The following is a 287,618-nucleotide window of genomic DNA, read 5'->3' on the forward strand; positions in this document are numbered from 1 at the left end:
AGCCAAAATCTCCACAAGTGTGACCATGTCTAGGACGTGGCTGTTGGCAGTGTGGCCAGCTTCAGACAGGGGCACGGGGAAGGGATTGTAAGCTGGCCTTAGGTGACTCTCACTATGGCCATGCATTTGTCTAATTACGGAAAGAGTCAGAACATACTTGAGATTTGGCAGGAAGAAGAAAGGGTCAAGATGGAAAGGAAGTGACCTTCGGTAGAAGGTCCAGAGGGTCCAAAGCTATTTATTAGGCCAAGGACAGGGCATCTGTATTTTCAGCAGTGGTCTGCTGAGGAAAGGCAGCAGGAGCAGCCTGGGAGAAGCAGCTTTGTCTCTCTCTGGGACTAAGGAAGGTGCCAGAATGACCATAGAAAGGGGCAGGGCCTCTGAGTAGACACACCCTTGACTCCAGAGCTGCTGCTCTTTGCATCCCATACAACCTCATTCTGGGAGGAATTATCTCAAGATCATCATACTCTTTGAACCCCAAGGAGAGTCCTTCTGGGGGCTTTGATCCTTACCCAAGGGCCCCTAGTGACAGGTATAGCATGCCTAAAAGATAGGGGGTTGGTAAGAAGATGGCAGCCATCATGTCACCTGTTACTCCAGGTGGCATCACTGACTTTGGAGAAACTGCCACCATTGTATGAAATTTGGGGGGAAATCATTGGGATACTATGAACAAGGTCAAGGAGATCTCTCAGGAGAATTCCAGCAGTCTCAGAGTATCTGGGAAGAGCAAGAGCAACAGAGTTGGAAGAGAATAGAGTGATGACATTTGTTTTTATTTTTTTATTTTTATTTTTTTATTTATTTATGATAGTCACAGAGAGAGAGAGAGGCAGAGACACAGGCAGAGGGAGAAGCAGGCTCCATGCACCGGGAGCCTGACGTGGGATTTGATCCCGGGTCTCCAGGATCGCGCCCTGGGCCAAAGGCAGGCGCTAAACTGCTGCGCCACCCAGGGATCCCGAGTGATGACATTTGAAACTGGGAGATCTTCTCAAGTATATGATAGAAGAATATTCTTTTTTTTTAAAGAATATTCTTTTTTAAATTTTTTTAAAAAAGATTTTATTTATTCATGAGACACACACACAGAGAGAGAGAGAGAGAGAGAGAGAGGCAGAGACACAGGCAGAAGAAGAAGCAGGCTCCATGCAGGGAGCCAACTCGGGACTCGATCCCGGGTCTCCAGGATCACGCCCTGGGCTGAAGGCAGCGTTAAACCGCTGAGCCACCCAGGCTGCCCAGAAGAATATTCTCATGACATCTATGGAGGTTGAAGAAGAATGGAATATGTCACACAGAGAAATGGAAATGACGTCAGCAGCCTTTGGTTCCACTGTCCTCCACTTTCTAGACATTCTTACACCCTGTCGTCCGAGTCATAGCCCTAACATACAGATCTGGCCATGCCACTTCCTACAGAAAGCTCTTCAGTGGTTCTAGTTATTTCCTTTCAGGAAAGCTCACCCCTTGGCATTGGCAGGCCCTCATTGACATGTCCCCACCTTCTTTTCTTGCTTCAACTCCTTACTCTCCACCTACTGCCCTGTCCGGATCCTGACCCTTTTACCATCTTCTTTGTTCTTATGGAACTATTTACCCACAAAAACCATGCTCTTTAAAGACTATTCACTCACACATGCTCTTCCTTTGGCCTGGAATATTTGTTTTTTTTTTTTTTTTTTTTAAGCCATCAGTACTACATGCAAGAGTCTTCTGGGAAAACCCACTCAAGGGGAATTATTTACTCCACCCCTCTCCTTACTTGCTCCTTCTTGAGACTGCTGTACCCAGTGTAATTGATCCTTAGTAGTAATTGCAAATCTAAATTGCACGGGTTTCAAATGCTGCCAAGCCATTGGAACATCCAATGACATATACAAATTTCCTAATTTCGCTGACACTCCAGTTTGTACAGTGGGAGATATGTTTCTAGAAAAGAAGTTACTAGCTAGTGAAGGAATTTAGTGACCCACCCTGCATTTACCTCTCAAAGTGATTTGTCCTCCCTACCTTTGGTCATGTAGGCAGTAAACTCATGGTGGGTTGAGAAACTGCCTAGCTCTACCAGCAATGTTACCTTCTCAGTGCTATACAAACATCTTTTCATTTAACTCTTACAAAGCTTCCCTGAGCTCTTACTAAAATTCCCGTTTTATAGGTAAAGAAATTGAAGTAATTGTCCCATTTTACACAACTAGCAAGTGAAATCAGGAGTTAGTCTCAGGGTCAAAACCAACAGAATGGAACAGAGAGGATGCAGTTAGCTCCAGTGATTTCTGAAGTTGGTGAAAAGGGATGGGATAGATTCTGGATAAATTTAAGAATGTGATTATTCTTGGCTTTAAAGGAGTTTGAACAAATTAAACAGTGGGGAAAATCATGTCAGAGAAGAATTCGCAACTTCCAGGATTCTTGATGGTATCATGACAAATTTTCTGGACACAAATCTGTAGGCACAGCCCTTGGCCTTAAGGATCTACTCCACTATGGCCTCCACATTGCTCAATCCCAAAGTCGAGCCACTGACTTGTACAGCATTTGGCAGAATTGATCACATTTCTTCCTTTCTTGCATGGCTCCTGGGCCGCATGCTCACCTGGTTCTCCTCCCTCGTCACTGGCAACTCCTTCTCAGTCTTCTCTGCTGGTTCCTTCTCATCTCTTCAGGCTCCAAATGCTGGAGTGCCTGGGGGCCGCTTGGGTCTAGTCTCCTCTGTACCTATATCGTCCTGATGCGTGTGTCCAGTCTCATGATGTGAAATTTCCCTTACATGCTGACAACCTCCCTGGAACTCCAGACATCTCCCCGAGGATGGCTAGTAGACATCTCTAACGAGAAAGGTTACCAAATGTTCACCTTTTTCCTCAAACCAGTATTTACATCTTGGTTGATGAGAACTCTATCTTTCTAGTTATTTAGGATGAAAACCTTGGAGTCATTACCGATTCCTTTCTTTTCCTTTTGTCTCACATCCCATCTATCAAGAAACTTCCATTCGCTTTAACACAGAGCATGGCCATTTGTCATGGGCCCCATTGTCGCTTCCTTGGCTCAAGTCATCCTTACTTGTCTCTTGGGTATACAAGATCTTGGATTCCTTTTTGTCTACTCTTGCCACACATCCCTAGTCCACACTCCCTGTTCTCAAAACAGCAGCCAGAATGATCCTTTTAAAACATAAATCAGATCTTGTCATTTGTTCAAAACCTCTCTTACAACCTCCTTTATTCAAAGACCTCCATATTTCTCAGAGTAGAAGCTGAAGTCCTGAAGCTGAATGTTTATAAAGTCCTTCTTCCACTCACCCCATTGTCCTACTAAGATACTGCATACGACTTCTTCATTTAGTGGGCCTGTCATCTCTCTTCCTTTCCATCAGAGAATGGGGATTTTGCTGTTTTATTTACTACATATACACTGGGAGATGTTGGTGCTCAGAAAGTGTTCACAAAATATGTCAATGGGATTTTGCCTAAGGCCAGTCCTTAGAGAGAGTAGGTGATTCTGGGCCTCTATCCCATGTGTGGTGAATGCCCCCATGGAGAGGACTAAGACACAAGTTAGTATGGGAGATAAATTAAGAGTGGTAGAATTGTTATAGGCAGTTGTCTGTGACACTGTTTTCCCAAGTGGAAACTTCATTCTTGGGATGCCTGGGTGGCTCAGTGGTTGAGCGTGTCTGCCTTTGGCTCAGGGCCTGATCCGGGGTCCCAGGATCGAGTCCTGTATCGGGCTCCGTGCAGGGAGCCTGCTTCTCTCTCCCTCTGCCTATGTCTCTCCCTATCTTTCTGTGTCCCTCATGAATGAATAAAATCTTAAAAAAAAAAAAAGAAAAGAAAGAAAAGGAAACCTCATTCTTAATGAAATTTTTTTTTTTTTCAAATGAGATTTCTTTTTAAATGCACTGGAGCAAACATAGCAGCCCCATACCAATTTTACTCTTAATGTCAATAGAGAATCACCAGTCTGCTGTCTTAAATAGTACAAGGGGTCAGTAGGTGCCTGGGCACCCAAGGGACTGGAGTTAGGTGGTGGTGAGGACAGATCTTGCCCATCTATCACCAAGAATGGGCAAAATTTACCAAATTCTCCATGAAGTTTTACAAGCTCTTTTATTTTTCCTCAAGGAAATCTGATTCTTCTTTTCAGTGCTTTAGGGTTGACCACAAGCAGAGAGAAGTTTTATTTTACACAGTTTGACACAGGATATTTATGCTCCCACCAAGCTGCAAATCAACATTCCAGAAATTCAGTTATGTAAGATGGGGAGAGCTGTCAAGACCCTGAGAAGGGGTGTTGGGGGTCGAGGAAGAGGAGCCCCGTGTCTGTGGGACCATGAGAAGCCTTGGGTGTCCCACTTCTCAGAGAGCCTCTTCATCCTCTCGGTAAAATGAACTTATAGCCTCTGTGTCACAAGATTGCTGAGAGTATCTGAGAGAGTTAGTATACATGAAAGTGATTTGTAAAGTATAATGTGATGTCTAAATGTTGGTCCCTGGCGAAGCAGTAAAGCATTTTCATAAATCAAAATGCTCTTCCCATAATCCTCTCATAATTTTTTTAAAGATTTTATTTATTTATTCATGAGAAACACACAGAGAGAGGAAGAGACACAGGCAGAGGGAGAAGTAGGCTCCTGAGGGGAGCCCGATGCGGGACTCGACCCCAGGACCCTGGGATCACGTCCTGAGCCAGAGGCAGATGCTCAACCACTGAGTCACCCAGGTGCCCGTCTCACAATTTACCTACCTTGTGGGTAGGTAAATTCTTCACATGCTAACCTGGGTTAGATTTTCTTGTTGCATTTTTATTCTTTCACCACCACTTCAGTTCTGAACACTGCAATTGTGTCTAGTCAGCTCATCATATGGCTTGATCACTTTATTCAAAGAACCAGGTGTTTTAGGTCCAAGGATGAGGTTGTCAGGTGGGCCCTAATCCAGCCTGGGTGCTGTCCTTACAAGAGGCGGAGAGAGACAATCACAGACACACACGGAGGGAAGACCAGGCGATCACAGAGACTGGTGCTGTGTGTTTCTGAGCCAAGGAGTGCCAAGGCTCGCCAGCAACAACAGAAGCTAAGAGAAAGGCGCAGGACAGATTGTCTCCTGGAGCCTTCGGAGAAAGCATGGTCTCGCTGACAGATTTGGGACTTCTAACCTCCAGACCTGTGACGGAGCACGTTCCTCTTGTTTCGGAGCCTCCCACTTTACGGTACTTTGCTATGGCAGTGGGTCAGCAGGACAGCCAGTTATCCCAGGGGCGCATTGAGGGAGGCTCGGTCACTGTGATGAGGACCGTGACTTCTTTCTCTACATTTGGTGAGTGAACTGCCACCTATCCGAAGGCTTGAAGTGAGTGGCCAGGAGTGACGGTTCCATCCACGTCCGTCCCTGAAGGAGCCGGCAGCAGTTAACTTGCTGGTGTGGAAACAAACCTCTTGTTTGTTTTTTTCTCCCCAAATTTTCTTTCTGTTCAGTTGTGATTTTTTTTTAAGTCAACTGCTGATTTTCTTTTTAAATTTTTGCATGATATTAGATTTTTATTAGCAAAAACAAAATTAAAGGGAAAGCTACATCAGGCTTATCTCATCCTGTAAGATACACCACTGAGGAAAAACTCAGAAAGCAGCACAGTGACTTCCTGGCCCAGTGGTCCCCAGTCCTGGGTGCACCCCCTGCTTAACTGGAGCCTTTGAGAGTAGCATCATTTGAGTTCCATCCCTAGGTCATTCTGATTGAATTGACTGGAGGTGGGGCTTAGGTTTTGGTGCTTTCTTACATGCCCCAGATGATTGTAACCTGTAGCCAGGATTGAGAACAAGAGAGCTGGTCCAACCTTCTCATTTTACAGAAGAGAGGGTGGAGACCAAGAGAGGTCAGTGATCTGCCCAGGATCAAAGAGCCAAGGGCCTTGCCACTGTGTGTGCCATCTGTGTCCTCAGAGCATCCCATCCTTGCTTCTTCACCTGGATCATTCCTGGTCACTTATCAAGGCTTAGCTCAAGTCGTGGCTTTTCTTGGGGGCCTCTCATCTGTCCCTTAGCTTTCACAGTCCCTGTCCTTATCATACATCCTGATTCATGGGGCCTTCTCCCCAATACTCAGCTCCTTTCAGGCAGGAAATAGCCAAGTGGGAGAAAAATCCTAAGAACTCACTCTAGGGGTGCCTGGATGGTTCAGTCAGTTAAGTGCCGACTCTGAGTTTCAGCTCAGGTCCTGATCTCAGGGTCATGAGATCAAGCCCCACATCAGGCTCCATACCCAGGGGGGAGTCTGCGTAAGATTCTCTCTCTTCTTTTCTTTCTGCCCCTCCTCCCACTCTCTTTCTCTAAAATAAATACATCATTTAAAAAAATGTTCCAACATTTAATAAACTAGGATTTTTAATCACCTGCAGTTTCCTAATTTGTATATAATTCTTACCTCCAAATTCATCACTGATCATTATTAATTTCCTTCACTCTTTCGCTTGCACTTAGAGTTGACCCTTGACCAGCAGGACTTTGAACTGTGCGAGTCCACTTGTATGCTGATTATTTTTTTCTATAAATACATCCAGTACTGGAAATGTAATTTCTCTTCCTTGTGATTTTCTTCATAACATTTTCTTTTCTCTAGCTTATCTTATTGTAAGAATACAGTGTATAATACGTATAACTTACAAACTGTGTGTTAACTCGCTGTTTATGTCATCGGTAAGGCTCCTAGTCAACAGTAGGCTGTTAGGAGTTAAGTTTTGGGGGAGTCCAAAGTTATACGCAGATTTTTAACTGCACGGGGTCAGCGTCCCTTACCCCATTGTTTAAGGGTCACCTGTATTTACAACTGTATTTTTATGATATTTTTTCTGATTATAAAAGTAATTCATATTGATGGTTAGAAATTTGAATAGCATTCACAATTACATTGATTAAATAAAATTCCCATAGAACCTGACTGAAGCCTGTCGTTGATCTGATTTCTCAATTAAGCATTTATTGAGTACCTATTATAGGGTATTTGGTGCTAGAACACTTAGGTTCAAGCCAGCCCTCAACCTCTGTGTCATCACTTACTTTTTTTGTAAAATGTGCTTTATTTGTAAAATGTTTATTCTCACAACAGTTCCATACATTAAGTATTATGTTCCCACATGAACAAACTGAGGCCTACAGAGATTTTCTACATTTCTTAGTTTGTAAGTGCCAGTCCTGGAATTACCACCCAGGTCATGCTGACTGAAAGCCCATGCTTTCTCCTCTATTAGAACTGTTCAATCGCTAAGCTCTTAAGGCCTGGTCAGTTCAAGCAAGCAGTGAAATTCTGAGCTCTACTAGTTACCGTAAAAACATATTTTAAGGATGTGTAAGCTGGGCCATCGTGCACAGCTGCACAGGTTACACACTGTCAACTCAAGAAGTGTCATTCGCATTCCAGTCTACATGAACAGATGCTCCAGGTGTTGTATGGTGACATGTACTCAGAGGTTAGGGTCTGCACTGCGCCAGGCCTGTGGCCCTGGGCCGAGCCTAGAACGTCTGCAGGAGGTAGAGTGGTTGGTCAAGCCACACTGCACACTGAGCCACAGCATTGAAATGCCACATTCACACAGGCCTTCCTAGATGTTCTCTGAAATGCCCTCCGCCAAACAGCGCAAGAAGAGGGCTGGACAGTGGGCTCGGCAGAGCAAGTCAAAGGCTGTGTTTACTTATCTCAGGGAAAAGTGCTCTCTCGGGGAGCAAAGCAGAACTGGTTAGCGGGCCAGCTGCGAGAGGTGGGACTCGGAGGCTGGAGTGGGCGAGCGCAGTGGGGTCTGTTCCCAGGCCAGTCGCTTGCAGTGGACTCTCCAAGGCCAAGTCCAGGGCTGCTTGAAAAACATCCAAGCTGTTCCCTGGGCATCTTGGGGAACTGAACAATGCTGACCTGGCTTTCTGCTCAGCAGAGGAGGGGTGGCTGTGTCCCTGCTGAACCTCAGGACAAGAGACTCAGAACTCACCCACAGCTCAGAAAAACTACAAGGAGGAAAGGTGCGGGTGGAGGGAGTGGACACAAGAACAGAAACCCATAGGAGAGGCAAGGTGAAGAATGTGAATCAGCAGCGCTGGCAGCCAACCGACCCCGGCATTTCTGAACATTTTCATACGCATTTTCCCATTTGGTCCTCACGGCTGCCCTGGGAGGTCATTGTCATCACCACTTTGACTAAAGAAAAAAACCAGGGCTCAGAGACCTGGGATCCAGCCCGTGTCTATCAAGTGCCATGGGCCAGACTTGACCTCTGTACACAGCCAGGGCTCCTGATGATGAATCTGAGCTCCCTTTATAAGGAAGAGCTTCAAAACCATGGGAGGATGTCCCCGATTACTGTTGGGAAGAATAGTTAGGAAGACATCCAGGAAGAGGACAGGTGGCTCTCAGAAGTCTGGTCCATTTTAATCTTACAGGGCATGGTCACGCTCCAGAGTCTTACTCTCTGTTGCCTCTTATTTCTGGTACCTCTGACTTCCTGAAGCTTAGCCATTAGGAGCTGCTACTCTGCTCTGCTGGTGTGGAAGTAATTCTTCAGCTTTTCCTCTGACTACTTTTACAGCAGTCGCCTCTTCCAGGGAGCCTGCCCTGATGTGCAAATGGACCACCCTGCTCTGAGTTCTCATAGCTTCCTTTTTCATACTCATCTCACAGCAAAGATCGATTGGCAATTTTCTTCGCTATCTCAGTAATTCTGTCAATGGCCCCTCTACTCCTGCCTGACTTTTGCTGTGACAAAGGCTGGCCCCTGCTGCGTCAAATCCTCTCCACCCTCAGCCACAAGCGCTCATCCTTCTCTTTTCTCCACTGCCCACTGGGCTGGGCAGCAGTGAATTCTGCTGCAAGAAACCTTGGAAAAGAACAACACCCACACACACATGCATATTCTAGAAAGAGAGAAGAAAATAGGCCAGGAGCTCACTCCAGGCTCTTGCTCCAAAAGAAGAGTAGTTTCTTTCTCCTTAGCAAAATGTTCTCGCAGAGGCACAAAGCAGAAGGAGCCTGGCAATTCCATTTTAAATAAACTCGTGCTCCTAAATTATCATATTTCAGATTGGAATCCCATCCTCCCCACCTCGGCCCCTGGCCCCATTGCTCTTTATTCTTCGTGAAGCCTCAGTGGGGAAATGTGAAAGCCACTGATTAAAAGAAGCCTGTGATGGGCCTGCCACCAGCCGATTCTGATGAGACACATCCAATTAAAACAGACAACATTTTCAAAGACCCCAGGCGGGCATTTCATCTCCTCAGCACTTCCTCCAACATGTCAGCATCACCTGAGGCAGTTCTTCCTTTTTTTTTCCTCCCCCAGTATGAAATTTAGGTCAGTAACTGCATAATCCACACAAACAACCCTGGCTGCCTCTCCTCCCTCCTCCTCCTCCCTCTGGAGTTGTCTGTTTGGAAATACATAATTGGGCCCAAATGCTTCCTCCAGCTGACTCCAGTGTTTGGGGTGAGGACCGGGCCGGGGGGTCGAGGGGGCTGGGGACTGCTGCCTCTGCTGCATGCAGGACGTGCAGTGAGCAAAGACTGGAAGGTTGGTCGTGTGATTCAGTAGTGAGATCAAGCCATGCTGCCCACCCAGGGGGCCTGCTGGGCCATCTTGCAGTGATGGTGACGTCAGATTCTGTGCCCTCCCCTGAAAATCAATAATGTGGCTTCAGCAGGGCCACCAGTTCTCAGGGTCCAGCCTTTCACCCATAAAAGGAGATGAGCCAGCCGGATGTCTACACCCATCGTTGTTGCTCTGGTACTAATGTACATAGGCTTCCACAGAGCCTTTTGGAGGCAGGCGCTCTGTTAGGGGGTGCGGGGCCAAGTGTGCATCTGTGTCCACTTGTTTCTCTGGATGCCTTTGTGAGAATGTCCAGATCCCAGGGAGATGGGGAGATGGGTGTCTGCAAAGAGAATCCCCACTCAGCCAAACAAGGCCAGGGAACTGGCTTCCTTCCCGTGCTCTAGCTGGGACAAGCATTGTGCTTGCCACAGAGGCAGAACTATTTTCTCAAACAGGAAAACAGATTCTGTGCTTGGAAAAGTGGGAGACAGAGTAGGCTGGCCGCAGCACGCTGGGCGGAAGAGGATGTAGGAGGTGTTTCCTCACCCTCCTGTCTCTGGCTGGCCTGTGTGGTATGAGAAGACTTCTGGCATTGGCCAGGTAAGCTCGGGAAAACTATCCCCCTACATTTTTCCACAGGAGAAAACAGGGAGACAGGCATAGAAACAGCCACCTTGGTTTTGTCTGACAGACTGTACTGCAGCCCTTAAATGGTTCCTAGGGAACTTTGGGTTGAGCTGTGGTCATTCTGCCTCTGTGGGATCATACTCCACTACAGGGACATATGCTTGGAAGGGACCTTAGGTGTTATCTCGTCCAGCGTGTCCAATCTGCAGATGAGAAAATAGGCCCAGACAGGGCAGGTGACCTGCCATGTTCACACAGAGAGCTACTGGTGGAACTGATGGACCAGAGACTCCTGACCTCCAGGCTGAACAAATTTCCATCAACTTATGGCCTTCCTCCCATCCTAGTTTCCTTCTTTTCTGTTTGAAAATTAATTCAACACAATCCAGCAGGCATTTACGGAACACCTGCCTTGTTGCAGGCACTGCGTTGGGCACCAGAGATAAAGAAGTGAAGTGAGCCACCTGATGATGTTCACTGTGTACTAAGAGAGAAATTTCTGCAGGGAAGGAGGTAGGGATCAGCATCCTATTACCTTACCGGAGCTCCAGGTGCACCTATATCTTACTCAATAGTGTCACTGGCTACATTGAATTATAAGTGATGTTTTAATACTCAATACTGAGGTCTTGAAGGACAAAGACTAGCTGACTAATTTTGTATCCCCAGTGCCCAGGAGAGTGTCTAATACATGGTGACTGCTTAGTAGATACTTTTTTTTAAAAAAAAGTAAATATGGGGCACCTAGGTGGCTCAGTAAGTTAGTTTAAGTTTTTTTAAATAAGTAAATATGGGGCACCTAGGTGGCTCCGTAAGTTAGGCATCAGGCTCTTGATTTCAGCTCAGGTCATGATCTCAGGATAGCGAGATTGAGCCCCACATTGGGCTCTGCGCTAGGCAGATTCTCTATCTCTCTCCCTCTTCCCCTCTCCATTCATTTGTGCTTTCTCTCTCTAATAAAGTAAAATAAAATAAAATAAAATAAAATAAAATAAATAGATGAGTATTTACTGTTTCACTTAAACATACTAATCTGACAAGTTATTCTTGTCAGTTTTGTCATGTATAAAATAAGGATAAGTACTTTATTTTCCAACTCTGGCAGACAGCTTGTATAGTTTTACCCCCTTATCCACTGTTTCACTTTCCATGGTATCAGTTATCCCTAGTCAACCATGGTCCAGAAGCAGATAATCCTCCTCTGACTATTGTCAGGTCAATAGTAGCCTAACAGTAGGTCACAGTTGCATATGTCATTCATCTCACTTCATCTCCTCATGTAGGCATGTTCTCATTTCACATCATCACAGAAGAAAGGTGAGTATAGTAAAATAAGATATGTTGAGAAGGACCACATTCACATAACTGTTACTACAGTATATTGTTATAATTATTCTATTTTATTATCAGTTGTCAATCTCTTGCGCCTAATTTATAGATTAAATTTTATCATAGTTATGTATGTATAGGAAAAAACATAGTATATATAGGATGCATCCCTATCTGTGGTTTTAGCCATCCTCTAGGGTCTTAGGACACATCCCCTGTAGATAAGAAGGGACTGACTACTATATTGGAATAACCTTTTTGTTAAGAACAACCACAAAAGCAGAACTATAAAACCAGACATACATATATTGAAGGTGTAATACGTATGTCTATTTAAGAGTACATATGTGTATAGATACATAAATATGTAAATATATACTTTAGAATTATATATGATATATCTAACATATTTTATAAACATAAAATTATATATAATTATGTATTACAATATATTATATACTTTCAAAGTATTTATAATTACTTATAATGTGTGTGTATATATACACTTTGATAGGAACAAAGAAGTGAGGACTTTAATGATCAAAGTCCCAAAAAGAAGGAAAAAGAGAAGTTGGTCTGACATTGGAAGTGAATTTTTCCCTCCAGATATTTGCCGGTTTCTGAGTAGCAGTTAAGAGGCCGAGAATCTGAACAGGAAATGGTGCATGGGAGCTGAGCAACTGAGCAGAGCTGCAGTAATCACTTTGATTTGGAAAGTTAAAAGTTGGAATTATGAGCCCATCAGGGTGGAAGGACCCTGAAAAACACACTGAAAAGCAACACACGAGGAGTGAAGATGAACCTGAAATGCCAGTCATCATACACTGAGGCACATTTCAAATCAGCTTGATCTCAAATTGATTAACCTGATCTGCTTCTCCCCTAAATACCCAATAGTGTGATTAATGGATCCTAGGGTAGTTCTATTTTCAACTTTTTGAAAACCTCTGAAAAAGGTTTTCCATAGTGTCCCCACCAGTGCAAGAAGTTCTCACTTTTATCCACATCCTACCAACATCTGCTGTTTCTTGTATTGCCCAATTGCCTTCAGAAGCAAGTCCTCTCCGGAGAAAAAGAATATCATCTAGAACCTTGAAATATCTCTACCATTCTTGGTCCACACACAATTACTAGCATTCATTCTGAAGTCATCAGACAGACCAAGAAAAAATAACATAAAGGTCAAAACCAAGAGAAAAATTGACCAGAGAAAGAAACCAATAGGAAGCCCAGCTATTGCAGTTATGAGTTTGTACATATTTAATGTTCAGAATAATATCTGGTGCATAGTAAGTTTAATATACATACTTGTTAAAAATATAAGAAATGTTTTGGAATTATGAGGGTTCTGTTGGGGGGAAATATCAGTCATTCATTTATTAGACACTTATTAGGTCAGGTAAGCATTGTGCTAGGTCCTGTGAATACAGATTCTGACCTCAAAATGCCCACAGTTAGGTGAAGATAGAAATTTCTCAGTAGTGAAGGCTCTTATAAGGTTGTTCTAATGAAAAAAGGGAAAAGAAAAATCATGGGACTAGTGGATCTAAGTAAACAGAATAGAAAAATAAATAATATGGCAGGCACTGTGGCCAGTGAATTGGCCAGCTGCAGTGTGATGCCTCCCCCAAAGACTTTGGGCATCATCTCCCATTCTTGAGGCAGCTATGATGGTAAACAGCATCCCCATTTTATATACTAGAAAACAGAGGCCCAGAGAGGTTAAGGGATTCGTCCTGGGTTAGAGAAAGAGCTGGTATTGGGATAAGGATTGCCTTTTGAGACAGGAAACCACCAAAATCCTAGGGAAGAAGACAGGCAGCAACCTCTCAGATCTCAGCCACAGCAACTTCGTACTAAATATGTCTCCCGAGGCAAGGGAAAGAAAAGCAAAAATGAATTATTGGGACTTCATCAACATCAAAATCTTCTCCACAGTGAAGGAAACAACACAACTAAGAGGCAGCCTAAAGGGTAGTATCCAAAGTTTATAAAGAACTTGTCAAACTCAACCACCAAAAACCAAATAATCCAGTTAAGAAATGGGAAGAAGGCATGAATAGACACTTTTCCAAAGACATCCAGATGGCTAACAGACACATGAAAAGATGCTCAGCATCACTCATCATCAGGGAAATACAAAGCAAAAGCATGATGAGATACCACCTCACCCCTGTCAGAATGGCTAAAATTAACAACACAGGAAGCAAAAAATGTTGGCAAGAATGAGGAGAAAGGGGAACCCTCTTACACTGTTGATGGGAAGGCAAAATGGTGCAGCCACTCTGGAGAACAGTATGGAGGTTCCTCAAAACTTAAAAATAGAGCTATCCTATGACCAAGAAATTGCACTACTAGATATTTACCCAAAGGATACAGTGATTTGAAGGGGCATGTGCACCACAATGTTTATAGCAGCATTATCAACAAGAGCCAAACTGTAGACTATGGAAAGAGCCCAAAAGTCCACTGACTGATGAATGGATAAAGAAGTGGTACACACACACACACATACACACACGCACACAGAATATTACTCAGCCATCAAAAGAATGAAATTTTGTTATTTGCAACAACATGGATGGAATTCTATAGAGTATATTATGCTAAGTGAAGTAAGTCAGAGAAAGACAAATACCATATGATTTCACCCACACGTGGAATTTAGGAAATGAAACAGATAAACATATGGGAGGCAAAAAGAGAGAGTGAGAGAAGCCATAAGAGATTTTTTTAATAATAAATTTATTTTTTATTAGTGTTCAATTTACCAACATACAGAATAACACCCAGTGCTCATCCCGTCAAGTGTCCCCCTCAGTGCCCGTCACCCATTCACCCCCACCCCCGCCCTCCTCCCCTTCCACCACCCCTAGTTCGTTTCCCAGAGTTAGGAGTCTTCATGTTCTGTCTCCCTTTCTGATATTTCCCACACATTTCTTCTCCCTTCCCTTATATTCCCTTTCACTATTATTTATATTCCCCAAATGAATGAGAACATATAATGTTTGTCCTTCTCCGACTGACTTACTTCACTCAGCATAATACCCTCCAGTTCCATCCACGTTGAAGCAAATGGTGGGTATTTGTCGTTTCTAATAGCTGAGGAATATTCCATTGTATACATAGACCACAGCTTCTTTATCCACTCATCTTTCGATGGACACCGAGGCTCCTTCCACAGTTTGGCTATTGTGGACATTGCTGCTAGAAACATCGGGGTGCAGGTGTCCCGGCGTTTCATTGCATCTGTATCTTTGGGGTAAATCCCCAACAGTGCAATTGCTGGGTCGTAGGGCAGGTCTATTTTTAACTCTTTGAGGAACCTCCACACAGTTTTCCAGAGTGGCTGCACCAGTTCACATTCCCACCAACAGTGCAGGAGGGTTCCCCTCTCACCACATCCTCTCCAACATTTGTGGTTTCCTGTCTTGTTAATTTTCCCCATTCTCACTGGTGTGAGGTGGTATCTCATTGTGGTTTTGATTTGTATTTCCCTAATAAGCCATAAGAGATTTAATGATAGAGAAAAAACTGAGGGTTGTTAGAGGGAGGTAGGTGGGGGGATGGGCTAGATGGGTGAGAGGCATTGAGGAGGGCGCTTGTTATGATGAGCACTCTGTGTTGTATGTAAGTGATGAATCACTGAACTCTGCTCCTGAAACCAATATTGCACTGTATGTTAAATAACTAGAATTTAAATTAAATTAAAATTGGGGGGGAAAAAAAAGGATAGTCCCCTGAGTGCCACGCAGTGCTCTGTTCCCTTCTCCATTTACCGTACTATTGCAGATATGAGACTCAGGCCAAAGTGAAGGAAAGACAATATAGCAAGAATCTCTCCAATTGTTTCCTCCTTTATCCACCCCCTGCCCCAAGGCCCCAGGCATCCCGGGTGGCGCTCCTAAAAGGCTAGAGACCCAGACTGATTCCCAGCTGAGGGGCTTCAGATGTGAGGAGCCCTGCCTGAGCCCCCTTCCAAGCAGGAACCTCTCTCAGACAGGACACATGGCTGTGTTCCAGAAGGCCAGGTGTTAGAGCCATTGACCCTCTGTGGCTTGCTCCAGTTTCACAGAATGTTCCCACAGTTGGATGGCTATTGGAATACAGACCTGGGCCCCTGGATTTTTCCCCACTGGCTTGCTGCTTGGAGGAATGGCCAGACGGTAGCTGCTAATTTATGATTCCTGAGGCCTGGAGGCTATCTTCTTCCTGGCCATGTGACTTTTCTCATATCTGTCTCCACTTGCCCTTGGCTTCTTTACCTGAAAAAAAAAAAAAAAAGAGAAAAGAAAGGCTATGCCCGGGGAAATGTGTTCCAAAGGAGGACAGGAGAGCTTACCATTGGCACCACGGCTCACCTGGCCAGGGTAAGAACAACAAGCCTCGAGTGGCATTTGTGGAAAGGGGAGCCTATTTTGAGTAGATGCCTGCTGTATCTATGAGATAATCTTCCCCCATGGGGCCACTGCCAAGCCCTTTCAGGTAGTGGAATGTCAACCAGAGGGCTGAGCTGGAGGAAGCTCTCCTGGGCTGGCAGATGGGGATGGCTTGAGGGTGGGTGGATGGAAAGGAAGAGTCATGTCGCCTCTATTTATGATATGACAGTAATATTAGACAGAGGAACAGAAGAAGTGCCATGTGAGGTCACTCACATGACCCACCTATACCAGTCTCTGGCATCTGTTCCTAGGAATTGTTGGCCACGAGCTGTCTCACTAGTCAGTGGTGCTCTTCCACATAACCCAGAGGGCTGAGAGAGGACTCCAGGCTTTGAATCCTGGCCTCACTGCTTACCTGCTGTGTGGCATGAATCCTAACCTCTCTGAGTTACCATTTCCATCTAGTAAAATGAATATTAAGATACTTGCCCTGCTGACATCATAGGATTTTTCTGAGGGCCAGAAAAACCTTGAGTTTGTGTGAAGGCACTTGGTAAACTGCAAAGCAGTGGTGTGATTGGTAGACCAGCCACCTGTCTACAAACAATTTGTTACCGATTCCATGGAGGAGCTTGTGCCAGAATGTAAATCAATGGTCACTAAACACATGGTTTAGGTCAGAGGACAATTTGTTTATAGAAAGACTTCCTCTCTGAAGGAGGCAGTGGCTGGGAGAGTTCTTTATCTCATCTGTTCAAGAGTCTCAACAGGCTCCAGATGTGGTGGTTAAGATGCAGTCTTGCCTGGAGGCTGAGAAATGCGTGAGGCAATGACCTTTGAAATGGGAAGATTCTGTGGAACTTGATTCACTCCATATACAACTATTAGTCACCAACCATGTGCCAGGCATGGCATAAGACACTGGGGATACATCTATGAACTAAGTGCAGTATCTGCTCTCTAGAACCTGCAGTACATGCTCGATGTGTATGGGTATGAGCTTGTAGAGTCAAAGTCAGAGTCAGGCCTGTCTTTGATGCCTGGAACTCCATCATTAGTGCCTCTACCCTGGATATTGGGCTTAGCCCACCTTTCTACAGGCTGAGTGTTAATCATATGGCGTTGACCAAAGTCTTGCTTTCTGAAGAATCTCTGAAGAATCGCTCCCCTGCAGGTTAAGAAAGAGGATTGTGATGTAGAAGGGAAGGAAGGAAAGGTAAGGATCAAAGAAGGGCCAAAACAGGAAGAAGGGGAACAGGAGCAGCCTAGCTTTCTCAATCCAGGTCATACTTTCCCTTGATCTACTGGGTATCCCTTGTTCTGTCTCTTGGTCCCTCCCTCCTGTGGGGCACCTTCCTCTGCACACAGTTTACATGACTGTGGCACTTAGCAAGGTCCTTTGTAATGGTTTATTTAGATATCTGCTTCTCCCCCTAGGCTGCAAGCAAGTCTCCCTCTTTTTATCTTTTGCCTAGAATCTTCTTTCTTAAGTAGATGAGTAATTTATCTCCATATATACAAATGAAGACCCAGGTTCAGAAATAACTGTGTCCTGCCTACTGTCACAGGCAGGGCCAGGACACAGCCAGACCTTCTGACTCCAGCCCAGGGCTCTCTGTCCCTGAGGCCCAGCCACACCCAGAGGATAGCCCTGGGAACTATAATTAGAAAACCAGTACTCTAGATCAACTTTCCTGTCCCAAGAAGTAGAAGCAGAGAGCTACAGGGGACAATGACCCTGTGCTCTGAAAGTTTTTAAGTAATGTCAAAGCGTGGGCTGAATTGAGTTTTCTAGCCTCCAGGGCAGCAGAACTGAAGGCACTCTTGACATCTCCTCCTCCTCCACGAGTCATCCCATAGGCGGATTATTAATAAATCCAATGGATACTGGCTCCTTAATACCTGCATTTCTCCCGATTGTCATTGTTACTGAATGAGTTCAGGCCCTCAGCAGCCTTCAAACTACTCATCCTCCCCACTAATGACCTCTGCCATTTATCCCCCCATACTGCAGCCAGACTGCTCTTTCTAGACTGAATACTGGGTCAGGCTCCTTCCTTTACTGAAACCTTCCCATTGTTCAGGTGTCCCAGGAATAAATTTGTGCCTTTCTCATCTGACTCCTCACCTCTCCAGCCCCCTCCCACCACTCACTCCTGCTCTCAGGGAGCTCCCCAGCTACCTTTGCACTCAACTGCAGCCTTGAAAACTCTCTCACTCTGCCCTGGAGTCCCCAGTTTCAGTCCTGTGGCCTTGGAACTAGAGCTTTCTCTGATTAGTCCCTTCTGGTTGATGAACTGGCTGCACACCTGGTTCTGGTTGTTATTTCAGACTCGCCCCGATGCCTCTGACCACCCCTGTGGGTGGTGCAACAGCATTTCCATCCCCACCTTCACCCCACCCCACTCTGTGAGCTACTCTGGCTCGAGGTGCCAGTCTGGGTCTAATCATTTCTGCTGCCACTCAGTTGTCTGGAAGGACTATCAGAATGAATGAATGAATGAATGAATGAACTTCTACTTTCCGCTCAGACACCAAGGACCCTTACTCTATGCTGTGTGGTTCTTAGACTTGTCTCCTTTGCCCGAGGCCTTGTCTCCCTGAAGTGGCCCATTCTCCATAATAATCTCAGCCTTCCTTTCTCTATCCCCAAGTCAAAATTTCCCTCATTTCCATCAGGGTGGCCGACATGGAGAAAGGGTTCATGCTTGAGCCTCAAGAGGCACGGAGTTTGGTCATCTCTTAACCCCACCTCTCAACTCCTCGCAGCTTGCCAGTTCACGGTTTCTCCCTTCCAGGGCTGTGTGAGGCTCGGTGAGATCATAAATTTAACAGCCCTTGTGTAAAAGCTGGAGGCCCAGAGGAAAGCTGAAATTGAGGGAGATGGCATTTCTGAGCAAGGCTTTCCTCTCTCCCAATGCCCCAGGCCTGCCTGCCTTCCTGAATTGAAGACCACTGACCCACTGCTTCTTTTCAGCTTTTCTCAATCCCCATACTCAAACTGGGATTTATAATGTAGCCTTCCCCATCAGAACTGCTGATAGAGCAGGTGGTGGCAGCAAGGCCATCCTAGGCTTACCCTGAGGACTTTGCTTTGATTTATCTTACGTGATCCTCGAAACATTTTTCTGAGTCAGGCAGAGCAAGTGTTAATATTCCCATTCTCTGGCTAAGGGAAGCCAGCTCAGAATGTGGAGGGATCCCTGGGTGGCGCAGCGGTTTAGCGTCGAATCCCACGTCCGGCTCCCGGTGCATGGAGCCTGCTTCTCCCTCTGCCTGTGTCTCTGCCTCTCTCTCTCTCTGTGACTATCATAAATAAATAAAAAATAAAAAAAAAAAACTTTAAAAAAGAATGTGGAAATACTTGTTCATGATCACGGAACTGAGTGGCACAATCAGGATCCAATGGATGCCTGATTTCTTGGGACTAAAACCCATCGCTGGCCCTTGTAGTAGAAGGTGATATAACTGACCAGGGGCCCTCGGCCCTTCACCCCTTCGCTTCCCACCTTCAGTCTATTGGATTGCCAGGAGAACAGGGAGACAGGCTTGGAGGCGAGCTGTGGGACCTGAATCCAAGGTGAGGACAGCTGTCATTGATGGAGACGCAGACCCCACAAAGAGCTTTCAGGGGCCCAGGGCCAGGAGCTGGCATTTGACCGTGTCTGAAGACAGAAACGTGCATCTTTCAAATGGACACATAAGTTTTATCCACATAAACAATAAGCGTGCGTGGGGATGGGAGCAATCATCACCTCTAAAGGAGAACCTGCTTCAATTTGCCCGTCTTGCATTAGATGCCATTCAAACTCAATGTGAAAAGCTCCTGGGGCGAGAAAGACAGCAGGCGCCCCTTCCAGTCCTTTCTCTTCAGGCCAGTCAGCACAGCATTGGAGGATGACTGACACCCCTCTTTGAGGTTGAGGGGAGGTAGGAGGGGAGTCTAGACCTGTCCCAATAGCTGTGGATGAAGACTCTTGGCCCTCTTACCTGCAGCAGAGCCTGGGGTAGGCTCGTACAGACACATTCAGGCCGGCTCCAGGCAGCTCCTAAAATGAGTCCTCCAGGTACTGAAGGGAAGGAACAGCCTAGAAGATTTCTTTTCCAAGGAATCACCCCAGCCCCAGCACCACCTCAGCCCCAGCCCCTCCCACACGCCCACCTCCCTACAGCCCTTGAGAGACCCCACACTTAGCTGGCTGGCTGGCAGCCCTTACCCTGTGTGAGCCAGTGTGCCCCGCTTCTGTTTATATTTGGTTCTAAAAAGACCCAGGGAGAACAGCACTAGTCCTGCACTAGCCCTGCACCAACTTCACTGCACTGCTCTGGCCTCAGTTTCCCCAGCTGTAAACTAATGGGAAGGGTACACCTTACCCTGCCTGTCTCTCAAGCCTGTGGCAATGATGAAATGAGATCCCCCAAGTGAAAGTATTTTGCACATTCTGAACTGTGATTATACTGGTGATCATTATTAGTTAGTATTATGGTCACTCCCTGGTTTGGGCCAGGAGACTCAGGGAATAAATCCAGGTAGAGTCTGGAGACAGTTTGCAGGAAATAAGCCATAGGGTCATCGGGATGCCCTGATTAAATGTCCCTGGGTATCATTTTAGAGAGAGAGAGAAGGGGACTGCTGTATTCTCAGAAAGGTATGCCATAGAGCATTTCCATCTGCTCTTTCTGGTCGGAGAGAGACGTAATAGAAGCTCTGCAGTAATGAGTTCCCTGCCCATCCCCATGCTGCTGAGCGCAGTCCACGTTCCCAGGAACAGCACCTGCACTCCCAGCTGACACTAATTGGTTCTCAGCACAAGTTTGGCAGCTCAGCAGAAGCACTAAATGGCTGGGAAGAGCTCATGTTTCTGACCCTCCCAGAATGGGACCCACAAAGGGGAGGAGGCTAAGAACCATCACATGCCCCTGGATTTCCATTTCCAGGGCTGGGCCCACCTTAACCTCTGGTACCAGTTCCATCTATACAGCATCTAAAGCTCCCAGTGTAAGAGGACCTAGAAATACCAACTAATTCCATAGGTGGTGGGGCCAGCTTTGTGAGTCCCACCAAACTGGAACCAACTCAAAGCAGCCTCATGTTTAAATACAAGTATGATCCCCCAGAAAAGCTTAGTATTAAGAGTTTAGGTTCTAGGATAACATACACTTGGACTCAAATTCTAAGTCATCTACTCACAACCTGGGCGATCAAGAGCCATTTTCCTATCTGCCAAATGGTCAACATAATAACACTAACTTCTTTGGGCTGTTGTAAAGAATAAATGAGATGCTAGAGGCACCTGATAAGTAGCTGGTATTCAACAAATTCTTGTGGTGCTGAATTCTTTGATGTTTTCACTCTAGAACAAAGATTAAATCAGGCACAAGACTATAATTTTTTCTCATAAGAAAATCTGTCCCATTGCCCAAGCTAGAATCCTAGATGCCATCCTTGACTCCTTCCCCTCTTCCTCATCCACCAAGGTCACTCAGTTGGGTCTAGCTCCCAAATATCTTTCCTATCTGTTCCCTTTCCAAGACCTCAAGCCAATTCAAGCCATGACTGTGCCATCTATATTGCAAGATTAGCTTCTTTGTTGATTAGTTTCTTCATCAAAAGCATGTACCTTTGACAATGAGAGCTCAAGGCATGAGATAAGCAGAGTTCCCAGAGGGAAAAAAATGATGTGGTCCTGGGCAGCATAGACCTAGGTAAGTGTATCACCTCAAGTAGACTTGTTAAAATCACTGAGCATGGCTTGAGGGTCTCTTTCACTTCTTGGTTAAGAGGTCTGGTTATGGTCTGGTTCCTGCCTGTCTCTCCAGCTTTCCCTCTTGATTCTCCCCAACTGATACACAGTCATCAAACTGAATGATATTCTCTCTGCTGGACAAGCCATTCTCTCTTTCTCTTTCTCTCTCTCTCTCTCTCTCTCTCCCTCTTTATATCTGTTGCTCCCTCGGCTTTTACTACCTTTCACCTTCTTCACCTGGGAAAATCCTACTGAGTCCTTTGGACTCAGCCAAGGTGTTGCTTCCTCTGGGAAGCCCCCTCTGGGTTCACCTAGCCTCCATCCCCACTTAAAGGGTAGATAGGTGCCCTCTCCTCAGCTACCAGGACATCCTTTTAAATCATTCATAGCACTTGTCACACTGGGCAGCCATTAACTATTTGCCTATTGGCCTCCCGCTGTAGATGGTGAGTGTCTTGAGGACAGGGATATATCTTGTTAACATCTTTTTGCATCCCGTACCCAGAGTGGTGCCTGATGCAGCCATAGGTGCTGCTACCATGTCTCGTGAGACCACTGAGCTTGGGGAAGAGCACAACAGTTCTGTTCTTTTAGATTTCTGGCCAAGGGCTGCCTTCTTGAAGTGCCTTAGAGCCTCTGCTTATTTTTGGAACCAGAGATCAGTGGGCAACGGTGACCTACTGTGAGTTTACAGCCCACTTAGCTTCTCCAGAGCAGTCTTGCTTGTCAGGGATTGGACTGACTGAAATGGTTATAAGCCAGCAGATTCCTTGAGGAGAAAGGCATCCCAGAGGGTCAGGCTCCCTTCAAGGAGTTTTCTCTTCCCACAGAGACCTTGGCGCCTCAAGTCCAGCTCCTCAGATAACATCCCAATGCCTTCTACCAGTTTTAAAGTCCAGCTTTTCTGTTATTTGTTTGTTTGTCTGTCACTGGGAGCTTTGGCCTGCTGAAAACTATTCTGTGTGTGTGTGTGTGTGTGTGTGTGTTTTAATTCCACTTAAAGGTGGTTTTCACTTACAGAGAAATTCTTGATAGGTTTCAAGATGATAGAAATGTACCTGAATTGCTATGTAGTAAAGTTTCATTCTGAAGCAAATTCAACCATAATCACTTCAGGCTAAAGAAAGAAAACACCCATTTAAATACATTCTGCTTAATAAAGCTGTGCTCTGGAAGGAATGTGAGATGGGGGGATATGAACCTCATGTTCCCTTTGGTCAGCATCAGTGAGAGCTATTTTCCACTGAATGGGATTCTAGAATAACAACAGACACCGCTCTGTTTTAACAGCCCTAAAGCCAGCTGTTTTAGCTGAAGAAATGGTGATACAGATGGCAACTGTCAGGTTTGGCTTATCGAAAAATAGTATCTCAGTCTCCAAAATGATATCTCTGTAAGAGGTTTTGCTACACTACTTTGAATTCTGTGCAATTTTCACATTGCATGCTAACTCTCAAGGTCTAGCTCTGTGTCGAATTTAACTCAACCCATGGGGCACCCATTTTTCTGCTCTAATTGCTTCACGGGCCCTGTGCTGGGGAAAAGAATCATTATGGGAGGAGGGTCAAGTGCCTTTTTAGAAGTCTGTGAGGTGTGAGCCACCCTCAGGAATAAGAGGAAAAGACAAAAATCCAGAGGCACTTTCTGTTCTCATGTCAACATGGAGTCAGGAGCTGGAAAAAAGCCACTGAAAGATGCCCTTAATCTTTGTTAATTCCCCACATTTCTCTCTCTCTTTTTTAAATACCTTCAGCCTGTTTTCTTTGTGTGATTACAATTAAAAGGCCCTCTCCAGACAAGAGGAGAACTTCAAGGTTGGAAGTGGCAGCACGAAGAGCAGAGCGTGGGCGACATGCTGAGCATCTGGGGCCCCACGTGAGACAGAGAGAAAGGTAGGGAGCCTCAGCTGGAAGCCTGGACTTCCTCGAGTTTTTTCCCCGAAGATTCGTGGACCTCTGTTATAATTCTGTAAAAACGTACTTTTAAAAATCTGATAAGCTGTTTCAGGTGGAAGTGAGACCCATACGTGTCCTACAAGGAGATAAATTTGCTTTGCTCTGAGGGAAGTCGGGGAAGAAGGAGGGAGACAGGGAAGTGGGATGGGTGAGGCAGAGGGGGAAGAGCTAGCAATGTGGAGGGAGGCTGGGACCAGGCAGGTGGAAGATTCTGGGCTGCTCCATGCTGAGGATGCTGAAGGAGGCTTGGTAATGTTCCCTTTAAAACCCTTGTATTTGTGTGCTAGGGCTGCCAGAGCAAAGGAACACCAGCTGGGTGGCTTTAATAACGGAAATGTGTCCTATCTCTGTTCTGGAGGCTAGAAGTCCCAGACCAAGGTGTTGGTGGGGTTGATTCCTTCTGAGGATTGTGGGGAAGACTGTTCTGTGTTTCTCCTCCAGCTTCTGCGGATTTGCCAGGAATCTTTGGCATTCCTTGGCTTCTAGAAGCATCACTCCCAACTCTGCCTTCATCTCCATGTGGCATCCTCCCTGGGTATAGGTTTGCCTCCGAATTTCCCCTTTTTATAAGGACACTAGTCATGCTAGACTAGGGCCCACTCTACTGATCTCATTTTAACATATTACCTCTGTAAAGAACCTATCTCCAAATGATATCACAGCATGAGATAGTAGGCGCTTGGACTTCAGCATAGCTTTTGGTGGACGGAAGTACACATCAATCCATGCAGTCTTCCTCTCACTCCTCACCAAGTAGCAAGGGCTGTCTGGACTGGATTTTGGCAGATTTCCTATAGCTCGGGCCATGTGGCTCTGCAGACGACAAGTGCACAAACAGAAGTCGGGGACAAGGGAGCTGTGGACTGACCCACAGAGAATGAGGAAGGTTCACATGCCTACTGACCACCCACTCTGTGGGGTTACAGGCAACTTTTTAGAAAATTCAATTGGAGGCACATGTCAATGTTGTGTTTTTTGCTTTTTGGTTTTTTTTAGACAGAGAAAGAGAACAAGCAGGGGAGGGGCAGAAGGAGAAGGAGAGAGAGAATCTCCAGCAGACTTCCCGTTGAGTGCAGAGCCTGATGCAGGGCTTGATCCCAGGACCTCAGGATCATGACCTGAGATGAAATCAAGAGTCAGATGCTTCATCGACTGAGTCACCCAGGCACCTCCACATTTCAATGTTTTATTACAATCTTGCTGCAAGTGAACAGGTCTCCAGTAGCCTAAGTCAAAGATTCACTTCTGGTAGGGACATCTGATAGGAAAAGAGATCAGTTAGCTTGGTAGTAGTCTAACACACAAGATGAAAAGAGATGTTTGTTTGAACAATTGACTAAACACTAAGACAATTGACTGTCAGCAGGTACAGGCGTGGGTGATTAGATTCCCAGAACAAAGCTTAATCTCTTTAAAGGTGATGAGAAAATGGATTGGTTAATCATTTTATCAGGAATGCTCACTTCTTCCCAGAAGTTGATTTGGAATTACATCAATCAAAAAGGTTCTTCCCTAGACCAGACTTAAAGCATTTTCTCTCTTACAAGGGCTCCAACCTATCTGGCCCCAGCTGGCATCTGAGCCTAATTCTAAGGATCCATATCCCCAACGCTCCCGTCTCACCGACACTCACCTCCTCTACCCTCAGTTGGCCCCACATTCACGGCCTCCAAGACAGCAGCTCCTGCCCACTCTGTGCTCAACTCTGAGAGATGAGAACACTCTCCCGCATCCTCCCTGGGGCCTTGGGTGTTCCCACCCCCCTCTCCCCCCACCCCCCAGTCCCTCTCCTTGGGGTTCACTGTCCTCCGTCCATGCTGGCCTCCTTTCTGTTCTTTGGTCTGGTCAAGCTCTTTGCTGTTTGGGGTTCTTTGCCCTTGCTGTTCCCTCTACCTGGAATGTTCTTCAGAACTGGCTCCCTCTCACCATCCAGGGCTTAGTTCCAATGGCACCTCCTCACAGAAGCTTTCCCTATCCAGATTATTCTCTATTACGTTGTCCTGTGGGTGTCCTTTCTAGCCCCAAGCACCATCTGTCTTTATGACTGTCTTTTTCTCTAGTCTGCCTCCACATTAAATTGTTAAAATGGGCAAGAAGCTTGTCTGTTCACTACAGCATCCAAGTGGCTGACATGTGTAGTAGATGCTCAATAAATTGTTGGTGAACATTGGTTAAATGGGTAGGAAAACTGGCTCAGTAATGAAGTCATTTGCACGAGATCATATGGCTTTAAGTGGTGGGATGGTGTTTATCTCTTAATGGGGCAGTGTGTGTGTGTGTGTGTGGGGGGGTGTCAACTTTTCTTCATTGTTAGTCTATAGTCCTCATCACAGAAGAGCTCATTTCTCTCTCACTTTTCCTTGACCCAGAGCATACCAATCCCTCCAGATGCTATGGGACCCCAGATAGCTCTCATACACCCAAAGTTAGTTCCCCTTCCTTCTCATGCACAAAATACTCATGGGGCCTCCTCAGAGCATCTCTTCTTGACTTTAGAAGCCTTTCATCCCACATTCACGCAACAAGCAGTCATTAAGCATCCACTCTGGGCTAGGCCTGTTCTGGAAGCTTCCATATGCCATCCCTGCTTCTCTCAACCAGGCCATCACTGTACAGCTTCATCTCATTTCTCTCTGTTTCTTTAAAATACAAAATACATCAATTACCACTTCTATCTTTTCATGAGCCTCTTTCCTGCAGGGTCTCAGGCCCAAGGCCCTGCTCACTCCTGTGTGATCCTGTCCCTCAGGTAAACTCTAGCTAATAATCCATCCTAGCTCAGTACAAATATTAGCATATCAAAAACCCCGGTGTATATTGTGGTTCCTCCCACTCAGCACAGCACCCGAGGCACAAATCCAAATAGATTTTGAGGCAAATGGTTGAATATATTTCCAAATAAGGTGCCTGGCATGACACAGGTACAGAAACCCTGTGGCAAAATCTCCCCAGTCTTTCTCTGTCAACTCCAACCCAGATACTCAGGGGCAGGTTGGACTTGCCTGGCCTTGTCTTCTCTCAGATGTTAAGCCAGGACAAGTCTAAAATTAGCCCCACCCCCTCTTGGTGACAAAACTCAGCTGGAGCAACATGGGGCCAGTTACTTTTAGAAACCATCCCTTTGGGGCTTATTGCTGAGCAACAGAAGCAGGTGATGGAAACTGGGCCCGGAACCTGGCAGGGAAGAAGAGCCGGATCAAGTTCAGAAGCTAGGATCAGAATGCCAGATTCAGGCACCAGGGCTTCAAATCCAGACAGACATCATGGTCATGGTCAGATCAAGGAGAAATAGCACAAAACCAAGCCAGAACTTGCCCATGGCTCCTATTGCAATGCTAAGGTAGGGTGATGGTTAGGGGTGTGGGGAGGGAAGGTTCTGGATGTTGTGTGCCAATTACTTTATATATGGTGTCTCAGTGAGTCTCACCAGTAGGTTCTATTATTTCACCTCTACCATTTGACTAAATGAAATGTCAGACATACTCAGTAACTTAGTGTCACATAGCTAGTAAATGGCAAAGCAGGGAGTCAAACCCTAGCCTGTTTAATGTGATGTCTGGTGCTTTCCTCTATGCTGCCTCCAGGGTACTAGGAAGGGAAATTTCAAACCCACTCACAACCCAAAAGAATGGACCACCAAGTCGCTTCCTTGATATCTGTCCACTCTGAGTCATATCTAAATTTCCTGGGGAGCCTTGACAAAAATACCAGTGCTAGGGCACCCAGAGATTCTGTTAATTGTTCTTGGGTGGGGCCTAAGAATAGATATTTCACCATCTCCTGGGAACTTCTGCCTGCTGCCTAGGTCAAAAACTAGGGTCTATGCTTTGTTTCTGATCAGTTCCCTGGGGGCAGCTAGAGAAATAGGGTGGTGATAGATGTTAGTGTCCAACTCACTTGGATTCCACAGCAGACAGGCAGGACACCTGGCCAGCAAAGGCACATTTCTATAGAAGATTTTCTGGTTGAAGGTGGTCTTTTCAAATTCTGAAGTCAGGTATAGAATTAAAATAGCATTCCCACAAAGAGAAGGCAGAGACCAGGAGCCTGGGACTTAGGATTCTATAAAGCAGAAATTTTCAAAGAAGGGAGGGGTTTAATCAATATCACCTATCATTCTAACAGTCACTGTGCCCCTTTCTCCAAACCTTTATAGAAGGAGAAGGCTCCCTTAATTTAACTGGCAGAGCTCTGCCAAGGAGCAAGAATACAGGTGAGTCTGCCTCTGGTTGCATTCAGGCTGTGGCTCCTGGCATACTTAACATGAGCTTCTAAGCAGCTTGGCTCTTGATTAGGTATGTCTGGTGTCCTTTTGATTTCTAATTGTTTCATGTTTAATGGCTTCAAGTCCTGCCTTCTCTGAACTCTCATGGAAGGCAAGGATTGTGTCATTTAGACCTCTAATAGCACTGGTGGGGACATCTTTAGGTCCTCTGACTGCACATTGGCATCATCTCTAGAATTAAAAAGAAAAAAAAAAAAACCTTTATGCCAAGGTCAACCCCCAAGAATGTGAATAAATTGGTCTGAATATGTGGCATGAACAGACTTTTCAAATCAGTTCAGATAATTCTAATATGCACCCAAGGTTGAGAATAAAAATCTGAAGAGTAGCAAAAAGCTATGTGAAAAAAATTGTAATAAGGGTTATTTCTTGGAGGAAAATGAGGTGATTTGATTTAATTTTACTAGACTGTATTCTCTATTTGTTTCTTCACATTGATTATATAATTTTGAAAAGTAAAACTAAAACAAACATTAAACTAGATTCTCATTCACTTACTAAATACTTACTGAGAAGCTGCCATCTCACATGATAGACACTGGGCGTAGGAGAATGAATTTCATGAACACAATTCCTGTTCTCATGAAGTTTATATCTAATGAAGAAGATTAACCATCAAACAAATATGATACTCTGACTTCAGGGAGATGTTCCAGTAGACATAAGCTGCTGAGTATCATGCATTGTTTTGTGAATAACTATACCAGAAATTACAAAGATTGGGCTTACACTTCCCCTCCTATGTTGAAGGACGACATTGCTTGTCAATTACATCATGCTTTTCTGCTGAAGCTCAATATCCTTTTCAACATTACCAATCAATCTGAGGTGGTGCTTGAAATGAAACATATTTAGCATCCCAAGAAAGAGCTATGAATTATCATGTTGAGGGTAAACTAGATGACTCAAAAGGTAATTAAAGCCTTCTGGTATGGCCAACTAGCTCCTATTGGACCCTACTTCTTATAGATAATAAATATAAACTCTGGGCAAGATTTAAGAACAATTAGTCCTTAAATACTAGAGAGAGAACAAAACCCAACAGAAAGCAGAAGAGATTGAACCACTGGAACAAGAGACAGACATGGGATGAGTTTCCTGATTTATAGCTTTTAGCTTAAGAACAGGGCCCTATTTATGAATATGCTGAGCAGAGGGGAAGCCCTATAGCTCTCTGGATAAACTTTACTCAGATCTCTGGCTGACCCTTGAACAACATATGCAAGAGGCGGATTTTTAAAATCCCAGCTCTACTGAAAGAGCTGACCTGAATTTCCAGATGTTATATGGGGAGATAAGGTCTTGCAACTTGAGATCAACCACTTTAAAGGCCTGAATAAAGAAAAGTCAATATGCCTCAGAAGAACAGAATAGAATCCAGATTTCCTGCAACATATCATTCATAATGACCAGGATACACTCCAAAAGTATTCAACATATAACAAAACAGGAAAACATGATTTATTTTAAAGAAAAAAGACAATTGACAGAGACCAACTCTGAGATTAGGCAAGAACTTTAAGGAAGTTACTACAAATATGGTGAAGTATATAAAGGAAAATAAGATCATAATAAATGAAATTATAGAAATCTTAGTAGATAAATAGAAATTTTAAAAAGAATCAAAAGAAAACATAAGATCTGAAAAATAAATATCTTTAAAAACTTAATGGATGTTCTTAAAAGCACAGGGAAATGAAAGAGGAAAAAGTGAATTAAATAGAAGATAGATCAATAAAAATGATCCAAACTAAGAAATAGAGATTTAATACAAGTGCAGAGGCTCATAGATCTTTGCAACAATATCAAAAGGTCTAATACACATATAATTGGAGTCCTAGAGGGGGGGGGGGGAGAGAGAGAGAGAGAAAGAGAGAGCGAGGGAGAGAGAGAGAGAGAGAATGACCCAGAAAAGTATTTGAATAAATAATGGGTGAAAAGATTATACATTTGATAAAAGACAGATATTTAAAGACTTTAAAACCCCAATAAACACCAAGAAAGATTTATATAAAAAACCCAACACAACAAAACCAAAATAAAAACACTTAGGCAAGCCACAGTCAAACTGTAAAAATCAATGACAAAGAGAAAATCAACAAAACAATGCCGTGAGAAAATTGAGCTGTAAATAAATGGAGATATGCCAAGTTAATGGATTGCAAGACTCAGTGCTATTAAGATGGTATTCACCAAATTTATCTATGGATTCAGCACAATCCTAATCCTAATCCTATGATGCTTTTTAGTCAAAATTGACAAACTGATACTAAAATTTCTGTAGAAATGCACAGAACATAGAATATTCAAAGTCTTGAAAAAAGAAGTTAAAATTACTTTACCACTTGACTTCAAGACTTACCCTAAACAGTGTGGTGCTAAGACAAAGATCAACAGATTGGTAGGACAGAATAAAGAGCCCAGACAGAAATAGACCCACACTTATATATTTGTTTTATTTTTGACAAAGTTTTCAAATCAACTCAATTGGAAAAGAAAAGGATTTCGACAAGCGGTGTTGAAATAACTCCATATTCACATGGAAACATATCAACATTGCCCTAAATCATACTACCCACAAAAATCAATTTGTTATGGACCACAGGCCTACACAAAAGGGCTAAAACTATATAAACTATAATTTCTAGAAGAAAATATAGGAGAACGTCTTCATGACTTGGAGGAAGACAAAAACCAAAAAAGAAAAAATAAACTTAGTCAAAATGGAATCCCTGTTCATCAGAAGAAACACCATTAAGAAAATGTCCTGCCTATGCAGACCACAAGGCAGGGGAAAATATTAAGGAAATGTCCCTGACAAAGAATTGGTACCCTGGATATATTAAGAACTCCTATAACCCCATAATAATATGACAAACAACTCAATTTAAAACTGGCTAAAATATTTGAACAGAGACTTCACAAAAGATGGTAAATGGATGGCCCATAAATGTTGAATGAAAACACATATAACAGCCTTAGTTATCAAGGAGATGCAGGTTAGAGCCATAGTGAGATACTGCCCCCATACTCACCAGTGTGGCTGAAGTTATACTGATAGCACCAAATGTGGTCAGAACTTTCGATGAAGCAACTAAAACTCTTATACATTGTTGGTAGGCGAGGAAAATGGTATGAGAATATTGGAAAAGATGTAAATTCTTTTTTTTTAAGATTTTTATTTATGTATTCATGAGAGACACAGAGAAAGAAAGAGAGGCAGAGACACAGGCAGAGGGAGAAGCAGGCTTCATTGCAGGGAGCCTGACGTGGGACTCGACCGGGGTCTCCAGGATCACACTCTGGGCTGAAGGCGGCACTAAACCGCTGAGCCACCCGGACATCCCAAAAGGTGTAAATTCTTATAAATTATATAGTTTCTTATAAATTAAATACACTCCTCCCTGAGACCCACCAATTCCACTCCTAGGTATTTATCCAAAGGATTATGAAAACGTGGCACAACAGGACGGGTTCAAAAATGTTTATATTAGCTGTATGCATCATAGCCTTAAACTGGAAGATCAGGTGTCCACCAATAGAAGACTGGATAAACAAACTATGGCATATTCATTCAGGAAAATACTACTCATCAATGAAAAGAAACCAACTACTGGTGCAAGCGACAACATGGATGGGTAAATCCTAAAAACCTCCTGAATGAACAAAAATTTCCGCAAAAGAATACACATTTTATTATTCTATTTATATGAAATACTAGAATAAGCAAAACTGATCTATGGTGAAAAAATCAGATGCATTCTCACTAGAAATGCTGAACCAGGAATTTGCTGGAAAGGGACATGGGGAAACTTTCTAGGGTGATGATTATGTTCTGTACCTTGATAGGGATTTGAATTGCATAGGTGTATGTATTTATAGGAACTCATCAAATGACATGCTGGTGATTTTTACATTATACTCTATATGAATTTTATGTGAAAAGAAATTGTAAACAAAAATTGGAATTATAAACGAATTTTCAGTTTTTGTTAATAATATTGAAGTATTTATATATTTATATTTATCAATATCTACAACTTACTTTGGAACACCATAAAAATAATTAAATGAGTTGCTGGATGGATAGAAAAAAATCAATTTTTGATAAAGCAAATATAGTAAAATGTCAACTGAAGAAACTATGTTTGGAAATGTTATGATAGAATGTTGAGAACAAAAGACAATTGAGGCTAATTGGCAGATCACCTGAAAGATAGTCTTGGCCCTAGAAAAAGATGCTAGAATCTAGCTGATGTATAGGGGAACACTATAGACAAAGGAAGCTGCTGAATCCAGAGATTGGCTTTCTTCACTCTCTTGTAACTTTGGCAATGAACCTAGGGGCTGAGGTATTCCGTAAGACTACGGGCTCATGGTCTCTGAGTTGGTGACTTTAAGAGTTCTCAACAGATCTGTTCTAGAAATCTGGAACAGAGAGAGGTTGTCTGTTACCATTTATAGTCTCTCCTGAGTACCTACTGTGTGCTATTCTCTGTGCTTGGCTTTGAGGATACTTTGATGAACTGAATAAAAATGGCTCCTGTCCCTTTTTGATCTTACTATTGATAAAAAATCTGCTCCTCTTCTACTTCTGACATTATTTATACCCCAACCAGAAGACTTGCAAATCCTCTTACAAGCCTTGTTGACATTCCTGAAATCTCTCAGTTCAAAAACCCCTGACCAATGTTGAACCTGAATACTTCTATCTAAACAGAAAGAGGTTTTTTCTTGTTTTACACTCTTGGGAGTGAAGATCCCCATTGCCTCAAAATAGCTCAGCAAGATATTGGACACATGCCTCGTGACCCAAAGTTACCTTACACTCTCTTGAAGTAGAGGTATGAGAGAGAAAGGTAGTAGGCTGCTACACTCAACTCTCTGCCCCACTTCCAACACAGGTCCATTCCTTGCCGTGGCGCCACAGCCAGAAGTCCTCCCTAGAGTTTAGCGTGGGGACATGGCATCAAGGAGAGGTAGTACTGGCCTACTCAGTAGCTTGACATAACCTTGAATCCCATATTACAAATCAGATTGCTCCAGCCACCTTTAGCATACAAAAGAGAAAATTTCTTACTTAAACATCTGTTTTCCCCAACATTCTTGGTAGAATGTGGACATGTTTTGAGTTAACTATTTATGTTACAATTGACTCCAAATCAGTTGAGTGGCACCCTATTCAATAAAAAATAAATAAAAATCTGTTGCCTTCATTAGAAGGGCTGTCCCACTTTCTTTCTGTACAGTGACTCATCCCTTTGCTCAACTGAATACTCTGCCCTCTGCCCAGTACAGACCGTCACCTATTTGTCACCTTTATATGCTTACAAATCCACCAGGTCTGAAAAACACTTAGCAAGGTGATCATTGCAGCTTCTCACTGCCCCTCCCCCTGACTGAAATAGCTTTGTTTCTTCTCTGTCCTTTGTTTTTTCTCCTTCTCCAAGAATTTTTACCTCTTAGAAGTTTAAATATCTGTTTTCCTTCCCTAGAATGCTATTTTTCAGACAACTGGATTCTTGGGAGGTAATGATATAACTTGGGGAAATAAGTGCATGTTTCCCTATCTCTGGTGCCAGTTAAAGTGATTGGTGTTCAAGACTTTCGGAAGCTCTTTGAAAACAACAGGGCTAGTCAGATTCCAGCAATTTACCTTCTGAAGGCTGAGCATGTCTGGGCAGTAGCTGCATAATTTGGATGGAGTCATCACTGATGAGACAGAGTTGGCTCAGCCAGGGAGCACTCATTGCTCTTTTAAACTCTACGGCACCAGGGATGAAGTCACCTTTCTTCTTTTAAAACCAACAGATTTGCCCTGTAAGTCCCTCTCACTTCTGTTAGAACTTGGTGGTTTTTTTCTACTGCCGATCACCGAGACCTTCTCTCAGGTAAGGAAGCTCTGATTTTGTGAGGTTTCTACCCAGAGAAGCTTGATTTGAGGGGGATTTTGGAAGGCATCTCTGGGTAGAGTTGGAGTCAGGTCAAGGGACACACTATGTGGGGAGGACGGTTGATTCCCAGCCAGCTAGTCTCCACCTGGTGGGCTGGCAGGCTCTGAGCTGGGTGAGCAGAACCCCACGCAGCTCAGAGTTGCAGAGGCAGGTTCTCGAAGTGGGCATGGAAATCTAATCTGGGCTTGGTTTCGGCTGCCTGTTCTGGTAGTTGTATAACAAGCACATTGGTGAAGCAGCTACAAGTGGTCTCCTCTGGGCTGGGGCCATCTAATCGCTTTGCCATCCTTACAATTAGCTTTGTGTTTGGGGTAGAACCCTTCTAGGGTCTTATGGTAAAAGCTGATGTGCAGAAAAGCAGCAGCTCTCTGGGGAGCCTTCATTTGCCTGAATGCTTCCCTTCTTCCTTAGAGTACAGCAGGAGACAAAGGGGCCTAGGCTCCCTGTTGTAACATGCAGGGACCTTGTGTAAACAATGGCTGTGCTGCTATGTGGGGTGGAAGTGTATGAACATGTCTGAGTGCCTGTCCATACAAATTCTAAGAAAAGGAGCATGAGTTTTGGGGTGTGTGTGTGTGTGTGTGTGTGTGCGCGTGCATGTGCGTGCGTGTGTGTGTGTGTGTGTGTATGTGTATGCAGGTAGACCTGCGGTCCTAGGGACTTGCTAAAATCTCCCTGCAACGCTTTTGATGAGTTATATGAGGCCCTGTCACTGATTGAATCATACAGCTCTTATTAGCTCTGGAAGTCTCAGTAAAGACATCTTGGTTATGACGGAGGCGCCTGCAGGGTGATAAATGGCTTTCGGAGAGAGACGGACTTGAACCACTGGGAAGGGAAAACGTTGAGAATTACAGAGCCTCTTTATTCCTTGACACAGAACCCTGCCACACATGGTGTTCAGTGTGCTCATCTGTAACCTTTGAAGGGAGCAAAAAATCTCATTTAGATAAGAGACGCTTGTTTTGTTTTCAATGCCGTTGCATACTGGCTGCCAGCTCTTGCTTACATGTTAACCTCAAACTTGGCATGCCCAGAACTCATCCTTACCTAAAATCTGCTCTCCTTTCTGTTCCCCTAGCTCAGCAGAAAGCTCCTGTTTTCCCATAACAGATTTCTAGACTTCATCTTTGACCCCTCCTTCATCCTCGCACTTCCACGTCCAGTTTGGCAGCACATCTGAAATTCTGCCTCCATATTATCTCTCAAAGTCATCCATTCTTCCATTTCCATGGCTCTTTTCATAGTGTAAGCCACGATTACCCCCCTTCCGGGAATATGGGAACCTCTCATCCAGGCTTTTTCTCTCTTCTGACCTTCCCAGTACAGCCAGCATGATTCTGCGATGGTCAATCAGCACCTGCACAATCCAATCAATCACTAATCTGGTGATCCTGCCTTCTTAATATCCCTCAAAATTTTCCCATCTCTCCCTCTCACCACTGTTACCTTGGTCCGACCCACCAACCCCCTTTCCCTGAGTTATTATGATAGCCTTGAAGCTGACCTCCCTGCTACCAGTAGAAGACACTTCAAAGTTCTTACGTTTCCAAGCTTCCAAAGGACATGTTGTACAAGAGAAGAACTTGAAGCACTTATTACGCTATCTGGGGTTTAGAAGCATCAGCATTTTTACAACTTTTGTAGATGCTTTGAGGAGGGAGACAGAGAGAATGCGGGAAGGTGGGGGATGGATACTGCAGTGGGAAGATATGGTCTGAGGAATATGTCAAGCTCATGCCTTGGTACTATGCAGATTTACATTTGAATCCCAGCTCCTTTTCCTGGTGTGGCTGAGACCAAATTGGTAAGCCTTCTTGAGACTCATTTTCCTCCACTGTGAAATGGAATGGAAATAATAATGCCAACATCACTAGGTGAATGTAACAGTTAAATGAGAAGGCTCTGAAACCCAGCAAGCTCTGAAACCTAGCAATTAAGAATTTTTAGTTCTTTTCCTTCTTTCCGTTCCTTTTAAGGCTTATAATCTCTAACTATCATGTATCTTGGATGTATCTGCGTGTGTGTGTGTGTGTGTGTGTAATTATCTGTTTTTGGCACAGTGGGAAGAAGGAATGGCAAAGAAATACATGAGAACTCTCTTAAAAGAATTTGCAGTTTACTTAAGGAGGTAAAGCAAACCTCCATAGTATAAAAACATCTATAAAACAAGCTTTCTGCAGTTGTCATGTGTATACTACCAGTTGAGTACATACGCAGGAAGGGCTTGTGCAAACAGGTCTGTGAATACTTGTAGAAAGCGTGTAAGTAGATCCGTATCAAGCAATTTTAGATTTCAGATCATTGGGGACTTTAGAATCGTCAGCCTCTCTGATGTTGAAGCAAAACTTCCCAGAAGACTTTATACTTTTAGAGTGACTTAAGGACATGCAGATTAAGTGACACACAGCGTGTCTGAGACTTTACGCATTCATTTGTTCATCAAAATGATGAACATTTACTGAGCACCTATTCTGTGCCATATCCTATGCTGTACAATTTCTTTGCAATCCTTCCATAGGACATGGATGATAACTCTCCTGTTGAATTCCAGGTAGCCTTAGGGAATTGTTTGACCAATAAAATAAAAAGAAAGTGACATTGGGGATATCCATGGCTAGGTTCTAAGGAGATTTGCAGCTTCCTTCTGGGGATTCTTGGCTTCCTCACTCTGGGGGAGGACAACCATTATGTAAAGTCATGTTGTGGGTAATCTGGGTCTTGGGGAAGGGGTGGAGGGGGGAGCACTGATTCGTAACATTTGCCAGTTTTCATAGTATGAGTACTCCCTCCCACCATGGCTGATTTCAGGCTATCAAAGTGATAGCACCAAATGCACAGTTGGAAAGAAATACACAGAATTGGCTCTTATAGGCTGGTAGGAATCAGCCTCAGTGTGTGGCTGCCAATTCCTCTGAGACTGCCATGATGCGAGAAAGCTAGCTAGGTGGACAGGCTACATGGGGAGAAGCCCAACCAGACCCAGACTTCCAACCATTAGGCTCCAGTAATGAAGACTTCAGATGAGTCCAGATTCGGCTACTAGCTAAGTGCAGCTGGATGGAGGACCCTCTCTGGGAACTGCTCAGCTCAGTTCCAATGACCCACAGAACCCTAAGAGATAACAATTTATATCATCTAAGTTCAGAGGTGGTTGTTCTGTGGCAAAAGATAACTGGAACAAGGTCGTAGTCTTGTTTCTGCAGAAACCAGCCTGGATGAAGCCCCCCAGGGAGTGTGGAGGAGTAGAGGAGTCTATCCAGAGAATTTTTTGCTCATATCTCAGGCCTCAGATCACAAAGGAGAAAAAGGCCTGAGGAAGAGACTCAACTACTTTACCAACTAGTTTTACTGTTATAACTAAATCTGTGAAAAACAATTCTTTTACACACACACACAGACACACACGTACACTTACCTCTCTCATCTTCTGCTTCCATCACTGCCCAAAGCTTTGCCTGATCACTACTTGCTCTTTGGGCTCCATTTCATCTTCCATGGATGGAAGATGGGGATCCGCGGGGAGGGGGAGAAGCAGACAGAACAGACCAATCAGAAGTCAAGGAAATACCCCAGCCCTGAGGGCTGGTGGCAAGCCACTGAGACCCCTAGGTAAGACCCGCAAAAGAGGAATTGAAACAGGAGGCTTGGGGAAGATCCATGGATGAGTGGTTAAAGCATGAATTTTGATATCACATGACATGGATGCCAATCTGCCTTCTGACATTTTCTAACTGGCTGACCTTGGAAAATATGTCTCAACATCTCCATTCTTGGTTTCTTCATCTTTAAGATATGAATATAATGCCATCTCACAGAGTTCTCATGAAGATGACATGAGATGATGTTTGTAGAGTGCTTAGCACCTGAAGATGTCATGTTGAATTAGCAGCAGTTAACAGTAGTAGCAGTAGTGGTAGCGTTGGAGTCACATTGGTGGTACTGTTGACACAAGTTCCAAAGCCACAGGCTCCTTGGTAAGCCCTGAGCTTTAGTCCATCTGTCACACAACAGGTGCCCAAAGCGAGTATTCGATAAATACATCTGACTGAATATCTAAATTTGGAATATTCTACCGTCATTTTTAACAAAGATTTTATTTATCTACTATTTGAGAGAGAGAGAGAGAAAGAGAGAGAGAGAGAGAGTAGAGTGAGGGGGGAGAGGTGGAGCGAGAGGGAGAAACAGACTCCCACTGAGCAGGAGGGCTATCATATGGTTCGACCTCAGGACCCTGGGATCACAACCTGAGCCAAAGGCAGACACTCAACCCACGAAGCCACCCAGGCACCCCTATCATTTCTTTCTTATCATCCCCCAAATAAATTTCCAAGGGCTTAAAAAGCCCAGGTATGTATTATTTCTCCTTCAAGTGTGCAGTATGAACCAAGACCATATTTTCTCATTTCTTATGAGTCCTCTTCATACCTTCTACTGTGTAATAGGTAGCTGAGTTGTTCAGTGCTCAATATATTTTAACTATTATTATTTTTAAAATTCTATTTAAGGACAAATTGAAGTTGGGTGACTTATGCTGGGGTCCTGGATCCAGGGTACCCCAGAAATCTTAAGGTTACCCATTTACAGATGCCACCACTTTGGTAGGACAGTCAGGGTGAAGGATAACATGATTCTTGAGAGCAAAATCTGAGTGTTAAGTTCTCTTGCTTTATTTATACTTTGTGAACAAGAGTCACTAAAATTTTAATCTATGCACTGACTTTAGGCAGACTTGTCTCATGAAATTTATGGTTAGTCCAGTCATGTGGATTTTTTTAAACAAAGAATGATGCAAATATTCTGTTGAAGAATAGCTGAATTGTGTGTTTTTTTAAAAACTTGTAATATGAAATATTTATAGATTGTGAGTGTGTGCCTGCTTTGCTCTGCCTCTGATAATGTTAACACTTTATGTAACTATAGCATAGTATCAAAACTGATTGTGCCAACTGACATTGGCACAATCAAGAGACCTTATCAATTAGAGTTTATCACAGGTTTTATCAGTTATACATGTACTCATTTGTGTGCATGTACGTAGTTATGTGTAATTTTTTATCATGTTAACTTTATGTAACTACTACCATAATCAAGATACAAAACTGTATCATCACCACAAGGCTCCCTTCTACAACCTCTTTGAATCTACCACTCATTCTTAACCCTTTGAAACCTTCAGTCTGTTGTCCATCTCTGTAAGTTTATTATAGGAGCACTATATAAATAGAATCATGCAGTATTTAAGGATTTTTAAATTTATTTATTGAGAGAGCGGGAGAAAGAGAAAGAGCACGAGTTGGGGGCAGTGCAGAGGGAGAGGGAGGAGCAGGCTCCCCTCTGAGCATGGAGCTGGAAGTGGGCAGGGCTCCATCCCAGGACTTGGGATCATGACCTGAGCCAAAGGCAGACACTTAATAGACTGAGCCACCCAGGGGCCCCAGAATCATGCAGTATTTACACCATGCATGAGATTGACTTTTTCCACTCAGCATAATTTCCCTGAGATCCATCCAGGTTGTTGCATGTATTAATAGTTGATTCTTTTTTGTTGCTGAGTAGTATTCCACAGCACAGATGTACCACGGTTTGTTTAATCATTCACCCACTGGAGGACCTTAGGGTAGTTTCCAGCTGGGGATTATTCCACATAAAGCTGCTGTGAACATTTGTGTGCAAGTTTCTGTGTGAGTGTAAATTGTCATTTCTCTGGGATAAATGGCTGAGAGTAGAGTATCTGGGTCTTCTGGGTAAGTCCATTTCTAGTTTGAAAATGAATTGCCAAATTATTTTCTAAAGTGGCCATAATCTTTTGCATTGTACGAGTAATGGAGTTTTTCTGCATCGTCATCAGCATTTGGTGTTATCACTATGTTTAAGCCACTCTAATAGGTGGGTAGTGATATCTCATTGAGATTTTAATTTGCATTCTCTAATGGCTAATGGTGTTGAACATCTTTTCATGTGCTTATTTGCCATCTGTGTATCTTCTTCAGTGAAATTTCTATTAATGTTTTTTGCTCATTTTCTAATTGGATTGTTCTTTTACTGTTGGGTTTTGGGAGTTCTTTATATATTCTAGAGACATGTCCTTTCTCATATGTGCAGTTTAAAATATTTCCTCCCTCTCTGTAAATAGGATTTTTCATGGAGTAAAAGTTTTTAATTTTCATGAAGTCCAATTTATCAATTTTTCATTTTATGGAAAAATTTCATTTTTTTTCTCTTAGTACAAAGTAAAAGAACTAGTCCTCAAAGATTTTATCCTATCTTTTTCTAGAAGCCTTGCAGTTTTACATTTAAGCCTGTAATCTGTTTTAAAATAAATTTTGTATAAGGAATTGGGTTGTATAATTGTTTGGGTTGAAGCATGGTACCAAACCCAAACACTATACAGAAAAAGATTGGTATATTTAAATACATAAAGTGTGTATAAAACATATAGACAAAAATAGTATAAATGAAATAAAAATACAAATGACAGAAAAGTTATTTGCAGTACCTATATAACATAGCAAAATATATTTTCCTAAATATAAATTTCCTAAAATTTAAGTAGTACATCAAAAAAAAAAATTGAGTAAACATGGATGAAGCACATGAACAGGCTGCTTGGAAGAAAAGAAATACAAATGGCCAATAAACTTAAGAAGGGATGATAAGCCCCCAATTTAAGAAACACAAATTAAAAGTGAGAAAACTTGCCTCTTTTTTATTACAAAAGAATTATAAAATTAACGTGCATCACAAAAAATATAAAAAACATAAAAAGTATATAATGTTAAATGAATGTTTCCTTCAAAGCCTCATCATATCCTCCCAAGACTGAAATCTTTCTTCAGATTATTTCTAATAATCTCTATGAAAAGTTTGCTCTTCCTTCCAGCTCTTTCTCTGGGTGATTAGAAGTGTGTCTGTATGTGCATATGTGTATGTGTTTCCTTCTTATACATATTAGATTGTCTTTGCAAATTATTTTGCACCTGGCTTTCTACAATTCACATCACAATCATAACTTTTCATTTAGACTCTTAAAGTCACCTAATTTGTTTAAATGGCTGCCTAGGATTTAAAGTATAACTGCACTTTATTTTATGTAACTATTTATTGAGAGGCATTCAAGTGTTTCCTTTTTTCTTTCATTACAGGGAATGCTGCGTTGTGTATGTATCTTTGTATTCACTTGGTTTATAGTGTTCTGTAGAATAGATACTCAGAAGTGAAATTGCTGGATCAAAGGACACATGAATTTTATATTAGAGAATATGCCCCCCCAAAAAAAGAAGAAGAAGAATATGCCAAATTGCCATTTTAAAAGCTTTCCAGGGCAGCCCCGGTGGTTTAGCGGTTTAGCGCCACCTTCAGCCCCGGGCCTGATCCTGGAGTCGCATGTCAGGCTCCCTGCATGGAGCCTGCTTCTCCCTCTGCCTATGTCTCTGTCTCTGTCTCTCTCTCTCTCTCTCTCTCTCTCTGTCTCTCATGAATAAATAAATAAAATCTTTTAAAAAATCCCTTAACTTTAAAATAAATAAATAAATAAAATAATAAAAGCTATCTCAATTTATTCTTCTACCAAAATGTGAGAATACCTATTTCTTCAAAAAGTCACCATCTCTTGATATTGACCAATGCTTTAGAACACTTTGACAATGTGATAAGTGAAAAAAGTCAGCATTGTTTTAATCTGCATTCTTGGAGTATTGAAATTGAACGTGTTTTTATACATTTATAGTTCATGTCTGTTACTCTGTTGTCAGTTTATAGCTTTGCTTATCTCTCTGTTGATTGTCATTTTCCTATTGCTATGTGAAACTCTTTTATAGTCTGGACATTAATCTCTTTATACATGTTATAAATATCATCTTCCTTCACTTGTTTTTATTTTACTTTTCTTTATTGTGTCTTTTTTGAGAAGTTTTAATTTTATATAGTACAATCTGTCTATCCTTTATTTTATGACTTCTAGATTTCATATATTAGCAAAGTTTTCCCACTCAGGATCAAGTTATTTCTTCTGATATGCATAGGGATTTGTTTTTATTGTTTAGATCTTTTATTTGTCTTGAATTTATTTATACTGTGAAATAGGAGTCCACCTTAAAAAATAGCCAATTAACTTAGAACTCTTTATTGAATAGTCTATCCTTTCCCCACTGACTTGAAATGCCAATTTTCCCATATGCCAAATCAATGTCACTTATTATTTTGTAAACTTTTTAGTCTATTGGAATAAATAATTTATCTATTCTGCCAACAAATCATGTTGTTTTAATCACTGTAGCTTTATAACTTGTTATATTATAGAAATATACATATTATATATATAAATATAGATATATATTTGAGGTACCTTCCCTCTCAAATCTTGTCATTATTTTTCTTTATCAATAGTTTCTAGATTAATAACCAAGATATGTAAGAGAAAAAGCCAGCCACAGGAAGAAAAGATATGTGTGAGTTTGTATATGCATGCATATGTGTGTGTGTGTATATATATTAACATTCATAAAAATATGTGTATACCCTTGTAAATATATGTGAAAAAGTATGTGCATATATATGTATGTGTGTATTATATACATGTATATATTTGCATAGGCACAGATAATTCTTGGTGGGGCACACCAGACACTATAATTACCTCCAGGGAGTGGGATTGTTGGGGATTCTATTGATGAGTGAGATTTACTCTTCACTTTGCATCATTCCCCACTTCTTATGTATCCTTGGAAAAATCTGCACTTCTTTTGTAGTGAAAAACAGTATAGGACTTTCTCTGCCAGAAACCCAAGCTGCATATTCTGTATATCAGTGTTTCTCAATCACAGCTACACATTAGAATGACTTGGGGAGCTTTTAAAAAGTATAGATGTCAGGGACCAGCCCCAGAGCTTCTGTCTTCATAGCTTTGGGAGAAATCCTGGGCCTCAGTGTATTTTAAAAGGACCCCAGGTGGTGCCAATATGCAGTCACAGTTGAGAACCATTGCTGTAGATGATGTGAGGCTTAAAGGGTCCCCAGAAGGCCACTGCGATGAGGTCTTTTCAGAATATAATTACTTGGAAATGCAACCCAAAGTAATCCATCACTTCTCTGTCAGGCTAAGTGTTGGCATGAGACTGAGTGCAAACAAGTTTGGAGGAGAGTGGTGGAAAAGAATTTTGCCTGAATGTGTGTGAAAGTATCCATCTCTGTGGTAGGCCTTTTTGTTGAAAGGTTTAGACTCATTCAGGCTTCCTCAACACATAAGGGATTCTTTTTTTTTTTTTTTTTCACATAAGGGATTCTTTTAAAATAATCATGACCATAAAAGATACAGGAATCTCATGGAAAACCAGAAACAGCACGATGGCTGTGCCTCAGAAGCCCGGAATGTGGGTTGGTACTGGAAGGTTCCAAGAGACACTCCAGGAGCCAGGGTTACTTGGAGACCCTCCTCTAGGAGACTTTCAAAATTCTTTCATCTGGAGAATTGCTTTGTTAAAATGAAATGGCTTTTGGAAGCCTAATCTGGGAAACAGATCAAAGAGGAAATTAAAGAAGCCTGAGGATTGACTAGAAACCCAATGTTATTGTAGCTCTGCTCCTTATGTGTGTCTTCCTCTAATGCTTCTCCCCAGCGGTTGACTGATTCTGCATCTGTATTCCTGACAGAGGATCTAATTGACCCAGCTAGTCTGCAGTGGTCAGTCCCTGGCTGGGTGGGCTTTTTCACACCAGGTAACTGCAGAGATGGATCGAATCGTTCATGGTGTCCTGTGCTTACCACCCCTGGTCACTGGAGCCAAAGAGGGTACGGGGAGGAAAAGTGAGTGCATGAAACAGCCTTGGGGTTGCAGGGAGAAGGTGTGGGCGAGACAGTTTCCCTTAGAATGAGAGAGTGGGGAGAACATGGATCATTATTAAGATGTAGAGGCCAAGGGGATCCCTGGGTGGCGCAGCGGTTTGGCGCCTGCCTTTGGCCCAGGGCGCGATCCTGGAGACCCGGGATCGAGTCCCGAGTCGGGCTCCCTGCATGGAGCCTGCTTCTTTCTCCCTCTGCCTGTGTCTCTGCCTCTCTCTCTCTATGTCTATCGTGAATAAAAAAAAAAAAAAAAAAAAAAAAAAAAGCCCTAAGTTTGTCTCAGCGAATGCTACATTGGAGGATGCTTTCTTGTGGGGTTTGAAGCTGCTTCAATTCAAACCAAAGTGTATCAACCCGTCAGGAATGGATAGGTGGCCCTTGCATTCTGAATATCTCTAAAGGTCTTGTTTAGCTCTACTAATTTGGGCTTTTAAAAGGTCTTAACAGCCTAGGAATTCAGGAGAATGGAAATCATTTTCCCTTGGGATTAGGTCTGGGCCTTAGGTGGCTGCAGAGCCCTTGAGATGTGGCTCGTGCAAATTGACAGGTGCTGTAAGTGAAAATACACACCTGAGTTTGAAGCCTTGATATGAAAAAAAAAAGAAATCTCATATTGTCATTAGTACTTTTTTATACAGATTATATGTTGAAATACTATTTTGAATATAGTGGATTAAATAAATATATATTATTAAAACTAATTTCACCTGTATTGTTACTACTTTTAAAAATTTAGATAAAAAAATGTTAATTATACATGTGGCTCAAATTTTCTTTCTAACCAACAGTCATCTTAGATGGTGACTCTGAGGGGTACCTGGGTGGCTCAGTTGGTGAGCATCTGCCTTCAGCTTAGGTCATGGTCCCAGGGTCCTGGCTCAGTGAGGAGTCTCCCTTTCCCTCTCCCTCTGCTGCTTCCCTTGTTTGTGCTCTCTCTCTCTCTCTGTGTCAAATAAATAAATAAAATATTTAAAGAAAAAATACGGTAGCTCTGACATCTTCCCCTGCAGAGGTTTGTAAAGATCTGTATATGAGGGGCACCCAGGTGGCTCAGTCAGTTAAGCATCTGCCTTCAGCTCAGGGTCATGAGATCGAGCTACACATCAGGCTCCCTGTGCATCCAGCTGGAAGACTGCTTCTCTCTCTCTCTCTCTCCAAAATCAATAAATAAATCTTTAAAAAAATCTGTATATGAATGACAGTCTTTTGCAGCGGGGCCCACTTTAATACCTGGTTCTCAATCAGAGCTGTGCCAGTTTGGTTTATCATCAGAGCTGCAGTAATTTGTATTATTCTGGCTCCTTGTCTCTGTCTCCTAGAATGCAGCCCAATTCCTGTTCTCAAACAGAACCACTTAATCTTCTCCTGTGGTTTCCCAATAACCCACACGGAGGTGGCATTGTTTCTGGCTCTGCCTGAGCAAGTTCTGATGCAACTTTTCTCTGCCTCTTGGCCTCTCTTGCTCCTTCCCGTCTCGTTGTCCCCCTGCCTTCCTAGGACTGGTGCACAGCAGGTGTTTCACATGGGTACTCTCAGGCACTTTTTACACATGTCCTTTCCCTGCAAGTGCATTCCAGTCAGCAGCCTTGCTTTAGGGACAGATGACTGTTTCCTAATGCCCTGTCACAGTTCATCCTGTTTCCCCCGGGAATGAAGTTTGCAGATGGGACTCAGTCACTTCTGGAAGTGTATCTGTTTTAGGAGTTCATAATGATTTTAATAAAACCAACTACTACCACCATTTTTTGGGCCAGAATCTATACTAGGTACATTACAGATATGTTGCATTTAATCCCTATAACAACCCCACAGAGTGTGTGCTGTGATCCCCAATTAGAGATGGGGAAAATGAGGGTCAGCAAAGTTATATACCTTTCTCTAAGATCACTGCTAGAAAATGGTGGACCTGGGACTCAAATCTACATCTGTCCCCAAAGTCCTTGCTCTTACCCCAGTTTAGACTATAAAATACTGCCTCCCACATGCTATGCCACCTCCCAAGTTGGGCAACTACAAGTTGGAATTCAATGCTGCATGGCAGGTGATATCTCTAAGCAAATTTGCTGAATGAAGACCGTGCTATGTGCTTGTATATTGATGATTCTCTAGTTGACATATGATTTTCCCAAAACTCTGAGAAAGCTAGAATAATAATAGACTTTATAAGCCCTAATTCACACACTAGAAAAACCAAGCTCCAGGGAGATGAGATGATTTGTGCAGGGTCACTAGGTTAAGAAACTAACCCGAGCCACATGAGAACCCAATTTTCTTGAAATATTTATTTTCCTTTATTTTACTTCATCACTGTATACTTAGGCATTGTGCTGCCTGGCTGGCAGAATGTGGAGACAAATCTTTTGTTGTGATTGCTGATAGAACCTTGGGTTATGTGAAGAGTTTGCATGTACAAACTCATTGGAGTCTCCCAGCTGTAGGTATGCAGGGGCATTCACCTAACAAGCATTGCCTGAAGCCACACGTCCGGCCAGGCATCAGGCTACTGGGCGACTGATAGCAATGGAAGTGGGGATAAGACATGACTTTGTCCTAAGGAAACCACCTCCTGCTGGGCATAGCAATCATCTTGTAAAGAGAATATTATCACCCAGCCGAAAAGCATTGTCCTGATGGAATATAAAATGTTCTGCAAAGCACAAAGGGAGGAGGAAACAACTCTGCCTGGAAAGGTTTCATGGCAGAAGGGACTTCTGAGTTTGGTCTCAGTGGACTGACTCTAGAGATGAAAAGCCTGAGTCACTGAGAGTTCTGCAAAGAACCTCATTATTTTATAAAACTTCATTAGGTTTCCTAAAAATATGCTTGTTGGAGTAGCTCCTCAGAGAGTAGTAGCATAAATTATTTATTGGAGTACTTAAAATATTAACATCAATATATTCCACCATACCTTCACAAATACTCTGCTTAGTTAGATGAGCCCATTTGAAATAATGGTTTTTAAGTTACTCAAACTTTCCAATTCTACAAAGCTCTAGTTGACATATGAAACAAATAAGAATCCCAGAAGAATCATGTCAACTCTTTAAACATCAGCCCCTTCAGACAGAGGAAAACTCTGTGTTTTTAGCATTTCATGTCCTTTTATTCATGTAAAGAGATATTTTCTTATACAGTAGATACTTAAGAGTACTCTTTTTTTCCAAGTATAAGAGTTTTGTATTGTATGTGCTGTTGAATAAGTCTAAATGTAGACTCTGATGTGTTTGGTTTATTTGGAGATGGAAAGAAAAGAACCTTCCAAATTTAGAAATTTAAATTCATTAGAGCCAAACTCTTGGGGCTGCCCAAGAGAAGACTGTCCTCTATGCTACTGTGGTCCACAAGGTTGCTTGTGATTGAATTTTTCTGATAGATGATACTAGTACAATAGACTGAATATTTGTGTCCCTCCAAATTGGCAAGTTGAAGGGCTAATCCTAAATGTCATGATATTAGAAGGTGGAGCCTTTGGGATGTGATTGGGTCATGAGAGTGGAGCCCTCATGCAAGGGATTAATGCCCTTAGAAACAGAACCCCTGAGAGCTCTCTAGCCCCTTCTGCCATGTGAAAGTGCAATGAGAAGTCAGCAGTTTGCAACCAAAAGGGAGTCCTCACCAGAACCTGATCATCCTGGCACCCTAATCTTAGACTTTCAGCCTCAAGAACCATAAGAAATAAATTTCTGGTTTTTATAAGCCACCCAGTCAATGGCACTTTGTTATAGCATCCCAAATTGACCTGATCCTAGATAATGGAGGTGTTAGCTAGAAATTTCTAGTTGAGAAGGAAAATCCCATCATGGAACCTCTTCCCTTTTGTGCTTCAGTTTAGTTGTTTTGCTTGTTTTCTGGGTGTGACAAGATAGACTTATACCTTCTACTCATCACCAAGATGGAAGGCTCCTTTTGATTCCTGAGTTCTTGAAGAAGGCCCAGATATGCAAGACTTAGGAGAGCATCAGGACTAGGGTAAAATCTTGATATTCCTGGAAGAGTATCTTATTTTAAAGACTTTGAAGAACAGAAGAAGGGGTAGGAGTTTATAAAAACGCTCAGCAGTACTGAGGATTGTTGGTGAATATCAATATTTTAAGAAGTTAAAGATGAAGTGCTTGACAAAAGTGTTCATAAATATAATGGGCTGCATGGAGAGAAAGGGAGCTCCCTCCCATTGGTACTATTTAATTACAAGCTGGGTAGTCATATACCGGCAAGTCATGCATAAGGAAAGGGTTGAACTAAAGGTCCTAAGATCCCTACCAAATTCTAGATTCTATTATTACCAATCCCTGGTTTACCTTGTGCATGCCTCTATGCTTGCACTTTGTGTGTTATTCTCTAATGATATGTTTAGGTGTCTGTCTCCCCAAAAGGTTGAAAACTCCTTGAAGGAAGAAGGATTTTTACCCTGTGCCATCCCAAGCATTTAGCACAGTAACCAGAACATAGGAGATACCAAGTAAATATGTATCAAGTGAGTAAATGAATGAATTGTATAGATTTATATTAGTTTATATATATATAGTGTAAGTTATATATATCTTGATTGGTAGAATAAGTCATCCGCAAGTGAACTTGGTTGCTGTAAGGGTGTTCATATTCCTTAGAACCCCTGGTTCCTTGAATACCAGGACGATGCAATATGCCATGTGATTCCCCAAATATGACACATCTATGTAATCTATTCCTTCTCTACAGCTGGAGCTGTATTATGGCAGTTTAGGCGGCGTCAAGGCATGACCAGGGTTTTTCTGAATTTGTATTCCTAGATCTAGTCCCACTGCCAGCAATGACCCTAGAGATGTTGACTAGAGGTCTGGGTATGATTCGGCTGCAGGAAATGGGCAGGCATCTGCTGTGGATAATCAGAAGTGTGGTTTCATCACAAGCGTGGCGGGGGCGGGGTGGGGAGGAGGCAGGTGTATGAAGGGCAGGGGCTCCACTGGCACGCTGGGCAGAGAAGCAGATATGCAAACCAAAGTGGGAGTGTAAGTGGGAGAATCTCAGCAAGTTAGACTGGAGTAGAAGGTCAGAATGGGGCCAAGAAGCAGAGGCAGATGAGGTGTGGTTTTTAGGTGGAGAAATTGCCACAGAAGCAGAGGAGGTGGGTGAGGTGGCGAAGAGAATACTTTTCCAAAGGAACACATTAAACTGGGATATGTTGGACAAATAGATATGGAGTGTTTATACCTTGTGACAGTTGCTGTACAACCGATGACAAATAAGTAGGATCTCTGCTCTCAGGTACATAAACTATGAACTCAACTCTAACGTATTAACAGACACAATACAGTACAGTGTGATACATGCTGCATGGAGGAAGTGCAGGGAAGTGTGTGGGGAACACATAACCACCCCTAAAATGAGATGGAAAGGACAAGTTGTAGTTAGCAAGGTGAGTCAGGAGGAACAACCTTGCTCGAGCTCTAGAATGGCTGGATGAACATACAAAAGATCAAAGCAGGCAGCTCACACAGAGATTGTAAATACTCTGCTATCGTTGGGCATTCTACCTGAAGCAGTTCAGACTTTTTCCTGGAAATAACGAGTCACTGGAATATATTAATCAAGGAGCAACACGATCAGATGTGTGTTTTAGAAATATCACTACCACAAAGTGTGGACACTAGGTGGGAGGAAAGGCAGGCCAGGGACCCACTGGTGTAACTCAGTGGGAGATGATAGTGGCCGAACTGAGAGCAGAGAGAAACAAATGTATTCTTGAGACATCTGAGAGTTAGAATGGACGAAGCATGGTGATTGATCAGATGTGTGATGTGATCAAACAATCCAGGATGGCCTGTTTCTGGCTCAGGCAGCTGGGCAGATGGTTTGCTTTAGAGGCAGCTCTGAAAAGACAGGAGGTCATGTCAATTTAAGGAGACTTCTGGTTGTCGAGGAGCCAAAGAGCTAACCTCCTCAAGTCCAAAGGTCCATTGGTTCCCATATCCTTCTTTCAGGGCAGGCAGGTCTCCTTTGCCAGCTTATCAGTATCTGATATCTGATGAGGGTCCTTGCATACTCCGGTGATTATTGTTTGTGCATCCACTCAATGAAGCGATATTTATGAAAGATCATTGTGTATCCACAGTATCTTGGTATTCCATTGACCCTGGTGTCCAACGATGAGGTGGTTTAGTTCTTCTATTTTTTTCTATGTAATTTTTAGCTTTATCAAAGTTTAGTTGACAAATAATATTCTAAGAAATTTAATACACAAACCTTGGCGATTTGTGTGTACATTGTAAAATGATTCTTCCCATCTCGTTTGCTTATCCATCACCTCACCTCACATATTTACCTTTTTTTCTTATGATGAGAGCATTTAAATTCTACTCTTTTAACAAATTTCACTTACACAATACGATGTTATCAATGAGAGTCACTGTGCTGTGCATTAGACCTGCAGACACTATTCATCTTACAACTGGAAGTTTGTACCCTTTTACCAACCTCTCCCTACTTTCTCTACCTCCACCCTGGAAGCCACTTTTCTATTCTTTTTCTAGGAGTTCTACTTTTTAGATTCTACACCAAGTGATATCATGCAGAATTTGTCTCTCTCTTCAGCTTATTTCACTTAGCAAAGCGCCCTCCGGATTTACCATGTGTGTGTGTGTGTGTGTGTGTGTAAATAAAACATATTTACCCAGGGGCACCTGGGCAGCACAGTCAGCTAAGTGTCTGACTCTTGGTTTCAGCTCAGGTTGTGACTTCAGGGTCTCAGGATGCAGCTCCACGTAGGGCTCCGCACTCAGCTCAGAAGTCTGCTGGAGATTCTCTCTCCCACTCTCTCTGCCCTTCCCCCCTGCACATTCTCCCTCTCTCTCTCTCTCTCTCAAATAAATAAATAAATCTTAAAAAAAAAACATTATTCATCCATCAATAAGACACATTGTTTCCATCTGTTGGCTATTATAAATAATGATTCAGTGAACATGTGAATACAGAAGTTCTTGAAAAAGTGCTTTTCAAAGTCAAATTTACAACTGTAGGATTTCATCAGGCTTTCCCACTCATGCCACCCCACTTTATCCTTTAGAGAAAGTATTTCTTCGCACCTCATTCCCAAGGTGGCATAATTTTGACTTTTTAGTTTTTTCTTCATGGACTTAGTCTTTGAGAGAATTTAGCCTTGGATAGAGGTTCAACACTTTATAGAAACCTTGAATAAGTTATGGCCAGAGTTCTGGAAAAGGTTTTCTAGGCTCCACACTTTTGCGAGCAACTCTAAGCCTTCCCATGACCGAAGTGATGGTGTTAGAGTGTCAGTAACAGATGTGATTGCTCGAAGTCTTCCTTGAAATACTTAACATTTGATGCCTTTTCATTTCACATTTTGTGTGTGGCTTTCCCAAGTTGGGGTGTGAAATTCAAACACCAGAGGAACTGGCAGGGTTTGTAGGTCGAATAAAACAATGGGAACCTATGTAGTTCAGATTAAGAAAATAAATGCATGGATGTGAGAATCTAGCCTCACACATCGAGAAGAGACCATCTTACAAATCTGGCTCCTGGGGGCCAGGGGCTGCCTAAGCCCCTAGGCCAAGAGGGATGGGGAAAAACATTGTCTAATTAATCAGTAAAGCTCTATTTTTTGCCAAAGAAAGATATTAGAATCTCTGACTCACTTCTCAAAGATACTGCAAAGATTAATGAAATGGTTTTGAATAATCATTCTACTGCAAATAAATGTTGCTTTTTAAGGATGTAGTATTATTGTTAATAACACTAAAATACAAGATCTTGAATACTTAGATTGTTGGATTAAATGGTGATGCCAGAGTGATCATGGCTCAGGATTAGATTTCCATTCCAGACATGTTTTTAGTTTTGCACAGAGAGCATGTCTTGTTCTGATGGCAGACTATCTGTAGCCTTGATCAGCCACCTCTCACCTGTTCAGGCTGATGTCTCAGTTTGCTAATGGATACATAATACAGCTTTCTCCACCCACTCATGTGGGTGGATAGGTTGCCTTTGTATGTAAAGCATATTATTATAGGCTGCAAGTCTTGGGAGACTGATCAAGCCTTTGACAACATCTGGTGCTAATTCCTTCATTTACAGTTGAGGAAATTAAGCCAGAGAGAGTAAGTGTTTTGCCCCAAATCACCTAGTGGTGCCAGCTCAAGGGCTAAAATCTGGATTTATTGCTAAATCCAATGTTTTCACTATGGCATTGTGCTATATCCCCTCTGGTCTAGGATTCCCTTATAAAACTTTTGGGGGCTTGGATTGAGAACAAATCCTCAGTGAGCCAGTGCCCAGTAAAGTATAATACAATCTTTCGTACCTCCTGGTGTTCTATTAGAGATTTTTGGTTATTTGTTGCAATTCCTGAGAGTACCAGACTCCTCTAGTCGACAGCCAAAAGGCAACAAGTCAATGTGCCATGTCTGCAGTCAGGCAGGCAGTGCAAGAACCTGCAGGGCAGCATTCTAGAGACCATATCAAGCCAGCTGGTCTGATTACAATTAATGATAATCAGTGCCTACCCTAATTAGGCTTATAGGATTTCTGCCCTGGTAGAGATCCCACTTGCTGCATTCCTAGATTAAGTCCATCAGTCATGTTCAATTATTCAGCCATGTCCATTTGAGAACCTGCTACATGCAGAGCTTTATGCAAATCTCATTGAAATGTAAGCGAAAGATTGGTGGCAACTTGTAATTTTTCCAGATATAAGGAGAGATTCCCCAGGCTGGACTTCACAGAGGCAGCCAGTGTGGAGACCTTTTTTTTTTTTTTTTAAGATTTTATTTATTTATTCATGAGAGACACACACACACACACAGAGAGAAAGAGAGAGAGAGAGGCAGAGACACAGGCAGAGGGAGAAGCAGACTCCACACAGGGAGCCTGACGTGGGACTCGATCCTGGGTCCCCAGGATCATGCCCCGGGCCGAAGGCAGCACTAAACCACCAAGCCACCTGGGCTGCCCATGAGGAGACCTTTTTATGAAAGCCAAGGTCTCATGGCATGTGACTTTCTCTCATGGTTTCCAAAGGGGAAATGGAAAACTAACCTCCATGGTCCTCTTTGGCTCTGGTATTTTTCTTTCAAATAATATTTATTATATACCTTTTTCAGACTATAAGAGTAAAGCATGTTTATTGTAGGAAATGCAGAAAATTACAAAGAAAATAAAAAGCACTCATAATTCCAATACCGTTCATAGTTACTTTCATTTTCTTCTTTCTTTTTTTTTTAAGATTTTATTTATTTGTTTGAGAGAGAGAGAGCAGGGGGGAAAGGCAGAAGGAGAGAGGGAGAAGATGACTCCCCATTGAGCAGGGAGCCCAACACAGGGCTCGATCCCAGGACCTTGGGATCATGGCTTGAGCCAAAGGCAGACGCTTAACTGACTGAGCCACCCAGATGCCCCCACCCCGTTTTCTAGTCCAAAATTTTCCAAACTGTGTTTTAGGCATATATAGAAGCATATACCTATTCATTTTCATGAACCTAAGATTCTACTGTATCCTACTCTAAAATTCTAGACGTCTGTAAAACATGCAGAACTCAGCACAGTTCTTTGCTCAAAGCCTGGCATGTGGTAGTTTTGTTAACTGAATGGGGAGGGAAACCATGATGCATGGACTTGACCAGCCTCATTGGAAGATCTCACACTCAGGGCATGCCCAAATCTTGACAACAATCTTTTGCAAATCTAAGAAACATAATGAAATGATTACTTTCCTCCCAGAAAGCTTCTCCTTCCCAGAAGAGCATCAATAATAATTCATCTCCCCCTTTTTTTGTGCTCATTATTTATTTCAGGAGATTCTGTTTGATCTGAGAGCTGCATGTGCAAGAGAGCTGCTGGAAGCATGGACCTCAGTGAAAAATGGCCCTTGGAAGAAGGAACCTGGTTGTCCCATGCTGGAATTCATCACTTTGCCAACACCAGAGGAGGTATGGCTGCTTTGATGTCCTTGATATACGGGGTACTCTTTAACTCCTGCACTCACTGCGTCAACCTAGCTATACTTAGGACGTGCCCGGTGCTATTTGTCTGTTCAAAAGCAGCCAGGTGGAGAGGGGAGGAAGGCACTTTGGAGTCAGGCAGATCTGGGTTCAGATCCTGGATTTCTTACTTATAAGCTACATGGCCTGAGAAAGTTTGTCATTTTCTCGGCCTGAGAAAGTTTGTCATTTTCTCAGCTCTAACGTGAGATAGGAATGCCTACTTCATAGGTCTCCGATAAGGACCGTGAGTAATGCAAGCTGTCGTTTACTGGGCCCTTTCCCTATCCAGGTAGGAAATTAGTCATATACCTCCCAGCACCTAACATGTCTAAGGCACTGTATTCCTGCTTATCTTTTTTTTTTTTTAAGATTTATTTATTTATTTAGAGAGAAGTGTATATGTGTGTATGTGTATGTGTATGTGTGTGCGCACACACACATGAATGAGGGGAGGAGCAAAGAGAGAGGGAGAGAGAGAATCTCAAGCAGACTCCATGCTGAGTGTGGAGCCATATACGGGGCTCAAAGTCAGGCCCCTGAGATCATGACCTGAGCTGAAATCGTGAATGGGATGCTTCTAGCTGAGCCACCCCAGCAACCCTGTGTTCCTGCTTGTCTCCTCTCCTTTCAACAGCCCTGCAAAAACTGGCATTGAGATTACAGCTGGTATAAACAGAGTAGGTCAGCTCACCTTCCCTTCTTTTTCCCTGCCTGGCATCTAATTAACAGAGCTCAGCATTAAGCGATAGTGATGTTGTAACTTTCCTGGTGTGGAATACACAAATGTAAGAACCATCACCCTCATACAGAGCTGTGGGCCTCTTTCTGGTCTAAGTGTCCACGGCCACCACCATCCCCCAAATCTAATGGAGATTTACTTTGGCGATAGGAGCCACTCTGTGGCTAGGGCAACAAAGGCCACTGAGGTTAATGCGTTCACATGCAGTTTCTAGTAAGGTTATGCCTCCTCATTGTTGTTCATTCCTTCATTTCTTTGTTCATTCGACCAATATTGAACATCTCACCACATCCCAAGCCCTTGGGAGCACAAGAGAACAAGATAGGCATGGAGCTCACTAGGCCACAATCTGCTGTGCCCCATCTCTAAAGTGGGGGTAACTTACGCAGCACTGCACCAGAGTACTCTTCCAGCCAAGGCTATGGCACACAATGGGAGACTGCCCACGGAGAAGGGCAATATTTTGAGAACACTTGGATGAGTTCAGCCAAAAGCCAACAGCTGTTTTCTCCTGACTCTGGCTACCCTGCCTCCCCTAGCCACTTTTTAGAAGTTCTTATGCCAGTAACTCCTCACAGCCCATCGTATATAGTCGAATCTCCTTAGCACCTTAGCTCAATACACAACCCTTCCTCATCAGACCTCTGCCTGCCTCTCTAGACTTATCCCCTGCTGTTCATGACTAAAAACAAACCCCCTCCACTGCCATACTGACCAGCCTCCGGATCCTTGGATACATCCTGCTCTTGCACACTGAGAGCCTCTGCATAGACAGTTCCTACTATTTGCCTTCTGCTCAACAAGTCTCCACTCATCTCTGAACTTCAGTTGATGTCATCTATTCCGAGGCCTCTTCCTGCCGCCACCCACCCATATCACCCTTGGTCCAAATGAGGGGCCCAACCTCTGCGCTGCATAGATTCCTGTGTCACAGCGCCTACTACACTGTGTTGTGACTGTCCCTAACCTGGACAGCCTGTGGGCTTCCGAGGCAGTCTTGTTTTAGTCACCACTGCATCCCTTTCGAAAGCAGCCTAGCAAATAGTTGATGCATGTATATTTACCAGCTGGCTGTCTGGGTGGCTCCATGGGTGAAGCATGTGTAGGACCACACCCTCTGGGTATGTCTGAGAGCCATTGTGGACTATGGCAACCCAACTGGACTGTGTACAAATGCCCCTGGCGCCACGGCGTCACTTCACGGGACTTTCAGCACACCCATAGCATTTCCTTCCCTGCTCCAGGTTTATTTGCCAAAATCTGCAAGCAGAGGAGAGGAAGGAAGTAGGTGTGCTTGGTCTGATGGTGCTTTTGTAACCTAGGCAATAGAATCACCCATCATAGAATTTTAGAAACCTTCGAGATCATTGTGACAGACAGATGTCTAAAAACTGCGTGTTGTGACCAACTCCACAAATTACCACATCCCTCCATGAGTTCACTCGGTTTTGTATCTACAGTCTTTGGGGCATGGCTTGCTAGTAGTAAGGGGAACCAGACCTGTGTCTTAGACCTGCCTGATGGGGAGTCACTGTTCTCAGGTAAGTGATAAGCTTCGGGGGCTGATGAAGGAGCTTAGCTCTAGTGGGCAACATATACCATGATATGTGGTCTTGGTCCAGACGATCAGATCAGTATGTGATAATGGAGGTGGAGACACAGTATGGTAGTGCTGTGTATGTGGGTGAAGCCCGGTGATGAAGAATCTAACTTGCTGAAATTTGGAAATCCTTATAGGCAGCTGCTTTTAGAGCCCTGGGCTGGGGTTCAGGTAAAGGGCTCGGGCCCTAAGAGGAAACTGAACTCAGAAATAAAGTGGAAACCCTGCTGTGCCAAAGCTAAGTCAGAATTGGAGTAATCACCAAAACAAAAACCAAACCAAATCAAAACACAAAACCTGTCATTCATTAGGTTTATACATTGCATCAGACATTATGCCAAGCCTTTTTTGTATAGATATAGATGATCTCGATTCATTCGCACAGCCTTATTCTCATTTTATGAATGAAGAAACAGAGCCTGAAGACTCTGACAAGAGGCTCGCACAAAGTCATTCAGCTGGTAAATGGCAGAGTGGTATTTGAACTTAGATCTGCCTGAACCCAAGCCACTGTAGACTGTTGCCCCTCGCTTTATCCTCCAATATTCCCTACTCTGCCTCCTTGGTTTAAGGCTCCAGTGGGCCAGTTACAGATTTTTATTGCTGGTTATTTCATTGTCATGATGGAAAAGAGCACTGGCTCTGAGCGGGGCCAGAAAACCAGCAGCGCTGTTGCCATGTGTGGTTTATCATCCAAGACCCTCCTATGGCCACTTCAGCTAATGCATTGCCAAGGCAATGATCCACCTGCTTCCAAGCATCTTTCCTCTATGCCCTAGACCCTGTCCTACCTCTCCCACCACTGGTTGGTACCAGCAGCTCCATTTCTGGGACTGAATGTGGGCTAACAGAGTTTCCATTTTTAGTGAAGTACCAGGGAAAGTCCTGGAAGTGTCCAAGCCTTGGGGTTTTGTTCTTGGCTTCATGGAGTCCTCTGAGAACTGTGTTATCTGCCAGGGAGGCTCAGTCATCCTGGTGAGTCATCGGCCTTGAGGCAGGGCCAGATCCACGCAACATCTGCCTCTGTGTTATCCTCAGAGCATCTCGGGCTGCCATTAGAGCGGGACAGCCTCCAGGAAGCTGGCAAGGAGAACCCAGGATGTCTGGGGGTGAAGTGGAGTTTCAGGAGGAAAGTCCCTCTGCCACTCTGGCTTCCTACACTCCTAAAAACACCCTCCGGGACCTGGGCGGGTGATTTTTCAAATTTATTTTAAAGATCTGGAACCCATGTTCCAAATGAAATTGTCTGCAGTGCCTGACACATAAAATAGAAGGGGCCAGTGTTTAGCCAGAGCTGTTTCTGACTGTTTCATCACAAACTGATTTGGCTGCTCCTTCGATTTGCCAGCTGGCTGTGTGGGGATTTGGTACTGGAGGGGTGGCCTCCACAGCCTTTCTTAGTGGATCTCTAAAACACTTGTCCCTGTTACAGAAGTGCTTGCTCAGCTCTCTGAGAATCCCTCTATGTCATCCATTCTTCCCAGGGGGACTCAGCCTGCCTACGCTCCTCATCCAGAGACAGGCAGGAAGTTCAGGACCTGGCAGGAGAGGCCAGGTGTGTGGGAGAAATGCAGTGGGGCTGCCCCCACTATAGGTATAAAAACATGAAGAAGCAGATTTCCCTTCTGGTCCCCCTCAAGGTGAGGAAGGAAAGGAGGAACTTCTGGGGGCGGCATGGGTACTGAGGGCTGCTGCCGACGTTGTTTGATTTCACATAAATTCTCTCTGAAATCTTATCAAGGTGTTATTATATATCTCCATTTTGCAGCTGAGGAACTGAGTCTTGGGGAGGCAAGCTCATACAGCAAATGCCAGCACAGTTCACATTTGAAATCAGGTCTTTCCATTGCCAGGCTATGCCATGTCCATGTTACTTCTTTGTCTGTTGGCCTTTCTTTCTTCCTTCCTTTCTTCCTTCCTTCCTTCCTTCCTTCCTTCCTTCCTTCCTTCCTTCCTTTCTTTCTTTCCTTCTTTCTTTCTCTTTCTTTCTTTCTTTCTTTCTTTCTTTCTTTCTTTCTTTCTTTCTTTCTTTCCTTCCTTTCTCTCTTTCTTTCTTTCTTTCTTTCTTTCTTTCTTTCTTTCTTTCTTTCTTTCTTTCTAGATTTATTTATTTATTTGAGAGAGAGAGAGAGAGAGACAGTGGAGAGAGGGGCAGAGAGAGAATCTTTAAGCAGATTCCCTGCAGAGCGTGGAGCCGGATCCAGGGGTTGATCCCACAACCCTGAGATCATAACCTGAGCCGAAACCAAGAGTTGATCGCCTAACCGGCTGAGCCACCCAGGCTCTCCTGTCTGTTGGTAAGACATTCTGGGCATCTCCACCTTTTCAGTGAGGCTTGATTCTTTTTTGCCCATTCCTTTTGCATGTGGTATGGTAAAAAGACTAACACAATAGAATCTGTTATCCTCAATCCTCTCTATTGGCATTTGTTTTAATAAATTCCATAAATGTCTTTTTATTTTACATTTTACAGAGGAGCTCATGGTGTAGGGAGGAGTGGAGACTCACCAAAGACTAGCAGTAAAACGAGGGCTGGCACCCTGGTCTCTGCTGCTCCTTCCAGCACCTATGCTATGTTGACTGCTAGAACCATATCTTCTTGGAAAAATCATTCCAATGTGAAAGAAGAGAGGCCCCGTGCAGCCCAAAAGGATTATTTGCAGTCTCTGAAAGAAGAGGGTTCCGTTCGGGTCTCAGTCCAGGAACTCAGGTGGAAAATTCTAGGTGGGGCAGGTTTTGCATCTCAGCAGAGACTCATATGCATCCAACAAATTTCTTTTTTAATGGTTTGGTCACAGACTTCAATTGCAGCAAAGATGGTTTTTTTCTCCCCTTAATCTTAACACAGGATATTTTGTCTGATTTCACTCTATAGAAACTGAGTTCGAGTTGGAAGTATACGATTTCCCCCCACAGGGACCTTTTTCTGCGTGTATTTTTGGAATGGTTCTTTATTCTGATTCATGTCCACATACACCTTCCAGTAGCTTCTTGGCTCAGCCTGAGTTTATTTCCTTTGATATGATGTTGAGTGAAGAATCTTTTAAATCTTCATCTCTGTTCCATACTTAGTAATAGGAATCCTGGAGGGGCGGATGGATACAATTTGTTTATGTATTTCCTGAAACACTTCCATCTTGTTAGTAGTGCCTAGTGCATTGGTATTTGTGTTTTTTTTAGAGAACGTAGTTAACATTTTTACCAAAATGAATCCTTGACTTCCTGTAGACTCAGTATCGTATCATCTCTTGGCTTGTGTTGTTTTTGCTAAGGATAATGACTTTTTCTCAGGTGCAAGATAGTTAACTACTCTTTCCATGCAACCCATATGTTTTTTTCTTCTGGAAGGTATAAAACAGTTAAAACTCTTAAAACACTGAAAACAGTTGTCTGAGGTTTGGATTCTCATTTAAGGGAACTAAAGCAACTATGTTTTCTTCTTCTGTCTCATTGAGAATTATAAAGAAGTTGGCTTGTGCTTAAAATATATATGTATTTATACACATACACGTATATTAAAGATATACACATGTATTAAACTCTAGGAGGAGGGAAGATGTCCTTCGGGCCCTGGAGTTCTGCTCTGGAGCTAATGCTGTGACCAATTAAGTGCAAACTTCCTTCTGATGAAAGCTTATGGGTGGGCATACCTACATTTGTCCTTGGTTGGCCTATCCTAAGAGGATGCAGATAAGAGACTGGATAACAGAAGAGAGTCCTGCTGTGCTCAGGCAGCCTCAGCCCCAGTGTTCCCTCCTAAATCAGTCCTGCCCACGCTCCCTAGGGAGCAGGGGGGAGGAAGGGCAGGCATTGCTTCTCTGCTGCTCTGCTGTGAACTAGCAGAGGGCCTCCAGGAGACAGAAGGCTACCTGCCGAGAAGATGAGCAGAGGGCAATGCCAGGGAGGAGAGGAAGGCAGAGAGAGGGCTCAACCCCTTTCTTTATGTCTTTCATGCTTGAAATCGGTGTCCTTCCAGGGGCCGGGGTTGGGAAGGATGTGCACAAATCCCAGCGGCCTCTGGCTATCATTCAAACTTGTTATAGAATAAAGGGAATTGATAACACACTTTAGCTGTAAATAAGTCTCCCTGTGTGGCATTAGGCCCTAGCCCGTTTCTTGGAGGAAGAAGCTATACCTGTATGAGACACTCATCTCCTCCTCTTCTCCAATGACCAAGGAGTTGTATAGCCCCTGGGGACCCCAGAGTCAGAGCAGCCTATAAAGGCTGGCTGGAGACAGCCACGGGGGCCCACTCTCTGGCCTTCCCCCCCAAGTAGAGCCTGTGGCCAAGGCGAGCCCTGGCACCTGTGCAGCAGAGTTGGCCAGAGGATGATGGCATTCCCAGAGTGCAGCAGGCATAGCCTGGCCACGATGCAGCCCCCGCCCACTCAGCAGGGTACTAGTGATGGGCCTTGTGCTCAGAGCACTATTCTAGCCACCCCAAAAGCATCTGCTCTTGGTTCAAGAGATGGAGCTAAGAATTCCTTTGATCCTAGAGTTAGAGCCAATGTTACTATATGATCATACTTCATTCACCAAGGAGTGAGGCTGGAGCTTTCCAGATAACTGAAGTAGGATCCTTCCAAAGTCTACATTTTGTTCAAAATTGTCCTGTTTTCTACTAGTAGATAGGACATTTTCTCTGTGTTTTTTGCCCACTCTCTTGCCCTACTAAAAAGAAAATAGTCACACCCCAGTTTATGATTGGAGTTGGACCAACACTTCATTTAGAAATGTATTGCCTTTAATCTGGAAGCTGTAGTATGATAGTAACTTGTTTAAACAATTCCTATATGCATTTGAATATGCCTAAAAAATTCTCTCCCAGGACACACAGGAAGCTGTGGATGGTATTTCAGTCTGGGGATGGAGACTGGGATAGGAAAGAGGAATTCATTTTTTTAGTTTATACTCACCTGTACTAAATTTTTCCTTTACCTTGAACATATATTATTTGTCTATATAATAACAATTGATTTATATATATGAACGTACATACAAATGAATATTAAAGCTAGGGGATGGTTTTCCAGGCTAGCTCCCCACACCTATTCAACTCATGATGTAGCAAGCAATAGTAAGAGTGGACATTAGATCTTAGCCCCTTGTGTAATCTGTTTCAATAGAAAACCTGAGTCCCAGAAATAGTTCACCTTGAGCCCCAGAAATATTTCCTCCTTGCCACTTTTTCCCCACGTGTCCCACTCTCTAATAAATGTTGCCCCAGAAATAGGAGGAAGAACTCCTCCTTCTTGTCTGCAGATGCCATGGTGCAGGAAGATTGCTCTCTTCTAGGACAGTCAAAAGAGGGGACTCCGGCATGGTCAGGCCCTCTATGTTGGAGAGAAAGGCACATTCATAAGCATCCACCACTGTGTCAGGCACAGTGTGTGCTCTGTCTCAGATTTTACTGTCAGGCTTCTGACAATCCAGTGAAATAAGTTAGGACTCCAAAGTTCTGGGATGTTTACTAACATCTCTGAGAATGCCTTCTAAAAATCGACAGAGCTGAGCCTCCAACTATAAGCTTGTGCACTGTCCTTTACAAATCAGTGACCTTCCAGCAGAACCATTTCTTTATAAGAGAACTATGAAAGTCAAGCATACATAAGTACTTAGGACACTACCTGAGGTTCAGAAAGATCCTCTGTCATCTTTTTAAATCTCTTATTAGATGTGAAGTGACGGGAGGGCAGGAATATGCTCTGGTCACCTTTGCATCTGCAGTGCTTAGCCCAGTCCTGGAAGCACGGTAAAACCCATATATGTTTGAATAAGACGAAATATTGTTTGCTCTGCTCTACTTCCTAAGATAGGAAATTGGAATCATATATATTTAATTTTTTTTCAATGGCAAATATCAAAACAAGAAAAATATTTTCTCACTAATCTTCAGGTGATTAGGAAATTCGGATGTAAGGAAATTTCTTGGCTTATAAGACATCCATTTATAGGAACAAATTGAAGGGGATAGATACCATTGTGAGGTAGAACAGTTTGGCAGGCTCCAGAACCTAATTGCCAAGTAGAACATTTCTTTTGCTTTTCCCCTGGGGAAGCCTTCTCCCAGTTCCATCTAACCCACCTTCAAGCCAACTCTTAGAACACAACTAAAAGTAAGGACAATGTGGCCTTGCCCTTAATTTGAAGCATACTCTGTGGTTAGGGACTCCTTTCAGCAACTCAAAGTTGTTAAAGGAAAGAAAAGAGCCATTTCCTCAGCTGTAAAGGAGTTTGCCATCCAATGATAACTAATATATTACCTAATTTTCACAATGTGACAGTGTCTTTCCTGGGGGCTCTAAGCGCACTAGTTTATTGCACTCTGACCACATAACCTTATGCATTAGGTGTGATTATTATTTCCATTTTTAGAGGAACTAAAGCTTGCAGAAATTAAATTACTAATTAGTAGCAGAGCTGATGTCAGAACCAAGGTCTAGCTGACCCCAAACAAAGCCCTCCGTAGATCATCTCTCTTAGAATGCAAAGACTAATTGCTTCTCAGTAAGGTGGGGAAACAGAGGAGACTAATCTTGCAGATGGTAACCTGAGTCCATTCACACATAGGATCAGTGGATCAAAAGTTGCTATTGGGACAAAGAACTGACATTGGGATTCACAATGGCAAAGGCAGTCTTGACCATGGCAAGAACTACTTTGGAAGAGCAGTGAACTAAAAGCTTGTTTGCCTTTAAGAGCATAAATAAGGCGGGGGGGGGGGGGGGACACAGTGAGTGTAGATGATTCTTTTGATGATTTTTGTTATAGAGAGTAGCTGAGAATTGGGAGCTGTAGTTGGGGAGGGAGGCGACATTCATCAAGGAAGAGTGAACATAATAGGATGTCTGTATACTGATGGGAATGACCTAGGACAGAGAAAAACAGTAATTTAGGTAGGAAGGGGGAAAGCCACATGAGAGGGGACAGGATCTCCACAATGGAGGAAGTGGCCTTAGATAGAGTAGAGATGGTTCACGCATAGTAACAGGAGAGGAGAAGGAGAAGTAGTGTAGGCAAATGGAGAGGGACTGCTGAGCTGTACATAGGTCCACTTGAGGTCAGCGATCATGAACTGAAAATAAAGCATGATGCTATGCTTCTCCAATCATGTTTAGCCAGGTGCTGACAGATAGAAAGTGGAGAATCAGATTTTATCAGGGTTGGGGTTTTTCCAGGTAATTAGTATGGAGAGAAGAGGTGGGGGGAGATGAATCTGAAGATGTAAGTAGTGCGGAGAGAGGGGGATGGTAAAAGAGAAAAGAAATAATGAACCCAGAAACTAAGGTGGGTAAAGGAGGAAGAGGGGTCATGAGGGGAATAAGGGACAGAGAAAAGGTCATGGGATAAGCAAATCATAGGTGCTGCTAGGGTCAAAGGGACATTGGAGTAAGATAACAGAGTGGACTGGAAAGGTAGGAAGTGGTGGGTGGAGAGTAAAATGCTTCATGTTGAGATTATGGATGGTGTCACTAGGAGAGCAGAGAGCTGGGATAGCTGCAAGAGGTCAAGGAAAGGAGATAGTGTTGAAGAGGTGAGAGACCAGAGTATGAGAAGAATCCCCTTTGTAGATTCAGAAATAAGAAATATCACAAGAATGGGGATCCCTGGGTGGCTAAGCGGTTTGGCGCCTGCCTTCAGCCCCAGGGAGTGATCCTGGAGTTCTGGGATGGAGTCCCACGTTGGGCTCCCTGCATGGAGCCTGCTTCTCCTCTGTCTGTGTCTCTGCCTCTCTCTCTCTGTGTCTCTCATGAGTAAATAAATAAAATCCTTAAAAAAAAAAAAAAAAGAAATATCATAAGAATGGAACTGGGGAAAGTGACAGTGATCCAACTGTTACATATCTTCAAGGAATGAGGTGGAATAACCCGAGTCTAGAGATGGCTGCAGTAAGTAGAGGGGGTGGGTAACATGGTCTGTTATATCCAGGGAGAGTCAGGTTACTTTTTCAGAGTAAGAAATTCAAAGAAACAGGGAAAAGGCTGAGGATATGGGGGATTGAGTTGGTGATGAACCATGAATTCCTGAGGGCAAATGGGAAGATTCTAGAGGTGAGAGGAGATGGAGTGACACCTGCAAACAGTCACCCAAGCACATTCACGTCTTGGATTTGGGAGCTCTAAATGTCAGGAGTGGGGAAAAAAGAAGAGCACAGAGAGATAGGCTAGGCATCTCAGGGCTGAAGCCGTGCCCTGCTTCCCTGGCATTCCTCCAGGAGCAACGGCTGGCCATGGTGGCTTCTTTCTGTCCTCCCAGGTAATTTGCAAACCGGAAGCTGACAGTGGAAAACCCAAAGATGGTTAAGTGTTTAGAGAACTGGAGTGCACTGGCACAGATCCCAGGCTGTCAGGCTGCTGCAGCTGGTGATCTGGTCGCTCTGAGACTATGGACGGCTCCTTGGAGGTTGCCCGGACTGTTGACTCCCAGGGTCAGTCTCCAAGGACAAGCATGGAGAAGGGACAACCATTTCCCAAGTTTACTCCTTCCTTCTTCCCTTAACTCTCCCTGGCATCAGAGCACGCTTGCTTGCTCTCTGGAGCACATCCCTAAATCCCAGAGCCATCCCAGGCAGAGCAGTCAGTCAGCCCTGGGGGGAAAATGCAAAATGCATCTGCCCAAGTGTTGAGGCCAGGGACCCAGAGAAGGAACTTCCCCAATCTAACAGGAATTACTTCAGGACCTGCAACGTGGACTCTCAGACTGTAACTTCTAGATCTGCATCCCGTATTTGGGACCACTCCACTCTGCATGTGGTAGTAGAGGCACTGCTCTGCTTCCCTCAGACCGTGCAGACACACCGACACAATCACAGCGCCCTGCGGTCCTGTCCCTGCGTCATTTAACTTCAGAGGCTCAGTAGCCCTACCTGTGAAGTGGAGACCCGGTACCTCCACTGTTTGAACCAGGTGGTCTCTGGAGGGGAGGAAATACTGCCTGGACTGCGGCTGGAATTCAGGTTCGACCTGAAGGAAGGGGTTGGGGCGCCAGAAGCTCCTTCTCCGCTGGGAGCAAGACAGATCCGAGCTCTGAAAAGCCTGCATTTCCTCGGAGAAGCCCGGAGCAAAGGACTCCCCGAGCGGGGCAGGGCAGACCTTAGCACAAGGCCGCAGGAATCCTTTGGGAACTGGTTCGGCTCCGGCTTTCAATAAACGGTCGGCGGGGGCGGGAGCGGGGACGCGGGACGGGGGAGGCCCCCCCCCCCCGGGACTGGGAGGCCGCGCGCGCCGCTGCGGGAGAGCGGGCCGCGGTCGCCTAGCAACGGGCGGCGGGGATGCGCGCGGGGAGCTCGGCGCCGCCCCTGCCGCGCCCGCCGGCTCCGGCCCCGGCCCCGGCTCCGGCCCCCGCTCCCGCCCGGCCCCGGCCCCGGCCCCGCAGCCAAACTTCGCGGGTTGGGGGCGCCGGGGCGTCGACGCGAGGCCGGGCGGACGCCGCCATGCGGTCCGCGGGCTGAGGGCGGACGATGAGGTCGCGCCCGCGGAAAGTTGGCGCGCACCTGCCGGGCGGGGACGCGTGGACCCCGGTCCCAGGTCGCCGCGCCCGCTTCCGCGGCCGTTTCTTCCCGCCCTGGACCGGGGTCCCGACGCCCGCCCGGCCCCGGGTTCACGAACTCCGACCTCCGGGAGGGAGAAACCCGCGCTCTCCCCGGGGGCTTGCGCGGTAGCAGACGCCTGATCGCCTGATCGATTTGCCCCGAACCACTGCGACCCCGGTTTTGTTTTCTGCTTCTCTCCTTTCTTCCTGCAGACAGTGAGTTCGTGGAAGCCTCTCCCGCGCCCCACAGCCCGGAGGAGTTAGGTGAGTCCAGCCCCGTCGCCTCCGCCGAGTGCGCCCGGGAACCGCGGGGTTGGGGGCGCCGGGACGCGGTCAGCCGGAGGGCCGGGCCGGGCCGGGCCGGGGGGAGGCGGGGGGGGGCGAGGGGCACCCCCGGGTTACGTTCCCTGCGCGGCGGGAGCCGGCCTTTTCCCGGCGCGTGTGCTCTGGGGTGGCGGGGAAAGCGCCAGATGTGGCGTGAGGGGGCGCGTGTGCGCGTGTGTCCGGGCCGACGTGCGGCCCCGAGGAGCCGGGAGCAGCAGACTTCCCGACCTGGGCCGCTGGAAGCGCGGGACCCGTCCTGCCTGGAAGGACGTCGTGAGGACAGTCCACGGCCCGAATCTGACCAAGCCGAGGGCCCCACAGGCTGCCCCAGTCCCACCTGGCAGCCGCGTTCCTAAGCCCCTGCGTTCTATTCCTCGGTCAGCCCGTAGGTGTCTGGAATGGGGCCTCTCATCCCCTGGTGGTGCCCGCCTGTCCCTGTAAGTACAGATTCGTGGTGGGTGAACTGCGACACTCTTGTCACAGGCAGACCTCCTTGTGCGGAGAGGAGGGAGTTTGCATTGTCAGGATCCCTCTAAATATTCCTGCCGCCCAGTCTCACTCTGGTGGCTCAGTGCTTGGTTTCTTTCTCTTTTTCTTTCCCCACCTCTCTTTCCCGTGTAGTTGAGCCGCTAACAATCTGGGCTGTCAGGTCTGTCCTTGCTGTTCTTTTATCACCAGCTTGAATATCTGGCCTTCCTAGCATGGAATGACAGCTGTTTGAAAACGTTTATCCACAGTAACATTATCCTCAGCCCTGTTTCTGGTCAGCCTCTCCTCCTGGGATCTGCGGCCTCACCACAGCCCACTCCACCTGAAGTAAAATTCCACCTCCGCAACAATGACTTCCGTTCATTTGTGCAAGCCAGGCACCCAAAATAGGTTGGATCAAGGATGTCATTCTGAGGCAGGGGAGAGTACCTTGTTTTGTCCACCAGATGCATTTCTGACCAGTTGGGAGGCAGTCGTGTCTCCATTAATGGCATCATAGATTAAATGCATAAACAAAACTAGCTTTTAAAGGCTCACTATGGTGAATCCTTTTATGAACTGAAAATGACATCCAAACCATAGCTTTGCATGAAGTGTTTTATTAAGAGGGCAGATTCATGGTGATCTGCTCCACTCGTGTGTAATTGTGCATTAATGACACCCCCATTGGCGCTCTACAGTGTGACAGAAGCTATTTGGTTCTGTTAAATTATAGATAAGCATAAGCAGTGGCAGGCTTAGCATTCCTCGCTCTGAGAAACCGCCTGGATCACTCCTAAGTTGTTCGCATTCACAGGGTGTTTGACCTTGTTCATTTCCAGATCTACTTCCAGGAGCAACAGACTGGACAGCCCTCAGTGCCCAGGCACTGATAAAGGGGGTAGCCCTTCATGTTAGGGGTAGGGAATAGAAGGCAACCTTTTTTTCTCTTCGGTTCCCCTGCAGGAAATGCCCAGTTTCTCATGAGGAGATGAGACTGTTAGAGGAACTACTGGACTGTGGAGTTCCCTACTGGGACTCCTGAAATTGCAGGATGACTGAGAATGGGAAACACCAGTCTGAGAACCTGAGACCAGGGTTCTCACTGCTTCCTTGTCCTTAACAGATATGTCAACTAGTCTGTTTTCTCACCTTTGAAGAGTGGGGGTTGTGCCAGGTGACCTCTCAGGTGTCGTCCACTTCCAGCATCCTGAGATGCTGCGAGGAGCACTAAGCCAGAAGAGGTCCATAGCTCTGGGTACTTATTTGTATTCGTGTGCCATACTGTTTGCGTGCATGGTATCTCCAAAGGGTTATTCTCTCCCTGAGAGAGCAGCTCACTGGATGGGACTGCGTTGTCTCCATGCTGCTCAGATCAAAGAGGAAGCTGGCATTTCTCCCTTGGAAAGAGTCATGACAGTTTTTGGTGCTTTTTTCAGAAGCCCAGTGGGAAAAATGCCTCTTACGGCATTTGATGAGCTTGTCAAGCAGCCATTCTTTCTGGCACACAGATGAGCACAGAGTCAACCCCTGGCCAGAATATTAGGGACCTGAAGAACAGGTAGATGGAAGTTATAAAAACTTACTTTGAGGGGCTTTACTTTTTTGGCTCAGTCAGTTAAGTGTCCGACTCTTGTTTTCAGCTCAGATCATGATCTCAGGGTTATGAGACTGAGTCCCGAGTTGGGCTCCCCGCTGATGTGGAGCCTGCTTGGGGATTCTGTCTCCCTCTCTCTCTCTGCCCCTTCTTCCCCTCCATTCTCTCTCCCTCTTTAAAAACAAACAAACAAAAACTTAGTTTGAATTCTATCATTGCACTTACTTGTGACCTTGGGCAGGCGACTAAACTGCTCTGAGCCTCAGTTATCTCCTCCACCCAAGGGGAGACCTTGCACAGATGTTGTAGGCAGTCTATGTAAAGTCCTTGTACCATGTGTTGTGTGTGTAGGTCCTCAGGAAGTGCTTGCTGCTGTTATTTATTATTCTTATTCATTTGAAAGGCACTTATTTCCTGTGTGCGAAGGGTGGGATGGCTCTTATCAATTGTCCCACCTATTAACCAATACCATTTTTATTTCTAGAAATTTCTCTGCAACTTCCCTGGTCTCCAAAAACAGATGCTCAGGGATGGTGATTAGGTCAATTGAATTATTTAGTGATTTGTCCCTGAAGCAGCATGTGGAATGGTTTTTCATCTGAGGCCTTTGGTGACAATCCTGCTACTTTCTTGTGTGGCATGATTGGCGGTTGGTATCACCTCCAAATTTTCACTGGCCCCTTAGCAGGTTTATTCTCAGTGTTGTAGCAAGATCATATAATGAAATTAGGTTACAGAAAAAGGGGGTTTTGAAAAGGAAGTAGAAAAAAGAGTCTATCCCTAGATGAGTGGCATGTAGAAGGCTGCCTATGATGGAGAATCCAGAAAGAAGCCCTCTCTCTGTGATGGTGCCATTTTCTGAGGAGGCAAAGCCTATGCCTCTTCACTGCCTTTCTATGGTCCCATCCATGGACATAAGTGCTGGCCATCTGAGCGGGAAAGAATGCCTGGAGAGTTGAGATGAACCCAGATGTGACCATGTCTGTCCCTGTCTAGTAACTTATATCCATTCCCCACTACCTAGAAGATAGATAGTTGGTTAGGCATGGGAGGACCTCCATGATCTGTGCCACCCCCACCCACTATAACTTTCTAGTTATATTTGAACCACAGGGCAGTACTCTCAATTCAGCTCCATTCCCTGTGCCTGCATGCCCTTCCTCCTTCTTCTCCTTTGCCCCTACCCCTCCTTCAACACTAAGCTCATGTGTCATGTCCTCAACCCTGTATATTCAAAGTCCCGAGACCAAGCGTTAACCCTGATCAGTTACATCAGCATTCCTGCAGTGTGGCCCTGAGCATCAGGGTTTTTTTGGTGTATTGCTTTTTCAAAATCACATTTCAGGGGCACCTCAGTAGCTCAGGTGGTTAAGTGTCCGACTTTGGCTTTTAGCTCAGGTCTTAATCTCAGGGTCATGTTGCTGGATGTGGAGCCTACTTAAAAATAAATAAAATAAAATAAAATAAAATAACAAAATAAAATAAAATAAAATAAAATAAAATAAAATAAATAAAATAAAATAATAAAAAAATAAAATAAAATATAAAATAATAAAATTTCAAATGATTCTTATGTGTAGGCGAGGTTGTGAGCTTTTGTATTAGACAGTGGCCACCTCATTCTTTGTAAATCTAACGGCCACATATAGTGCCTGACTTCAGTAAATGCTTGTTGAACAAATGAATGCGGGCCACCCCTGGGATGCTTTGCCTTTTCAGGTACATATCTCTGAGATTGGCCCCTCTGCTTGTTATAAGCAGGCTTTGGGGACTGAATCCATGACCTGTGCCCGGTATCTCTCTCTCTTTTATTCCTTCTTTAGGCTTATCCAGTTTATTTTTTGCCTTTCTTAAAAGTCAAAGTTTTAAAACCATTTTTTAGTGGGGTGCCTGGGTGACTCTGTCAGTTAAGCATCTGCTTTCAGTGTGGGTCATGGTCTGGGGTCCTGGGATCGAGCTCAGCGTCCAGCTCCCTGCTCAGTGGGGAGTGTGCGTCTCCTTCCCATGCCCCTCCCCTCTGCTTGTTTGTCTATCTCTCTCTCTCTCTCAGGTAAATAAAATCTTTATAAAAAAACATTTTTTTAGTATAAAAGTAACACATGCTTATTTTAGAAAATTTGAACATTGGAAAGAATGGGGGATAGTCCCCTTCCACCATCCAAAAGCAGACAGGAGCCATGTTCCCTTCACTCTTCCTAATCTGTTGCCCTCTGGAGCTGCTTGACCCTCTGGCACACCTCAATAAGCTCGGTTGCTGCTGCTCAGACCCAGTGAACTTCCCTCTGAGTTCCAAAAGGAGTGCTCTGGAAAGTAGCATTCCTGCGAGCCACCAGGGCTAAGTCCACTGAGGGCCGGCCAGTGTACTGTGAGAAGGAGTTTGCTTATGCATTTCTGATCTTCCTCATTCAAGCAGGATGTATGGGGTTTATTAGAATAAATGATAACATTTGCATAACTTCTTTAAAATAATAACTTACATGCTTCCCAGCCTACCCCCTTGTCTTCTTTAGATACAAGTTGAGTCTGCAGCACTGGGTGATATAGTATTTATGTCTATCAAAGTGCAGCAGCTCTTTACGTATAAAATTAGTCAGGATAGGCGAACTGCTGTAACAAACAAACCTGAATGTCAGTGACTTAGTACAATCCAGGCAGTGTTACTTGCTTGTCCTATAGTCTAGAGTTGAGTTGTGTCAATCTGGATGTCACATACTCATTTTTCATATTCCAGAGGTGAGAACTAGTCCTGAGCCTCACCTAGATGGAGGAGGGTGGGAGACATAGTCTACTAATGTGCCAGGAGGGAGAGAACACCCACATTGGTGATCACCAGCAGTCTCTACCAGTCCTATTGCTCAGACCACAATGACGGAGCCCCATCCTGGCCACAGAAGTGCTCAGTCTCCGTTATTATTTAGGATACTGGTTTGTGGCTCAAACGAAAGCTGAAATGACAGTGACTTAAACAAGAAACAAGTTAATTTCTCTTTCACTTAGAGCATGAGCAGTCCAGTGCTGCTGTGGTGGCTTCATTGTGCTCTGATGTCCTGAAATGTGGCTTCCAAACGGTCTAGGGTGGCTGCTTCAGCCCCCACCGTCACATTCGCATTCCAGTCCACAGGAAAGACAGAGAAGGAAAACAGAGGGCACAACCCAAAAGCTGGGCACATCATTTCACTATATTCCTTTGGCCTGAACCTTAGGCAGGTGGCCACACCTAGCTCCACGAGGACTGGGAAATTTGGGTGGGAGTAAGGTGGAGTTAACAGGAGAATGATTGGGAAGGATGCAGGCAGAAAGAGGTGCTGGATAATTAGCTTTTAAAGGAAGCCTGTCTTAGTGGTTAAGAACATGGACTTGGAGTTGTACTGTGCGGGCTTTAATTTTATTCTACCTTTTCTTGCTTCCTGACCTTGCACAAATTACTTAATTTAGATTTCCATTTCCTAATCTCTAAAACCATGTGTCAGCTGTTTTCTGACGCTCTGTCAGGCCCACTCACTCCTTGCCATTCTCCTCTGTGCCCTGGAAAACATACCTTTTGGAATGTGTCATCTGGCTTCCAGTGGGATTGGGCTAGTGAGAGGAACTGGTAGGATATGGGGGCGGGGTGAGGGGAGGCAGTGGAAAGAGAGATGTCAGGGTGCTTTTTCCCTGCCTGGCAGGCTGTGCTGTCCTAGGCCACAGCTCCTCCAGTCACCTTCTCTTACAGCTGGATTCAGATCTTGCTGGATTCTGGAATCTCCTCTCCTGACCTAGGGTGACAGCAGCTCCCCACTATGGCTGTCCCTACGGGGCTCCTTCACTGCTTGTTTCCCCTTAAGCCTGCTTGGCACACTCTTGTCAGCAGTGCCTTCATTAGACTCTCTTCAGGCACAATCTGGACACACTGTCCATTTCCTGCTAGGGTCCTGGCCGACAGGATGGGGATGGTAATAGTGCTGGCCTCAGCCCACGGGAGTGAGAAATGAATCCATTGTCGGACTAATGCTCAAATGTAGAGACCATTGTGAAACGTTTACTCATTTCATGTCCCTAAGCAAGCGTTCTGATACCTTCAAGCATGGTCAAAACCTTCGGAATGGGGATCCCTGGGTGACGCAGCGGTTTGGCACCTGCCTTTGGCCCAGGGCGCGATCCTGGAGACCGGGATTGAATCCCACGTCGGGCTCCCGGTGCATGGAGCCTGCTTCTCCCTCTGCCTGTGTCTCTGCCTCTCTAAATAATATTGTTGCTCATCTGCCCTCCGCCTGCCACGTTAGGAGGATACAGCAATTCTCAAGAGTTGCAAACAAATCTGTTCCAAGACAAATGTATCCTGCAACCAAAGTTTCTTCCTTTCCACTATATGAAGACGAATAAGGAGAAAGATGATGAGCTTATTATTCACCTATTCTTTACTGGGCACTTTACATATAGAAACCATCTGTCTACCCCAGCTTTCCACTTGGAGTTTGAAGCATGTCACCCACATGGATGCCCTCAAATATATCGACTTCTGAGGATTCGCTGGCTCATATTAATAACAGATCGAGTCTTTCTCTAAGGCTGCCCTCCAATTTTATGTCCAGGAATTCTCAGGAGTGCTTATTTGCACCCACCATCAGTTTTGGCTGCTCTAGCCTTTTGTCAGGGGAGTGGGAATTCAGACACACCTCACTGAGGCCAGCGGACACCCTGTTAACTGCTCCATGTCCTCTATTCCTCAGAAACTGGTGGCCACACAATGCCAGCCATGGCTGGTGATGCCCCTGCTCACACCAGAACCTGGAAGCGTGGCATTCACTTGGGAGCTGGGCTGGTTTCCCCCATCCTACTGTCCTACGTCCTACCATCTGCTGGCTGCAAGGACGAGGATACCACTGTACTTTGTACTCTTCCAGCCTCAGAGTGGGCCTGAGGCCTTCTCATTACCACACAAGCCCAGACCCACCGAGGGTCTGGGATCAGGTTGGCGATCTGCCCCTCGCTGGCTGGCCTCCCAAACAGCCAGGGCCAAGTCACCCCGCCTGCTATCCACCCCAGATCTCTCCACCCTTGGAAGCCTGTCTGTCCTGGCTTCCTCTCACCCCAACCCCAGACACAGCTTCTGAGAGGGAGGGAGTGTTCACTCCCCTGTAGCTTTCTCTCAGGATGACTGACAGCAGGGACATTCAATTCTTGTACAGGAAACCTCGCCCTGCCTCAGGGTGTGGGCTGGCCTCCTGGCTCTCATAGAACAGCCACAGAAGCATTCCCCAGTGGGGTAGTTGCCTGCATCTGGGCAACTCAGATTCTTCCACGATTGATCTGGCTGGGGAGATCAGCTCATTTCATCCTCAGAACAACGCCAGGGAGCAGAAGGAATTAGCGTCACATTATGGAAGAGGAAACAGCGGCTCACACTGGCTGAATTATGTTCCCCAAGTCACACAGCTAGTTAGAGGCAAACCTTAGATTAAAAATATAATCTCTGGCTTCAGAGCCAAACTGTTTCCTGGGGAGGAGACTGTACAAGTTGCCCTCCCCCCCAGGGCGATTTGGTTGCAAGTTGAATGCGATAAATCACGTAAAAGGAACTAGCACAGTAGAGTCTATGGCTGTACATATCTGCCAAATAAATGCATGGATGATGGGTGCTCAAAGCTATATATATATATATATATATATATATATATATATATATATATACACATATATATATACACATTTTTGTTTGTTTGTCTTTAGGCCAACAAACAACGATCACTATGCTCCAGAGGAATTTCCCATAATGGCATCTGAAGCAACAATCAGAAAAATTTCTCCTAGCTTCTTCCTTCATTCACGTCCCGCCCTTATATCCTAGAGTCCCTGTGTCAGGAAACCTCTTATGGTTCCCCTGATGGCACTCCTGCTATTCCTAAAGGAAACTAAACCTTTGCAGCAAGTGATTTGGGACAGGGCAGTAGGAGCTTGGGGAGGAATCTGAGAACGTAACTGAGGACAAGTGGACTCAGGCTCACGTATAAAATTCATTGCCAGGCTCCCGATGTTTGTTTGTGAAATGCTACTGTGCAAGAGATGAAGCTTTATTTCAGGGCATTCTGGTTGGGAGACAGGAGGGAGCAGGAAAGGGAAATGATAATAAATTCTGGGGGATAAGTGGTTATTTACCTTGGCTAACCAGAAGAGTGAGGAAGCAGATATGGAATAATGGGATAACACACACACACACATACACACACACACACACACACAGGAAAATGGGAAGGGCATTCTGCTTCCAGAGAGATGTTTTTACTAGAAATATATAGGCCGGTGTTGGTTATTCCTGAATGTTAAACACGGTGTGGCTACCTATAAACAATAATATTTCATCAGGGCAGCCCGGGTGGCTCAGCGGTTTAGTGCCGCCTTCAGCCCAGGGCCGGATCCTGGAGACCCAGGATCGAGTCCCGCATCGGGCTCCCTGCATGGAGCCTGCTTCCCCCTCTGCCTGTGTCTCTGCCTCTCTTTCCCTCTCTGTGTGTCTCATGAATAAATAAATAAAATCTTTAAAAAAATAATATTTCATCAATTTTACTGGAATCTAGAAGGTGTTAGTGACCAGCTCGACCTATTCAGGAGTGCTGTGATTATGGTTTCTGGGTCCCGTTCTTCCTGGATCATTCTGGTATGTGTCCTTTCTGTTTGTGCTTTTCTCACATCAGTTTTGCACATTAAAATGGTTTGGTACCTCTTGTACGCTCTTCCTCTCCCCTCCCTCTTCCCCTCTGCCTCTTGCTCTCAGTCTCCCTCCGGGGCCTCATCTATGCCTCTGTTTCCCGATGTCTGTCTCCTCCCCCTTCCTGCCCTCGTTCCCTCCTTTCTTTTCCCATCTGAAGCTGGAATAAGGACAGAAAAAGCAGTGCTTGCCTTCCTAGGGCCCTCTGCCAGAAAATGGAACAGGTCAAATTATAAAAAAGGATAAAAAAAGAACACTCTTTGGCAAAATGGGGGAAACAGATGTTCAGGGGTGGTTTTGTGTGCTGCCTGCTGAAACACACTCGTTACCGGCTCACTAGTTATGGACATTCATCATCATGGCACACATGTGTGGTTATTTTAATGTCAAATATGTGTATATATTTATCTCTGCTTAATTTGCCTCTCCCCGTGGCCTTTGTACCCCCAAATCCACACTTGGCAAGATTACTGACCACCTGGTAGCAAGATTTATTTTCAAACTCAGAGGTTTGGTATTGTTGTTTTTTTTTTTTTTTTTTAAACACTGCTGGGAACAGTGGGCATGAGCACCACAGTTGCTTTCAGGTCACTGTTTAATAGTAAATATTTTATGGAAACTTCGGGTTTTTAAGAGAATAGAGAAGGGACTTGTGGGTGCAGAATCTGGTCTGAAATGAACCCTGCAGAAAGTTTGGGACCGAAGAGGAACTAGATGAGGAAGGTCTACCACTGGGATGTGTAACCTGCCAGGGCATTGGTGTTTCTGTCACCCAGAGGTTTGCTATTCACTGGCTGTTAACCAAAAAAAGAAGTCCATTATTGTAGCTTTTGTGGTTGTCCAGCCAGAGAACTTAAGACTATCTCCTTAACACAAAATATTTTCTTTTTGGCTTCTAAAACCATTTCCCCCCCAAACTCAAACGAGGAATTCCAGATTCTGAACATTTGCTGTGGACTAGAATATAACAGGAGGTTTTCTGTCCTGTGAGACCCTCATGTGGGTTAGCCTCATGTGACCACCTGCTGCCCTCGCCTCCAGTGGCTCCCCTTGTCGTGTAGGATCAAACGAGCTAGCACATCTAAAGGGCTCAGGACACTGCCTGACAAATGGCCAGCATTTAGTAAATGTTAAACATTTTTGCTGCCTCCTCCGTGCCTGCCCCCCGACTTTCCTTGTCACTTTCAGATATGTCTTCCTTCTCTGAACTCCATCCCATTTCTCCTCTCCTATTCTGCTCATCTGGTGACACTGAAAGGAGAGAAAAGGGTAAAAGAATCAACCACAAAAGTATAAAGCTGGAGCCACCACAAGCTGAAACAGTACATTTGAACAAATTAGAAAAAAAAATCATCCCCTCCAAGTTGATGAAGAGCAGAAGGGTTCCCAGTTTAGTGGGTAAAGTACAAGCTAGATTTCAGCCCCCCACCTCTATTCACTCCCTCGGCCTGGCACTCTGAACAGTGAACAGCCTACACAACTGAACATGGCAACGTTGAATGCAGACGCCCAGTGTGACCTTCTCATGGATATTTCTTTTCTGGGAACTCTTTCAGTGTTGTGTACATACTAAAAAAGACCAAATTCTCCTTTGATTAATTCTTTTAAAATAAACTTCCCTTGAATTATTTACGTGATAGGGTTTATTTTCTCCTTCTGATCTTTTGAATAAAAAATATGTTCCAAACATGCAATACATATGCCAGTAGTTAACCAAAATGTGTTTACTCCAGTTGAAATGGGAGTTTTAAATGCACTATTATAAAAAGAGTGCTTTCCACATATTGAGTATCTTGCTAAGAAATTTATGTCAGTCGTCTTGAAACAATCCTATGAGGCAGGTACTATTATTTCCCTCATTTTACAGATGGGGAACTAAAGCTTGGACAAGTTAAAGAACCTGCCAAGCCACACCTGGTGCGTAGCAGAGCCAGGGCTTGAGCCCAGCTCTATTCTTCACTGCTAGGGTTTTTAAGCCACCATCCTCAGTTCCGGAGTAAGTTATGAGAACACAAACTTCTGATCCTCAGTGGCAGATTCTTGGCAGAACTGTGACTTGCAACCAGGTCTATCTGACTATAAAAAAATGGGCTGACCTATTTACAACACAGCATAGGACTTGCCATGCACCGCAGGCTAAGCTCGGGGGCATGAGGGTGAAAAGACAATCCTTTCTTCAAAGAAACAATGACCTAAGTCAGAGAGAAAGACCAATTAACAGAAAATTTACAAGGTGGAGCTCTGGCTCCTCCAAGCTGATGGGTACTTACTGACTGGGGAGGGTTATCTAAATTCTGTAGGCCTCGGTTTACTCAGCTGTGATATGGGAATGCAAATACCTACTTCATAGGGTAATTGGGAGGGATTAAATAGGATAACATATGAAAAGTGCTTAGCTCATAATTGGCATTCCGTGTGTGTTTGTAAGTATTATTGTGGGAAAGCACAATCAGGGAAGTAGCAAGGAGGGCCTGGGATCCCAGAGAAGAGGAACCTGATTCAATCATGGAGGTCGAGGGGAGGTCAGGCAGGCTTCCTGGAGGAGATCCATTCTTCCCAGCGTGACCTGCAAGAGCAAGGGTACTGGGCATGAACAGCATCATATCTGTCTCAGAATAGCTGGTGGCAGACATAGTCAGCTCCTCCTCTAGCGATCGAGGAACTGAGTGCTGAATAATGGAGAGCAGGTGAGTGAAGCTGAATCTGCCCCCCCACCACATACACACCCCTCTCCCCGCCCCCCATACGTCTGGGGTTTGGCATGGAAATTCTACAAAGTGGGAATGTAACCCCATTAACTCCTTCCTTAAATGCCAGGCAAGGCCTGATACCTCATGGAGTCTCCTGTTCTCAAAAGATCCTTATAATCTGCACAGTGGGTTCAGTGGGACAAAGCTCTAACAACATGTTCTTTAGAATTTCACTCCTTTTTCCATTATTAGCATCATTGTTGCTTTTTAGAACTATCAGCTCCTTGGCACTGACATTCCACATTGTTTACTAATGAGAGACTAGGAATCCTCTAAGTCAGATTATATAGGGACATAACCCAGTGTAGGCAGGTATTTGTCAGCATTAGCAAACAAAACTATAGGATAGCCAGTTAAATTTAATTTTAGATGAACAGCAAATGATTTTTCTTAAAGTATATGCATGTCCTCTTCAAAATTTGAGACATACCATACAAAAACAAATTTTGTTGCTTTTCTGAAATTCAAATACAACTCATGTCACGTGTTTTTTCTGGCAGCCCTAGGTGTTGAAGCAGGATTCTGTTCTTTGCATTGGATTTTAGCTTGCTCTATTAGGGGGCATGATAAAACACAGCTCGGTTCCTATCATCAGGTGTTCAATCCTCATAGGACTCCATTTAGGTGCTTCTATCAATGAGACCTGATTGCTAGTGTTTGAGTTATTGTATAACCTCAATTAGAAAAGGATGTTGGAAATTAATCCTTCCTACTGTAGAAGTCCTAAACAACTTCAGGGATTTGATGCATGCTCTGTTTGTAGAACATATAAACAACTCCTCCTGGATAGGCCACGTGACTTCTGGAGTCTGGATATTAAGGTTTTGGTTTTCTACATTCTCGCTTGTGACAGAAGCTCAGGTCTGTTCTCTTTTGGAGAGTCAGAACATCCTAGTGTCCTCCTAGGAGTGAACACTCAGTGCCCTCCTCTTGTAATGTATGGTCACTCAGTCTGTGCTAGATCACCACCAGAGCATGATGCATGTGGGGGGGTCCCGCTGCCTGAGGAAACCTGGTATTGCTATGCAGTGATCATCATTACAACAGATTCTTTGCACCTACTTTCTCTTTTTTGCACCCAGTTGTCGGTGTTTTGTCTTATAGAGCTTTCAACATTTGTCTTCCTGTGACCCAGCATCAGGATACACTTTACACTGAGACTCACACCATACAAATTTTAATATAAATACAACTGAGACAGAAGTTGTATGGGATAGTAATTATCCTTATTAGATTGGCTGTTTCTGGTAGTTTCCATTATGTTCTGTTTTACTTCTTTAAAATGCTGCTTAGCCTGTTCAACTAATTTCTACTAATGAGTTGCCAACTACTGTTTGAAAAACAATGCTCTAGAGTGTTATATGACAAATGGAGAATAAGTCTGTTCTTCCTTTCAGAAAGCTACCAAAATATTTGAAGATCGCAATCAAATTGTATCTTCATCTTCTCCACACAATGTACCTTTCTTAATGCCTCTGTTTTCTCCATTCCATCCTGCTCAGCATCTGCTGAGTGCTCTCCAGGAGAAGACGGTTTCACTCTAACCTGGCATTGAAAACTGAGCAGTGGCCTCACATACAGATTGACCAATACTTGGCACAGTGTATCATCAGACCCCTTGATCCCAACCTCCCATCCAAGTTACTATTACTCCGTTAATCAATACTCTCTGGGTATGGTTACTTATTATTTTAAATTTACCTGAAATATCTAATCTAACCTATATTTTTCCTGTTTTGTCTCTAAGGGTATCTGGAGATGTTTTTTTTTTCCTAGTTGGGGAGAGGAGGTACTCAAATCACAATGCCCATCATTCACATTTCCTGGATCTACCAATGAAATATGCCCAAACTCTAGAAATGTAAACAGAAAGAAACTGTGTCTAGCACAACAGTAATTAAATCTCCTCTTACAATGACTAGATTTTGAAAGAAAATGGATAACAGATTAGTAATAATAGCTAATAATTATGAAGTGTGTGCTGCTTGCTAAGCACAGTGCTGAGAGCTTTACAATTCACATGCAACTGACTCATGCACGTCTCACAGCACTTTGAGGTGGATGCTACCATAATTGCTACTTAGTGAAAGAAGAAAAACTGAATTTTAATTAAGTCCGGTAACTTAACCAGTGGTGTAACTGATAAGTGGCAGAGGGGAAGTCGCTCCCAGGCCCATCTGACTCCTTAGCCTGTATCTTAGAATACTTTACTCAGTATTGAGTACCACAGATTTGAAACTACCTCTGGAACATTAGCTATCTAGCATGGTGCTTTTGGGCGGGAGGCTCCATGGATCCTGCTCCCTCCCATAAGGAAAGGGAAGAACTTAGTAACAAGTTCAGGTCCAGACTGTCTAGATTCATCACTGCGTGCCCTGAGGATCAGGTCCCAGGGAGCTTCCAGTGGGGTGATGCTGCAGCCTGGAGGATGGAGAGGCATCCCTCCTGTCTAGGAGACCTGGGAGGAAGAACTGCTGGCTTGGGAAGCAACACAGTGCAGTGGTTAAGAACAAGAGCTCTGCTCTGACAACAGGCTCGAATCCTGACTCTGAGTCAACCATGTATCATGTGATCTCTGGAAACTCACATAATCCCTCCCAGTCTCTTTCACTCACATGTAAAACATGGATAATAGCACGGACGTGACATACCCATGAAATGAGACAATGTACCAAACCACCTGCCACAGGAGAGACACTACTTGGTGCATGCTAGTTCAAGACAGAAGGCTGGGTCTTCATCCTTCTTCTACAACAGGCAGAGGCCTGTTCCCTCTTAGGCTGGGATTCAGAGTACATAGAAACACGGAGGTCCCCAAGTACTACACCAGTGGTTCTCAAAGTGTGGTCCACAGACCAGAAGCATCACTGTCATCTGGGAACTTGTTAGAAATGCAATTCTTGGGCCCCATCCTGACCTACTGAATCAGAAAATCTGTTTAACAGGCTCTTCAGGTGACTGCGATAAAGGTGAGGTTTCAGAATGACTGCCCTACTGGTACTGAGGAGCCTGGGTCCTTCCCTGTTTTCAGTAGGACTCAGTCGAAGCCTCTGGAGAGGCTACATCTTGAGTGTAGATACTGCGAGCAAACACACAGACTGTGGAGTTCACCGGCAGGTGGTTTCCATTTGATCCTCTTGTTATTGTTTATCCCAAGTTATTCATTTGCTGATGTTCCTTATCTCTCTCCCACTTAACTTGAAACTCGTCTTGTATCTGCCTTACGTCACAAAGGCTGAGTGGAAAGGAACCGTTCGCAGGCCCTGGGTAGAGGAGAGGGGAACATTCCTGTGGAACTCTTCCAGGGCCTATCCCCGCAGGCTCTCCCCTCCCTTCATCTCCTGAAGGTCTTCCCTCTTGTTGAGCTCTTCTCTGCTTCAGAGTCTTTGCACACACTGTCTGCCCCAGCCGGAACGCTCTCCCCCTCTTCTGCACCATCTTGGAGATGCCTTCCCTTTCCAGCCACCTTCTCCCTCCTTAGTGCCTGTTCCTGCGCCCTGCCCCTGTTCCTCATCACACAGAGACCAAGGTGTCATTATAGATTGATCTATACACGTGTAAGACAGCCTACATGACGGCATTCACGCACCTAGCAGAGTGTGTGTGGCTTATTAGTGTAATCAATGACATGTTTTGAAGGAATGAACGAATGAATGTGCTTTCAGTAAATTATTTTACAGCATAAAATGGATCAGTTAAGGGGATCCCTGGGTGGCGCAGCGGTTTAGCGCCTGCCTTTGGCTCAGGGCGCGATCCTGGAGACCCGGGATCGAATCCCACGTCGGGCTCCCGGTGCATGGAGCCTGCTTCTCCCTCTGCTTGTGTCTCTGCCTCTCTCTCTCTGTGTGACTATCATAAATAAATAAAAATTAAAAAAAAATGGATCAGTTAAGATGTGAATTTTAACTCTTCCCCGCCACTCTGACTTTATGCTGTCACTTTTTTTTTTTTTTTTTTTCTCCTGAATTGATCCACTCGGAGTGGCTGGAGCCATTAGGAAGAGTGAAAGGTTCCCCACTTCTCTGTCTTGGGCATTTAAAGTACAAGACATGTCATCTTTAGTGCATATTCTAGAAAGAACCAGAACTGCCATACAGGTTGTGGAGGGACTATCCTTCTCACTGTTGTTTTTAGCTAAGAACAGAAAGGTCATGTTTTTGGAATTAAATGACCAAGCATCCTTTCCAGAATGGCAGTTACAGGACTTAAGTATGAACATTTTGACCTGAGTTATCTTCGGTTACTGTGACAATCCTTGTGTTTTTTTTTTTGTTTTTTACAATCCTTGTTTTTAATAGTGATTTTATGTTGCTGTTGTTTCAGAAACTCAGTATGATTCCAGCTTTGGGGGTAAAAAAACCCAAACGTGTCTATATCATTATTAGAAATAGAAAAAAATATAATTAGCTTTTTGTTCATGGAAAGAGGAATAGGAAGAAATAACCACATCATGATTGATATAACGTAGGATGAACAAAACTGAGGTGGTCTCCTGTTAGTCTGGATTGGATTCACCCAACAACTCAACAGAATGATCAATATGGTCAGAAGCTTCGGATCCTGTAAATGGGCAACATTAATTACTCTGCTAACTCAGTGATTCTCAGCTGGGCACAATTTTACCCCATAGGAGACATTTGGCACTGTATGGAGACATTATTAGTTGCCATGCTTGGGGTGAGGTTGCTTCTGGCATGTGCTGGATGCTGCTAAAAACACCCTCCAATGCCCAGGACACTCCTCACGACAGAGACTGACTTGGGCCAAAATGTCAGTAATGCTGCTACTAAGAAACCTTGAGAAAACTAATCAACCGAAAAGTATGAGCTTTCAATATTCCCCAAACTTCTGTATTAAGAGTAGCAATTAATAATTAAAATGATCATTATTTATTAAATACCTGCTACTTGGCTGCTACTTGCCAGTAGTTCCTAGCTACTGAGTCAGGATCTGAGCTCAGTTTTGTTTGGGGTCACTGTCTCTACTCTCCCTCCTTAGTATTTGGGCATGTGTGCATTTTCCCTGGACAAGATCGTGTCTACCCTCTGCTTGTTGGTTTTCTATAGATCAAATTAGGTGTTGAGCAAACACTAGGTAACCCACTCACAGGAGAAAGCCACTGCCAAGAAGAGACCGGTATGTCGCTATGGATGGCGAAGCTAAAAACATCCAGACAGACAGGCCTCAGATCTGTAACTTACTAGATGAGCCTAACGCCGGGGTAGGACGGTAGCATGGAGCCTGGCCCTTAGTAGGGACTTCATATATGTTGGGAAATTTTTCTGTAATCAACAGAATCCTTGCATAATATTCAAATGGAACAGAGTTTCCAAATGCCCTATTCTGTTATGTAACATTGAGTTCTTCCTAGAAGCAGTTTCCTCATCTCTAAGGCACCTGGTATTTCTAGAACTTCAGGGGTGCCTCACCTTGTGTATTTCCATTTGCTCTCTGTTTTTCACTCTTCCATTCTTAGTTAGAAGATGGAGCCCTGCCTTGCTCCTCCCTCTCTGCACACAATATTCCTCCCCTTCCCCATCTATTTTGAGGCCCTCCCAGGATTCCCTGAGTTTTGCTCCTGTTAGCAGCTTGCAAGATGGGGGCAGGGCATGTGTCAGAATCTCCAAAGGAAATATGTGCCATGTGAGAAAACTTATTTGAGAACATGATTTTGTATTTGGAAACAAGCAGGGGAAAAATTCACAACTATCGTCTTGGCAAAACGGAGAACTGAAAGAAAAGCTTGGGAGAAATTGTCTTGCTTGGCAATAATATGTCAATGATCAGCTCTGCGGTGGGTGTGACCATTTATGTTTCTGAAAAGAAGAAAGAACTCAAAGGAAAATTCTGAGAAGCATGACGGTGTGTGCTTTCCTTTCCTGTGCCCATGTCTTCTCTGGTAGTACCCTCCTCCTCTGAGCACTTGGATTTCTTGGAACCTGCTCTTGGCCTGCTGGACAGAATCAATTACTCCATTATGCTCCTGTAGTGCTTTATTTTTAACTTCTAATATGTCATCCCTCCTCCTTTACCTTTATCATAGTAAGCTCTGTTATAGTGAATGCTTCCGAAAGGGAATCACAAGAGCACCATGGACCCAAGGAGCCATTCGGGGACCTTAGCTCATGGCCCTCAAGCTTCAGCATGCTGGGAGTCAGAATGGAATCTAGGATGTCCCCCTTTTGTAGAATTTGGGAGTGGGGACATCAGAAGCTTAACTCTGTACATTTCTGGTTTATAAATCACACTTTGGGAAGCACTGCAGAACTTGGGCTTCAAAAAAATCTCCTGACATGTTCTGGAAGCAAAACAAGCATCTTGATAAGGACAGCCTGGCTACATTCAATGTTCATTTGTTTACTCAACAGGCATTGATTGGGAACTCCCAAATGTAGCGGGATCTATTTTGGGTGATGCTGTGTGGTAACTTTCCCTTCTGTGGTCATGATCACTCTCTTTTTGCCCTGTGTCGTTTTCAGGCCCATTCTTAGGGCCCATCCTAGTCAATATATAGTAGTTGATAAGGACTTAATGAGGTGTGTTTGGAGGGTGCAGAGAAGAGTGAGGCGAAAGGAGGTTTGCATTTTAATAGAGAATTTCAATTCCTTGGTATTTCAAATCCTTGGAGGAGTAGAGAAGGGTTGCTTTTACTGAATTTCTATTGTGTGTCTAGTGCTTGATATGTATTACCTAATTTAGTCCTCACAATAAACCAGTGAGGTAAGTGTAATTATTCCCATTTTACAGAGGAGGAGGCTGAGGTTCATGTGATGCTATTCTTCATAGCTGGAAGTAGATGGACCCAGGACTTGAAGTCAAAACTGACCCTAAGAGCACGTTCATCCTCCTCTATCTGACAGATGCCTCTGTCACCTGGTCTGGAACACCCTAGTACATGTCCTCTTTGGGGTTAAAGACTCTTCTTTGAGTTTTCCCTAAGTGTGGGGAAATCTTCACCTTTATAACTTTCCTAGGAGTGAGTAAAAGACAACTGGGTCACTTTAGAAAGAATGCTGACCTTTTGAGTGAGTATCTAGATCTAAAAAAACCACAGATGCTGATGGCGAACTACCTTATTGTTAGGAAAGCAGTGTTCAGGTTTTGTTGTAACCATTTTCAAAAAATTTTTTAAAGATTTTATTTATTCATTTGAGAGAGAGAGAGAGAGAGAGAGAGAGAGCATGAGCGGGGGGAGGGGCAGAGGGAGAGGACAAGTAGATTCCCCATTGAGGGGGGAGCCTGATGATGTGGGGCTCCATCTCAGGACCCCCGGATTGAGACCTAAACCAAAGGTAGACGCTTAACTGACTGAGCCACCTACGTGCCCCTGTTGTTGACATACCTTGTTTCTGTTTGGCCCCAACTACAGTTGGAATCTGCAACCAAATATACTGTAAAATGTTATTGATGACCTGTTGCTAGTCAAATGCGAAGTCTTTTTCTCAGGCCCTGGTTCCTGGATCGTAGGTTCGGATATATATTTTTTTCCAGATATATTTGATGTGGAAGATGATTCATTTTTCTATATTTGATGTGGTGATTATTAATAGTTGAGGAAATTAAGGCACATGGAGGGGAAAAATTAGCCACCATGTATTTGACCCTGCTATTGTTACTTAGTATCCAATTTGCAGAGCTCAGACTAGGTCCACCTGCTGGAGCCCATAATCAGGACCTACCACTTCATGGCAAGTTTAGGAATCCGTAGCCCTTGCTGGATGGACTGTCTCACAACTTCCTCAGGCTTGCAGCCTTTAAACTTTTACACTCTTCTATTTCTCCAACCTTCCCTCTTCTTCCTTCTCCTTTCCCTATTGTTTGTTGTTGTTTTTGTTGTTGTGGTTTTGGTCCTGAGCATTCTCCAAGTAAACCCATCTTCATAGCTTCATTTCTACCTTTCCCTACACCTCTATTCTCCACTTCTCACCGGGGCTTTTGTTCCTTCTTTCCTCTTGCCCAGAGGGCAGTAAAGTCTTTCAACAACTTTCTCAAACCAGTTCCCCCTCTTCACTTGGCTTCTCCCAGCATTGGTCCAATGACCCGTGCTTCCAGGAATGGTTAGTCCATTCTTCCTATGATCTAGAGTCAAAAGGTGGCATAACTTGATTACCTTGTTCTTCCTCCTCTCTAGTCACTGGAAAAAGTAAAATCTTGCCTCAAAGATTTGATACCTTCACTGTATGTGGTATCTTTGAAGATTTGGTATCTGCATGGTAGCTCCTTCTTCCTTTCCCATCGCCTTGGCCCCAACCTCACATGTCAGTTGCTTCCTGAGACAGTTTCCCACATTGGCTCCCTACCTCACAGGGGTATTGAAAGGCTGATTGAAATAATAATAGCAAGTATGCGTTCAGCATTTATAAGCATGGGTGCTAAGTATTTTATTTGTGACTTCATTCCATCCTTCAACCATCACTGTGGCATGGCTATTTCCATCACCTTGCAAATGAAACTAAAGTTTAGAAAAGTTGGGTAACTTGCCCAGGGTCATACAGTGAGTGAGTGGGTGAGCGGTCACTCAACTCCTACCTGTTTTGTTCCAGTGGATGCTTGTAACAATTAAATTGTGCTGCCTCCTAGGATAGACTGTGTTATCTAGTGGGGGCAATTAATAAATGTTAGCTTCCTTCCTTATTTCTCTCCTTTTTTTTTTTTTAATCCGTTACCTCTTTCCCACTCTAATTTCCTACAAATGCTACCTGCATCTGAGCCCCGCCACCATTCAAGGCTCCCTTTTCTCCTGCCTGTAGTCAGTCCTTTATTCCATATTTTTCAGGCATCTCTAGTGCTTTCCTATTTTCTGGTTGCATAACTTGTCTGGGTTGACAAGTTATATGAACTAATTAAATGAATCCTAGAAAGGCTGGTTAGCTGCTGTTTCCTTTGTTTCTTTTATGTGCTATCAAGTACTGGGGTAGCTGATGTGAAATGGAGTAGATATTTGGTAAATGATTGTTAAATTACTGCATTTGGGTTTCATCTTGGGAGCAGAGGTTACTGAGCCATCAGAGGAATCAGAATAGACTGGAATCAGGATACACAATCCACCAGAAGTGACTGGAAGGGTACAACTGCTGGCAGACTAATTGGGTAATTACCACAGTCCAGGCAGGAATCCCAGAAGAAGTCCTGGTCTAGTGAGAAGGGAAAGAGAGGCGAGGAGCACAAATAAGTGTGGTACGCGCCGACCCTCCTGTGGAGGTCTCTTTGGCGGCACCTGTCCTATTCCCGGGCCTCTCAACCTGGAGTGGCAGAGCGGGTCGCGGAAAGCTAGGGGAGAAACGTTACGGCTGGGAGGCTCCAGGGGCCTGCCCAGGACCACTGAGCGTAACAGGATGGGTGAGTAGTGCTTCTTAATAGGGCCAGTGTTAAGAGGTGGGCAGAATCGGCAACATTTTTCCAGAGTCACTTTCTGTGCTTCCACCCGGGCAGATGACAGCCTGTGGGGTGTGAGCACAGGATATCCAGTCTTGCCGACGCATTCGGTACCTAAGGCGGGAAGGTCTGTTTTGACCCTTCCGCTGTCAGCAGGGTCGGATGCAGCGGCCCGGCGCCCGGCCCGTGTGTGATAGACGCGCCGGGGCCTGGAGGATGCACAGGAGCGCGGCCACTTTTCACCTGGAAATTCCACTGAAGAAAAAAAAAGAATCCGAAATATGACCTAACCTGGCTTTTGTGGGCAGACCGGGAAACCGGTGGGAAGGAAGAGCAAGTCGAAGGAGGGAGAACTGGGGAGTCTGGCATGAACTAAGCCGAGGCAGGGACTCCCCGGCCCCGCGTCCCGCCCCGGGAGGCTCCGGGAGACACGTCAGCCGGCGACGGCCCGGCCCGGGAGGGGCGGCAGCGGCTGCGGGCGGGCTCTAGGGCCCAGCGGCCGGGCGCCGGGGCGGGTGCGGTGTAGGGTTACAGGCTCCGGCCCGCGACCCTCCCCGGCGGCCCGGGGGCGCGGGGCGGGGGGGCGCGGGCGGGGAGCGCGGGGCGGGGAGCGCGGGGCGCTCTAGGACCCAGCGGCGGCCGGCGGCTCGGGCTGGAGGTGAAGCCCGGGCGCTTCCCCCCTTCCTGTGTGAACGCGGCTGACTGTCGGGCGCCGCTTCCCCGCGCCGCCCCGCGCCATGCCCTGCGCGCTGCCCGGCGGCCGCCTGCCCCAGCCGCGCCCCTGAACGAGCCATGGTCTCCTCATGCGGAGGGCAAAGTTGCGCCGGGGAACTTGTGAGTCTGCGGTGAAAGGTAAGCGGTCCCTGCCCCGGGTGCCCCGCGTGCTCGGGGTGCTCGGGGTGCTCGGGGTGCTCCGGGTGCTCCGCGTGCTCCGGGCGCCGCTCCTCCACCCCTGGCCGCTCGGGCGCGGGGCTGCTCCTCGGGGCCCAGCGACTCGGGCAGCCGATTCGGCGCCGGCGGCCGGAGCGTCAGCCACCGCGGGCTTGCTCTTCTTTACCCAGATGGGGTAAAAAAAAAAAAAAAAAAAGCCGGAGCCTGTTCCCGCGCCGCCTCGCAGCCCCGGGGGCCGCCCGCGCCGTCCGCGCCCGGGAAGCCGCGCCGCCGCCGAGCCGGGCCCTGGGGTGCGCGCGCCCGACGCGGGAACGGCCTCCCCGGGGGGCGCTGCCCTAGGCCGGCTCTGCGGACGCGCCCGCGCGGGTCTCCCGGCTGCGGGGGAGGCGGCGGAAGCGGGGCCGGGGGCTGTGCCCTCCGGCGAGACAAAGGCGCGCGCCCGGGCCCGCCCGACGGGATGCGGCGCCCCGGCCGGACCCTTCCTGCCCGCGGGGGCGCCTGGGCTCCGGCGGGGGCGGGGCGGGGGTGGGGCGGGGCGGGGCGGGGGGCGCCGGCCGGGGGGTCGCGCTCCAGACCCGGGGCTCGGATCGCGGTAGCTGCTGCGCCTTTGTTCTCTGCAGACTAGTCTCTGGGACAGACCCCGGGGAGTTAGACTTCATTTGCTCTCCCTGATGTCAGCGCTGCCTTTACAGAAAGACACTGGTTTCGGGGGGGATATTAAACTTTCCGAGTGGAACTGGTTTTTCTTGGAATGTGACATTTGCGGCGGGAGGGAGGTTGGCACGTCGGCCGGCGGCAGCCCCGCGGAGCCGGGGGCCCTGCGCGGGGCAGGGGCAGGGGCCGGGACCCTTGGAACCGCCGGCGCCGCGCGCTCCCACCCGCGGGCCTCTGCCCCCTGCCCCGGCCCCGACGCGGCCCCGAGTGTCGCCCTCCGGAGCCCGGGCTCAGGTCCCGGCTCCCACCCGCAGCTCCCGCGCCGCGCCCCGCCCCGCCCTGCCCCACTGGGGCGCCGGGGAGACCTTCCCTGCCCATTTTTGTTGGAGGGTTTTGCTATTTTGGCCTGGGTGTTGCTTTACTGTCTTCGAATGGCAGTGCCCCGGGGAATGCCCGGCTACTGTGTGGATCCCCCCGGGCGGGGGCTCGGGCAGGGGGCGCCCCGGTCCTGCGGCCTCCGGAGGCTCCGCAGGTGGGACCGAGCACTTGGTCCACGGGGTCCCCCAGCAGCTCGGCGGTGGTAACGTGGGGACATGGTCCATTTCCTTCTTCCAAGCACCTTAGGAGACTCGAGTGTTTGTACTGCTTACGAAGCCCTCGGTGCTAGCGCACTTAGAGGGTCCCGAGAGCCACTTACAACGCCGGAAGATGCTTTGGACTGCGCCAAACAGCAACGTTACTTGCCACAAGCGAGTCAAACCAGAATAGAGGGATATTAATAGCTACTATACCAAAAAACTTCCTTCCTTTTCGGGAAGTGGAAAGTCAAGGCTTGAAATGTTGAACAATTATGGCTCTCTGCAGGGCCTGTGGGTCCCTGCCAAACGGCTTTAACGTTTCCCCTGGCTGCCCACCGCTGCTGGACCCCCACTGCTCCCGGACCCCAGTAGCTCTCTGTTGGTGTCAGACCCAGGGCAAGGATGAGTGGGCTCTCTAGATTGCAAGTTCTTGAAGAATCTAGACCAATTTGAAATTTATCTCCCAGGACGTGTTCTGAGGATTATAGTGCAGCTCGTATGAATATTCTTTATGGGAATTGTGTGGGAACAATACTTGAATGCACTTTGAACTGTTTTGCAGAGGAGTAAAGGGTTGGAAACCACTGCTTTGGCCAGAATGAAAAGGAGGAAGATGTAAAGTAGAAGTTTTAGAGATGCCTCTAGTCTCCCTGATGGGGTCTGGGAGGATGTGTGGTTTTTGGATAGGTACAGGTTGACTTTTGTGACATACATTTTTCGAGATTGATAAGGAAACCCTGGTAAACTCTGCAAGTGGATGGGAGGGAGAAAAGGTGCCGGCACTTAAAATCCACCCTCCCTCATCTTTTTAAAATTCGCAGAAGTCTTGGTCTTTTTGGTTCTGTGTGAATGGTGGAGTGTGAAGAATACTAATGCACCGAAGGGCATGTGGAGATCAAAGCATTTAAAAATACATCTTTTCATGGAAGCTAATGGAGGACTTTCAGTTTAAATGAGATTTAAAAGTGCTGTCCTTAAGAAAAGCACATGAATGCAGAAATGGGAGTAATTTTATGGGAAGGCATTCTGCTGATTAGACTTGAGAGCATCTGCCCTTGGCCAGTGAGCCTGGAGACTTCTGTGGGGGTTTTTTTGTTTTGTTTTGTTTTGTTTTGTTGATGTCTACCCTGGTGGAGAAGAGCGGACCCAGGGCCTGGAGGAAAGATGGCCCAACTAATTGAAATTAGGGGGCAGCCCGGCTGGTGAGCGTTGCGTGGAAAGGTGCAGCCCCTAGGTACCCGTGTTGGTTTTCTTCATAGTCATTTGTGAAATGATAAAGCACTGTGTAACGTGAGGCTCTTTAAAAAAAAAATAATGAATGACTTTCGAAACAAGGGATTGCTAGTGAAAACTGTAAAAATTGCAAAGATTTTCCAGGCCATTAAAATAAAAGGCAGTCACTTTGTAAGACCTGTTGGTAGTTCTGATCTGCAAAATTCTCCCAAAGTAGCATCCCACCCCCATGAAGCTAATCTGCGTTTCAAATGCATATGGAAGCCGCTCTGGTCAGGAAATCCTCTAGTGTTTTGAATAATTTTTCTTATCCTATTTTTTCATTAATTTTGGTTGGCTCTCCTGTCCCAGAATTCACTAGGCAGTGGAATACTTGAAAAGCCAGGGGTAAGTTGGAGGTCAGCTAAGAGGACATATTTGATTATAAGGTTTGTTGGAAATCCTCTGAAGTTGTTGAGGTTTTTGTTTGTTTGCTTAGCAATTTTTTTTAGATTTTTATTTTGTTGGTTTGACTTTGTTTTGTTTTGGAAGAAAGGCAAAATTTAAATCTTGGCCATCGTGGGTAGGTCAGTACACTACTTTTGCTGAGGGAAGCCACGCCTGGGCTTGTGCGTTGGCACCATGCCGGTTCTCTTAAATTGTGAGGCCCTTGGCCTCTGTTCTTGTGAAACAGGGTTTATTCATTCCAGGCACTTAGGATAGGACTTCTGGATTCCCAAAGGGGCTCACACATCAGGCTTTTTTTTTTTTTTTTTTTCCATTTTTATGAGGGGGATGGGAAAGTAGCTCGAAGATGTTAGGAAATGTATCCCTGTTCAGACTCTGGACAATGGGATTTCACTTTTTTAAAATAAAAATGAAGTCACATAGGCCTACTGTGTGCTTTTAAATCTGTGTTTGGGGTCTTACTGACCAGAAGTGCAGCCATATATGCCTCTGCTTTGTTCATTTTGTTTTGCTTTTAAGCAAAATGCCTATAGTTCACTTTTTTAAAAAAACTTTATTTTGAAATGATTATATAGCTTTATGGAAAATTGCAAAAATAGTAGAGAGGTCGTGTGTACTCTTCACCCATTTTCCCCCATTGGTAACATCTTACATAACCAAAGTACAGTAGAACCAGGAAATTGACATTGGTCCAGTCCGTAGAGCATAGTCAGATTTCACTGGTTTTACATGCTCACTTGTGTTTGTGTATATATATTTCTTTGCAATTTTTTCCACTCTTGAAGATTCTGGTAACCACTATCAAAGTCAAGATATAGAACTATTCCATTAGCTCAAGGATGTCACTTGTGCACCTGGTCATAGTCAAGCTACTCACCCCTCCTGCACCCAGCTGCAGTTACCCCTAGGAAGCACTAATCCCTACTCCCTCTCTATCATTTTGAGAATGTTACAGAAATCAAATCAATGGTATGTGACCTTTTGAAATTAGCTTTTTCACTCAGCATGATTCCCTTGAGATCCACCCAGTATCACAGTATCAATAGTCTGTTTTTTTGTTTTTTTTTTAATTGCTGAGTAGTATTCCCTGGTATGGATATACCACAGCTTGTTTAACCATTCACCTACTGAAGAACATTTGGGCTGTTACCAGTTTTGGGCTCTTAGAATTAAAGTTGCTGTGAACCTTTGTGCACGGGGTTTTGTACAGACGTGTTTTCATTTCTCTGGGGTAAATGCCCAGGAGTGGGATTTCTGGATTTTGAATGGTAGGTGTATGTTTTGTTTTTTAAGATATTGCCAAACTGTGTTCCGGAGTGGCTGTACAATTTTACATTCCCACCAGCCATGTATGAGAGAGCTGACTTTTCTCTGCATCCTCACCTGCATTTGTTTATTATTTTAGCTGTCCCAACAATTGTTCTAGTCTCAGCCTTGTTTTAATTTGCATGCCCTAATGGCTAATCATGTTGAGCATCTTTTCATGTGTTTGCCATCTGTATGTCCTCTCTGGTGAAATGTCTGCTCACGTCCTGCTCATATTCCAATTGGACTGGGGTGGTTTTTTTTTGTTTGTTTGTTTTGTTTGTTTTGTTTTGTTTACTGTTGAGCTTTGAGAATTCTTCACAAACTCTCAATGAGTCCTTTGTCAGATATATGGCTTGCATATATTTTCTTCCAGTATGTAGTTTGCCTTTTTATCTTTTTAACCAGATCTTTTTCTGCTTTTTAACCAGATCTTTTAATCTTTTGCAAAATTAAAACGTTCTTAATTTTGATGAAGTCCAGTTTATTGATTTTTTTTTTCATTTTATGGATTGTTCTTTTTTTTTTTAATTTTTATTTATTTATGATAGTCACACACAGAGAGAGAGAGAGAGGCAGAGACACAGGCAGAGGGAGAAGCAGGCTCCATGCACCGGGAGCCCGACGTGGGATTCGATCCCAGGTCTCCAGGATCGCGCCCTGGGCCAAAGGCAGGCGCCAAACCGCTGCGCCACCCAGGGATCCCTATGTATTGTTCTTTTGGTGTCATATCTAAGAATGCTTTGCCTTAGAAAATCCCAAAGATTTTCTCCTGGGTTTCCTTTTAAAAGTTTCATAGTTTTACATTTTAAAAAAAATGATTTCTTTCTTTTAGAGTGAGTGTGGCTGGGAGGGGCAGAAGGAGAGGGAAACTTAAGCAAAATCTGTGCTGATTGAGGAGCCCGATGGGGAGCTCCATCTCATGACCCTGAGATCACCACCTGACCTGAAACCAAGAGTTGGACACTCAATCAGCTGAGCCACCCAAGGCGCCCCCATAGTTTCACATTTTATGTGCAAATTGTAGTTCACTTTTATCCTCTTTTAAGAATTTTTATGTCTGGCTTCTGATCTTAAAAACCATCTCTTAGGTTGTATTATGTATTTAGTGTTCTAGAAGCAGCACATAGTTGAATCAGGCATGTTCCCATCCTTGAGAGCTCACCTCTCAGTGCGGTCATTGTGTGGGTATTTCTGTGTTAAGTATGGTAAAAGAGACAAACATGATGCACCGTGGGAGCACTGAGCGGAGAGGGCTTGCTTTGATGAAGGGGGTCAGGGCTTCCCTGGGCATGTTGCCCACGCATGGTGGGAAGAAAAATCAATTCTTGCCTTTGATCCAGTTTTTGGATATCAGTATTGCCATCTTCGATGTGGGTTATCCTGATTCTCTCTTTTTTTTTTTTAAAGATTTATTTATTTATTTATGATAGACACACACACACACACACACACACACACACACGAGAGGCAGAGACACAGGCAGAGTGAGAAGCAGGCTCCATGCCAGGAGCCCGACGTGGGACTCGATCCCGGGACTCCAGGACTGCGCCCTGGGCCAAAGGCAGGCGCCAAACCGCGGAGCCACCCAGGGATCCCCTAGGTTATTCTGATTCTTAAGCATGTGCTGAAAGACTTGGGATAAACTGAGTGTGGTTGAGGGCTTTTTTTGAAGGGGACATGGCATAATAGCTTAAGAAAATAGTAAGACTGCAGTCCTTGAAAGTCAATAACATAAAGAGTCTGAACCACATTAGATAGCTTTAAAATAAGAACGGGTGTTAAAGTGAAAAAGGAGGTGATATTCTGTAGACCTGTTTTGCTTCCTGGCCCTGCTGCCTCCCTGCTGCATGATCTCAGGGAACCTGATGTGCTGAAGCCTCACGGATGAGATGGAGACAGTAATAGTTCTTACCTCTTGGAGTTGCATGAGGGTGAAAAGGAGCAGTGCATATATGCAGTGCTGGACTCATTGAAAGCACTCAGTAAATACCTGCTCCCATTATTATTAGTAGTAATAGTATTATTAGTATTAGTATTATACAGAGAGACCAATGGTTTTAGAATGTTATGTGTAGTCTCACGTATGTCCTCACTCTGAGAAATTGGAATCCCAGTTCTTACTTACAGAAACTTCGCTTTTCACAGTTGGGAACACTGTTTTCGTTTACCAAATAGTATTGATGAGGTGAGAAATTAGGAGGCTCCATTCACAAGCTAGCACTGGCTATAAAGTACACCTTTTTCTCACCTATCAACCAAGATTTTCTGAGTAAAGAACAGTTTCCTCTCTGCCCCAGCCACAGGAGGTGGCAGGAGGTCAGTGTGCTCTCAGATCTAGTTCAGACTGGGCAGTGCTTGTGACCTCAGGTACAGTAAGTCAGGTCTGATGTCACCAGGATGTGTCCCACACTTCACAGCCGGCAGCTCCCTTTCCTTTGCCTTGATGACCACATTGTTTGTTTCCCAGAGGAAGTAGAATGGACCTTAGATGTACTGCTCCAGAGCAGTGGTTCTCAAATGTGGGTGGGCATTGGAATCACCAAAAGGGCCTGTGTTTTACCATGTTTTAACAAAGCAGACTGCGAGCCCCATCCCCCCAAGTTTTGTTTCAGTTAGCTTTTAGAGGGGCCTGAGAATTTGCATTTCTAACAAGTTTTCAAACGATGCTGGCCCTTCTGGTCTGGGGATCGCACTTTGAGAACCACTATTTGAGAGCAAAGTCTCCCTTTAATCGGACCTAGACTGAGGTGCTTAACTCTTTGGAACTGAATGTGTTTATGTTTAAATGAGGGAGATTGAAAAAGATTGATTTCTCAGGTTACTTGTTAATTTGTGTAACTCCGTGCTCTGCTCTGATCATCCTTCTGTGCCTTCCCCCTTGCCAACCCTGACTTTTCCTTCTCACAGTTGTCTTTTGTCATTCCATGGAAGATAGGCCGAGTTAGAGTGTGTGGTTACTATATACAAGCCATGTTGCCTTGGCTAAGTCACTTACCCTCTGTAAAATAAATAGGTTGACTCCATACTTGAGTTGTAAGGTTATTGTGAGGCATCATTGAGATAATGCACAAGAAGAAACTACATACGAGGTAAAGCATGGTGCAAAATTTATTATTTTGAACATCCCTGATTACCCTTTAGAATGGTATCCTTGGGCCTGAGGATGGACTTCTCCTGATGTTGAATCGTACAGCTGCTGGGCGCTTATAAGGATTACATGAAGTTTGCAGGGGAAGGATCCCACATGGGGAAGGACCCCACATGGATGAATGGTCGGGCTAGGGTCTCCGAGGGCCTTCAAAACTGAGATGATTTGAAGGCACATTGATGTGTAGATGTGGTAATGACCAAAGAAGGGTTTGGTGCTGAGAATGAGCTTGAACAGATGCTAGACTGTTAAGAGTCTGCTTCCTCACAGTTGAGAACTATGATTCCATGACATTTTTTTTTTTTTTCTGACAGATTTGGAAGATGTGATCTGGCCCCCATCTATTTTTATTTTGAGTTTTTGATCTACACTGGCCACAGTGACCACTAGCCACATGTGGCTATCTAAGTTAACCAAAGGCAAATAAACTGAAAATTCAGGGCCTTGGTCATATGAGCCGCAATTCAAATGCCTAATAACCATTTCCATTAGCGCACCTCCCTTTGTCAACGCAAGGCAGGAGGTAGGCCTTGGGTCCACCCGCCAGTGTCCGGACTTGCTCAGATACTGGTCCACACTGCATCATCCTGACAGTTGCCCCCTTTGAAAGTGTTCTGAAAGCTGTAAGGTTCCTTACCCTTCTCCCCATCCAGGTCCCTGCATTGACTTCCCAGATACTTCTTGCATACTCTACCTTCCTTTGCATGTGTACACACCAGGTGGTTAGGCGCTCATTACCTGGCCCTGGAACTCACGCTAGCCATACAACAGGTCTTCCCACTTCTGTTCTTTTGCACCTCTTTCTGATCTGCTCTGCCCTTCCTTCTTTTCCTCCGCCCTTCTCAGAAAAGGCAGAGCAAGACAAGGATGATAGATATCTTGTCTTCCAGGCTCTCTTTGCTTTCCTGCATCAGGTGGGGCTTTGCATGCGCCCTGTGGCCCTGAGCCAGGGAGGAAGGAGGCAGCTCACAGCCTGCTGCTTCTCAGCTGCGAGGGCAGCTCTGGTTAGTGTGACCTAGGAATGTGACCCCTGAAGGCAGGTGTGAGGCAGACCTTGTCCTTCCTGACATTAACTGTACTTCTGAAGGACTCAGAACCAAATGTCTTAAGAGGAAGCCACTTATGTCTAGGGGGTTGGGGGGAAAAGGGAAAATATGAGATTCTCTGGCAAGGGACAGTTTCCTAAGGGACCAGTCTCTTAAATACTACTGCAGTGAGTGTGATTGCTCATCCTGGTTAAAGCTCATCAATGCAGCAGTGAAATCAATGGTCACATTGATGACCTTTGTGTTAGATTCAGACCTGAGATTCACATCTCCTGAAATGTTCATTATGGAATATTCACTGTGGAAGAAGAAGAGAGGTTTTTTTTTTTCCCCCACTTTAAAGTTAAGTGGGAAAGTTTGAAAGATACAAGGGCAGATAAGATGGCCTGTCTGGGATCTTTTTTGAGCAATGGGGGATAAAAGAAGAGGAGAAATAGAAAAAGTGGCTAGGAAGCCTGCTTTTCCAGAATTAGGGAAACTTAGATACAATACCTAGGGGATAGCATTAAATTCACTGCAGAACACATGTAACACCAGTTTAGTTCATGTATCTAGAAGAGTGAAAGAAAATGTCTTCTGAAATCAAAATAGCGGGGATCCCTGGGTGGCGCAGCGGTTTGGCGCCTGCCTTTGGCCCAGGGCGCGATCCTGGAGACCCGGGATCGAATCCCACATCAGGCTCCCGGTGCATGGAGCCTGCTTCTCCCTCTGCCTGTGTCTCTGCCTCCCTCTCTCTCTCTGTGTGACTATCATAAATAAATAAAAATTAAAAAAAAAAAAATGAAATCAAAATAGCTTAAATGAAGACACCTGGGAAAGTAATCAGCATCACAAAACCATTTACACAAACCTTAAATATAATGGGGCTGTCAGATAATAAGCAGGAGGTTTGCAAAAGGACATAGTCCTGGCTGACTTACCTTCCTGTGGTTGTGACTAGCCTGATAGATCACAAATGAGTAGTCGTGGTGTGAAAAGTAGGGAATACGTTGACTTTGAGATTTGATCCTGTAAAATATCCATCAAAATAATAATAATAATGTAAGATCTAAAAATGTCTACTCTGAGATATGGATTATCTTAGTCCTGAGTTCAGAAATAACATTTCCTGAAATTCTGAAGTTTCTTACCTTCAGCTTTCTCCAAAGTAAATCCTAGGAATTTGGAGAAACAAATTGAAATGAATACAAATACTTATATTTTAATGGCAGTTATTAAGGGACTAAGATCACTTTATTAGTTTAGGAACATAAAATGTGTTATGTGTAATTAAACTTGTTCATAAAGTGAACAGATTTTGTGGTATTAAATTTAGTAGTTAGTAATCAAAAATATTCTAATTGAAATTTACTTTGAAATATTTTCATCTTCTCTTAAGGAAGGAACATATTGAACGTTAGGAAGCATGACATTTCTCCTTTTTTGGACAGACTATAAATTAGGCAATAATTGGGATCACTGCTCAGTGAATATCTGTTGAACAAGGAACTCTGGACTGTACAAGTCAATACTAAGGTGGAGGATTTGATGAGGATACAAGAATAGGATACAGTCCTCCATCTGACATTGGAGGCTCTGTCACGTGCCTGGAATTGGACTAGACATGGGATATATGTTCTTCGCTCCATGGAATTTGTATTTTAAAAGGGATGTAATGGGATAAGTCGCTAGAAAACAAAAGATAAAGATGAACTGGGTTTATTCTGCTCTGAGAAGGGGACGGGAAACAATTTATAACTGCCTTTCCAGTATTTTATCTTCCCTGTGAACTGATTAAGAGGGAATGGGTTTCAGTTACAGATATCATGACTTCTAGATGCCTGGGAAGAGTTCCATGCCAAGGAGCTTGGGAGGAAATGGATGTTGTAGATATAACTGAGGCATTACTAGAAATGTGGGGGTGTCTCCTTCTAGAAATCTCTTTAAATTGAGTATGATTAATGTCCTCTGTGAATGTGGGAGGTGGGTCTAATGGCTAGTTTTGATGTGTTCATCTGTGGAGCTTTTAAGGAACTTGAGGAAGCTTGTGTGGCTGGAATAGTGAGTGATGTGCACAGATCAGATTCAGTAGGTTCTCTTGGATGAGGGCAGGGAGCCCTTGGAAAGCCATCAGGTGGGGTTGTGTCAGGCATGTTCTATGGCAACAGCACAGATTGTGTCTACATTTGCCTTTCAGTTTCCTCTTGGATTGAGTGAGTTGTACAATCTGGGAAGAACAGTGGAAAATTAGTGCTAATTAATTATGCATCATGATTTGTTTGCAAAGTCTGCCTTATTTAATCATGAAGAAAAAGCATTTAGGAATCTATGACACGTTGTTTACTCTTTCAGTTTAAGAAGTTAAAACAAAAACAAAAACAAAAACAAAACAGTCCCAGACTCTTAATTCTGTTCATCGTGCAACTTTACTGAATTCACTCACCAGTAATAATAGTTTTTTTGGTACCATCTTTAGGGTTTTCTCTACTTAGTATCATCTGCACACAGTAATAGTTTTACTTCTTACTTACCCATTTGATTGCCTTTTATTTCTTTTTCTTATCTGATTGCTGCAGCTAGGACTTCCAGTGCCATATTGAATAAAAGTGGTAAGAGAGGACATCCTTGTCTTTTTCCTGATCTTAGAGGGAAAGCTCTGTTTTTTAACATTGAATATGATGGTGTTTATCAATAACTGTACATCTCCAAAAAATATGTAACTATATCTCTCCATTAAACAAAGCTGAAAGCTCATCAATGCAGCAGTGAAATCAGTGGTCACATCGATGACCTTTGTATTAGATTCAGACCTGAGATTCACAATCTCCAGAAATGTTCATTATGGAATATTCACTGTGGAAGAAGAAGAGAGGGTTGTTGGTTTTTTTTTTTTTTTTTACTTTGTATTTGTAATGCTTAGGGGAGAGGACAAATTCTCCCCCTTCCCCCCACACCTCCCAGTAACTATTCTATTATCCTTCTGTCTGAAGAGGAGCTTCCAGCTGGGCATGTTTAAGTTAGAGCCTGGTTCCTGATACCTTCTCCAGGTCCACCTAGGTGACAGACAAGGTAGGAATATTGAAGAGCCTTTGGATGACACCATGTATTCTTTTGGTCTCTTGATAGTAGGACTGCACCATTAAGTTTATTTTCAGAGAAACTGTATATTGTAAGACCTCTCCACCCAAGTGCTTGGAAAATTGGAAATGTAATTTTCATCTCATTTGTCAGTTTCCTGAGCAGTCTGACCTAAACAAAACTTTAAATGTGTTCGTCTTTGATCTGCTCTAGCATCGTGCTGTTTTGAAAAAGCTCCCTCATTGGATCATTTCTTGAAAGTGGATTTTATAGCACTGATTCCTGTTCCATTCCCCATTCTCATACAAAGAAGCTAAAATGCACTGAGCACTTACCATGTGCTAGAACACTGTTCATAGCCCTTTACACGCACTGTCTTATTCAATCTTCATGATGGCCCTATGTAGTAGGTTCAACGACTAGTAGGTCCAAATACTGTCTCCATTTCCTGATAAGGTAATGAGCGTCAAGAAGTTAACTCATTTGCTCAGCACGGAGGTAATAAATCGTAGCATCTGGATTCTTATATTGCTTAAGAAACAGATTTGCCAAGACAAAATGAGAAAAATTGGTTCCCTTTTCTTTTTTTTCCATTTGGTGACTGTTTTCTCCTCTGTGTCTGTTATTCTTTAAATCTTTTAATACTCTGGTAATTCTGATTTCTTGGTGTATTGGGTATTTGGTAGTTGTTTTCTTAAAAAAAAATAAATAAAGGGAGCCTGTCATTTCAAAAAAAATCAGTGGCCACTATTTGTTGCCAGTGCTAAAACTCAAACTTTCAAGTGAAAACTAGAATTTTGGAGAATTTGGATTTGCCGCCCTGAGCTTGATAGCTTCCTAATACACAGAAGACTTTTCTGATGATCTCAGTCCATGGTATATGATTTTGTTGATGTTACGTACTTGAAATATTTCCATGTATGGAAGATTTGCATGGTTCAGTGAACCATTGTTTTTCCAAGTGACCAATGTATGAAATTATGAAATCATGGGTAAAGAAAGCTCCCTCCAAAGTGAAAGATGGACCAATGGATTTAGAGGATTATCCAAGACAAGGTCACTGGTACAGTTTTATATTTCACATTGCAACCACCTTTAAGAAATTAGCACTTGCTGAGTTTTGGTATTATTTCGAAGAGTAGTCACAGTCATCTAGAAAGGCTATCATAATACTCCTCTTTTTTCCAATTACGTATTTGAATGAGGCCAGATTTCCTTCATCTGCTTCAGCTCAAAATCACACAGCAATAGATTGAAGCAGAAGCAGATATGAGAATCTAGCAGTCTATTAAGCCTGACATTAAAGAAGTTTGCAAAAATTATAACATAATAGTGTTTTGACTGCTTCTTGTTTTATTTTTTATTTTATTTTATTTTTTTAATTTTTATTTATTTATGATAGTCATACAGAGAGAGAGAGAGAGAAAGGCAGAGACACAGGCAGAGGGAGAAGCAGGCTCCATGCACCGAGAGCCCGACGTGGGATTCGATCCCGGGTCTCCAGGATCGCGCCCTAGGCCAAAGGCAGGCGCTAACCCGCTGCGCCACCCAGGGATCCCTGCTTTTTGTTTTAGAAATGACTTGGGTTTTTTTGAAATGAGTTTTCATAAAAAATATTTTCTGTAACTTAGAATGGGGTTTTTATTATTTTTAAATGAATTAACATATGTTTTAATATTTCTTAGTTTCATTTTCTAACATGGCAAATATGTATAGATATGGCCCACATAAACAAAAAAGTTTATTGAGTCCTCAGTAATTTTTAAGAGTGTAAAAGAGATCCTAAAACCAAAAAGTTTGAGCACTGTTGGTATAGGGATAAACACTGTGTATGCTCTGGAGCCAGACCAACTGGGCTTGAATCCTGGTTTTGCCGTTTGCTAATTGTGTGACTTAAGGCAAGTTATTCTCACTGCTATAGTCTCCACATCTGAGAAATGAGGATAATCCTCATTTAGGCTTCATAGAGTTGTGAACTGCATGAAATTAGTGTGTGTGCTTTTGTGTAGACCTAGGGAGAAGCTGTAACTCTTGACAGATTTAGAGGGGTGTCCATGATCTCAAATCACTAGGCCAATGAGAATAAAGAGATAAGTGTAGCTCCTAAGCACAGTTTCCGGAATCTTTGCCCTGAAATGGACTGTCATCCCTTCTCACCACTCCATGCCACCTTGAGCCTATGTGTCTTTGCATTTGTGCACTGTTGGGCAGTTGTCTGTCTTCTATGTCTGCCTCTCTCACTAGCCTGTCACGTTTGGATCTTTTTTTTTTTTTTTTTTTTAAAGATTTATTTATTCATGATAGACATAGAGAGAAAGAGAGAGGCAGAGACACAGGCAGAGGGAGAAGCAGTCTCCATGCCGGGAGCCTGACACGGGACTCGATCCCAGGACTCCAGGATCGCGCCCTGGGCCAAAGGCAGGTGCCAAACTGCTGAGCCACCCAGGGATCCCCACGTTTGGATCCTCATATCAAGCACTGTCTCACCCCTGGCAGATGCTAAATGTCATGGACCTTTGTGGAATGAATGAATGAATGAATGAATGAATGAGTAATTCTGCATTTTGCTGCTCAAAAAGTTCACAGACCGATGATCTTTTGTAATGTATATGAATTATAAGGAAACCAAATACTATCACAGATATCTAGGTGCTTTAAAATACCACTTAAATTCTGTGGAGTGCTTTGAATAGTCACAGGTGAATTTACGCCTCAGCCCTAGGGCTGTGAGCTGTGTGACCCAGAGCATGTCATTTATGTTTTTGTTTAGGTAAAGAGGAAATAATGAGACCTAATTCTCAAAGATGTGAGAATTACCTGAGATAATGTGTGTATCATGTTCTGCTCCATAATGTTACATTCTGTGCCTTCCTTCTGTATAAAATTAGGCAGCTGCCTATCTCACATGACTCTGTGGCATAGTTGGCTGTGTGATTTTTGAGTTTCAGGTTTAGCAAGCATTTGTCATAAAATATGGTAGGCATTTTCACAGGCTTTATGACCTCATGGTTGCATTGGATGTATTTTTTGTTACACTTTATTGTATCTTTATAACAATATTTTAGATGTAACTGAAATAGTGCTATCCTTTGACCTGGTCACTCAGGTTAACAGTAATGAAATACAGGGACACTAAAATTATTGACTTTGAATCTGAATTTATTGAAAAGTAACAAAATTATACAAAAAATTCTTTACCAAAAGAGTCAGTGCAGTTTGGTTGGTTGGTTTTAGAAAGAGTCGTCCTATTCATTTGGGTTCATCAGATCCATCATGTTTTGGCTTCAAATGGGGTCGATTTACAAAATTTCAGTTTATCACAACTTTTCCAGAGTGCGTATATCAGCACTTGTATGGCAGAGAAGTATAAGCTTCCCAAACCGACTCTGCATTCAAATTGACTGTGAAGAATTCATTTCTGGTCTGCACTTGTGGAGATCCTGATTTACAGGTCTGACATGGGGGCTTGGAAGTGACATTTTTAACACGTACCATGGGTGATGCAGACACAGCATAGGTTTGGCATGTGGCATGATGGTGGAGACACCATCGTGAAAACTGTATGTGGAGGGGTGGCTTCATCAATTGCCTTGTTGTTCTGGTAATTGGCAAGGAGTGTGCCATTATTACAATAAGCTTTTAAGAAAAATAGCACAAATAAGATAATTCTGGTTCCCTTTCTGCCTCATATATTCAGGGAGAGAAACTTTCCTAGTACCTTTCCCCATTATCCACAAGCAAGAGCATATCATTAAAACCCCTAATTTTGGGGCACCTGGGTGGCTCAGTGGTTAAGCGTCTGTCTGCCTTTGGCTCAGGTCATGATCCCAGGGTCTTAGGATCAAGTCCCACATCAGGCTCCCCACAGGAAGCCTGCTTCTCCCTCTGCCCATGTCTCTGCCTCTCTCTGTGTGTTTCTCACGAATAAATAAGTAAAATCTTAAAAAAAAAAAAAAAACTAATTTTAATGTAAGAAATTAGACAGGAATAAAGGACTCAGAATTAAGTGTGCTTTGTTGTGGATTTTTGGAAGGCAGAATGGTGTTGCAAAAAAGAGCTTTGATTTTGTCTGTGCTGTTTGGCCTGTTCTGTGCCTCTCGGCATTACTTAACCACTGGGAGCCTAGTATCCCTTACCTACAAAATGGGAATAGCATGATGATAATTAAACATGATGATTTTTGTACCATCCCTATACTTAATAGGCCCTCCTTAAGTGGTAGCTCCTGCTACTATTGATTATACTCTTAATGCTGAAGGGATGTTTTGTTTCTTGTGGAACATTGGTTGCTTTAAACTATGAAGTCCATTTGTGAGCCAGCGTTGACCTAGAGTAGAAGTCCCAGTCCCCGGGAGAGATGCCCCCCCCAGCAGACATGCTGTGCCTGCCAGCTGCAGTGGCCTTGCTAACAGGACCCCAAGAGCTGGAGGGACCTGGTGGCCAGCCACAGATGTCTGAGCCTCTTCTCTCTTCGCTCCATTGAGAAGCACAATTATACATTCATGTTGCCGTCTTGTGTCTTGGGGTTTATTTTAAGGCTTTACATCCTGTTTTCCTTTGTTCAGAAAATCTTAAGTACTTACTGTCTACCTGCAGTGATAGAAATACATCTAGGCAATGGAGCTCACGTGCTAGTGATTGTGTTTTTTTTCTCAGTGGGAACATAATGTGTTCCACCCAAAAGAAGACCTTTATTATGGTCCCGAGATTGATTAAAAATTACTTAAATTTCAGCTATTTAAGTAAATACAGGGCCTATTTATTAAAACCTATCACAGTACTAACTCTAGAGATCTACTCTAGAGCATGGTGCCTATAGCTAACAATACTGTAGTTTATATTTATAGCTAAATACTATATTTTATATTTAATGCTTGCTAAGAGGTAGTTCATATGTGAAATGTTCTTACCAGACAAACAAAAATTAATAAAGGAGCTGGGAGAAGACTTAGGTGATGGATATGTCTGTGGCCTTGACGATGGTGTATACTTGTCCCCAAACTTGTATCCCTATTTTGTATACATTATATATGTACATCTTCTTAAATGTCAGTGACACCTTAATAAACTGGTATTTTTTTTAAACTTATCTGAAGAAAGGAATTTCTGGAGTCCAGGTACTTTTTTTTTTTAGAAACTTTTTTTTTTGAAGTACAGTTCTTTTTTTTTAAATATTTTATTTATTTATTCATGAGAGACACACAGAGAGAGACAGAGACATAGGTAGAGAGAGAACCAGGCTCCATGTAGGGAGCCCAATGTGGGACTCGATCCTAGGACTCCAGGATCACACCCTGGGCCAAAGGCAGTTGCTTAACTGCTGAGCCACCCAGGTGTCCCGAGTCCAGCTACTTGTAGTTTTAGATAGGTTAAATGCCAAATATATCAACATGAAATCTAAATTCTGATATTATGTACAATTTGAGTCAAGATACTTAAGTAGCCTTTGGATTATCTTTTAAAATCCAACATTAAAATAGGATTTTCTCTTTGTATTTAAGATCTTTTTATTATGGGATACTCTTGTATACTTGTGGTGACTCTGTGTGGTCGGTAGGACTGGGCTGATTCCTTTTACTTATGGTGAGGGACTGGGCACCCTCAGAGGTCTCCTGACTCTGTTCCTGCCCCCAGACCTGAAGAAGCATGAGCCAAGGGCTGCATTTGGGGCACAGATCCGGGACACAGGGCTCACCGGCAGGGCTTGGGCGGGATGAAAGAACACCTTCCTCTAAGTGCCAGCTTGTGTTCGAGCTGCAGAATCCCATGATGTGATTTCCTTCCAAAATCCTGTACAGAGCCCCTACGCAAACTGGATCATCGTATACTTGTAATTAACCATCTTTAGCACTAGATGGCTTTCTCTTGTTTTTGTTCCCCAGGAACTTTTACCAAGCTTAGGTCTACCGATTAGTTTGAAAGAGAGAAAATCATCTTTGAGCTAAGCTCCGTAGAATAAAGAATACGTTTATAACTGGTTATTTAAAAATGTATCCTAATTCTGTTAATATATATTTATTGAGTGCCCATTACCTGCTAGAAACAACCAGGTACCATGAACATATGTAGATGATTCATTGATGCAATAAATGTGTGTTGAGCATTTACTATGATTTTATTTGTTACAAACTGGCGATACAAAGGAGATATAAGACACAGTCCCTGTTAGTCAACTTATGAGTTAACAGGGGGAGAAAAAATATAAACTAAATATGTAGGTAGTTTAATAGTGGCATAAATATGTATGGACTGTGGGGCAGCCCAGGTGGCTCAGCGGTTTAGTGCTGCCTTCAGCCCAGGGCATGATCCTGGAGACCTAGGATCAAGTCCCATGTCAGGCTCCCTGCCTGGAGCCTGCTGTCTCTGCCTCTCTCTTTCTCTCTTTCTCTTTCTCTCTCTCTCTTTCTGTGTCTCTCATGAATAAATAAATAAAATCTTTATAAAGACAAAAATAAAAAAATATGTATGGGCCATGATGGGAGCCTACAAACATTTGTGGGGTGGGGCAGATGACCTCCCAGAGGAAGTGGCACCTGAGTAGAGCTTCAGATGACTACTGGATAGTCAGCATATACATCTGGGCCTCTAGTATGTGTCCAGGTGTTTTCTGACTCACTCAGAGAGAAAGGCCCTCCAGATGAAGGAACCTTTGGGGGAACTCAAGTTTTTCTTTAGGGTTTGTACAAAGGGTACTTGGGGCAATAGAGGTGAGTTACTGTAATTCAAGGCAGATTGTGCTAAGTCATGTAGTACATAGGATACAGACAATGCTCAGCTTTTATGAGCGGGGTCAGAACAAGTAATTTTTTTTTCTAAAATATTTTATTTGTTTATTCATGAGAGTCACAGAGAGAGAAGAGAGGCAGAAACTCAGGCAGAGGGAGAAGTAGGTTCTCCACGGAGAGCCCCATGCGGGACTTGATCCCAGGACCCCCGGATTGCAGAGCTGAAGGCAGACGCTCAAACACTGAGCCACCCAGGCATCCCAAAACAATTACTTTTTTTAAATGTGAGTCTCTCTCAGAAGTTCTTGATTGTGAGCACAAAGTGACTTTGGCTAACTTAAGCAAAAGAGGAGTTTATTGGAAGTATACTAGGTAGCTCACAAATTGACAGGAAGGCCCAGAAAATGGGCAGGAACCTTGGTGAAAATTCACCAGGAGCCCAGCCAGGGATATGGTGTTTGTCTTGTGAGGGTGGGCCACCATAGCCACCACTCTACTGCTGCCCCTGGAATCCTGGTGATAATGTTACCACAGGTAATTTATCAACATGCTTTGTCTTTGTGTCATTTCCTCAAGATTCAAAGTCTTTGGATGGAATATCCCGTTGAGTGAGCCTAGGCTGTCCTAGCTCCTAGAACAGAGAGAGAGAGAGCCTTCCAGCTTCTATAATGGGAGAGAAAACCTACCTCCAAGGTGTACACAGTGAATTCAGGGTTGCCTAACACTGAAAGTATTTAATTAGAGGTGACTGACTCTCAGGAATATGGTGGGAAGCAGTTGGCAGTTGAGTCACCTAATTTCAAAATTATTTTGCATTTCTGTAGTGTTATGAAAATAATATGCTAAAATTTAGGAAGCTTTTCAAAATCTCTCTTAAATCATGGATTCTGAGTCATCCTCCCTACCTCTACCTGAGTGACACTGAACTCTCCATTCCTTAAAAAGATGAAAGGTTTTCATGACTCAGTCCCTGTGCTTGCCCTTTAACAGTGTATCGATCTGTCTCCTTAGCACCCTCTCCTTACTCCACTGCGGATTAATATCCTCCTAATTTCTCCCTATACTGCTCACCTGTCTCTCCTTGTCATTTCAGCTCAGTATCACCTCCCTAATCAACAGGTAGTGATGAATTACTTCTGGGCCTCCGAAGTCTTGTGTCCCTTTAATAGAGCACTTACTCTGCAGTGAAATTCAGGTAGTTGTGTGCACATTTGTCTCCAGAGCTAGATCATAATATCCTGAGACCAAGGGTGTTCTTACTCATTTCTTGGTGTTTATAGCTCCTGGCACAGTGGCCTGTTGAACTCAATTGTTACTTTAAAGGTTAAGCATACATTTTGCATTTTGGTTCACATTGATAATATCTCAGATATTTCTAAATAAGCTAATTATAAAGTTAAATGTTGCATCACTTTAAATCACAAATTCCATTTTGAGAAAGTCTAAATTAAATAGCTATTAGCACATTCATTATTTTACCTGTTTTCTACAACAGATAGATTGGTCCAGGGATTAGAATTCACATTTGGATGCCGGGAAAGACTATATCGTACAGAAGTTGGGAATCTTAGAAAACTTCCTCCCTCCCACCCTTCTTCATCTTCATCTTAGGTTGCAAATAATGGTTCCTTGGAGAAAGAGCTAGTCCAGTGCTCGGAGATTCCTGTTTAAAAACCTGTGTGCTGCATGCAAGTGTTCTAGAGCAGGGTGCCATGACCTGTGTTTCGCTCAGGCCTCAGGCTCCTGTAGCATGGATGGCCAACCCAGGTGAGGACCTGTGAACAGACTTGCCTTTATTTTTCAGGCACCAGTCATGGATCCTTGAGGCCACTTCTAAACATTGTTCCTAGGGCATCTGTCTCCCTGTGTGGAGTAGTCCAGTCCCCCCGGAAAAATCTCCAGTTCTGCCAGAGTCAGGCTTGGTTGCTTACATTTAACTTTGAGACCATTGGCACACTCAGCAAATTCCTTAGCTCTTTGAAAGGGATGGTAGAAGCCACAGAATTGTTTGTTGCTGTGTTTAAAATCTGTTACAAAGTTATAGGAGTTTATTCTAATCTAGATGGTGAAGTTGTTCTTAAATGAACTAAGAGGTTTTGGGGTACCTGGGGCTGGCAGAGAGTTTTGGGCTTTGGCCGAGTAACGCCTGGGAATTGTCTTGCAGTCAGTGGAGGGTTTGAGGAATGGGCCTCTGGCCTGCCTCTCAAAAAGCACCACTGGCAGGCCGGCAGAGGGGATCGGGGGAGGGGGGCTGCTCTTTCAGGGAACAGAAAAGTGCAAGGAATCATTGGGAACTCTAGAGACTGGCTTTGGAGGAATCTTTGACCTTTCCTTTCTTTATTTTTATTTTTATTTTTTTTATGATAGTCACAGAGAGAGAGAGAGAGAGGCAGAGACATAGGCAGAGGGAGAAGCAGGCTCCATGCACCGGGAGCCTGATGTGGGATTCGATCCCGGGTCTCCAGGATCGCGCCCTGGGCCAAAGGCAGGCGCCAAACCGCTGCGCCACCCAGGGATCCCTTTTTCTTTCTTTTTAAAGATTTTATTTCTTCATTCATGAGAGACACACAGAGAGGCAGAGACATAGGCAGAGGGAGAAGCAGATTCCCTGTAGGGAGCCCCCTGTGGGACTCGATCCCAGGATCCTGGGATCATGCCCTGAGCCAAAGGTAGATGCTCAACCACTGAGCCATTCAGGTGCCCTGATCTTTGACCTTTTTCTTTAAACTCTTACCTGGTAGTGAGACCATCCTAGAGGATGATGCCATGTTCTGCATCAGTCAGCAAGTAATAGGAGAGCATATCTTTTACATCCTCCCTGCAGAAAGTAGCAGGTATGGGTCTGGCACCTGCCTTCCAGCTTCCCTAGGACAGCAGCACCAGTCTATATTAAATGACTGCTGTAAAATACCAGGTGGTTTGAGGTTTACATGCTAAGTTGTGTGCTTCTCATTATAATTGCTGCCATAGTTGAGGTAAGGAAGGCCATTGTGTGTGTGTGTGTGTGTGTGGTGTTTGAAGGGAGGTAGAGTGAGTTTTGTTGGGGTGAACTATAAAGGACTTGGGGAGAGGAGTGTGAAGCTGGGGGATGGCATTCCCAGCTGGAACTTGGAAAATGAGGTGACATGTTCACAGGACTCTGGGATGCCAAGTGGACCGCCAAAGCTGTTGACAGCAGAGTGGGGGGCCTGGTAGCAGGCAGCCTTGAAAACCAAACAAAATTTGGACATGAAGCTTTAGCTAAAACGGTTTTGTGTAAGCAAGTGGTATTGCTAGTCGTGGGATTTAAGGATAGGAGATTCCCCAACTCTGTGAGTGTTGGATGATAGTGGGGTGATAGATTGAAGGTCCTCCAGTGTCTAAACGTTGAGGACATTTCTGAGCCTGTTCTCTTCGCCTCTTTACAGACTCAAGATCTGATCTTAGGGAAGTAACTAGTTATGGTGGAAGTGAAGCAGATGAGGTCACTAGGCTCTTGTGCTTCTCGGCTACCCCAGAAAACTCACTTCATTTTACCTTAATTCATTTTTCCTTTCACATTGAGGTCCTTGTTATGGCCATATTGAGTAAGAAAAAAAAAAAGTCTTGTTCAGAGTCACATTACTTAAAGGCCTCTGGACAGTTACAAAGAAAGTCACAGCATAAAACCATAGTGGGAGGGAAGCTTTCAGTACTTTAGAAATAAGCCAAAAGCAGTCATGCTCATAGAAAGCAGCAAAGGATTCTTCTTGTTGACACATGCCATGCAGATTTGGTAAAGAAGAAGGGACCATTCTTGGTGAGATGGATCATCGTTAGTATTGGGCGAAAATGTTGATCCATAGGGACGGCACATGCGTGCCCCTCCCCAAAGAAAGACGCTACACAGAGCTGACTCCTTTACACTGGCCTTAGCTTGTTCTCCATTGCTTTTCCACTTTCCCCATGTAGAGGAAAGCTGTGTCAGTGGTAATTCTGGGACAAGGACTGGTTTGAAAGAAGCAGGTGATTGTAAGTAAGTCAGGAGGACCTTATGTGGAAATAGTCTTTACACCCCTGAGACAACTATGTTGAGTCCACAGAATCCTTGATTGGCTGTGTACTGCCCTAAAACTGGTGCAGTTCCTGAGCCCCTGGGTGAAGGGGCTGGGGGCTGGCTTGGTGGGAGTGTTATCTAGGAGTGTCCAGAAAGGTGGCTGCTTCTCTCTCCAGCGTTGCTCTTGGGTATGGATATGGAGAATGCTAACAAAGCCCACAGCATTCCCCCTCATCTGTTATCGTATGCCACATGTTTACTTCCAGTTTCTCCTGTTAGATAGCCTTGACCCTGTGGGGTAGATCGCGAAATCTGCGATTGCACAAGAAAAGAGACTCCATTTGTGCTACAGGAGTTACTAGAGAAGATTCTGAACGTGAGTAGGAAGGGGAGGATTATGTACCTGTGGGATTAAGGGTGAGGCCTCTTATATTTTTGCCATGTAGTCCAGGAATCTCACGCAGCAGACCTAGTGGCACAATATTCTTGTCATTTTACCTGCCTTTCAGGTGAGAAAACTACAGACAGTGATTCCTGCAGGGTGTGTCAGGGTTGGGAGAGTTCACGTGGTTCTCTGGGCCTAGTGGAACCATGATCCCAGGCCTGCCTATCTGCCAGGTCCATTTGGTCGTCTGCTGGGCTCTTCTTTCTGCCACTCCAAGGAGCGGGGGCAGCAGTGGGAACGCGTGAGACACCGGGTGTACAAAAAAAGAAATCTTAAGTGATTGTTGATAGGCAGTTGGACATCCCGTCCCGTAGTCTGCGGTGTGTGAGAAGTGCTTTCGCTCTTTCATGATATTGAGGCCTTTGGACAAAACGGTGGGAGGCGGCGCATCCCTGGTGCCCTCTGTGCTGACGGGGGCCGGCGGCGATTCCAGGCACTGCTCGGTGGCCTGGCGCCCTGGACCCCTGGCCCCTGCTCGCCTATGGCGGGCCATCGGATAAGGTGTGGAAAGTCCATTTGTGCCAGTGTCGTTGCTCCTGGTTCTTGGGCTGCAACCAGGAGCAGGGATAGACAGGAGGCTGGACCCCGAGGTGAAGGGCACAGGCGAGGGGCCGCCGCTCTGGCTGCAGGGAGACTCCGCCCCGGAGAGCAGCCGGGAGAGCAGCCGGACTGGACTGGACGGGACCGGGACGGGACGGGACCGGGACGGGGACGCAACCGCAGGGAGGCCCTGCTGCCGCGCGGTTCCCGCTCAGCTTCCCACGCGGCTTAGTATGCTAATTGGGGGCGGGGTGGGGAAAAGGGTTCCACCGTGATTGGTTGGAGGGCCTCACCCTGATTGGTTGAGGCCGGGATTCGGGCTTCGACTCGCCCATTGGTGCTTTCTGGAGCCGGTCCTGGGTGTTGGCTGGGGCGTCTTGGTTGCGCTGAGTCCAGCGGTGTAACGGGAGCTCCCGGCCGAAAGCGCCCGGTACGTGACGTTTTCCCTTGGGGCCTGTTCCCATGGTCCCTGTCTCACCGTGATGATGAGAATGGCTTCGTGCAGAAGTTCCGAACTAGGTTCTATATTGAATGCATGTATCTACACACATAGACCCTGCACACTCCTTAAATGCATGTGCACATGTACGTATGTACCCTTAATTAGGCCTCAGTTTCGTTAGCAGATTGCTCTCCGCTCTCACATTTCTGAGTCGCGTGACAGGATGGTGTTGCCCAAAGTTGTCGTATGCTTGGACATGCCGTTCCTCGGCCAGATCCACTATGAGAAAACACCACACTTTCACTGAAGTGTGTGGGTCCTCAGCTCCTCCCTCACGCTGATTTGGTGGGGGTGGGGCTAAGGGTGCAGAAAGGTCTTTGTGTTTGCAGAGTTTTGCCAGTTGCAGCGCATTGTTCTCCCTCCAGCTTTGTGGGGAGTGCCTGAGCCCTGCCTCTGGAGATTCCAATTGTGGAAGTCTGGAGGAAACCTGATCACTGTAAGGTGTGGCCAGCATTGCACCTCCCCCTTCTCTGATTTCCCACCAACATTTCCACTTGCTGAAGTAGAAGCCACGTCAGGATTTGCCTTAGGATCCAGGCCATCCACGATTCCTAATTTTAGTCTGTGATAGATGTGAGCAAACATGCAAATACTACTTCGTGTTTTGAAGTAAAGAAACTGAGGAGGATGATGAGTAAACCCCATCTATGGCCTAAGAATAGCTACTCACTGCTAGCTTTGGCCTTGTGAGAAATGAGTGTGTGTGTGTGTGTGCGTGTGTGTGTATGTGTGTATAAAACCTAGGAGGAGATTTCAAGTTACTTTCAAATTAGTTTGAAGTTATAGCTGAGAAACATTTTTTATTCTAATGGAATTATCATTTGGTCAAGGATTTTAATTAAAAAAAAAAAGCATGATTCTTCCTCTAGAGTAAACTAAGCTCCTTTTGCAAAAACAAACAAACAAGCAAAACCCTTACATGTGGTGCCTAAGCAAAGAAGTCTGTGCACAGAGGCCAGAGAGCCTGGGTAGGTGCAGCGGAGCGTTCCCACGATGTTGTATGTCCATATCAGTGTTATGGTAGTGGTAACTCGTGTTCAGTGCCTGCAGGGTTGAATACTGTGTCACGTTTAATTAGAACAGGAAGCACACTCCAGTTTGTGTGTGAAGCAGATAAACTGGAGCTGAGAGGCCAGTGCTCGGCAGAGAGCCAGAATCCATGACCCTTGCTCACGCAGCCACATGGGACTCGAGAATCCTTGAGTGGGGCTTAGTGCTCTGTCCTGGGCTAGGAAAGGCTCTTGCTCACACATGGTCTGGCAAAAGGGCCAGCCCCTCTCTGTGTCTTATGTATGTGGTGACACAACTGCTCTTCCCATTTTACCTTCCTTCTCTGGCCTCCCCACCCCCGTCCTTTCTGTTCTGCCCCTTGACCATCCCGAATTTTGAGGACACGTTGTGTTCGGTCAAGGGCTTGATTTTTGTTGGTGTTGCTGCTGGCACCCTTGGTACTGGGTTGTGTGAAAGCGTCATGACTTCACTCAGTGTGTCTTAAAGGTTGTTATTTTGACCTCTCGGGTCATTTTGGGGGGTGGCTGGACTTGTGATAATTTTGAATGGTAACTTTGGAATTTTATGAATCAAAAAGACAGCTCTGAGTTGAATGTGGGAGAATGCCTCGTGGGCTTTTATGAGTCACACAGGAAGGAGGAAAAGGAGGACTTTATTGGCACTGACATGCACTTTGCTTCTTCCCCAGGTCCTCCTCCTGTGTGTTACAGCCCTGGTAGTCCCACCCCAATTCTAGAAGACCCCAACTACATTTTCCCAGACTTTCAGCTCTATTCTGGGAGACGTGAAGCATCTGCTTTGACGGTGGAGGCAACTGGTAGTAGCATCAGGGAAAAAGTTGGTAAGTCCTTTTACTGGCATTTGGGTTGGAAAAACAAGATGATCATATGTTTCTGATTTTTAGCCTTTTTGCAGTTTTTTCTCTATCCTTGTTTTAAAAATCAGCCAGTTGTATTATCAATTGTCTCTTTATTGGTAGGTGCCTTATTTTTAATGTTTGTGCTATGGTGTCAATAGACTATTTTACAATGATACGTGACTCTCTCAATAGACAGAGTTCTTATGTAGGAACTTGAGAGTTATGCCACTTATTCCCTAATTTTTCTCTAATTCCTCAATACTTTTTTGTATTCTTTCCCAGAATCTTTTTTTCCTTCTCCGCTTTCACTTTTATCTCTTTTTGCAAATAATTGAGAAGTTCGGAAGAAATTCAAAACTATAGTAGGGAGGGAGCTGCCTCCTTTGTGAAAACTTCCTGCCTATTTTTGAGGGCTTTTGAAATTGGTAAAACTGGGAGGGAATCTTTAAAACCCCTGTAGGGAAGGATCTCCTGGTTCTTGGCAAATGTGCTGATGAAAAGAGAAATCAGTAGTTTTCATGCTTGATGAGACTCTATTGCTTGTATTTTTTTGCCCCCTCCCCCCCCATCATTCTCTTTTGGAAATATATTTTTATTTGAATTTTTATTCAGGTTTTTCACAATGTTTTTAATCTTTATTTTTGAATGTGCTTGTGTCCCAAGCCTTGCAGAGCAATTATCCTGAGGGTAGGGACTTTGTTCTTTTTACCTTCTACCCCCAGCACCTGTCAGAATGCCTGGATGTAATGGGGTGGCAGGAAGGATTTGCACAGTAAGAGGGTGGCCCACTTGAGCCCACATCTATCTCTCTTTCCTTGGGTTCCTCTTTGCTCATTACAGCTTTTTGGCAATTCATCTTACATGGACTTCCAATAACCTGTTTTTAGGGTTTGAAATTTTTTATCGTTCAGCTTTGGGTTTATATCTTCATTACAGTATACATTCTTGAAGGTAGGGAATAAGTTCCAATTTACTGCACATGCAGTCTCATGTTATAGATATGACATCTGCCCATTTTACAGAGAGAGATGTTCAGAGAAACCAGACAACTTGTCCGAGGTCTCAGAGGTATGATTTGGGGTCAGGGGAAAGAGGCAGTGGTATGATCAGAGTTGAGCTTTGGGAGCCAGTCTAAAAAGTTCTTGACTTGGCTGGACAATTATTTTCTGAATGCCTTCTGTGTATCAGGGTAGTGTTCTAGACACTGGAGATACAGCAAGTGAATATAGCAGATACAACTCTGCCATCCAGTTCTTGAATTCTAGAAGAGGAGGACAGATCATAAATGCCATGTGGACTGGAGACCAGAGGCAGGAGGTGTTATGAGGCTATTCAGGTCCTCTAGGCAAGTGGGAGGGAGAGCTGGGACCTGGGAAGTGGCTGAGGGCATGGAAGTTAGGGTTGCAGTGCTATTGCCAAGACACTAAAAATATCATTTAGTGTCACTTCTACTCATATTTTATTTTATTTATTTTTATTTTTTAAAAGATTTTATTTATTTAATCATGAGAGACACAGAAGGAGAGGCAGAAACACAGACAGAGGGAGAAATAGGCTCCCTGCAGGAGCCAGATGTGGGACTTGATCCCAGGACCCCAGGATCATGCCCTGAGTCAAAGACACATGCCCAACCACTGAGCCACCCAGGTGCCCCTTCTCATATTTTAATACCAAAAAGAGTAAGAGGGATGTAACCCTTCATAGCCTTTGCCAAAAAAAGATAGGCATAAACCTAATGACAAGTGTCTGTGTGTATGTACAATATACATATATGTATATATCTTGTAGGCATATCTGTTACTTTGTTTTTTTTCTCATTTCACTGTGGACTGAGAAAAACCAGCTTGGCAGTTGATCAAATGTGGGGAGAAAAGGAGACAAAGGATCAAAAGTCTGTCTGAAATTTCTATCTAGATGGCTCATATGATAAGGATGCCATGTACAGAAAATACAAAACAAACAAAACAAAAAGGCAGCCTTGGGATAGAAAGGTGGTTTGAGTGGGGAGATGGTGTGTTCTAGGTATGTATAGAAACACAGAGCCATTGTTGCTTGGAATTGTAGAACTGGGCTGCTTGGCTATGACCCAGTTCAGTTTCCTCAATTTATCCATGAAGAGATCGAGCTCAGAAAGATAGGTGATTTGCTCGAGGTCGTGCCAGTAGTAAGTGCTGGAATTTCTACTGTCCTCATGCTAATTTTCTCGATACACTACTTCCAGCATTGTTTTGAGATGGATAAGTCTTTTATTTCATGGCACTCTTGTAGGAATTCTTTGACTGGTTAACTGTTGGATCCCCCATTACCTACAGACACTGGCTTGTGTGCTAGGAAGGCCCAGATGAGTTGAAGTGATCCTTGCCTTTTAGAAATAGTCTTGTGTAAATAAATTGTTGCCATCTGCTGCCATAATTGCTCTAATATGATATGTACAAATGGAGTGGAGACTTAGGAGAAGGAGGGCTCCGGCCTGCTGGGCTGCAGCGGGACAGGCTATACTCAGAGGTAGCTGTGGAGCTTTCACTGAAAGCAGTCTAGGAATTTCCCAGAAAGATGAGCTGAGAGGCATCTTTCTCAGCAAAGGGAGGAATGTGAGCAAAGGCCTAGAGGTGAGAGAACTGGCATGTCTGGGAGCTCTATGGTCTTAGGTATTGCTGGATTTAAGCGCTGAGGGGTTGCCAGGGAAAGGAGGTGGTGGTGATGGCCCGAAATGTTGCTGGACCAGGCAACGCAGTATCTGCTACATCTTAGGGTAGAATGCCCGTTTCATCTTGTAATTAATATGGAGGAATTTTGTGCAGAGGAGCGATGCGATTAGGTTTTCCTATTTGAATAATCTTTCAAGGTAATGTGGAAGATAGATTGAGGTCTAAGGGGTGGGTTTGGAGGTGGGAACGAGACTAGCAAAATAGAAAATAGATAAGGAGGCTGCTGGAATTGTCTGGGTATGAGACACCAAGAGCTTTGCAGTGTTGTGGAATGAACATAGATTGTGTTGTAGAATGAGTCAGACCCTGGCACTGGCTTTTCTGCTCTTCCTACCTCTGCGACCCCTGTCATTTACCTTCTCTGAACCTTTCTCCTCTTCTGTGAGATAGAGGACATTGACATTTGTCTCATATGATTGTGCCTCATACGATTATACGTGGAATAAATGAAATCACGTAAGGAGAGAATTAACACAATACCTGATATGTCATGTGCATTTTTAAAATGGTGCTTGTCGTTCTGTTGTGGTTATCAATAGTAAACTTGGATATTGGGATGGGAATGAAGAGGGTTGGGAGAGGCGTTTAGGAGTAGCGTTGGCGGGCTGAAACGGGATGTTGGGAGTAAGGGAACAGAAGGAACTTTGGAAAACTGCCAGGTTTCTGGCTTGGCGAGGAGTAGATGAGGAAGGGATATGGGGTTTGGTGGGTGGATAAGTGTTGGGGGTGAGGAAGACATCGTGAGTGTGGTGAACCAGCAGGCCATCTGCTGGTGGTTGTAGATGTGGGTCACGAGTCAGTGATTGAAGACCGGTGGCTGGTGTGATGCCCCAGGAGGTTCCATTGATTGAGGGTGAGAGAGCTTTCAGGGCAGAGCTAGGGGAAACACCAGAACTTAAGGGGCAGATGGAGAAAAGAGAGAAAGAAAAGAAGTGCAGAGGGAGGTAGGAGCCCAAACAGGGTGGAGTGTGGGGGTGGGAGACTTGGATGCTAAATCAGGAGAGCATTTCAGGAAGTAGGTGATCAACATGCCAGATGCTTCAGAGGTGACTTGCGTCATACGGGAGATGGAAACTTCTTATTGGGCTTGGTTGCTAATCAGAGCTGTAGGGAGGGTGGTGAATGGGGCATTTGGAAAATGGAGACGGAGTATAGACTGCTTGCTGAGGACAGTCAGAAGAGAGGGGGAGAACAGACACACAGGGACAGTTAGAGGTACATGGGTAGGTTCACGGAAAGGGGATTCCTTTTTGTTTGATCTTGTTTTTCTGCTTCCTCTTTTTTTTTTTTTTTTTTTAAAGATGAGGAAGACTTGGCATGTTTATATGAAGAAGGGAAGGAGCTGGTGGGGAGTTTAAAGAAGGGAAGGGAGTCAAAGACACAGCAAGGTCCAGGAGGAAGCAGGAGGCGAGGGAATAGAGAGCAGTAGAGATGCTGTGAACGGGAGAAACACTTCCCTGAGAACCTACAGAGTAAACGGAGGTGGTGTGGTGTATTTAAGATGTTGTCTTTAAAGGCTCCCATAGTGGCCGCCCCGGTGGCTCTGCTGGCTAAGCGTCTGCCTTCGGCTCAGGTCATAATACCAGGGTTCTGGGATAGAGCCCCACATCAGGCTACCTGCTCAGTTTGGAGAATGCTTCTCCATCTCCCTCAGCTCCTCCCCTCGCTTGTGCCCTCTTTCTCTCTTTTGCTAAATAAATAATCTTTAAAAAATATAAAAAGAATAAGCTACACTGCTTATTACAGCTACCCTGTAGCTACCCTGCTAATTACTGTTGGTGTAGGTCCAGACCTGCAGCCCTGTGGCGCAACCTGATAACCTCTTCCCTCTGTTTGCCTCCTAGTCGAGGACCCCGTGTGTCACTTCCAGCCCCCAAGCCTCCTGAGGACCTCAGAGGTGGAAATGAGAGGTTCCGAGGATGCAGCAGCTGGGACAGTGTTACAGCGGCTGATCCAGGAACAACTGCGGTATGGCACCCCAACCGAGAACATGAACCTGCTGGCCATTCAGCACCAGGCCACAGGGAGCGCCGGACCCGCCCACCCCGCAAACAGCTTTTCTTCCACGGAGAACCTCGCTCAAGAAGACCCACCAATGGTCTACCAGTCGGCACGCCAGGAGCCGCAGGGTCAGGAGCACCAGGTGGACAATACGGTGATGGAGAAGCAGGGGCGGTCTGCGCAGCCTCAGCAGAACAGTGAGGAGCTGCCCACTTATGAGGAGGCCAAGGCACAGTCCCAGTTCTTCCGGGGACAGCAGCAGCAGCAGCAGCAACAGCAACAGCCTGGGGCCGTTGGCCACGGTTACTACATGGCCGGGGGCAGCAGTCAGAAGGCCCGGACCGAGGGGAGGCCCACGGTGAACCGTGCCAACAGTGGACAGGCACACAAGGACGAGGCGCTGAAAGAACTCAAGCAGGGCCATGTCCGCTCCCTCAGTGAGAGGATCATGCAGCTGTCCCTGGAGAGGAATGGTGCCAAGCAACACCTCCCTGGCTCAGGGAATGGGAAGGGGTTCAAGGCAGGCGGGGGCCCCTCCCCAGCCCAGCCTGCAGGCAAAGTGCTGGACCCCCGGGGTCCTCCACCTGAGTACCCCTACAAGACCAAGCAGATCATGTCCCCCGTCAGCAAGACCCAGGAGCACGGACTCTTCTACAGTGACCAGCACCCTGGGATGCTCCACGAGATGGTCAAGCCTTACCCTGCTCCTCAGCCCGCGAGGACCGAAGTGGCCGTCCTGCGGTACCAACCACCCCCCGAGTATGGAGTAACCAGGTGATTATCTGTCAAGCCCACGGTTTTAACCTGGCTTTGCGAAATTCAGTGGTCATGTTCTTAGCACTTGTTTTCAAGGCACATAAGGTTTTTGCCATAGGGTGTTTTTTTTTTTTTTACATGTGATATTTAATAAGCTACTTCGTGGCCCAGATACATAGAGTAAAAGAGAACAGAGATCAATTGAGGATTTTCTCCAAATGTAAGAGAAGGCAGTTGGGGATTTCTGAGTTGAGGGGAGGAGCCTCGGATGTTGGCAGTCCTTGGGAGCCCTGCCTAGTGGCCAGGCAAAGCAGCAATTTTCCTGGCTGGCTCTGTGGAGAGCGTCCAAACTCCTGGAGCATATTATTACCGTGGGGTTTTATGGAGCCTTTCTTCATTGTAGATTTGAAAGGAAAATGTAGTCTGCATGCTAGAAGAGAGAGGTTAAAGGGGCCATAGAAATCATATAGTCTCACCTCTGTACTGAACAGTTGAGACACTAAAGCGCGGAGAGACTCTACATTTCCACAGTCCATAACTTGGAGGCTGCTAGAGCTAAGGCTCGAGTGTCCTGACCCTCAAAATCTCTCCCCTCTGTTGCCTTAATCCTAATCCCTCTTCCGACGATGGGTGGGTTTAGCAACACTTACTGCGTGTCCACTCTGTGCAGTCTTGTACCAGGTTCAGAGATCAGTAAGGGCACCTGGGTGGCTCAGCCGTTGAGCATCTGCCTTTGGCTCAGGTCGTGATCCTGGGATCCTGGGATCAAGTCCCACACTGGGCTCCCTGCATGGAGCCTGCTTCTCCCTCTGCCTGTGTCTCTGCCTCTCTCTGTGTCTCTCATGAATAAATAAATAAATAAAATCTTAGGGAAAAAAAAAGAAGGCTTCTGCCCTCAAGGACCTTACGGCACTGTCCTGGGAGAACCAGCACCCAAGCCCATCACTGCTATGTAGTGGGCTCTTTGAGGACAGGACTCAGAGTCCTCAGAACCCGAGAGATAGTATGACTCACAACTGGAGGCACTGGGGACAACCCCACAGAGGAAGTGACATCCAAGTTGGGTCTCAAAGGACCAGGAAGAGCAGTGGGGAAGGTGTGCGAAGAGATGGGGTAGCAGGATGTGCTGTGCAGAGGGGATGCTGCTGGTTTGGTCTGGGATGTGCCATGGTACCACTGGCAGGTTAGGGTGCAGCCAGCAGTGGCAGAGATGGGCTAGAACGGGGAGCTGAGACCAGCCGGTGAGGGTCTTTGAGAGTCCTACTGTGGAGTTTGGAACTTAGCCATAGGCAATTGTGAAAGCCAGTGTTTTCAAGGAGAGTCTCTGTTGATGTTTATTAGGCTGACTTTGGTGGCAGTGAAGGATGAATCGGAGGAAACAGGACTGGAGGCCATGAAGACCTTCAGGGACAGTTTCAGTAGTCCAGCTAAGAATTGGTGAGGATGCCGTATGCTGGAGGCTGGAGGTCTAGGGGAGTGTCATCATATGCTGTGAGAGGCAGAGAAGGAGAATTGACGGGATTTAGTGACTGATTAAACACAGAAGTTGAAGAATAATACGGCAGTTGGAAATCAGGCTCTCAAGAGAGAAATTGGGTCTGAAGGTACATTTTGGGAGCTACCAGCATTGAGATGTTGCCGAGCTTCTTGGTGAGAGTGTGGAGCATGAGAAGGCAGGTAACTATGGCCTATTATTGGCTATGTCTTCATTCTCACAAAGGACCTTATTTGTCTGTTTCTAAATCAGATGAGATGAGTTTTCCCGGTGTGACCCCAGCCACTGTGCGCTGTACCTTGGCTGTACATTTTTTGAAAAGGGAGTGATTGGGCCTTGGCAGAGAGGGAGAGAGAGAGAGAGAGAGTGTGTGTGTGTGTGTGTGTGTGTGTGTGTGTGCGCTGGCTGACCTGCCCTTTACTTCCCAGCTGCTGACACATTTCCCTGCATATGGGGCAGGGAATGCCAGCTTGGAAGCAGTAGAGCACCTTTTAGACCTCTGACAGGCTGCAAAACTCATTCTTCTAAAGGTGGCATAGTCTAACCCACTATAGGGGTCCACGGGGCTCTTGCTTCTTACCTTTTCTAGTTCATTAAGTCACAAGAGACATTTAAACTTCAAAATGATCAGGTTTGAAGAGGGACAAGAATGTCTTTCCATCTCTGGTATTGGTGCCACATTCACTCAAGACACTTGTTTACAGTCACCTATGATGTTTATCACAGAATCTTATCAGAGTAGGGTTTGTGGTATTTCACATCTTTTCCTGAACATTTGACTCAGCCTCTAGAGCTTGAGAGAAGGGGGGGACATCCCCAAAGGAAGTCTACTTTTTCTCTTTGGCTTTATAGCGATGCATTAAGTGGATCCTTTTGCTTTTTATCATCTGGCTATAGGTGTGATACGAGGTGGGAGACAGGGTAGGGCGGGGAGGGAAGCATCAGGAGGAGACCCACCCAGTTACCTGTGGAAAGTGTCCTTTGTCTCAGTTATGACGTCAAAAAGAAGAAGAAATGTATGAGGGATTGGAGCCGATTGCCAGGCTTGGCAGCTGGATTGACATGGCACATCAAAATGGTCCAGAAGACGTAACAGACGGGCCTTTGAGGCTTGGGCCCAGAGCTACAAGGGCCCTTTGTGAGCCTGGCCGTGGCTAGCCAGTGTGGCTCCAGCGGCACAGCTCGGGCTGACAGAGTCAACAAAGTTGTATCCACACCAGTCCTGCTTCAGACATGTCCAGTGTGGTCTGGACTCCAAGGGTTGGATCTGGAATTCAGCAATGTGTCATGTTCAAGTTTTCTTTGACCCAGGAGATGAGCAGGGCTCCTTTTAATTTCATGGATACATTTCCCTCTGCCTAAAGTGTTATCTGTTTGTCATTCATGGCGATGGTGTTGGAAGCTGCAGACTGTTGGATCAATACATCATAGACTCTTGGCCTCCAAGGAATGGCTGCTGAGTGAGATCTCACCTGAGTGAGATCATCACGGAGTCATCTCCTGGCCTTGTGATGCAAAAGTGGGCTCAGTATGTGGTGAATATTCAGTGGTTTCTCCAACCTTTAACATTGTTCAGATTTCGTTGCTTTTTGCACACAGATGGGAAGGTCCAAAAGATAAGACAGAGCATAGAGCTTATGGTATAAAGGGGAAGAACTTGGAGTTCTTGCCTTCCTTACTGACTCACTATAGCTTATTAATTCACCCGCCCTGACCTGCTAAGGATGGAGATGTGTGGTAGTTTATTGCAAAGCACTTTAGTCTCCTTAGGTGAGAAACCCCACGGAGAGGCTATCAGACAAAGCCTTGTTGACTTGCACCACCTTGGCCCTTGTCATGGGGGAGATGGGGAGGCTGGTGGAGATGGGGAGACCAAGGCCCTGCCAATGTGGCCAGTGGGAACCTCCAGGGAACATGAGCCACCCCTGGATGAAGGCCCTGGTTTTGTTCCTGCTCCAGCTTCTTTTATCCTCAACCCGAAAGTGGTAATGGATAGAAAGGAGGGCAAGGTGAGAATTGTGGTTGTTGTACTGTCACTGTCCTTCCTATATGATATGGGGATCCATGATGTTTGTGGTAAGCTCTCAGGCTTTAGACGTAAGCATAGGGAGTTAGATTTATGAATTTTCCAGGAGCAGAGACAAGAGGGGTAACTGTTTATTAATATTTTATTCCTCTATGAATGTATTAATTTGATTTTTAATGTGTAAACAGATACTTTATAAAGGCATGGAAGGATGGTGTTTGACCCAGCCCTCTATATGGGACTGATAAAAACATCTTACAAGGTGATGTCAAGCAGGAGGTGGTGTAGACTGCCTTGCATGGAGAAACTTGTTCATTTCTCCCCTTGGGCCATGCATCTCCACCACCCTCCTTCCCAGCAGGGCAGGGGGAAATGTGTGGCGTAACTAATGTCCTAAATCACTCATCTTTTCTTTTCTCTTTTCTTTTTCTTTTTCTTTTCTTTTCTTTTTCTTTTTCTTTTTCTTTTTCTTTTTCTTTTTCTTTTTCTTTTTCTTTTCTTTCTTTTCTTTTCTTTCTTTTTTTGTTTTCTCTTTCTTTTCTAAGATTATTTATTTATTTATTTATTTATTTATTCATGAGAAACACAGAGAGAGGCAGAGATGTAGGGAGAGAGAGAGGCAGAGATGTAGGGAGAGAGAGAGGCAGGCTCCCTGTGAAGAGCTCAATGTGGGACTCAATCCCGGAACCCCAGGATCACCACCTGAGCTAAAGGCAGATGCTCAACCACTGAGCCACCCAGGTGTCCTGATCATATTTTTCTTTAAAAATGCACTGTGTGTTTTTCCCCAGAGAAATCTCCAGGGTTGGTTTTCTTTAGGATAGATGACATTATCTGGGAACATGCCAAATGAGGGTACAGCGAAGAGGAAGGGAACGAAAGGGGATTCAGCCAAGGAGTGCATGTGACAAATTAAAGAGAGACAACAACTCTCTTCAAGAAACTCATATCGATCCAACTGTGCAACCAGAGTGCAGTTTAAAACATGAATGAGCCCAAAGATGTGTCTTGGAGAGCAGGGCTTACTTGGTGGGCTTCAGGTTTGGAATGCATCATATTACAAGAAAGAATGCCTAATGGGCCCATCTTCAAATTGGAAATGCCTGGAACAGGAAGAATTGTCAGAGTAAGCGTGTTTCCAAAGTGGTGATTTATACAGTTATGAAAATGAATTGCTGTGTAGGACAAAAGGTAAGCCAAACCCAAGGTTGTTGGATTAAAAACTGTGTGTTGCCCTTAACAAAAACGAGGCTATGGAGCTCTATTTAAATTACACCAGCTAAACATGTGTTTGGAATACCGGCATTAGAACTCAGGAGTTTCTACAGTTTTTAAGCTGGATCATGGCTGGGTGAGCCAAGTAAAATGCTGCTTATTCTGAGAAACAGCTCTGCAGTATGGGAATTTTAGAAGCCAGGATCAAATTCAGGTTACTGTCTCAGGAAACCTAACACAATTGCAGCTATAATGAATTAAATGAGTGACTTCTTCAAACAAGAGGCTTGTCTCTCTATTCATCCTGCATAGAAATAAATCTGATCTTAGTTTACACAAGATTTGAGTCTTCATTTGGACATTTATGAGTATTACTGGTGTCTACACAACCACTGCGGTCTGGGTGGGGATATGGGTTTGGGAGAAGATTTGAGGGGTTATGAGTTCTGACTCTTCCATTTTGTAGTAAATTGTGTAAGTTCTCTGAGTCCTTTCCTTATCTGCAACTTGTTACAGCTGATTGTTCCTAATACTGATTTTTCTTCCCGCAAAAAAAAAAAAAAAAAAAAAAAAAGGAAGGAAAGTAGAAATTATTAGCAGTCCCATTATCTAGAGATAACCTGGGTTAGGTACTCTGTTCTTTGCGTTTCTTGGAGGGTCAGAAGATCAGAAGAGAATACTCTAAGTGGGAAAACTGTGGAAATAGGAGGTATTTTTGCTGAAGGACAGGTCTTAACCCTTGAACCTCTTCACCATGGGCTGAGAAGCCCTTTATTATTTCATCTTGTTCTTAAATTCTTTTATCTCATTTTGTTTACTTCCTCTGATTATCAAAATAGTAATGCAGATTTTTTTTTTTTTGGCTTGTCTTTAGTTTCTAATTTTCCACAATGTACATGTATCTAAGTAATCTTAGATAATGGATTTTTTAAAAAAGTAGCCAGATGTGTTCATTGTGGAAATCATATAAAGAAAAACAGGACAAGGAAGAAAAATCCACAATCCCATCACCTAGCATTAGCCACTCTGACTTTTTGTTGTATTTTCTTCTAGTCACTTTTCTGTGCATTGTGTTTCATGCGTACTAGGTGAAGTCCTTATATAGAGAGAGATACGGTTTTTTAAAAGTCCTTTCTTGGGACTCAGTGAAAACTTACTGAACCGAATTGCTAATGTCAATAAACTGAAAGAAGTTGTTTTGATTTTATATCTCTGTTAATAAGTTTGCTTTGGAAAATGTATTTAGCTGGTGCATTTTCTCTTTTGAAGTCCTTGATCACATCCTCTATTTACCCATTGATGTTTATTTTCCTGCCACATTTAAAATTTTTTTAATTGTTAATCACACAAGCCAAATATATCGAATGTTAGCATGATGGCCTAATTGTAGATGAACAGATAGTTTCATATGTTGAACATACTTGCTGATCACCCTTGACGCTTGAGGATATAGGGATACCAGAGAGGGAACAGATCACTGGTCTGTTTGTATGAATTGCTCTGATGGTTACAGAATTCTGGAATTATCTCCCAAGTGAGGCTTTTTGGTGTACGTGTAGTATGATCTACAGCAGTGCTGTCCAACAGAAGTATAGTTATGAGCCACATATGTACTTAAAAAGGTTCTAGCAGCCACATTTTTAAAGTCTTTGAAAAGAAAACAAGTGAAATTAATTTTAAAACATAGTTACTTAACCCTCTAAAATGTAATATAAAAATATGTTTCTAAAAACATGTTTTAGTTAGCTAATACCATTATTTCAACAGGTAATCAACATAAAAACTATTAATGAGGGCAGCCCCGGTGGCTCAACGGTTTAACGCCACCTTCAGCCCAGGGCGTGATCCTGGAGACTTGGGATCGAGTCCCACGTCAGGCTCCCTGCATGGAGCCTGCTGGTCCCTCTGCCTGTGTCTCTGCCCCCCCCCCCCCTCTCTCCTCTCTGTGTATTCTCATGAATAAATAAATAAAATCTTAAAAAAAACTATTAATGAGGTATTTTACATTTTTTGCACCAAGTATTCAGATTTTGATGTATATTCTGCACTTCCTGCACATTTTAGTTTGGACTAGCCACATTTCAGGTGTTCAGCAAATGTGGCTACTCTTTGGGACTGCACAGATCTCAAAGAAGGTAAGACTTTGTGTCCTAGAGAGAGGGCCCTGACATGTCCAGACATCACCTTGAAACTGCACTCTTATTCTGCATTGCATTGCAAGAAAGCTCTTCAAAAGTCAGAGATTCTGTGGTGCTGGAGTGTGGGATTCCTTATTGAGTTTGAGGATTAGGAACTGTGATTCTCATCACATGGTGTTTGAAGAGGAAGGAACACTCAGGGTGGCACTTCTTGCCTTTCTCCTAACACCCATCAGCAGTGTGTGCTAACAACAGACTAACAAGTATCAAGAACTTCCCTAAAGATAGACACTATGTGGGATGCTTTATATTCCTTATCTCATTTAATTCTTGAAACAATCCTGTGAGGTAGATGTTATCATCATCACTTAAAGGTGAAGTTAAAAACTCGCCCATGAGTCCATGGTTAGAAAAAAGCAAAAGTGGAAAAAAGAGCCATCATACTAAGGAACAGGGCCCTCCTGTACTAACATGGGAGGTAGCCTTGGCATGATGGGTTCTAAACCACCTAGTTCAAAGCCTTTTTTTTTTTTCTTTGTAAAGACTGAGATCTCAGCTTTGTGAATCCTAAAGTTTGTATACTTTAAAAATGGGGTAGTATATGGCATGAGAGCAATGAATGCCCAAGTTTGTGAGAAATCATTGACACAGTTGATATAAAATGCTAATGTGGCACATTTATGTTCAGATGTCATGTAAATTCATATAAATTCATTCATTTATAAATGAGCTAGTGTATGAAGGCTTGTGGTGTGTACAGAGGAGCAAGTGGACTGTTGATTAGAGGTCACCACTGACCCTGTTTCCCCAATCCAAATAACATTGTTACTTCTGTCTTAAGCTTCATTTGTGACCCCAAATACATTAAGAAGGGCAATGATGAGGCATCTGGGTGGCTCAGTTGGTTAAACATCTGACTCTTGATTTTGGCTGAGGTCATGATGTCAGGGTCCTGGGATGAGCCCCACATTGGGCTCCCTGCTCAGCAGAGAGTCTGTTTCTCCCTCTGCCCCCTCCCCTTGCTCATGCTCCTGTGCACTCTCTCTCTCCCTCTCTTTCCCTCTCTCAAAGAAATAAATAAAACCTTTAAAAAAGAGGGACAGTGACATGGAGCTATGTTATTTTATTGGCAACATCATGATTTGAGATTCTAACTAGAACCAATGATCCAGAACCAACCTAAACCCCCTAGATCTCTTTTTTAATAATACAATGTTGACAGTTTAGCCATTGTTTGAAAGCACATCAAGCATAGGTGGTTTCCCAACTTGGTCTTGGGCTTAGGGGCCAAATCAACTGACACAAATGTATTGGGTACCAACCTAGTATAAGTCATAATTTTCTATCCTTAAAAAACATGCATGATAAAAATTTGAGAGAAAAGACACATGTAAAAAAATCAAATAATATTACATTTAAATCAAAATTCAGGGAACAAGAAATGTGATATAGGCCAGTGGTGGTAGGTTGTCAGGATTGTGATTTCAGCTGATTTTAAGTTTGGAAAAAAGAAATGGATACCAAAAACAAAAAAACAAAAAAAACAAAAAAACAAAAAACAAAACAAAACAAAACAACAACAAAAAGAAATGGATACCAATTCTGGGGTCAGGCTCTGTGCAGCATGATCCAAGTCATTGACGATGGAGGGCCAGTCTGTAAGACTTCCCCACATGACCCCCATTTTGTCTCTTAGATGTGACTCTTTAACTGCTGGGGTTTTTTGTTGTTGTTGTTTTTTGTTTTTATTTTTAAATACATCACTGTGGACTTAGCTTTGCTCAGACATATTTAAGTAACTGGTCACTTACTGGTCAGTTGGGTGGCACACGGAAAAGGTCACTTTCTGCAGTATTTCAAGGCTTATTGAGTTCCTTGAGAAAGGAGCAGGATCTGTTGGTGGTACCTGCCTCAGGTTTTGTGAGCATTAAGTCAGGTGATGATATGTGGTGCCTGACAGATAGCATAGACCCACGATAAGTGTTAGTTGAATGCTCTGCAGACAGGACACTAGCTTATGAAAGATAATAATGTGGACTGTAAGGAATAATCCACAAGAACAACTCAAAGGCTGATATTCAGCCTTCATGCTTCCCCTGAGGCTGCTTGAGCCTGCTGAAGGTGTGACGCTTTTGTGTTAGGGTATAATCCTGGACTCCTTCCTGGGCTGTGGTTGCTCAGACTGGGCCTCAGGAACCCAGGAGTGAAGGACCAAAGGGTGTCTGCCTTCCCTCCCTGCTCTTACCAGGCTAGGGAAATAGTGAACTGAGTGGGCTCTTGAATCAGAAAGACTGGGTGTGGATCTCCTTTATGATCCTGTTATTTCTATGACATTTTGTAAAGTTACCATCCTATGCTTTGTTTTTCTCCTCTAAATGGGCTGACAATGAGACCTATTTTAAAAGGCAATTATAAAGGTTAAAATGAGTTGCTGCCATAAGGGTTAGCATTTATTGGAATTCTCGTGCATGCAACACTCAGTGCTAGGCTTTTTTTTTTTTTTTTTAGGGGCTGTGGGATTCAGAGGATAGTAGTAATGGTGATTATAGCTCACATTTGTCTAGTTCTTGCTTTGTGCTGGGCTTTATCCATATTGTTAACCCCTCAAGTCCTGTAGCATTGAGCTAAGTAGTACATAGTCCCAGGAAACCAAGACACATGGTATCAAATAAGCTAGCTCTGTGACTTCACAAACTACAGGGTAAGTAGGCTCACAAGTAGATAATGATAGCATAGAATTCTACACGCAGGTGTTTTGCAATACATATTGGCTCATATTCCATCTTTTTCCCTTTTCTCTGTGTCCCCATTGGTAGGGACATGACCGATCAATAGCAGTATCATTGGAATCTGAGGATGGGTTGTTCCTCATATGATCTCATGGGCAATTGTCCTGTCCTGTCCCAACACTCTTCTCTCCCCCTCATTTACACTAAGCTTAAATCCACCTGGTCCAGATCTTTGATTTCACCAAGCCATTGGCTGAGTAGTGGAGCCAAGGAATAGAAGTTTGCTGTCCTGCCTGCGCATCAGCCACTGTGTTGTGGGATTTATTGAATGTGTAACTGAGTTATGAGGTCAGTGTTCTCTTTAGTAGAAGAGTTCCCATTTTGAAAAAGTATGTTCTTTTCTGCCCTCTAATCCTGGCAAACACCTGTTTTCCTGCATTGCCACTCATCACCATCTAGTCACCATCGTGGATGGCTTAAACTGGCTTTCAGGAAACACTTCCTTTTTGTTCTAGATCAGAAAAAGATGAGAACCCACCATTGACCGTAAGTGAGTTCCAAATCCCAGAGTTTAAGAAATGTTAAAAGGTAGATTCCCCAGCCCAAAGTTGCCTGGCTCAAAGGGAAGGCCCGTGCTTCAGCCTCATCTTTGCCCACCTTGGCTCCAAGGAGACATGCCACATTTGTCCCTTGCCTTGGACAAAGTGTGAAGGGAGTACTTGAGGCTGGGAACAGGCATCTGCCTTTGAATCAAGGCCGTGTAACATGTCGTGTTTGGCTTCTTGCCAAGGCAACCTCTTTCCATGAAAAATACACCGTAGGATTTAGCCAGCCTGTAGGGGTACACTTCTTCAATAACAGATTTGGGGTTTGGGGAAATCCATACTTGATAAGAGTTCTTGTAATCTGGAATGAAAACTGGGCCTTATGAATAACACTCAGGAGCATTTCACCCTTGCCATGGAGTTGGACGTCATACACACAGGACAACACATATTCACATACACCTGTCAGCACAGAAGGGGCACAAATTTATCAAAATGCAGAAACATTTTATTTCTAAAGAGATAGATGGACAGTTATATATAGTACAGAGCGGGAAGGAGGAGGGGTGGTTCACATCTCCCCACTGACAGCATTCTTTCCTGAAATCTGAAAATGCCTGGAAGATGGAGGTCACTTAAGGATTCAAGGATCAAATTGAGCTCCGTGGTTCTCCACCTTGCCTTGGGGAACTTAGATCCAACAGGAAATGGAAGGGGCTTCCTGATTGGAGGCTTAAGGAAATCTAGTTGGGAAATACCTTCTGAGTGAGGTTGAGAGCTCTGGTCTTTGTTACCAAAGCAAGGCCTTTGGTAGGTCATGTTGTTAGGATCTGCTGGATTTCTTCTGAGGTCATCTTTATGAATGTCTGCATATCCACTTACGGAGGGCTAAAGTGACCCTCGCCAAATTTTCTTCTAGAGTGCGATGCAACATTTAGCTGCCAGGAGGAATCCTGGCTACAAGAGATGCTTACAAAATGAGCAATATAGAGGCTGACAGCATCCAAAAACATTCCTGCAAATCTATTTAGAAGGAAAATAGAAGGCCAGGTCAGCCTCTTGGGGAAAGTGGGGTGGGGGGACTCTGAGAGCTTTGGCTACAGCTGGCCACGAATCACGAGAGGAGACATTAGTGTCAAGAATTGGAAGCAGGAGCTGGATCTCCAGAGGACTCCACCCTGTGATGCAGAACGTGGGTAGTTTAGGGATGCTGATAATTCTTCACAGTCCAGTTCCCAGACTGAGAGACCTAAAAGGTCAGGGAGGTCACTAAAAAATGAATTTTCCTGAGTCTGCAGAAGACAGGCAGCTGAAGTTGAAGAACTAGCCACCTAGATCATCATTGCTGCTTCCACCTGCAGAGGTGGTGGTGGGAGCCCTTGGCTTAGGCGAGAGAAAATACGACGATTCTTATGGAACAGGTAACAGAATAGCGATGAGGGGACAACTGGGACAGAGCCAGAGATGGCAGCTCATGGTTTCAGATTGAGGAGCTAGTGCCTGGGCTTTGAACCTTCTTTATAATATGGCTAAGAGCCCCAGACCTCTCAGCCCGGCAAATCAAAACAAAAGACTTGTCTCTTCCCTAAGACTTGTCCATTTCATTGGAAGGTAACCCTCGTCCGTCCATTGGTGTAAAGTCCCAAATCTAGGAGTGATTTTTAAATTTTCCTCACCTCTCTCCCTGTCCGTGATATATCCAGATGTATCCGGAAATCCTCCCTGCTTTCCCTCCTGCTACTGCCCCGTGAGACTCCCTGGGTTCTCCCCTAGGCCACACCTTGGCCTCCCTGCGGGGCGCCCTTCGTCCATTCTAGCCACTGTGCGTCCCATCCCCACACCACTCATTGGCCACCTCCCCCACAGGCCATAGGCTGCACCCTAAGCACAGGGTTGACCTTGGCTTACAAAGGCCCTCGCCCATTGCCCTGGTCTTCCCTTGTACCACTTTTGCTGACGCTGCTTCATATCGGCTCTCTCTCTCACTCACTCTCTCTCTTTCTCTCTCGTGCTTGGTGCTTGGCTAAGTCCTGATTTAGGCCCCATACACCTGCTAATTCCCCTACCTGGAATGCTATCTTCCTCCCCTTGGCCCCCTTTCCCCAGCCACTAATTCTATCCAGTCTGCCATTCAGACTTCAGCTCAGGCACCTGCGTCTCTTCCCCGACCTCTCAGTATGAACTAGCCACTCAGTCCCTCCTGTCCCATTACTCTGCAATGACCTGGCTTTGCATGATGACTTGCCTGTTTCTGTCCCCAAGAACATGAGCTTCGTGAGAGCAGGGCCTGGCCACCAAAACGGTGCTGATCCAGAGGGCGATCACGTTATCTGTCTGTGGGTGAGGGGCCGAACCTGCCAGTACAGGGCACTGATGACCCGTGGAAGCAGGGGCCTGTCGCTAGTCCATGTCTCATTGGGACTTTCTCCTCCCACTGCTTTCCCGGGGTCTCATGCCCAGTCTCCGCTTCCCTTGCAGCCGTCCCTGCCAGCTCCCGTTCCCGTCGACAGTACAGCAGCACAGCCCGATGTCTTCCCAGAACCCCCCTGTCAGCGGGCCACTGCACTCCGTGTCCTTGCCACTGCCGCTTCCCATGACCCTGGCTGCTCCGCAGCCTCCACCGGCCGCCTCACCCAGCCAGCAGCTTGGTCCTGATGCCTTTGCCATCGTGGAGCGAGCCCAGCAGATGGTGGAGATCCTCACTGAGGAAAACCGGGTGCTTCACCAGGAACTTCAGGGTTACTACGACAATGCTGACAAGCTCCACAAGGTATGTGACCTTCGTAGGAGGCAGGAGAGGGAGATGGTTCTCTGGAGGGGACAGAATTTTTTTACCTGTTTATGGGGTGGTGGATGCACTGACGCAGTGACCAGCAGCAGCCCCTTTTGATGCCAGGCACTGTGCAGAGCTTTAGGGAGATAAAGAAATAGGATACAGGGCCTGCCTTAGAAGAACTTATAGTCCCAAAGTGGGCATGTCACCCAAGCTCCTACCTGCAGTAGAATGTTAGGCGCTTGCAGGAGGTATGGTAGGGGTGTGGCCTTGGGTCTGAGACCCACAGGTAAGTAGTATTTCCCCAGGTGGACGGTTGGAAGAGGGGGCGCTGAAGGGAACACAGAGGAGTGAGTTGGGAGAGACAGGTTTGTTTTGACATCCAGGAACCTCAATGATTGCTGTGTTGGTTTCATTAGCTGGTCTCTGCAGGAAGCAGCATGGTCCCAATTATTGCCCACCATCCATCCTTCTGTTTGGCATTTGTCAGGTGGGGAGATGCCATGCAATTCCAGCCCATGTCGGTGTCATGGGGACACCAGGGTGTGTGGCGGCCTTCGTTCGTAGAGCTTTATGCTGAGAGCCATGTAGGAAAGCCTCCAGCAAGGTGAACTGGCGTAGGCAGTGATTTCATGATGACCCACGCGTCAGGCTCTGAAATTCCTCTGGGAGAACAGAAGAGTGAAGGGGGCAAAGGCAATATAGGGTATTTTGGGGCAGCAGAGCCACAGGGCACTAGAGTTTCCTTTCTGGAAGCCAGGAGGCCTGTGTGGTAGGAGTGGTCTTATAAGAGTCTAAGTACCTGGCTCTGTCCTAGACAATCAGGGGCTTTTATAAAGAGAAAAGGTAGGAATAGAAACGCTGCCTGACTACAGGAGCATTGCCATTTGGTCCCAAGTGACAGTTAATGCTCCCGGCTAGCTGGCCAGTGGACTGTTCACCTCTTAGGTTAAGGTGTGGTCTTTTTGCTGGTCAGCATTTTGGAGTGGTCAGGGCCTCTGATTTCCTGGCACTGCATGGCTGGAAGCAGTGGGTTTGATGGTACAAATGTTCACAGACAGAATCTGCCCCAGCACGTTCGTGCAGAGCTTCCACCGAAAAGGTCTGCAGCTCTCTGGAGTCAAGACCAGACTTGGCTTAGAGAGTTCTGGATGCCTTCCCTGGAGGGAAAAAAAGAAATGAAAGCCAGAAACAAATGGGCTGCCCAAAGTTTGTGGCCTCACTCCCACCCTAGTCGTACCCCAGCAGCTGGGAAACCAGCACACTGTCTCGTGGCCTTGGCTGTAAGTCACTGCTCAGGCCCAAGCCTGCCTCGTATACCTCCCGGGGCAGCTTCCTTCTAGGCGCCATCTGAACTTTGGGAACTTTGAGAGGGAACTTTCCCAGTCCCTCCTGGGAAATAAGTAGACCTTTCTTCTCCCTAACAAAGCCCTGTGGCAGACCTGTCTTACCCACCTGAGCGCAGTTTGGTTCTGGGTCTTTCCCTGGCTGTCTTTGAATAGTTACGTGGAAGATGCAGAAATTGGGAGGTCTTGTTTTTCTTTCTTGACTTCTTTATTAACATGTACTTTTCACTGATCTGTTAAAACGTCTCCCTCTTGATTTCAGTGCACATGTCTGTTTTGAAAAACAAAATCAAATCTCCCAGGGACTCAGCTTCCCTGCACAGGGGATAATTCTTAAACATTGTGGCCAAAAGGATTTTGATGATTGAAAGAGGAAAAAATCAAAAGTTATTTCCCTTCTGGAACTCAAAACTCCTTCTGTCCCTTGAATATTATAAATGGTTCTATAATCATCACATCATTAACCAGTCATATATCAAACTGGACTTGTTAGTTTGAACACCCAGGTTTTGCTGGAGACTGCTGTATTAATCAGTAGTTCCCTGGCTGTTTGTTAACAACTTAGGAGCAAGAGACCCAAGGGCTGCATGGAGTCTGTGACTTAACATTTTGTGGCTTGTCCCTGAGGTGGGCCTTGCCCCAGGTCTTCCCGGCACATGGGATGCACGGCTTGGCTCATCTGTCAGCAAGTCTGGGGCGGGGACCATCGGATGAGATGATGACCTCACTTCTCAGTGAGGATGACCCTGCTTCAGGTGGAGACACGTACAGTGCCAGAGGATGTGGCCACCGAGTGCCAGCAATAACATCCAGTCTCAGATCCTCACGGTGTTGGGAGCCTTCGTGGAGATTCGTTGTAAGGGCAAAACCAGAAATAGATGAATTTTTATGACAGGCCCTAGCCAGGAACAGAGCAGGAAGGCATGACTAAACTGAGAGTGTGAGCATGCCAGAGCGCGGCCTAGAGAGGAAGACCCTGTTTCCAGAGAGGTGCAAGGTGGTGATTATCGCTGTTGGTGTTGGAATGACGGCTGAGGACCCCCAGAAAGAGAAGCTATTTGTAGGTTTTCCTTTTGGTCACTTATTTGCTCCTCTTTCCTCCCAGTTTCCCTGAAACCTAATTAATAGCTAAACCTAATTAGTGGGACCAGACGGTGGGCTGTTGGGAGGGTCGGTCTCAGAAGTCATCAAGGCACACATGGGCATTTGAAGGGATGGAGCCAGTATTGATGGTTCCCTGGGCTTGCTTGCGTCAAGACCCTGGTCTGTGGTCAGTGCAGCAGTGGTGGCTCTGATGGGGCCATCTGTGGCCGGTCTTTGTCCTGCAGGTCTCTGGGCTGTGCGCTTGAAGGGGCCCAGGGAAGATATCAGTATCTAGAACTTGGAATGGCTCAGGTTTTCTCCAGGCTTCCCACTCTGCTCCTAGTTCTGTTTCTGGAACAAGGGAGTGCTTCCCTGTGGGATTCCGTGGCCTATGCCACTTGGCCTGAAAGCCTCCTGACATCGGTTGGAAGGTAGGTGGGTGCCGTGGAGGCAAACCCAGGGCTGTCTTCACTGGGTTGTACTGGGACTCTGAACTGGCCTGGGAGGCTTGAGGGTGGGTGGGTTATATAAAAGCCAGCCTATCCAGCCTTCCCCTCATCTCTAACGAACATCAGGGGGGGTTCACATGTTCCGGACGTGAAGATATATGGTTCCTGTTCTGAAGGAGTGTACAATCAAATCATAGAGCTTTAGACTGAACATTCTTAAAATTCTCTGCCAGTTTCCCACCCCTTAGGGATCCTCGCTTCATGTCCTTGAAGGGAGATCATTCATCTTTTTCTTGAATGCCCAGAGGAGAGAAGCTCCCTACTGGGCATACTTCCAGAAAACATAGTTAGGAAAGTCTCCCCTTTGCTGAATCAAAATCTGCACCCCCTTGAACTTCCTACCTTGGCCATAGCTCTGTCCTCCCTAACCACACCAAAGGGGAGTAATGTCTCCATCATGACAGCTGGCACTTCCCACAGGAAGTACCTTGTTCTGAACTGAGACCCTTGGCCTTACTGGGCAGCTACAAGCATATCCCGGGTCCTGAGTTTTGGAAGAGTAAACCATGCCACTGTAGGGCTCCTACAATTTCCTTAGTGTGCAAAGGGAAATTCTTTGCGGAAGGGAGCGAATGCACAATCGGGTGTAGTTTATTAGTGCCTGAGTCTGTCTTTAAGAGTCCTACGTTTGAAGATTCATTCATTGATCTGTGTTTGTCAGGGACAGGGCACCGTTGTAGGCCCTGAGGGATGTTTCTACACTCAAGGGGTTGACAGATGGGAGATGTGACAGTCACATGCACAACAGAATTCCGGGCAGGTGAACGAAATCAACTCCAGAAAAGTTCCTGTGTCCTGTGGAGTTGAGGGAAGGCTTCCTGGTTGTCCTGGATGGGAAGCAGGAGCATCAGCCTCCTGGGGGATGCCTCAGGGTCTGTGCTGGCTTCCCTAGCACAAGGTGACACCCTTTGGCCCCCGAAGAGAACTGTCCATCCCTGAGACATGCCCATCTGTCTGAAAACAACGGCCATCATTTTTAGGTGAAATTAACATAGAAATGGTGGTACATTTTGGAGCTATCTCTTTGGAAAACAAAAATTAAAAGGAAGGAACATAATTTGTGGGAAGGGCTATGAACAGGAGTCAGGACATGTTGTTCTCTCTGCTGCCCCGTTACCAATAATTCATGGTATCTTTGGAAGAAACAGAAAGGCCTGTTGAAAGGAGGGGTCCCATGAAAGAACCAGCTCTGGTATGAGGAGACCTTTGGGAAGATCCCATGGTAGTTGGTGGCCACTCTGTGGAAGTCCCCATGATATCCAGCCTCCTCACTGGCCTCTTCCCAGATGTGTCTTCCTGGTTCCATTGTAACCTCTGGGGCACTGACCCCATCCTCTCTCCTTAAGTTTATGGCACTGCCGGCTTTCCATCTCGCTCATTGGCTCCTCTATTGCACCTGCTGAGCAGTGTGGATATTCCACCCCCGCCCTCCATCCCCCCATTCCCTCCCCAACACCTCCCCCCACTTGCTCCATCCTGGGCTCTCTCTCATCTTTTGCTCATCTCCCTAAGTGGTCTCCGCTTTCTAACTTCAGCTGTCATCTGGACACAGCAACACAGTGACACAACCCCTCTCCCACTTCTGGTGGAACCCTGCTCCCCAGAAATGCTTGCCAGCGGCTCTGCAGGCACCTCAGACAGGGTGCCTCCGAACCCAGCCTGGTTTCCTGGCTCTGTGAAAGCTTCTTGTCACCTGTTTGGGCTGTCTCATCACTTAGTCTTCTAAGCACCAAATGCTTGTGTGTGTGTTTGTTCATCCTTCTCCTTTACCATCCCGAGCACTCTCGAAGGTCTGTTGACTCATCAGCATCTTTACAGTTTGTTCTTTCAGTTGTGCTGGTTCCTGCCCTTGTCGCCTGTCATCGAGCTATTCATGTGAGCTTCTCACCTGGGCTCATTTCCTCTGGCTTCCTCTCCTACCCCCATGCACAACCTCTTCCTTCAGTGGTATCTCTTTAAAACCTTAGACAGGGTCCTGCTGCCCAGCTGCTTATAACCCTCCACCCTCCATAATCTACCTCCCATGCCCCTGAAGTCCTTCCTTTGGGCCGAGGTGCTTCCTAATGTCCCGCTCTTGTCCCTGGACTACCTCTAACATCAGAGACACACACTTTCTTTCATGGCCTTGTGCCGTGGCTCCTGCCCTTTCTTCTGGCAATGGCACTCTTTGGCCTTTCCTGCTTGGCAAAGTCCTGTTCATCCTTCAAGGCTTATTTTAAGTGACATTTTCTCTGAAATCTATCTCTCTTTTTTTTTTTATTCATGAGAGAGGCAGAGACATAGGCAGAGGGAGAAGCAGGCTCCCTGCAGAAAGCCTGATACAGGACTCCATCCCAGGACCTTGGGATCATGACCTGAACCAAAGGCAGATGCTTAATCACTGAGCCACCCAGGCATCCCCTGAAATCTTTTTTTTAGAGAAACCTCTTCTTACCCCTGCAAAGTGACTTTATCTCGAGGCTGTGAGAGCATACAGAACTGCCACAGCCCTGACCATGTTGCTTGGAGAAGCACGTGTGCCTGGGTAGAGGCCAGTGCTAGACCGTGAGCTCCCCAAGACCAGAAATGATCTTACTTGTTTCTGTATCATTGGCACCCAGGCACATAGAAGACGTGCTGTAGATACCTGCTGTATCAGGATGTGTATTATTTCTAGGGATCTCAGCAGGGACTTTCTGATCTGAGCAGTTTGAGGTACAGGCAGTGAGGGAGCCTGGCTCCTGGTGGCATGGCTCTCCTGTGGACCAAGTGAAAACACAGTGCAGGTCTCGGTGTCCAGTGAGGGGTGTTAGTGCTTCAGCCCTCCCCACCTGCCCTCTGGTCCAACTCAGAGCAGCAGCGCATGGAGGTTCCATGCTCCTCTCCTACATTTATGCGATGCAAGAGTAAAATGAGAGTTGATGTCTACTTCAAAAAATGCACTACTATAGGAGACTCCTGCTAGAACAATTACAGCTACTTGTTGTAGATTTAAATCTGCCAGAGATTAAAGGCATACATCTCTTGACTTAGTGAAAAATGAAAAAAGAACGATTTTCACTCCATATCTTTCAATTCGTTCATATAAAGAGGTTTTCTGTGATGCGTTTGTATGTAATTAGATACAAGTCTTTAGTCCTTATGTAGATAAGTTCATAGACAAAGGGCTAAAAATGCTGTGTACTGATGCCTCTTCTCGTGTGGGTTTTACATTCCTTGGGGGGTAGGGGGGAGGTCCCTGGAAGAGCAGTGCACTTGGAGTCTGGAAATGCGGGTTCTGCTTGTGGTCTTTTCATTGTTCTGTACATTAACATTTTCCCCTTTCCTAAAGTGAGAAGAATAATACTAGTTATAAATTGCCATACAAAATACAGGAGGTTGAAGTTAGGTTTAAATTCACCCCTCCCTGGTCCTTGTACTGAGAGACTTCTACTGGTAGCATCAGGTGGTCCAGCCAAACTTGAGAACCTGCTGTTTACAGGATCCTGATGTGGCCCTTAGCGGGCAGAAGGGTTGTAGAATCGACTCTGTGATGTGTAGACATGCAACATGGCCTTCACACTCGGAGTATCAGAGAGGCAGGCTAACAAATGCAATACGGGAGCATGCCAGGAATCTCACTTTCACGTCACTTCTTTCTTTCAGTTTGAAAAAGAACTTCAGAGAATTTCAGAAGCCTATGAGAGCCTGGTCAAGTCCACTACCAAGCGAGAATCACTGGACAAGGCGATGAGAAACAAACTGGAAGGCGAGATCCGGAGGCTTCATGATTTCAACAGAGACCTCCGAGGCACGTCCGGCCCCATCTGCATGCTCCCCACCCCAGACTCCCGTGTAGCTGTAGCCTGGCTTCGGGTTCACAGTGTGTCCAGTAGTCCTGGGAAGTCCAGCCACCTGGGGCAGGGGCGCTCAAAGAACAAGATTGTTCTTTTCTCCTTTGTGGGTTGCGGGTTGTGGGTTGCTGCCCTAGGCCCAAGAGGTGGCAACTTCTGTGCACGAGTTCCTGAAGGTGAGGGAGTATACGTGTGCAGCTCCTTCTCTGCTTTAAAAATACCTAATGATCTGCTTCAGATTTCCTCAGTAAAATAAAAATAAAAACATAACTTCAAAATCTTAAAAAATAACAAAATAAAAGTACTTAGCCATAACTTTGCAAAGGAGATTGTGTGAAAACACCAATGTTGGATGCCCAACCCTTCCCACACCAGGCTGAGTCATTTGGTAGCACTTTGAAAGCCACCACTCAATACTTGCTGGATGTAGCATAGAAGATAGAGCTAGACAGTATCCCTCTTGGAGGGAAAAAAAAAATTCCCCAGTTGTGAAAAGAGTAGACATGTATAAATTCCTTGAAAGGTGGAAGCTACCTGCTGTAGGATCTTGGCAGTCTCCAACACACAGAATGATTAACCCATAACATTTTACTTGTCTTCCAGCGAGCCCAGGCACTTTTTGGTTGCCTTGTCTCAAACCAAGTGGTTTGAGCAAAGATAGAACTCAGTAGATAGAATCTTCATCCATTGGGTCCATTTTGCCTTTTTAAAAAAATTTTGGTTTTTACATAATTGTTATTTCTATTTTTTTGCTTCCCCACTACTGGCTAGACGTAGGACTGGTGGTTGGGGATAGACTAGGACTGGGTTTGAGGCCAAGGAGATATAGCCCCTTTTCAAGGACTTCCAAACAGTTTTGCTGGCCTTCCAGGCAGAGATGCAGTTGTCAGATCCTGTGCTCAGCTGCCTCTTGCTGCTGACATTAGACTGCATGAAGGGACAGAATGTGCATCTGAAGACTTTTCTCTGGGTATTTTGGAAACTCTTTTCTCTCCCCATGAGTGATTCAGTTTGGGATTCCTGCCTTAGCATCTGCATACTCAGCTCTTGGCACCTATGTCATTTCTGGTTGGGATGGTGACTTAAATCCATATGCATTTCTTCATGACCATTTCTTTTCTGTTCACAGATCGCCTGGAGACTGCCAATAGGCAGCTGTCTAGCAGAGAATACGATGGGCATGAAGACAGAGCCACAGAGGGGCTTTACGCTTCCCAGAGTGAGTCTCCACATTCTCCAAATTGGTATTCTTAAAAAATGAGGGCCTGAGGAAAGAGTCGTGTTAATTTTAAGTAGGTTTTTAAGTAGGCTGTTTGCTCCTTGTTGGTTCATGTAGCATAGAAGCTGTTGGAGGGGGCCTAGGTCTGCCAGACACAAAGCCAAGGCTGATTTCTATTATTTCAGCAACGTTTATTCTGTCCTTCTGACCTATGGTTCCTCTCTAACATCCTCCAGGAAATAGCAACATCATAGTCTTTCCTGGCACTCACCACTTAGAGAGAGGGAAGGAGGCCCATGTTGGGATCTGGTCCTCCTGGCATGTTTTGTGCTCTTCAGATTGAGCAGTTCCGGACTGGCTGCCCCTAGCAGCATCAAGGTACCGAGAGTCTTATCATGCATCTCCATGTGTGGTGCTTGTTTCCAAAAGTCACTGAGCCCACTGCAGTCCAGAATAAAATGATCATTGGCACCCTGGACCTCTAGATATATTGGGAGAATATTTTATTCATCGAACCAGAGGCACATGATAGAAACAAATAGGTTTTGAGAAGCCATTGATCAGAGATTGAATCTCTGCAAACCCATTATAATCATAAATGTAAAAATCCTACTCTTTTCTTTTTTTTGAAGCTATTTAGAAAATTGAAGTTATTTCTGTATCAGCATTCTTTTTTTTTTTTTTAAAGGTTTATTTATTTATTCATGAGAGACACAGAGAGAAAGGCAGAGACACAGGCAGAGGGAGAAGCAGGCTCCTCGTGGGGAGTCCGATGTGGGACTCGATCCCAGGACCCTGGGATCACAACCCGAGCCAAAGGCAGAGGCTCAACCACTGAGCCACCTAGGTGCCCCCATATCAGCATTCTTAGCAACATTGTAGATCAAGAGCTCACAAACTAAAGATAGTTGGTTCCCACCACAGAAAGTCATGTGTTCAGACACTGGCCATGCCTCGTACAATGGTGGTATTCTGACGCTTGGCTCCTGAGTACAGCCATATGTTTTCAAGGCTGGGAAATAATCAGTTAAATTTTCTAATTTCCAATACTGTTTGGTTGGGTTTGAGCTCCTTTGGTTCCCCCAAATTTATTCATGGTAGCCCTCTAGTTATTGGTCTCAGTTTCGTGTTTTAAATTCTGTTTTGGCAAATGGACACTGATACTTCAAGGGATTTTGCTGCAGACTCCTTGAGTGTCTTACAGTAGATGACTTGGCCTATGTTCAGATTTACATAAACAGCTGTATCAGTGTCTTGAATTGTTAGCTTTCCTAACAGAGTTTTTCTCTTCTTGTGGGTGCAGTCGATCTACCATCTCATCTGAGCTTTCATTCAAAAGAAGAGTCATCTGTACTCTTTGCATTTAGGATTTTAAAATATGGCTTTTCGATGACCATGTGCCTGGGTAGAGGAAGTGTCCTGCTGGTACTCTACCTTCTTGTCAAGGGATATTATTTTGTCATTTAGTTCAGGTCAAAATGGAAAAGCCAGTTAGTTTCATCTGAGGGGCATTGGCTGTAGCCTCCTAGCCCAGACTCTGCTAATGGAATATTAAGATTTGGTGTTGTGTGAGTTGAGAAATGTTCCTGAAAACTTTAACCTCTGGCAGAAAGCCAAAACATCAATAATGAAGGCAAAGAGGGCCTTCCAGTTTTACAGGGAATGATTTGTTCTGTGCAAACATGCTTCACTGTTCCAAAGGCATAAACAAGAGAGTCCAGAGGCATTTTTCAACCTTTTAAAGGTATCTCAGTGTCAATGTGTAATATAGTTGAATCTAGGCAGGGTATATGAAGCAGGTTTGCTACCAGTGATATCTAACAAACTTTTCAATACCTAGTCTTTACAGGATAGTTGTGCCTTCATCACAACTTTGTAATTATTTGCATAGCTCTTCCTTTCCTGGTGTGGCAAGAGATGGACTTGAGATGTTATTTCTAATTTGCAGATAGGATTTTTTTCTTAGTGAATTGTAAGAACTCTTTTTATATGAAAGAAATTAACATGTTCTCTATTGTATATGTTGCAGGTATTTTCTTCAGTTTTCTTTTTAATCTTTGATTATAATGTTCTTTATGTTATAGGAGATATTTTTAAGTAACCATATTTATGCCTCCTAGGCTTTATATCCTGCTTAGAAATGCTTATCATTCTCCAGGATTGTAAAAATACTCACCTATGTTTTCTTCAAATGTGTTTATGATTTCACTGTCCACAAGGTGTATATTTTTGAAGCTAATTTGGGAGGCACAGTAGAAGAGAAACTTACGAGGGACTACTTAGAGGTAAGGAGACAGGTTAACAGATATTTTGGTATCTAGACAAGAGGAGTAGAGGGTCCTCACCTAAGACAGAAGTAGTGATGGCAAGTAGGGGACAGAGAAGTAAGTGACAAAATTAGCAGGACTCAGTGACCAGTTGAATAATGGCAGTGAGAGAGCCAGAGAAAGGGGTGTGACTGAGCAACTGGATAGATGATCACCCTTTACCAAAAAACAGGAAGAGAAGCAGGTTGGGGTTAGCTAACAAGTAAAGGTTTGGGTATGTTGAGTCATCTCTCGCTCTAGCCTGTAGCTAAGTGAACAGGTATAACAGTAGATGCAGACATACCTAGAAGGCTGGTGATGGGCAGTGTCCTCTGTCAGGTTTTGGTGTGACAGAAGGGTAGGCTGGAATTACCATCTCTCTTCGTCATTAATGTGTCCCATTTCTGTATTCTTTTAGAAACTCTATTATTAAAAGACTTTTTAAGTGCTTAGTAATAATAGTTATAAACATTGTGCACTCAAAAGGAACCATCCTTTTCAAGTGAATCTTTTGAGATTCTAGCCCTTGGGTAAGAGAAATAAAGACTGCTGACCAAACAGTGGTAACTCCTCTGGATAACACAAGCCAAGGAGCTAAGGCTAAGTTGTGAAGGCCAGAACAAACACGTTGGCCAATGGAAAAATTAGAGGGAAGGAGAAAGTAGAGACTGGCTCATTTGGACTTCTTGTTAGGCGTTCATGTTGAATCTAGGAGTCCAGGGCCAAGAAGACCCAAGGAAATCTTGTAGTACAGTTGGCCAGTAGGGCTTTTGTAAAGCTCTCTCAGATAATGAAGGGCCCATCACTAAATATCCCTGTTGCCCAGATTAGTTTGCCTTTGAAGACACTCAAGGCTCTTAAGTTGGAGCCCAACAAAGACCTTTGTAGATTGCTGGTGTGCTTACTACTTAGCTCTACAGGTTGAAATGAACACTAAACCGGATGATTATTCTGACCCCCTTTGGTCATGAAATTTGTCTGTATTAATAATCGCACTGAATGAAGTCTTTAGGAGTTTGATGACTGTGAGGAGTTGTTTTTCTCTATCACCTCATGGTGTTGCATCACTCGCTTTGGAGGAATTCAGTTTTATTTGTTTTCTGGATTTGTGTGTTTATTTTTCTGAATATTTTTGTAACTGAACTGCTCCTGAAAAACAGGACATCTAGACAATCCTTATTTTGTCTGTCTGTGTGAAACTGGGGCTTCTTTGTCCTTTAACATCTTTTACCTTGCTGAAATCCCTGGTTTTCCCATTTGTTTGTTTTGCACCTATGCGCTTGTGCACATTCTCACATGCACACGCACACACACACACACACACAAAGCAGAGGTGGGCCATTGGCCACCAAAGGCAGTGTCCTGGGAATGTCTGTCGTCATTCTTAGCTCTGTCTTCTCAGTTTCTTTCTGAAAACTGATAACTCTGCAGAATTCCCATGCCCTTCGGCCAAAAAGCCAAAAATAAAATATTAGATACAGGGAAACTAGACTGGTAGAGATTATCTTATCACGTTCTCGAGTTGAGTGGGAGCTGATTAGCTGTGGCATATGTGTGTGATTCCAGGATAAAACCAGCCATGTTTGGGGCACCTGGGTGGCTCAGTGGTTTAGTGTCTGCTTTTGGCTCGTCCTGATCCTGGGGTCCTGGGATCGAGTTCTGCATCAGGCTCCCTGCAGGGAGCCTGCTTTTCCCTCTGCCTATGTCTCTGCCTCTCTTTCTGTGTCTCTCATGAAAATATAAATAAAATCTTTTAAAAAACCCAATCAGCCATGTTCCACAATGTGCAAGAACTTGTCTCCATCTCTTTGGGGTTCTTGAGGCCTCATAGGCTCATCATATTTGGTTAAACCTTAGTCTATGTAAGTTAGATTCTAGCTGTTAAATGTGTTCCTCTCTAGGGATCCCTGGGTGGCGCAGCGGTTTAGCGCCTGCCTTTGGCCCAGGGCGCGATCCTGGAGACCCGGGATCGAATCCCACGTCGGGCTCCCGGTGCATGGAGCCTGCTTCTCCCTCTGCCTGTGTCTCTGACTCTCTCTCTCTCTCTCTGTGTGACTATCATAAATAAAAAAAATAAATAAATAAATAAATAAATAAATAAATAAATAAATGTGTTCCTCTCTTACAAAAAAAAAAAAAAAGATGTTTTGGACATTCCGTTATTTGTCTAAGTTTTTGAATAATGGGTGAATAAGTCAGAACCATATGGATATGATTTCTCCTGTAATTCTCACAGAGTTGGAAATTAACACCAAAAACTGTCTGTGACCAACTTATTTTAAGAATGACAGTGATTTGCCATGTTCCGTGCATCTTGTAATCATCATCTTTCTCTTGAATCCTGTTTGAGGCACTGATTTTCTGTCCCTTGTAGAATATAAAAGAGACTAATGTAATTTCCTGGAAGAACTCCCATCTAGTGTTGGTGATTCCCAGAAGGGCTTGTGTGAAACACAAGACAGAAGTTACAGTGACATAAACATTGGTTCCATTGACCCACATGGAGCATCAGGAGATTGTTCTGAATCCTCACTGGGTTTCATTACATCCCGTTGTAGGTTTCCATCAGGCTTCATTAGGAAGGACAGGTTAGATGTTGTCACGTATGGATGCTTGGTTTTTCCCTCCTCTGGGCCTGCTGGTGCTTATAGCTTCTCCCAACTTGGAGCAGAGCCCACTGCAGTGCTTGTTCCATCTGCATTCCATATGGGTGGGATTTATTTGCACAGATGCCCTCCTCTAGATGGGAGAACTGTAGACATTCTTTACCAGTATCCACAGTACCCATCCCCAACCCTCACTGAAAGCCCTTGAATCTTTCCATGCACCTGCCACTCAATAAATGTGTATTAAGGGAGTGAATGAAAGTGGAAAAACCCTCATAACAATAAGGCTGGAAATTCTCTTTCTACATCATCAGTATCAAAATATACTCTTTAGCTCAATATCTCCCAGTCATATTTAGAGATAACTGGGTTATCTTCAGTTACTTGAAGACATGAGGCAAATTAGTAAAAGAACTGTCAGAATAGAAGACACTTACAAATGCTCAGGGGGCACCAGGGAGACTCAGTCAGTTGGGCATCAGACTCTTGGTTTTGGCCCAGGTCGTAATCTCGGGGTTTTGAGGTTCAGCCCTGTGTTAGGCTCCATGCTCAGTGTGTAATCTGCTTGAGATTCTCTTCCTTTACCTCCTCTCCCTCTGCCCCTCTCCCTGCTCCTGCATGCGCATGTGCTGTCTCTCAACTAAATAAATAAAATCCTTTAAAAAATTGCCCAGATTCCCTTTTTGGCTTCAACTCTCCCTCCTTCCTTTTTTGGTATATAGGAAGCTTCCTTTTTTGGTATATATAGGAAGCTATCCTGGTAAGGGAAACCTTTTACTAGTAAGGACAGAATTTAATAGTATTTTTTAATAGTATTTTTCCTGAAAGTTGGTATTAATACAGTTGACTTTGGTTTCCTTGACTCCTTCTCTTTGACTCCACTGTGGTTGTATTGAGGATGCAAGTTGGTTGTGGTATATGAAGATTTTCATAGCAACCGGCCAGGTGCTCACATTGACCAATCCGTACACCATTCCAGACACCCCAGATGAGAGCCTAGGCAAAGGGAAGGGACCATGAAGCCTGCCAAGGCAGTATCATTTAAGTAGAGAAAATTTTCTTGCCCTAAATTAACTGACTTTCTTTATAGACAACCCCTATGTTTAATAGGACTGTGCAGTCCTAAATATCAAGGTTTTGTTAGGCATAGGCTTAAGCAAATAATTTCGGATCAGTTGCTACATCTTCTAAATCCTAGTCTCTCACTAATATACTCAGTGACTTGAAGACAGTTCCTTCATGTCCCTATACCTCCATTTTTTCTAAAGAAATAGAATAAACCTGATTCAACCAACAGGGCTCTGAGGGATAAGCAGTGCTGGAAAGGCAAAGACTTTATAAAATGCATTTATTCTGTAAGGCTGCTTCCTACCTCCTTGCATCCTCCCTCCATCTACCTCAGCACCCACCTTCTCTGCCACGGCCTGACAGTTTTTGGGGTGGGGAAATGGGCCATGTTCCTGAAGAATGCCTGCATGGCTCACCGAGCCTTGCTGAATTTGGAAAGCAGAGCAGGTGCATGCTGAAACCACTTGATCAACCTTGACAGGCAGCGCTGAGAAACTTCAAACCCCCAACAATCAGATGCACACTCAGGCTGCAGGGCATCTGTTTATGTTCAATCAAATCTCCCCAAGTGTGAAAATTAACATTATTAAATTTAGGCTGATTTTCTGTGCTTCAAGAACCAGAGCTGATTGAAGAACTGTCTCTTGATTGTGCGTTGACAGTGGTTTCTAACAACTGAACATGAGTTATGATTGTCATATTGTTGGTCTTAAACTTTTTGTTGCTTGGCATTCCTCTTAGGGGATTGAAAAATCAAATGCCTTTGACTTTATTAGGGTCCACATTTCTTTAACTAATTCCTGGATGGATGGATGGATGGATGGATGGATGGATGGATGGATGGAGTAAGCCCAAAATGAAAAACATGCTAAAGTCTATTTGTATTTCATGTAAAGTCAGGAAACTCTCATTTTCCCTGACTGTTCAGAACCAAGAAATCCAGGATTCTAGGTCTCAGCTCACATCAAATGGCAATTGCCAGGGAAGTCTTCCTGAGAATAAAGTGAAGTCTTTTATATCCTCCTCCTACTCCTGGTACTCTCCCCCTTGTTAATGCTCATCACAGTTGTACATAAATAACTGTTTGGATGGTCATGTTCTGTCTTTCCTTCCTAAACCATACGCAGCATGAGGGTTGGGGCCCCATCTCTCTTCACCGTTGCAGTCTTAGATCTTTGTACTTCCAGAACCTGGTACAGCGCTTGGCCCTTAGAGTCATTAAATAAATATTTGTTGGGTAGTCAATAAAATAACGATGATATTTAACCAAAGATATTGGCTGTCCACTCTGAGCTAGCCGTGTTCTAGGCCACAGATGGTGAATAATTTTAGGCTTGGGGGCCATACCTACTCCAGTCTGTCCCTGTGGCCTGGAAGCTGCTCTAGATGCTCTATAAGCAGGTGAGCATGGCTGAGTTCTAGGGAAACTTGATTTACAGAATCAAGAATCAGGCTGTGGGATTTGGTCTGGAGGCCATGATGTGCTGACCTCTGTGCCAGGTACTAGTCAAGGAAGGAGAGAAAAAACAGGAACCTCAGTAAAAGGAGGGCGGAAAAGAAAGACCTCCTGAAGTAGTTCCTAGATCTCGCTCTATGAATTGCCCAAATTTGTAAACCAAGATATAACTGTCAATGTCTTTCCTGGGAGTCATATTTTACTTGATCCCTAATCTGGTGAGCATGATGATCATCATTTTAGATAAACGGAGACATGTAGGAATGCAGTCACTGGGTTTAGCTACCAGTGAGGATCCAGAATTTGCTAATGATGGGTATACAGCTGGGCAGGATCAGCCTGTGGGTGATGGTGGGGAAACAACCGCTGGAATACTGAGGTCTTAGTACCAGTACCAGGAGTTTCTTAGTACCAGAAACTCCTGTCATAAGCAGCCTTCTGTGAGATGAAGGCTGCAGATTATGGAGAGGACCTTGAAGGTCACAAATATGGTCACCAGCAGTGCATGTATGCTCTGAACCAGAGCTCATTAAACAGCCATCTGAGGGGCACCTGGGTGGCTCAGTGGTTGAGTGTCTGCTGTTGGCTCAGGTTGTGATCCTGGGGTCCTGGGATCAAGTCCTGCATCAGGTTCCCTGCATGGAGCCTGCTTCTCCCTGTGCCTGTCTTTGCCTCTCTGTCTCTCATGAATAAATAAAGCCTTTTTAAAAAAGCCATCTGATTGCCACTGTGAACGACAATGTTGTCAGAGGCTGTTGAGCTGATGGTTAAAAGTTTATCCTTAAGTGTAGCTGTGATTTGCTCCCTTGTATCTGTTCTTCAGGTCATGGTTCAGGCCAGCCTGGCTGTGGTCATCAAAGAACAGTAACAGCTGCCAACATTAATTGAACACTCTTTGTATACGCCAGGCACTCTGCTAGTCTCTGTAGGTACATGATGTCTTTTAGTCCTTCAACCTGTGAGTTCAGTATTACAGGTATTTTACAGACAAGGACCTGAGGCCCAGGAAGGCTGAGTGGCCAGTCCATGGCCATACAAGGTGATGAGTGGAGTAGACAGGTTTTGAATACAGGTCGTTCTGAGTGTGGAGCCCAAACTTGTATTGAGCAGGTGTGGGGAAGCCCTTCTTGTGTATCAGGAGGCACAAAGAGGTTGTAATGTCAGCCGTGGCAGTGGTGGACTCCCAGTGATTTTAGAACTCGTTTAGTGTAGCCTGCATGTTTAACTAATGAAGAAACTGCAGCAAGAATGATCCAGTAGTTTCCCCAAGGCCCCATAGGTGTTTAATGGCTAAACCATGATGAGAATTGAAACTTCCTTATTTTTTTTCTTCCTCTCTCTAAAGGTAATCTCTTTTGACTCTAGAGGTGATGAAAGATTTCACATTTTTAAAAAAGATTTTATTTATTCATGAGAGACACACAGAGAGAGGCAGAGACACAGGCAGAGGGAGAAGCAGGCTCCCTGTGGGGAGCCTGATGCGGGACTCGATCCCAGGACCCCGGAATCATGACCTGAGCTGAAGGCAGACGCTCAACCACTGAGCTACTACCCAGGTGCCCAAAGATTTCACATTTTTATCTCAAGAAGAATCTGGGATAGTAGGAGGATGTAAATAATCCCTTGCCAGAAGTGTTATTTGGTTGCAAATTACTAAGCCCAGCACTGTGACTTAATAAAAGTAATAATAATAATGATAATAATAATAATAATGTCTTTGGGTCTTCTCAAGTGAGTTCTAACTACTGGAATTAACATTCTGTGCTTCTGACTTCTACACATCTATCTTTGAACCCTGGCCAATTATAACAGAAGGCTTTGTTGGATAATCCAGTATCTCTCTTCAAATACAAAAACAAAAAATTGTTGAGACCAGAATAGAGCTTAGAGTCTTAAAAAAAAAGTTCTCTCAAAATATCTATGAAATTAAACTTTTTGTTCTTGAGATGATGAAAAATAAAAAATAAGCAGAGTACAATGAGTAATTCTGTGGTGCAGTTCCTTTACAATTCGTTTATGAAACTATTTTTGGTTCACAAATTGTAGTGAGAGCATACAGCTGGATCTTCATGGAATCAGAGAACTTTGAGGGGACAAAGTGTTTGTTTTAAGTCCAGAAAATTTGGTCTTAGACCATTAAAAATAAGCTTGCATCTGTTACTAATTTTCTTTTTGCTTACAAAGACTGTGGTTTGGTAGAAAGAAGAGAAAGAAAAGGATCAGTTCAAAGCAAGTTACAAAAATGACAATGAGAGGTGTTGCCGAAGTCGAAGGAGGCAGAAAATATAGCTGCAGACAACACATTTCTTTGTCCTCGATCAGCCCTAGAAGGAACCACTTGTTGCCCAGGGTAAAACAGCTTCCCCGGCATAAATGTCTCCTTGGGCCAGGCGCTGGTGTTAAACCTTATCTGCCATCCAAAGGACCCATTTGAAAATCATAGCTTTCTATACATACATATTCTTTTTTTCCTCCTTAAAGATTTTATTTATTTGACCGATTGAGAAGAGAGCACAAGCAGGGGGGAGGGCAGGCAGAGGGAGAGGGAGAAGCAGGGAGCCTGACTCAGGGCTTAATCCTGGGACCTGAGATCATGACCTGCCTGAGCAGCTGCTTAATCAGCTGAGCCACCCAGGTGCCCCACTATGTATATATATTCTAATAATGCCTTAATGAATGTCTTAATCAAAACAGATAGAAGTATATACTGTGTACCTATATACATAATAAAATTTATACACTTCACGTATGCAGTATGAGGAAACGTAGCAACCACCACAATCAAGGTAAAGCACAGGTGGATTCTGGGGCCTTTTCCTTGCCTCTGTCCCTGTGTCTGCTTACTCACTCTCCGGGTCTTCACATCACTGCCCCCTGTATCATGTCCAGGTCTTATGGTGGTTTTCTACACAGGGAGCCACACTATCTGGTAGGCCTTTCTTCCTGGTGCCTGGAAGTAGAAGTGTCTGTGGTTCATCTTTATATATTAAGAAAAAATAAAAACAAAAAATAGGCTTCTGTTCTCTGATGGTTATAGAAAGCTTGGTTTATAATTGATTCACAAATATGTGTACAGTCGAAACCAAGTGCCCCGTACCTCCTATATTTATGTGGTGCTATTCATTGCCTAATTCGTTATTTTGCTGTCAGCAGTGACAGGGAAGTAGCAGTACATTTTTATTTCAAGTAAAAACAATAATAAAAGTTGAAGACTGAACCATACCTTTGGAAGCTGAGTGAATGCATGGATGTCTACTCAGTCAAGCAAGTTAGTAAGCTGCATAGGTCATAAATTTGAGTAGGTTCCAAAAAACCCCACACCCATCAATTATACCTGAATCACGTAAGTACAGTTTCCAGCACTAAAATGCAACATGAAGACCAAATCAGAGAAAATTGTGTTTTAAGAGATTATGTTGTATTCAAGAGAACGTATTTATAGAAAATTAAATTGAAGAGAACTACTGGTATTCAAATATTTCTACCACATCATAGCTAAGGTAGCTTGCTTTTGGTGCTACAAATTCCCTTTGAGGCCTGGACATTAAAGAGCAACAGATAACTTATATAAAATATAAGTTGTATGTTTTATATAACAACCTATATATTCTGTTGTATAACAAAAATAGATATTAAGACCAAAATGTATTATTTTTGTTCATTAAATGAATAGAAAATTTTCTGGTTAGGTTTTGTCGCTTTCTGGTGATAAGGACCTGAAAACTAGCATTTTAAACTTTTATTTTAAAGACTGAGTTAGAATTTGATATGTGTCAGTAACATCTTCTTCCTCAATAACCTGCCACAGCTTCTGACCCGTGAAATACTCCTGTTGTCTTAGATTCTTACCATCCTACAAAGGTAGTGTGAAGTACGCTCAGTAGGAAGAGTCAGACAGGTAGGCGTGGGCCACTGTCCGTGAAATACAAGGCAGAAGATGGTAAGGACTCGTTGGACAACTCCCTCCACCTGGCGCCCCCTCGACAAAATGTCTGGGCTCTCCTTTGTAGGAGAGATCTGCTTTATGGAAGCAATCAGAAAAGCCTCAGGCAGCGAGTAACCTTCAGGGTGGGCCTTGAACACTAATTAGTATTTTAGAGTCATTGTGTTGCCATAGTACTATGTAAAAGGGACACTCTCTTTTCCTTTTAAATTGAAAGTAAATTCTAATTTTTTAAAAAGATTTTATTTATTCATGAGAGACAGAGAGAGAGAGAGGCAGAGACACAGGCAGAGGGAGAAACAGGCTCCTCACGGGGAGCCCGATGTGAGACTCGATCCCAGGACCCTTGGTAAAGTTGGCAGTAGCTGGACTCTCCCAGCCCCCCAGTTACATTGGGCTCAGGGAAAAACTCCTCAAAAACCTGTTATATCAGGAAAGGCCTAGAAATTGATACCTACTTAGGAAGAGCCAGGTCACAGCTTTGTTTGCTCACCAACTGCAGCCGTAAGTTGGAGTGCTGAATTAAAAATGAGCAGGGCAGCACACGGTGCTATGAAACCACACCCCCACACACCCCGCCCCTGCCATGGATTCCATCCTTGGAATTCCTCAACAGAGGTTGCTAGGGCCCACCATGCCATGGTTCAGCCAGCAGTCAAGCTTGGCAGAATAAAATTCTGTTGTAAAGCTCAAGACATGGTGTCCAAGGCATCGTAAGCCCCCAGTAATATGTCTGCTCTTGCTGTTTTTTATAGAATGTCTGGTACGTGCCAAGCGCCACAGTAGGTATTTCACAGTGAGCTGCTCTAAAGCTCACATCAGTCATGCAGAGGACATCTCACTAGTTCCATCTGAGGAGATGGAGTCCGGCACATCTCATGTGTCCAAGGTGAAACCACTGTGCGAAAGTGCCAGAATCAAACCAGGTCGGCCTGGCTACGAAGCTGTGCCACTGCTGTGGTTTCCAGAATAAACAGTATAGGAGCAGACATCCTCTGTGTAAATGGGACCAGAGCCATTGGCTAAACAACCCCCTGCTCCACGCATTTCAGGGTAATTCATATCCACTGAGTAAACAGACCATTCTGGGCAAGAGTTCTCTTGTGTCAACTTGCCTGTTCTAGGAATTCTCAGTATATACATTGGAGCCCAACCAAAAATTCAGTGTGAGGCTGGTCTTTCTTGAGATATCCCAAGGGGCTTAGCTAATAATAAGCTGAAGGGACCTTCTTACGCAGTGGTTTTGCCCATGGGACTCTTCCCTTGGCATCTCCTAAGAGATGGCCTTTAATCTAGAATGGCTCTGACATACCTCCGACCTGTGTCTCCAGGGTCACAGGCCCCCCACTCCCCCATCCACAGGCTCACTGCCTTGATGGCCTCTCCTCCCTCACATGGTAGCTTGAATTAGATGTCCTCTCTGAGCTCTCATGGCACCTGTGTGAGTGTATTAGAGAAGCTTGTCCCATTGCCTTCGCCTGTGTCCTTGTTCTCTTCCTGCCTAAGAGTAGAACACCACGACCGACTCATCATCTTGCAGCTCCAGAATTGATCAGACTTTTAGAAACACCAACGATAACCACAGGATTATCATAGTCGACGTTACCTGGGTCCTTAATAACCATTTGCATCTGTCAAGTAGATACTGTTGTGATCCTCCCTGTAAAGGCAAGGAAGCCGAAGATTCCAGGAAGACGTTCATTTGCTTCAGAGTCACAGAACTGTCCATGGTGGAGCTAAATGTGAAGCAGGCAGTTTGCTTCTAGAACCATGCTTTTCTCAACACTCTCTGATGCCTCCATGTACTAGAGGCCTAATGAATTCATAGTTGTAAATGGATACTCATGTGATCGCTGGGTTTGGAGAAACATGATATGGCCAATGACATACTTAAATCCCTGCAGTAACGAGCATCAATGAGCTCTCGTGCACTTTCTGCTTCTCTTATTTTGCAATTCTGCCCTCTGCCTGCTCGTGTGGGGGAGGCATACAGCCCCGTGCTCTTGAATGTGAGCTAGAGAGACACAGAGACACGTTTGACTCTGCCATTGATTGAGCACTCCCACTTCTGTGCACAGGTGACTTAACCCAAGGGTCACTTTCCTCAGCAGGAAAGTGGCAATAATAGCAGTGCCAGCCTCCCCCAGTAAACTGAGAAGAAATGGAATAGTTAAAAGGAATAAAGTCATCATTCTTGGAATGCAATACTCGTTCAACAAACATAAGCAGGTTTTGTTACTCTAACTACTGTAACAAACGTTGTTTTTAAAACTTTGCCATGGCGAGCTCTACTCCCTATCCGTGGAGGAAGGGAACAGGAACAGGAAGTTCTGAGCTAGTGTGAGTGATACCAAGTGATATTGCTACAGCCTGAGGTCCATGGTCACCAAACTCATAACAGATATTTCCACCCCTGAATTTCAGAGGGCTGGACAGCAGTCCAGAGTTCATGGAGTCTTCGTTCAATACCCATGTCTTTGTCTCATGTCCCTGTGAGGTTTGGGGAGTCTGAGCAGAGTATTGAGCTGGGGGTGTCCATGGTCAGTCCATCAGCCATCTGATGAGTGGTGGCTTCAGTGGTAGAGTATGACAGCTGTATGACAAAGGCTGTCAGGAAATACCTAGTAGCTAACAAGAACTACCATCTTTATACAGCTGGCAATGCACAGTAGAGAGTCATCCATTCATTCAACAGTTTTGAGCCAGGTGCTGTTCTAGGCTCAGGAAATCAATAATGACCAAAACAGATATCTAGGATATTGAGGTCCTTATGCTTTATATGTCTCATTTCCAACAACAGAGTCATCAAACAGCACTGTGATGTAGATGTTATCTTTCTCATGTGGTAGAGAGATTAGATGAGATTTGATTAGATGAGGTTGCTGAGTCTCAGAGAGGTTAACCATACATAAGATCTATAGCTGGAAAGTGGTAAGCTTGAGATTTGAATCCAGTTTTTTCTGATGTTGGGGTGCGTGCTTTAGCCACAGTATGATATTAAGGAAATAACAAATATTGGAATCCAGGGTGTGGGGGTGCATGCTTGCGAGTGTGCATGTTGGGGGGAGGGATATTTAATTCAGAAATCTAAATAGCTGTCATCGTGACACAGCAATAATTGTGACCTTCGATTTTCAAAACTCAAGAAGCTCTGATTGTGGCCTCTAGTCTTGAGCTTGGTCTATCATTTTACTGTCTTCTGGTCAAAATTAATGTGTCCTTGGCTGCCCTTAGCAAAGAGAGTAACTTTTACACTTAGGTTGATAAGCACGCAGAAGCTCTGAAATCCAGTGGTTCATTCCCCAGCATGCTGAGTAACTCCTGGGTGCCCTCCAGAGTCCGGACAAGGCCACTGGGCACCATGCCTATTGAGATGCTGTCCAAACCCATGCAGCTAGTGTTCGGATGCCATTGACTTTGTGCAGTGAAATGCTCTGGGTCACTAGGGCTATGGATGGTGGGGTGCAGAGGCAGAGAGCTGCTACTGACCCACTTGTTAAGGCCTTTCACATGGCCATTCTCCACGGATTAGGAAAGAAGTTTCAGAGGCAACATTTCAAATGCTATTGAAAAGGAGAACAAGGGAGGGCAGTTGGTTATTGCAGTGAGGCACACAGATAGGCCAGGAGAAATTTCGTGTTCAGGGTCAGGATCTTGGTGGCCTCCTTTTGTTCCCAGGGCAGGCCATTGTTTCTAGGCAGTACATCTACTGCTGAGCTGTACAGGGCTACTCAGTCTGCCAATGTGACACTTTTCCGTTTGCACTCGGATCCCGTTGGCGTGACCTCACAATGCAAGGGCAGTACCGTCAACGGGGAAGGGCGTTGTACTGGGACATCGGGGACCTGGATTCTGGCCGTGGCTCTGCGCCAGCTGGCAAGGGGACCTGGACAAGTGCCTTTGCTCGTGGGCTTTCCTTTTCTCACTCATCAAAGCAGCAGGACTGGAAGTGGAGGGGGATATTTCCTATGATCCCTTCCGGCTCAAAAATTGTGACTTTGTTAGTAGATATTTGCAGGCTTATAGTGTCTTTTTTTAATTCTCCAGCCCTGTATTCAAAGGCACATTTCCTGCTCCTTAAGCACAGCATTCTTTCCATTGCTTCAGTGCCCACAGGGCTGGTCCTTAATGTTTGATAACTTTTTGTTAAATTAATGGGTGACTCCCACCAGGAAATATGAATGAATGAAACCACTAGCACATGCAGTGGAGCTTCCAGACTGTGGTTCTCTGTGTTTTAATGTGGGTTGCCAAAAAATCCAAGCAACCTGTCTGAAGCCTTTGAGTGGTGTGGGCCTATAGAAACCAACCTCTAACTCTTATTGCTGTTGTTGTAATCATATGCCTTGTTTTCAACAACTGTGGAATAGTATGCGCCTGGTTTATGTAACCACTTTTTTTTCAATAATGAAGTTTTTTTCCATTTCACAAATATTACTTAATAATAATGGATGCAACCTAGTCTCTTGTAGAGTTTACAGTTGTTTATTTAACCAATCCCTTAATCTTATACATTGAGTCATTCAGGTTTTTCTGTGTTATGAACAACATGACTAAATATTCTAATGTATTTTTAAATATTTATTTATTTATTTATTTATTTATTTATTTATTTATTTAGAGGTAGAGAGTGAGCAGTTTAGAGGCAGGGGGAGGGAAAGCAGACTCCTTGCTGTGTGCAGAGCCTAATGCAGGGCCCTATCCCAAGACCCTGAGATCATGCATGACCTGAGCCAAAATCAAGAGTTAGAGGCTCGAGGGGCCTGGGTGGCTCAGTAGGTTAAGCATCTGCCTTCAGCTCAGGTCATGATCTCGGGGTCCTGGGATTGAGTCCTGTGTCTAGCTCCCCTCCCCGCTCAGCAGGGAGTCTGCTTCTTCCTCTCCTTCTACCGCCTACCCCCTGCTCCTGCTCTAGCACTCTCTCTCTCTTTCAGATAAATAAATAAATAATAAATTTAAAAAAAGTTAGAGGCCCAACTGACTGAGCTATCCTAGTACCCCTCTAATTTATTTTTAAAATAAAATGTATTGCTTTTTTTTTTTGCTTATTTATTTGAGAGAGAAAACACAGGAGCTGAGGGGAAAGGCAGAGTGAGAGCGCGAAGCAAACTCCTTGCTGAGCAGGGAGCCTGACGTGGGGCTCAATTCCAGGACCCTGAGCTGAAGGCAGACACTTAACCAATAGAGCCACCCAGATGCCCCTGTATTGCTTTTGTTAACAGGAAAAATGTCTTCGATAAATAATACTGATCCAGTGACACCATTAGCCATACCATCTTAAACTAAGATGGGAGTTAGTCTACAGGAAAGTGGTTTGGATGCTACTGAATGCAGGGCAGCTTAGGCTCTCCATGTGCAAAGGGACTGTGATCACCATCAATAACACTGTCATCGAATGAGAGGAGAGCCATTTCCTAAATCCAGAGCAATACTCCTAAATTCCTTTAGGCAATATTCCTTACCCTTCCTGAACAGAACTAGGAGAAAATGTGGGGGGCCAGGTCATAGGGGACGAGAATCCAGCCCAGGTTTGGAGGACTGGATTGGAGCTCGTTCTGCTGTCTGGCCTCAGCAAAGAGCTGAACCTCTACACCTTGGTTTATTTTTCTATGAATGAGAATATTAGTATTAGTTAGTCCTGCCTGCCCTTTCATCAGGGGCTCGGAAGACAGAAGCAAGGGAGGTTGTGAGCATAAAGTGAAATCGTAGGTAGAAGGTTAATGTGAAGCATGAAAGAAACTGTTGTACAGAAGTGAGTTATGGAGAATATCCGTCATTCCTTATGTACCCTTCATCTCTGGAACTGTGGCCTGGAATGTATCTAGAGTTAACAGTGGTTTTTGAGTAAATCCTTAACTCACACATCACCACTATCAAGAGGGAGCAAAAGCAGTAATTCAACCCTCCACTCTCTGCATGCTCTGTTATTACTAATCCCTGCCAGATGTAGACTGGCTGGGAGCCCAGAGGGTAAGTGCTTTCTGATAGAGGTAGTTTTGTTCTTGTCTCCCTTCTAGACAAAGAATTCTTGAAGGAGAAGGAGAAGTTGGAAATGGAGTTAGCGGCAGTGCGGACCGCGAGTGAGGACCACCGGAGGCACATTGAGATCTTGGATCAGGCTCTGAGCAACGCCCAGGCCAGAGTCATCAAGCTAGAGGAGGAGGTGAGACGGGTGGGGGGCAGAGCCTTGAGGGCCTCCACTTCCTTTTCCTACCCAGCACCCTGCACTGGAGCCCGCTCCACGGCTTTGAGTCGGGGGAGGGATGTAGGAGGCCTCCCAAAATAAAATTAATACCAACAGAGTTTATCCAACCCAGAGCCAGGCAAAGTAGGAAAGACAGCCATGAAAGAGCTCACTTTCTGCCTGAAACCCGGTCTGCAGCCCATTGGTTGGCAAGTGGCCAGGGCTGGAAACAAATGGAAGGACTGGAAACCACTGGTGCCTGTAGAGAAAAGAGACTAACAATTTAAAAAAATGGTTTATCTGCTCTTTGGGCTCTTGATTGCATTAAAAAAGGGCAAAAAGCCTTCTGATAGGGTGGAATCAGGGTGGCATGCAGCAAACCGATCTCCCATTTCCAAAAGTTGGCTCAGCTGGGCAGTGACTCCCCTAGTCCAGGAAAATTTGGTCCGTCTCCAGCATTATGGATTTAGTGGTTCCTGATTAAATCAGCCCTTTGGATGAGTTCTCATGAGGTAGGCTTTGCCATTAGGCCTGACTGGGGACGTGCAAAGACCGTTTCTGAGCTTTAGGCTAGGGGATTCAGGCTACAGACACGGTGGCAGAAGAGGAGCAGCCACCGAGGCGGGTAGACAGGAGCCCACACCTGGCAGCCCCCGGCTGCAGTGCTCCCTACCCCCCTCCCCCCACCCCCACCCCGGTCTGGAGCTTGACCTGCACAGAGCCACCCTGGAAGGTAGAAGCACAAAGTCTGGAAGGGGCGTGAGTGAGATAATCCACACCAAGTGCTGGCCTTGAGGCTTGGCACACAGCAAACAGTGTTGTCATCAATCCAACTGTTGTCGAAAGGAAAAGCTACTCCTTTAGAAGACCTCTCCTGATGCCAGGTCTTCTGGCGTCTCCGCAAACGCAGCATCACGGTTCAAGCAGCCAAAGGGGAGGGTTATGAAGTTCACAAAGGTCTTGTCCACTAGGAGCTTCTGAAACCCACATGTCCTCTGTAGGAACAGCAATTTTAAGACTAGCATGAGGACCCCAGACAGCAGCCCCAGAGCATCTTCCCTGTTACCGATGTGCAACTCATTCACTAGCATGTAGGTTTGGTACGGAAAGCCACCTTAATCCTTACAGGACACGAGGTCTGCTTTGAGGACTGGAGGCCATGACTCCTCATTGTCGTTATTACTGAAATTAGTTATTCAGGCCCTATCTCCATGGTTGGAGCCAAGGGAAGTTAATAATTTTAAAAATTTATTAATTTTAATATTTCTAATCAAGTCCAAGTTAATTGCGAGCTCCTTAAAGACAGGCTTTTGGTAATCACTACTATGGATCTTCTTGGCATTCTAGAAGATGTTTGCGTGTAGCTTCTCCCAAATCTCTTTTTTTGTGTACCTTTCACTATGACTCCCTGTTCTTGTTAAAGTTTCTTTCGAAGGGTCTTAATTCAGTTCAGAAGGCTCATACTGAGTGCTTACCCTGACTTCCCACAAGAGCTAGGCCTTGGACTGTGGTGAATTAGGATCCTGACCCTGGGGTATGTCAGTGTGTGACCTTAAGCAAGTCTTGTGACCTCTTCCATTCTCAGTCCTCTCTCCTAAATGGAGATAATAGAGTTGTCCCTTTCCTGATATTGGGAGGATTAAATGAAATAGTTAAATATAAAACATGATGCTTGGCATGAAAGAGTTTCACAAACATTGGTTGATATTACCTGTTAATCATTCTCATCTTAATAGACTCCTTGCTAAGACTTAAGGCTGAGACAGTTTTTTTTTTAAGATTTTATTAATTTATTCATGAGAGAACAGAGAGAGAGGTAGAGACACATAGGTAGAAGGAGAAGCAGGCTCTCTGCAGGGAGCCTGATGTGGAACTCAATCCCAGGACCCCAGGATCACACCCTGAGCTGAAGGCAGACGCTCAACCACTAAGCTGGTGTCCCTAGGCTGAAACAAATTAAATGAGACAGATCCATGCCTTCAAAGATTTTGCAGTTGATTGGGGGAATAATAGTTCTCCATTTAACAAATATTTCTTGAGCACCTACTGGATGCCAGAGATTGTTGCAGGCACTGGGGACATACAGTGTGCTTTGGCCCAGCAAGAACCAAAATGTACAGATCTCATGGCCCTTCTGTTCTAATGGCCACACACCCAGGAAACTGTATACGGTGTAGGATGGGGTAGGTAGTGTATGAATGGGACTCAGAAAATATTTTCTCAGCTGGATCGGCTTCTAGCACAGGAACCTGCAGTTAGTAGGTCCTCAAATGTCTATCCAACCAAATCAAGTAATCAGAAGCACAGCAAATGAAAGGGCCAGATGAAGATTGATGCCCAAAACAGATTTAGAGAAGGCTGTGAGGTTGCTGCCCCCCATTGAAAGGTCAGAGGCACCTCCATTTTATTCCAGTGGCTTTGGCCAGAATATAGGCATAGCTCCGTACAGTACTTCCTGCTAAGTGAGTAACCACCTTTTGCAGCAAGCTCTTAAGTCACTAGCATGTTCCAGCTTGCTGGTGTGATCAGGGACTGAACTCAGGATCTGAATCACCTGGAAGGCATAAGCACACCCAGGTGCGGGCAGGAACTACTATCTGGTGTCTTCTCACCCATGGCCAGATCAAGGCAATGCCCCAGCCTGGTTTTTGGCACGAGCCGATTCCCAGAAAGTTAGAAATGGGCCTGGGGGGCAGCCCAGGGCGTGATCCTGGAGACCTGGGATCGAGTCCCACGTCAGGCTCTTTGCATGGAGCCTGTGTCTCTGCCTCTCTCTCTGTGTCTCTCATGAAATGGGCCTGGGATTTATGGATGTGAGCCGGACTCCTAATTGGGAGAAAACAAAGTCTGAGAGTGGGAGTTGAAATTGTCAATCGTGATTCTAAATCCGTGCCTGATGTGACATTTACATACATCCTTTCTACCTGTATTTCCATCTCCTCAGTTCTGGTGGTGTTTGAGTGTTCATTGAACCCTGCCTGTCTCTCCAGGGCTGTCAACCACTCCAGCTCTGGAGTGGGCTAAGGGCTCTGAAGTCTTGAGGAGAAAGTTACTCCACAGGATCTATCGTAGGAAATTTTATATTTATTCACACAAATGTGTACATACACCAGTTTCTCTGTGGTAGTAATTTACAGTTATTTTAGAAGATTTGAAAAATTCTGAAAAGAGTAAGGAAGAAGAGAAATTATTATGCTGTACTTAGGGGATCCTTTTAAGTATTTCCTTCCAGTCTTTTTTCACACATAGATCATAGACAGGCAGAGTTGTGAGCATGTATATAATTTTTGATTCTGGATTTTTTAGTTAAACATTATAGAATAAGCTTTTACTTATGGCACTAAAAACCCTTTGCTAACTTCATTTTCAATGTTGCCAAATGCTGTCATTATTAAGCAGTCACCAAGGATGGAGCTCAGAGCTGGCTACACGAGGCAGGTGCCCTCGTAAGGTCTTTGATTCCAAGCATCCCAGCACGTCAGAGGGATGACAGTAGGGAAGGTCCATGCACTTGTTCAAATGCAATCCCCAGGTAATCTGACCACCCCCACCTCCACCCAGGCTTTGAGAACTGCTGGTCTGAGTTCTCTGCTCTTTCTTCCCTTTCCTCTGCTTAGTTACGAGAGAAGCAAGCCTATGTGGAGAAGGTGGAGAAGCTCCAGCAGGCCCTGAGCCAGCTGCAGTCTGCATGTGAGAAGCGAGAGCAGATGGAGCGGAGACTACGGACATGGCTGGAGAGAGAGTTGGATGCTCTGAGGACCCAGCAGGTGAGGCTGGGCCCACACAGTCATGCAGCACCCATCTGGCAGCACCGCACCTGCCGTGGCTCAGGCTGTGCACTGTGCATTGAGGACTCAGAGGTGAATGGGAACTCCCTGTCCCCAACATACCAGCATTACGGCCAGTGGAGGGGCCAGGTAGTCCACTCATTGCAGTGACAAAGTCCTTAAAGAGAGAAAGTGCTGACTGCTGGGGGGCTGGACACAGGGGCACGGGGTTATAGGACATTTGAGGTGGACTTGGAAAGATGAGTTTGTTTGACATTCTGGGGGAAGGACATCAGAGGTAGAAGAGGGTTTTGCGTAGGAGAGAGGTACGAAGCAGCATGGCACATTGCAGATGGCTGGGTGCAGCTGGCTGGCAGAGAATGCACAGGCGGTGGCTGCTGAGGAGGCAGAGGCCAGAGGGGAGGCATTTGGTCAGGTGGAGACACTGTACTGCTTCCTGTAGTCAGCAGAGGGCCAATTTCTGGGAGCTTTTCAAGCCGGACAGGCTCAGAAGATCAGAGGAAGAGCCCTCTGGTGGGATCAGGAGGGTCTGGAGGGGTGAATGAGGACATCAGGGAGGCCAGCCTGAAGGCTGGTGGTGTCGTCTAGGGTGTCATGAAGTGGGATTCCATGCAGGAGCTGGTAAGAGGGTGAACTGAGTCCCACATGATTCTTTACCTCTGAGTTTTCAGAGGTAAAGGAGAGAAAGGAGTTCAGGACTATCCCTGGGACTATCCCCCCGTTATAAGTATCCCGATGTAATATTGGCCATAAGCTCCGAGTTCTTCTGCCTTTCTTTCTTTCTGCCAGTAACAGCTGTCAATATAACTTAGCTGCTAATAAACTTGGGTCCTTGTGTGCCTCAGCAGGGAAGCTCTGCGGCTGGGCCGGGCTCCATTATACACTGGTCAAAGGCTCCTGACTCCAGAGAGAGCCTGGGCTTGTGTGGCATCAGCCAGTGCCGTGGGCAGAGCCCTCTGTGCAGCTGGTGAAGGGTGTGCTCTAAGTTGGGAACCAGGGAAAAGCAAGGCAGGGTTCCATGGAATTATCTACTGGATAGAGCATAGTGGTTGTGGTTGGAATACTTGAAAACACTTGAAAGCATCTGTTCAGGCCAGCTCAGCTCTTTCTCATGGCAGGCACACACATTTCACTCTGGGTGTGGGCTTGGCTAGGGAAGGAGGTGTTAGATTGCCCAGAAAATTAAGGAACCCACCCAGTCTCCCACCATCTTGGCTTAGTTGACAGCTCATAGAAAGGGTGAGTCTGCCTCTAGACTCCATCTAACCTGTGCCTTATGCCCTAGTACTTAAGGCCCACCCTTAAGTATTTCTCAGTACTGAGATCTTACCCTCCCCAACTTGAGGATGGGCTTCTCTGGTGCCTGGTACCGTGCTGGTATCTGATAGATACTGAGGAGTCTCTGGCCGACAGAAAGAGTGCATCCCAATACTTAGAGCAAAAGAGAATGTTCTTTTCCAGTTAATGTGCCACCCACACCCTTCAGTTAGATTACTTATCCTTGGATCTCCTACTCTGAATGCTATGAAACCAGACTCAACTGCATTATCTTTGTTATTATATGTAATCTCCCTCCACCATGGGAAGGGAAAGAGTACTTAGCATCATTAGAAGCTGAGAGGAGGTAAAGGAGAAATGAAGATAAGAGGAAGGGAAATGAACATGTTTAGGAATTCACCATCTTCTCTTTCTTGCAAAGAGCTCAAACTAATTTTCACATCTTACTACCACAGGAGTCCCTTGGGGTAAAAGAGAGAAGGGGGAATGTTCTTGAAGAAGGAAATGAGGCACACGGCAATTGAGAGATGAGCCGAAGGTGAAAACATGAAGGACAAAGATCCTATCTGTATTGTTCACTGTCATAACCCCAGCACGTGATAGGTGTTCAGTAAAAATTTGTGAACTAGTTGAATGGGCAGCAGACACTGGCCTGCCTGACCCTCAACTCATTTTTCTGGCCTGCATACGGATCCATTAAATCATGCTGTCTTTGTGTTCTTGAACATTGAAATCCATGCTTTCATTTAAATAACTCTTAATGACCTGAATCAGAGGTCCTGTAAAGAGGTACCATGACATGAGGTGAGGTCAAGAGGATTTTGCAGAAATAAGCCAGCTGAGGGATCCCTGGGTGGCGCAGTGGTTTGGCGCCTGCCTTTGGCCCAGGGCGTGATCCTGGAGACCCGGGATCGAATCCCACGTCAGGCTCCCGGTGCATGGAGCCTGCTTCTCCCTCTGCCTGTGTCTCTGCCTCTCTCTCTCTCTCTCTCTGTGACTATCATAAATAAATAAAAATTAAAAAAAAAAAAATGAAATAAGCCAGCTGAGATGCCATTACAGGGGATTGAGACAGAAAATGACAAGCATAGATGGTGGCTTAGCCAGGCTGTGGGATCTTTTCTTGGAATGTTTCTAACAGCAGGGGAGCAGCTCATCTCCATGGATTGGTTCATTTGTCCCCCTGCATGAGGTCAGTGCCTGGCCAGAGGAGGCCGGTGGCTTTCTGTGCAGGTTGATGAGGACAGTTACATACTTTCTGCCCCATTCTTGCTTAAATGTTGGTTACTGGCAAACAACTGCCAGATTGGAGAATATTTGTACTTCTAGCTTTAAAAAATTGAATAGAAGCATATGGATTACAGAAAGCCCCTGGGCCCATTTGCTCTGGTCTCTCTGGTAGGATTAGATCCTCTGAGTGCAGCTCATGTGCCAAGCTGTTGCTCTGGGTAGTGGATGTGGGTCCGGGTAAAGTGTTCAGGCACCCCCCTACCCTGCAAGCAGCTCTGCATCTCCGTTTGTGATCACCGGGAAACATGAGGGCAGTGTGCATCCCAGGACATGGAATGATGAAGAAATCATGCTCTTCTGAAGGCAGAACCTCCTCAAACTCCCTGACTATCCTGCAAGTCCTGCTGTTTAAAGGAAATAGTATACCTGAGTTGAAAGGGAAGAATTCTGAAATGTCAGTATCCCCAGCTTGCGAGCAGACCAGAAACCACAGCCACTTTATTTCCTATCTTCCAGACACAGATGAAAAGAAAGGGCTGAAAAATGAGCTTGACTTGCATTCACGGGTTTCCGGTAGCACTTTACTTTTACTCTGGTTAGCCCCTTTAAGTTGATGAAATGCCTTCATGTGGTTGCTTCTGTGGCCCCTCAGTGGGACAGACACTCATTCCTCTGTGTCCCCGATGAGAGCCTTACACTCAGGGGAACATGCACTTGGGGACATCTCGCTCCCCTTTCTTTGCCTTTCCATTTTAACCTTCCAGCCTCAGGGACAACCAAACAATGGGAATTGCTTCCTTGAACTCCAGAGAAAATGCTCTTGTCCCAAAGGCTAAGACTTAGTTCCTGTTTTAGCTTTTGGTATAAATTAATGGCAGGACTTGCAACAAGCTGCTTGTCCTGCAGGGCTGTGTGGCCATTCGGGCCCTGGTCTGATCCTATTTCTGAGTAGCTGAGAGAGACTGAACAATTCATTTCACCTCCCAGAAGCTTCGTTTTCTCCCCTCTAACATTAGGATAAGGTTGTCTTACGGAATTCCACAAGAATTAGGGGTGGAGGAATTTAGAAGGTGAGGTGGAAGCATTTGGAAGGTGACCCTACTTAGCAATAGGATCTGTAGGGTTTGTGTCTTCCCTGTAGGAGAGGAAGCAGAAACAGGGGGACATTGTGGGAGTGTGCTGCAGGATCTGTGAACCCCATGTGCCCCTTCCCTGCATCATGCTGCATATTTCTCTTGCTTCTCCAGAAACATGGAAACAGCCAGCCAGCCGGCGTGTCAGAATATAATGCCCCGGCCCTCCTGGAACTTGTGAGGGAGAAGGAGGAGCGGATCCTGGCCCTGGAGGCCGACATGACCAAGTGGGAGCAGAAGTACCTGGAGGAGAGTACTATCCGACACTTCGCCTTGAACGCCGCAGCCACTGCGGCCGCTGAGAGGTGAGGCCTGCCTGCGGTGCCTCCAGAGCATTTGCTCAGTTGTGAGGACCTCCACACAGTGGGATACTAGGTGGTCTTCAAGAGCGATGTTGCGCAAGTACATGTTACACTCTCTTTTAACAGCGCGTGTCATGGGCCAGATGAGATTAAGTCCTCATTAAACGTGGGCCTGACCAGATGATGGGGCTGCTGCATCCCCTCCTCACCTGGTTCAGGGGCCGCCTTGCCAGAGGGTCCAACAGGAACTGTTAGTAGCTGGAGAAACATGGCTCAGAGAGGTACCCTGGTATATTCCCAGTCATGCTGGCAGTGAGCGCTGGGGCCGCGTGTCCCGTGGAGCTGTGTGTGACCCGAAGCCTGGTTTCTTTTGGTTGGAAATTGTTGCTTTTGTCAGCTATTACCTCTGCTGCTTTATGTCCTTTCTGTGGGCACACAGCCTATTTTTCCTTTGAAAATGAGCTTAGAATGCTCAGTAATTGACACAGGAATTCTGTTACGTCATCCTCTTGTCTGAATGAGGAGGTGGTTTCCCCCGACTGCTGAGGCTCACCTGTGCGTGCCCCGCCCCCCCCCACTTGAGTGGTGGTGCATCCCACCAGTCAGGGCTTCTGTTGCCTTCCTACCCCCCACCAGTTTGCTGTCGGCTCATAGATGCTGTGGGCATTGCATTCACAGCTGTTTGGGATTTATTGAAGTTTAAGGTCACTATCTGCATAGGAGATCCTCAAATCTCAGAGGCTCATCCGTGAAACTGGACTTAATATGGGCTGTTGTTGGAGCCTGTGGGGGAGCGTCGGACCTGAACCAGGTGAGGAGCAAACACCGAGGATACAGCCCCATCTTGTAATCAGTCCCATGTTTTGGGGGATGTGTTCTTTCTTTAACGAGTAAGAGAAGGCTTGTTGGGGTGGAGGAGACCTCTATAAGGTCTTGTGAGCTCTCTCATTCATTACTCATGTAGAGAAGAGTCCCCAGGAACTTGGAGAAGGAGCAGGGCCAGCCCTATGGGCACACGTGCCTCCACTGGGCACCACAGTGCATTCACACCCGGAGAGACAGACCTTGCAGGCTCATGTGGGAAATGACCCTTAGGGGTCAAATTCTAGTGCTTATGTATGTCTCTGTGAGGGAAAACAGCCCCAGTAGCCCCTCCAAGTGACATCCAGGAGCAGGAATAGACATTTAGAGGTATGAGGTGTGGCGGGGCCCCAGAGGCAAGGCAGGAACGCTGGAGGAAGCTGCAGTGTCTGGTTCGGCCCTCCTGCCTATGGGTGACAACAGCAGAGCCTGGATTTCTGCATAGTTGAGAGGTTTTTCTTTTCAGCTTTTTGTCGTCTAAGGCAATACTTCACCTCTATGTTGAGGAAGAGCCCAGACCATCATAAAGTTATGGAGAAATTCAGCCTTCTTTGCCAGATTTGGTCTGAGGCACAGCATGATTGCCCTGGAAGCTGTCTCACTCCATGGGGTTTTTAAACGGAAGGAACAGTCCCCAGTCAGGTGGGGCATCGGTGTTCAGGGCTTCTTCCTCTGCTGCCAACTATGGGTGCGTGATTCTGCATAGGCCTTTCTGAGTGTCATTGACTTCCTTCAAGATTGACCTCATCTCTGGGGCACCTGGGTGGCTCAGTGGTTGAGCGTCTGCCTTCGGCTCAGGTGATCCCAGGGTCCTGGGACTGAGTCCCGCATTGGGCTCCCCATGGGGAGCCTGCTTCTCCCTCTGTCTGTGTCTTTGCCTCTCTCTGTGTCTCTCGTGAATAAATAAATAAAATCTTAAAAAAAAAAATTGACCTCATTTCTGAAATGGAAATTGTCATTCTTGGCTGGTTATGAGCAAAGAACCACACCATAGTCCACCAGCTGAGGACAGTAAAGCCCTGATAGTATAAATGTGGTACCTTGGAAGCATGACACGGAGGCCTTTGTGGGTCATCTTTGTCTCCGCTCCTAGTGCTTTTATCAGGACAGGTGCATGTTTGGGATCTTAGGCCCTGAGGGGACAAATAGGAGTGGGTTGTCAGATCAGAAGTCGGGGAATGAATGGCTCCTGGGAGAGGGAAACAGGGACAGGCCAGGGGTGGGGGTGCCACCTTCAGCCACTCACCTGTGCTAGGACCTGCCTTGTTCGTCATCCTCCAGGCAAGGGACACTGGTCTGTTGCCTACAAAGAGTGGGAGTCCTATGGGATTTACCCAGCCCTGCTGCTTACTCTGCCCAGTTAGAAGTCTCAGATGCACAGGTAAATCAAGGCCCTTCCCCTACCCGCCCCCCACTCCCTTCTTTGCTTTCTGTGTATTTATTGGGCATCTGATTATTCTGTAGGAAATTACCTTCCCCTTCCTGGCCACTCTTTCCCACAGTCTTGGGGAAAGTCAGCTCAGAGGAGGTCGGGTGTTTAGCTCCAATCTTAATGCTCTATAATTTTGCACTGCTTTTCTTTTGATAGAAAGGGAGAAAGGAAAAATGAAAAATGAATTTTTGAGAAAGGTCAAAATTCTGAGCTCTTGTCTGGATGCTTATGTGGCTGCCTGTGAACTGGTAAAAACGACTAACTGTTCGTTTTGTGACTTTCCAGCCAGTGATGCATACTTCACCTTTATAAGCAATGATTTTTGTTTACCAAGTGCTTTACCCATCTTGGTGCATTTTGGCACCATTGGTCAGAATTTTGAGGGGTTAGGCCTTTTTTATGGCTTTGAAAATTTTACAGATTTTAATGCAATGTAGTTAATTTTTTTGTCTTATGTACATTTACCTTCTGAGTTGTTTTGATCTGATTCTTCCTGCTATCTTTACTTAGCAGCATAAACATGAGTTTTGTTTTGTTTTTTTTTTAAAGATTTTATTTATTCATGAGACACACACACACACACACACACACACACACAGAGGCACAGACACAGGCGGAGGGAGAAGCAGGCTCCATTCCATGCAGGGAGCCTGACATGGGACTTGATCCCTGGTCTCCAGGACCACACCTGCAGGCTGAAGGTGGCGCTAAACCACTGAGCCACCCTGGCTGCCCAAACATGAGTTTTTTTAATTGGTGTCTGGCTCTGTGTGAATTTTCCAAAAGTAAATTGGTTGAAAATGTTTTCTCTAGGGACTAATTTCTGCATTGATTTTTGTGCGCTATAGGGTGAATTCATAATCTACAGAATTCACCTCAAAATTTTGCCTGCACAACAACAGTACAGCAAAAGCCACCACCAACCTGTGATGCTCGAGAGCATTTCTTCCAAAGTGCTTTTTTGGCTATCCATATGTTAACAGCTTTTGCTTGTTTTCTGTGTTAGTTGGTCTTGTGGTTTATTTTCAGCTGCATTTCCCACAAATGCCACACTCTCATGTGCACCCACTTTGTTGGTTTATCTTCATTCCTTTTACCGAAGCCTTCTTCATAAAGACACAGGAAGTGGGCTGCCTGGGTGGCTCAGTTGGTTGGGCGTCTGCCTTCAGCTCAGGTCATGGTCCTGGGGTTCTGGGATGGAGTCCCAGGATGTTGTCGGGCTCCCTGCTCAGCAGGCAGTCTGCTTCTCCTTCTCCCTTTGTTTTGCCCCCTGCTCGTGCTCGAGCTTGCTCACTCTCAAATAAATAAAATCTAAAAAAAAAAAAAGAGTCAGTATAGAATGATGGCTCAGGGCATGGACAGAAATATCTGGATTTGCATCTGTCTCTACCTTCACTAACTAGGCGTTTTTACAAAGTCGCCTAGCCTATTTGTTCATCTGTAAAATGAGGATGATGATGCCAACTACCCAGGTTACTGTGAGGACTGCATGAGAGGCTGTGTGTAGTATGCTTTAGCCCATCCTTGGCATAAAGGAAATGCTATTCACTGATAGCTGTCATTAGATGAAAGGAGTTCTCTTTGCTCTTCTTGTGTATTTTAGAAAAAAGCTATTAAGATTTTAAATATGATTGCAGCATTGGAATAAGAAGTTAAAGAGATGCAAAATCTTTGCCTGGATCATTTGTCAATTTGGCATTCACTAGCCCAAGACACTAGTGTGCCTTGCAGTGAGATATACCTAGATCACCTAATTGGCTCAGTTATCTTCTTTTTACCAATCGTCCTTAATTAGGAGTAATTAAATCACCAAAACCAGTGGAGGCATAGTTAACTTTGACCAGTTATTTTCCGTCAGATACCTGCTTCCAGCTACCCTGCATCTTAACCTACTTTGTCCCTCCCCTTGCTTCACTTCCTTGGTTGGACTTTCCAATGACAGGTATATGTCTTTGTCTTTTTGCTTTGCCACCCGGTGTGGCTGTCACACGGGGGCTCGTAAAGCCAGAAGTGAGCTAGGACGCAGGCCTGAGGGAAGATTTCAGCTGAACCGCCATCCGAGAGGACCAACATGTGTTTCCAAGTATTTGCTGAGTCTCCTTTTTACTGTAAACTACTGAAATAGCTTCTAGGTGGGTAAGAAATGGAAATAAAACTTTGACTATGACTGAAAAAGGATAAGTACAAAGGGGTATAAGCATGGAAACACAAATACAATGACAATGGCCCCCCTCTCTTAGGGTGCAGTGTCCACACCAGGCCTTGTAGCTTAATACACAAGGTCATTAGTCGTGGGAACAGGGAATTTTCATCTTTGGATTTTATTTTGTCTTCCCTAGATGCTTTCATAATTCTGTCAAGTTTAAGGTAACAATTGGCCAGGATGTAGGAGAGGGAGAGTGAGTAAAGGAGCTGGTGGAAAGATATGCCTCAGCAGGATCATCCACATCATTGTCTGTGTGTCCTGTGTTCCCAGGGACACCACGATCATCAACCACTCAAGGAATGGCAGCTACGGTGAGAGCTCACTGGAGGCCCACATCTGGCAGGAGGAGGAGGAGGTGGTGCAGGCCACCCGGAGGTGTCAGGACATGGAGTACACGTAAGGGACAGCCGTGTGCATGGCTGCGCCACCAGGCTCCACTGTGGCTGTGCTCAAGACCCCCATGGGACCCGCTAGTCCCTCCCTGCTCTGAACAGCGGAAGGTCTCAGCCATTTATACCCAAGCAATGAAAAGAAACCAAATGCTTTCTGATTTGCGTTTTGGGCCATCAGGGATAAAATCATCTTTTTCCAGAAAACCTGTCCGTCTTTCGTTTTTTTCTTTTCTCAGAAAATGGGGAGAGGCGCCTGGGTGGCTGAGTGGTTGAACTTCTGCCTTTGGCTCAGGTCATGATCTCGGGGACTTGGGATCGAGTCCTTCGGCTCCCTGCGTGGAGTCTGCTTCTCCCTCTGCCTGTGTCTCTGCCTCTCTCTCTGTCTCTCATGAATAAGTAAATAAAATCTAAAAAAAAAAAAGAAAAGAAAGAAAGAAAAAAGAAATTGGGGAAATTGACTTTAATGGAAAACCAACCCTGTGTAAGACGTCAGCGTTTTTGAGTTTCCCTCCCGAGCATACCTTGGTCCAGGAGGTTCCTGCTGTGAGGCCACAGCCATTCTGCCTGTGTGTCCTTGGGGTCCCAGGAGGTCCCAGATTCTCCACAGAGGCCAGAGAAGGTGTGCCCCTCTGATCCACTACAAAAGTTTCATTTTATACAATTTGCAGATTAGAAATGTGTAAAGACTTAAGCTGCACTTAACTCCTTTTTTCTTTTAAGATTTTATTTATTTATTCATGAGAGACACACAGAGAGAGGCAGAGACATAGGCAGAGGGAGAAGCAGGCTTCTCGCCTAATGTGCGACTTGATCTTGGGGCCCTGGGATCACACCCTGAGCCAAAGCAGACGCTCAACCACTGAGCCACCCAGGCACCCCTACACTTAACTCTTCATCCCTTAGTTACAATTCAAGTCCCTGGGACACCCCGAGAGCATTGTTTTGAGTTTTTCTAGCCAAATCGTTTTTGATTATGACCGTTTGGTTTTGTTCTGTTACATAGTATTAAGAATCTCCATGCCAAAATCATAGAGAAGGATGCCATGATTAAAGTCCTGCAGCAGCGATCCCGGAAAGACGCTGGGAAGTCAGACTCCTCGAGCCTGCGTCCTGCCCGCTCCGTCCCGTCCATTGCTGCGGCCACCGGGACGCACTCCCGCCAGACCTCGCTGACCAGCAGCCAGTTAGCCGAAGAGAAGAAAGAGGAGAAGACCTGGAAGGGGAGCATAGGTGAGCCCCATGCCTCCTTCAGTTCAGGACCTGAAAAAGCAAGAATGGCACAAACTCAGAGAGGTGACCTCATCTGGTGGAATGGGTTCTGACCTTCTTGTGGCACGCTGGCTCCACCGCTCGTGGAATGCTGAAATGTCCCTGACTCTCTCCACATCTGTGTATTCGTCTGTAAAATGGGGAGGATCATCAGTGATACTTGAGTTGTGGAAATTCAACAAGATACGTGGAAGCAAAGCCACACAACGAGAGCAGCCATCAGCCGCGGGTTGATGCGCATCATAATTGGTATCAGTATTGCACAAAGTTGCAGTGACCCTTACAACACATGGTGTTCTAATGGGAACAGCCCAGAGCCTCGAGGCTTTTGAGCTTGGCTCCAGTCCTGCCTCTGTGTCTGGAAAAGCCAGGCTGTGTCTGCCCTGCTTTATGCCGTGTGCCTGAGGGGAGGGCAGAGTGACAGTGGGGAGAAGGTTCTTTGGAAGAAGCGCTCTCGAGCCTGAAGGCATTGGGTGGTGGGTGGTGGTTTTTGCTGTGTTGTAGTTACACAGGCAGACCTTCGAGCGGATTCCACAGATGTGATCGCAGCCTTGGTAGGCCTCCCAGGGTGAGGGCGGCCCGTAGACGGGGCTGGCTGAGTCAGGGAAGCAGGCAGCACCCCAGAGGCCCGTCGTCCTCGCAGTTCCCCTGCACTCTGTGGGCTCCAAGGGTTTGGCCCCGCATTGAGGCCTTTCCTCGGCTCAGAGTGTGTTGTGTTCTGTTTATCTGTGGAGCCGAGAGCCAGTCTTCCTCAGTACAGGACCCCAGGGGAGCCTGGCTGCTCTGTGCCAAAGGGGATAAGAGCTTCCAGAGCGGACCTGACAGTCGGGGGACCAAAGGCGCCTAGCCGGAGTCTCTGAAGTCCCTTCACAGGTCACTTCAGCAGCGCCTGCCCCCCGGGGAAATGTACTTGAAAGAGGATGTGTGTGGACAGCAGCTGGGATCAGCAGAGACCCTCCCGAGGACACGTAGCTCCATCCCCCGCTCAGAGAGCCGAGGGCGGGTCTGGTAAAGGAGTCCTCCCTGGCAGAGGTGGTTTGTGACGTCCAGCGGGGCAGGCATTCCCCTCCAGTCTGTGCCTGTAACCACTAGCGTTGGGCACGTCTGAGCCAGGCCTGGGAGCCTGAGGACCTCAAAATTCTGTCTGTGCAGCCACAACACACTCAGAAATCCTCAAATGTTCCCATCATCTCTTACTTCATGGGCTCTAGAAAGAGGTAGAGGTGACAGTGGGTGCATTGCGGATGGCTCAGGGCTCCCCAGTGGATGACTGGCTAGTGACTTGCTTGCACCAGGGCATCCTTGTAGGACTGTGGAGGTTAGACAGGCAGAGCAATGAGGTGAAAGGGACATGGGTTGGACTTGGAGTCAAGGATAGCTGCATTCGAATCCCGTTTCTGCTGCTGCTTAGCTGCGAGCTGTTTATATCTCTGAGTTCCCATGTCCTTTTCTATAAAATGGAAGATAACAACAGGACCTGTGTCACAGGAGTGTTGTAAGATAGAAAGAGGGCTCATGTGCAAGAGGCAGCGAGCTGAAGACCCTTGTTCCTCACAGTGAGGTCCGTGGGGACCCCTTCAAGCAGCAGAACCCTAGTCCCCACCCACTGAGTCAAACCTTTGTTTTGACGATACATCCAAGTACTTGATCTGCATGTTCCATTTCGAGCAGCACTGCTGGGCACCTTGAAAAGCCCTGGCTAGGATACTGTATGAATTGCTGGCTCATCAAGTGAACAGAGACCTGATCGTGCTTACCACCCTTTCTCTGGGCTAGTGTTCTAGAGTGCTGGCGCTTTGCTGCACGTGCACCCTATTTCACCACTTAGAAATACAAAAGTTGTTCTGGCCAGCACGTCCCCTTTCCACCCCGAGCTCTACTGCCCGGAAGCCCAGCTGGCTCCCTGCTTCCTGCGGGCCACAACTCTCTGCTGCAAGGGCTCTCCTTTGGAATAACAACCCAGTGTGGCCCGGGCCTGGGAGCACGTTTAGTTTTGAACATGGACCTACGGAAGACCATCCATTACCAAGAGGGGAGCAGTCCTGTGGGCTGCTGGGACCATATCTCAGATCTAGGAAGCCTTCAGGTTTCTTAAGCGCACCCCTGCTGCTTAAGGCTCACCACCCCCCACCCTCCCACCCCACCCCCAGGCCATATTACAGCATGGTCTCTAGAAACCCTTGCAGGAACACCTCCTCCCCTCTGTGCTGGCTGTTAGGCATCTCTTACTACCCTGGGCATAATTTTATCCCACTGTTCATCACAATTCATCATAACCAGTTAACTTCTGTTAACTGTCCTCCAAAAAAAAAAAAAAAAAAGCAAAACCCACATAGTTTTAGAAAATGGACTAGGTCTTTCTTTTTTTTTTAATCCCCTCAGTGCTTGCCATCTTCCCAGGCACATGGTAAGTGCTTATAAATGCACGTGGTCAGTGAACCAGTGAATGAAGGAAGCAGTGCTCAATCAAGAAGGAAATGGTCTCCAAGACTGGGGCGGCAGGGGGTGGGGGCGTTGGTTGGTTTTTGTTTAAAGAGCAGCATTGTAAAAGCTGTCCCTGTTCCCTCAGGGTTGCTGCTGGGGAAGGAGCACCACGAACACGCTTCCATGCCCCCGGCCGCAGCGCTGTCCCCCAGCGCCCTCGCCAACTCGGCCGGCAGCGCCCATGCCAAGACAGGCAGCAAGGACAGCAGCACCCAGACGGACAGGAGTGCTGAACTCTGGTGGCCCAGCACGGCCTCCCTGCCCAGCCGCGGCAGACTGAGCGTGACCCCCTCCAACAGCCCCATCCTAAAACACCCGCTGGCCAAAGGGACTGCGGAGAAATCTGGTATGAGTCTTTTCCTTCCCTTTACCCTTGGAAAAACCATACAACACTGGCCCAAGAGGGCACCTTCAGTGGGGCTTGGCGGGGGGGTGGCAGTGGGGGTGGGAACAAGAGCACCACACAGCTCGCACTTTATGGGGTTTTGAGTTTGTTTTGTTTTTTTTTTTAGGTTTATGCTTACCCTAATGCACTTCTTATGGGAATGAAATGTGTGTAGACCCTTCTAACTTGCTACCATGTATGTGAATATGCAGCTTGAATACCCCTTTAATGTGTGTTTTGTAATCAGCCTTTTCCCAGAGTGTGGGAATAGACCCCCTTGGGGACATCAGAGAATCGTTTGGGAGCTCGTACCAGGCACCACATTAGAAGGACCGAGTACATAGGTGTTGCCTTCAAGGGGCTTACCCTTCTGGGATTCAAGGTTGCAGGTACCCTCTTGACTGAGGGCAGGTAGACTTCTGGCACACATCTCAGGCCAGACCAATGAGGTGCTTTAAATATTTAGGAGGAGAAGACAGACTGGGTTGAGGTGGACTTGCCATGAGTCCAGAAGCATCCAGGGAAAGACCAGATGTGCCTTTGGAGCAATCCGAGTCATAGGGAGAGCCCTCTTGAGTTCTTTTGGGGAGGTGGAGCCCTCAGGGGCATGAATTAACCATGTCCTCCAAGGGCTGCTTTACTTTCATCCTCCAAAATACACAAGGCAACAGAGCATTGTCATTTATTGAGCATTGAATTCTTGAGATGCACTTGCCCAAGACAGGGAAGAGCTGAAAAGCATCTGGCTTGTAGGTGCCGCAATTGTGCCCAGAGGGGGAGTGGCCTCGAGGGCCTCCCGCACACATCTCCAGGGTCACCCTTGCCATCCCCGCCCTGGTTCTGTCATTTGTGTTTGAATCCCACGGCCCATCACTTCCCTTGTCCATGCGGTGGGCCTTCCCTGCAGACGCTGGTGCTGAGCGCCAGTGTTGGGAATGGTTCTGCTTTAGACAGAGCCGGCCAGGCCCGCACCCCACTGTGGGGCCAGGCTGCTGACATCCCGTTCTGTTTGGCAGAGAACCCTCTGGGCCACGGGAAGTCCCCTGAGCACAAAAGCCGCGTGAGCAGCGTGCTCCACAAACCTGAGTTCCCTGACGGAGAGATGATGGAAGTTCTCATCTAGTGCTGGCGTCCCTGCTGCATTCTGTGAGGGGACTTGACCAACCTGGAACATGGCCGAGATGGAGAAGAGAGATCAAGAAAGTTGTGGATGAGAAATCAGGAGCGCTTTGAACTGACAAAGACCTTAGATTAGTGAGAACACTTTTGTAAACATTTAAAAACCTACATGACTGAAGATGAGGGGAATGCTGTGGATTCCTATCGCGTATGTTGAGAAGAGAGAAGCTGCATGTAGGTTTGGAAACCAAGAAGTCACCGGAAGTGGGATTTTTACTGTATAGAAAATATATCTCTTGGGGAGGGAGGGTCTATGTACAGCGGCTTTCTAGTTATAAACACATAAACCTGAACATGGATCTTCCTTGAAATACCCCCATTCTCCTTGCCTCTTAGCATGTTGTTGTCGTTTTTTAGAAGAATCTTCCAGAAATCTCCAAGAGCCCATCTTGGCACCAACATAAATGTCACCGTGCCATTGGAGTTTCCTGTGAACATGGCGGGGGGTGGGGGTGGCAGTGAGAACACGTGTCTGTAGGTGATGGGAATTTAGAAGGCGGTTCGCACCCAATTCCCTGCTTGGTTTGGATTTTCAGGAAATGATGAGGCTTCTTAACTTCTGTGGCTGTGGCAGTAAATATGGAAGAGGATGGGAGCGTTATGATCTTGGTGCTCAAACTCCCTAACTGCTCTGAGTTTCATCACTTCCTATGCTTCATTCTCTTTAATTTCACTCTTCTTTTCTTTCACTTCTCCTTGTCCATACCACACGGTGGAATTCCTTAGGTCTGGGATTTATGAGAGCAGAGTCTGATCTCTGTTTAATAGTGACCAGTGGGACAGAGCTGTGTGCTGGCTGCCTGGCCGCTTCCTCCCCCTTGGAGTCACTGGGCTGCAGCTGCTAATCTCCTGGCTGGGGACTAGGTAAGTTTGGATGAGGCGGAAGATTCCGTGGTCACTGCGACATCCTGCATTCAGATCGGGGCTCTGGCTCTTTCTCATATCTGCTCTCTCACGCAGAGCTTGGCAGCTCCACCTCGGTGCTCTGTTGGGCTGAGACTTTCAGGATTGCCCTCCAGGCAATGAATGACACTTGACTTGGTGGCCTCCAGAGAGTCACCAGACAGCTTGTACGACGTTCTCGAATCTGTGGCTCATGACCATCATCACCACTCTCCCCAGCCCCTTGCACTGTGGACGAGCACGTAGGTCTCTGTGTTAACACATCAGTGTTTTTCCATCGTGAACTTGCTTTGTGACTTAGCAGGCCAGGATTTGTACAGTGAAGTCATGTTTTTCGAGGTTTTGGTTTGGGCCAAGTTGACCGGAGTCAGACAGAAGGACCACGTTGAAGATCCAGGAGTGAGTCGGGGTAGTGGGCCTCTTACCCCTGTGCGTGCCGGCATGTCTAACTCCTCAGACGTGGGCTTGCTTTACAGATCTAAGAGGGACTAGATCAGGAAAGAGAAGCTAATCGGGCTGCCACATGTTCTTGTAGGCTCCTGCGGTTTTCCTCCCTCCAGGTCAACTGGATCCTCTTATCCCAGGTCCCCTTCCCTGGGCTTCGTTAAGGTAACAAAGAAAAGGGGCCTGGGTCAGAGACTTTCTCCTGTGACATTTAGGAGCATTGAGCACAATGCTCTGCAGGGAATTTTGCTTGGGTGACTTACCTTAGAGTTGGCCTGTGAGGTGTGAGGCAGGTGGAGTTGTAGTCTCCCCAGATTGTCGTGGTGGGAGAAGGACTGAGGTGTAGACTGGAGAGGGGGAGGGAGGAAATCCGTGGCCTTGGCCAGAGGGGGCACAGTGAGTGGGACATAGCAGGAGCCGCCTCTTCCTGAGCTCCTCTGCGGTGGGCACTGAACTTTGTGCTTTGTGCCTTTAGCCTCCTCTAGTCCTGTCAGGCCGGGAAGCCGGAGCAGTTCTGCAGGCATCAGCAGCCTGCCTAATGCCTGGGGCTGTGTGCATGTGGACGCAGAGGGTGGGGATAGGGCACAGGAGGCCCCATCCCAGTCCCTGTTCCCATCACTTTGGTGAGGGGTAGATGACGGCAGCTCTTTCTCTTAAGGGTATTTTGACCTCTTAATTAATGTTGGAAATGGACCAGGAATGAAAGCAAGGTCTGGACATAGGAGGGCAAGTCTCCTCTGCCTGTCCCTACAACCCAAACCTGGGCCACGGCAAACTGAGCTGTCTCCCCTAGGAATGGATAATGGTGAGAGCCACAGCCCCGTCTTTCTGCTGTCCCCCGAGCCTCGTCTTTCTGCTCCAGCACACCTTTGGCACCAGGTTCCAGGCTCGTGTACGGCCCTTGGTTGCCCCCATCGCCAAGTGTATGGTCAGAGTGCAAACACAGACGTCACCAGTTTTTGGTTGTGCTGTGCTCTTTGGCAGTCTTCTTTCTTCTAACTTGCTTAGACTCTCCCATAAGAAAAGGGACCTCTAGCTTTTAGGTGTGTTCTTTTCTGGGAGATTTCCTGCCATGCCAGGGCCCCCTGATGCTTTTCATGTTCGTAGCTTTCTCGAAGCCTTGCTGGCTGACACGTAGGAGCAAGGGATTGCAAATACCGAGCATCTGCTCTGCAGTTCTAGGCAATTTATAATCATTTATCTCATTTGATTTTCAGAAAAATAAATCCCAGCTCTTTTTTCGTGCTGGCTGTAGGCAAGCAAGGTGGTGAGCATCTTTTAATGAGTCCTTGAGCCATCTGCAGAGCAAGGCCTAGTTCAGCTTTCTTTCACAGTGGAAGAAATGGGCTCAAGGAGCTTCGGTCCCTCCCCAAAGCCTCACAGCAGTGGCATCTGGACGAGGGTCCTGCGAGGGGAGCTGTGCGCCTGTCACAGGCTGCAGCACCACCAACATGGGTCAGAACCATGTTTGAGGCCATGTCTTGGCCCACGTTGGCCTCGTCTTTGGTGTGTGCACAGGCACACGCACACACACAAACACAAAGGTACACACGCATAGCTGCCACACCTCTCGGAAACTGAGGAAGAAGACCACAGCCCCAGACTCTTAGAATTGCCCATAAACACGAGGAACAGACGGAAGTCTTAGTGTTCCATCATCACAGGGCCACAGAATCCATCTCAAAAACACTTGTGTGTTATCCAGAGGCCTGGACTTCAGGACTTGCCCGTGGGCTCTGATTATGGACCTCACGAGCCGTCTTGGAGTGAAGGGTAAAGGCTTTGGCTTTGTGTGAACACCTGCCAGGGTAATCGGGCTTCTCCCGGGATGGGCCTTCTGGTGGTTTCTGTGTGCTGACCAGGGTATCTTATGGAATAGATGCTACTGGATTCTAGCCACTCATTGCAGAACCTTTTCTTAGCAGTTTCTTCTCTTGGCTTATCTTCCACCTGCCGGAGCTCAGCAGCCAGTGAGGGTGTGGAATCCAGCCCATTCCAGGCAGGCCTGTGGATAGAGAGTGGTAGGGCCCTGTTCTGTCCTGTTCTGCAGGGCTGGCTCTTGGATGTGGCTGCACCAGCCTGGGGTCCAGTCGCGAGAGAGTTGCTCTGTGGGAATCCTGGTCTCGGAACAGAGACTGCAGTGATGTGTTGCTCAGGGGACAGGCTGTGGGATTGGCCACTGCAGAGGAGCTGGCCATCACTCTCTCTCTCCCCCGGGGTCACCCTCAGGCCCCTGTGTCCTCCTGATGGGAAGACAGACCTGCTCCCGGGCAGCCTTCTGACTGGCAGAGACCACTGCGAGCACAGATGTCAGGTGAGGCTGAATGCCCGGGACACAGTGAAAAATAGATCAGGGCTTTAAAAGGTCTCGAAGCAGGGAGCTCATGCATGATGCTCAGAGCTGATTTTCCAGAACCAAAGTCGTGTTCCAGCCTGTGCTTGAGTCAAAGGGTATGCTTCTGTGTGCTGAGAATGAACTTGCACCCCTGAGCAGAGCAGTCCCGTAGCTGTGGGGAGTGGGAGCCCATGGATACTCTCAAACAGTAAAGCCGTCACGTAGCCACAGAGAACCCAGCCTACAGTCGTCTCCTTCCCACCCCTGAGCCTGGGGCAGCCATGGTAGAGGCTTTAGAAATGTGGTTTTGCTTTTCTTCTTTTTTGCTAATTAATTGATGTGTTTAAAATGTCTTCCTTCAATGTGAGGACTGTTTAATCAGCTTGCCTCTGATGTGTGGCTTGGTGGGAGATGGGCAGAGTAATTAAGAAGCTTCCAGAAAAAAAAGAAAAAAAAAAAGAAGCTTCCAGAAGCTGACCAACTTGGGAGCATTTAAGGTCAGCATTTCAGTAAAGCATTTCTTCTGGAACTAATGAGCAGATTTTTCTCTCTTCCTTTTAAGTAGTATATCCTTTTCTTGTTTAATAATGATATATAAAGACGTGTGCATGTCCGTGCATACGTATGGGTATGACTCCAAGGTTGCGTGTCAGGTTTTCTTTCTTAATATGCGGAAGATCCAAGCATTTCATCTCACCTCTTCCTCAAGCGCTGACCCTTTGGGAGACTCTATGCTGATTGCTGCCCCACTGCCCCAGGAGAAACAGTTGTGAACACCTCTGTTAGAATGGCCTTTGGCACCTGGGACATTTGTTTGATTATCCTTACAGATGAGAAATCTTCATCCTTTGAGGGTGGATTTAAGTTTGGAAATCATCCCAGTTGAACAAATAAAGATGGGTGATGAAAGTCACACCATTTTAGCTTTAAAAAAAGAAAATCCCAAAAATGTTCCTTGGAATGAGTCTTTGGACTCCTAGAGCCTCTTGAAGTGACCACTTCCAAGGACTGTGGTCATCAGTACATGTAACTTCAGGTGGGTTCGCTTTTAAAAATCTCCTCTCTTGCCATGCCTTGTATGTGTTCACCTCTGTGCGTACGCACAGACGGAATGTGTAATCCTTAGTATAGACCTCCAGTGGGTGCTCTGTAAAGCCCTGTAATACTTAAGTGCATGTAATTGTCATGTAACGCGATGACCAAGGTGTTTCTTTGTCATAAAAGCTTGCTTCTTCACAGAATTAAAATACTCTTCTCAAAGTAATGGGGTACATACACAGCATTTTCTCGTATCAGCTCCCTAAACGTCAATGCCCAGTTGTGTGTTTACATGTGATTTTACCTAGGATTCCGGTCCCCTGTAGACACCTGCGAGTATTTATTACAAAACAGAATGTAAGCAAGTGTATCTGCTGTGGTTTTCTTTGCATTAAGGTGTTTTCCCTGGAGGGACCCTGGAGCCGCCTCCTCCACAGGGCACTGACAGAGTCTGTGTGAAATTCTGTGAACCCAGGGCAGGCGCGGGCACCGACCTCAGCCAAAACTCGGATGGCCCTCGGGCCACCACTCACTCCACCCGCCATGTGAGTCATTGCTGTGCATGGTGGCAGCGTGCGGTGTTCCCTCCAGCAGCCTCTGGTGTGACATTCTGGCATCTTCGTCTGCTGGTGTGTATTGAAGGGGGGCGGGCTGCAGAGCTGCACAGCCCAGGTGTGTATGTGTACAGGGGCAGGGGGTGTCCAGGAATGCAGCGGGTCCCCCACGGCAGATGTTAATACTGTTGGTCAGCCAAAGATTTTCCTATTTGCTGCTTAAACTTGTGCCTTAATATTGTATATAATAAAGGGATAAAATGGCCCTTCTTTCTCTCATGCTTGTTCTTTTCTTTCCCAAAAAACGTGTATATGTGATAAGTTTAATGTCACCTTGGGCAGCCAGCGTGGCTCAGTGGTTTAGTGCCACCTTCAGCCCAGGGCCTGATCCTGGAGTCCCGGGATCGAGTCCCATGTCGGGCTCCTTGCATGGAGCCTGCTTCTCCCTCTGCCTGTGTCTCTGCCTCTCTCTCTCTGAGTGTCTCTCATGAATAAATAAATAAATTCTTTTAAAAAAAATGTCATCTCGCTGCCTGGAGGCAGTCTCGCTTGCTGTTTTGCTTCCAGAACCATCTAGTACCCCTGACCCCCCACCCCCGGTGGGCCTCGGGGTGCTTCCACCAACACCCGTTCTTGATTCTCAGAAGGAAGTGAGTCATCCGGAGCCCTGGAACTGGTCATCCACCCACTCCCAGCTCTTCTAGACAAATAAGGAAAGGGGAAATGCAGGGAGGCTGGGCTGGGGAGATGGTGTTCCTTTAATCACACAGAGTGTCCTCTTCTGAGGTTCCTGCTTCAGAGCCTGCCAGGGACCACTGTGACTCCGGGAATGGACTCACACGGCTCAGCCTGGGCTGGAGTCAGGTGTGTCTCTGCGCCTCATGATGGACATGGGAGGTGGATCTGCCCGGTTCGTGTCTTGGGGTCACAGGAAGAGGGAGGAGTTGTGGGAGAAAGGAGTCATGTGGTCAACTGGTGAACCCTTGGCAGGAGCCTGGGCAGCTACAGCAGGAGAACAGAATATAAATATGAGAGGCCCCGAGGACCCTGTGAGGGGAGGCCCTAGCATGGGAGGAGCTGCCTCGAAGTGAGCCCAGAGATGGCAGGGGATGAGCCTCTAGTCCCCCAGGAATGGCTGGGGTGCCTTACACACATCACCTCCTCGGTCCTCACAACCTTATCATCCCCACTTTAAAGACAAGGAAACGGGCTCAGTGGTTGAGCATCTGCCTTTGGCTCAGGGTGTGATCTCAGGGTCCTGGGATCAAGTCCCGCATCAGACTCCCTGCAAGGAGCCTGTTGCTCCCTCTGCCTATGTCTCTGCCTTTCTGTGTCTCTCTCAAATAAATAAGTCTTAAAAAATAAAGAAACTGAGACAGAAACAACTTTAAGTAACGTGCAGAAGATGGCAGAGCGGGATTTGAACGCAGGTCCACCTGACCCAGAGCCCGCAGTAAAAGGAGGTAGATGCTGGGAGGCGGGAGAGCTCAAGCTCCCACCTGCTTGGGTTCTACCCTGCCCTGGCTTCCACTCAGAGGGGTTCTCTACAGGAACCCCAGATCTCTGCACCGTGAGGGTGTAAACCGTGCAGCCTATAGGACGAACTATGCATCTCCCCAGCCTCCACCTGTCAGGACCACTCTGGGAAGACGGCCTGACGATGGCTCAGACGGGGCCCCTTCCGAGGCATCCCCTCACCCTGACCTGGTGCTTGCAGCTCGTGTGAGGGTGAGGCACCTCCTGACCTCTGACCTCTCTCAGCCCCTTATGCACCACAAGGGAGAAGCCCCTTCACCCCCAGTCTTGTGTGGCTGCTCCCTGGATTGTACCCTGAAGGATGCCATCTCTGTCCTGAGATCCTGGGCTGGGGCCTTCGCACATGACACAGGTAACAGTGCCTTTTAGATTTCTAGGCTCATCATAATCAGGAGTTAGGTCCAAATGAGAGATGAATCAGGAGCCGTGAAATCCCCTTCTTAAAAAAAAAAAAAAATGTGATGATGGAATAAAAGGAGCTGTCTGTCATCAAACTATGTTGCTGTTTTTATCCAGCAAGGAGGGGACATCCGGTACCATGTCCAGGTGGCCTGAGCTCTGTTGACCAGACGACATTTCGCCTTCCAGACTCTTCCCTTATGGCGCCCAGATGAGGCCCTCCCCATCCGGTGTGGATTTCTGTCCAGGTCTCCATGTGCAGACAGAGCATCAGGCTCACAGACTGGGGGGGTCAGGTAACTTGGAGTAAAAGAATGTGCACCCCCAAGAACACAGCTTCCCATCCTGCTTGGCCTCAGCCCTCTGACTGTGGAGTGAGAGCGGACCTAACAGCCACCAAGCTGGCTCTTGAACGTCGTGGCTGCCACAGCACCAGGCTGGGTGTGACCGTGCTGTCACCTAAGTTTCAGATGAGGAAACAGGCCTATTCCTCCCCCCCCCCCCCCCCCCCCCCCCCCCCCCCCGCCGTTCTCTCCATGTACCATACTGCAGCCTTCGGCTTTCGGGAGTTTTTATTTTTAATTGGTTTATTTTTGTTTGTTTGTTTATAATAGTTCTAGAGAGAATTGGTAGGCAAATGGCTCATTGGAAAAAAAAAACACACTTTTGAGGCTCTTTTTGGAAACCTGGCATTTCCCGCAGAGGCCTACACCGGATGAGAGGCTGGATCCAAGCCTCTGGTCTGTTTGTGAGACACAGACTCACTAGAGTGACCTGACTTCACACAGGGTGAGCCTGGTGGGCAGCACGGGGAGAGGGGACCCTGCCTTAGACACCCCACACGGCCTGCTCTCGGGTCTTGTTTCTCCTTAGCCATGTCCCGAGACCTCGGAGTTCATGGTCCAGAGATGTTGAGTGTAAACAGAAGCGCTTCGGTGTTGCCGTCAGTGCAGTCCTCGACTGTGCTGAGTGATCTGTGTGCCTGGATCCCCAGCCCGGGCTCGCCCCGGTTATCCTGTTACCCTGGGCCCCTCCCGCTCCCCTCCCCCTCCCCCTGTTGGCGGCCCTTCCTGTCCTGTTCGCTGGCCCCCATCCATCCATCCTCACAGCTTGTTCGAGACCTGTCTCAGACGGCCGGAAGCCCCTCCTGCCGCCCCGCAGCCACTCCGTCCTGGACGTGGCCCACGCTCCTCCTCACCCTGCAGCCCGCCCCCTGCGGACCTCTGTATCAGGACATTGAGTTCTTCCAGTTGCTCTGAGGCCGGAACTCTTGACACGTCCCATGTCACACTGGGAGAACCCGAGAGGCAGGGAAGTGAAGTCTCTTGCCCCAAATTCAGAGCTTGTGGGTGCTCGGGCTGGGAACCAGAGCCGCGCCACGCTGTTCCCTTCCAGCTTTCTGAAGCTCCGCTGATCACCTCACCACCCCCCCGTCCCCTGGGGCCCCAGGATCAAGCTGCTAAGGCTTTCATGGCCTACACAAGGCCCGCAGCCCCCATCCCCAGGCTGGCTTCTCCCCACTTCCCCTCCCACCCCGCCCTCAGGCCCCTCTGGACACCCCCCCGCCCCCCCCCCCCCCGTGGCCCCAATCTGCTCTCTGCATTTCCCTTCCCTTCCCGCCCCCCAGGTCCTTTGGCGGGGAGTAGCTTGTTGTCTGCCCCCGTCTTACTCCTTCTTTCAGGTGAGGCTGCAATGCTGTGTCCCCTCAGGGAGCCGGGCCAGATCACCAGGGGCCAAAACAATTGCCCCCCTTCCATCACAAGCCAGTGGCCTTAGGAAAGTTCTCCAAACTTCTCATCTGTAGGATGACTTGGAGCAGGTACCATGTCTGCTTCTTCACTGCTGGGAATCAGGGTCTGGCCCGGGTCGTGACACCTAGTAGGTGCTCGAGTATTTGTTGACTGACTCCGGCCTAAGGACTTGGTGAGAGGAGGGTTGTAAGGAGCCCGCGAGCAGGAGGCCAGAGGGCAGATGACCGGCTCGCCTGCGGCCCGGGCGTCGTCAGCGACGCTGGCTGCTCTCCACAGTAGATGCTCGGTAAAATTGAGCCAAATGTGAATTATCCCAAGCTGTTTATTGCATGTGTTCAGGGATTGTTTTCAGGGAACCTGGAAGAGGAAACTGAAGGGAAACCTTACTTAAAAATGATGCAAGTAATACATGTTTGTTACAAAAACAAATGATACAGAAGTGTACAAAATGAAGCCACGCCCTCTCTAACCCCGGAAACCGTTAACAGTTGTATACTACCATATAGAGAGGGTTTTATTTTTTTAAGGTTTTATTTATTTACTCATGAGATACACGGAGGGAGAGGCAGAGAGACATAGGCAGAGGGAAAAGCAGGCTCGCTGTGGGGAGCCCGATGCGGGACTCGATCCCGGGACCCCAGGATCACGCCCTGGCTGAAGGCAGATACTCAACTGTTGAGCCACCGAAGTGCCCCATATAGAGAAGTTTATAGATCTGTATGAATGGATATTAATTTTCAAAAGAAGGTCGTGCTAATTCGTCCCACTTTCTGCTTTCATTCAACAAGAGATCGTAGGCAGATTTCTCTACGGACTTACATACGTCTGTCTTATTATCTTTGGGGGCTGGGTAGCGTTCCTTTGTATAGAAGAGGGGGGATTTATTGAAATCTGGGGTGTGCCCCTTTGCTGTCACCCAGCTTCCCCACGCCATTCCCCCAGCAGTTAAGGGAGAGCTGAGCATGGGGACGATGGAGAGAGGTCCAGTTGCTCGTCTAAGAGGCCAGAACTTGCACTATATGTCAGGCTTGACCAAGTGTGGCCTCTCGTTCCTCAGTGCATCAGAGCCTTTCCACTTGCCTATCCAAGCACAAATTGGTGAGTAATGTCATGATGACATTGGAGTCCCAGGGACTTGACCGTGCCATGGCCCCAGCTTCATGGCTCAGGCTCAGCCTGGCCTGGCCTGTTTTCTATCCAGAAAACCTCAGACTCTGACTGAGGGACTGATTTTCCATCCAATATTCTACCTTCTGACCAGGAGAAGAACACATTTTCCTGGCATAATCAAGTCAGAGCTAGCCGCAGTCTGACTTTGTTCAGGGACGTTGATGGCATCGATCCCTCCCTTGTCCCTGGCACTTTAATTTTGCAGAGTGTCAATCAGACTTTTACAAATATTTAGCTTTTAGGAGAGCCTGTAAACAGAACCCCAATGCATGATTCACTTGTCAGTGTACTACGGAAAGTTAATAATGGACCCAGCACATTGCAGATCCTGGGGAGGAGAAGCCAGAGGGTACAAGTTGCTCTGGAGAGCCCTGCCCTGAGAACTGGCCACCTACTGTGTGCCAAGCATTTAACGGTCATCGCTGCGCTCCTCAGCACAGTGCGCGCTGGGAGATCAGGGCAAGGAAGCAAATGACTCACAGTCCAGACTTAACCCACGTGAGTGCCACCCTTAGTCGGGTGATGAAAAGTCACGATTTTCCCACTGTCTCCTGCATGTCTAAGTCTAAGGTCAGGAGATAAGTACAGAAAAACCATTTGTTCTTTGTCCATCCTTGTGGGGGTGTATACACCAGGATCCCTGAACACACACATTAAGACCCTGCCACCCTTGGTCCATGGAGACAATTTGGCTGGTGATGCCCAGCCATGCTCATAGTCCCAGCCCCAAGGTGGGAGCAGACCGAGACACCACCAGAGTCGGCATGTGGCAGCCTCTCAGGTGGGACACATTTAGAGAGCCCAGACCAAATCTGGTCCCCGTCGTGTGAGCTCTGAGGGTGCCACCACCACCAGCAGGGGCCATCTGCTGTCCTGTCCTGCTGAGACCCCCTGAGAGGGGTCTGGCCAGAGCCAGTGGTAGTCTCTGCCCTCCTTTCTCTCCCATCTATTTGTCTTCTCCATCTCATTTTACTTGGAAGGGAAGTAGTCGGGGGCGGTAGCCATAAGTATCTTTACTTATTTTTTAAAAGTTGTGTTCTTTAGATGTCAACAGTTTATATCCTGACAAATAAAACCCCCTTCCCCGTTTCTTCCCTCTCACTGCTACTCTGCGCATGTTACACCTTCCCAGGCATGTGCCACTGATGCTGCCAAACAGAAGTAACACACAGAAATGCAAAGCCGGCCCCTTCTCCAGTTGTCTGTGTGTCTGTCCCCCTCGGCCTTCCCTTGCCCTCCCAACACAGTACGGTCCTGACCAAGGGGCAGTGTTGGGAGGGCAAGAGGAAAGTCCATGGTGTCAGGACTTCTGGAAATGACCAAACCAAAAACACCACCACCCACGTCTGTCCAACAATGCTGGGCATCCAATGAGTGGCCGATCAATGCGAAGTGTCTACATCACATTCCGTCTACATTGTGTCACAAATGCCTGCAAGTGTAGCATCCCTCCTCCTGTGCATAAGGCCTTCCTTCTAAAGAGCCTATGGATGTCTTTTTTTGGCCGGTAGCACTGGCTAGAGACAGCTATCAGGATTTCTTTTTATCCAGCTGGGAGAAACCAGGCAGGAAAGTGGGGGCACCTTCCCAAGGTCGTGGTGAAATGCCAACAGAGCCAGCTTAGAGCCAGGCTCTCCTGCAGCCCGCTTAGCACATGTTGGGCAGAGCGGCCCATCTGTGCTTATGCCGTGTGGGCATCAGTCTCTCCAGAGCTCTGCACCCTTCCCCACCTGGGGATCAGGGAACTGAGAAGTGATGGGCTTGGTGTGGGTTGGTCAGGCAATCACCTAAGGAGGGCTTTGTGTCCGACTTGTATGTCTAAAGAGCCAAGCAATCTCACAAAGGCGTCATTCCAAACTCGGGAGCTGGAATGTCTCCCGGTGGCAGAGCCAGGAGGGCTGGAGCCAGTGCTGTGAGATCACAATGGGAAATGCTTGGGGACTCATCTGCCAGCCTCCAAAACCATGGCTTTACAGCAGGGTTGAGAGGAGGACAGCTGTGGCCTGCAGCATGGCAGGTGGCCATCCCCAGGGATAATGGAGCTGATGGCAAATTCGAGTAACTCACACTGAGAAACATGCTTGAATGTGACACATGTCCACACAGCGGTTCGGTACACCTTCATCGCATTAAATGAAGGCGGCAAAGGCGAATAAGATGTACACCTGCCACCCCCACCCCCAGCTCACAATCTAGGTGAGAAGACCAGGGGGGACCACAATACAGTGTCAACCACCGGCAGGTTGGACAGGCTGCTCGTGGTCTGGAGGAGAGGGCAGTGGGGAAGCAGATGAGTTGTGAGTTGAACTTGGATGAGGGAGAGGAGACAGGCCCGAGGCTGGGGGCAACAGGAGCAGCAGGTGCAGAGGCTGGGCATGCTCACGACACAGGGCTCTGCTCTGCAGGAATGGGATCCAGTCAGTGCTATGTTACAGAAGGAGAAAGGACTGCAGAGTCCACACTAGTAGGAAGGGACATATGGGCACCAGGTGTTTAGTCTTTATGGCCATAACAGTTACCCCAAAACTTAGCAGCTTAAGAAAACCGTTTACTGTGCTCAAAACTGCAATTTGGGCAGTGCTTGGTGGGGCTGGTTCATCTCTGCTTGGCCTGTTCGGGGCTCAAAGGAGACACACACCCGTGGTGTCTGCACAGGGTCTCTCTGGAGGGCAGCTGCAGGGTAGCTGGACTTCCGACACGGTGGCCCAGGGCATCAAAGGCACAAGTGGAGGAGTAGTGAGCCAGGCAGAAGATGGATTGCCCTTTCTGCGCCGGCCTCAGAAGCCTCACGGAGCCTCTGCCACCACAGCTCTTCATCGAGGCGGTTTCCAGGACCTGCGGGGCCTCCGGCGGAGCGGGAAGGGCAGGGTGCCTTTAATCTCTTCTGGTGGAAACGGCAGCGTTCTGGAAGAGCATGAGGGATCAGAAGTCTTGCTATTGTGTGATCACTTTGGGAAATAAAGAAAGTCGGCCGTGCTGACACAGGCCAGGCCCAGCACCCAAAGTTTAAACACATTTTTCTCATTTTATTCTCCCCTCTACACAAGAGGTAGGTATTATCCTACGCACGTCCTATACAGGGAATCATAGGAGGCTGCGAGAGGTTAAGTGGTCTGCCTGAAGTCACACACCAACAAGAGATGGGGGATTCCGTGTGCAAGCCTGGTGGCCCCGTGCCCCATCCCTGTCCCTGCTCCTGGCTCCCCCATGGGAAGGAAAGCAAGGATGAATTCAAAGGTCATTGTTCTGCCCCAGAATGCTGTCACCACTAAAAAGGGGGGTGTGTGATTTCTGAGCTGGATAGGAGGCCGAATCAACAGATCTTGAAGACCACTTGAATTCTCGCTGTATCTTCTCACAGGTGACCTGTGACAAGCATTTCCTGTGGCAGTTGAGGCAAATACCAGGGAGTCAGAGCTAACAGTTGCCACTTGCTGAGTGCCAGGCTCTGTGTGAAGCACTTTATGCGCATTAATTTCACAATAACCCTATGGGACAGGTATTATTATTATTATTTATTATTGCTGTCAGACCTCAAGGAATGAAATAATGTCACAGAGAGGACGTCACCCCGTGGCCTCCACCTCTCTGCCATGCATCCGTTCCTCGTCCACCATGATAACGGGAATTGATGAATTGATGGCCCCACTCTCGGGGTGGGGGGCAACGCTGGCTTCATAAGGCCTCCTTGAGTTGCACTGGCCAAGCTGGGAGCCAGCCCCACATTTACCAGCTGTGTGGGCTTGAGCCAGTCACTGAAGCTTGCAGGGCCTCTGTGTCCTCATCGGTGACACGAGTGCCCAGCAGGAGCGGGAGACTAGCCTGGGCGGTTTCAGGGCAGACCTTGACACAGAAGCAGCGCGCGATGGAGGGATGTCAGCTACTGTTATTGGCAGAAGCTGGTGCTGGCGGCTCTTGGGAGTTGACTCGGGCATCGAGGCTCCCGGGATTGGCATTGCTTTCTGCAGAGGGCCAAGAAGCAGCTTGTTGCTACTTGTCTTGGAAGGGGGTGGTGGTGGGTTAATCTGCCCAGCCACTTGCAAGGGAAAAATGAACCAATGACCAAACAAACCAGTGAAATGGGGAGTGAGGTGAGGGTGTGGAGGGAGGAGCTTGCAGACACTGTGCAGCATCATGGACACTGGCCCCAAACCCAGGAGCTCCTTCGATGCCCAGAGTCAGGGCCCACACAGCTGTGTCCCCATGAGGCTGGGAGGCTCTGCATTTAGGTTAGCCAAGAAGCTACAAACAAGGAAGCAGCCTTGTCAGCATCTTGCCATCTTACCACCTAAGACCTTCATTCTTAGTCAAACCCACTTCTGCTTCAAGGAGAAAGGGAGCTCGTACACAGGGAGGGACCTACCTCAGACTTGGAATTAAGCCCGTTTTTTGCCAGCTGGGCCCCTGTCCAGAGTCTCTCATCACCTGAGAGGAGTGTCCTGTGTGGGGTATCATTCTGCTGCTGACAAAGCTACGTGGACAAGCTTCTCCCCAGACCATGCGGGAAGTGACAGTGAGGAATTGGCAGCACAACCAGAATGAAGGGAGACCTGGAGCCCCCAGAGGGCTTGGCAGGCTTCAGAAAAGCTTCCACAGGTACTTTTGGAAGACTGCAGAGGGAGCCAAGACCCCAGAGCTCCAGGGTGGCCCTTCCCTTTGGCTCATACCCTGTGGAGGACATCCACTGTTCCGCTGCCTGGAGGGCCCAGCTCCCCGCCCCCTCTCTGGGACTCTAGTCTCAGGGTCTCAGGCCATATCTCCTTCTGGGGCAGAGCCACCCAGGCAGGCCCCCCTCTGCAGCTCCTCCTCCTCCCCTCAGATGACACAGGCTTCTGGGCAGGACCGTTCAGTGACGAGGTCCCCCTGGCATCCTGCATCCCCTCTGTGCAGACCTGTCGGCTCCCACCAGGCTGTGGCCCTTCTCTGGCCCTGGAGCCCGGCTCTGGAGGACAGCTGCCCAGAACTGAGGAGCAGGGGCTGGGGGAGAATGGAGAGGGATGAGCCACTGGGAGCACCCCGCTGAGTCAATGCTCACAGTCCCCTGCCCAGGCACACTCCAGTCCTCCTGGTATTTTGGCGATTTGACTGTAAGTCAAAACATCTCTCCTCCTGCCCAAGACCTGAGCTGGTCTGGCCACCAGTGGAACCCACCACTCAGAGTCCTCGGTGATACATGCACGGGAAAGTTCTGGCCCGGCCTCAGCAGCTTGCCTCCTGTGCCCACGATAAGGATGGTTAGAGAATGCAATTATGGCCTCGCCCCTCAGGCTTCCATAAAACCTTCCAAATGCTTCAAAACCAGACAACTATGTTGGTCCCATTTCCCCATCCTTTGAACTTCCTTAGCATCACTCAGGAGATCCAAATGTGGATTTTGTGTCTTTCTGGCATTTATTGGTTAGCTTGTTTTTTATCTTTCATCTTTCCCCAGGATTCCAAGTGGCTAACAGCAAAGCACACCTACCTACAGGACTGTTAAAAGAAAAACAGGAGACCTTGGATGTTTGTGGTTTCAAAGCCCTATTCTTCTTCTTCTTTAATAATGCTGAAGATTCATGACATAGGATAATTTTCAAATCCCTTGAAATTCAAGCCACTTGGCCTCAGCCCCTTTCCTGGGAAGCAGGAGAGGCTGCACGTGGCCTCCAGGTAGAGGCTGCATCCTTCCCTGCTGCCTCCGGGAGGCCAGGCTGTCCTCTAGGGCTCACAGCCTGCGGTGTGGCCAGGGTTGCCTGACCTCGTCAGGGAACACACCCACCCGCCTGCCTCAGGAAGCCTTGGCTGGGGATCCCTGGGTGGCGCAGCGGTTTAGCGCCTGCCTGTGGCCCAAGGCGCGATCCTGGAGACTCGGGATCGAATCCCACGTCGGGCTCCCGGTGCATGGAGCCTGCTTCTCCCTCTGCCTGTGTCTCTGCCTCTCTCTCTCTCTCTCTGTGTGTGACTATCATAAATAAATAAAAATTAAAAAAAAAAAAAAAAAAAAGCCCTGGCTGGGGGCACCTGGGTGGCCCAGTGGTTGAGTGTCTGCCTTCGGCTCAGGGCGGGACCCCAGGGTCCTGGGATCCAGTCCCCCATCGACTCCCTGCAAGGAGCCCGCCTCTCCTTCTGCCTGTGTCTCTGCCTCTCTCTGTCTCTCATGAATAAATAAAATCTTAAGAAAACAAGAAAGGCGGGGAAGATGCGGGGATGAATTTCAACGTGTCCCTCTCCTCTGCCCCCGCCCTGGGTGTGTTTGGGCGTTAGATGCAGCTTCAGAAATAAAAACAGCACCTACATGATAACCCCCGCAGTCCCTCCTCGCAACCAGAAGGCTCCCAAAGCCCCCGTGGGTCTGGGGTTCTCCCCTGCTTCCGAGGTAACGAGCTAGCCTGGGCCTGTTTCACCGACAGCGGACACTTGACCGTCGGTGGGAGGCAGAGAACGTGGTTCTCCGTGGCCGGAGAAGGGCGGAGCATCGTGGGCGTGGGGTCCGCACTCCGCAGGTCGACGCTGTTCTCCCGGCGGGTTTGGGTCAGGGCCGAGGACCCCTAAGCTCCAGGGGCCGCTGCTTGCCCTCTGTGCGGAGGCCGACGTCACCCCCTCCCCTGGGGCGGCCGCTTGCTGCGACGGCGCCCGGGAACGTGGTCTGGGCGGAGCCGTGGGCCCCGCGCCCGCAGCACCCTCCGCGCGGCCGGCCTCCCGCCTTCCCTCCGCAGGGCGCGGGGCGGGGCGGGGCGGGGCGGGGCGGGGCGGGGCGGGGCGGGGCGGGGCGGGGGCGGGGGGTGGAGGGGGAGGGGCGGAGGGGCGGAGGGGCGGAGGGGCGGGGCGGGGGTGGAGGGGGCGGGGCGGGGCTCCGGGCTCCCGCGGGTGCGCGCGTCGCCGGCCGCTCGCCTGCCCGCTCCGCGCCGCGCCTCCACGTGCTTCGTCCCACGCGCCCCGCGATCTTTGGCAAAGGGCGCCCGCTCTTCAGCCACTGTCTGCAGATGAGGAAACTGAGGCTCGGCCGGCTAGTAAGCGGCAGAGCCCCGGTGCGGGCCGTAGGCCGGCTCGGAGTCCGTGTCCTCGTGAGCCCCCGGGGCCTCTGCGCCTCTCCGTTCACTAGACAGTGGCCGCTGTGCTTTCTATTATTGTTATTGTTATTACTATTGTTAGCAAATTCTCCTTCGCTGAAGGGCATCTTCCTCTGACCTCCTGCGTCTGTCTCGACCCCGCGTCCTGACCGGGGTCCAGAAGGTTCTCAGCAGACTTTGGAATTAGCCTGAGCAAAAGTGCACGGGGAGGGGCGGCCGGACGCTGCGTCGGGTAAGCATCTGCCTTCGGCCCAGGTCAGGAGCCTACAGGGAGAGAAGTCTGCTCCTCCCTCGGTCCCTCTTCTGCGCCCCCTGCTAGTGCGCGCGCTCTCTCTCTCTCTAATAAATAAATATATTTTTAAAAAAGTGCACGAGGAGGCCAGCAGAGCAGGGCAGCCGTCGAGGCGACCTTCAGGCTTCTCAAACAGCCCACGGCCTCTGCTTCTGTGTAGAGGAGTGACTGAAGCCACGCTGGGGCTGCTGAGGGCTCTAATGGCACCTTTCATGAATTAGAAAAAGGGCGCCTTCCCTCAAGACACTTGATTGTCATTTTCTGGAAAATTATGACTATACATATACACACCTAAGGAGCCGCCTGAGTGCATGTCCCTTCCTGCAATGGGATAGTGCGTAACCTGTGCAACCATACCACTCAGGCTGAGTCACACAAACCTGGGTCTATGCCGATTCTGTTATCTACCAGCTGAGTGATCTTGAGAAGGTCACTGGGCTCTCGGAAGCTCAGTTTCTGATACAATGGGGGCAGTGTCGTCTCCCTGTTCAACTTGCTCATAGTTTGGAACAGAGAAACAGGAAAGAGCTATTACTTAAGATCCAATGGGAGGGCTTTTCTTTTGGGGATAAGATGGAGATATTAAAACTCAGAGACTGAGCCCCTGTCCTGGAAGGACCCGCCCTGCCCAACCACGGGTAGGATAATGGGAATCCTAAGTCCTCTGTGTTTCTCTCATCACAGTGGAGGAAGAGTTGGACTAGTACTGAGGCTTGTCTTCAATGCCCTCTGCTCCTCCCTTTCCAGTGACCTATTCCTTCTGTGAATCTTCCGCTCTCCCACCCTGCCCCTCTTCCCATCACTCTCCTAGTCCTTCCTCCTCTCAGTCAAGCTATTTTCAGGGAATGATGGGTACGCCTAAATGATACTTTGGATTTGCCTCTAAAGAACTAGGTCAGAAAGTGCATCCAGACCTCAGGGAAAGATATTTTGGAACGACATTCAGCCTGTGTATGACATGGAAATAGCACCAAGAAGGTGGCCATCTCTCCTACCTTTAAAAGGCACATAACTGAGGGACGCCTGCATGGCTCAGTGGTTGAGTGTCTGTCTTTGGCTCAGGTTATGATCCCAGGGTCTCAGGATCAAGTCCCACATCAGGCTCCCTGCATGGAGCCCACTTCTTCCTCTGCCTGTGTCTCTATATCTCTCATGAATAAATAAATAAAAACTTTTAAAAAATAAATTAAATTACAAGCACATAACTGAGGGAACTGACCAGGCGACAGGGCCGGCTGCTCTGACAGCTGCGCCCTCTCGTGGCCCAGCACCCTTCTCTCCAGGATCCTGGCTTGGAGATTCTGGGAGCCCATGCTGGCTCTCCGCACCCGTCCAACCTCCAACACTTTGTACTCAGAGTAACCAGGAGAGACATTATTTAGGCTGTGCTGTCGTCCTCTGATATCTGGAGGGAAAGTGGAGGTGAAGCTAGTAGTACCTCTCCTAGAGGCCCTGAAGTTCGTTCAAGTCTTTATCGGTAACTGCTGTGACTTTTCCCTGGGGCTGGGGAGAAAGCATATGCTGATGAGGAGGGAACAGACATTTAAGGTGCACTTCACATGCAATAGTAATTAAATTAAACCTCTCAGTCCTGTGTGTTAGGTAAAAAAACCACCCTCCTCTGCAGATGAGGAAATGATGAGGTGAGCCAGGGTGTTTGGGTCACTTGCCCAAGGGCACACAACCAGGAACTAGCTGCCCTGGGATTTGAACCAGGTGTGATGAGTCCATGCTGTCTTGCATTGCATTGTGCCAGCTCCCTGCTGCTGTCCCTCAACTGCTCTAACTCCCAGAAAATGCGTGGGATATTGCGATTTATAGAAAATATGTATTTGGTCCCACAAATGATCAAAATATATTTCTCATATGATTTGGTCCTTATCCACTGTTCTTGGCTCCCAGCTCCCCAAATCCTTGGAATTTCCTGAGCAATAAGAGCAATGGAAGCATCTTTGGTTTCAACATTTGAGCTCTTGTCCTCGGTTTCCTGAAAACAGTCATAAAGGCAAAATGGGTATCAGGGCACTTGGGTGGCTCAGTCGGTTAAGCCTCTGCCTTTGGCTCAGGTCATGAGATAGAGCCCACATAGCTCCCTGCTGGGGGCAGGGAGGGGGTGTCTGCTTCTCCCTCTCTCTCTGCCCCTTCCCCTTCATGCTCCCTCTCTCTCTCAAATAAATAAAATCATAAATAAATAAATAAATAAAATCTTAAACAACAACAACAACAAAAAAGGCAAAATGGGTATCTTGTTATTCATAACAAGCTCCTTTTCACCACAACTGGGTTTATGTTAACAAGGTGACTTTCAGAAAGCACAGAAGGATAGGGGCTGGTCACCAGGAGAACCAGCCAGGAATAGAGTTGAGACTTTCAGCCCCACTCCTTTGGCCTCTGGGGAGGGACGAGGGGCTGGAGATTAATTGGTTTATGATTTAATCAAGTCTCTATAAAAACCCCAAAGGAGGAGACTCAGAGTGCTTCCGGATTGGGAACCAGAACATCTCCATGTGCTCCCGTGCTGGATCCCAAACTCCATGAGGACAGAGCTCCTTTGTTCAGGACCTCACCCTAAGTATCTCTTCGTCTGGCTATTGATTAGAAATCCCCAATATCCTCTGTAGTGAATCGGTAATCTGGTGAGTAAAAGGTTCCCTGAGTTCTGTGAGCTGTTCTAGCAAATTACTCGACCCCCAGGAAAGGACAAAGTCACGAGAACCTCTGATTTATAGCCTGTTGGTCAAAAGCACAGATAGCCACCAGGCCCTGTGACTGGTATCTGAAGCCTGCTCTAGAAAATAGAACAGACCCTAGGAGGGGCGTTCACCAGAAGCACAGGTGATAAGCTGGATTTGTGATTGGTATCTGAAGTGTGGGGCTGGGGGCAGCCCTGTAGGATGGAGCTCTCAAACTGGAATCTGATGCTATCTCTGGGTGGAGAACGTCAAAATTGAGCTACATCGTAGGACACCCAGCTGGTGTCCTGAGAATGGAAACCACACCCACACACACTGGAATGGGTCCCAGAACTTTTTGTGCATTTAGCATATTTCAGAAAAATCACAGGAGCCAGGCATCCAGGACCTCTATTCACGGGGTCTCTGCTGACCCAGCAGAGCACAGGCCCGGGGCAGCGACTGCCTCAAGGTCCCCAGAGAGCAGCACCCTTAGTCGAGAAAACAGGCACTGTCTCTGCAAGGTGATTTTATCTGTGTCTCCAGAGGACGGGCTCTGGGGTCACAGATACCTGGATTCAAACCTGGAATTTGATGTTCCTACAAGCTTTGGGCAACTCAGTCTCCTGAGTTTCAGCTTCCATGTCTGTTTGGGGATGATATCTCTTGGCATTGCTGGTGGCACCTTCAACCTGTTCCCCAGACGACCCACCAGAAGTTCCCAGTACAGGCCTGAGAGCCACTGAGCACCAAGTAAATGTCAGGTATTATCATAACTAATTCTGTGCTGTAGAGGTTTGGAGGATCTGCGTGTGGGGAGGGCAGCATCGGAAAGAGAGGAGAGCAGACAGACATAAAAGAGGAGCCCTTTCTCTCTCTGCCCTGAGTCTCCTGCAGCTACCAAGGGAGATAAGCCAGGCAGCCTCTTTCTGGCTATAGATTACTTAGGGAAAATGGGCCCAAAATGGCCCCAGAGAGTCCCTTGGCTATTAAAGAAGAAAGTGCTGGAAGGCTTACTATATATAATATATAATATATATAATATTTATTTATTTATTTATTTATTTATTTATTTATTTATTTATTTATTTATACATGCATACATACATACTGCTCCCCAGGCCTTCCATTCCCTGGGGAGTACCTGTTTCCAGACAGCGATCAGCTTGTATGAGGATTTAAAAACTTTTTTTTTGAGCATATCTGTAGGATGATGTCCCTACGTGTCTTGTCCAAGTGACGAACTTGTTTATCAATAGACCCGAAGGATGGTGACACCCACGGTAGACCTCATTTTAGCAAAGTTCTCTTACTGATTGTACCTATTAGGAGGCAGGGGATGGTGCTTCCTCTCCAGAGTCTCTTGTGGGTCTGAAATGTCGATGCTTTCAGGGGTTCCTGGGGGGCTCAGTGGGTTGAGCGTTCAACTCTTGATTTTGGCTCACATCATGATCTCAAGGTGGTGAGATGGAGCCTCACATCCAGCTCCACACTTATCATGGAGACTGCTTGAGATTCTCTCTCCCTCTGCTCCTGTCCCCACCCCCTTTCTCTCTCAAAATAAATTTTTAAAAAATTTAAAGAAAACAAGAAATGTTGATGTTTTCATTTCATTAATGACAACCTCATAGGCCAGCAATTGGAAGATCTCAAAAGCATTTATGAGTACCGGAAACAGTGGGTTTCTGATACCGATTTTCCACTCCCTGCCCACTGGGAACAGTGCAGGGTCTGGAGCAGGTCATGGGGAGCCGTGGGCTGCAGGCTCTTACACCCACACTCATGATGTAGGGGTGGGGACAGAAGAGAAGAATTTTCTTCATCACCCGGAAGGGGCACTGACTCACGGGTGGGGTGGGGGAAAGGGGAGCAGAGGGAGGGGTGGGCTCCAGGCTCTGATGCAGACTGACCCAGGGCTCGGTGGGGGGAGGGGGCCAGAGGCCTCCTGAGCCTTGGGAGGAAGGCCTGGCCGCTTCCACCCTCACACTCTTGGGCCAAGCCCAGCTACTCGGCATTCATCAACTCACACCCACTGCACTTCATCCACACCCTCGTCAAGCTCCCCCTCCTCCTATCATTTTGAAGCAACTCCCAGACATTATGTCATTTAATCCATAAATATTTCACTATGTCTTCTTAAAAGATAGAGGTATTTTTTAAAAAATAAAACCACAATACGGATATCACCTAAAGAAACTTCATGGTTTCTTGATACCAAAACGGGCAATGTTAATAAAACTGCCACTGGTCTCAGAAATGTAATAAATTTTTATTTTTCACAGTTGGGTTTGAATTGGGATCCAAACAAGGAGCACTCAACTGTGATTGATGGATTGTTTTGTTTTGTTTTTTTAGAGAGAGAGAATCTCAAGCAGGCTCCATGCTCAGCACAGAGCCTGATGTGGGGGCTCAATCCCACAACCCTGAGATCATGACTGGAGCCTTGATCCCATGACCCTGAGATGATGACCTGAACTGCAATCAAGACTTGGAGGCTTAACCAACTGAGCCACCCAGGCACCCCCAGCTGATGTGTTTTTTAAGTCTCTTAATCTACATGTTTCCTCCCCAACACTTCTCCCCCCACCTGCCAGCCACTCTATTCCTGCAACTTATGTTTTTGAGAAATAGGGTCATTCATTCTATAAGATTTCCTCGGAGTCCAGATTTCACTGATTGCATCCCCAGAGGTGTGTTCTGATGTGTTCCTCCGTATTTTCTCTAAGTCATGAATGAGAAGAGTCTTGAATGTGGGAAGATGGAGGATGGCATTCAAGAAGAGAAGGAGAAGATAGTGATGGCTGTGCTGGGGGCGAGAATGGAGGAGGTGAGGCTGCAAGTTGGTTGGAAGTACATCAAGGATCTTTATGTCCCTTCTGGAGGAGGAAGGGGTTCATCCTTTAGCCACAGGCAGTAGTGAATCACTGAATATTTTTAAACAAAGCAAGAACTTCATTCGTTCATTCATTCATTTGCTCATTCATTTAGGGAATACAGAGGCTTCTCAGCCGCGGGAGCACCCCGGGCCTGGTGCCGGACCAGCAGGAGGGAGTGAGAACGGGCAGGATTCTGCTTTCCAGGAGCCTACAGTCTAGTGCAGGGCAGCTTCGAGACAGATCAACCCACAAAGGATTGTAAAACTCCCACCAGGAAGAGCACCGGAAAGAGGGGGCCTTTCAGGGGCCCTGGAATCCTTCTCTGGGGAAGCGACAGCAAGCCGAGGTGAAGGGTAAGGAGGGAGTGACTGGGCAAAGCCACAGGGGGAGACTCCGAAGAGAAGGTGGGAGGTGGGGAGCATAGTCAAACGGTTAAAATTTGGAAAACAATACTGAATTTATTTTTTGCTCAAACAAGAACAAACCGAAAGCATTAAAGCAATCTCTCTCTCTCTTTCTCTCTCTCTCAAAAAAAAAAAAAAAAAAGCAAATGCTCTTGGTTTGATAGAAGTGTGATGTTCAGGCTAAATTTAAATAAAGCAGCATTTTGAATGGCACAAAGTGAATTGGCTTTAAGAGAATGATTGACAAGAAAATGACTTTGGGGTTCTGTTTTCTGGGAAAAGACAGAGTTAATGTAAATGTAGGATGTATTTATTGGTTGTCAGTGAAACCCTTTCTATGGCCCTCTGATAGGGAGCTTATAGGGCTTGAGGGCACCTGATCTGATAAAGAACTGGGCAGTGCTATGATCTGAATGTTTGTGTTTCCCTAAAGATCCTTGAAACCTCATGCTCAGTGTGATGGTATTAGGAGGTGGAGCCTTTGGGAGGTGATTAGGTCATGAAGGTGGAAGGGATTAGCGCCTCCCTTTTAGGGACCCTAGACAGTGTCTTTGCCCGTGCCACCATGTGAGGACACAGTAAGAAGGTGCCGTCTGGGGACCAGAAATCTGGGCCCTACCAGACACCGAATCTTCTAGCCGCAGGATCTTGGACTTTCCAGCTTCCAGAATTGTGAGAAATAAATTTCTGTTGTTTATAAATCACCCAGGCCATAGTATTTTGTTATTGCAGCCCAAACAGTCTTCGCGAGAAATCTAAGCTGTGGCTTTTCTGTATCAGAGCTCAGACTTGTCAAGCAGGAGTAAAAAATATCCCATGCTCAATGGCCATGGGGTACAAGACAACATGTTGCATTTAATGAATGAAAGAAGACAAGGAAGGCTAGAGCTCAGGGGAAAAGCTTGTGCAGGGGGAGGTGAAACCCGAAAGGCAAGCAGACACAGGACTGTGGATATGCTGTATGTCATGTGGGGGATTTTAGAGCTTTAAACTTGCCTGATAATGAGAATTACTGGGGTGCTTAATTAGTAAACAGATTGCTAGGCATCCATCCTGAAATTCTCATTCCATAGATCTGTATTGGGCCCGTAGAAACTGTTTTTAACAAATTTCCAAGTGACCTTTATCTTCAGGAGGGTTTGGGAATCCTAGGGAGAGCTCTTAATTTTTTAAAAAGTTTTTGGGAGTGGGCGACCCAATCAGATCTGCAATTCAGAGGGGAAAATGGATTTGGTAGAAAATCCAAACGGTTCATGGAAATCCGCTGAAAGGCTGTTGTAATAGGCCAAGTGACAGATGGTAGACATTTGCTCCAGAGTAGTAGTGATGGAGATGGAGACTTGGTGATCAGCAGACAAGGGGCTGAAGAGGACTGTGGTGAGATGACAGTTGGGTCTGGCTCTCACAGCTGGATAGTTGGCAGGGTCATTGGCTAAAACAGGTAATACTGCAAAAATTTTGAACAAGTGGAGCTTGAGACACCACCAAAATCTCTTTTTAAAGATTTATTTATTTATTTGTTTGTTTATTTATTTATTTATTTATTTATTTATTTATTTATTTATTTAAAGAGAGCATGAGAGGGAATGGCAAAGGAAGAAAGAACCTCAAGCAGACTCTGCACTGAGCCTGGAGCTCCATTTGGGGCTCAATCTCATGACCCTGACTGAGATCAGGGCCTGAGTGGAAGCCAAGAGTTGGATGCTCAATCAACTGCACCAACCAGGTGCTCTGATGCTCCCAAAATATTTAAGTGAAGACCTCAAGCAAGCAGGAGATTCAATGAATATCTGGGCTGGAGGAGATATCTGGGCTGGAGATAGAAATATACAGGTCATCAGGTGTTTGTAGGTGGGAACGGAGCCTCTAGGTAGGAGAGGATGTGGAAAGAGTATTGGGGTGGGGGTGCTTAGGTTGAAGCTCTGATGCTCCAGGGGAAGGATTGATGGCAAAAGTGAGCCTTCCGTGGTGACAGAGAAGAGAATGTCAAGCAGACTCTGTGTTGACCGCAGAGCCCGATATGGGGCTTGATCCCAGGACCCTGGGATCAGGACCTGAGCTGAAACCAAGAGTCAGCCGCTTAACCGACTGCGCCACCCAGGAGCCCCACTCAAAAGAATCTTGATCTTGGGTTTCTCTTTCCTTGTTTTTTTTTCAAATATAACTTCACTACACCGAACCCATGTAAAAATCCTTATGCCTATGGAAAATCAGGGCTAGAGAGGGACCCGGGATGCTTTCGCTTTAAACTTCTAATAGTCTGTTACACAACACAGTAGCAATTATGCTTTTCTGGGTCTGCTCAGTTTTCTTTCTTTTTTTTTAATTTTTTTAAAATTTTTATTTATTTATGATAGTCACAGAGAGAGAGAGAGAGAGAGGCAGAGACATAGGCAGAGGGAGAAGCAGGCTCCATGGATCAGGAGCCCAACGTGGGATTCGATCCCGGGTCTCCAGGATCGCGCCCTGGGCCAAAGGCCCGCGCCAAACCGCTGCGCCACCCAGGGATCCGTCTGCTCAGTTTTCAAAGCACATTTGAAATCCCCTCCTATGGAAGATGAAACCGTTAAACTGAAAAACGAGGACAAAGCTACATTTCATTGAAAGGGAACAAGTTCTTTTTAGCTCCACCTGCTACGTGTAAGGACATTTGATGCCCAGGAAATAAAAAGTCTCCTGAGAAACAGGGCAGTGCCAAGAAGTCCAGGAAACTTCTTCCACCGAAGCGGCAGCAGGCACGTGGTGGGGCTATTTGTAAGTGTTTGGTAGGAGGTGGTTTTCAGAGGCATTATTCAGTCAGTATTTCTGGAGCACTTCTTTCGGTCCGGGCACTGGGTAAGGCACTAGGGTGATGAAGGCATCGCCAACATTCCCTTTCATTGCACGACTCCACCGTTGCAAACGGGAGCTGAAGAGCCAGAGCAATCAAAGTGTGCGCAATCAGACGCCTCAGCACAGCTGAGACAGCAAATCTGAGTGTCCAGAGACTCAAGCTGTCTGCAGCCACTCCTCCATCACGACTCAAGGAAGTCCTCTCTGATGTGGACTGATAGGTTCCAGAATGGAATCCGGACTGGTGAGGGACCCAGCAACAGGGTTAGTGGCAGGACAGCGCAGAACCGGACGTGCACAGCTTGAGCCACTTGCCTCACCAGAGGACGCTCGTTTCCAAGCCTCGGCATGTGGCCCTGGTGCTGTGCACTGTGTGCAGGTGGCTGTGCATTCCACCAGTGACAGGAACGTCGACCCTGCTAAGAAGTGCATGGGCACTACCATCTAAAATACTCACAGAAATCGGGACGCCTGGGTGGCTCGGCGGTTGAGTGTCTGCCTTCAGCTCAGGGCAGGATCCTGGGGTCCCAGGATCAAGTCCCACATCAGGCTCCCTGCATGGAGCCTGCTTTTCCCTCTGCCTGTGTCTCTGCCTCTCTCTTTGTATCTTTTATGAGTAAATAAATAAAATCTTTAAAAAAATACTCACAGAAATCCTCTGAAGTGGTTATCAGCAGAATTCCCGTTGTAGAGAACAGGAAACTATGACCTAGGCAGATTGGCCATTTGCCTAGGGAGACGTGATGGCAGAGCTGATACTCGGCCCAGAAGCCCCTGATTCCCAGGCCCACGTCCCGAGCCGCCAGGCGATCTCCAGCCCCGATTCCATAAGCCAGGCCCCACTGACTCCACGATACTGGTTTCTTTCTGCTCCACTGGCCCTTTTGCAGTTCTTAGGGCTTCCTGAATTAAAAGCTCCCTTTCAGGCAGTGTTCAGGAAGTCTCTGACAGGACAGAAGGACAGCTGCAGGTGCCGACCACCAGCCGGAGTCCCCATGCCAGGGCCAGGCCAGGGCAGACAAGGAGAGCCATTCCGACCAGGCCTCTCCATCACTTTCACATTTGGTCCTCCCACGCTCGACGTTACCACACACACGTGGAGGCTCCGATGATAGATTTCACAGCTGGTGACCCGTGTCCTTTCCCAGATGTTTGCGTGGGCGAGGAGAGCTACTTGAGACTTCTGACCATGGGGGACATTCTAGAAAACCTGAGGGTCAGGTTCCCCTTCCCTCTCTGGCCTCCCTGCTGCCGTTCTGTGGAAGGGAGGGAGGGCTCCATGTGGCCGTGCTCCTGAACGCTGTGTGCTTGGCCTGAAGGCCATAGCCACGAACCTTTCCCTGGGCCGACAAGGCCTCGCTCGTTCCCAGGCGCCCCTCTTGCTTTAGGATGCCAGGCACACGGAAGTTCAGAAAGTCTGATCATTCCCTGATGGGCCCTTGGGTCCTGGTCTCTTTGCTTCTGCCATGATGGCTTGTGCCATTACTGAAAATTAGTCCTTTCTGAGAGTCCTCTAATGCTGCGATAGCAAACCACCAGCAGCGTGGTGGCTTAAAACATCACACATTTATCCTCTGACAGTCCTGGGGGTCAGAAACCTAAAATCAAGGTATCCACAGGGCTACATTCCTTCTGTGGGCTCTGGGGAAGAATTTGTTTTCTTGCCTTTTCCAACTCCCAGAGGTTGCTTGCCTCTCTGGGCATGTGGCCCCTGCTTCCATTGTCCCTTCTTTATTTCCCTCTGCTTCTGTTGTCACATAACCCTGATCCTCCCCTGCCTTCCTTAGAAGGACTCTTGTGATTACACTGTGCCTCCAGGATGATCTAGGATCACTCTCCCCATCTTAAGATCCTAATCCCAATTATAAAATGCCTTTTGCCAAGGTAAGGTATTCATAAATTCAGGGTTTAGGGACATCTTTGGGGTGTCATTACTCAGTCTACCACAGGTCCACACAGCTGCTGCACCCTGGCATCCTTGTTCACTGCTGTGAGGAACAGCCCCTCGCCTCATTATTGGTGGGTGAGCCCTGCTGGTTCTTCTGGAAAGGCCAGTTCCACCCTCCACCAGTCATACCGTGGATGGGCTTCTGAGGTATGGCTCTTTCAGTTCCCACCAACGTACTCAAACTATTTTCAAAAGTATGTTCTGAGTCACAGGAGTAAATGAGGGGCTTCCAGGCTCAGATACAGATTTGTCCCCGAGACTCTGCCTGGGTGTGGAGCTGGGGTACAGACTCACCCTTCCATTCAACTATTCCTAAATTCCACCTATGGAAGAGGCTGGAATCCAGTATGTGTTCATATTTATTTTAAAAAAAACCAACTACCATACCAACAAAAATGCTCGGACTTAAAATGCTCAGTTATGCTTCTTTTAAGATGACATTGTTGCCATGGTGACCAGAGGCTAGTGAAAGAGACTCCTTTTTCCCATTTCCTGCCCCTCGTACATTTCCTCAGCCAATCTCCGTTGTGTTCCTTTATGGATATCTCAGGGGAACTCTCCTACCTAAGGAGACTCCTCTTTCTGCTTCCTGCAGGTGAGCATGTCTGCGGCCCGTGAATCAGCCCCCAGGCCGACCCCGCGGAGGTTGGCACATCTTGACCTGCCTCTTCCAGGCAGATGGAGAAGAGGGAATCTGCTGATGTGCGCTCAGGGCATAAACAATCCATATCCCGCCCCGGGCCTCTGCGTGCTGGGAGTGTTAACGCCTGCCACAGGGCGTCCCACGGAGAACAGCGCTGATCCAGAGCCCAGAGAGAACGGGAACCACGGAATCCAGCTGTTAGACGCTGGATTCTGCCTCCTCTCCAGGATGACACAGCAGGTTCTGTGGCCACATACCCCCGCACCCCCCTCCGTTGTCTGCAGCCCAGTCAAGGCCTCAGGGGCTGCACAGGAGGCAGCGAGGTGTCATATAAGATCTGGGATGGAAAGAGGTGATTTTGCCACCTGCTATGGGACGGTAGGCCAGGGCAGCCTCCCAGTCACAGCTTCCCACTTGAAGGGGGATCAAGACCTCTGCCCTGCCGGATCTGTGGGATTCTTTTGAGGATCATATCAGATCACTGCTGCGATGGTTCCTTCTGAACTCCGTACGGGACTGCAGAATGATGATGACGATGACAGCAATGCCATAAAATTGGAACTGTACAGTGTGTAGCCTTTTCAGATTGGTTTCTATCACTTAGCACTCAAGGTTCCTCCATGTCTTTTCTTTTTTTGAAGATTTTATTTATTTATCGGGGGGGGGGGCACAGGTAGGGGGAGGGGCAGAGGGAGAAACAGACTCCACGCTGAGCAGGGAGCCCGATATGGTCCCAATCCCAGGACCCCAGGATCATGACATGAGTCAAAGGCAGCTGCTTAACCAACCCAAGTGCCCCTCTTCCACGTCTTTTCATTGCTTGGTAGCTCATTTCTCTTTGTGGCTGAGTTATATTCCGTTGGGTAGATTTCATTTACTCACTCACCTATTGAAGGACATCTTTGTGGCTTCCAAGTTTAAAGTGGCTATAAATATTCATGTGCAGGTTTTGCGTGGACATAAGTTTTCAAGTCCTTTGGGTAAATATCTAGAAGCAGGATGATTGCTGGATCATATGGCAAGCTTATTTTGTGCTTTGCAACTGCCAAATTGTCTTTTAGAGTGGCTGTACGTACCATTTTGCATTCCCAACCGCAATAAATGAGAGTTTCTGTTGTGCCACATCCTCGCAGGCATCTGCTGCTGTCAGTGTTTTGGATTTCAGCCATCCTAATAGGTCTGTAGTGCTCTCCTGTTTTGATTTGCAGCTCCCTAATGACATATGATGTCGGGTGTGTTTTCATCTGTTTATTCCCCATCTGTATGTCTTCAATAGTGAAGTGTCTGTGTAGATTTTTGGCCACTTAAATATTAGATTAGTTTCTCATTGTTGAGCTTTAAGAGTTCTTTGTGTGTTTCAGGTAATGGATAGAAGTTTTGCAGAGATTTTTCTCCCAATCTGTGCTTTTCTTTTCATTCTCTTGACTTCTCACGGAGTAGAAGTTTTTGATTTTACTGACACCCAGCTTGTCAATCTTTTCTTTCAGGAATTGTGCTTTTGGTGTTGTATCTACAAAGCCAAGCCCAAGCTCACCTGGATTTTTTCCTATGCAACCTTCTAGAAGTTTTATAGTTTTGCATTTTACATTTAGGTCTATGACCTATTTTGAGTCAATTTTTGTGAACGATATAAGGTCTATGTTTGGATTCTTCTTTTTTTTTTTGCATGTGGATGTCCTGTTGTCTAGCACCATTTGTTCAGAAGACTCTCTTCTCCACTGAATTGCCTTGCTCCTTTGTCAAAGATCAGTGGAGAGTATTTGCATGGATCTATTTTTGGCTTCTGTATTCTGTCCCATTGATCTATTTATCTCTTCTTTTACCAAAACCACACTGTCTTGATTGCTGTAGATTTGGAGTAAGGCTTAAAGTTGGGTAGAGTTAGTTCACTAACTTTGTTCTGCCTTAGTATTGTGTTGGTTATTCTGTGTTTTAGAATCAGTTTGTAGAAAACGCACAAATCTGCTGGGATTTTGGTTGAGACTGCATCGAATCTATAGATCAAGCTGGAAAAAACTGATATCTTAACATTATTGAGGCTTCTTACCCATAAACATAGGGTATTTCTCCATTTATTTAGTCTTACATCTTTGTTATCAACATTTGGTGGTTTTCTTCCTACAGACCTTTTACAAATTTTGTTAGATTTACAACTAAGTACTTCTTTTTCTTTTTTCTCCCCCCCGGCCACACATTTTTTTTTTTCTGGTGTTAATATGTAAATAGTGTTCACTTTTAATTTTAAATTCCAATTGTTTATTGCTGGAATATATGGAAACAGTTGACTTTGCATCCCACAAGCTTACTATAGTCATTTATTAGTTTAAGGAGATTTTGGGGATTCCTTGGGATTTTCTACACATCAAGTCATCTGCAAACAAGGGAAGTTTTATTTCTTTCTTCCCAATCTGTATTCCTTTTATTTTCTTTTCCTGTTTTATGACATTAGCTCAGACTTGCAGTACGATGTTCAAAGGAGTGGTGATTGGGACATCCTGGTCTGTTCCTGATCATAGGGGGATAGAATCTAGTTTCTCACTGTCAAGTCTGATATTATCTGCAGGTTTTTGTAGACATTTTTATCAAGCTAAGGAAGCTTCTCTCTGTATTTTTATGAGACTTTTTATCATGAATGGGTATTGGATTTTGTCGAACCCTTTTCTGCATCTATTGATATGATCCTATGATTTTTCCTCTTTAGCTTATTGATGTGATGGGTTATACTAATTGATTTGGAATGTGGAACCAGCTTTGCACCCACTTGGTTGTGTTATATAATTCTTTTTATACATTATTGATTTGATTTGTTAATCCTCTGCTGAGGATTTTTGCATGTATGTTCATTTTTTAAAGACTCCCCCTAGGGACTCCTGGGTGGCTCTGAGGTTGAGCATCTGGGTGTGATCCCAGGCTCTGGGAATCAAGTCTCACATTGAGCTCCCCACAGGGGAGCCTGCTTCTCCCCCTGCCTATGTCTCTGCCTCTCTTTGTGTATCTCTTATGAATAAATAAATACAAGCTATTTAAAAAAAAAAAAAAAAGACTCCCTCCGTGAGTCCAATATACAGTTTGGTTGAAAGCACCTGGCTGGCTTAGTCAGTAAAGCACGTGACTCTTGACCTCAGGGTTGTGAATTCAAGCCCCATGTTGGGGCTTGAATTAACAATTAAAAGAAAAATTTAAATGGATTGGGTAGACTTAAACATATTGAATTTTTAAGATGTCTGGAAGATATTTTTAGTGAAAAAGGGTATGTTGTAAAGCAATTAATAGTATAATTCTATTATAATTCTATTTACTTACTACCTCAAAATTATATATTTCTCTGTGTTTGTAAGTGAGGTATGTAAAGGCATAGAGAAAGGTCTGGAAGGGTGTATAAATATTGATTACTCTGTAAAAGATAATGAGATTGAATTGGAGTCAAGAAGAATTTCTTATTATCTTTATTGTTTGAAATTTTTACAGTGAAAATGTGTTAATATAGTATCTATGCACTAACATACATTTTAAAATTACAATGGCACTTAGTAAGTCCCCTGTGAAAAGTTGTGAAAATTCAAAAATCTATAATATATAGTCCCTGTCCTAAAAGGTTTATAATCTGATGTGAGAGATAGACTTGTAAATAAAAGAACAGTAAGATATTATACATATATTTTTTAAAGATTTGATTGATTGATTGATTGATTGATTGGAGACACACAGAGAGAGGCAGAGACATAGGCAGAGGGAGAAGCAAGCTTCATGCAGGGAGCCTGATGTGGGACTTGATCCCAGGACTCTGGGATCACTCCCTGAGCCAAAGCCAGATGCTCAATCGCTGAGCCACCAGGCACCCCAAAATATTATGTGGAAAGCTGTACAGGTCGCAGTGGGAGCTCAAAGGAGGAAAGAATCAGTTCTACCTTTGAGTGGATGATGGGATAAGGAAAGGCATTATAGAGGTAGCAGCCCTTAAGCTGAGTCTTGAAAGATGAGTAGTGTTAAATCAATTAAATCAAGAGGCCATTACACTGGTGTGGCTCTAATGCTGTGGCACCTGCATATGCAAACCAAAATCTAAGCCTGTCAGGGCCTCAAGGTTACAAAATCAAAATCTTTTTTTTTTTTTTTTTTTTTTTTTCAAAATCAAAATCTAAGGGCAAGCAGTCACAAACAGCCAGCTGGGCTTTAAGTTAGAGCCAATCAATAATCTTGCTTTGCTTCTGCCTTTTCTCTTTAAAAGTTCTTCCCTGAGCCCCTATCGTTGGAGCACTCCTAACCATGTCTAGTTTGGCACTGCCCTACTCAAATCGATAACTGTTTAAATAAACTCAAAAATTTTTAATACGCCTTGGTTTATTATTTATCAGTAGATAGTTGCCAGCCCACTGGGGCATGGGGTTGGGCCGTGTGGTGAACACTGGGAGAGAGGCTGGGTGGGAACCAGGGCCGGGAGACACGTTTGGCGTGTTTGGGAATTGTGTAACTATGCCAAATGTTCAAGAAGAGCAAGACAAGGGAGCAGAGGGAAGAGGCCGACCCAGAGCTTGGGGCATGGAGCACAGTGTGGGGTTGGCCTGTCCTCCAGCGAGCGAGCCTGCAGAGCGACCCTCAGGAGAAAGGTTTGCTGCGAGCACAGAGTCGACTGGACACATTCTGAATCCAGTGCCACCACTTCGTAGCTGTGCTCCTCCGTGACACCCTGCACAGCCCTGCGCCGGGGTCCTCATTCTGAGACAGACACAGGTACTGCTCCCTCACAGCCCCTGCACGACGCGGCTATGGGACACGCTCGGCCGCAGCCCGCGACAGCAGAGGAGCCCTGAACCAGCTCCCCGCGGCCTTCTCCCACACCCCCTCCGGCTCCCCAGAAGCAGAGCATTTCCGCACACAGACCCTCCTCCCTCTTCCTCCCACCCCCAGTTCAAGTGCTCCCTCGGGAGGAAGTGGAAAGTCAGTGTGGGAAAGGGCGCGGAGGGGCAAGGACTTCCTGACTCTGGGGATGAGAAGCTGGTGGTGGCAGCAGAGATCTGGGCCAGCTTCCTGACCCCGGCCCTGCTCCCCGTGGGAGCTCTGGTTTCTCCTCTGGCTGTTTCTGGGAACGGTGCCTGCAAATATTTCTCTGGATTCATCTGTGCTTTCAAAACCTCTGCATTAAAACGTTCTAAACTACTGTGACCTAAGAACCCAGCTGGCTCCTCTTTTAAAAGGTCACCTTAAAATCCTTACAAGAAAAGACATTCAGCTTCCTCTGAACACCATGCCCCTAATGATGACATTCGGGGGCACCTGTCTCCAGGTTATACTTTTCAAAATGTCTCCACTGACCTAATCTGATTGTCATAAACTCCACAAGGCAGCTGGGGCTGATACTGCCAGCCCCGCCGGATTACAGATGAAGAAACCACAGCCCAGAGAGTTTGTGTCTTACAGATGAGATCATTTTGGGATTCTTGCCCTCCATGTGGGCAGGACCTGGTCCTCACAGCCATGGGGCAGTGGGGGCCAAACAACCTCTGGACACCTTTGGTGCAAAGGGAGCCCTGACCTGGGAGGCACGCAGTGCAGGCAGGCCCACGTCCGCCTCCGTCACCCGTGCGGTCCCAGACCGATGCTCCCTGCTGCTGTTTTCTCTTTGTAGAATGGGGGCGATGTCCCAAGCCTCGCTCATGGACTTCTATAATGACCAAAGATGATGCTGAGGAGAGTGCCTGCCACTCTCCACGACCGAGCAGCTGTACGGAGGGACGAGGGTACTCTTGGTGTCGTGGGTGCTATTATCATCAATAAGAAGCTGCTTTGCTTCTGGTTGGAGAATTGAGGTTATGCAGAGAGCCTGGGTCACTGCCTGGCACATTGTAGGTACTCACCGGGTGGCAGTTACTTTCATTCTGTGCTGTGTCTTCATCACTTTCCAGTTGGTCTCCTGTTTTATGGCCCCCAGAACTGATCCTGGCATCAGCTGGAGACAGCCTGGTCTCTATCTCATGGCTGAGCTCCACAGACAAATTGGTAATTTAACAAGGCCAGAGGAGCAGTCATCCACACCCCAGACCTTATAGAGAAACCAGATGACCTGAGACCAGGTCACCCGGACTTAGCAGAAATTCTCCTCACGAATTCATATGGTGGCATAATGCCAGTCAGTGCCTTGAGGTTGATGAAGAATCTCTGTGCTCAGTGCTTAATCTTCTTTCTACAGGTCTTATTGTGGCTCTTTGACCTCTGTGACTTGGGGGACAAGAACAGGGTGAGCATCGGAAACACAAATCCATTCCTCTGGCATGAACAGCTTTTACTATTTGGGGAGGCTCTCAAATTCTGGGCTTAAATGAGGCTTGGGAATTCTCTAGACTTTTCTCTATTCATGCCCCAATTGTCAGGGACAATAAAGAGTTGTTTCCATGTGCTCCTCCTCAGAGCCAAGCTGGAGGCATCCATTAACCAGTGCCAGTGATGGGATTTTGCTTCTGGGAACCCGCCTGTTCTCTTGACATTAGTATTACAGGACTGGAATACAGTTATTCATACAGCCCTACTTTGAGCTAGAAATGAGGCTGGATTCTGGTAATACATCAGTAGATAAGGGGTCCCTGACTTTAGGGAATCCATACTTTAGTACAGACTGCCAATAATTAGTGAGCCAAGTGTAATTCAATGGACTAGGGGTTCTGGAAACATGAAAAGAGGTAGTTTCATCAATTTGCTGGTGGGTGGGGGTGGGGTGTGTCAAGAAATGCTCAGGTGAAGAGTGGGAGGAAAGAAGGTGAAGATATGAGACAATACAACATCTAAGGGACAAACAGAGCTCAGAGGAGCCCTGGAGGAGCCTGAGTGGTAGCAGTAAAACCAGGAGAAACTGGGACATATAAGCAGGGAAGGAGAGAGAATGGAAGGGGGAAGTGGCCAGTAGGGAGCTACAAACTGAAATGTGTTTGCTGGATTTGGCTCTCAGATCTATGAAGACACATAAGGGAGCAGTTTCTCTGGAGTAGTGAGGGGGCCCCCCAGACCTCCGGGGTTGTGGGTGGTAAGGGAGGAAGGGACCACTCACTCCTCCCAGAAATCTGGCTGGTGATAAAACAGCACGCAAGCTATTCTATTCTTGTTTGAAAAGATTTCTAATACTAAGTTTGTTGTATTGGCCAAAGGAAAGAAGAGCAGTAGAGCAGAGGCTGGGGTACACGTAAGGTTAGGCAGAAGGCTTGTTTTAATGGGAGAGGCTTGAACAAATTTAAACCCTGGTGAGGTGGTGGGATGGGAAGAGAAAGGACTGGGAGGATGATTAAGGGAAGAGGCTGGCGGGGGTGGGGGGGAGGGAATCACAAACACAGGATCTGTCTTACTGAGCAGGAGGGACACTTCTTTTGAAGATGGAAGACAAAGAGGAGAAGGATGAGCGTTTGTTACGAATGGGGAAGGAAACTTTATGGAGCCCCTCTCAGTCGTCTCTACCCCCCTGTCAAGTAAAGGCAAGGCTGTCAGTGGAAACGGCAGCCAGAAGGAGGTTCTCCAACAGTGACTGGAGGGGGCAGAAAAGGCAGAGCAAGTGCACTTGTGTAGTTTGGGATTTTGCAAAGACACTCTTCCAAAGTGATCCCAGGCCCGCCCCCGGCCCTGTGGTCTGCATAGTCCAGAGGAAGGGACAACCTATCATTTGCACAGACAAGCCTTCTGTCTGTGACAGCCATGGCCTGGGCCTGAGCTGTCACTAGGGGCCTGTAAAAGGCTTGCCGGCTAGCACTGTGGCCCTCCCGAACCCGGAGACCTTGGATTCATTTAGCAATGACCTCAATCTGCACTTGAGTCTGACGGTCTCTTGCTGTGTTTTGAAGTCCAAGAGTAAGAAGGGGGAAATCAGGTGGACCCAAATCACCCAGAGTCAGGGTTGCGCCAGGCGAGTGCCAAGATAATGGCAACTGGGTAAGAGAGTCGGAAGTGTAACCAGAAAGCTAGCGAAGGTCCACGGGACCCGCCCCGCAGCGTGGAGGACAGACGTAAAGGCAAGCTGCGAGATGGGGTGGGGAGGACACAAGGAGTGGGCAGGGAGCCTTTGAGGAGGCGCAGAACGGGTGAGGCACACGCAGGGAAGTGAGAGTTCAAGAAGGAGGAAGATCGAGATACAACGTTAATTGTGTGTTATGTACAAGCTGGGGGGCTGTGGTCCTTCTGTACAGGAAGGAGTTCCAGGTCGTGACAAGGTCTAGGTGTGGCCGTGGAGGAAAGGGCTGCCATGGGGTGGAGGTGAACAGAGATGACACTGTTAGGGGTACAAGTGGGGGCTGTCCCCACCCCCTGCAGTGACACTGAGCCTCCTTGGTGGTGGCCTGGTAAGAGTGATGAGGACACATGGGCTCAGATGCCTAGTCCTCAATGTCTCTGTCTGTGTGTCTGTCTGTCTGAAGTCCATTAAAATATTGAAGCTGTTTCTTGTCTTTCTCATGACAAATTTTGTTACTTGATGTCGGCTGGTATTTCAGAAAAGTGCCAAGTAGGGAAAGCTTGTCTTTGGAACGCTCTGCTGTTTTCTATGCAGAGCAGGTTTTGACTATTGTCCTGTATCTAAGACCTTCACGCAGAAGTTAGAATGTGGACATTTCTTTTAATTCTCTACATTTCACCCACTACAGGAAGCTAAGATGGAAATTCAAGTATTTGCCAGTAGGGAGGGATGAACTTGAAGTGAACAGCCAGAGAGCGGCCAGCTAGTCTACAAAACAAGGTGGGGACAGAGCCTCTAAACACCCTTCAGCCAGGCTTACAAGACTGTCTCCTACCATGGGACGCACACCTTGCCCCCGGTAATCACTGACAGCCTACCGTGCAGGCTCTGCTGACTCCCCAGAGAGGATGCAGCAGCAGAGCCCCTGAGGTCCCTTCCAATTCCAAGCTTCTGTAAGAGCATCCTTTCAGATTCTGGAACTTCTAAGGCTAATGACCCAACAAATCATGCATCGGTTGAGTGGGGAGCTGAGAGACAGCTGGCAAACTAATCTCCAGAAAGATGACCATCCCTATGCTCGCCGTGTCTAGCTTAGGTGAGGCTTCTGCATGAGGAAATTCGCTAGGTTCCTAAAAGGACGTTGAGGACAGGTGGGCCTTTCAGAGCCGGTGGGCTTCCTCTGCTGGCCAGCACGGCCCTGCCACTGGGCTCCCTGGTGCTCTCCAGCGCTGGCAGCGGCACCCAGGAACCTGGGGCAGATACAGCTTCTCAGGGCCTCCCCAGGCCTCCTGAATCAGCCTCTGGAAGCACAGGGCCCAGAAGTCCTTGTCTCAAGAAGCCTTGCAGGTGAATCTGATGCCAGCTGCAGAGTGGAACTCACTGACACAGTGATTTAGGGCTCGGTCTCACGTAGCACATATACCTTGATTCGAATTCCAGCTCTCTCCCCTGTGTAACTCTGGACACGTTCCCTAAACTCTGAGCTCTGGCTTTCTCATAGGTTGAATGGCAATAGCTTCTTTGTAGGTTTAAGAGAACTGAACAAGGAAATATTTGTGAGGAACTTGGGACAGCACCTGGCACATAATGGACACTCAAGAAATAATAACAACACCCAGCTATTATTATTAGGCCAGTGGTGGCCAGTGGGCTCTTCCACACTGGGTGCTTTGAGTCGCCACCCTTGAATCTGTGGCTTCTGCCTGCAGCTTCTGGGCCCTTCCAGAACCCTGGGGCTGCGGCAGACCAGGCTTCCGGCTGATGCTGGCCTCGCAACGCGATTCCGCCCCCTACACAGCTTGCCTGATTCCCTCCGCAGAATGGAGAGCTGTCGGCCCCACCTGGCGCAATAAATTCGGTCAGTGAGGAGACGGAGCAGCCTTCTCCGCAGAGTTGCTAGAGAGCGGTGTGACTCCAGAAGTGGACATGAAAGCTCCTCCAAACCGGGTGGCCCAGACTCCAGAAAGTCTGCATCTTTGTCTGAAATTCCCTTGTCTCTACTGGAAATCCTGTCTCTTGCTGCTCTGTGACCTAATTTTCTCTGGCGCAGGCCTCAGTGGAGGAGAAGAAGCTCTCGGGACAACAAAATGAGAAATTCCTTCCCTGCACCTCAAGTCTGGGTCACCATCTGTTCCCCTGACCCCATGACCCTCGGCTCCCTGGAGAGCCTAGCACGGGTCGGGCCTGCTGCACCACGGGAGGTGGGGCAGACCTGGAAGCTTCGGGCTGTTTTGCGAGGGTCTCCCTCTCTGATGTTTCTGTGAGAACTCAACACCTACTATGGATAGGAACCTGTTTTTACTGGGCTTATACAATCATTTTCTCTATAAATATGGTAACAACCTTTCTGGCCTGCCCTCATCCCTGCCTTGATGTGGGGATCTGGCTGGGTGGCAGGGCCGAGGGGTGGGGTTTGGCCCTGTGGTGACAGAGAGGGACACTGTTTTTCCTTTGGAACAGATGCTGGCATCCAGCAACATGCCAAAGCCACATCCAAGGTTCCCAGCCTCCTTACAACCCACTGGTCAGACTGTGGGAAGGAAAGGTGGGGGCTAAGAGTTGCTGATGACATGTGTGACCTCTTCTGTCTCCTGCTTCTCCCCAGACTCAGAATATCAAACTTCTCTCACTCTTTTTAAAAGATTTTATTTATTTATTCATGAGAGACACAGAGAGAGAGGCAGAGACACAGGCAGAGAGAGAAGCAGCCTCCATGCAGGGAACCTGATTCAGGACTCGATTCTAGGACTCTAGAGATCTCCAGGGCGCACGCGCGCGCGCGCACACACACACACACACACACACACAACACTATTTGCTTTCCAGCTCATAAAGTCCAAGAGAGCCGGGCTTCAGGTTGTTCTGTAACGAGTGTCTGACATAGATTGGTGGCGGCCGAGGGGACACCTGAGATGGGTTGCAGGCCTAAATGCCCTGGTCTGGCTGCTGCGTGACACTCCTGGTTAGCAGGCGGTCCTGTGGCAGGGATGGGGTAGTCTGTGCCCAGGCCTCAGCCCCGGCCTGCGTGGCCACTGCCACAGCCACTAGGCCTATGGCTGCTAAGGAAACCCAGGCCTGCTTCTGCACAGACCAGAAGGAAGGCAGCTTCAGGGCTGGGCCCTGGCTCCAGCCTTCTCTGTTTCCCTCCCAACTTTATCCCTGACCAGTCAGCTCAGGCTGCTAACAAGTCTGGAGGGCTGCACCAGAAATTTCTTTCCCCATAGTTCAGGAGGCTGAGAAGACCACGGTGCTGGACAATTCATCCCTGGTGAGGACCATCGTCCTGGCTTGTAAAAGGCCTCCCTGTGTCCTCACATGGGCTTTCCTCAGTGAGTGCACTCGGGAAGACAGAGAAAGAAATTCCACATATGCATTTTGGGGACACAACATTCAGTCCAGAAGGGTCCTTGATTGCCCTAAGTGCTTCCAGGCCAGGGAGCGAAATGTGGGTGGGGGACTGTTCTTCCATCATCCCAGCTTTGCAATCACTTGGACTTCACTGAGAACGTTTAGTAAATGTTACAAAAGCCAACTTTAAAAATAAAACCTGATCGCAGTCATTTATTCATTTTTAAATGCAGAGCAAAGCCCTTAATATGCATCAGGATGAAAGAGCAAGTGTTCTGTCTTAGGGCAGCCCCGTGGGAAGGGGAGCTCTCACACGGGATATGAGGGAAGCGGGAAGCAGCCCACCGGGTCAGATGAACTGAACACAGCTGATTTTCACCTCTACCTCCTTCCTTCTGAGTCCTGGTAGGGGGAGCCAGCTTAAATTAGCCACCGGTAGAAAAAAAAAAATAATAAAGCAATTGGGCAGAGGGCAGAAAACTCCAGGATCGGTGGCAAACTTTTAGCCAAAGAAATATGAGATTCTGGGGCCCCTGGGTGGCTCAGTGGTTGAGCGCCTGCCTTCGACTCAGGACGTGATCCCGGGGTCCCAGGATCGAGTCCCACATCGGGCTCCCTGCATGAAGCCTGCTTCTCCCTCTGCCTGTGTCTCTGCCTCTCTCTGTGTGTCTCTCATGAATAAATAAAATCTTTAAAAAGGAGAGAGAGGTTTGATATTCTGAGTCTGGGGGCCAGCAAAACCTACATCCCTCCCATTCTGCAGGGGGATGTTAGCAGTGAGGTTCATTACCCACAGGAGGGTACACCTACCTCTGCGATCTGTAGCCCCAACTGCTGCTCTCTCAGAACAGGAGGGGAGGAGAACCAGGAGCTCCCCTGGACTGTGGAGGGTGCCCCGCCGCCAGCAGGTGTGATGGCCAAATGAGCAGCCACGCAGAGCCCAAGTAACCGAACTGACGCCCCCTGTCATCTGGGCTCGCTCAGGTGAGCTGCCCCTCCTGCCGCCACAATCAATCGATGTGGTCCTTCTATAAGGATTTCTTGAACATCTGAGATGTGGGGGGCACCGGGCTGGCATTAGCTGAATGCGCAGAGCCCATCATCAGGGGCCCGTAGTCTAGAGAGGCCAGCACGTCCATAAGCAATTTAACACAGTGCAGAGAGAGATGGAGCAGGAGCAAAGAGAAGGAAGAGGCACCCTGCCTAAGACTACCTGGGGAGGCAACACCTGATGGTTGTCTTCAGGGAGGGGAAGGCTTTCTAGAAAGAGCGATGAGAGAGGGGTAAATAACATCATGCTGCATAACTGTGGTGCATCTTTTTGAAGTGCAACAAAATGACTTGTTGAGAGCAACAGAGCTCTGAGTAATACGAACCACAACTACTTACCTGTACACTGTGGTGCTCATAGCCACACACTGCGGTGCTCCCCCAGCGCCCTTCCCACGGAAGGCTGTCCAGGAGCAATCGTCCAGGTTCATGAGTGCCCACGGTGGTTCTGCTGGCGTCCCGGTAAGCTCCGGCTTCCTGGGGGGCTGCGTTTCCACTCACCTCGCTGGCCACGATGGTCCTCACCAGTGGCACAGTCGGATGGGGTCAGCCTGGAATCGGGTCCGGGCGCTGGCTTCTCAGCTGCACTGGCCGCCCCGCGCCCTGTGTGATGGTGCCCCCTGCAGGCACACAGGGCAGGGAGGACACCCCACACCTCCCCAGTGTCCCTGAGGACCCATGGCTTTGTTAGTGGCTTCAGAGAGTCACAGCTACCAGGAAGCTAAGTATGTGGTTTCTCCAAGTAACTGCAGCTCTGAGCAGGAGGCCCTGGGCCCCCCAGCCCCCTCGGCCACAACTGCTCTGTCTTTTCAGTGGTATATGAGTCCACGGTCAATGTCATCGGGAAGTCACAGTTCTGCTGCGGAGCTGGAAGGATTTTGCAAACCTCCCTGAGGCTAGCCAGGAGAACAAACGCTTCTGAGCTGACGGCTGCCTGCACTATTCACTCCCCTCTCTACCCCTGTCCTTTTGGTCCTTTCTTGTTCACCCCCCTGCCTGTGCTACCCTCACCCTTGCCAATTCCTTATTATCTGCAAACACATTGCTTTAGGAATACTACAGAGCCTCTCAGCCTCACTGCAGTGGCGGAGGTGGAAAACTGTTCACCATTTCACCATCTCTGTGTTACTACTTTGTACCTACGTCTGTGTGGTTCATGTCAGTGGGTCTCAAACCTGAGTGAGCATGAGAATCATCCGGAGGGCTTGTTAAAACACAGATTGCTGGGCCCTACCTCATTCACGGGGTCCGCCGAGGTGGTGGGGGCTCGAGAATTTTCATTTCCATCACGTTCCCAGCTGATTCTGCTGCTGCTGGTCCAGGGAGCCACACGTGGAGAACCACTAGCTTATAGGGATACAATCTAAAATTAGCACAAATTGTTCCCTGAGCTGTCAGGAACACATGAACTTGACACAAGGAGGGAGTGACACTGAGTGGTGGATGGTAACTTTGCTCAGTTGGAGGCAGGCCTAAAGAAGTGGGTGGGCAAGTAAGAAGAGGGGGGGTCAGTAAAGGTAGGGACTGCAGGGGGAGGCAAGGTTAAAGATCACATGTGTCGTCACGTAGAGTGTCTGCTCAGCACCTTTCACACAGTAGGAACTCATTATGTTATGTCTCACATCACATCATAAAGCTATTTAGCACTAAAGGTGGCTTTAAAATATTATCATGCACATTCATTCATTCATTCCATAAAATATTTGTGCCTACCAGGGCATCTGGATGGCTCAATTGGTTGAGTGTCCAGCTCTTGATTTTGGCTCAGGTCATGATCTCAGGGTTGTGGATCAAGCCCCACCACATAGGGCTCTGCACTCTGTGAAGTAGGCTCATCCCTCTCCCTTTGCTCGCAATTGTTCTCTCTCTCTCTTTTCAGCAAATACAGAAATAAAATCTTTTAAAAATCTATTTGTGTCTACTCTTTTCAGAACACCTGGTGGAGACACTGGACACAAAGACACAGACTTCCCTTCCCCATCTTTGAGTTGTGCTTCCTGTAGAAGGCGAGCAAAACGAATGAACTTACCTGATGCGGTGGGGCGGAGGAGGCAGTGGTGGTGAGGCGTGTGGTACAAGCGGTATAGTTTTTGGTGGTGGTAGTGGCGTCATAACTCTCTCTACCAGGCTCAACCTATGTTCCAGACATAGGTGTAAGTCTTTCCAAACATTCTCTTATTTACTCCCCAACAACACTAGGAGTCAGGTATTATGCCTATTTTATAGGTGGAGAGCCCAACTCATCCAAAAAATTAAGTGGCAAAGCAAAATTAACAACCTGGTCTGTCTGACTACAACTCCCTCACCCTCCTGCCTCTGCCACAGTTTTCTTGCTGCACCAGATGTTTGCAGTGGGAAGGGTCTCAGATTTTGTCTAGAGGAGACTTTGTGGTCATGTCCCGTCTCCCAGAAGATGTACTCCTGCTTGAGCCACCACCATGATGGACACAGTTGAGGAAGGGCCTCCAACAAAAAAGCAGCATTTACAATTTGAGACTTGAGTCTACATAATGAACACTGCTCTTTTTAGAGAGCAAAAAGGTTAAGGAATGCAAAGGCAGCTTGTCTACCCAGGACAGACTGATTTCTGCAGCCAGTCGGAAGTCTGCTTCAGTGCATGATGAGTGAGTTCCTGGGGAAGTGGCGAGGGGCATGAAGTTGTCCAAGGGCCAGCTGTGCTCACATAAAGAACAACCAGAGCATCCATCAATGCAAAGGCTGCAATCTTGGAAAAGTCTGGAATTCAGAGTCATAGGAGAGTCGGTGGGGCATTTGCCAAAGAAAATCATGATTTGAGAAAACTCCAGGGAGAGAAGCTGTTTCTAAAAGGTGGATTCCACAGATGGATTGACTGAAGTACTTTCATATTTGCAAATGGAAATTCTGTTACTATGGCCACCTAAGAAGTTGCTCCAACCTGGTGACATCAAACAGCTATTTATTATGCTCGCCGTGTCTGCAGGCCAGGAATTTGGACAAGTCACGGCAGAGACAGCTTGTCTGTGCTTCCTGATGGCCTCAACTAGATGACTCCAAGGCTTGGGGCTTAATAGCACCTGAAGGTTCTTGCTTGTTCATGTCGGGTTGTGGATACCGGCTTGGGCGCCTCAGCCCCTCTCCCTCTGAGGCTGTCTGTGGGACCCCTGCTGCACTAGTTTGGGTTTCCTCACAGCTAGCTAGGGGTTGGGTTCCGAGGGTAAAAGTTCTAAGAGAGAGCACCAAGTGGAAACATATTGCGGGACACATGGGTGGCTCAGCAGTTGAACGTCTGTCTGACTTTGGCTTAGGCTGCGATCTCGGAGTCCCAGGATCAAGTCCCACATCGGGCTTCCTACATGGAGCCTGCTTCTTCCTCTGCCTGTGTCTCTGCCTCTTTCTCTGTGTCTCTCATGAATAAATAAAATCTTAAAAAAAAAAAAGAAACCATACTGTTTTGTATGATTTGGTCTTAGAAGTCACACAGCATCATGTTTGTCAAGCACAAAGGCCAGCCTGGGTTCCAAGTTTACTTGGTACAAATGGTAAGATTCCAGAAAATACATGGGGCTGGAAATATTGCTTTGGGGACTTTTGGAAAATGCAATCTGTCACAATGAACAAAAGAAGGAGATTCCACAGCAAAATCAATCTAAGCATAATTTAGTCTTCCCTTTGACTTAGCCTAGCTGTGGGGACATGACTTGCTATTTTATTTATATATATATATATATATATATATACTTATATTAGTATAATAATAATTTATATAATAATTTATTATTAAATAATAATTTATATATAAATATAAGTAGATATATTTTATTTATATATAAGTATATGTTATATATACTTAGAAGTATATATATTTTTATTTATATATAAATATAAGTATATGTAAGTATACTTAGTATAATTTATATAATAATGATAATTTAATTATTATTAAATAATAATTCATATATATATATATACAATCTTGATTCTGCAATCTTGATTCTCACACAGCCTAAACAAAATATGTAAGCAGGAGTATTTTGTTTAGGCTGTGTGAGAATCAACATTGCAGATTATCTTTAAAAATTAGCAGTTCTAGCAATATGAGTTGAAATTCTTGCATGTCAACATTTGCCAGAGCAGGGTATCAGCTGCTCTTTCTAAACCGGGTATGTACTCTCCACTTGACCTGTTCACTCAAGACTCTATCACTTGGGTGTTTTCCATGCATTTCAACCTATTTTGTTATATCCCTGGCCCCCACAGATTCTGAGTTTCTGATCCTTGGCATAGAGAATCTGGCTGCCCCTCGTCTAACCACTTAATGGTAACTAACAGAAGATATCAGATCTCCACTTGAGCTACAAAGATAGATATAAGTGAAATCATTCCATTCAGTACACATTTGAATTGGTGACTATGTCTGCTTGTGTTTGTCCTAAGTTTGCCTCTTCGAGAGCTTGTAATACAAACATTATTTGTTCTTACTCTACTTGTCTTTGATTTGAATAAACATCTGAGGAGGGTTTGGGCTTCCCAGTTGTTTAACTGGGGTATCAGGACCTCTGTGTTTTAAGAGGTGAAGGAAACTCATTAGATGAGCCTAGAGTAAAGCTTTATCCACCTGGGACCACGGCTGAGGGGGCCTGTGAACCCCTGACATTATAACCCATAACTTTGTGTGCAGGTGTTGTGCACGTGGAGAATCAAATATTTATACAGGCTTCTCCAAGAGTCCTTGACACCAGAAGGTTGAGAATTTCTGTAATTTCTTCCATAACTTCCAGAGAGAAAATCAGGATGGTAACAAAGAGATTTCAAGGACATTTGTTGCAAGAGAAAGCTGAGTATGATGCTCAGGAAGAGAGCAGAGGCCAGAGTTGGCAAGGGGCTCACACAGAGCCAGAATCCAGAGCAAACTCCCCTAAAAGTGCTCTTGTCAAGTTCACCAATAGTTTCTATGTCCCTGAATCCAATGGTCATTTTTCGGTCCCCGCCTCACTTGACCTACAAGCCACTTACACCAAAATGAACATTCCTCCTCTTTGAAACGCTTCCTTCCTTTGGCCTCCAAAACTCCAATTTTCCCTAGATTTTCCCTGCCTCATTGGCTACTCCCCCTTAATCCCCTTTGCTGGAACCTCCTCTTCACCCTGACTTCTAAACTTCGGAAGGTCTGGGATTCTTCTCTCTCTCTCTTTCTTTTAAGATTTCATTTATTTATTTGACAGAGAAGGAGAGCACAAACAGGGAGAGTGGCAGGTAGAGGGAGAGGGAGAAGAAGACTCCCTGCTGAGCAGCGAGCCCAATGTGGGACTCCATCTCAGGACCCTGAGATCATGACCTTGGCCAAAGGCAGTCGCTTAACTGACTGAGCCACCCATGTGCCCAGGACTCCTCTTCTCTATAGACATTTACTTCCTTGGTGATATTGTCCAGTCCCGGGGGTTTAAATAGCTTCTATATCCTGAAGGTTTCCTAATTTATCTCTCTTTATAGTACACTTGACCTTAACCTTTTTTTCAGAACTCCATACTTGGATATTTAACTATGTTTCCGCTTAGATGATTTAAAAGGAGTCTTAGACTTTCCAAGACCCAAGTCTAGTTTCTTTCCCTGACCTCCCCCTCCCCCAACCAATTCCTCCCTCAGGCTTCCCCATCTCAGTGAAGGGGACCTCTGGGAAGCTCTGGAGGAGAGCCCTCTTTTGCCTCACCTGGCACCACATGCTGCCCTGAAGTTTTCCTACTTGAGAATCAGGACAGCCATGATCAAATCAGGAAGCCTAAATGAGATTGCCCAGCCAGTCCAGCACCCCCTGTGAGTATTAAAGGTAGACAGAAACTCCCCCAGAGTTTCCTGCTCTTCCACAAAATGGATCCCACTTGACACATGGCCGAGGACCAGCACATCTTACTGGAAACTTCACTCATGGCAGCCTCTCAGCGGGGCTTTGAGGAACAGAAACACAAAAACACAACGATGTGAGCCTTCAGTTTGCATTTTTTTTTTTCTGAGAAGCTTAGTGGGAGGGCATGCATGAAGTGGAGGTTGTGAAGGTAGAATGTGAGCAAATCAAAAGAGCAACACAATTTGAAGCAAATTCAGGCTGAATAGGAGACAGGAAGTAAGTCCCCCGAGGATGGAGTCAGCTCTTTAATGGGGCCCTGGCATCTCATGCAATTTCTCTGTTAATGAACGGCAGTGGGGGAAGGAGAAGCCCTGACACGCTTCTCCATGGGTCCTAGAAAAACACTGAGATGAGCATTGCTTATAAAATGCTTGAAAGAACCAGATGGCAGGCTAGAAGCTATTGTTGTTTCGGATTTGCTCTGTAGCTCTGCCATGTATATTTATAATACAATCTGAGAGGCAGCTGGTTCCTGAAAACACCACCCCCTGGAAGACACACATAATATTCCCCAGGCTGGGCTGTGGCAGATGATCAACATGATGCCCTATGTCCTTCCCTTTCCAAAGAGCTGTTTCAGCACATCCGCAGGCCTGGTGGCCCTAGATCTCAGCATTTAGGATCTAGGTGAAGGTTCTGTTTTTCCTGAATGTTCTCTCTCACACCCGGCTGGAAGCCGGTTCTCGTTCTTCTCTGTTTTCTTTGCACTTTATCCAGCAAATGCAATTCTCTACTACAATTCTTGTGATTGGGGCACCTGAGTAGCTCAGTCGATTAGGGATCTGACTCTTGATCTTGGCTTAGGTCTCGATGTCACGGTCGTGAGTTCAGGCCCCGAATTGGGTTCCACACTGGGTGTGGAGCCTACTTAAAAACAATTTTCATGATTTTCTGCTCTTCATGGTAGTTACTTTGTGTAGAGTTTGGTCTTATGGAGGATAAGAGCTCAGGCTGATTAATCTTTGATTCTCTGGCATTCTCTAGTGTCTGACACCCACAGATGCTGAATGAAGGTTGAGAAATGAAAGAATAAAAAGGAACAGTTGAGGAAGAGACTGCCTTTCACGGTGCTCAAGGTAAAAATGTAGGTACCATTTGGGGTGTTTGTGACATGTTAGGCTTTAAGCTTACAATTTCATGTCTGATTCCAAAGCCAGACAGAATAGATGCCAGCCTACAGGAAACAGTATGAAACATTCCCTGAAACCTCCTGCCAGTCTGAAATGCCTACTAGACACCTTCAAATAGGATACATTGAAAGGCAGAATTTCCAAGGCGAAGTGATAAGAGGATACGTGGCATATTAATATGTTAACTTTGAGAACTTACTAATTTTTAATTAGTTAATTATTGTCTTAGTTCATTTGGGCTGCTAGAACAAAATACCATAGGCTGAGCAGCTTATAAATGACAGACGTTTATTTCTCAACACTCCTAGAGCAGAAAAGTCCAAGATCAGGTGCCAGCGTGGTCAGGTGAGGCGTTCTGAAGGGTTGCAGACTTGTCCTCGTGGAACAAGGCAGAAGGGAGCCAAGAAGCTCTCTGGGGTCTCTTGCATAAGAGCTCTACTTCCCTTCAGGAGGCCTCTACCTTCACAACCTAATCACATCCCAAAGGCCCTATGTCCTAATACCATCACCTTGAAGGTTAGGTTTCAACACATGAACTCTGGAGGGAACACATTGAGACCATAGCAATTGCTAACGAATATTGCCTAAGAAAACTCAGTACTGCCAAAGCTCTGTTCTCAGTGCCTTACATGTACCATTTTTACGACAACCCCATGAGCTAGGTCTTATGGCCATATTTTTATCAATGAAGAAACTGAGTTACAAAGTTCACTTTGTTTCCCAGTTCCCACAGCTAGCAGGCAGTGGATTCACAATCTGAACCTAGCCTGGTCTGACCTCTGAAACTTGAGCTCCTAAACAATCTCCCATTGCCATCATTTCTCGGATCAAGGATCAAGGTTCTAAGAAAATGGGACACAATATCTTAAGAAACAGAAGGCATAACAGGTAAGTTTGGGTGAGGAGGAAAAACTAGAAGGTGTGAGACATGCACACCACTTAAAGAGACTTCTGAATTGCAGTGTATCGAGTACCTGGTGTATGGTTAGCTGGTGCTGTGGGTGCTGCCTGAGGTGTGCCATCACATCTCTCTCCAAGAGAGCCTGCGGTGAGGAGGGTAGCCGGTGAACCGCCTCCAGCTACTACATATTTGGTTATCCTCATGCATTCGTGTGAAGGCCATGCCCTCCCAGGCCTCTTCCCAGCCTGAGACAGGGCATGGCAGGAGCAGAACAGCCTAGCTGGCTCTGTCCAGTGCAGGCTCCTCTGGTGGGGAATATTTGCCCTGGGGCTTCCCGTTGGCCTGGTTGAGACTTCCTCAGAGCTCAAGTGGTTGGAGGCTCCTCCTACCCAGTGTCTTTCCTTCCTTCTCTCCTTTCACAGGTGTCAGACCTGCATCAGGGAGTGGGGCCCTCCCTACTCCTGACTCTTCCTTGCCCCTTTATCCTTCACAGGTTCTCCCCTAATAAGTGTCTTTCATGTCTAATGCTGTCTTGGCCTTTGCTTCTCAGAGGACCCAAACTGACTCACTGAGAGATACAAAAGAAGTGAGAAAAGAATTATCCTTAGTCTGCCTGGCTGCTATAACAAAATACCATAGACCGGCTTCCATGACACCTTTGTTTCTCACAGTTCTGGCAACTGGGAACACCAAGATCAAGGTGCTAGCAGATCTGGTAAATGGGAAACCCCTTTCCTGGTTGCAATGGCTACCTTTTGCTGTGTCCTCACATGGTCTAGAGATGATCTCTTGTGTCTCCTATAAAGGCACTTACCCATTCATGATGGCTCCACCGCCACGACCTAATCACCTCCCTAAAGTCTTGCCTTCAAATACCATCACACTGGGGATTAGAGCAATGACATATGACTTTTGGAGCCACACCACTCACCTCCTGTTTTGACTATAATCTACTTAAGAAGATTAAATATACAGACAAGAAATGGTTGGGAGACCATTCAAGGCATCTTATAATTTCTGAAATGTTTCAAATTTATAATTTCCTTTTTTTTCTAGAAAGGTCATAGAGTGCTCACAAAAATACATAGGACCCAAAAGCTAATAATAAAGAGTGGAGGGGATTCAAGTGAAAGGAAAATAGGTCTGGAGAGTGACTAGCGAAGGAAATATGAAGATGAGGACATGCAAGGCATGTGTGAAGATCTGCCTCAAAACTCCCCAGTGACCCAGCACAGAGGAGCTCCTGGTCTTCATAAGACTCACCAAGACTGAGGTAATGGTGAATTACTCCAGACAATGCCATGCTTCAGATGATGCTCTGCTTTTCTGGTTGCCAAGACCTGGTGCCATGAGGAATGCTCCCAAGGATCCTCCTCAGAGAGGCTCATTGCGATGACACTCAGTTACCACTCTGTAAAAGCTACAATCAGATGTTGCCCAGGGCTGCTTCTCCTGGCAGCTCTATCTGGGGAATGGCCCATTCAGAGCAACTGTTTGGTGAGAGTGCATCTCAAGGGGGTCAAACTCACTGGTTCAAGAGCACAGCTCTTGCATGATCTGCCTCATCCAATGATCCAACTCATAACACGTAGATGATGGAAGGAACTAAGTGCTCCTCGTTCATCCATTCATTATCACAATCTCTCATAAATCAGGCTCCTATAAAATGACTGGAATCAAGAGTTTGTGGTTGTAGCTTTTGGGAGGACCTTGAGACAGGGTTCAACTTCTTGGCAAAATTAATGGGCTAAATCAAGACAAGTCGTGCAAGGAGAGATGATCTCCAAATAAGTGCTACATTTATGATTATGGGGAATGTGAAGAAAAGAAAATGGGAAGAAAGAAAGCCTGAACCTCCCCCCCAGCTGGTTCTGACAGGTTTGATCTCATACTTGCTCCACTGTTGTCAGGATGGCACAGCAGCAGTGCCCTGCCTGGGGTCACCCAGACACAAGAGAGCCAGTGTGTTCCCATGGTGTCATCTGAATAATAAGCTCAGGCACCGACCACTTTAGGTTATGCAGTGGGCTCACATCTCAAGACCAGCTCAAGTCACTACTGACAATTGGGTTGGACTTGAGAAAAGCAAACGGAGTTTAGTGGAGAGCTCAGGTCAGGAAAGCAGCAGCATCCCGGGGCAACAGAGTTATTTCTGTATCTCCCAAAGCCTATGATTCATAATCAGATCAGTTCTACTGCCTCTGAGGCCACTTTTCTCTGAAAGGTATTTCTCATGGAACATTATCTCCACATGGGCTATTATTGTCATTAATCTCTTTTCATGTTTTAGCAATGGAAAACTGACAGCTCCTTCTTCTCTAGAAAAAAGAAAGTAGATGAAAGGGGAGTTTAAATGGTGCCTTGGCTTTGTAGGATTCAGGCTTTTCTCTTTTCCAGAGCCAGAAACCTTAGGAGAGGAAGTGTGCTTTGCAGGGATGGCAGGCACTGGGGGTGGAGTGGGCCAGCTCCCTCAAGGTCCTTTCTGAGTCCCCATCTGGGTGGACCAGAGGCAGTGGGCGAGGCAGACTCCTGCCCTTCTCAGGGCACGTGCTTGGCCCTCAGTGCTTCACAGGGAAGATATTATGGCACCAATGCCGGTGGCCACCAACACTTGTATGGTCCTTTGCATCTTAGTGGATTTGCACACCTGCACGCCATCCTGAAAGCGAACTTGTCATCCACCTCGTGTCATTGCTGAGGAGAATGAGCCCGGTCCCCATAGCCTGTTACTTTGTGGAAGGATGCCCTGTTAGTGTGTGTGTTGGGGCTAGAACTTGAACCCAAGTAGGCAAAATGGTGCTCCTCACTACTGCAGATGTTTTGGGGGCATAGTTAACAAATGAGCAAGAGAGAGATTTGGGGAGCTCAGACCGTGCTTAAGCGTTGGCCCACAATCAGTCATTACACAGTAATAGTTGCAGAGCTCTTTCCTCTTGGACCCAGAATATGGAGAAGCCATGGGAGACCGACAGAAATGGATACAAGTTGGACTTGGATTTTGCTTGCTTGATTTTGCTCTGTTTTTATTTGTCTGTTTTTGTCAGGGAGAGGATAGTAGGTAGTAACTTGCCCTCTTTAAGCAGTTAAAAATCAAATATTAAGCACCCATTGTTTTTTCTGAGGGTGGGAGGCCAGAAGCTCCTGTCTCTTGTGGGAAAGTTATTCCCGTGAGATCTCTTGTACACCTAGAAAGAAGACCTGGTGAGAAGATAAAGAGGAGGGGCCCATTGCACTTCCAGGGACCCGGGAAGGCTCCTGACAGGCTGAAGCCAGAGTCATCACGTGGAAGGGCAGTGGGGGAGGGCAGATGGCACTGGAGGGAGAAGGGACTGGGGGAGTGAGGGAGAAGCAGGGAGAGCACTGGGGCATTTGAGAAACTACAGGCAGACACGCAGAGGGGCCAAGGTTGGGGTGTTTATTCTCATCTTGCACAACTAGGTTTGCACCATTACTTACGGAGTGGAAGACTGCCAGAGAGGTTCGGAATGGCCCCAAGTGACAGTCACAGACCTTAGGTGACTGTTTCCCTAGAGTAGAGTTCTCAGAATCAGAGCCTTCAGGTCCAAAGCCAGGAGAAGCCCCCCTCCGGGAACTCCGTTTGCAGCCACTGGGCTCTGCCCTGCCTCCGCCTGCCCCACCCCGGACAGCTCCGCCAGCAGAAGACACTTCCTCCCACCCAGCTGGCATCTGTCTGGGTCCAGGCTCACCGAGGCTCATCCACACCAGTGAATACAGGCTTCCCACCCTTCCCAGCCAAACACCAAGTCTTCTCTTATCTGGACAAAATGGGGGGTGGGGTGCTTTCGACAGTGCCCCTTCATCATTCTTGGGTTTCCTTGTTCTGCCCTGAACACGTGCACTTATTTCTCCTCAAGTGGGTCTGTGTACTCTGACATCCTGCCAGCCCCCACCGCCGCCCCCTCCCCAGCCCCACCGTGTGCCAGCGTGCACTTCTCCAGGCTCTGGGAGTAGAGCAGGGAAGAAAACAGCTTGTCGATATGGGAGGTGGGAGAAGGCGGGCTGGGCGCAGGGGAGAACTCAGGTTCTTGATTGTTGACTATGTACCAGGCATTATGCAAAGAGCTTTACACATGGTACTACGTCTTATTCTTACAAATATTCTTGTTCTTACAAAAATGGGATCATTATCCGCATTTTGCAGATGAACAAACTGAGGCTCAGGGAGATGAAATGAGTCAAGCGAAGTTAAGTGAATGGTGGAGCTGTGATTTGCCCTCCTCTGCGTCCGACCCTAGACACGCCAACTGATACGTTGGAAGACCAGCCCTGTGTCTTGAGCATCTTTGGACTCTACATTTAAAGATCTTATTTATTTAAGAGAGAGCAAGAGAGATCACAGAGGAAGAGGGAGAAGCAGGTTCCCCGCTGAGAAGGGAGCACGACACCGGCTCGACCCCAGGACCCTGAGATCATGACCCCAGCGGAAGGCAGACGCTTCACCCACGAGCCTCCCAGGTGCCCTGAGCCTCCACATTTAGAACCGTGTCTTGACACAGTAGGTGCTCAGCGCTAAGCTCTGAAAGCACTGACTCACTATTATGAGCAAAACACATTCTAGCTGTATTTCCTCTAGTTTCTCTTCTGGCTTCAAAACCACAAGCTTTTCCACATGAGCAATCTCTCATTTTCCCTGGTGTGCTGCCAGGCCGTGGTGCTCCGGCTTCTGACAACCTATTAAATAATTACGTTCTGTCTTCACATGTTTTATGAGCTTTTTCCAATGACCCAGCTCCGGAGATAACGGGAGGATGGATGCAACTGTGTTGGGCCAGGGCTGATGGATGGTCTGCCTTTGGCAATTTTCAAGTGGAAGAGAAACAAACTCAGAGGCAACATGTTTTCCCTCTGACTTGGATGCCCTCCGCTAAATCACACCAGGCCAGGGTCCTAAGGTGCCTAAGCAGCTCTGATGCCCTGGACTGGAGCCCCTTTGCGGCTGGTGCCAGGAAAGCCAGGGTGAGCCCGGGCTGCCCCTTGCTCAGCACCCACCTCATCTCCCTTCCCACTTACATCTTGGTCAATAAAAAAGTGGTAAACCATCTCAAGTCTGAGTGTCCTTTCCTCTGGCAGCTCTCTCGCTTGGCTTCTCTGTCTAGAGAATGTTTTCTACCTTTGAGTGCGAGCACATTCTCTTTGACCACCCTATGAACTTTCCTTTTTCACGGAGTTGAGACTGCTCTTCCTCCAGAAAAGAGAGAAGAGAGGAGGGGAGGGGAGGGAGGCGAAGGAAGGAAAGGCGCTGCCATTTGCTGGACCCATAGGCTTCTCACAGGCATGTTGTTTAACCGCCACAGAGATTGCTGGTTCTGGGGTGCACACAAATGAAGGCAGTCGCCCCAAGTCGTGGTGCAGGCAAAGGCAGAGAGGGAAGAGAAGGGGCTCCACTGGGAGATGTTTGCTGAATGTGAGGCGCAGGTGGAGATGCTCAGCACACAGGGAGACAGAGCCAGGAGCTGGGGCAGGACACACAGGCCAGAGATCAAGTTACGGCAGTCAGCAACGTCAGTCAGCGACCCCTGCTTTCTGAAGGGGCTTGAAACCACCTGAAACTAGCAGCTTCCCGTCTCTACCCAGTCCCCACACCAATCACAGTCCACAAATTGGCACATTTTCAAAACCCAAGGGACTGTGCCTTGGTCCTTCTATGTGGGTCTCCTTCAGAGTATAGGGGGTAGAGGAGGCAGCTAAGGACAAGGGCAGGAAGGGCTCGAATGGGGGAGACGAGGACATGGAAGGAAGGGCGAGAAATCAACACCATGGAAGACCCTCAGAAGAAGTGTCTACAAAGAACATTCTCGAAAACCAAGGCAGGAGGGGAACAGTAAGGAGGCTGCTGTCAGGGTCTGAGGCCCAGAACTCCCCTATGCCCCTGCCCAGCCTGGACTCAGAATGACTGTGGGGTGGCTGCCCACCCCTATTCAGAGCTGCTCAAGTCCTCTGAGTTTATCATAGCATTGCTCTTAGTGGGGGGAAAACAGAAAATAAACAGAGGAGGAAAATAGAATGAATAGCCAGGGACACCTGGGTGGCTCGGTTGGTTAAGCATCTGCCTTTGGCTTGGGTCATGGTCTCAGTGTCCTGGGATCAAGCCCCACGTGGGGCTCCCTGCTCGGTGAGGAGCAGCTTCTCCCTCTCCTTCTGCCCCTTCCCCTGCTTGTGCTCTCTCTCTCTCTCTCTCAAATAAATAAATAAAATCTTTTAAAAAATTAAATAAACAAAATGAACAGTCAAAAGGTGATTACTTGAATAAACTACTCTGAGCTTTCACCAGAAGCCCCCATCTACAATGTTCACCAGTTTCCATTGTGTAAATTCTCCTACCATGGATTATTTAAAGATACTTATGATTATAACTAGCTTACAAAATTCTTGAATATTGAATGACTCGGTCTTGCAAGAGGAGAGTGCTAAATACTAGATGGTTCCAGAACACCACTGAAGCTTCCACACTGTTACTAAGAAGAATGAGTTAGAGGTGCCTGGGTGGCTCAGTCAGTTAAGCGTCTGCTCAGGTCATGATCCTGGGGTCCTGGGATGGAGCCCCCCAGGGAGCCTGCTTCTGCCTCTCCCTCTGCCTTGCCACTCCCCCTGCTTGTGCACTTTCAATCTCTCTCTCTAATAAATAAATAAAATCTCAAGAAAAAAAAGAAGAATGAATTAGTCATCCGTGGAATATAAGAAACAGTGCAGAGGATCATAGGGGAAGGGAGGGAAACCTGAATGGGAAAAAATCAGAGGGAGACAAACCATGAGAGACTCCTAACTCTGGGTAGCAAACTGAGGGTCACTGGAGGAGAGGTGGTTAGGGGGATGGGGTAACTGGGTGACGGGCATTAAAGAGGGCACGTGATGGGATGAGCTCTGGGTGTTGTATGCAACTGATGAATTACTGAACTCTGTATCTGAAACTAACGATGTTCTATATGTTGGCTAATTAGATTTAAATTAAAAACCAAGAAGAATGAGTTAGAATCATACTAGTTATCTTGGATATATTTCTATTAAATTTTGTTGAGTAAGAATAACAAAGGCAGGGAATTATGTCATGTGATCCCATGTATGTAAAACAAGTAAGTATGTGGGTGCAAGCATATGGGTGATCATATGAATGAGGAGAAAAATGCGGATGATACACATTAGGCTGCTGGCATGGGTTATCTCATGGGTGTTAACATGGAAGGAGAGGGAAAAGAGAGAAAAGGGAAAGCAAGAAACAAAGTAGAAAAATACTGGGTCTTTCTATCTTAGTTTTTAAAAAGCACACATAATATATGAAACACAATTAAATTCATTTTACATGAAAGTGCATATGTGTAACAAAAATTTTTACAAACCGAGGCAAAGTAAGGCAAAAGCAACGTAGATGTGCTCAGTGGTGAACAGTATGTATTAACTGACATATGCTGAAACTTTTACATGATAATTATTAAAAAGGAAGAATAAATAATGCATTAATAAAATAGTACATTAAATTAAAATTTAATTTTAATTAAATTTTGCCTCCTTAGGCAAAGATGTGTATTCTGTTTGGGAAATAAAGGGAAGGTGAGCAGGGAAATATGGAGGGGTAACCCTTCATCTCATGGATGTTGACTTTGTGTCCACAGTGGACCACCAGGCAGAAGGGGATGCTGTCCTGGAGAAACAGTAAGAGGAACGCTGACTTACTCTGCCCTGAAGGTAGCCAGTCAACCCTGGGACAGAGAGGAGGGGTCCTATTACCCAGGCTAGTCAACTGATCAGGAAATAACTTTTACAAACTTTTAAATGGACTATAACATGATTTTTTAAAAAAGATTTATTTATTTATGATAGACACACAGAGAGAGAGAGAGAGAGAGGCAGAGACACAGGGAGAGGTAGAAGCAGGCTCCATGCCGGGAGCCCGATGTGGGACTCGATCCCGGTTCTCCAGGATCGCACCCCGGGCCAAAGGCAGGTGCCAAACCACTGAGCCACCCAGGGATCCCCTATAACATGATTTAAATATATATTTGTGGATATGAAAAATCAAGCCACATAGTCACAGAAGTTCAAGAGCTGAACTTCTTGGAATTTAAATCTCTTAATTACAGTCTGAGTGACAGAACATGGCAGCAATAATTTTCCCCTGATATTAGAACATTCTCCCAAGATCAGAAGCACAGAATTCCCAATACTTTGGGCTTCTCTGTGTATCTAGAATTCTCACACCAGATGTAGTTAGTTGAGCTCTGGCCAGGCTACACTGGGGTGTAGCCCATAAATCAGCTCGAAGAATGCCTCGGTGTGGGTTAGAAATACCTTCAGAACCTACACAGTTTCCTAACGTGATAGGGCATCTTATCCTCCCTGTTCTGAAAATGGGCTACAAGTACCAGAGCCGCCTAAATTATAGGAAGGAAGAGCCGAGAGCTGAGTTTGGTTTCAGCTCAGTCCAGTGCGACCTCATCATCGGCCCTGGATCTGGGAGGTCATTTCTCACTGTCCTTTCTTATGGAGCAGTTAGTGCAGCCAGGACACATGCCACCCCCTAGATCACAGGGAAGCAGCCAGGCTGGTAAAAGCTTCACGCACAGTGGCAGTATGGAGTAGGTTGAAGAAAAAGGATGATGTGTACCTGTGTGCATGGATGCGCACCTGTGGGTGTGTGTGAGGGAAAGCACGTGTGTGTGTGCTTGACTGTAAAACATTTTATTATAACCATTCTGCCCATTAACACTTGCCCTGATATATAGACAAAAACAGAATTCAGTTTAGAAAAAAAATGACTATGTAATGTACCATGCTGGGAACTTGAAATGAGTAGCATACAGTTCTTTCGGGAAGGAAAAATACAGTCTATGGGAGGGATAAGACAAAGGCACAAATAAATTTTTATAAAAGACAGAATACATGTGTTAATATATGTGTTGTATCTGAACCAGTGACATCTCATTTCTAAGAATAAAGAAAGCTAAGAGGAAAAACGAAAATGGTGATGGCCCCATTTCATTCTGACACCCAATAATTTATCCAAAGGTGCCTCAGTTTAAAAATAATGACAAGTGCATTTCTCTCCTCTCCATAATAAGTAGCATAAGAGAGATTCGAAAGATATTGCATATAGAAGCTCAGAACTGAAATAAAAATTGCGTGGACTAAGATTAAGTTTCTTCTGTCTGAGAATAGGGGCTGGAAATAGAAATAAAATTGCATTATGGTAAAACAAACAAACAAACAAATATATATATATATATATATTTCTGCATATCCGAATCTGTAGCCTGCGAATTATACCTTCTAAATATAGGCCAGGAACTGAGTTTTTTTCTTTAAAGATTTTATTTATTTATTCACAAGAGACACACAGAGAGAGGCAGAGACACAGGCAGAGGGAGAAGCAGGCTCTGGCGGGGAGCCCGATGTGGGACTCAGGATCGTGCCCTGAGCAAAGACAGATGCTCAACCACTGAGCCACCCAGGTGCCCCCAGGAATGAGGTTGATAGTCTATCTACCTATCTCTCTAGCTAGTGTGTATATTTGTGTGTGTGTGTGTGTGTGTGTGTGATATACATAATGTTAGATATTAATATAATTTTGAAGAATATTCAATACTCATATAATATTGAAGGAAAAGATACTGTGGGGTCTGAGACAGAGACAGGATAATGTAGTGGTCCTCAAACTAGGGTAAAGATTGGTATCAATCAGCTTGAGAAAATATGGATGTCCCAAAGATTCTGATTTAATTGGTTGAGGTATGGCATGAGCATCAAGGTTTTTACCAAGTTCCAGGTAGTTCTAATGTGCAGTCAAGGTTGAAAATCACTGAGAGCAGGAGAGAGGTTACAAGAGTAAAACAGAAATTTTGAAAATTTTAAACATGATTGCTAAAATTAAACAACAAATCAGCAAAATAAACGAAATGAACTGCGGTAAAAATGCCCTAGGAAACAGAGCAAAAAGAGACCAAGACATAAAGAAAAAAACAAAAGAGAGAAGGATGATCTACCAACTAGTTAGAGTTCTGAACAGAGAGAACAGGAGGAAATACAGGGGAGAAATTTTTACCAGACCTGAAGGTGGTGAATCACTAAAGACTCACTGATAAACCAAATAAAATGGTCATAGACTAGTATATCATTATGAAATTTTAGAACAGCCAGAGTGAGAGAGAACATCCCAAAGGACCGCACAATTTAAAGACAAAATACTATGATACATATAAAGGAATATAAGGGAGATTGACATCAGTTTTCAGGAGCAATACTGAATTTAGAAAAAAATGGACCAAAGCTTTCAAATTCTAAGAGAAATTTACTTTAAACCCATATTCTGGAAGATCATCAATGATGTGGGAAGGGCGGTAGGAGCAAGGCGTGTGTGGGGGCAGGTAGGGGTGCAAGTGGGTGGGGCTGGGGGCGGGGGCGGGGGGCGGATGACTAAAGCTAGAGGTAGACACTCAAGGACTCACCTGTGTTACCTCTCATTCACCCTTCCCTAGGAAGTTCCTGCATGTTGTAATCCGTGAGAACAAATCAAGGAGAAAGACATGGGACACTAAGAACGCGAGATTCTACGTGGGAGAGCGTTAGCGGCAGTCCTAGAGTTACACTCCTGCGTGACCGCTATTCCATCTGGAAGGGTACAGAAAAGAGAACTTGACGGCTAATCTCATATAATGAAATAATTTTTTAAATAAAGATGCATGAAGATACTGATGAAGAAGAGAAAGGTAATCAGAAACTAAGAAAATAGAAAAGCGTTTAAGCAAGGAATTTAATCCTAATACTGGCATTTTAAATTCTTTGATCTATGAAATCTTCTTATATAATCAGTTTACCTCTTTTATTTTTCTTTTGTACTTTCTGCTTTTGATTATCATGCTCAGAAAGGCCAGGGTGGCTCAGCTGGTGAAGTGTGGGACTCTTGATTTTGCTCAGGTCATGATCTCAGGGTTGTGAGATCTGCAGGATCAGAGCGCAGCACCGAGTCAGTCTCAGTCTGTGCTCAGCCCAGGTGGGCTCCCGAGCCTGCTTGACTCTTCCTCCCCTGCTCCCTCTGCCTGCCGCCCCCAGCGCCCCCTGCCCACGCGCTCTCTCGAACTCTGGCAAACGAACAAGGGGTAGGAGAAGGGGAGGCAGGCACCGGGATGGGGGGACTGGGTGACGGGCACTGAGGGGGCCACTGGACGGAATGAGCACTGGGTGTTATATCATATGTTGGCAAATCGAACTTCAATTAAAAATATATTTTAAAAAAGAAAGGAACTATTTTTCTGCAGTGGCTAGTGTAAATAAGTACTGATAAATATTTTTGGATATATTAATTTTTTTAAATTTTTTAAAAAATTTATTTATGATAGTCATACAGAGAGAGAGGGAGAGAGAGGCAGAGACATAGGCAGAGGGAGAAGCAGGCTCCATGCACCGGGAGCCTGACGTGGGATTCGATCCCGGGTCTCCAGAATCGCACCCTGGGCCAAAGGCAGGCGCCAAACCGCTGCGCCACCCAGGGATCCCGGATATATTAATATTTTATAGATGGTGCTGATGAAGGGATTAAATTTTTATATACAGCAATGATTTTTCTTTAGGGCTACCAACAGGCATTTCCTGGCTAATAACTTTTGAGCAGCACTGGCTTACATCAATGGCTTTTAAATTTTTCTGACTATAACTCACAGAAAGAATTACTTTGTATGTAATGGTCAAGTTCACACAATCATGCATACACATATAAAAAAATTTTTTTTTTACTTATGATAGGCACACAGTGAGAGAGAGAGAGGCAGAGACACAGGCAGAGGGAGAAGCAGGCTCCATGCACCGGGAGCCCGACGTGGGATTCGATCCCGGGTCTCCAGGATCGCGCCCTGGGCCAAAGGCAGGCGCCAAACCGCTGCGCCACCCAGGGATCCCCACATATAAAAATTTTAAAAGTTCTACAAAGGACTCTAGTTAATACTGCATTGTATATTTAAACGTTTTTAAGATAAAGATATTAAAAGTTCTTTTTTCTTAAAGATTTTATTTATTTATTCATGAGAGACACAGAGAGAGAGAGGCAGAGACAGAAGCAGGCTCCATGCAGGGAGCCTGATGTGGGACTCGATGCCAGGTCTCCAGGATTAGGCCCTGGGCTGAAGGCAGGCGCTAAACTGCCCAGCCACCCAGGCATCCCTAAAATTTCCTATCATAAGAAACAAAAGTGTGTAACTACGTGTGGTGGTGGATATTAACTGAACTTACTGTAGTGATAGCTTTGCAATATGTATAGACATTGAATAATTATGTTATACACTTAAAACTAATACAATGTTCTATGTCGATCATATCTCAATACAAAAAAAATAAACATTTCCATGAAATAACTCACATACTTACAAAAAAAAAAAAAGAAAAGAGAGATAGAGAGGCCATCTCACCTCAAGATCAAACACACATTTATCTATGTTTTTCCCTCGTACGTTTATCTGTTCATTTCCTTTAAATCTTTAAACTACCGGGAATTTCCGGTGGAGGACTTGTGAGGAGCTGTGGGGGGACCGGCTGTGTGCAGGCACCCAGGACCTCTCATGCACCTGCACAGGCCCCTGGGCAGGACTTGAACACAGCTGATGTGAGGCTTGGCAGCAGGCTTTGGCATCTTTCCAGAATGTGGGAAAATGGGAGACTTCAGAGAAGCTGCTCCTGGCTTCACTGTGTCCCAGGGATTTGGTCAGAGACAGCTTCCCACGGCCTCCTGGTTCTGATGGGGTTTGAGGCTTTCTGCCTCACCTCCTTAGGGTACAAGCAGGAAGCTGTGAAACTTACCTGCAGCCTGACGCCTGCTCCTCCAGTCATTCATGCCGCGGTCACCTGGTCCACTTTGCAGTCAGGGTCGCTCTGTTCAAGGGCCACAGGGACCGAGCACCCTTGGTTACTTCCTTTCTCTGACTGTCTAAATACTGAATTTTCAGGATCTAAAAAGGGCGTCTTGTTCCCTGACCAGCTAAATCTATGAGCCTTACCCTGCCTTCACGCTAGATGCTAGTAATTTACTTCTTGGCACCATTCACTGAACAGTTCATTCTCTCCCTCACAGATTTTCTTCTTCGTTATTTCGTTACCTTTGAAAGATCTTCTTATATGTGAGATTATTTTATGTACTTGGCATCTGTTTTCTGAACTTTTCGTCACATTCCATTTATTCCCAGCTATCTTTTCTGGTGCCAGAACCACATTAATTTGTGTACATTTATAACCTTGTTTAAAATGGGTGAAGAAAAGAAAGAAAACAGGTGAAGAAAACCCCTCTTACTATTCTTTGACAGACTTTTTTTCAGGATGTTCTTACAAATTTATTTTAATAGAAAAAGTTTAGAAAAGTCAAAAATTCGGTCAGATCAGCCATTTAAAAAAATCCCAACTCTTATGTCAACTGTATTTCACTTAAGAATAATAATAAAATAAATGCTAAAATCCTGATCTGGAATTTTATAAATTATAAAAGTAATAATAAATGTTAAAATCCTGACCTCCTGGAATTTTATGAGAGTTTTTTTTCATGTGGAGACCTGACAGCTTTAGATTAGTGTGTCTTCCCATCTGGGAATAGGTATTTCTCCATGTTATTGACACTGTCTAATGCCCCACAGTAGAGTATGAGAGTTTTCTTCAAAGAAGCCCTGCACCTTTCTTGTTTCTGGATACGTGTTTTACAGTATGTGGCTGTCAGGAATGGGATTGTTTCCCATTGCATATCCTAAATGGTGATTGTTGGGGGTTCAAGCAGGGAGGTGACTGGTTGCAATTCTGGGCTGGGGCAGGAGTAGGGGGGAGGGCGAGGCACTGCATATCTGTAGGGCCCCCGTCCTAGCATGGCCACTGGTCTTACCCTCTGTCTCTGAATCACCAGCTTCTTCTCCCCAGGTGGCTCCTTCACAGTCAACTCTTCAGGAGAGTGACTAAGTCCCAGGAGTTATTTAGCCCAGTCCCTGCAAATAGCCCCGTGGGGACCAGGAGTTAGACTTTCAAGGCATTGAGGAAATCTCAGGATGACATTCTGAAGCCAGCAAATATTGAAGGTCCCACTGCTTCCTCCTCCCTCCTTCCTCAGACTCTGGCACAGGAGAGATGGCCCAGCTCCCAGGAAGCTGCTTCTAATTAGTCTGGGGCCTCAAGGACCATTTCTCTGCCTCTTTCTCAAAAGGCAGGCCGCTTGAAAATGTGCTGAGATGACAAGGTCTCCCTGGAGAGAGGGAACCTGGCAGATGCCTCTCTAGGGTGTGAACGCCACGGATTTCTCACTCCCCCCTTGCCCCTCCTATGGTGCTTGACAGCGAGGCCAGCGCCTAGCAGGACATTTTCAAACAGGAAAATGGAAAAACACCTAAAAACTTCCATATAAAAATATTCCAATCGCTCGGAGGTAGTAGGGGCCTGTGCAGGAATGTGATTTAGAGAAAGGTGTGGGAACCACATCCCACAATACCACAGATACAAGGGCACCCAGTGTCTGTTGAAGGACGATCCAGAGGCTGGTCCTGTGTCTTCCATGTGCCGCAGACCTTGCCCCCAGAAGGAGAAGAGGGATTGGCTTCAAAGGCAGCCCGCAGGAGCGCCGCTGAGCTCCTCTCCCTTTGACTCCCTCCATCTTTGCTCCTCAGAGTGGTTCGATGGAAGTGGTCCCCCAGAGCAGGTGTCTCAGACAGGCCAAGGGGCCCCCTGCTCCCTGGTGCTTCCGGTACCCAGTAGTTCCAGACCCAGCAGGGAAGCACACTGATCCAGGGAAGCCAATGGCAGGAAAGAATGACTTCTTAGTACTCGGGTGCAGACATCTAGTTTTGCAGAGGAAGTGGCTGCACAGATGAATTGACAGAAGCAGAATTGGAGCAGGGCAGAGGAGGTACCTTTTTAAGTATTCCTAAGAGAAACCTCTATTTCACTGGTTTCTGTTACTGGGTTTCTAATCCTAGCCACCAAGCATAAACAAGTACTGTATCTATTGCCCAACCCAAGCTCTGAGGGGTTAGGGAATCTTTTTTTTTTATTTATTCATTCATCAGAGACAGACAGACAGACAGGCAGAGGGAGATGCAGGCTCCATGCAGGGAGCCCGACATGGGACTCCATCCTGGGACCCCAGGATCACACCCTGGGCCAAAGGCAGGCGCTAAACCGCTGAGCCACCCAGCGATCCCTGGGAATCTCTTGATTAAAAACTAGACAATTAGGACAGAACGACAGACCGGGAACAACAGACTTTGTTAAATATTAGCCGGCCCCTGCTATATGCCAGTATAAGGACACATAGGAAATCCCTACTACGTGCCTGCCAGATACGCACACCTTACGGTATTAGTTCCTACCAACTCCACTGTGATTGTCTCATTGCTGTCGCTTTGTAGGTGAGGAAAGTCGGGGACAAATGAACACAAAGAGACTATAAAGGCCTAGCAATTGGGAGGATGGGTTTTAGAATGAAGATGGTTGTAGGTTTGAATCTCCACCCTACCCCCTTTAAAGGTTTACGACTTTGCTTTTAAACAAATGTCAGTTTCCTTGTCTTATAAAACAGGGAAAATTATGCCCCCTGTTTACAGGGAGTGGTGTTGCTGGAGCTGGGCTTCACATCCAGATCTGTGTGGCTTCAAAGCCCTGGCTCCTTGCACTCAGCATGGGCCCTTAGAGAGAGAGATAAAAGTTCTCAGTAAGATGTTTTTCAAGATTGCAAGGCGTTTTAGCTAAGAAGGCTGTTCCCTGCTGTGAGAGCTGAGAGCTGACACTGGATCCTTATGGGTCTCAAATCTGACTCAGGCCACACAACTTGTTTTATACGGGAAAACCATAGGGAAAGAGAGAATGAAATCACTGTAATGACCTTTACTGCAATTCTCCCTGAACCAAATAGGGAACCTGAAGTTAAGTGCACCTGGACTAGGCCCCTGGGTATGTGGTGGGCCTTTCAGATCCCAAAAAGGAAAAAATTCTGATTAAGTGCTGCTGCCTCTTTTCCTCAACACTTTATTTACCCAGACTCTCAAGCACTAGTTTTGGAAATCTAAAGTCACATCTGGAAGCACCTTTTCATGTAGTTTAAAGGCACTTGTACATGTCCCATCATGTATTAACTGTGACCCAGTGATTTGGCCTGTTTCATTGTCCTTCACTTGGAAGGCCCCAGGTCTTCATCCTATGGAACAGCGGTACTATTTAGAAAATTGAAAATGAACGTGGAAGCATCTTATTAATTGTAAAGCTGGAGGTCATTTAATCAATCAACTTAGTGCCCAGCATGGAGCCCAATGCAAGGCTTCAATTTACCACCCTGAGATCAAACCCTGAGCTGAGATCAAGAGTCAGACACTTAACTGACTGAGCCACCCAAGGAGATATTTTAAAGATTAGGTTTAAATATTATTAAAGGCTTTTAAGAAACACTAATTGAAGGATTCAAAATTTTGTGTAAATGGATCAACTGGAAAAAATACAGAGAATGTGACAGTGGAGTCAAGACTTGGGCACCACGTCCAGCTTTACTCCTGACTCAGGCTACGTATGGAAATGATGGAGCAGTGAATGAGCTCTTAGAGAGAAGGGCTTAAAGAGCCACTGATAACAGCATGTTATTGCTTTAAAAGTTTTATCTGTAACCATTACAACTGAGGGATCCTATGATTAAGTCTCTGTAAGTGGCTCAATTCCTGGTCCCAATTTCCCTACCAAAGTGGCATCCTCCAATCCCAGTCCAGGCTCAGAAAAGCTTCATTTCCCAGCTGTATAGAGACAGCCCCACCTCCCACATATATATCCTCCAAGATAACAAACGAACAAACAAAATCCTATTTCCCAAAGTTTTATTTTGGTTTGAGGTTAAACTTCCCTAGGCTCTCTGCATCTCAAGTGTGCCAGTGGCAAACTACCTCATTCAAGGCACATGGCCGTTGAGTATCCAGGAGAACGCAGGAGAGCCACATGTTCCCTGGGCATGCTTACGGAGCAGTTTTGGGCCAAGAGGAAAAAATGGAGCGCCTGCGGAAGGGAAAGATGCTCCATGCACCCTCAGACATGCACTCAGGATGCTGAGAGCTCGATGATCCTCTTCCATACCAACATGTAGGCCAAAATAGAATGCCTTTCATCCTCCATCACACTCTTAAAACACCATCGGCAAAAACACAGAGAAAGTATCACACATTAACTGACCTTAAATCAATGTCAAAGAAACAAGAAGTTGATGCATAAAGAAATACAATTCACAAAAGAAAATGTGCAACGTTTTATAAGCTGTATACATTTCAACAAAAAAAGTTGGGGGCACAGATTTAGATATTTCGAGTTTTGAAAATATTTATTACAAGAAGATTCCCTTTCCCATATTAAAAGGAAAGCATATTACTGGAAATATTCAGAGGATGGAAACTAGGTTAAACCAATTCCCAAGTCCTCATCAAATAAAGTTATCAATAAAGGAAAAGATAGTTTGGAACTTAAAATTAGGGAGGCCTATACACAATTTAGATGGGGAAAGAGAAAAACAGAACAAAGTGAGAATGATCGTTTACACCTTACAGTCTTTAATTAAGCACATAAAACTGTACTATTTAATATATTTCTCCATGAACTTTTTGTGAAATTCAGATCGCAGTGTATCATTTACAAATCTTTTGTCTTTCTTCTGATCATCTACACCTTTTGCACAGTTCTTGAAAACAACATCATCATCCCACCTAAAGAGGAAAAAGAAAACAGAATGTCTTCTATGTCTGTATCAGGAGACAAGAACAAGTGAACTGCAAAGCTTGGTTATTACCCAGAAAGATGCTGAACATGTACATCACCTAATACAGCAATTACACCCAAAAGAATAAAGTAATTCTTACTAGGTTGTAACCCTGCTTTATTACAGCAGGAAGGGTAATTCCTATCTAACACAAACATTCTCATTATTTCCCCTGTATAGGAACTTTGAGTTAAAAAGCAGGAATACATTGGCTTAATTACATAAATATTTAATGTTTTCAGGTCTAAAACAAAGAGGCAGCACCCTGATTAGCATAGATAGTTCTAGATAATAACTTAGTATAGTTTAGATTACACAGTTTTATGGATTTTATCCTCTTTCATCAGTTACCACTAGTAATCATCCACTGTAGTATTAGCATTTATGGCAACAAAAAGGAGAAGAAACTGGGGTATAACCAGTAAGGCTCCCAGACTTGCCCCGATCTACAATTCAGTCCTAGGGGAAAGAATGTGCTGGGTGACCGCTCGTAGGAGGGACAGAGCATAAGTGTGCAAATGGATTCCTCCAGTAGCTTTCTCCCTTACGTGGATCTTTGTATCTTTACTATGTTAGTCACAAGTACAACTCTACATGGAGTCCTCTGCGTCCTGCTAGTTTCTGAATATGATCCTGGGGGCTCTTCATACATACATCTACAATGTAAGCTCTGTAGGGCCAAGAGCTCAATGTACTATTCCATCCCTAGTGCTTAGGACAGTATCTGCCACAGAGCTGGTTATCATAAATATCTACTGAAAGTAAGTACATTTTCTTTCATTCTGCTTCTTCCATTATTCTCGTATCTGCTGGAGAATTATTATCAATAAAAAGGGGTTTTTTAGAGGCTTTATATAATAGTTTGGCATAAAATGCACAATCTGCAATATACATCCAACTGGGTTGTGTAAAGTACCTTCTTTTAACTTTGAAGTTGGCCTGTGGCTGGGATGGACCAGTGAGATTAAGGAGAGGGTTTCCACTCAAAATGTTTTCCATACGTATTCTTTCTTCTTCAGCTTTCTGTTCTTGTTCCTGTCAATGACAGAGGAGGACTCATTTACTTACATTAATTCTGGGGTCAATCTTCTTTCATAACTCAAATTTTAAAAGATTGTTAGGATTTTATGATGGAGAAGGAATAAGCATCAAGGTAGGTTGTTTATTGTTTTGTTTTTTAAGATATAAGAAATACCAGAAAAGTTTCACTTACCAAAATAATTTGGCCTTATAATAAATAGTTCATGCTTGTCTACATTCATTAGTCTGACTCTGAAATTCTATGAATGCCTATTTAAATGTTTTCTTTCTTGAAGTACATCCAAAATTAATTGCTTATTTTAAGAGTCCATCAATAATACATTCTAGTCATTTAAGGGTATGTTAAACATCAAAGAAACACATTTAGCAAAGCTATTACTTTGATTTTTAAAGATGGGCTATATAGAACTATGATTAAAAATAATTTTATTTTGAATTATTAACAGTGTAAATTTGCACTTCCAGGACTAGTGATAAGTTATTATTAGCCCATAAGTAGCTAAAACTATCATGTAAAATATTATATTCAGTTAACATGCATTTCTACTAATCTACCCCACGTTTATCCATTTTGTTCTTATGATTTGTTACTAACTTTCCATTTTCATACCTCTCATCCTTCATCAGTTATGAGCTTGTCTTTCTTTACTTTTAATTTAGCATTAATTTCTTTAAACTCAAATCAGCCTCAGTTTCATTCTTAGAATTAGAAACATAAAATGCCTACAATTCTTAGCCATAGCAACTGCTAGATCTACCTGTTCATGCTCTCTTAAACCAAAAATAAATCCCACTTTATTGTATTTTAGGAAGGGGAAAACTGATGACTTAATAGATCAAGGAAAAAGAGACCTTCAATTTATTTTTTTTTAAAGATTTTATTTATTTGAGAGAGAGAGCATGTGTGCAAAGCAGCAGGGAGAGGGAGAAGCAGGCTTCTCGCTGAGCCAGGAGCCTGACATGGGGCTTGATCCCAGGACTCTAGCCTCATGACTGGAGTTGAAGGTAGATACTTACCTGACTGAGCCACCCATGCACCCCCAGGGACTTCCAATTTAAAACGAACCTAACAGGGGCATCTGGGTAGCTAAGTTGGTTAAGCATCTGACTCTTGATTTCAGCTCAGGTCATGATCTCAGGGCAGTGAAATCTAGCCCTGCATCAGGCCCCACCCTCAGAGGGAAATCTGCTTGGGATTCTCTCCATCCCCTGCTCACACACACACTCTCTCAAATAAGTAAATCTTAAAGAAAAAAAACAAAGCCTAAGAAAGTTCAAAATTTTCCATACAGGTTAATGATGTTTCATTTTAATATCCAAATGTGAACAACAGATTTCATTTTTAAGAGGCCAAATGACTGGAAAGTGAGAAGATGCAATAATCAGGGAAATAAACAGGTAAATTCCTTTAGGTCACTACTCAGACCTTAAGCAAACAAAATCAGGCACATGTGTTCCATCACAGATTAAGAACAGATAGCTTTCTAAAAACAATGTATTTTTTTGCAAATTATATTGATATTGAAAGTGAAAAGACATTTCTCTGAGATTCTAAAAAAATAAGAGCTCAAACATACAACGTATCCATCTTATAATAATGTATGTGATATAATAAAGTTCTGGCCATTTTATATTTGGAATATTACTTCCTTTAGAGTCCTGGCTGGCTGCCACATAAACCACTGGGAAAAAAAGGTGCCAACTCTTTCCATATTCAAGTCCCAGAAACATTATGGTTCACAAACACAGGCTATAATCAGCTTGCAGATGAAATCCAAACCACCCCATTGTTGTTAACAAAATTTTACTGGAACACAGTAAACTCATTCATTTCTGCATTGTCTATAGTTGCTTCCACACTTCAGTGAGCAGAACTAAAGAACCACACTAGAGATTGCATGGTCTGCAAGCTAGAAATATCCTGAAATATTTACCATCTGGCCCCCTTTACAGAAAGCTTCCTAGCCCCTGACACAGGCTAATTGGTTTGAAAATGTTATATTGGGACACTTCAAAAATCAGCCGCTAGAAAACCAGCCAGGGAAACAGGAACCAAAGTAAAACTGTCCTTCAACCCCTAGGAACACCAATATATTTTTGTACAAAGAGAGTAGAGGAATCTTACAAAATTCCAAGACCTTCTGTCTAAAATATTTATCCTTTTTAAGGGTCAACCAAATGCACCTATATTTCTTGTCTCTATGTATCCAGAGCTGTTAGGCAAGTCAAAAGAATATGGAATACAACTGCCCTCTAGTGGTGGGCAAGTAATATCTACTATCAGGAAAGTTCTTATAATTCTTTGATTTTTAAAAATTAAATATGACAATTATAAGCTATTATGGGAATCACGCTATCCAATGCCAAACTTTGATGGAAATTGTATTTAAAATATTCTTCTTGGGCAGCCTGGGTGGCTCAGCGGTTTGGCGCCGGGTCAGCCCAGGGTGTGATCCTGGAGACCTAGGATGGAGTCCCGCATCGGGCTCTCTGCGTGGAGCCTGCTTCTCCCTCTGCCTGTGTTTCTGCCTCTCTCTCTGTTTCTCTCATGAATGGACAAATAAATTCTTTGAAAAATAAATAAATAAAATATTCTTCCAATTTGAATTCCAGCAATCTTCTACTTCTCTGGATTCCTCACATGAACCCATGTCAGTCTTTCCCCCCTCTTTAAACAGAGTAATTCTTGGTTCAAATGAAAATTTACACAGAAGCTCATAAAAAAAAGCTGAGCTGTTCTGTTTGAAAGTGGAGACAGACATCTCCATCTAAGTATCTCATAATGTGTCAAATTCAACACGTTCCAGAGCTCATCATCTCTTTTCTCTCCACCTAAACATGTGCATCCTTCTGCCATCCCCTGTATTAGTTAATGTCAACAACATCTACCCAGGAACTGAGGGTCATCTTTGTTGCCATAGCTAACCAGTCACTTTATCTGGTCAATTTTACCTCCTTGACAACTCTCTCAGCATCTATTTACTTCTCTCAATTCCAATTCTATTATGCAAAATTATCTTAATTGCATATGAGGATTATTGGAACAGCTTCCTCAATCAGTTTTCCCAATCCTCTATACTTCTGCCAGGGTTATCCTTCTAAAATGCATAGCCAAGTAGATGACTATTAAATTTATTATTTATATTTTTCTATGTTACTGAAATATTTCATAATAAAAAAATAAAATGCATATCAAATCTTGTCTCCTGCTAAAATCAACTAGCTCTTCATGGCCTTCAAGACAGAGTCCAGGGGCACCTCGGTGGCTCAGGGGCTGTCTACCTTCCACTCAGGTCGTGATCTTGGGGTCCTGGGATCGAGTCTTGTATCAGGCTTCCTGCAGGGAGCCTGCTTCTCCCTCTACCTATGTCTCTGCCTCTCTCATGAATAAATAAATATCTTAAAAAAAAAAAGAAAAAAGAATAAGACAAAGTCCAAACCCCTTTAGCATTGGCTAATGAACCTCTACTTTTCTGACCTGCTCTTGCTCACCTTTTCATCTCTTATTGTTACTACTATGGCAAATTCATCTGAAGTTTAAAGGTATATACTGTGAATTCTATGTAATCCTTGTAACTCTTTATGAGACAGACATTTTTTTCTTCCATTATATACATGGAGAGACTATGGAGACCCAGAGAAGTTAGGTAAATTGCCCTAGGTTATATAAAATCTATTGACAGACTGCATCAACAAATGCCTGGAAAGAAGGCTGGAAGCAGGAGACAAAGGGATAAAGATGGCTTCATTCTATCCATGGGTTCTTTGTAGACCATGATTGTATCGTATTCATCTTTAATTCTTCTGCCACTTAGTGGACAATGACTAAATGTCTGTTGAAAAAATGAACAAGTGAATGAAAAAAAAATTGATGAGTATCATGAGGCATGCCTGAACTATTTGGAGAGAATTTCTAACATAACAAGGAAAGTTAGGATGTCGCAAAAATAATCGGGTTTCTAGATCTATAGGTGCTTTAATATTTACACATGGCAAGGATGACTTCTAACATGATAGTATTGCTTAAACTAAAGAATATTCCTAGTTTAGTATAGATGAGAAGATGCACATTTTAATATTTTGCTTTTACCTTCCTGGCCTGCTCTTCAGCTCTTTCTTTTTTAATTTTTTCTAGTTCTGCAAGAAGAGCTGCAGTGTCATCATCATCACTCTCCTCTTCAAAATCTTCATCCTCGTCTTCCTCCTAAAAAAGAATGACAGTCCATGAGAAACTGTACGTTATTCTTTATTTTTCCCATAAAAATTACTTATCAAATCTTTGGGGCAGGATTAATTTTCCTATTGAGAAAGATAAGTGCACCTAAATATGATTAAAATCAATAATCAACCAAAACATAAAATGAAACCCCACAAACAAGTTTACATAACACTTACTAAAATGTCCCTGATATGCTTGAGAGATTGTAACAGCAAAAAGTGTAACAAAGTATCCTTCAAATTTACATTGTCAAAAGGGAATTTACATATGAAAATATTGTAAAATCAGACAAGGAATACTTTACACTGATACACACAATACATATGTACACATTGTCACCCCAAGAGTCAAATAGTTTTACTAGCTTAAAACAACTTTTAAGCTAGAAGGATAATCAAAAGTACAAAAAAATTGTGCTACACTCTCAGAATAATTTCAAACAGGGATCCCTGGGTGGCGCGCCTGCGGTTTAGCGCCTGCCTTTGGCCCAGGGCGAGATCCTGGAGACCCGGGATCGAATCCCACATCGGGCTCCTGGTGCATGGAGCCTGCTTCTCCCTCTGCCTATGTTTCTGCCTCTCTCTCTCTCCCTATCATAAATAAATTAAAAAAAAAAAAAAAAGAATAATTTCAAACAAATGATTTTTTTTTTAAATTTCATTTATTTATTCATGAGAGATACAGAGAGAGAGAGAGAGGCAGAGACACAGGCAGAGGGAGAAGCAGGCTCCATGCAGGGAGCCCGACGTGGGACTCAATCCCGGGTCTCCAGGACCATGACCTGGGCTGAAGCCGGCGCTAAACCGCTGAGCCACCCCGGCTGCCCCAAATGATTATTAAATCCCATTTAATATTAGGTTCTCTTTATTTAATTACTGAGTTCATTATTTAACTCAATCTGTCAACTACGGAATTAATTGCTGATATGTGTATTTAATTAGATGTGACCATGCTCCACATCACTTGCCATCAGGGAAATACGAATCAAAACCACAATGAGATACCACCTCACACCAGTGAGAATGGGGAAAATTAACAAGGCAGGAAACAACAAATGTTGGAGAGGATGTAGAGAAAGGGGAACCCTCTTGCACTGTTGGTGGGAATGTGAGCTGGTGCAGCCACTCTGGAAAACTGTGTGGAGGTTCCTCAAAGAGTTAAGAATAGATCTGCCCTACAACCCAGCAATTGCACTGCTGGGGATTTACCCCAAAGATACAGATGCAGTGAAACGCCGGGACACCTGCACCCCGATGTTTCTAGCAGCAATGGCCACGATAGCCAAACTGTGGAAGGAGCCTCGGTGTCCATTGAAAGATGAACGGATAAGAAGATGTGGTCTATGTATACAATGGACTATTCCTCAGCCAATAGAAACGACAAATGCCCACCATTTGCTTCGACATGGATGGAACTGGAGGGTATTATGCTGAGTGAAATAAGTCAATCGGAGGAGAAACATTATATGGTCTCATTCATTTGGGGAATATAAAAAATAGTGAAAGGGAATAAAGGGGAGGGGAGAGGAAATGGGTGGGAAACATCAGAAAGGGAGACAGAACATGAGGGACTCCTAATTCTGGGAAACGAACAAGGGGTGGTGGAAAGGGAGGTGGGCGGGGGGTGGGGGTGACTGGGTGACAGGCACTGAGGGGGGCACTTAATGGGATGAGCACTGGGTGTTATTCTGTATGTTGGCAAATTGAACACCAATAAAAAATAAATTAAAAAAAATAATTAGATGTGACCCATGAAAGGCCACTCATGTTTTTCGACTGTATGCACAAAACTGCAAGTTGATTATAGACTTAGGGCCACTGAATTTTAATTGAATGTTAACTGAAGCACTAATCCTAAAAACGCTTTCACCTAGATCATGTCCCTTTCTAAAAAAAAGCCAATGGCTATTCAGCCATTAAGTTGAATAGCACATCTAGAGGGGGCACCTTTGGTACCTACTGTGGAAAGGCCTCTGAGTTCAATTATTGGGGTTCTACTACTGATAGAGACCCTAGAATGAAGAATGCCCTATGGAGGTATAGAACATGGTCAACCTCCAGGGCTTAGTATGGAGAATTATTTTTGGGGGAAGCTTATCCTTTTAATAGACTACTTTCTTTTTTGGTTTTCCAAAAATCAAACTTGCTCTGAAAGTTTAATTACTATTGTAATACTACTTTTTTGTTTAAAAAATCAACCATAAAGCTTAACATTGAAGTCAGGACTACATTTGAGTAACAGTAAGTAAAAACAAATATAGGCCACTTCTTAAAGCCAAAAAGTAAAACAAGCATTTCAGAAAGCATAATAAATGAATTACTATGTGGAAATCAATGGAGGAAATAAAACATACATCTGTTAGAGGATCATCTGCATCAAGGTTGGCAGCAGGAATCTGGTCTAACCGAGGCTTCTTTGACACCGACGAGGAGGTTGTATGTTCTGGGGAAAACAAACATCATTTAGCTTACTAAAATAAACACTGTGTTTCTTTTAACACTTTACGGATCTGTGGGCATAATGAGCTTAGATTATAAGTATCAAGATAGCATGGACAGGGACCACAGTGCCTGGCATGTGCCCTTGGTCACATGCCATTTGTTGAACGAATTAATGAAAGTATTGATTTTAATATGGGAACTGTAGTCTCTCTCAGGGAATTTAGGGAATACTTTACATATGTTGAAAATACAAAAAAGACATTATAACTTATGCCCCTAGATGCCTTCCAAAACCCAGTGACAAAAACAGGAGACCCTCACATAGAGAAAACACGAAGCCTTAAAAAGTCTCGTTGCTGTAAACAGTCAAAACCTTTAGGAGTGCCTACGTGGCTCAGTCTGTAGAGCATCTGACTGTTGATTTTGGCTCAGATCATGATCTTGGGGTCCTGGGATTGAGGCCCACCTGCTTGAGATTATCTCTCCCTCTGCCCTTCCCCCTGCTCATGCACATGTGCTCTCTCTCAAATAAATCTTAAGACAAAAACCTTTACGTAAACTGAAACAAGAACTGCCAGATATCCCCAGATCATCCTGTTCCTTCTGCTAAGGAAGCACAAAGAGATGGAACTGGAGTCAACTCTAATCTAATCACTTAAGAAAGTGTTACCAATCTTAAAGCAAACAATACTTTATATTGTTTACGCCAACATTTTAAAGCAAGCAAACAAAAAATATTAATCAGCTCCAATTAGCCATGAAAGAAAAACCATTGTCAACATAATTTTATGATGACAAATATCTGGGGGCAGTGTTGGTACCTCTTGTTGGACGGTCTCTGTTTTTTTCTCTTGCAGCAGCTCTCTCTCTCTCTTCCAGCTCCCTCCTGAAGTCACGGTTGCGAACCTCTTCAGGGGCATCCTGAGTAGTTTGTCTAAAGCAGAAACAATTTGGTGAAAATATTACTAAAAAGATACATGGCTGTAGCAGGGGAAGACAGTTCGCAAAAAGCCACTTTGTCCTCAAGTTCAAGGAACTAAATGAGATCATTACCCTAATCTGAAGGTCACTAACAGGCATTCTTGTAATGTTTCCAACGTTTCAGAAAGCCCAAACTGAGTCACATATTTTCCCATAAGGCTGGGGAGTAATTAAAATGTCTTTACTTTTTGTTAGTACATCAATTCAGGGCTCATTAGTCTGACACTTTTCACCTCACACTGAGTAGTGCTGATAGTGGATGGGCCCTGAGGTCACTGCTATTGAGCCATCTACATATGGAAATTCCCAATTAATAGGGATTTCTGCATAAGTAGTACATGGTAGTGTTTTAATAATCAGAGCACAGTTTTAATGTTAAACACTCTATTGCATTCTATCCCTATGAAAATAGGTTAGTGATATACCCCAAACACGAGCATGCCATTTAACAGATTTAGTCTTGTCTTCTGAACAAGAAAATAAAAAGTCTTCATTACCTATATTTTATCTTTGTATGAGAAGGTAGGTCTCTACTTGAATACTGCTTTGAGAGTTGGCTCAAATCACCTTCTCCTTTTCCTCTCCCACCTCTTGCAGGTTCAAAAGTTGGCCTAGCTGCTGTTGTCATCTTTTATGCTTTAAAGAAAAACTGTATCAAGTTATTTCCAATATGATATATTCTCATTTCATAAGATATTAATAATATTCATCCTTGTGAAATAATTTCCAGAATTCATTCTCCAAAATTAATAATCTCAAACAAAAGTTCTCAAGAAAACACATAATGAAGCTCAGGGTATATAAGGAATATAGCTTCTTAGGCAACTCTTATTTAGGGCAAAAAATTCTCTCATGAAGATGGGAGTTGGTGTTCCTGTTCTCCTTCTGTATCTGGGGCCCTGGGCAAGTCATCCAGCTCCAAGTTCTGAGGAATGGGCAATGTCCCCCACAGGGTTATTATTAGAATTGAAATGTCAAAAAAAAAAAAAAAAGAATTGAAATGTCAAAGCCTTGCAAAATTTAGTACTGCCAACACGGAGTTTTAAAAATTCTCAGCTTTATGGGCAGCCCAGGTGGCTCAGTGGTTTAGTGCCGCCTTCCGCCCAGGGCCTGATCCATGGAGCCTGCTTCTCCCTCTGCCTGTCTGCCTCTGTGTCTCTCTCTCTCTGTCATGAATAAATAAATAAAATCTTAAAAAAAAAATTCTCAGCTTAACCCTAGTCCACCAGATGCCCTAAGGTTTGCACTTAACCTCATACAACAGAAAACAGGCTACTAACTACAAAACCAGGTTGTTTTAAAATCACCGACAAGGTTACGGAGTGTCCTGGAGTAAAGTAGGCCAAACTTTAAGGACAGTTACACGGGCAGGATTCTCCAACAACCTTTTGTCGGTCCAACTTTCTTCTATAGCAACGATTAGAATACAAAGCAGATTTTTGTAGGTGACGATGCTCATGAAAGGAAAGTCACCACCAAAGGATTCCGATAAACAAAACTCGGGGACCCCTTCCGTTACTTCTGGCTTGGGGCTGCCAAGAGGGGTGCCTAGCAGACGTGGCTACTCAAGTCCCGTCGAGCGTCCGAAAAGCCAGGTGCGGGGAACCGGGGTGGGGGAGGCGGGCACTGAGTGTACGTCCCTCGATTTTTTAAAAAGGGAAAAGGGATCTGCGCCGAGAGAGCCCGGGTTTCCTGCCGCTGGGGGCGCCGCCGCCGCCCGCACACTCCCGGATTTCGGTCACTCCCGCCTCCCGGGGGCTGGCCTTCGGGCTGTTACCAGAGGCTCGCTGGCTCTTCACCCCGAGGCCCGACTCGCAGGGGGTTCGGGGGAGGAAGGGGTGTGGACCCCGCTACCGCCGCCCGCCTACTGCCTTCACGCTGCGCGCTCCGCGGCCGCCGCCCGCCCCCGCCCCCGCCCCCGCCCCCGCCGCGGCCCCTGCGCCCACGCCCGGCCCGCTACCGCCGACTCCGGCCGCTGCCGGCCTTCCCCGCCCCACCCGCGCGGGACGGACAACCTGCTACCCTCCCGCGGCACACGTCGACCAAGGTCTAACGCGACAGCCTCCGCAAGTCACACAGACACCATGACGACTCTCACCTCCCAGCAGCCTCCGCGCCCAGAACCGGGCCCGAGCCCCACGACCCGGAAGCAAACCCCGGCTCTTCAGCCGCACTTCCGAGGCCGAGGCGGAGACCAATCGGCAGCAGGCGGGGTGGAGGTCGGCGTGATGACGGCGGGGGGCGGGGCCGAAACGGCCCAGGGGGCGGGCGTTTGAAATCCGTGCTTTCGAGTAGACCCGAAACATCGTTTTATACCTTCAAGAGCCAATTACTTAATGTCTCTCGCGTCCTTCCCTTCCCCGACCCCCTCCCAGCCTCCTTCGTTCCGCCGCTGCGTGGACGGAAAGCCCCGGGTGGCGGACCGCGAGTCCCCGGCTAGCGGGAGGGAGCGTAGAGAAGGATTACACCCAAGTGTTTAAAGCCAACGGCTCCGGCTTCCTCTCCTGAGCTAGACCCAGCCAGCCTAGAGTGGGCTGCGGAAAAACTAGTGTTTTCATTTAATTGGATATGAAGAAAGAACAAATATGTACGGGGGCAACCACGATCTTTATAAAGGTACCATTCCTGCAAAAATACTAGTCTTCAAGGCAAAGGTTGTATTCGTATTGTTTGTTAACATTTCCATTTTTTTAAAAAAAGCCTGAGTTCTAGCGGGAGGGGAGATGTCACTATTAGAGATTCACTTATTAGCCCGATGATGAGCGTTTGGAACGCTGGGCCCAACTGCCAGGAGCGCGAGATGCAGTTCCTGGAAGATGGCTACTCGGGCGTTGGGGGAACTTTTAATGAGACAACGAACGCCAGTCGTCCGTTCTCCCTTTTCCAAAAAGCACTGGGAGCAGGGAGCTCGTTTGTTTAGTCCATCTTGGTATCTCATCACATGGTCTTTGGCCACAGTAGATGCTCAATAAATATTAGACAGATGAAAATTCAGCATCTCCAACTTGGTGTCAAATATAAACAGCTCATAAAATCGAGCATTAAAAAGCTTTATTTCCAGAACTCTTCCTTTGAAACCTGTAAATTCTTTTAAAAAGTAGAAGCAGCCCCTTCCTTTCTGAAGGTCAAGATAAAAAATTTTTCTCTTAGGGATGGTGTTTCTCCCCTAGTTTTGTACGTCTCAGTAAAGGACACTGCCAGGTACCACTTATTAAACCAAAACCTCAAGGCTCCTGATTAAATCCCTTTTACTTGACTCCTCACATATAGTTTATTTCCAAGACTTGTCCATTTTACTTTTAAAGTATGATACCCAAAATTTCATTCCCCTGCCACTACCCTAGTTCAAGCCACTGGGATTTTTCACCTGCATTATAATTGCTCCCTAATGGACCTTCCTGCTTCCACTCTGGCCCTACATACGGTTAATTTTGCAGATAGCAGTGAGAGTGATCTTTGAAAGTTATGGATCAGGTAGTGTTACTCTTCTGCCTAAAAACCCCACTGCACTTAGAATAAAGGTCAAATTCTTTAATGTGACCTGAGAACCCAAGGGGTCTGGTTCCCATCTATCTGCCTGACTTCACTTTTAATCAGACGTTCTTTTACATATTGAACTCCAGCCACAGCCAACAGGGCATTTCTGTTTCACAAAGGATAAGATTTCCTTTGCACTGGGTTTTCTCTTGCCTGTGCCTCAAGATAACCGTGTTAACCTCCTTCAAGCCTCAGCTCAAATGTCACTGCATCAGTGAGGCTTTCCCTGACATCTTCATTTTCTTCCCCACACCCCCAACATTCAAATACCATCGTGTCGCCCTCCTTTATTTATTTATTTTTGTAGTCCCGAATACTACCAAAGTTATTCTATTTATTGTTTCTCTCCTTGTTTCTTGTCTGAGAAGGAGCACAGCAAAGTCATTAAGGGAAAGAGATCTGTAGCCTTTCTTGGTGCTAAATTCCAGGTGTGCCTTTTCTTAGTTATTTAACCTTTGCTTTAAAAGGAGTTATTTTCCCTTTTTTATGTTGTCAGTGCCCACTACATAAAATGGGGATAATTCTAGTCTTTACCTCTTATTGTTCTGATAAGGATTAAGTGAATGAATACTTGTAAAGTACTTAAAACAATCTCAGCAAACAGTACTAGCTAAATTAATGTTAGCTATTATTATTATTATTAATATTATTTTTATTATTATTGTCTATCTTCCTGTATTAGAATGTAAGTTCCAGGAAAGCAGGAACCTTGTCTCTCTTGTTCACTGGTGTATCCTCTGCATATAGAACAGTGCCTGGCACATAATAGGTGCTGAGTAAGTATTTGTTGAATGAATGAATGATTGATGTACTATGGAGTGGAGGAATGAAGTAACAAAGTGGGAAACACAATTATAGAACATACCCCTGGTTTTTATGTTCCATCTGCCCTTATCAGCCCTGAGTCAGTCACCCTGATTCATTTATCTCTTAGCCCATCACCTAATCTTTGGATCACTGTGATTAAGTAATCATCCCTGTAATTTTATTGACACCAACATACAACACAATCAGCCTACAAAATTATAAGCTTTGACTTAAATGGTCTGAAACTATTTATTAAAAAATGAAACTAAAAAGGTTTTCCTTAGGTGATTTTAAGGTACTAATAAAAGAAACTAAAAGCTTTTCACTTAAATGATTTGAAGGTATTAGTAAAAGAAACTAAAAGTTTACTAAAAACTTAAAATTCACCCCATCAGCTATCTTTACTGGCAAAAATCTTATATAATCTCCCAGGAATTCTCATTTGATACCCATTACCACAGAAATCCAGCTACGCCCTAAATTCTGCCTACCAAAGCTCTTAGACTCTTCTGATTGTTTATTTTCTCACTCTGCAATGATAGGATTTCCCACACTTCCCCTCTTTCTTCAAATCTACACACCTCTTCCAACCTCTTTTCTCTTCTCATACTCTTTCCCAGGAGTGAGTGATATGACTTTTCTCAGAAAATTAAAGTTCTTAAATAAGGATTTCTCATGTGCCTTCCAGCAGTTCTAGCAAGCTGCCTATGACTATACCCATACCCTCAGCTTTCAATGGTTTAGTAAGGTAATCTCAGCCCTCTCCTTTGTGGTCTGAGTCTCAATCCCTTCAGCCTTCATAGTAACTGGCATCCTGTTATATTTCCTCTCTCTCATAATCTATGAATCTGTCCCTTTTAGATCATTCTTACCAGGTTTTGGATATGATCTAATATATCATAACTTTTAAAATGCTCCTTCATTTTCATATGACAAAGGTAGGATTTTAATTCAATGTGAAAAGGATGTTTTATAAAATAACTATGATTTCAAAACTGACTATTCTTGTGGCACCATGCAATGCAGGAGTTCTAGCTTCAAAGCTGCTGCCACAGGCACTGCATCCTGTTGAATATCCAAAAGGAAAAAAGAAACCATAAAAATCTAAGAAAACTTCAGAGGCTATTTGTATAACCTAGGAACTTTATCCTTTGAGCAAGACACAACACCTAAGACCTGTAAAAGAAGCAATTGTAAAAATTTATCTATATAAAATTTTAATTTTGTTGCAGAATATGCTGAAAACAAACTCAAAAGATAAATGTTAGATGAACAGGTAAATTTTGTAATACCTAGGACATATAAAATGTTTCTACTACTACTACTACTACTACTACTACTACTACTACAACTACTACTACACATAACAAAATACAAACAACCCGGTAAAAAAATGAGCAAAGAACATAAACGGGCCATCCAGAAAAAGCACTTCCAAAGAAACAGTAAATATAAAAGACACAAAACCTCCCTATTAGGAAAATGAAAGTAAACCAATGATGAATTATACTGTAGTATCAGACTGGCATTTATTTTTAAAAATTAGCAATACAATTGGATAGGGTTGGAGAAAAGGAGATCTAGTTAGACAATAGGCATTGGATCCCTGTCTGTCTCATGGAAAATTAAAGGTGCTCCCAATGACCTACAAGGCTCTTTCCTACCTAATCCATTTCCTGTCTTGCTTCTGCTTCTCTAGGCTACATGCCTTCCTGGTGTTATCTGATCATAGCTCCTGCCATAGCTATTTCCTTGTTCAGAACACTCTTACTTATCTTATGCAGGTCTGTGTTTAAATGAGGTCACCCAACGATGACAGCCCTATTTAAAGTTGTACCATCTTCCACGTGGGTCCTGCAACATTGTGTACTCCTTATCTCGCTTATCCTGCTATACTTTTCTTTTTTACATAGCATTTATCATCTTCCATAAGCCTATATAATTTAGTTACGTTTAGTATTTCTTTTTCTACCTAACCCAAAGAGCAGCATCTTTGTTTATCCCAGTAAAGTAGTCCAAGCACTGAAAACAGTGCCTGGTACCAAGAGTGCCCACCCATTTTTTTCCAAATGAGTGAATGAGTGAATGAATGGCCGAATGAGTGAGTGAGTGAATGAATTTAACAGGAAAAAAGTCACATTTTGATGGAAAAAGTCATTGCTTTAATCTCTTTTATATTTTAAAGGAGAAAAAAAATAACTTTCATTCTACTAGTCTGAAATCCAGGTTTGACATGAAGATACGCCAAGACCCAGAAACATGATTTCTTTTCAGGAAAGAATCACTAAATGAAAAGTCATGTGACTATCAGGCTCTACATGTATCATCAAAATTCTAATTCAATCAGCCTCACCCCCAATCCAATCACAGTTCTAATTTAACCCAACCTGCCTCATTTTTCAATTGAATCATTTCCCCCAATTCTTGTAAACCTCTTTTACAAAGCTACCAACCCACAAAATGTTAAAATTTTGCTTGAAAATGTTTCTTTGAGGCTTTTAATAAGAAAATTGAGAGAAAACTCCCAATGATCACAAGTCAGAAATCACATTTAAAAATAAACATAAATAATGACATCCATTTAAAATTTTTAACCTGAAAATGACAAATTTTCTAAGGGAAAAAAACAAACAAACTGGTCCTTTGCTTTGATAAGAATAATACCCTGCCTTACACCAACAAAATCCCGATTTTAAATGATGATGCTCTGAGGCCCAGAGAGAGGACTTTTCTGGAGACAGCTTCAAAATGAAATTTGCTGATGGTCCAGGCTAGATTACTGGATAATAGTATAATTTAACCACCTCTTACGTAATCTGAGTACATGGCTATCTCATTAGCTGGCCAGCCCATAGTTACTAAGACAGTTAAAAACAAACATCTTAAAAAACAGTTAAAACTAAACAACTAAAATAGGGAAAATAAAGAGACAGGCATACCAGGCAATTCTAAGCAATACCAACAAAAAAACTGTGTAGCAACACGAATTATCAAAAGTTTTCTTTAAATAGAATAACATTAACAAGGACATGAATAGGGCCATCTTACTGAATCATAAAGAAAATCTACTAGGAAAATACTACAATCCTAAAAATGTATGCAACTAAGTACATAGTTTGGTGGAAAAATATAAAGCAAAAATAAGAATTAAAAGGTAAAACTGACATCCACAATCAATGGGCATTTTTTTAAACATTTTCTCTCAGATTGCTCAGGCAGACAAATTAACAGCAGTGATGCATTGTGTGCATAGATACATATGCTTATTGCACTTATATATGCATATGTATTTGTATATTGCATTTATATGTATATAAAATCCTTTTAAGAGAATACACATTATTTTTTATAAACATTGAAGATTTACAAAATTTAATCAAATATAAAGCTCCCAAATAAGTTTCAATAAATGCTATGTATTTATTTCTTTTTTTTTTAATTTTTATTTATTTATGATAGTCACAGAGAAAGAGAGAGAGAGAGGCAGAGACATAGGCAGAGGGAGAAGCAGGCTCCATGCACCGGGAGCCCGATGTGGGATTCGATCCCGGGTCTCCAGGATCACGCCCTGGGCCAAAGGCAGGCACCAAACCGCTGCACCACCCGGGGATCCCATATGTATTTATTTCTAAATGATATTTAGTCTTGCCAATTTTTAAACTTTATTTAGATGTCCAAAATGTTTATATAAATGAATCATATGTGTTGATTGTGTTTGTTTTTCCCTTTCTACTTAATGTGTATATTGTGTAGCTGTAGTATATTATGTAGAATTTCATTGTGTAAACGTATACAATATATGTTGTTTATTCTAATAATTATGTTTTCTGGTATGGGTATTACAAATGATGCCAGTATAAACATTCTTATAAATGTGCAGAGATGGAGGTGTGTACGTTTCGTTTATATATATCCTTATCAGCAGGATGAGGGTTTTTGTTCCATAGTCTCACCACATTTGATATTGTCCAGCTTTTCAATTTTAGGTCACCTGGTGGCTGATAGTAATATCTTATTGAGGTCTGAATTTGCATTTTCTTGATTGCTAATCACCTCGCATATGTTTTATGTCCATTTGGATTTCTTCTTTTGTGAGGTATCAAGTCTTTTTTCCTATTGATTCTTATGAGTTCTTAATACTTTAGGTACCATTTCTGTTACTTACTTGTGCTACATGTGGATTTTCCATTTCTTGGCTCCTCCTTTTGGTATATTTTGATATACAAAAAGTTGTAGTATTTTGGGTAGTTCAGTTGATGAATCTTTTCCTTTTCTGCTTAGTACATGGTATTTATTAAGAGGGTCTTCCTCCTTTGAAGTTATATATATATAGATATTCTTGGATATTATTTTCTGAAAGTTTTGTAGTTCTATGTTTCACAGTTCTACCAGTAATTCCTTTTTATGCATAGTGTGTAGAGGGGTCTTGAAGTCTGGTAAAGCAAGTCTTCTATTGTTCCTCTTTTATGAGTGCTTTATTATTCTTGGCCCTTCATGCCTCAATATAAAATGTAAGATTTTCTACAAAAATACTTTTAAGATTTTGATTAGAATAACAGCAAATCTATTGTTTACCATAAGAATTGGCAATTCTACAATATTGAATCTTTAAACCTACTAACGGGTTATATCTTTCCATTTGTTTTGGTCTACTTTAATTGCTTCTAAGTAAACTTATATTATTGTCTTTATAGAAGACTTGCAAGATTTTGTTAGTGTAAGCGTTAGGGTGCCACTTAATTTTTAATACTATTGTAAATGGTCTCTTAAATTTTTATTGTTTAATTGTTGCTGGTATATATAAATTGTTTTTTTATATATTGCTATTTTAAATTCAGAGACCCATTTTATTAGTTAAAATAGCTTATTTGTAGATCTTTTAGGTTTTTCACATATACAGTGATACCTGTGAATAATGACAGCTTTTTCTCTTCCTTTCCAATTTATCCCCTCCTCTCTTTTTTTCCTTGCGGCTTTATGTTGGATAGGACATCCAGCACAATGTTGATTAAAGAAATCACAGGCATCTTGTCTTTTTCTTGATCAGAAAGGGAAAGCTTTTAACTTTCACTATTCAGTATTATGTGGCCTGAAGCTTTGGGGTAGATGCACTTTATTTGATAAAATTTCCATAAAATTTTTAGTTTACTAAATGGATGGTAAATTTTATCAAACACTTTTCTACATCTAGTGAGGTTCTTTTAGTCTATTAGTGTGTTATGTATTAATTAATTTAACTACCAGTCTTTCATTCTTGAAATAAACCCATCTTGATCATGATGAGTCTATTGCTGGAATCAGTTTACTCAGATTCTATTTAGGACTTTCGCATCTATGTTCATAAGTGAGATTAGCCCATTATGTTCCTTTCTCATAGTGTCCTCATTGGAGACTTGTATCATAACATTTATATCGTAGAATGTGTTGGAAAATATTCTTTTTCTGCTCTCTGGGGAAATTTGTCTAAGGTTGGCATTATTCTTTGAATGTTTGGTAAAATTTGCAGGTTAGGTCATCTGGGCTTAGAATTTTCTTTGTGAAGAGAGTTTTGGTTACTGTTTCACTTTTCTTGATGGTTATAGATATATGCTGTTCTATTTCTTCTGTCCATTTTGCTATTATGTTTTTCTAAGAATGTGTTTCATCTGAATTTTAAAATATATTGGCTTAAAGTGGTTTATACTATCATATCTTCTTTAATGTCTATAGCAGTTATTGTGATGATCTTTTTATCTTTCCTGACATTGGTTATTTGTGCCTTCTATTTTTGGTCTTTACTATTTTCAACAGAGGTTTGTCAATGTTATTTGACTTCAAAAAATGAACTTCTGGGGTTTTGTTTGTCCTCCCTAATTTATATTGGTTTAATATTTCATCAATTTCTGTTTGTATTTTTATTATTCTCTTTTTTCTACTTTCTTTGCTTTTTTTCTAACTTTCTGAGATGGAATTTTTCAAACTTCTTTTATTTCCTTTCTTAGATATTTACTTAAGTCTGTAGATCTTCCTTTTAATACCCTTTACCAGCATCCCACAAGATTTGAAATATAGAATACCCACTCTAATTAAAAGTATTTCCTAATTTTCATTTCTGTTTCTTTCTGATTAAAGGTTTGTATAGAAATTTATTTTCAATTTTATAAAATTGAGGGTTTTCTAGGTGTTTTTTTAAATATTAATTTCTAACTTTATTGTTTCTAATTATATCCTGCCTGCTTTTAATTTTACCCTATGACATTTGTGAAGATTTGGTTTATGGCCACAGTTTTATGGTCAATTTTGTAAAGTTTGCATAATACTTGAAAAAATTACATTCTGTGGTTTGGGAGTACAAACTTCATTCAACATATGCCTATTAGGTCAATTTTTAGATTACATTGTTCAAATATTCAAATACTTGGTCAATTTAGTAGAGTCCTGGTTTATGTCTATCTATCTTGGGTCCCTGTCACTCAAAAATGTGTCATATTAGGTGATAAATGATATGATGTAACTTAAAGTTTAGAATCACTCTTAATAAAATCTGAAATGAGTGTAGAATTTCTACTAAATCAGTCAACATTTGATATTTTACTAGAGATTATATCTAATTATATAAGACTTCCATTCTTGCCCAGCTCAAAAAAAAGAAAAAAGAAAGAAGGAAAGAAAAGAAAAAAAACTATGACTATTGGAAAAGATGAAATATAATTTTTGCATTTTTTTCAGAAAATATGATCATCTATTTGGAAAACTCTAGAATCAATGGTCAGGCTACTATAATAGGATAAAGAGGTACAACATTTGAAAAGATATTTAGAGCAATACATAATGAAAATTAATAGAAAAAATGTCATTACAATACACTCAAAAAATTAAGAAGATCCTAAGAATATATCTAAGGCAATGGATGCATTATCTTTATTGATAAAATTCTGAAATTTTTTGAAATACATACAAGATCTGAATAAATGGGGGAATACCAATTAGGAAATGAGAATGCCCAATATGGGAACTATGTCTATCTCAAATTTTTTCTACCTTATATAATTTCAATTCAAATCAACGGGACTTTTGTGGAAGTTGAAAAATGTGTCCTAAAGTTAATACTGAAGTTTAACTCTACCAGTATACCCAAATTAATTCTGGACAAGATGAATAAGCACATAGGAACTTGCCTTATCAATTATCAATACTAAGTATGAAGCTATTGTAATTATTATTATTATTATTATTTGAAGCTATTGTAATTAAAACGGTATAGACTCGGCACAGAAATGGGCAAATCAGTGGACTTGAATTGAGAATTTACTTTTTTTAAAAATTTTTATTTATGATAGTCACAGAGAGAGAGAGATAGAGAGAGAGAGAAAGGGAGGCAGAGACATAGGCAGAGGGAGAAGCAGGCTCCATGCACCAGGAGCCCAACGTGGGATTCAATCCCAGGTCTCCAGGATCGTACCCTGGGCCAAAGGCAGGCGCTAAACCGCTGCGCCACCCAGGGATCCCTGAATTGAGAATTTAGAAAGAAATCCATACTTATGTTGGAACTTGGTATATGAGAGTGGAGGATTCCAACTCAGTGGGAAAATGGTGGTAGACAATTAGATTTCTACAACAAACAAACCTGAAACAACAATATAGATCCCTACCTCCCAACAACGAGATGATGTTCTGAATGGATGAAACAGATAAAGATAAAACACAAAGGAAACAAAAGAAAATTAAATCTTTGTGACTTTGAGAACAGTGGGTTACTAAAACAGGAGATAAGGAAACAAATCATAATAGAAAAGATTAGTGAGTTTGATTACATTTAATTTTTCAAAACAACTAAAATATGTGATAAGCAAATTTAGATGGAGGTGGTGGGATGAGGTAAGATACTTATTACAATAGACACAATTAGTATCACAAACATTTAAAGAACTCCTACAAATCAGTAGAAAAAGAAAAGTAACTGAAAAAATGAGCAAAGGATGTAACTGCTAACTCCTAAAACTGAAACCCACAGAAGGTCAGTAATCAATGAAAAATTATGTCACCTCATCAGGAAACAAGCCACACAATAATATAAAAGGAAATAAATTATTTTGCCAATCAGATAATTAAAAATTGGACATCACCAAGTGCATTTGAGTGTGTGGAGAAAGAAACTCTCCTACTCTGCTAGTGCATATGTTAATTAGGAGCTTGACCTTGCTAATAAAATACAAAATGTAGTTTCTGTATCTCCTAAAAAATATCTACCCTAGGTAAATTCTCACATATAATTACAAAAACACATGTACAAGGTTTTTAGTGCAGTGTTGTTTGTAATAAAAAAACACTGAAAGTAATCTAAATACTAATAGAGAAATGGATTAAATGTATTCTTATGACAAACTATTTTTGTATATATGAATTGAGACAAAAATTGAAAAAAATAAGCATATTTGTTACTAAATCATTTTATATAAAATAAAATAGATACATAAAACAATACTCCATGTTATTAGTGGATCCACAATACATACACACGTACAAATGAAAAGACATCTACCAATAAAAAATTCACCAAATTCATAATAGTTGTTTATGGGGCTTTGGAGGAAAAGGAGATTAGGATTTGGGGTTTACATCATCTGAAACATTTATTTCTTCTATTTAAAAGAATTCAAAGTAGGAATGAAACCCTTTATGATGTCTATTCTTACTACTTCTTTTCAACATTACACCAAAGATTCTAATCAGGGCAGCTAGGCAAGAAAAAGAAAGAGGCATCTAAATTGGAAAGAAAGAAATAAAACTATCTTTATTGACATATGGCGTGATTTAATATGGAGACAATCTTAACGAATCAGTAAAGGACTACTAGAACTAGTAAGTTCAGCAAGATTTCAGGATACAAGACCAGATTTCTGTACATTAGCAGTGAGCAATCTGAATTGAAAATGAAATTAAGAAAATAATTCAATTTGCAATAGCATCAACAAGAATAAAATGCTTAGGAATAAATTTAACAAAAGAAATGCTAGACCTCCACACTGGAAACTACACAACATTGTTAAAGAAGAACTAAATAAATGAAAAGTCATTCCATATTCATGGTCAGAAGACCTAATTTTGTTAAGATGGCAATACTCCCCAAATTGATCTATGGTTTCTGTGCAATCCTATTGTAATTGCTCCTGGCTTTTTTTCCCTCCAGAAGTTAAAATTTCATCCTAAAGTTGATATTTAAACACAAAGGACCTGGAATCACCAAAACAATCTTGAAAAAGAAGAAAAAATTCGGAGGACTACCTGACCTTGAAACTTAATACAAAGTTATAAGAAGACATTGGTTTGCTTACATATACTCATATCAATATATATGTATGTGTGTATGTGTGTGTATATATATATGTATACATATACATATACATATATATATATATATATATATATATATTTAATAAGAATTGAGAGCCTGAAATAAACCCTTAGATATATGGCCAGTTGATTTTGATAAAGGTTTCAAGACAATTCAACAGTGGAAGAATAGTTTTTTTCAATAAATGTTCCTGGAACAATGGATATCCACATACTTTTAAAGAATGAGTTTGGATCCCATATACAAAAATTAAGTCAAAATTGATCTAGAATGTAAGCAAAAACTATAAAAGTCTTGGAAGAAGGGAACCCAGGTTTAGCGCCTGCCTTTGGCCCAGGGCGCGATCCTGGAGACCCGGGATTGAATCCCACGTCCGGCTCCCGATGCATGGAGCCTGCTTCTCCCTCTGCCTGTGTCTCTGCCTCTCTCTCTCTCTGTGTGTGACTATCATAAATAAATAAAAATTTTAAAAAAAGTCTTAGAAGAAAACAGGACTATATCTGCATGACCTTGGGTTAGGCAATGATTTCTTAACAACAGCAAAAGCACAAGCAATAGAGAATTGATAAGTTGCACTTCATCAAAATTCAAAACTTGTCCACTTCAAAAGATAAAATCAAGAAAGTGAAATGATAATCCACAGACTGGGAGAAAATATTTGCAAATGATATACTCAACAAGGGACTTAAAACCAGGACATGTTAAAGACCTCTTGCAATTCCATAATAAGACAACTGGAAAAATGAGCAAAGAATTTGAATAGAAATTTCTTCAGGAAAGACATATGAATGGGCAACAAATATAGGAACAAATGTTCAGTGTCAAATAAGGAAAAGACAAGGAAAGACAAAACCACAAGATACTTCACACCAACTAGAAGTACCATTTAAAAAAAAAGACCAAAAGTTTTGGTGAGAATGTTGAGACTTAAGAATGCTTCTATGTTGCTGGTGGAAATTAAAATGTTGCAGGCTTCAGAAAAACAATGTAGCAGCAGCTCAAAACATTAAACACAGGAGTTACCATATGATCCAGCAATCCCACTCCTAGGTATCTACGCAAGAAAAATAAAAACACATGTCCACACAGACTTGTACTTGAATATGCATAACAGTGTTATTCATAATAGCAAAAAATGAAGACAACCTAAATGTTATCAACAGATGAATGGATAAAAAAACTACTATGAACAATTCATTCGTAACAATGGAATATTATTCAACCATAAGAAGAAACAAAATACTGATACATATTACAACAAGGATGAACCTCAAAAACGTGGAGTGAAACAAGCCAGACACATAAAACCTCATATGATATGATCCTATTTATATGAAATGTCCAGAATAGGCAAATCTATAGACAGATTAGTGGTTGCCTAGAGCTGAGGGTGGAAATGGGTTGTGACTGAAAATGGGCATGAGATTTCTTTTTCAAGTGATGGAAATGTTCTAAAACTAGATTATGGTGATGGTTGCACAGCTTTGTAAATATACCAAAAATTATTGAATTGTACACTTGACATGGGTGAAATTTTTGTTCTGTAAATTATATCTCAATAAAGCTGTTTTTAAAAAAGCCACTTGAAGCAAATATGACACAATATTAAGAATGTCAATTCTGACTGGAATGCAGGCTTTTGTTATTTGTGCAATTTTCCCTATTATTTAATGTTTCTCAAAAACAGTAAATTAAAACACTATAAATTCCTGGTCCCTAATTTCAAATGAATAAGATACATAAATTTAAAGTTTTTTCATTATTCTCTTAACTTTGGGTACTGACAGTTGCCCCATTCCTCAAAGGAAATGACTAGATCTTTGTCAGAGCACTCTCAGTGAAGCTTACCAACCATACATAGCAAATGCAAGTCTTCAGTGCTTGGCTCTTAAACATAAGCCAAGAATAACTATGAGGAAAGCACTTAACATGAAAGACCAAAACCAAAACATCCTGGAAGGGTCAATTAAGGGGAAACAGACACCATATAGAAAGCAAATGAAACTTTAAAAAGAATCACTAGAATTAATACTTCTAGAGAGAGAAGAGAAAATCCTCAGCCATGGAAAATATCAAAAATCTATAATAAAAGGAATATTCAGAGAGCAAAAAAGAATTTCTGGAAATTAAAAATAACTGCTAAAAGATTTTGAAAATAAAATATAAGAACAAAAAGATGGAAAATAGGAGAACAAAGATAAGAAAATTAGAGGATCAGACCAAGAGGTTTAATAACCAACTAATTGTATTTCCAGAGAGAGTGAACTGAAAATATGGTGGGAAGGAATATATATTAAAAAAAAAATCGGTTATCAGAAAGTTTCACAGCAATGAAGCACATGAGTTTCTATGTGAGAGAGTCTAGCTCAATAGTTAACAAAAAGACTTACAAATCATATCTTAATGAAATCTCTGAAAATAACGAGCAAAGGAATATCCTAAAAATGTCAAGAGAGTAAAAGCAGGTTGCACAAAAAGGATCAGAAAACACATTGGTTTTTGGATTTCTAGAAGTTAAAATTCAATGGAACAATTTCTTCAGAATCCTGTAAGAAAAGCATAAAGGTAGAAATAAAAGGCATCTCAGGCAGGCAAACTTTAGTAGACAGTTGTTATATTTGTGACCAACTTTGAATTCCCTTTTTATATTTGGGGAAATTCCCATATTAGGACCCCTGCCTTTCCAAAATTGAAGCCAGAACTCAATTATCCAGCATCTGTTTCAGCAAAGACGTAAGGCATATGACCTAGCCTTTTCCCATCAGAAACTTCCATGAAAGACCTCACTTTGAAGAACTGTGAGAAGGTCAGTTTTGCATAGGATCTGTTCCTGGAGGAGGTGGTGAGAGACAGTGAGCTTTCAGAGGCAGCAGTGGCGTAGGCTCTAGTTAGTAAGGTCCATTGGTCATGGTCTTTAGTACCTTGGACCAAAGAAGTTATAGAAATACCTTAATATAGATTGTTGGATACTTTGGGTATCGTTCCTAGATGCATAGTCTCCAAAACCTGTTCTCTGGTCCTTCTGGAGATTCTGTGAGCTACTTAATAATCTCTAATATGACCTCCAAGAATGCTCCTAATGAATATGCTCCATCAACATGAGGGGGTAAACCAGGAAAGAAGACTGAGATGGGAAGAATCAGGGATCTAACATAGAAGGGAAGGAGAATCCCCAGGATTATGATAAACAGAAACCCCAGGCTGCAGACTATGCAGTGACCTAAAGACTAAGCAGTCAGATTCAAGTAAGCATATGGAGGGCTCCAGGAAGAATATTTCTGAAGAGAGAAATCTGACTTAGTACCTGATGTGTTTTATGTATTTACACTACTGGAAATGAATTTGGGAATGAATGAATATTTATGAAACCAAGCAAATGAAACAATGAGGCAGTTATTAACTCCCCAATAAATACAATTTTGTACGTGGAAATTCAATCATCAGCTGTAACTAGTTTTGCATGGTAAAAATATAGACTTGATGTAACCAAAAAAATTGATATAGCTATATGAGATGATGGGGTAGGGAAGGTCTGTGTTGGGATGGCGCATAAGAGAATTAAATTTATGTCTTTTATAGTATGACTGTCCACAATATCTAAAACTGAAAAGCCTAGAAATATTGGAAAAAGAAAACACAAGAAACAGCTAAAAAAAAGAGTGATTGTTTTTGAGGAGTGAGAATAGGAAGCATACCTGTCAGGGTTCTTTAGGTGCATACTATAGAAATTTAAGGGAAAAGGTTTTTTTTTGGTTTTTGTTTTGTTTTGTTTTTGCAATTTTTTCCCCAAACATTAAGTAGTTTAGAATCTCTGGGGAAGTCCAAGAACCAGACTTCCATGCTACTCAAGAAGTGTATTTGGGGGAGCCTGGGTTGCTCAGTTGGTTAAGTGTCTGATTCTTGGTTTCACCTCAGGTCATAATCTCAAGGTCATGGGATAGAGCCCTGCATCAGGCTCTATGCTCAGTGCAGAGTCTGCTTGAGATTCTCTCCTCAACTTCTGCCCCTCCCCAGCCCCCACTCACGGCACGTGCACGTGCGGACTCTCTCTCTCTCTCAAAAAAAAGTATTTAAAATGTATTGATAGTTTAAAGAAGCCTGTTAGAAGTTGCCTCAAAGCTCCATAGAGTGGCTATGTCTTGGAGATAATGGGGTTCAAAAAAGACATGGCTCCTTCCTCTCTCTATTATTAGATACCACTGTGACTGCTCCAGTATCCATGTAACAAGAGGAAAGTAAACAGAAAAGATTCTAATGAGATTAATATTTTCATGCTCAATTTATTATGTCACAATGAAATCATAATGTGACTTTTTTTTCCCACAATGTGACATTTAAATTGATTTAAAGGCCAAGTCCTCCCCACCAAATAAAGTCCAAGTCCCAATCTGTCACAACTTAATCTATCCTGTTCATGCCTGACACTTCCCTACCATCTGTCTTCTCTATATCCAAACTCCTGGATGTTCCTAAATAGGAAATAGATGTCAGATATTGGCATTTGAGGCACAAAGTGTACACAGGAAAAATCACCTTCTTATCTTCTCTTTTCCATGCAGTTTACCAAGAAGAGAATTTTGAAATTTATGGGTCATAAACATACAGATATATTGGAAATAGAAGCAAGCACATCTCACAGAAAGGATTTATTACTTTAGACAAGTATCCATTAGAGGTGAAAGCTGTCAAGTAGAGCATTCTGGAGAGCTCCCACTTCAACAGTTTGTATTAAGCACCAAATGAATGGCCCAGACAAATAATTGGTGGGGAGGCCTAGGGTTGGTGGGGGTCTCTCAAGGAAGAGGTTTGTTTGGAAGGCAGGGGTTATAGTTTAGCAAAGTGAGGGATGGAGAGCATAGAGGGACAATGAAAAAGAATTTGAGCCCAGGGTTAGGTATTTTTGAGAAGTATATTTGGGGAAACAAAAAGATATATAAAGATAGTGGTTTAAGTGCAGTCATTTACTTTGCTCCCTCTAAAACTCCCCTGAAGTAACAGTAACAAGATTTTTGGTTTATGGAATAATTTACAAAGCAAGAAAAATGGTGAAGGAGATAAGATAGTAGCAAAATTTAAAGACAGACAAATAGAAACTGATTTACCACACCCTGTAAAGCTGAATCCTAAATTGGCAGTGAGAAAAGCCAAGGAGCAATACAATTGTCTCTACAGAACCCAAAGGCTTAGGATTTCTTGAAAGTGTGTCTAAGAAGCAGTGAGAGCCTCAGATCCCCTCCCTTCCTAAACTGCTCCATTCTCACCCTGATGAAGACCAAGCTTCATTTTCTAGAGTAGGTAAAAAAGATGGACTCTGGACTGGAAATTTCCAGTTGAGTGCGGTTGTCACAAGGAAAACAAGCTGACTTAGTGAAATTTACAAGTTGGATATTAGAAATTTCAGGACCCCTTTTCCATGTGGTAGGGAAGCCAGGCCTGTCCCTTCTAAGAGGAAGATTGGAAGATTCATCACTGTTGAATATGACCAGCCTCACAGATACCAGCATCAGAGACTTTCCCAAGAAACAGCCTAGACAGATGGCCATAAAGGGAAACATAATCACCATGCACCCTGAGCTTCTAAACAGTTTTTTGTGTTATTCTCCTATGTGAGCCAACTAAGGATCACCAGACATTTGAGGAAAGTCTTAAACTGAAAGATAGAAACTGAAACAAAAATATTAATTAAAGGAAATTTCGAAGAAGCATACCACGCAGGGGGAGAAAAACCTTCAAAAGCCATTGATGTTTTAATATTTTCAGGAAGATAGAAGAACTGTACCTATGAAATAAGAACAGGGCAATAAGACATGAAGGGGGGGGACAAAAGGAAGCTCCATATACACAAGAAAGGGATAAAAAATGACCTATTGGAGATTAAAATTTTGAGAGAGATGGAAAAGACCACAGAAAGAGTTTGGGAAGGTAAAGATGAGGATGTTCTTCAGAAGAGAGAGCATAGGGATAAAAGGATAGAAAACTGGGAGAGAAAAGTGCCAAAAATTAAAGGTCCAGTCCATGAGATCTGATATCCAAATAACAGCAGTTCATGTTACAGAGGAAAAAAAGTAGGGGAAGTCATCAAAGAAATAACTTAAAAACTTTCCTTAAACTAAAGAACCTAAATTTTGAGATTGGAATGAAATTAAGACCACTGGGATAAAGAAAAGCCCTTAAAAATGTGGGAGAAAGAGGGAAAACATACAACAAACAGAACATATTTAAAGGACCAGGCATCAGATTTACATCTATTCCTTACTCATCCCCACAAAACAATAACACAATGTAACAACAACAAAAACAAAAACAAAGGTAGAATTAAAATTAGAATTAGAGGGAAAATTAAAATTTATAAAAAGGAAAAAAGTAAGATAATACTTATCTCCCTCTGAATGGGGAAGTAGCTTACTAAAGAGATGTAAGAGACATTACAAAGCAAAAGAGACTTGACAGCATAAAACACTGAAATATATGTCAAAAGCATTTTAGGTTAAGTAAAATTAAAGAGAGATGAAGAAATGGGAAACTGGGAAAAACCTATGAATGTATCTAACAAGGTTTAATATGTAAAATTTTCATATGAGCAATAGGTAAAGTGTTCATAATAGGCAGATGAGAAAAAAAACACTAGGGCCCTATTAGAGAAAGATAGAAAAGAATATGAACCAATGAATGTGATGAAATGAAAATGGCTCATAGGAAAGAAAAAAAAATAAAAATTAAAAAAAAAATCAACCTTCATGGTACTCCAAGAAATGTAAATGAAAACTTGAGCTACGCTTTTTCACTTACCAAATTCGTCATTTCTTTTTCCTTCCCCCATCCCCAAAGTTGCTCAGTGGTAAGGATGTGAAAAGATGCATTCCTTCTGAAGAGTTTTGGAAATACTTGTTGAAGATCTTAAGATATTTAAATCCTACAATGCAGTAATTTTATTGCCACATACCTAAGGAATTTCATTAATTTCAACAGTATTTTACCATATATACTGTTTGAGGTACTGAAATATAGGATACATATTTATAAGTAATGATTGTTAGGAAAATGTAAATTAAGTAACTTCAATAATAGGGAGAAGTTTGAGTCGATTATAGAATAGAGTTTATTCAGCCACTAAATCCCATGGTTATAATTTTCAATGAATGATAAATAGATGTTCTACCTCAAGAAGGAACTTTTATTATTTAACACAGAACTTCAATATTATCAGCAGAAACAGTGGTTAATATCTGAGGCAGATAGTGACTAGGATAACTATTAACTGCAGAAATGAAGACATCTAGGAAAAGGCACCTCGATGGTTCAGTCGGTGAAGGGTTGGACTCTTGATCTCAGCTTAAGTCTTGATCTCAGGGTTGTGAGTTCAAACCCAGCATGGAGCCTACTTTAAAAATAAATAAATAAAAATAAAGACATCTAAAGGATGTCTTTTTAAAGGATATCTTTAAAAGAGTGTCTAATTAAAAATTAGTTTTAGGAGAAAGATGACCAGTTTGTACTAAAGACGCTGATTAACTAGGGCTCAGTGAGCTGACCCAAGATAAGGAAGAAAAATAAAGTTAGGGGTAGGTCGGTATTATAGAAAATTATGACAAGAAATATCTTTGAAGAGAGAGAGCGCATAAATGGGAAATGTAAAGAGAGAAGGAAATACAGAGTTAAGAGACTTGAGCTTCAAAGTAAGTTTGCACTGGTGTGTAGGAAGAGGAAGTGGAAGCAGGGATTAAGAGAAGAACCAGCTTGAGGAAGAAGAAGAACAGCACCCAGAGGTCAGAGTTTTAGGAGGAAGGTGGAGGGGGAACTCCTGGCACTGCCTTTGGGAGGAGGCAATCTGATGATTGACAGGTCAATTTCAGTGGAGGAGTGAGAGCAGAACCAGAGGGTGAGAGAGAGAGATCAGGAAATGGGTGGCGAACAAAGACTATTTTCAGTTCAGCTTTTGAGAGATTAAGCACTGAAAGGAAAGGGAGAGAAAGGAGAGTAACTTAAATTAGGAAAAAGGTGGATGACTGATAATTTAAAAAAGACAAGGAAGATAGTGATTATTTAATTGACTGTCCTGGAACAAGTGACAGGTGATGATTGGAGGAGTTTAAATGAGATTAGCCATGAAGAGTATATCCTCTTCAGAAAGGAGGGCATGAAGAAGGAAGATGGCATGGCATGTGACCAGGAGGAGAGGGGCTGCCGAGTATATACCAAATGGCCTCACTTAATTATTTCTTCAGTAAGTTTTTGGAGTGCAAAAAGTTTTTTTTTGGAGTGCACACTATATAAAGTACCAAGATCACTTGGAAAATACACTAATGAACAGGACATAGATCATGCTTCCAAAATGTGTTTATATGGAAGGTAAGACAAATACAGAAATCACTCTAGAGACTGGGACCACAAGCTATTGAGTTAAGTATAAATTTTTCTATACCTTGGTTTCTCCTCCATAAGATGAGGATAATGATGGTACCAACTTCATAGACTAGTCGTAAGGTTTGAAAGAGACATTAGGAAATGCTTAATAAAAGGCCTGGCAAAATGAGATGGTAACTCTAATTTTGAGATGCCATCTCAAAGGTAACTCTTGCTGCTCACATTATATAAAGTTTGAGGGATACATGCTAAGAAAGAACTGTAGGAGGTGAGAGAACAGATGGTGTTTTGTTGGGGCAGTAAAGGAAGAAAAAGGGTCATGTTTATGCACTTAAAAAGGGGTAGAATTTAATGATTGAGAGAATGTGAGTAGAGGCAGACAGTTTGAGGTTTAATAGTGTAAAATAAAAAGGAAGTTTTCGAGACATCAAAGGATGGACATTCAGTTCAAAAATGCCCAACCTAAAAAAAAATTGTTTCACCCCTTCTCTTCTTAGCTGCCATTTCCTAGTGCTCTAACAAGATTATTTGAGAAACTCAGCCCACAAATCAAATACTGTTTCATTCTCCATCACCACCCACATGTTCTCATTTCTTTTCTTAACCCAGGATAGATTTAACAGCCTGTGATTACCATCACTTTCTTGTACCTCCACCTAATGCATCAGTGTCCCTCTTTGCTTGAGATACACTTGCCTGGGAAAACATTAACCCTGATGACACCTTACTGTTTGCTTTCTCCTTATCTTTTGAAATTTTCTCCTTCTTTATGGGAAAAAATTTTGTCATGCTAGATAGGTCTTTGTGGGGTGGTCACCAGTTGGACAAGGCTTGGGACAAGACTTCAAAGTTATACAGCATGAGTTAAGGAAACACATAAAGACCAAGGCACACACAGTCTCCCTATTTCTTTAGCATCTCTCCAGAGAGGCGTCTCATGTTCAGGAGGCAGGCTGGATACAACTTTGGTTTTGTTCTTGTGGAAGGGCTCCTTCACCCACTGCTCTTGCTTCATATAGGTCTTCAATGACAGCAACTTTTTCAGGAGAGATACGTAGAGACTGCTTGGTGAATCAAGCTGTCTAGATGTCATACCAGTCAATTATCCTATTTTCTGGGCCCTGCACTTAAGGAGACATCTGGGGACATTGAGTCCTTTTGGATGGTATTTTTCTCTAGCCATGGGAAGCAAGCCATTATCCCCATAGGAAGCTGACCATGAGCACTTCTTATTCAGCTAAGGGAAGGGATCTGGCCTAAGCCTATGGTTCAGGCATTCTAGGGTGATCATCTGGGGTCATTTTTGGACATTGCTTCTCCTTCATAACCATCCATCCCCAAGACTCTTGAGGGCTCATCAGTTATATCTGGAATAGGAAGAGGGAGATATTATTTGACTTCCACTCAATCTTTGTCATGCTCCCTCAAGGATGAGCCAGATTGTCATCTACTCCCCTTACTCAATAAGTTCTATAGAGCCCTAAAGATTGTTTTGGCAGCTGTAACCCTCCTTTTGTCATTAGACACTAAAGTTGGAAAAGGAGATCCTCCTTATGCCACCTCTGCAGATTCTTTAGTGACTTAGGGTCCATCTAAAGCAGAAGTGCTGAGAGCTACCACTGCTAACCCAAAGTGCCCCTACCATTGGCATTTGAATCAGCAGCAAATATTTGTTTGGTACACTTTTACAAAAGCCATCAGGTCACAGAGAACAAGCCCTTCCTTGGCTTTTTTTTTTTTTGCCTCAGACCCCAGACCCAAAGGAAAAAGGATTTGTGTTTCATAAGAAAGAAACGCAGGAAAATGGCAATGGGAGAGGATGGGGCCCTAGCCCCAGCTTCTTCTTGTCTGAATATACCTCAAATAAGGTGGAGGGACTTCTGGTGCCAAGACTCTTGGTAACCATAGAAGATGTGGGTGGTTTCTATTATTTTTGAGCAGTGGCAGGTAAGGTGATCCCTAGTAGTCTTACTGGGAAGACTGTAGGGTAAGATTAAATGCTTTGATCTCTAGCCATAATGTGGTTAACTCCTCCCCAGGAACTCCTCCTCACCCCATTTCTTTTGCAAGGTTTTCTATTCTTCCTCATGGTTCTTATGCAGATCCAAATACTAATGGTGTTTTATGCCCTAACAACTGTGCTAGCTTTCCTATAATACTACTACCCCTCCCATCCTGACAGTGTTCCCAGGGAAATCTTTCTGTTCCTGGGAGGGCCCTAACATTTGTATAACCTCCAGACCCCACAGAATGTGCATGTGCTCTTGGTTTCTGCAATCTTCCAGGGATTTTGTCCAGAAACAGCCACTCACAAGTTTCCAATAATTTTGTAATGTGACTCCAAGTGGATTGAGAATCTCTAGTAGGTCTGCTCTGATTTCACACACCAACTTAAGATAAGAGTAGGCTTATTTGTTCCCCTTGATAGGTAAGACTAGGTAATCTATCTTGTAGTAGAGGGGCAACATTAACCCCTCCATATCGTCTCCCAGCCATTCCTCCTTACTCAGTTACATGTTGTCTTATCAGTTTCTCCAGCCACAGCAGCTCTGTTTGAGCTTACAAATTGTTTTAATTTTATTTATTTATTTAAAAGATTTTATTTATTTACTTGAGAGAGAGAAAGAGAGCATGAGAGAGAGAGAGCAGAGGAGAGAGAGAGAGAGAGAGAGAGAGAGAATGAACAAGGGTCAGAGGGAGAGGGAGAAGCAGACTCCCTGCTTAGCTGGGAGCCTGCAGCTGGGCTTGATCCCAGGACCCTGGGATCAAGATCCTCCAAATTGAAAGCAGAGGCTTCCCCGACTCAGCAGGGAGTCTGCTTGTCCCTCTTCCTTTGCCCCTCCTTCTGCCCCTCCCTCTGCTCATTCCCTCTTTCTCTCTCAAATAAATAAATTAATTAATTAAATCTTAAAAAAAGAAAAAGAAAAAGAAAAAAGAAATCTCCAAGAAAAAAAATTCAGGCAAAACACCTGTGCTTTGTGGGCTGGTAACATTGAAAATGATAATAAATGTTCTATTTATTAGAACAAGGAATAGTGGTTCAATCGGAAGAGATGGTTGGATAGCAAATTGGATTAGATTGTGATTGGACTAGGGATGAAGAAGTTGGGGTGGGGCCAATTAGAATTTTGAAGAGATGTATAAGTACTGATCATCATCAGTTCATGTTTCATTTGGAGTTGAGGTGCTTTTTTGAGAGAGTATATGTTTTCGTGAGAGAAAACCATCTCAAATTTTATCCAAAACAGAACTATCAAGAGAAGGTGGTATTTGAGCTGAGACTGAGAAAGGTAAGAAAGTTGCCTGTGTGCAAGATAATCAGGCAGGAGTACTCCAGGCTTTTTTGAGACACAGGAATGTGGTTGGAACTGAGGGAGCAAGGGGTAGAGTAGAAAGTGGTGATGTTGAGCATCAAGGGTAATGGTGGGGGACACTTGGTTGGCTCAGCAAGTTAAGTGGCTGCCTTCGGCTCAGGGCTCAGGTCCTGATCCCAGGGTCCTGGGATGGAGCCTGACACATCAGGCTCCCTGCTCATCAAAGAGTCTGCTTGTCCATCTCCCTCTGCCCGTCCTTCTGCACCCCCCTCATTGCTCCCTCCCTCCCTCTCTCTCTCAGATAAATAAAATCTTAAAAGAGAGAGAGAGAGAGAGAAAAAAAAAGAGGTAATGGTGGGCCAGATCATGTAGGTACAGACTTTTAGTACATTTGAAGGATTCTAAGTGAGATGGAGTAGGCATGCCCAAATGGGATTGAATCCGCATCAAGCTCCCTGCAGGAGGCCAGCCTCTCCCTCTGCCTGTGTCTCTGCCTCTCTCTGTCTCTCATGAATAAATAAATAATATCTTTAAAGAAAAAGGGAGTATAAAAGGATTAGCAAGCAGTATTAATGGACCTCTGTGATTACGTTAATGAAGTAGCTGGTGCATCTTTTTTTCTTGTTAAAGAATGTTTCTTTTGTTTCACTGTAAATAATGATATTTGCTATTTTTTACATTGAAATCTTTTTTAAAAAGATTTTTAGGGATCCCTGGGTGGCGCAGCGGTTTAGCGCCTGCCTTTGGCCCAGGGCGCGATCCTGGAGACCCAGGATCGAGTCCCACATCGGGCTCCCGGTGCATGGAGCCTGCTTCTCCCTCTGCCTGTTTCTCTGCCTCTCTCTCTCTCTCTCTCTCTCTCTCTCTGTGTGTGACTATCATAAATAAATAAAAATTTTAAAAAATGTTAAAAAAAAAAGATTTTTATTTAAATCCCAGGACCCCGGGATCATGACATGAGCCAAAGGCAGACGCTTAACGCTGAGCCACCCAGGTGCCCCCTACATTGAAATCCTTTTATCTTACTATAGAAATATTTCTTAGTTCTTTACAAGTAAGGAATTTTAAAGTCATGACTGTTAAATTTCATCAAATGGTGTTTTGGTACCTACAAGATTATATTTTTCATTTTCTTTGTCAATATTCTGAATTATATCATTAGATTTTTGGATGTTGAAACATCCTTGCATTCTGGGATACGTTCCATTTGGTCATAAGGTATTATTCTTTTAATATATTGCTTTATTTGGTTAGATAACATCCTATGTAGCTTTCATCTATGTTTATAACTAAAGATGACCTATAGCTTAATTTTCTGTTGTCCTCTTCTGATTTTGTTATCAGACATAATAACTGCATCTGAGTAGCATTCTAACTTTTTCTATACTCTGAGAGAATTTGCATTACTAAGAGTTACCTGTTTCTTAGAAATTTGCCAGATTTGCCTATAATATAATGTATCTTTTGGGCCTTTAGGGGTCATACTTTGAACTGGATTCTTATATTTTTGTGTTTATGCTTTCTAGGTTTTTTGGGTCCATTTTGGATATATTTCCTCTGTAGAAAATTGTTCCCTTTTGAAAATATTGGTGTCAAGATGCTGATAAGCTTTTCTTTAGAAATTTAAGTTTTTTTTTCTATCATATTATTAGATTTGTGTACTGTTTAGTTCCTAGTATTGCTTTTTATCTTCTCTCTTATGATCAGTTGTACACTGGTGTGTTGCTTTTATTAGTCTCTTCACAGAACATTTTTGGTCTTCATCCCTGTTTTGCATATATTTCATTAATGTCATCTTTATTCCTCCTCCTTCTGCCAATTTTCTAGTTCCTTCAATTCAATGCTTAGTTCATTTGTTCTCAACCACTCTTTTATGTATGTATGTATGCATTTATTTATTTATTTTCACTCTCCTTTTAATACAATGAAATATGTCTCTTAGTCTTCTTTAGTGCTAGCTTAATACCTAAACTCTATTTTTCTTTTCTTTTATTATTTTTCTTTTTTTATTGAGGTATAATTAACAGGCAATGTTACATTAGATTCAGGTATGTAATGATTCAACAATTCTATATATTACCCAGTACTAAGCATGATAATGTGTTGAGTTGTTGAAACACTATACCTGTATACTAATACAAAACTGTATGTTAAGTATATTGGAACTAAAATTTTAAAAGTTAAAAAAAATTTAAATGTTTTTTGTTTCTTTTTATTGGTTCATTTGTTTTTTAAATTCCACATATGAGTGGAATCATTTGTCTTTCTCTATCTGATTTATTTTATTTAGCATTATAAGTCTAGGTCCATCCGTGTCGTTACATGTGGCAATGTCTTATTCTTTTTTATGGCTTAGTAATAACTCCATTTCTTCTTTATCCATTCATCTATTGCTAGAACTTGAGTTACTTCCATATCTTGGCTGTTGTAAATAATGCTTCAGTAAACATAGGAGTGCATATGTCTTTGAAAATAAGTGTTTTCATATTCTTTGGGTAAGTACCCAGTAGTGGAATTAGTGGATCATATAATTCTATTTTTAATTTCGTGAGGAAACTGTATACTGTTTTCTACAGTGGTTGCACCAATATGCATACCTACCAACAAACAGTATGCGAGGGTTCCTTTTGCTCCACATCTTGCCAATACTTGTTATTTCTTTTTATTTTAGCCATTCTGACATATTTAAAATGATATTTCATTGTGGTTTTAACTTGCATTTCCCTGATAATTAGTGATGTTGAGTATCTTTTCATGTGTCTTTTGGTCATCTGTATGCTGGTATTTGGAAAAATGTCTATTCAGGTCCTTTGCCCATTTTTTTTTAAATTTATTTTTTATTGGTGTTCAATTTACTAACATACAGAATAACACCCAGTGCCCGTCACCCATTCACTCCCACCCCCCGCCCTCCTCCCCTTCTACCACCCCTAGTTCGTTTCCCAGAGTTAGCAGTCTTTACGTTCTGTCTCCCTTTCTTATATTTCCCACACATTTCTTCTCCCTTCCCTTATATTCCCTTTCACTATTATTTATATTCCCCAAAGGAATGAGAACATATAATGTTTGTCCTTCTCCGACTGACTTACTTCACTCAGCATAATACCCTCCAGTTCCATCCATGTCGAAGCAAATGGTGGGTATTTGTCATTTCTAATAGCTGAGTAATATTCCATTGTATACATAAACCACATCTTCTTTATCCATTCATCTTTTGTTGGACACCGAGGCTCCTTCCACAGTTTGGCTATCGTGGCCATTGCTGCTATAAACATCGGGGTGCAGGTGTCCCGGCGTTTCATTGCATTTGTATCTTTGGGGTAAATCCCCAACAGTTCCTTTGCCCATTTTTAAATCAGATTGGTGTGTGGTTTTGTCTGTTTGTATTTGGTGTTGAGTTGTGTAAGCTTCTTATATATTTTGGATATAACTCCTTATCAGATATATCATTTGCAAATATCTTCTCCCATTTATAGGTTGCTTTTTTGTTTTGTTGATGATTTCCTTGGCTTTGCAAAAAGTTTTATTTTGATCTACCCCCAATCATTTATTTTTGCTTTTGTTTCCCTTACCTGCGGAGACATATCTAGAAAAATATTTCTAGGACTGATGTCAGAGAAATTACTGCCTATGTTTTCTTCTAGGAATTTTAAGATTTCAGGTCTCCTCATTTAGGTCCTTAATATTTTGAATTTATTTTGTGTATGGCATAAGAAAGTGGTTTGGAAAAAAAAAAAAGAAAGTGGTTTGGTTTCATTCTTTTTTATGTAGCTGTCCAGTTTTCCCAGCACTATCTGTTGAAGAGATTGTCTTTTTCCCATTGCATATTCTTGCCTCTTTTGTCATAGATTAATTTACTGTAGAAGCATGGTTTTACTAATGGGCTCTCTTTACTGTTCAAATGACCTATGAGCCTATTTTTGTGCCTGTACCATACTATTTTGATTACTACAGCTTTGTACTATATCTTGAAATCTGATATTGTGATACCTCCAACTTTGTTTTTCAAGATTGCTTTGGATATTCAGTCTTTTGTGGTTCCATACAAATTTTAGGATTATTTGTTCTAGTTCTGTGAAAAATGTTGATATTTTGATAGGGAGTGCATTAAATCTCCAGATTGCTGTGAATAGTATGAGATTTTAACAATGTTGGTTCTTTCCGTCCATGAGCATGAATTATCTGTTCATTTGTGACTTCTTCAGTTTCTTTTATCAGTGTTTATAGTTTTTCAGAGTATAGGTCTTTCACCTCCTTGGTTAAGTTTATTCCTAGCTATTTTATAACTTTTAGTGCAATTGTACATGGGATTGTTATCTTGAACTTCTCTTTCTGCTGCTTCATTATTTGTGTATAGAAATGTAATGGATTTCTGTACATTGATTTTGTATCCTAAGACCTTACTGAATTCATTTATTAGTTCTTGTGATTTTTTGGTGGAGTCTTTAGGATTTTGTTAATATAGTTTCATGTTATATGCAAATAGTGTTTTACTTCTCCCTTGCCAATTTGAATGTCGTTTATTTCTTTTTCTTATCTGATGCTGTGGCTAGGACTTCCAGTACTGTGTTGAATAAAAGTGATGAGAATGGATGTCCCTATCTTGTTCCTAATCTTAGAGGAAAAGCTCTCAATTTTTCACCATTGAGTATGTTAGTTACAAGTTTTTCATATATGGCCTTTACTATGGCAAAAATAAACCTATTTTGAATCTATCATGAATGGATGTTGCAGTTTGTCAGATGCTTTTTCTGCATCTATTGAGATGATCATATGGTTTTTATCTTTTCTCTTATTGATGTGATGTATCATGTTGCTTCATTTGTGAATTTCTAATTACCCTTACATTCCAGGAATAAATTCCACTTGATGGTGAATGATTTTTTAAATAATATTGTTGGATTCAGTTTGCTAATATTTTATTGACAATTTTTGCATGTATGTTCATTAGAGATATTGGCTTCTAGTTCTCTTTTTTTGTGGTGTTTTTATATGGTTTTGATATCAGGGTAATGCTGGCCTCATAGAATGAATTTAGAAATTTTCCTTCCTCTTCTATTTTTTTTGGAATAGTTTGGCAAAACTAGGTATTAACTCAGGCACCTGGGTTGCTTAGTGGTTAAGTATCTGCCTTTGGCGCAGTTCGTGGTCCCGTAGTACTGGGATCAAGTCCCGCATCGGGCTACTCGCAGGCAGCCTGCTTCTCCCTTTACCTTATGTCTCTGCCTCTCTCTGTGTGTCTCATGAATAAACAAATCAAATCTTTTTAAAAAAATAATACATATTAACTCTTCTTTAAATGCTTGGTAGAAAAAATAAATAAATAAATGCTTGGTAGAATTCACCTGTAAAGCCATCTGGTTCTGGACGTTTGTGTTTTGGAAGCTTTTTGATTATGGGTTTAATTCCATTGCTATTAATTGGTCTGTTCAAATTTTCTGTTTCTTTCTGATTCAGTTTTGGAAGATTATATATTTCTAAGAATTTATTTCTTCTAGGTTGTCTAATTTGTTGGCATATAATTTTTCATAATATTATCTTATAATCCTTTTTATTTCTGGGGTGTCAGTTATTCTCCTTTGTTTCTGATTTTACTTATTGGGAGTCCTCTCTCTTTTTTCTTGATAAGTCTGGCTAAAGGTTTATCAATTTTGTTTATCTTATCCTCATTTCACTGGGCTGTTCTATTGGTTTTTCTAGTTTCTATTTCATTGATTTCTGTTCTAATCCTTTTTATTTCTTTTTCTTTCTTTCTTTCTTTCTTTCTTTCTTTCTTTCTTTCTTTCTTTCTTTTTTTACTAGCTTTGAGTTTTGTTTGTTCTTTTTCTATTTCCTTTAGGTGAAAGCCTGGGTTGTTTATGTAAGATATTTCTTGTTTCTTGAGGTAGATCTGTATTGCTATAAACTTCCCTCTTAGGACAGCTTTTGCTGCATCCCAAAGTTCTTGCACAGTTTTTTTTTTTTTCATTTTTATTTTTCTCCATGTATTTTTTTTATGTCCTCTTTGATTTCTTGGTTAACCCATTTATTGTTTAATAATATATTATTTAGTATCTATATTTTAGTTCTTTCCAGATTTTTTCTTGATTTCTAGTTTCATACTGTTGTGGTCAGAAAAGATACATGGTATGATTTCAGTCTTTTTGAACTTACGGAGACTTGTTTTGTGGCCTAATGTGATCTATTTTGGAGAACGGTCCTTGAGCCCTTGAAAAGAAAGTGTATTCCACTCTTTGGGAATGGAATATTTTCAATATCTGTTAGGTCTATCTATCTGGTCCAATGTGTCATCTAAAGCCACTGTTTCCTTATGATTTTCCAACTGCATGATCTATCCAGTGATGTAAATGGGAGTTAAAGTCCCCTACTATTATTGTATTACTATCAATTTCTTCCTTTATGTCAGTCAATAGTTGCTTTATGTATTTATGTGCTCCCATATTTGGTGCATATATGCAATTGTTATATCCTCTTGTTGGATTGTTCCCTTTATCATTATGTAGTATCCTTCTCTGTCTCTTATTATAGCCTTTGTTTTAAAGTCTATTTTGTCTAATGTAAGTATTGCTACCATAGCTTTCTTTCAAATTCTATCTGCATGGTAAATGTTTTTCCATCCTTTTCAATCTGCATGTGTCTAGATCTGAAATGAGTCTCTTACAGGCAGCATATAGATAGGTCTTGCTTTTTTATCCATTCAGTCATCCTATGTCTTTTGATTAGAGCATTTAGTCCATGGACATTTAAAGTAATTATTGGGGAAAAAAAAAGGTCATTATTGATAGGTATGTACTTATTGCCATTTTGCTACTTGTTTCACATCTACATTTGTTTTTGTCATTTGTTTTTGCTTTTTTCTTCCTTTACTCTGTTCCGTTGTGGTTTGATGGCTTTTTATAGTGGTATGTTTGGATTCCTTTCTCTTTATTTTTTATGTATATGTATTATAGGTTTTTGATTTTTGGTTACTATTAGGTTTATATAGAATATATTCTACATATAGCAGTCTATATATTAAGTTAATGGTTACTTAAGTTTGAACACATTCTAAAAGCACTAAATTTTTACTTCTCCTTCCCATGTTTTATGTATATGATGCCTTACTTTATATACTTTTATTTTATGAGTCCCTTGACTGATATTTTTTAGATTTAGTTGATTTTCCCACTTTTGTGATTTAACTTCCATACTGATTTTATAAGTGATTAATCTACGTTTGCATTTGCCTGTGAAATTTTTTCCTTTCATAATTTTCTTATAGCCTTTTTCCTATACTCAAATAATTCCCTTTAGTGTTTCTCATAAGCCTGTTTTAGGGGTGATGAACTCATTTAACTTTTGTTTGTCTGGGAAACTCTTTGTCTTTTCTTTTATTCTGAATGATAATGGTGCTAGTTAGAGTATTTTTGGTTGCAGATTTCTTTCTTTCTTTACTTTGAATATATCATGCCACTCTCTCTGGCCTGAAAGTTTCGATTGAAAAATTAGCTGATAGCTTTATGAGATTTTCTTCATATGTAACTATTTTCTCTTTCTGCTTTTAAAATTCTCTCTTTATTATTAATTTTTGCCACCTTAATTATTACATTCTTGGTGTGGACCTCTTTAGGTTAATTTTTTTTCTTTCTTTCTTTTTTTTCTTTAGGTTAATCTTTTGGGGGACTCTCTGTGCTTCCTGAATCCTAGATGTCTGTTTCCTTTCCCAGATTAGGGAAGTTTTGAGTTATTTCCTCAAATAAATTTTCTACCCACTTCTCTCTTCTTCTGGGGCCCCTATGATGCAATGTTATTACTCTTGATGATGTCATGGAGTTCCTTAAACTTATTCTCATTTTCTTTTTCTTTTTTTCTTTTTGCTGTGCAGCTTTGTTGCTTTCCATTACCCTGTCTTCCAGATTGCTGATCTGCTCTTCTGCCTCCTGTAATCTGCTACTGATTCCCTCCAGTGTATTATTTTTTTTATTTCAGTTGAATTATTTTATCTCTGATTGGTTCCTTTTTATATTTTCTATCTCTTTGTCGAATGTCTTACTGAGATCATTCACTCTCTTCTCAAGTCTTTATGTATCTTTATGGTCACTACTTTGAATTCTCCATCAGGCATTTTGCTTATCTCCATTTCATTTAGCTCTTGCTTAGTTTTGTCCTGTTCTTTCGTTTGGGACATATTTCTCTGTCTCCTCATTTTTTCAAACTCTGTGTCTGTTTCTATGTATTAGGAAAGTCAGCTATGTCTCCTTTCTTGGCAAATGGTGGCCCTATAAGGAAGAAGTCCTGTGGCACCCTTTAGCATAATGCCCCCTCTTTACCAGAACCAGGCACTTCAGAGATGTCTACTATGTGTGCTGTGTGCACCCTACTGTTGTGGCTGAGCTGCACCTAAACTCTACTTTTAGATAAATATATGGAAATTTGTAAAAATCATCATACCTTGATGAATTATCACATTAGCTCTACTAATAGCTGTGTAACTAGCACCTCGGTTCAGAACTAGAATATTAACATTGCTCCAGAGGCTCCCTTATGCCCCCACTGATAATCTTTCTCTTTCCCAAAGGTAACCACTACTCTGACTTCTAGTATAGATTACTTTGCCTCATTTTTATCTTTATAAAAATGGAATCATGGAATAGATCTTTTGAGTCTGGATGATTTTGCTCAGTATAATGTTTATACAATTATTTTTATATTTCTGTGTGTTTTTGTTTATTCTCATTGCTGTATTATATACCATTGTATGAATAGACCAGAATGTATTTGTCCATTGATGGGCATTTAGGTTGTTTCCAGTATTTGGCTACTAGAAATAATGTTATGAACATTCTTGGAGGTGGCTTTCAGTGCAGAGCCATGTATGTTACCTAGGCATGTGGTAACAGTTCAATCATAGCACATGCATATGTTAGCTTTACATGTACAGATGCTCAATGTTAGTATATACTATCCAATAAGTTCTCCAAGGTACATGTAATGATTTCCAGTCTCTTTACCAGAGTATGACAATTCCCATTGTTCCACATCCATACCACCTCTTGTTTTGTCAATCTTATAACATTTTAGCCTTTCTTTGAATATGCAATAATATTCCATGGTGGTATTTTATTTTTAAGTCTTTAATAACTTTTCCAACATTGATTGTCAACCTTTTTGTATTCTTTATAGGCTTTCTCTAAACACTGCCCCGAAGATATATCCTTAAGGATACCCACTCAACAGTGGGTGATTCAACAGACTCAGTGATTCAACAGACCTCAGAGAACAGAGCTGGATCTGACTGAGGAGCATCACAGGCTTAGCCACCATTAATTCTGGGCAACTCTTCTGTTGAGAGTGTTGTTCCCTGATGAATCAGCAAGCCTAATAAACGTTATCACTTCTTTGGCATAAAAGTCCACTGGTGGTTCCTGCTGACTCAGGCACTCAAATCCATTTTTGAAAAAGTAGCATTTTCCAGCATCATCAACTATCCAGAACATACCTGAAAACTTTGGAGTTTGGTGCTTATAATGGAAGCTATGAAATCCAAGGCCAACTGTGCTCAGAATGCAAGTTGTACCATAATGATTTTTCATCCAACCAAAGAAGAGTTTAATGATTTTGATAAGTATATTGCTTACATGGAGTCCCAAGGTGCACACCGAGCGGGCCTCGCCAAGGTGATTCCACCCAAGGAATGGAAAGCCAGACAGAACTACGATGATATCAGTGACATCTTAATAGCAACTCCCCTCCAGCAGGTGGTCTCCGGGCAGGCAGGTGTGTTTACTCAATACCATAAGAAGAAGAGAGCCACGACAGTGGGGGAGTATCGCCAACTGGCAAACAGCATAAAATACCGGACTCCACCACACCTGGATTTTGAGGATTTGGAGCGAAAATACTGGAAAACCCGTCTCTATGATTCTCCGATCTATGGTGCTGACATCAGCGGCTCCTTGTTTGATGAAAACACGAAGGAGTGGAACCTTGGGCACCTGGGAACCATTCAAGACCTGCTGGAGCAGGAGTGCGGCGTGGTCATCGAGGGCGTCAACACCCCCTACCTGTACTTCGGCATGTGGAAGACCGCCTTCGCCTGGCACACGGAGGACATGGACCTGTACAGCATCAACTACCTGCACTTCGGGCAGCCCAAGACTTGGTACGCCGTGCCCCCCGAGCACGGCCAGCGCCTGGAACGCCTGGCCAGGGAGCTCTTCCCGGGCAGCGCCCGCACCTGCGAGGCCTTCCTGAGGCACAAGGTGGCTCTCATCTCGCCCACGGTCCTCAGGGACAGCGGGATCCCCTTCAGTCGGGTCACCCAGGAGGCTGGCGAGTTCATGGTGACGTTTCCCTACGGCTACCACTCTGGCTTCAACCACGGCTTCAACTGCGCAGAGGCCATCAACTTCGCCACCGCGCGCTGGATCGACTACGGCAAAGTGGCCTCTCAGTGCAGCTGCGGGGAGGCCAGGGTCACCTTCTCCATGGACGCCTTCGTGCGCATCCTGCAGCCTGAGCGCTATGAGCTGTGGAAGCGCGGGCAGGACCGGGCTGCTGTGGACCACACGGAGCCCACGGCCGCGGACAGCCGGGAGCTGAGCGCCTGGCGGGGGGTGCGAGCCCCGGGGAGGGCCGCGCTGGGCCTGAGGCACCTCCCACCGCGCCGCGCCCCGCGTGCCCCTCGCCCCGTGGCGGCAGGTCAGGGCACCCGCCGCCGCGCCCCTCTGCGCCCGGCCTCTCCGCGCCCCTCGCCCACCCAGAGCTCCTCTGCCGGCCGGGCTGGTGCTGTTGCCGGCCGCACCTCCCGGGGCCCCGGCCCCACCCGGCCACCGACCCTCACTCCCTCTGCCCCAGATCTGCAGCCCTCGACCGGTAGGTGTGGTCCTGGTCGTCGTCCCCGGGAACAGGGGGCTCAGGGATCTGGCACCCAGGCCCGGGCCAAGAGGCGCCTCTCGGTGGGAACCGGGCACACGGCTCAGCACTCGGAGGCTCAGCCCCCGCCTGTGGGTGGAGGCTGGATGCACAGCCCTGCACCGCTGAGTCCCGGGCTCCAGCAACCCGCTGAGGCTTCCTGGTCTGCCTGTGCCCCTGTTCCTTAAACCCAGGGGGCACCTTTGTAACCCACTGCTCTTGTGTGTGGAGGCTGCTGGAGACTGGCCACATTAACAACAGATCTTTGGGCGAGCTTGCAAGTCACAGGTCTTGCTTGAGAGTCCTTTGATGTTGCCACTGAGACGTTGAGTCCATGTTCTTTACCAAGTTTGCCATAGTTGTTCTTCCTGCCAGACCCTAGGATGTCTTTGGACATGCTGATTTCCCATGTTGCCAGCAGGTTTCATCCACTAGGCACTCTTGTGTCTCTGTGAACTGGGTCCTGCCAAGGTCACCAGAACCTCATCTCCTATCCTCTGGGTCAACTGTAAATGCTGCTGGGTTTGGTTCTCCTCAATCTCCTTCCCTGTCCACTCCCCCCTCCCCTTTCCCATTTTCTTGAAAAAACTAGGGCCTTTTGACCAAATGGTCAGTAGAGACTCGGAAAATAATTCATCATCTTTCTGAGTCTTTGATGTTATTCAAACTGTGTTCTCATCAGTATTTGTTCACAAACATATTAAAGGTAACCAAAATGTTCAAATCTGACTGTTTCTAATAAATATTGTCCATTCAACCAATTGAGGGATGAAGGTTGTTCTTTTCTGTACTTTTTT

The 287,618-nt window shown here is 44.7% G+C and overlaps 3 protein-coding genes and 7 long non-coding RNA genes across 35 annotated transcripts in view; 5 read left to right on the plus strand and 5 right to left on the minus strand.

Annotated features, from left to right (window-relative positions):
• LOC140615607 (uncharacterized) overlaps positions 1-747 on the plus strand; it is a 4,014-nt gene extending 3,267 nt beyond the window's left edge. For both annotated transcript variants that reach the window (XR_012016103.1, XR_012016102.1), the window contains exon 3: positions 1-747. This exon is cut by the window's left edge and continues 550 nt beyond it. This is a non-coding gene — a long non-coding RNA (uncharacterized lncRNA).
• Positions 748-10,026: 9,279 nt separating this feature from the next.
• AMOTL1 (angiomotin like 1) lies at positions 10,027-180,595 on the plus strand. Of its 11 annotated transcripts, XM_072795043.1 has the most exons (17): positions 10,027-10,176; positions 10,625-10,716; positions 23,446-23,553; positions 53,482-53,616; positions 65,754-65,804; positions 113,028-113,180; positions 117,751-118,681; positions 131,290-131,581; positions 138,147-138,291; positions 139,464-139,553; positions 156,950-157,095; positions 160,734-160,883; positions 164,660-164,850; positions 169,617-169,742; positions 170,742-170,968; positions 173,577-173,837; positions 174,893-180,595. In XM_072795043.1, exons 4-17 carry the CDS (start codon positions 53,508-53,510, stop codon positions 174,997-174,999), a joined length of 2,979 nt encoding a protein of 992 aa, XP_072651144.1. In that variant the 5' UTR covers positions 10,027-10,176; positions 10,625-10,716; positions 23,446-23,553; positions 53,482-53,507; the 3' UTR covers positions 175,000-180,595. The 11 variants fall into 11 exon arrangements, with proteins under 11 accessions (XP_072651144.1, XP_072651153.1, XP_072651149.1 ...); XM_072795052.1 differs by lacking the exon at positions 113,028-113,180; XM_072795048.1 differs by lacking the exon at positions 65,754-65,804.
• On the minus strand, positions 62,582-65,199 carry LOC140615182 (uncharacterized). Its single transcript, XR_012015922.1, has 2 exons — positions 64,876-65,199; positions 62,582-63,779 (listed from the first exon to the last, which is right to left on the minus strand). It is a non-coding gene; the product is annotated as an uncharacterized lncRNA (long non-coding RNA).
• On the minus strand, positions 118,903-119,539 carry LOC140615186 (uncharacterized). Its single transcript, XR_012015928.1, has 2 exons — positions 119,314-119,539; positions 118,903-119,093 (listed from the first exon to the last, which is right to left on the minus strand). It is a non-coding gene; the product is annotated as an uncharacterized lncRNA (long non-coding RNA).
• LOC140615184 (uncharacterized) lies at positions 119,567-121,647 on the minus strand. Its single transcript, XR_012015926.1, has 3 exons — positions 121,124-121,647; positions 120,739-120,866; positions 119,567-120,152 (listed from the first exon to the last, which is right to left on the minus strand). It is a non-coding gene; the product is annotated as an uncharacterized lncRNA (long non-coding RNA).
• Positions 126,612-152,174, minus strand: LOC140615183 (uncharacterized). 3 transcript variants are annotated; one of them, XR_012015924.1, is made up of 4 exons: positions 151,391-152,172; positions 149,838-149,939; positions 131,806-132,744; positions 126,612-131,622 (listed from the first exon to the last, which is right to left on the minus strand). It is a non-coding gene; the product is annotated as an uncharacterized lncRNA (long non-coding RNA). The 3 variants fall into 3 exon arrangements; XR_012015923.1 differs by having other exon boundaries at positions 126,612-132,744; positions 151,391-152,174; XR_012015925.1 differs by lacking the exons at positions 126,612-131,622; positions 131,806-132,744 and adding an exon at positions 145,292-145,461.
• Positions 180,596-183,870: 3,275 nt separating the features above from the next.
• LOC140615185 (uncharacterized) lies at positions 183,871-191,315 on the plus strand. The gene is made up of 3 exons (XR_012015927.1): positions 183,871-184,083; positions 187,841-189,781; positions 190,617-191,315. It is a non-coding gene; the product is annotated as an uncharacterized lncRNA (long non-coding RNA).
• A 706-nt stretch (positions 191,316-192,021) lies between these two features.
• Positions 192,022-224,119, plus strand: LOC140615172 (uncharacterized). 3 transcript variants are annotated; one of them, XR_012015916.1, is made up of 4 exons: positions 192,022-192,466; positions 197,554-198,025; positions 198,187-198,427; positions 223,965-224,119. It is a non-coding gene; the product is annotated as an uncharacterized lncRNA (long non-coding RNA). The 3 variants fall into 3 exon arrangements; XR_012015915.1 differs by lacking the exon at positions 223,965-224,119 and adding an exon at positions 218,158-219,591; XR_012015914.1 differs by lacking the exon at positions 223,965-224,119 and adding an exon at positions 203,854-208,231.
• A 16,828-nt stretch (positions 224,120-240,947) lies between these two features.
• CWC15 (CWC15 spliceosome associated protein homolog) lies at positions 240,948-252,802 on the minus strand. 8 transcript variants are annotated; one of them, XR_012015918.1, is made up of 8 exons: positions 252,671-252,802; positions 251,070-251,208; positions 250,413-250,525; positions 249,504-249,592; positions 247,022-247,135; positions 246,632-246,764; positions 242,807-242,925; positions 240,948-241,837 (listed from the first exon to the last, which is right to left on the minus strand). XR_012015918.1 is itself a non-coding variant. In XM_072795038.1 (7 exons), the coding sequence occupies exons 2-7, from the start codon at positions 251,198-251,200 to the stop codon at positions 241,708-241,710; spliced, it is 696 nt and encodes a 231-aa protein (XP_072651139.1). In that variant the 5' UTR covers positions 251,201-251,208; positions 252,671-252,801; the 3' UTR covers positions 240,948-241,707. The 8 variants fall into 8 exon arrangements, 5 of the variants coding, with proteins under 5 accessions (XP_072651139.1, XP_072651142.1, XP_072651137.1 ...); XR_012015917.1 differs by having other exon boundaries at positions 252,588-252,723; XR_012015919.1 differs by having other exon boundaries at positions 251,070-251,221; positions 252,588-252,679.
• On the plus strand, positions 252,748-287,582 carry KDM4D (lysine demethylase 4D). Of its 4 annotated transcripts, none has more exons than XM_072795033.1 (3): positions 252,748-252,791; positions 254,792-254,885; positions 285,091-287,582. In XM_072795033.1, exon 3 carries the CDS (start codon positions 285,435-285,437, stop codon positions 287,007-287,009), a length of 1,575 nt encoding a protein of 524 aa, XP_072651134.1. In that variant the 5' UTR covers positions 252,748-252,791; positions 254,792-254,885; positions 285,091-285,434; the 3' UTR covers positions 287,010-287,582. The 4 variants fall into 4 exon arrangements, with proteins under 4 accessions (XP_072651134.1, XP_072651133.1, XP_072651136.1 ...); XM_072795032.1 differs by lacking the exon at positions 252,748-252,791 and adding an exon at positions 252,798-253,188; XM_072795034.1 differs by lacking the exon at positions 252,748-252,791 and adding an exon at positions 254,515-254,537.
• Positions 287,583-287,618: the final 36 nt, after the last annotated feature.

This window comes from Canis lupus, chromosome 23 (genome assembly GCF_048164855.1).
Source record: "Canis lupus baileyi chromosome 23, mCanLup2.hap1, whole genome shotgun sequence".
NCBI classification, from domain to species: domain Eukaryota; kingdom Metazoa; phylum Chordata; class Mammalia; order Carnivora; family Canidae; genus Canis; species Canis lupus.

Bases quoted from the DNA above. Each gene is read 5' to 3' on its own strand.
- CWC15 (XM_072795038.1), bottom strand. From the start codon at position 251,200: ATGACAACAGCAGCTAGGCCAACTTTTGAACCTGCAAGAGGTGGGAGA. The intron at 250,526-251,069 runs GTAATGAAGACT...TTTCTGCTTTAG, and splicing joins CATACAAAGATAAAATATAG to ACAAACTACTCAGGATGCCC. The intron at 241,838-242,806 runs GTACTTTACACA...TTTCCTCTTTAG, and splicing joins AACTTCAAAGTTAAAAGAAG to GTGGGATGATGATGTTGTTT.
- KDM4D (XM_072795033.1), top strand. From the start codon at position 285,435: ATGGAAGCTATGAAATCCAAGGCCAACTGTGCTCAGAATGCAAGTTGT.
- AMOTL1 (XM_072795043.1), top strand. From the start codon at position 53,508: ATGTGCAAGAGAGCTGCTGGAAGCATGGACCTCAGTGAAAAATGGCCC. The intron at 139,554-156,949 runs GTGAGTCTCCAC...TCTCCCTTCTAG, and splicing joins GGGGCTTTACGCTTCCCAGA to ACAAAGAATTCTTGAAGGAG. The intron at 170,969-173,576 runs GTGAGCCCCATG...CTGTTCCCTCAG, and splicing joins GACCTGGAAGGGGAGCATAG to GGTTGCTGCTGGGGAAGGAG.